Source organism: Sander vitreus, chromosome 6 (genome assembly GCF_031162955.1).
Source record: "Sander vitreus isolate 19-12246 chromosome 6, sanVit1, whole genome shotgun sequence".
In the NCBI taxonomy this organism is placed as follows: Eukaryota; Metazoa; Chordata; class Actinopteri; order Perciformes; family Percidae; genus Sander; species Sander vitreus.
Window position 1 is genome coordinate 21,708,139 of NC_135860.1, and position 253,256 is coordinate 21,961,394.

At 40.3% G+C, this 253,256-nt stretch overlaps 5 protein-coding genes across 9 annotated transcripts; 1 reads left to right on the forward strand and 4 right to left on the reverse strand.

The window, feature by feature from the left end:
* Window positions 1-247: 247 nt before the first annotated feature.
* On the reverse strand, window positions 248-137,873 carry LOC144519913 (RNA-binding motif, single-stranded-interacting protein 3-like). 4 transcript variants are annotated; one of them, XM_078253437.1, is made up of 15 exons: window positions 136,563-137,872; window positions 102,872-103,056; window positions 92,992-93,050; window positions 80,010-80,101; window positions 38,337-38,494; window positions 37,075-37,154; window positions 24,727-24,833; window positions 18,117-18,160; window positions 14,017-14,113; window positions 11,564-11,614; window positions 5,328-5,444; window positions 5,101-5,184; window positions 4,873-4,959; window positions 4,194-4,318; window positions 248-3,038 (listed from the first exon to the last, which is right to left on the reverse strand). In XM_078253437.1, the coding sequence occupies exons 1-15, from the start codon at window positions 136,635-136,637 to the stop codon at window positions 3,035-3,037; spliced, it is 1,365 nt and encodes a 454-aa protein (XP_078109563.1). In that variant the 5' UTR covers window positions 136,638-137,872; the 3' UTR covers window positions 248-3,034. The 4 variants fall into 4 exon arrangements, with proteins under 4 accessions (XP_078109563.1, XP_078109565.1, XP_078109564.1 ...); XM_078253439.1 differs by lacking the exon at window positions 5,101-5,184 and having other exon boundaries at window positions 136,563-137,871; XM_078253438.1 differs by lacking the exon at window positions 248-3,038 and having other exon boundaries at window positions 4,190-4,318; window positions 136,563-137,873.
* A 55,590-nt stretch (window positions 137,874-193,463) lies between these two features.
* Window positions 193,464-198,605, reverse strand: LOC144519914 (uncharacterized). The gene is made up of 5 exons (XM_078253441.1): window positions 198,440-198,605; window positions 198,070-198,223; window positions 196,940-197,041; window positions 196,235-196,329; window positions 193,464-194,835 (listed from the first exon to the last, which is right to left on the reverse strand). Exons 1-5 carry the CDS (start codon window positions 198,515-198,517, stop codon window positions 194,692-194,694), a joined length of 573 nt encoding a protein of 190 aa, XP_078109567.1. The 5' UTR covers window positions 198,518-198,605; the 3' UTR covers window positions 193,464-194,691.
* Window positions 198,606-198,982: 377 nt separating this feature from the next.
* On the reverse strand, window positions 198,983-207,809 carry LOC144519032 (uncharacterized). Its single transcript, XM_078251913.1, has 11 exons — window positions 207,779-207,809; window positions 206,937-207,144; window positions 206,552-206,822; window positions 206,286-206,463; window positions 205,990-206,066; window positions 205,643-205,813; window positions 205,273-205,519; window positions 204,990-205,159; window positions 204,622-204,762; window positions 203,046-203,601; window positions 198,983-202,971 (listed from the first exon to the last, which is right to left on the reverse strand). Exons 1-7 carry the CDS (start codon window positions 207,807-207,809, stop codon window positions 205,466-205,468), a joined length of 990 nt encoding a protein of 329 aa, XP_078108039.1. The 3' UTR covers window positions 198,983-202,971; window positions 203,046-203,601; window positions 204,622-204,762; window positions 204,990-205,159; window positions 205,273-205,465.
* Window positions 207,810-222,182: 14,373 nt separating this feature from the next.
* azi2 (5-azacytidine induced 2) lies at window positions 222,183-236,740 on the forward strand. 2 transcript variants are annotated; one of them, XM_078253442.1, is made up of 8 exons: window positions 222,183-222,352; window positions 225,110-225,363; window positions 225,994-226,110; window positions 226,357-226,462; window positions 228,205-228,338; window positions 228,734-228,798; window positions 230,737-230,861; window positions 234,387-236,740. In XM_078253442.1, the coding sequence occupies exons 2-8, from the start codon at window positions 225,145-225,147 to the stop codon at window positions 234,827-234,829; spliced, it is 1,209 nt and encodes a 402-aa protein (XP_078109568.1). In that variant the 5' UTR covers window positions 222,183-222,352; window positions 225,110-225,144; the 3' UTR covers window positions 234,830-236,740. The 2 variants fall into 2 exon arrangements, with proteins under 2 accessions (XP_078109568.1, XP_078109569.1); XM_078253443.1 differs by having other exon boundaries at window positions 222,184-222,352; window positions 226,357-226,456.
* Window positions 235,628-246,537, reverse strand: cmc1 (C-x(9)-C motif containing 1). The gene is made up of 4 exons (XM_078253444.1): window positions 246,444-246,537; window positions 245,771-245,863; window positions 239,189-239,279; window positions 235,628-238,993 (listed from the first exon to the last, which is right to left on the reverse strand). Exons 1-4 carry the CDS (start codon window positions 246,460-246,462, stop codon window positions 238,873-238,875), a joined length of 324 nt encoding a protein of 107 aa, XP_078109570.1. The 5' UTR covers window positions 246,463-246,537; the 3' UTR covers window positions 235,628-238,872.
* Between the last annotated feature and the right edge of the window lie 6,719 nt (window positions 246,538-253,256).

The window sequence follows — 253,256 nt, forward strand, 5'->3', positions numbered from 1 at the left end:
ATGAATCTAAATGCCGCTTGTTTATCTGTGTCAACTGAGCAACTGTAGATGTCCTGGTGACCTGTTAAAATCACACACACACACACACACACACACACACACACACACACACACACTTTCACTCTTCCTCCAATAACCTCTCATCCCCTCCCCTCACATCTCATACTGTATACTCTCATACTGTGTACTACAGTGCACTCTAGTGGTACCGCCTTGTTCCTGCAGAATATACAGTACAAGGGGAGTATTGACTGTTTGAAACATTTTTTTATTGAAAGATTTGTCTAAAAAGAAAACAAAGAAAAGAGACATTTGAAACTACAGCAATATCCACTGGTTCTACAGACACTCTCAGAATCACAAGTTGAAAGACATGGAAGGCATGTGACCAAGCAAATAAAAAAATAGCATCATCAGTTATTTCTGTTGCATCTTCTTTAACACACCTGTACAAAAAAAGATCTCATAAATATTACTTTTGTTCTCGCTTTCTCTACTTTCTCTCTTCTTTCAATAATTTATTTTCCCATAGAGGTTTGTATCTGCTTGATTTTGGTTGAACTTTTTCTACGTGTCCATCTGTTCCTACATTGGCTTCTTATCATTGGTGGAGTGTCAGGTAGCTGGGTCTTCAAGGATTGACCTCAGAGCTTGTGTCAGCCAGTTAAAGTTCACTGATGCTCTCTTACTTAGTACAAATAATGCAGATTCGTATTACCAGCTTTTAGCAATCAAAGAAAATAGTATTCTGATTTGTTTTGTGTTTTTATGAGGGCTGCAACCAGGAACTCTTTCACTTGAGAAGAGGCACAAAACTTGTAGGATGCGTTTTACGCAGTCAAGTCATGGATAACAATTAACTGTCTTTATCTTGGCTTCAAGTGGTCAATTTTGAAAGTGTATCTCTTTCACACCCACCCACAAGACTGTCTCAATCCCCAATAATACAACGTGTTTAGCAGCTCACACATCATAATCAATTCTTTAAAAAAGACAAAAAAAGGCAACACAAAACGGAAAACAAAATCCTCATCCTTTTAGAATATACTGTACATAAGCTGAAATGATTTCATTCAACAGAAATGCTCTTTCCTCTATCAGAGATCATCGCCCCACTCACATTTTCAATGGCTTGTGTTTGGCAAGACGGCGGCGTAAAACAGTTTGTCTTATGGACTGAGACTGTGAATTTATATAATAATTAAATCTAGAGCAGTGGATTCCAAGGTTTCTTGAGAGGGTTCCAGGGGGTCCCCAGCAAAAAGGGGAATCATTTATTTTCACTATAATTCCATCCATAAGTACACAATGACAGAATGCATGACTATTTTGGTCATGAGTTTCACACACTTTCTGTAATAAAAAATCTTAAAGCAAAAATCTGGTCAGATGTTGGTCCGTGGTCTAGTGTGTGTCAGTTTAGGGGTCCTTGACGTAAAAGAGTTTGGGAACCACTGATCAAGAGCATTTCGGCTGGCCGTTATAAAAAGGACTTAAGGTTGGTCAATACAGCCTGAAGAGGATGTTGTTGGGCGTATACACAGGTTTAAAAAGTACATGCCAATATTCCACAGGATATAATGAGTTTTTGGCCTCTTTACCACTAAAGTATTATACCAATTTCCCAATTACATACCTACTTCGACAGATGTTACAGCGCCACTTTAGAGCATCACCACTTTTGATCACATGACAAACAAAACATCTCAGAGCATGCTCTTCTTGTTGAGGCAGTTGTGTTAAAGACCTACTGCATGTTCCAGTCCCCGATTAAACCATCTCACACACCAACACTAACAAGCAAGAAAAATCTCAGTTTCAGAGGTGAAAGAAAATAAAGAAAAAGCAACATACAGTAAGGAAGATCTCTTCACTACCTAGTTTCTTCATCTTTGGTATAAAATATGCCACCTGTCGGCTGCTTTTGTTCAACGGTTAAGAAAGACTCAAGAAACTGTCAACAGTTTTACTAAAACTATTGCTTTTTGCACATTTAAAAACCCTAGCATTTATTTCTGCTTTTTGTCAAAGTCAGAGATGTTCCTTTTTTAACTTTTCTGTTTGCGGTGAGACAAGCAAAGCAGGCAAAGCAAAAACAGTTTTTGAAAGGTAAAAAGACTGCATTTAAAAACAAAACAAAACATAATAAAAATGTGATGGAGAAATGGAACTTTTATCCCATGATTAAACCTAACTGCATTTCCCAGGAAGCAGTGTATTGACCCTTCCTACAAGTCGCATAAAAGAAGATTTTTTTCCCCCTCCCAACCAACATCAGCTGCACTGCAACACATAATTTAAAATCATCTTCATACAATTACAACCTTTTTTTATCCTGTACAAATAGCTTTGTAGATTTCATCTCAGTGGCTTGCGGAACTCTCCAAGAAGCTCTCAAATCATTCAACCACTCTTTTTTTTTAATAATTCAACACTATGGAAACATTTTTTTCCCCAAAGTTTGAGAAAATTAAGGCAATAAAGATTTACGAAAACATTGATATTCTAGAAAACTACTCAAATAATAAAAAGAATGAAAATAATGTAGCTTAATATCAAAGGAAGACAACCTGTTTTTTTTTTTTCTAGACTTTGCTTCCTTCCTTTTTTTTAATAAAAAATGTCTGAAAATCTACCTGCACATTCAAATGTTCTTTTTTTTCTGTACAGCTTGTTGGTTGAGTTTAGATTTCAGTCTGTCTTCTCTTTTTCCATTGGAGGCAAAGTCAAGTCTCACAGTGAGAAATGATAAACTCAAAGCTGCAGACTGCGTTTGATTTCATTGTCCTCAAGTTCAGTAAACCATCATTTCTTTTTCTTCGTTCAACCAGGTAAGAAATATAATTGATTTTTATTTTTTTCTTCATTTTGTCTTTTATTTGGTGCCCTTGCACAGTGGAAGCATTCTCCCCTCAGTGTTGCCCGTCACCTCTTTTTTTTTTTTGTCCCTGTTTCATTTCGATTCTCTTTGTGTCTCCAGCGCCTCGGTGCAGTCCTTCTAAAGGCAATGCAGCAATGATTCCTACCAATCTTGTTATCTAAAGGAGACAGAAAAACAAGTCAGTGAAAAAAGGGGTAACTGAGGAAACTGTGGACAATGCTACAGTCTCTACAGCAGGCACACATTCTTTGTCCGACCGCTGTGTGTAAAAGAAACCACCAGCAGGTTATCAGGGAGGCAGAAAAACAAGATGAATAAACACCAGGAGAAAGATAAAAATGTGTTTTACAAGCAAAGGTTGACATGATTCTGTGACCAAAACTACACAACATTTTGTCTGTGCAACTACACACTGTAGTCTTCCGTACCTACATACACACTATTCAACATGATTTATTTAACTTGTGAATCGCAACCTTAGCAAACACTGTTGTAGAACATTTTAAAATTGTAAGGAGAAGACAGTTTAATGCGTTCTCTGTCTGGCCTTTTCTACACACGTACGCTAAATAAAAAGTCGGTAAGACTTTCTATGTCAATAATGCATTATAAGCACATTCATAAGACTTTGTGATGCATTTATAAGGCTTTATAAAACTCTTAATACATTCTTATAATCATTCATGACAACTTATAACAAACTATATAATGTATTATAAGTGGTGGACATAATGTATTATAAGTTCAGCATTTATAATGCGTTATACCTCCATGCCAAAGTGACAACAGTGTTTGAAAGAAAAAAGGAGAATCTGAGTTCTGGGTTACACAGCACATTATGTCTAACTACAATAACTTCAGCCAGTTATTAAGACACAGAGAACTGCTCTAACATACTGTATAACTAATTTATACATTATATCTTTCTGAAATGGAATAATGTCTCAATAATACACTATAGCATGACTTTGTGAGCTTTACGTAAAGTGAGAGCACTGAATATATGTGCATGTAAATCTCTCTCTATGAATACATCTTTTAAAACTTATTTTCCATTATTAAGAAGGTAGCTTGAAGCTGTGTTTTGCATGAAATTGCTGTGTATGTGTACTGACAAATCTATGTGTAAAAAAGATGTATGGCGTATCTAGGTTATCACAGAAAATGCTGCATGCCACTAACTAAAGTGGAGAATGGAGAAAAAAAACTTGACAGTGCAACGCAGGAGTAATATCGCAATAACGTATCACCTCTGTACCAGCTGCACAGAAAGTTTGCATTACAGAGACACACGTCTAGTTACAACACTCACTTCGACTGCTGGTAAGAGTATGCTGTGGCATGATCTCCTGTATTCTCCACTGTTAAAGGCTGCTGCCCGCTGGCGTCCTGGGAGGAGGGGGCGGCTGTCTGTGAAGATGGGTCTGTCACCATGCCCTGACCCCAGAAACAAGTCAGATATGAAGCTTTCTCACACTGTTAGAATGTTTAATTTAGGACTCTTTGTTCCACACAGCACTGAAAAAAGGTTACTGAGAAAATACAGTTCAGCAAAGACAGGTATTGATTAAAAGTGATCTTCCAGCAGACCCAATCTCATTTCTGGTGCTCATTTTAGGAATTAAATAACAGTTCCTTGGACTTTTGGGAATTTAATATAATTAGTGGCTCACTCTGAATCACACAGACAGAACCACGACCTGATTCTGATATTATCAAGGCTTAAGTTCCCTCACTGGCAATAAATAAGTGACTGACACTGATGTCTCAGTATCAGTCTCTCATAGGTACCATTTTCTTTTTTTTCATGAAAGTGTGACCATTATAAACTACAGCTTAATTTACTAGCATCGAATCTATCCGAGAGGCACAATACGAGAGAATTATATGTGAATTATAGTGAATATTATTCTCTATATTCAAGTCATGTCAGCCCTGTAAAGCCCTATATAGGCTGCTGTTTAAAGTAAGTATAAGGCGTAACAACTTACTTCCACTGTGATGGCAGAGGCAGGCACTGCAGTGTACTGGGGAATGTAGGTTCCTTGCATAGGACCAGCCGCTGCAGCAGGCATGTACTGCAGAGAGGGGGGGGGGGAGATACAGACAGTATTATAATGTAGGCGCAGACAATTTGTCCTTTAGAATATCTGGATTAAAAGTACTGTCTGAGATTCTTGCGGAGGCATGTGGTTTTGTGACACTTTACAATACATTACATAATAGTTTGGCTTGGTCCCACGGTCATCGCACATTTCAGCAAACAGAAAAAGGCAATTTCCATGTGTGTGGCTTTGTGGTTTCTGCCGTGAGATAATTTCAATTACAGCTGATCATGGAAATCTCTACGGACTAATTGTATTGATTATATTACAACTCAAAAGATAAACACACACACATGCATGCCGAGCAAGATAGTTTAGAGGAGGCACAAGCTGAGACTCACGGTGCCTGTGGTGCCCAGAGACAGGTGGTTCATCTGCTGGGTGAGAGGAGCCATTACACTGGAGGGGTGAAGAGACAAACTGGGCTCTAGAGCCGTTGCTGGGGTGATCACAGCACCCTGAAGCAGGAAGGAAGGACACATAACAGTATAGACATTGTTGTACAAGGTGAACAAACTCTTATATGGAAAGCAACCAATGGGATCGATGAAACAAACAACAGGCTGTTTATGAAGTTTGGTTAAACAAAAATATTTAAACCAATCAAAGAAAGTCATATATGAAGGGATGGCGGGGGAGAACAAGAAAGCAAAAATGCATATTTCCAAAATGTAGAACTATTCCTTTAAATCAGTATAATCAGCAAAATATGTCACTTGATGTGTGTACTGCAATGGGAAATGAGGATGTATTTTATGCTATACAGCTGCTTTGTAAGACATTCAGCTAGTAGAAATACGTTAGTAAAAGAAAAAAACGTCCAACCCAGTTAAGTTTGATGACTGCAAAGGGTTTGCCGGTAATGCAGCCAGGCAGCCGGCTTGCCAGGCAGGTTTGACAGAACATGTGTCTGAATGAAGCAGAAAGGCATTTACTGTAAATCTCTTCGATGTGAAGGACTTTGAAGCCTGCTAACACCTTGATGTGCTGAGCTCTACTTTTCCAGTACAGCTCGACTACAGACTCAACAGCTCTTGTTTTAATAGGAGGCTTCTCGCCATAGATATCCTCGCACCGTGTGCTTAGATGCCTGGCAACATCCCTGCAGAGGTAAACACTGTTCATTTGTGATTGCTGTTTAACTGCACTTCCCATGAGCACAGACAGCATCAGTGGACGTGTGTCAGCATCACTCCAGAGAGCAGTCAGCACTTCTGTAGCTGCATGTTGAGACAAGATGTTAGAAGAACACAGGTATTAAATTTAGGTATTTTAGGCACCGGCCTAGCTGTATGGCAGTCGTCCTAACAGCTCTGTATCTGTAGGGTCTCATAGGGAGGCTTGCAACAACACAAGCACACATAGGTACACACACACACACACACACACGCCCACACACACAGTATTGAAAGTTCTAGCTGTGTGGAGCGTTCCTCTCAAAGGCGCACACAGTGTCAGAGTTGCTCACAGTTGCAAACCTGTAAGTGAAGATCCTTATGTCTGCAAGCTTCACACACACACACACACACACACACACACACACACACACACACACACACACACACACACACACACACACACACACACACACACACAGAGTACAGACAAGGATTGTCACAGCTGCTAACAGTGGTGAGTGCTCTTCCTCCTGACTGCTGTCATCATAGGGAGAACTGTTTGTGGAACACACCTATCAGAAATGCTCCCTCAACCCTGTCCTCAACATCACAAGTGAATGAGTGGCACTTTTTCCAAACAAACGCACACGCACACGCACGCACACACACACACACACACACACACACACACACACACACACACACACACACACACACACACACACACACACACACACACACACACACACACACACACACACAGATGCATCCACAGATCTTTCCACAAAGCTTTGGCTCCTGCAAGTAGATTTAGCAGCCAGAATCTAGCTACTGTAATTAATACCCAAGCTTTTCATCCATCTATATAATACGTTCTCTTGTTGAATTATTTCTCATCCTCCTTCGCTATTTCTCTCACTTCATCCAATCTCGCAGCAGGCTCCCATGCTGAGAGAAAGCTGCAGAAAGGAAACCCACAATAACTAATTGTCTGCTCTGATTTACAACTGTACAAGAATTAAACTTGCTATCTCTGCGTGTCGGCATGCAGACACTATGCGTTAGTTGGTGTGTGGTGAGTATGTAATTATATGTGGTAGATTGTGTCAGACATATTTTTTTTCTGTGGAAAGCAATAAATGAGTATGCAAGACAGACAGTTATCTTTTCCCCGAGGACAGAAGAGAGAAAAACACAAGATCTTCTTCAACTTTAAACTCTCTCTTTCTATTGCTCACTCCCTCCTGTCTTCATCTCCTCCTTTTCTTTTGCTGTCATTTTTCCAGAAGTCAAGTGAAGCTGACTAGCAGAATGCTGCAGGCACCATGCAGCATCAAATACACAGTATTGGTGATAATGACACCCATTTATCGAGAAAACCACTAACGGCTGCTGGTGTGACGGGAGCTCTGTGTGAGCATGCAAAGAGTTCCAGAGAACCGGCATTATTTGTTCTCTCTCAGGTGGTGTGATCTGAAAAGCAGATGTTTGGATTATTCCACAAAAGGATTTTCAATACTGAGACTACACCCTGGTCTTTGTTCTTTTTTTACATTGTGAAGCACAAAAGACTTTATGACATGAAGCAAAATTCAGGTAGTGCTGTGTCGTAAACTCTAAACATGTCCCCAAATGCATGCATGGGTTATGCACGCTGAGAGAGGCACACGTGCACACAAAGGATCCCAGCATAAAGAAATACCGGAAACAAACCGCGTATTGTGCACTATTCAAGGCTCAGAGATGTACTGATCTGTGCTTTCTTTCAACACCCCCCCTCCCCCCACCTTAGTCTGCTTAAATGGGTTTAACATAGCAATTTAACTCAGGAAGATCTGAAATCTCAATTCTTTGGATGTCTCATTACAGCGCTCCCCAATAAGCCCTGTTCCCTCTTTTTTGTTTTGCTATGCATAGTTAGGGTAATACATTAATTTCCTGTAGGGGGATTTGTGAATAATTATGCACAAAGACATCCTCTCACTAATTAAGATGTAAAGACAGCGAGTTCAAGTAATCTGGGCATTCCACCAAGGCTCGGAAACACAGTCCTTAAGGCACCACTGTGTGAATAGGTGTGTGTATCTGAATAAACCTATGTTGTGTGTGTCAATTGTGTGAGTGCATGTATGTGCACCTTCTTTATTCCTGGGGAACTTGCACTGTTTTTATTTTTATTTCTCTCATTCTAACCTTTTCATTAGAGTTATTCATTTCTTTAGTAACCGTGTAACTACAGTGTGTATCTGTGAAACCATGTGCAATTGTCAGTGATACACATAGCAACCCTCCCAAAAACTATAACTGTATGATGGACTGTTGACTGAGTGATGAGAAGAGGCGTGCTTGCATGCATCAACCTACATGTGTCAATGAGCGCACACTATTGTTGAAAGTTACCGGTCATTAAGCGAGGCACAGCAGTGAGGAAGCCTCTGCTGCCATAGGAACAGAATTAAGCCGCTGTGTCTCTCTCAGTCTCCCTCCCTGATGCAGCTTTAATTTGCTGAGCTTCTTCTGTATCCAGGAAATACAATGACTAGCCTTCGCCTTTGTTGTCTAACAGGGATTTGACTATGCAGAGACAAGGCTGGGGAAGAGGCGCACACAGCCCAGACATGCTTTTGCAGCCGTTGTTTTCTTTTCATTGTTCTCGATTTATTCTTTGTAATCCCTTCTTTCCTTTCCTTCCCCTGCGCCTGCCTCTCCCTTCTTCTCTTCTATCTCTCTCTGTCTTCTCCCAAGTCTTACGCAGTCATATCAAGGGGCCTGCCAAATAATTAGACAAGACATTTGTTTGAAAACACATTTTCAGAAGGGTATTATGCTCTCTCACAGACATAATTTTAATCAGACATGACAACATAATGCTTTCAGGAGTTGGCAGACAGACACAGAGGAAGACCGATAGGATAACAGAACTATAGAGAGGGGGACAACAGAATTTGGAACTAATTTAAATACAGTATTGTATTGTGACAGTATTAGCTGGAATTCCTCAGTGCACGGCCGATATACCATATATGTGCTACTGCCTCTATCTTCCACCCCCCTACAGCTGACAATTTCAACAGAGCATAACTGCATTTTGCAGGAATAAAACGTGATATTGCAAGAAAACAACTTACTAACACTTGTGGTCAAATAAAATTCTGGATGATAAAATCTGTTTTGACTATTGTCTCTTTGTAAGAGAAGCCAACTTTATTTTCTAGAAAATATCGGAAAGGAGCCTGCTGTACTGTAAATCCTACTTCTCCTTTACACAAACCTGGAGCAGACAGTGTCATCACGGGCCATGATGGCCATGATGACTGAAATCCTCATTGGATTGTGCAATTGTCTCCCTCACTTTCTGACTGATAGAGATGTTCCCTATAAAAAAAATGTGTAAACTACAGTGAATTGTATTCCTTTCCCCTTCATATGAACCCTTTCCAGGACAGGTGTGTAATCAAAACACCTGAGTATAAAAATGAAATGCATGTTTTACAGGCTAGTTTAACATTTCTTCTCAGAGTTAATATAAAATTACCAAAGTACACTGTAGCCGAGCAGAACCACTGGAACTGTGAACTTCTGATGATTACATGTTTAAGAGGTGATTAAGGTTTATTGTTCATCTGAAGCACTTTCAAGGTTATTGTGTGTTCCCGAAATGAATCTATAATTTTCTTATTCCTTAAAACCTGTTGATAATAATCAACCAGTAAGTGAGTTTGAACTGCTGAGATCTTTCACCTGCCAGGCATGCAGCAACAACATACCTCACTTCTTCTGACAATTAAAGGGAGGACTCTGTCCTGCATCTGGACAGAAGTGTAGAGATGTTATACAGTATGTTAGGGTAGTTAATGTATGCCAGACAGACAGGACGTCAGCTGAGGCTTTACATTGAGCTCAGAGCGAAGCCTGCGGAGGCTCTAAGTTACTATAGCTGTATACAGTCCATGGCTAAAGGAGAGTCTGAAAGTGAGTGTAAATTTGCGGTGATACTGTATTGACTGTACACCCATATACTCACAGGGAATATACATGACTTGACGTGTAAATATATGTGTGGGTGTGTATTACAGTACAAATATGATCAGTAGTTACAGATTAAAATTGAGTTTATATTAGTATAATGTTTACAACTACAGTTAGTAGCAGTGGGAAAATGTAACTAAGTAAATTTACTCAAGTACTGTACTTAAGTACAAATTTGAGGTACTTACTTAACTTGAGTCTTTTCTTTTCATGCCACTTTCATGCCATGCATGCTACTCCATTACATTTCAAAGGGAAATATTGTAATTTTTACTCCACTACATTAATCTGACAGCTTTAGTTACTAGCTACTTTACAAATTAAGATATTTGATATAAATGTAGTTTATGTTTAATTATAAATTAAACTACCCACCAATATAACGGCCTACAAGTCCAGCTGAAATGATTAGCTGATTAAACACTTAGTTGATTGACAGAACTGTTTTGATCGTTTCCAGTTTCTAAAATTTGAGGACTTTTCAGCATTGAGTACTTTTACTTTTAATACTTTAAGTACATTTTCCTGAGGATACTTACATACTTTTACTTAAGTAACATTTTCAATGCAGGACTTTTACTTATAACAGAGCATTTTTTACAGTGTGGTATTAGTACTTTTACTTAAGTAAAGGATGTGAATACTTCTTCCACCACTGCTTAGTAGTAATGCTTTGTACCTGTAGTTTCATTTCAAACCAGCAGGGGACAACCTTTTTTAATGTATTCCAGCCTCTGTTCCGCTGAGCTCTGTGAGCTGCTGTGAGGAGGTTATTCAGTGGCTGATTCAGCACGGTAAGACTCTGATGCAGGGTGTGCATTTTTTTTGGCCTGGGTTTGGCTCTCACATGCTGTATTTGTTTCAAACTGTATGTCATTTTTCTTTTATTATTTGGCTTATTGCAATTATTCAGTGACTTGTGCCATTATCTGCACTGACATACGAGTTTAAAATGAAAAAATAAAAATAATTTTTTTTTTTGTAATTAAGTAATGTATTTGAAACACAAGAACATCATGGAGTCAGCAAATGTTGACATCTTGCAGCTAGATATAATATCCAGAAGTCTCTTTATCAATGTAATTAGTGACATTAAAACTGTTACAAAGCAATTATACTGTAGTGAGCATTATAGCACAAACAAGAATGTGGTTTCTTAGATTTGTTTCATAGATCCTGTGGCAGCCAATATGACAGACATTCACATTACTTATCAAGCTTTTTTAAATGTGCATTGCTCAGAATCTTGAATGTTTTCAGATTGGCAGACTAAGAAGCCCATAAGGCCTAAGTGCTAGACCCGCTGACACACTGATGACAAGCAGCAATGGAAAAAAGAGGCATGAAAAGTGCTGAAAAATGTAGAAAATGACTGAATTAGAAACATATAACTCAAAAATTAAAGGAGAGGATGGTTAAAAAAAACTTACTGTAGGTTGCATAACATACTGTTGATGTGGCATCCAAGACGTACTCTGAACCTGTGGAGTAGGAAGTAGCAGGGGAGGGGTGAAGAGGGGAGATGAGAAGATGCAGCAAAGGTAGAGGTGATGACATTAAGAGCAGACATGACGAAGGAAATGGAAAGAAGAAAGATGGAGAGTAGAAAGGAAGTAAAAATAAAGTAATTAAAGAAGGAGGGGATGGGCATGAGTAGGGGGATGCAAAAGGGAGGTCAGGAAGAGATGAGACGAAAGGGAAGATCAAAAAGAAGATTGTTACAAGTGGACAAAAAATTGAGGAAGAGAGAACATATAGAAGGACAATTGGAAGACAGAATGACAGGAAGGGGGAGAAAATTAGAAAACCAACGAGGAGAAGAGAGAAAATTAATCATTAGCTCAAGTCTTTACAAGCCCATTTCAGAGCCTCAGTCCCTGCGGCAGGGCGTCCTAAAAAATATTACAGCAGTAACTGAGGGTCCACTATACAGTATGTCATGTTGTAATTACAAGAGGATATGAAGACCACATAGAGCAATACAGTCTAATAATTACTGCTTCACATTGGAGGTTTCATCATCAAAGCCTGTCTTGGCCACGAATCACCACTTTCATCTCCTACTGCCCAATCCTAACATCAGGAGGAACAAGTCCCAGAAGGCCGCTTTGTCATATGTAAAACAGGGCATGCATGTGTATAGTAATTATATGAGTGCATGTGTATGTTCGCTTACCTGTGTCTGTCTATGGGGAGTTAACGTAATGCAAGGTAGGTCAATTCCTTCTTGTGATTTCCTCAAAAAGCATTATGTGACTGTCTCTGTGTGTAATTCTGCACTGCACAGGTGTGTTTGTCTTTGCATTTGTCTTTCTCGTTTACAGCAGTGTTTCGTGCTAGAGAAAGTAAGTAAGTCAAATGTATTTATACAGCGCTTTTCACAGACAGTGTCACAAAGTGCTTGACAATGTGCATAGACGATAAAACATATTAGAAAATTGTCTAAGAATAGAATAAAGTACAAATACAACAGATAAAATGATCAATAAATAAAAGACATAGGTTACCCAAAAGCTAGCCTGAACAAGTGAGTCTTCACTTGTCCTTAAAACAGTCCACATTCTCAGCAAACCTAATGCTGGTTGGCAGAGCATTCCAGAGTCTGGGTGCCATAGTGGCAAAGGCTCTATCCCCACATGTCTTCAGACGAGTGCGTGTCGTGGATAGCAGATTTTGGTTGATAGAAAGCCTTTGGGGAAGGACTGGTATTTGTTTTAAAGTCTACGTGTTTGACAAACCGAGGATCAAGTACTGAGTCAATCTCTCAAAGAACCGCAGCTACATCGGCACCCAGCTTTGACATGAATTGGTATGGTTTGTGCGTGTGGAAGAGAGGATGTGACACATGGGAACAGAGCGAGAGAGACAAAAGGAGGATTTGTGCGAAGAATGAAAGATTGATGGGAGGAGTGCTGCAATATAAGCCTGTGTTTTATCATTGCTAGACTAAGAATTGTCAAGTTATGTGTTAAAGTCTCTCCTGAGAAAAGACAAGCTCTACTTGCTTGACCTGTCCAGGGACTACACACAGGACAACAGTGAAAAGAGTTAGTAATTCAACACATTTTAAATTAATTTAAATTTGAATTTAAATTTGTGCCAGCAAATCCCATGAAAAGACCAAAACCAACAATGTGTTAGTCTGTCTCTCCATACTTTCAGACTTCTCTGTGTGTTTCATTCAGCATGAAGCCCCATTCATTCCTACAGAAGACAGACATCTTTAAATACAGGTCGCAAATATCTATTTCATTTTCTATAAAGGCTGAGTAATTTTCTTAAACAGCTGGGAACTGTAGTTTTTAGCAACACTTAACAGTTAAACAAGAGAAAATATTATATGCATTTCGTGGGGACTGTTCTGAGCTGCGGATTAATACACATTTGGTGTGCTAGTGGTTTTGATCTTTTCATGGGATTTGTTGACAATTGGAAAAATATAGAATATCACTTATCCTTTACAACCACATATTTACATACTATTCAACCAAAGCTCCGCTCCCATGTATCTCTACAAAACTTCACTTTGCTATTGCTATCAGGTTGCATTATATGTCAGTGGGATGCAGTATATTGGAGCTATGTCTGACTTTGATTAGATGCTTTCTTAACTCTGTTGGCTGGCCAGAGAGCTATAGCAAAGTCAAAATGACATGCCTGAAGCTTGTACTTGGGTGCTTTGCAGTAGTGGCTAGGACAAGACAAAACAGTCTACTAAAGTACCCTGAATTTGGAAAGAAAGCAACATAATGAAACCATCATTTTAGCAATAACGTTATTAATCTAAAAACACAACTCTAACATGCCCTTGTCAATTTCTAGAGCCTTTACAGGATTTCAAAGCTTGGTGTAACCCAGCAAACATCAGAGATGGTCTACACACCTGATATGTGGAGACGGGAGAGGCAGCGATGAAGGGTGTGATTGACGTCTGTGCAATCATCCGATTGGTGGAGATGCTGTATGGAGAAGAGTAGAACCTATAGAAACAAACAAGAAAAGGTTTAATTTTGACGTCATTAATATCGCCAAACCTAGAAGCGGGGTAAACCTAAAGCAAGAACATGTTAAAAGACCGTACAACGTTAACAAAAATCAGTCAAGAGGCTTCTCTGCACAAACAGTTTTAGCTCTCCAGGTGTAGCCACATGCAAAGGTGAAAATGTGCCTTTTGTACTCTGTTTTCAACCACCCAGTGCACTTCAAGACACCACTGACAAAATGGATCAGACATCATCAAGGCTGTCATAGAAACAATAAATATTGCAGCTCCACTCCACTCCGTGCTACACCATCAAAGATGTCTTCGAATGAGACTTGACATTGCACCGGAATGCACATCATGTTACAAAGCAGTCTGCTCCACTGCTATACATAATAATGAATTATCACCTTAACGTGTAAGTGGATGAAATATTTCAATATTGCCCTTTATGTTCTGACCTATGCATATTCTAATTGGGAGATAAATACATCTGCATTTAGTAATCGGTTTACTTCTATCCCTATACCTTTGTTTGCCCTTCTGATTTTGCTCCATGTCTTTTTTTTTCATTTCACCTCCTCAACCCTGCAGCAGCAGAATGCCGTCCCTCGCAGTGCTTTATTTATCATTGTGTACCTAGAGAGGACATGTTTCATCCGCCAGGCCGTGTTGCTGTGCCCGATCGATCCCAACGTGTCTGTTGACTGAATAACGGAGCAAGGGAGGGGAGAAAGAGAGAAGCAGAGACAGAGAAAAGCCCTCCCCTATATACTGTGTCTCTAACATAGCCACAATTGTATAAAAAGGTACAAAAGGTTTATTAGATTATGAGGGTGAATGGCCTTTTGTAAAACTGAGGAGACATGTGCGGTTGTTGACTTTGTAGAGGGAGGGACAGGAAAAGGGAGGGAGAGACAGACAGACAGACATACAGACAGACAGACAGACAGACCCCTTCAAACCCAGAAGTTCTCAGCATGAGTGGAAAATACAGGAATTTTTTGTGGTGGACACAAAAATAAAACATCCAACAGACCACACATGACACACATACAGAAAGTTAAAAGAATAAAGCATGTCTTTTCTTCTCAAAAAAAAAAAAAAAAAAAGTACAAAAGTGTTTTGCTTAAGTGGGGGAGAAAAGTACTGAAACATCAAACACACTGTTGGTTTACTTTTAAGGGTTACTTCAAACTACTTCTGCCAAATTTCACAATACTCATTTGCCGTATTTCATTCATAAAGAGCTGTATCACACATAATAGAATATACAATATCCACTCTATTCTTACAACTTAGCTGACAGCCAGGCTCAGCAACCAGCCAAAGACAGGAAAACACAGATGGATACTTCACTGTGACACCAGCACACACCTTATTTCAAGGGTGAAATGGGTTGCCGAGGTGGTCACCCGCTTCTGTTTTAACATTACATTTGTTCAGTGAGTGATGGCACAAGCGGTGTTGAACTCAGCTGCTAGATGCAAACCCTCAGGTATTTTTAAACAATTGCAGTCCTGGCCTCAAGGATGCAGCTGGTTTCCAACTGCCTGCGATAAGCTCCAGAGCGTGATTGTGCTTCACACGGACATCTAGCCTCCCTGTTGGATTTATACGCTCTACTTGGTGTGTTGAAGCCTAAGTAGTAGTACATGAAGAGTATAGCTACAATGGTTACTCTCTACTTTTCCTAAATGCACCATGGTTCACTTCCTTGGCACCAGAAAGAGAAATCACATGAATTATTCGCACTATATATTTTCTCTGTTCAGCTCTGGTTCATACGCAGGTTGATTGCGTGTTCTATCTTCGGTGTGTTGACATTGGCTCAGCTTACACTGACATAGATTTTCTTGAAATTTACTTTTGCACCTTTCAACTCTGGATCTTATTGATATTTTTCAACCTTATACACCACCTAAAATTGAGAAGTTTAACAGATAAATAGAGGATGGTTGGAAAAATAACTGGAACATGTTTGTCAAAATGGTGATCAGCGACAAGAAGAACAAAACTCTTCTACTGATCATGCAGCAGTGCCAATCCATCTTTGTGACTGTACAGTGAATGTATGACTTGCATTAGAGATACTGTATTACTGTCACTGATGAATACAAATGAGAGAACGCAGCCGGGTTATTCAATATGGTTCTCTGATTGTGTTTATTGTATTTTTCATTAGAGTGATGTGTATTGAGAGAGATATATAGTAGGTAGAGGACAGATGCAAGGTTATTGATGGAGGCTATTAGCCCTGAGCAGCACGCTGTCCATAGGGACTCCAGCACGGCTGTTTAAACAATACACTAAAACATGTAATTGCGAATAGAACATCACTACAGGATTGAATTTAAAACCTCTCCGTGAGTCCCTGGTGTGACCTAGCCGCACTGTCAGGAGTTTGCCCTGAAAAATTAGCCAATGATTTAGAGCCAGCCTCAGTGACTTTTCAGTGGAGAAATGTGGGGGAGCATGCTAAAATATACATGTGTATGTGCAATGTGTGTGGGCAGGAGACACAGAGGAAAGGGAAGACAGACAGAGAGGCAGAATAAGAGAGGTAAGAACAGAGGCAGAGAGAACTAGACAGAAGGACGGAGAAACAAAAGGACAGCAAATAGTCCAGATGGAGGAGAGAGATTGAGAAAAAGAGAGCCAGAGAAAGTGAATTTTATGTCTCCTTGATAAAAGAGAGGACAGGCTATATGCCAAAGCAGTCTGGTTGGTTGCAACACATGTTTCCAATAACATCAGATTGGCATCAGACCCTAGAAACCAGCCGTCCTCAAGCTTGGAAAGACTCACAAACCTGTAATTGATTCGTACCCTTCCCCTCTCCTTGGGCTGACTTTACTTTTGCCTTTGCCCTCCTCTTGACCCCGCCCCGGCCATCCCTTTTTACGCAACCCCCTTCCCTCCCTGCTTTTTCGCCTCTCTAATTAGCTACATTAGCATTTCACAGTTCTAGTGCTTCGCCGGAAGGAGCTCCGATGACTGCGGGAGAGAGGTCGGGGAGGGTTTAAGCACCACAAGCGCACAGGTGCTCACGTGTGAGCATGCATTTATACATGCACGAACACGCACACATACACAAAGACACTAGAGAAGAGCGAAAGTAAATCATCTGCTTGGAAATGGAGAGTAGGAATTATAAGAAGAAAGAGACTACAGACAACGTGTAGGAGAAAGGGGAAGAGATGCAAGAGTCGAAAACAGTTTAAAGAAAATGTAGGAGGTGGTCAGAGAAGCACAAGAGGGCTGGTATAAAGGTGTTGTGAAGAAAGTAAAGGGAATTACAATGTGTTGAGCACAACAGGACAACAGTAAAAAAGAGGAGAAAAGAGGGAAAGTAGGGATACAAAGTGGGACTGAGCCGACAAGGAGGAGAAGAGAAACAAAGAGCTGGAGGGATGTGTCTCCTGGGATCGCATCACCAGCAGCATTCCTAGCAGACAGCAACGATCTCCAATTTCCCCCTGAAACAGGCAGACACTCGGCTCTCTGCATTAAGCCTGAGAGCACTGCAGATAGCCTGAGCTGACGAAAGTCTTACAGTGGCACTGCAACACCGCTCAGCTTCCCTGTCTGCAATCAAAACCTACATGTCTGACAGCTTGTATGCATAGGTGCATTAATAAATACTCCATCTGCATCAGTCAGATGTGAGAATGAGGGCAAGAGCATGCAACGAGTGTGTGTGTGTGTGTGTGTGTGTGTGTGTGTGTGTGTGTGTGTGTGTGTGTGTGTGTGTGTGTGTTAATGACCCGTGTGTCCTGTATCTGTTTGAATATGTGTTCATGTTTGAGGTCTTGTGCATATTAGTGCTGATGGTTGGCTGATGTGTGTGTTCATCTTTGCAGCTTTGCTACTGTGGGAGGGTGTAAGGTTTGCAAAGGCTCATAAACAGGTGCTATACAAATATTTGGCACAGAATGTGAAAGTTTGCAGACATCTAAAGTTGTAGAAGTCGAAAATCGGAGAAAAAAAACTCTACGTACCCATTCTGCATCGCTGTGGGATCATACGTCAACGCCATACCACTCTGGGGAAAGAGATAAAGAGAGAAACATAAATATTTCATATGCCTTTTGTGTTTACTCTCTCATTAAGATATTGATGTGTAAACATGTTATTTGATGGTGTAAAGACAACATATAGAGGGAAAGTAGAATTATTTGTGATGTAAAATAAACAATGAACACAAAAGCTTTGATTTAAAATTTAATAATTTAAACAAGTGAGTGAGATACAAGACCTGCTAAATAAAGAACAATTGATAATGTCCGCAAAAATCTCAAATGAGCCAGTTAAAAGCACTCATGTTCAGTAAAATAATGCTGCATGAATTGGTGTGAGCTTGTGGACCAATTAAACTGTATTTATTGTTTTCAAAAATAGTAAAATAAACACAAAGGGGACATTGAGAGATGTTTGTTATATCCCTGACAGTGCTACTGCATAATAGGGATGTAACAATACACTCCTGATTCAATGCACTCATAGTATTTTAAACTAAGTTTGACTAAAAGTAACACATGAGAGCAGAAGATTTCTCATTTATTGCTATGTAGCCATTACATGCTATTTTTTAAAATAGATTTTCGTAAAATAAATGCAAAAAACAGAATCTCTTTCATCAAAATATAAATTAGCTTGTTTCACAAAACGCTCCCTACTGTATATAAAAATAGATAGAATAATAACAAATGTCTTGGTTGGACCAACTTTCTCCAAACACCGCAAACACCTCTTTTTAAACCAAATGTGGTAAATGCTTGAACGGCTGTTTGAGGATTACATCTGCCTCTCACTACCCAGCAGAGTAGACCCATTACCGTCTACCGACCCAACCGATCAACGGAAGACACCATCGCACACATTCATCATACCCTCCTATCTCACCTGGAAAAGAAGGGAAGCTATGAGAGATTGCTGTTCATTGACTACAGTTAGCGTTTCACACCATAGTTCCCTCCAGGCTTGTCACAAAGCTCAAGGACCTGGGATTAAACACCTCACTATGCATGTGGATCCCTGACTTCCTGACACACCTCTTTTACCCTCATCCTTAACACCGGAGCACCCCAGGGCTGTGTTTTGAGCCCCCTGCTGTACTGCCTGTACACACACGACTGTGTAGCCACATTTGATTCCGATACCATCATCAAGTTTGATGACGACACAGGTGGTGGGCCTGATCATAGAGCAGCAGCAGAGAAGGAACTCTCAAGAGGGTCCTGATGAGGAACATCGCTGCCTGGTACGGAAACAGCACCGAATGAGATCGCAAGGCCCTGCAAAGAATGGTTGGTTTGGCTGAACATACAATAGGCAGTGCCCTACCCTGCCTAAAGGATATTTACACCTGCCGCTGCAAGAATAAAGCTAGGAGAATCATAAGGGATCCCAACCACCCAGATAACAGCCTTTTCTCCCTGTTGAGGTTGGGAAGAAGGTCCAAACAGTCAGTGACAGTGGCCATGATCAGTAAAGCCCAAACTTCATTTCAATGACTGCAACTTGCTAAAAAAACAACAGCAACTGCTATGCAACTGAATGTCTCCATTTTATAACTACAAAAATCAATACACAATACATTGTTACACCCCAACTGCAGGAAGTGCTGGAACAACAAGCGGACACCATACTGTAATTATCATATAGCAATCTCAGCCAGTTCTAGGGCTTACTTATCACTACACTACTCAGTATACCCAAAAAGGAAAAGGTTTCTCTGCATTATATCAGTATCAGAAAAAAACCCAAAGCTACAAGAGTGTGTCCTTCCTCCTCTCCATTAAAGGAACACGCCAACTTATTGGGACTTTAGCTCATTCACAGTATCCCCCAGAGTAAAATAAGTCCATACATACCCTTCTCATCTCCGTGCGTGTCGTAACTCTGTCTGACGCACCCACCGCTAGCCTAGCTTAGCACAGATCCTGGAGGTAACCGGCTCCATCTACGGCAACATTTACCTATTTACACGTTTTGATTTGTATAGTCACAACGTGTACAAATAACAAGGTCACATGAGACACAGCCATCTTCTAACCGTATACATACTGGGAACTATTCTCAGAAGGCGAAGCACTGCTACTTGGGCGGAGTGATTAGGGTTAACTCTGAGCAAACTCCAGGCGAACCCACTGCTCCTCACCATGGGGCTTCTCAGGTGCTGCGAGCAAATCACTCTGCCCAAGTAGCAGAAGTAGCAGTGCTTTGCCTTCTGAGAATAGTTCCCAGTTTATATACGGTTAGAAGATGGCTGTGTCTCATGTGACCTTGTTATTTGTACATGCTGTGACTATACAAATCACAACATGTAAATAGGAACATGGTGTTATTTTGTCACTTATTGGGAGCAGTAGGCTAGATGAAGCTGGTTACCTCCAGGATCTGTGCTAAGCTAGGCTAGCGGTGGGTGCGTCAGACAGAGTTACGACACGCTTGGAGATGAGAAGGGTATGTATGGACTTATCTAACTCTGGGGGATACGGTGAATAAGCTAAAGTCCCAATAAGTCGGCGTGTTCCTTTAAATGTTGTCCCTATTAAGTCAAGTGTTTATCATTAAGTGACACGTCTGTGACTCTGAATATAAATAATATAAATCTGTCTCACTTCCTCTATCATGTGCTAATGAAGGAGACTGTACTTCTTGCTGCTGAGCTTTGAAAATGATCCTCATCAACTTGACTGCCTCTTGGCAATGTTGGAATAGACTTAAAACAACAATGGTGTTTTTAGTCTAAACTTTCGCTCCCCTGCTATCTGCAGCCTTACACAAGTCATTTGGACTGGAGTATGCCCTACTTCTGAACTTTGCTGCGATGCTTGTTCTTTCCCCCCAAACACTGTTTCTAGCCAGGACTGGGGGAATATAGACTGTACAAGCAACATAAAGGACTGCCAAACATTGATGACATCAAATAGCAGAACATATGTATTCCAAAGCCCAGGATTCATTTTCATAGCAGCTTTTTTACATCTGATTTAAAGCTGAAAGCTGAATTTGTATTTGCTGCTGGTTCTTTTGAATTGTCTTTTTGAAAAGTCTCAGAAGTTTCCTTCATCTGACAGCAAAGACAACATTCTCATTCAAACTCACTGCTGCATAATCTCATCATCATCTATCTCCCTGTGTGTGCATTCACAATGAATCCTCATTGATGGATTACTTAAAGTGCTCATATTATGCTCATTTTCAGGTTCATAATTGTATTTAGAGGTTGTACCAGAATAGGTTTATGTGGTTTAATTTTCAAAAAACACTATATTTTTGTTGTACTGCACATTGCTGCAGCACCTCTTTTCACCCTGTGTGTTGAGCTCTCGGTTTTAGCTACTGAGTGAGGCATCGCACTCAATCTTAGTTGGGAGTCACACATGTGCAGTAGGCCTACCTAGGTAAGGACTACTAGCTAGTCAGTTGCAGAGTATGAGGGCGTGCCATGCTAGCAGCTAGGCAAGCATTATAACGTGTGTTACAAAGTGACACACGTTTGTCACGGAAGTAAAGGCTGGACTACAATAGAGCTGTTTGGAGCAGTTTGTGAACAGTGTTTTCTCTGGAAGATGGTAAGTCCCTTTCGGGTGGACTTTGGGCTTTTTCACTTTGTAAACCTATAATGTGCCCAAAAATATATATAACACAATAAAGGAAAGGGAAAAAGCCAAAAAGCATAATATGAGCACTTTAATGGACCTACCTGGAACAGGCCCAGGGGCCCAAAGGGTCAGGGGGCCCCTGGAACCAAAGCATCTGTTTAAAGTTACTGTTAACATCTCTTCAAACATCTCTTCTACAAAGAGATGCAAAACAACTACAAAGAGACATAAAATCACTACAGAGAGACACAAAATGACTATGAAGAGATACAAAATGACGATAGAGAGACACAAAGCAACTACAAAAAGACACAAAATGACTACAGAGAGACACAAAACAACTACAAAGAGACATAAAATGACTACAGAGAGACACACAATGACTACGAAGAGCCACAAAATGACTACAGAGAGACACACAATGACTACGAAGAGACCCAAAATTACTACAGAGAGAGACATAAAATCACTACAGAGAGACACAAAATGACTATGAAGAGATACAAAATGACGACAGAGAGACACAAAGCAACTACAAAAAGACACAAAATGACTACAGAGAGACACAAAACAACTACAAAGAGACATAAAATGACTACAGAGAGACACACAATGACTACGAAGAGCCACAAAATGACTACAGAGAGACACACAATGACTACGAAGAGACCCAAAATTACTACAGAGAGAGACATAAAATCACTACAGAGAGACACACAATGACTACGAAGAGCCACAAAATGACTACAGAGAGACACACAATGACTACGAAGAGACACAAAATTACTACAGAGAGACACAAAACAACCAACAACACAAGAGACAGGACGTGTCATTTGTACTCAGGTTTCTGGGTGTCTTTTTTATATGTGTGAGTGATTGTATGTGTAATATCTGCTCATGTCACAGTCCCAAGGCCAGACTCATTTAGGAGTGAGAGGTATTGGAAGATTAAGGTCGGCTGACTGAGTGTGAGGCCGCAGTGAGGCCCCTTTCAAAGCACCTCCACGGCCAGATGCCTCTATTAGTCTGCCTAGACCCGGAGACTTGGCTCAGACAAATGCATAAACCTCAGAAGAGATGCCTTCCTTTAGCAAGGCCAAGTGGGGCTTGTCAGAGGTTGGGCCACTGACAAATGTGTGAGGAATCCCACTGAAGGCACTGATCATTTATTTCAAGTACAGCTGACACTTCACAAATGTTCACACCATGATAGAAAAAAACAATGACTAACACCGGGGCCTCTAATGTTACCTAAACCCTAATGTGATTTGTGTTTGCTTTTACAAAAACAAAAACTGCAATGGGTGCCTGCTACACACATGAGGGTAATGCACATAATGTGGCATCCTGTTTTTGTTGTGGCGGCTCTTGTTTAAGCCCACAGTTGTTTCAGCCTGGTTCTATTTCATTTCACTTCACCACCCTGCTCTTTCCCAACCTCCATGTTATGCGAATGTTGGGAAACTGTTAAAAACTGCACTTGGTGTGTAGGTGGCAACGTTATTATTCACTTTCCCTTGTTCTGTAAATTAAAGCTTTGGTATCGACACTAACAACTTCTGAACTCCCTACATTGTGCAACAGTCAATCTGCTTTCAATCCACTGCACACGGTTTCATTTCTTCTGTAGATGACAGACTGGAGGTGGGAGTTTCAACAAAGGGAAAAACAACTTGGCATTGGGATCTTGCAGAAACCTTGTATTTTAAATTTAACAACCTTTATACATGCAAGCTTTCATACTGTCAGCAGCATCTCTAAATCTGCATACAGACTGTTATTGGAAATGAAAGCTGATAATGACACAGTAGGGGGGCCTGTCAAGTAATTAAAACTTGGTTATAAACTGTGAAAAAGAAACTGATGTCAAAGGGAACATCAGCCATATATTTAAAGTTTATTTAAATGGCGACCTTTTAAGCATGATTTATGCTTCTGCGTTAAATCTAGGCCGTAGCTACGTACGTAGGTACGTGGAGACAGGGACCCTTCGCCGTAGCCTGACGTGCACCTCTCGGAAAATGTAACTACACGTCGCGGCAACACACGTCACTCGGCCGTGGCTTTGTAGCGTTGCATTTCCACCCTACTCATTTCCTGGTTCTCCTTCTCCATTAACAACATGACATCAAGGAGAGGGTTAACTTTTCCTGCTACAGATTTCCCACCGTGGTCAGAAAGCACAGGGGAGACACTTTGTTTCTCTCACTATGCCACTAGAGTCGTTACTCGCTCCAAAGCTAATCCCCGTCACTCTCTCACTCTCTCTACCACATACTCCTTGCACACACACACACATGCCGGCCCTGCTATTCACTTAAAGAGATTGAAGCACACACCAACGCAGAAGTATAAACTTCAGGCCACTTACGTAGGCTATGGCGAAAGCTCTGTGTGGAGCCTCCGCAGAACCATAAATCACACTTTAGAGTTAAGGTTGTATGCTTTCTGTGAAGCAGCTGTTGACATTGAGCTGTGAAATGCTGCAGTAAAATATATTGTACTGTGTCCAACAGTATTTCACTCTCACCTCTCTGACTATTATGATAGGATTACTGTTGTGCTTTTGCTAGAAAGCTGAGTAGGCAAAGGTTTAAAAGAGGTTTGTGGATATACTGTACTCATACGTGTGACTAAGTTAGAATAACAGCACTTTGGGTTTCGTTAACTTTACTATTTCCTCTTATAAACCCCCTCAGCAGACACGGTGTACTCATTCTGACTATGAGAAGTGAGCGGCGATCGTAGATTTTGAAAATGTCTGCTGCGGCATAATTCTGCCTGAGGAAGAATTCTGTGTTGCTTTCTTTTACTGTGGCAGAGGGTAAAATGGGTAATGTTGTAACAAACTGATTGAAAGACATGGTTCTTGTGTTACAATTTGCCATTGCCATGTGTGTTATAAGAAAAAGCTGCTGTTGCTGCTGAAGGGAATCTTTTATGATGGGTACTGCTGAGCTTTTTTTGATGATTAAAATAGACTTTTAAGCCTCACCTCTCCATCCCGTGTCCACGGTCGGCCATTCTGGGGATACTTGACCTGGGTCTGCCTCTTCTTCTGTCCTCCGTCAGCAAACTTGCACAGCAACGGCTCTGCAGGGGCTACAGAGTGAGTCAGACAGAGAGGGAGGGAGACGAGGACAAACACAGAGATGAACTAATCATCTTAAAAGCAGGAACAAGTGAAATTGTATCCATTAGGTTATGAGTTTCAATGGTAAGATTTCAATAGAGTGTGTTATGCTGTGGCTTAAACAAAAACATAACATAACATAAATCAATTGGACCTGAAAACAGCACTTCAGCTCTTACTTGTATCTCCACCACCACTAATCCAAACATCTAAACAACAGCCGTTATCGTACCATCTCTGAAAACCCCTACAACCACACTTAGACAAAAGCAGACGTGGAAACAAAGCCACGGGCTAATCATCAAAGCATGGTGAGCGTGGTTCAAACAACAAACCAAACAGGCATATTTAATACGCTAAATAACTCCACACAGCTTGACCCCGGGCGATTGTGATTTCTCCAAAGACAACATGGTCCTTTTCTAGACCAGAGAAAGAAGAAAGCCTTGATTACAAATAGGATTAGTTGAGTGTGACCTCCTATACAAAAGTTCACCAAAACTATAACTTCAACCTGATAGGCTGCAGCCTCCAAATACCCTACAGCCTTCTGAAATAGCAGGAAGTGGCTGGATTGGGGCCGGATTATCTGAAAGAAAAAAAGGCTTTGTTCTGTATTAATGTATTGAGAACTTTAGAATGTGTTAGAAAGCAAGAAAGCGTGAATAATGGCTTCTATTTCTGGGAAATGCTTTAGCAACAGGATGAATCAACAAACACGATAAAAGGTATTATCCTGACATGAACCAGGACACTCGGAGAAGACATTATGACTTATGTAGTCAGATAGTCTCATACATATTGAATCACCATGGATTAAAGTAAATACTGCCCTCTTGGTAAAGCAGAGATTCCAGAGATGTACAATTAGAACATGTACGTATTATATGTTACCCAGTTAGAAAAGGAATGTAATAGTGTATTAATGTAATACATAGAATTAGAAAAGGAACTGAAAACTTCCACTTCACTTGAATGTATCTGGACTTTAGGCATTAAAATGTATACAGAGCGCTTATCTTATGTTTTACGTAAATTCAGTTTTCCACCAAGGAAAGAACTACACTGTAAAACATTACAGACCCATTTAGTTATGATCACTTATTTCTTATTTTTAACTGAACGAGCTTATACAAGTTGTGGATTTTGAACTCAACTTTATGAGTTTTTGAGTTGTTAAACTTGCATTTATTCATTGGGTCGACTATTTTAATTTTTTGTCAGATACTGTATGTATGTGTTGATTGAACTTGGGTATGTAAGTTAAGTTATCAGTTGAAAAAAAAAGCGTGTGTGTGTGTTGCAACAAAAAAGAGTTGCCTTTCGAGTTTAAAATAACCTGTCTTCTTTCACGGCAAAGTTAAAGCATGGACACAATAAATTAAGTATACACCGCAGATAAGTGATGTAGCCTTTTCAAATTTCAACTAAAATATAACACGTGTTGTGGCAAACAAGAAAGCACTAGTGCCACCGGCGGAGGGAGTACCTGTCAACGGCTTGTGACATTTCACTCTTCTCAAATTTAAATGGAAAGTACTTTTCAAAAGTCAAACGTTTAGTTCCGCCCACATTTAGCCCAACCCCGATCTGCGTACTGCAGTCAGGTGCAATTGGTTCATTGGCTGGTCAATTCCCATGATGCAAATAAATTACTTGTTTTAACTTAAAGCATGAAGTTAAACCAAGTAATAAAAAGTTAAATCAACTAAAAGAACAACAACAACAAAACTAGAACACTGTAGTTACATCAACCTCATTAACTTTAATTTCTAAGTTGAAACAAAGGCAGTCTTCAAGTTGAGTGAACTTCGATTTTCAAGGCAGCAGGTGAATTTGCATTTCCAAGTTAAACTACCATGAAATGTCTTACAGTGTACAAATCAATTAGATAATACTCATAAGACAAATATTTCTAGCTGGTAACCACAGAAGATGCATAGCAGCCAATGAAGCACAGCAAATTATCATAACAGTATGTTCCAATAAAAAGGCATTTAAATGGCATTAAGACACTGAAATTATAAAGCCCTAAACTGTAATTGTCTCAGTGATACGCTGTCACACCAGTGTTCTGTTCATGTCTTGATTCACTTTTATAAAGACACCCCTTGACCCTGAAATTGAATAAGCGACCTACTTTTATGCACTGCCTCCACCTGTTACTTTAATACGTCCACCAAGGCCTGTTTGAATCATTGACTGCATGTAAAAAAAGAGGCTATTAGCTGGCACTCTCGTCTTATTTAACTGGCAATGATTTCAATCTGCAAAGAAAGTAAAATCCTTATTACTGTGTGCAGCTTAGAAATAAAGAAGTTCTTATAATTCTATGAACATCATGCCTGTACTGATTCGCACTTTGTGAATGGTAAAATAAACTACGCAATTACCTCGCCTACTTCAAGAAAAATGCTTCTTCGTCTCAGTAAACTGAAAAATGAGAAGAGGTGTTCTAAGCGGAGAAAAAACATTCAGAGCTCAAGGTTGAGAAGAGAGCTATTTGGAATGCCTGGGGCCCAGATGGGTACTCCAAAGGTAAGTAGACAGAGAAACACAGAGCTGTGAGATTATACTGCATTTAGGAATACTTTGTCATTATACTGTTTTAAGTTGATTTCTATCTGAATAACAGGCCTCACGGCTGAGCCTCTGTTATCATCCCTCGCCTTTGCTATTCACCTCTCTCAATCACTCCCCTTCTCTCTCTTTTACCCACTTTGCTCCATGCATTCATTTACATTTGGTAAACAGTCATGTGTGTAGGTGTATGTGTGATGTGTGTGTGAATTTGTTCTAGTACTGTAGTTTCCTCGTGAAAAACAAGAGCTTGGCCCAGAAACAAACACAAGAATGGCCAAGATTGATTTAAGAGGTGCTGGTTGTTTTTAAATCAACCAAGAAGATACAGTGTGGGGAAACAAACATAGGTCATTTTAGCAGAGGGAACTTAATAAAGGAGATAGCACCAAAGCTATAAAAACAAATGTTGATACTGTCTATTTCTCTGCATTATCAACTTACTTACTGTGGGCCTTCATTCTTCAAAAGCCCCGTTTCAGCTTTAGATGTGCTTTAAAATAACAGCCCTTTTCAGACATATAGTTGCAGGAACTGAGCAGCTACAGGAACACCATTTATTTACTAATAGTCCCTTACACGCATTCCTGCTTGTGTTTCTACTGCGTCAAAAGAATCATGAAGATTTGGCAAATTTGTCCAATAACGCATTAAAAACCATAGCGCTGTTTGAGACAAAAAATTTTACAGACAAACTAATATTGTTGTTCTTTGTTGCACAACACTAATGTTTACACAGATGTAATAAAAGGATGCAAAAGAGAAATGCAGAATCGAAAAAAGGAGGGTGAAAACTCCAAAGTTTCCAATGTAGCGACAATAATAACCCCAAGTGCGCTGAAACTATTTTTTCAGTTGTTTTTGTGCAGTTTTTTGCAGTCAATACTTCCTCGGCCATCTGAAAGTTTTATCTCCAGAGCTTAGACGTTTTGGCACCAGGAACTAAGGTCAGAGAAACTAAATTTAGACTCTTTTCCTCTGGTCGAAGCTCAGGTAAGGTTTCAGTTTCTGAAATAGTTCCTGGGAGTTCCTGTGGTGGATATTAGTGTTCATTTGTGAAACTTTGGCAAAACCTATATGATACGTAGTCTGTGTCATGCAAATGTAAAAGCATTCATGATTTGGGCTTAGGTTTATCAATATATGGTAATAATAGCCGATAAAAGAGATGAAAAGAGGACTATTATATAAAATAGTTGTGAATTCTAATTTTCAATTTAGACTATAGGTTCAGAATCTGCTGAAAGATACATTTGTCATTTACAATGACGTGAGCAGGATTTAAGTGTCAGTTTTATAGGAAAAGGAAAGAATATATGTATGCCCTCAAGTTAGAAGTTCATAGATGTGTGTGTATTTGCCTGATAAATGATTGCTACTTTATACGTATGGCAAAACATGAGACATGAGGACAGACACACACACACACACACACACTTTTGTTTTTTTAAGATAATTGTTTTGGGCATTTTAGGCCTTTATTGCATAGGAAGCTGATGACATGAAGGGGGAGAGAGGGGGAACTTTGCAGTAAAGGGCCACAGGTCAGAGTCAAACTCGCGAACGCTGCGTCGAGGAGTGAACCTCTATATAAGGGCGAGCACTCTACCAGATGAGCTACCCAGGCGCCCACACACACACACACACACCCTTGATACAGATTTAAAGGTAGCATCTGTGTTGTGTTGCTGTTTTGTTTTACTGGTGTGAGGAAAATAAAAGTAATGCAGAAATGTCTCTTCCCATGATGTGACAGATGCCTGCTAAAGGATGACGGGCTAAATTTAAAAGTGTACTTTTCCTTCACCTACTTCCTTGGTTTCCCTCATATTACCATCTAGTGAGTAATGCATGCAACATGATAACAGAAGGACATTTCCGTGGAATAACTTGAACTGTTTGTTAAAAGCAGGAGTTGGAATGAGGCCACTGTCTGGCCTACTATCCCCTTATTTATCCATTTACATGTCATGTAAACATTGTTCCCAGGGCTTCGTCACTCTCTCCATCCCCTCAGTCTGTATGGAATTTGGTAAAAAGGCCTTCTCCTACTCTGCCCCCTCAACCTGAAACACGCTTCAACAGGAACTGAAGCTGTCCAGCATGATTCCTCTAGAGGATTTTAAACTACATTTAAGAAATCTGGAGAGATGGTTATGGGGATTTGCTCTCGTATATAGTTTTCAAACTACCACTTTTGTCTTTGTATGAACGTCCTGTCTATATCTTTGTGTCATATTGCTGTTGTGTCCTGACCAGGTCTCTCTTTAGACACCCTGTGTCTCAATGAGATTGACGGTCTAAAAAGGTTAAATTAAAAAAATAGTAGCATCCATCCACATACATAGACATACAAATTCACATACACAACAATGCAATGTTGCTGCAAGCTGTTTTTGTATTAGAGCTGATGAAATGGCTCCACAGTGGGCCAGTGTTTACACACACGCACACACACACACACACACACACACACACACACACTATAATATTTTCAGTGCCTTAGTGCATCTGGAGCTTGGATTTAGTGTTTTTCAGAGACTGCTGCAGGCCAGTTGGGCAGGATATTTGGACAGGCCCATATATAGAGAAAGTTGTGTTTCTTGTTTCTATAGATAATTTCAATGAATGCACAATGCTGCCACGTCCTCGGATACCTGGACTTCCTGGACTAATCCTATTATTACTTAAATCTGACATGTCAGATTATACTGTCATGGCATCTCACAATACTGCCAAAATAACAAATGCAAAGAAGATTAAGTGTTCGAGCTGTAGCTTAAGACAGCAAATTAATTGAAATAAAAGAATAACTTGAAATGTAGGATTAACGGGATCCTGCATGTGCAGTGTATACTGTATGCATGTACAGTATGTGTCAGTTTATGACTGTGTGTGCATGTGCTCCTGTTTGAATGAAGGGTTAATAGAGTCAATATGACTAAATGTCTTGTTGGAATAGTACTTTTTTTAGCTATTGTTGATGACCATCTTCAGAGGAAGATCTGTCATGCCTGCGTTTGTCCTTAATACTGAATTAGTTTTACAAGCCAGAATTTTAATTTGGCACAAACCGTGAAAGGATTTCCACTGGCTATTAATGAATCAGTATTGGCTAATGTGCAAAAGGATACACTGCACAAATCAGACAACCAATGAAGGCATTTAGTCTATTAAGTGATTTTATTAAACCAAGAGCTGTTCAACAGAGCCATTATTTTTGGTAAATGTCTAAAAAAATCATCTGTATTGTGAGGGATGTAAAATGATGCAAAACGACTTTCACTGACAGTCTCTACCAATACTCTAGTGTGTAGTACGACAGTAGCAATATCATACAGAGCTAAAAAAATATCTAAAATCCTTTTATTCGCCTCATGTTGCAGCTGTAAGGTAAAAACAGACAAGTGTATAACGTCAGTGCTGTATTAGCTTTAGGTGATGCCTGTGACGGCAGAATTGTGATAGCATGCATTTCTCTGAGGGAGGAAATCATTCACTTATATTCATTCACAGGCACAGTGACAAGCCATAAATACTGAGGATGATAATGACAATAACAAATGTTATTTATTCCTAAGAGGGAAACTTAGTTGCCACACAATCAGGAAGCGACAACAACCGCAAAGCATCCAGACAAGATTACCTGTCTACTCAAACTGGTGCACCAAATTAATTATTCAGCGTGCTTTCACAGTTACATTACTACAATCTGTTGCATTTCACAAGAGGGCTTTAAAAGGAAGGACATTTTTAATTGTCAGTTTGACCCCTGCTGCTCTCACTCTTGCTGCTCTGCAACACAAAATGATGAATTTGGGTACAGCTGTGTATACCCCTTAAAATGGGTCACTTATGGGCATTCCAAGTTAATTAACATAGTTTTAACCAAATATATGGCTATCAAAAAGAGTTCAGATATGTGCATTCTTAGTAAACAAGACATGGAGTTGAAGAAATTCAATTCAATTTAAATCCAATGAGCAAAAATGATTGGTACAGTCACACATAAATCGTTCTTTGTAGCCCCAGTGTTTCCTCTATGTTGATATTACCGCGGTGGCCCGCCACGGTAAAATTTCTGCCACCACGGTATCATAAATAGGGCAGATGCACAACAGGGTTTCCGCTATGTACACCGCGCACCGCCGCTCCTTCAGCTGTTTATGAAAAGTCATAAAGTCGTAATTACACGACTTTGCAGAGCCGTCTGCACTGCTGAACTCAAGCAAACTGTCATCCGCTCTCTCTCCCCTTAGGGTGAGCAACTGGAACAGTGACAGGACGTCATCACTCGCGAAGTCATGGCAACCAAATAAACAACAGGGCGAGTACTACTTGTCACTCAATCTTAGGCAAAGTGACAAACAGCGATGAAATCAGCTACATAAAATCTACACTCACGCGGGTCCCGTGAAATATGACAGCTACAGCTGGAAAATAGCATTGAGGACACTGAATTTGATTAATTTACTGTTTATCAGATCCCAGAAGCTAACGTTAGCAAATGCTGCGGTCCCTCTGCCTTTGACTCCCCGCTGCAGGAGACGCTGTATTCCTCCGACACGCTGTATTAACGTTACGTTATTAAACCGTTTTCCAGGTTAGTGGGGGTGCATACCGCTCCAAAACAACATGAAAAACTTAGCTAGTAATGTTCACTCAGCGTTTTGTTTGGTTGTTAAACTGTATGCAAAATGAGCGGTGATGTTAAATCACCCTACGGTACCGTTTGCTGAATGGTTTCAAGGTAACGGTCGGTAGCTAACATTAGCAGATAAGCCCGTACTTTTTGACGTCCCCCCCCTCCCCGCGCGCTGAAAGAAATTCTAGAGGAAACACTGAGCCCCAAGCACAATATTCCCCTTCTTACTCAGGACTGTGTTTTTCTTGTCAGTGTCCCGACAGGTAAGGGGTTGTGTGGGAAATCTCAACATCATTTGTTTTCCAAACTACTGCAACGTGCAGACAATTGCACGCCTCATAGAAAATGATTGGAGGCAGAACGAGCTGCTTAATGGAACTTCACCATAACAGAAAGAGTCAGAGTGGATACACACAGTGAGCAGGCACACTGAGGTGAGAAACACTGTCTTTATTTTTGTTCTATTAAGTTTATACTGTAGTCACATTGGATTACAAACCTGATATATTATTCATAAAGATGTTATTCTATTTTTGTATCTTTATTTACAGGAGCTTTATACAGAACAAGTTGTGAGCCAACGTATCGCATACACCATATTTTGTTGTCTCACATATTCAGAAATGAAAAGATAACAGGCGTTACGTTTTTCTGTGATGACTACCTCCATATATGATCTTGTCATCATCTAGTTATGGATGTAAGTAGTTAATGATATTTGGAAATAAATAAAATGCAGATTTTAGTTTACACAGCCTGTTTGTGTTCCAATAATTTGTCATTGGCTTCCATGACTTGGGAGGAGGTTGTCCTTGGTATTTGGTCCATGTGTTTACGTGTAAACATGATAATATATTGTATAAACTGTAAAAAAGTCTGTAGCACTATTAATCTTTCAAAATATCACACATTAACATAAAATAGTCTAATTTGAATTTTATTTCAAAGTGAATCTGAATTTCTTGGTTTTGCTGTAAAATGTGACTATGAGGTTCATCCCTATGATGAATGTGTGAAATAAAATACTCAAGACAAAAAAAACAACAACCCACACATCAAGCTACTATGTGGTGTGTGTACTGTAGTTGTGTGTCACTCTGCGTGTGTGTAGTCAATACTACCAAACAACATAAGTTGTTGCCAAAAGCTGTAAACTTGAAAAGGTCAAGTAACTGAAGTGAACAGATAAAAAATACTACATGTAAGTATTTGTTCAAAATTGGGAACTGTTTACAAGATTTAGTGGTATGCATTAAGCAAAGCTTGCAGCAGTTCATTTACCAATTTAATTTATCCATCAAAGTTCCACAGCTTTATGGATCAGAAAGTGAAGAGTTTCACTCCAGTTTTTGTGTTTTCTTTGCTTTATTTGGGGAAAGAAAAATAGGGTGACATCCTGCAGCTGCATAGACAAGCGACGCAAATAGAAAATAAAAGACGTGAAGACTGCAAGAGATATCAATAAATGACAGAGGTTGGTTGTTTGCCTGTCTGAATGTGTGTGTGTGTGTGTGTGTGTGTGTGTGTGTGTGTGTGTGTGTACATGTTAATGCTACAGGGTAAGAACAGAAGTAGTGCTTTACTGATTTGAAATGGAGCTTTCGATCTGTGGCGGCTTGTGTATGCGTACATAGGTAGCAGTGTGGGTGGATTGTACTGTGAGGAGTGGATCACATACTGTTACCACTCATTGGAGCTGTGGGATATTGCAAGGCAACATAGAAACTGCTAAAACTCCAGCAGAGCAAACAAACATATCCATCTGTGTTTTGGTGAGAGGGACACAGGAAAAGAAATAGGGGGGAAAGAAAAATGTGGGGGAGGATTAAACATACAGGCACCTTTAGATGCACCTGATTAAGTGAAGGTACTAAAGACCTTAGGTTTGGTGCTTCTACGCAAGGCATCAATCTGTAGGTCAGTAAAAGGCCTTAGCTCAGTTTTCACTTAGGAAGAGGGAGAATATCATATGAGTGGGACAATCCCTCAAATGGGAAAATTCTCATTTAAAATCCAATCCATTTGCAAGCAACATGGGAAATCATTTGGAAAATGGGATCCAATCCCCAAATGTGATAAAAAAAGCCCGGGGACAAAACAATATGGACTCTAGAGGGTTACTAGTTCAAAACATGAGGGGACGCCAACTATTTGCCATCCAAATCAAGAAATATGTATTAGAAAAATGTTTATGCATACTGCTATTAGCCTTTTTATAGCATTAATAATGTCTACTGCAATAAACAAAACAGTAAGGACCGTAAGATGAGACAGAGTTCAGAGATTTAGAAGGTTTTTGCACTTTAAGTTTAAAGGTTAACTAAGTTGATCTCCACCCTGTGTGGCTGCCCCTGTGAAGTACGAGCTGACATTAACAACCACTCAAAAAAACATTCCCTGACACCATCACCGGGGGAGAGGAAGCTCACTACATTTACTCCATTTTTCTTGTCATAAAGCAACCCAAAAAGAATTGGCTGTGAGACAAGTAGAAATAAAAGGTACTGATGCACTAACATATTTATCTAAGAATGTTGTTCACAGAATGATGTTAAAAAAAAAAAGCACGTCCTTTCAACTTTTAGAACTTGACAGCATTGACGTGAATTGGTCAGTGCTTCAAAAGTATCACATTTTAACACCCATAGCAATGTTTTCAGTATAGAATAAGTCGCTGCAAATATCACATGTAAGCTGACTCGGTTTTGACAGTGCAGTGCTGCCAAATAATTACAAAATCTTTTTCTCAGTACAGCACCGTTCAATTATTTTCCAGCATTATCAGGAACATCAAATAACATTAATTTTCTATTTATGAAAGTACTGAACCACTTCTGCAACAAATGGGGGCTTAATGCCTCATGATCATACCAGACACATTTAATGATGCACACATTTTTTAAAGCCTTCTGATTATTATTGAAAAGACTGAATGATAATTTTTCATTCTTGTCCTCCATCTGTCTCACTATGAGGGGAGGATAGTAAAAAGAGAACTATCAAAACTACACTAGTAGTTATACTGTAAACACTATACTGTATAAGATAGTGGGAGAGAAAGAGAGACAGAATGATTAGAAAACGGTAAAGAAAGAGGAAAAAGAGATCAGATATGGGTCAGAGGTGATAGAGTGTGAGAGAGGATAACTTGGAGGAGAGGAGAAAAAGAAATAACAAACAGAGAAAAAGACATAATGGGGAAATGCAATTGGGTTAGAGTAATATAGAGAGGCAGATTTCCCTTTTTTCATTTCCTGAATCCAGCATCTAATTACTAAGTATTCACTTATATATGTCATATGAAGTTGCTGTTTTTATGATTTACTCATTCAAGAATGTAAGGTGAAACTAAATGTATTATTGGGCTGCATGAGTATCAATTAAAATATTACCAAAATTCAAATAAGCATGAATAAACAAGATCTTTTGAGAATCTCTTAACCTTTAATGAAGGCTCTAGAGTGTGTGTGTGTGTGTGTGTGTGTGTGTGTGTGTGTGTGTGTGTGTGTGTGTGTGTGTGTGTGTGTGTGTGTGTGTGTGTGTGTCTGGGTGAGAAACGGAGCCGCCCACCATGCTGTACCTCACAAATCATACTGCCAGGGCACGGGGCACAACTCTCTCTGTCTGTCGTTGATTTCCATTTTCTTCAGTGTGGCTCAGCTTCCCTCTTTCTATCTATATTTGATCATTCTATATCTCCACCTCTTCTCTCCCATTTTGTGTCACTTTCAGTTTGCTTCTCCCCACCTCAGCTTTCTATTTTCTCCCACCTTGTCCTTGCTCTGTTATCTCACTCATGTTTAGTCACCCCACTTGGCTCTCTCTCTCTCTCTCTCTCTCTCTCTCTCTCTCTCTCTCTCTCTCTCTCTCTCTCTGTTCATGTCATTCTCTCTCTCACTCCCACACACCCTTCCTCATTTTTTTTCCCAAGCACAATGACATCCCCAATCTCATTCTCATTACATCTCCTCCTCCTCTTCTCCCATTCTTTCCTCGTCTCTTTCTCTCTCTGCCTACACCCCATCCTCCCCCCCCCCCTTCCCCTTGTGCATCTCAATCTGTGTGCCTCACAGTCAATATTCAATTAATCACTTAGATCTTCAACTCAAGGTGGTCGAAGGAGTGGGACAGAGGGAGAAAGAGAGCAGCAGAGATGATGCTGATATATTATCAGTCACACTGACACTGCTTGTATACAGACTGTACATGACTGTAACTGATTAGAACTGTTGGATATACTCTTGATGGAGGTCCAAAGGGGCAGCAACGTTAGTTTCTTCAATAAATGGTGATGCTGTAGCAAGAGCAGAGTGCGGGATTTTCCTTTTTTCAAGTCTGTGATATTTTCCAAAAGATGTGCGAATCGTTTCTTTGAAAAGATGACTATAAGTGATAAAACATGTGATTAATTCATTGAGTATGGTGATACTGTAGCTGCAACGGTTATGGGTGTATTTAATCAAATGAAAGAAAAATGTTTATATTCCTCAAACTAAGTTACTGAAGATAGGTATAATTTTTTATAATTTTTATTAATATAGTAAGTCGGTACTAAAACTCAGGTGCTGTATTTGTACTGGCATTAAAGATTTACATAAATAATAAACAATAACCAGCCCCATTTATGAGAGTTGTCCACCTTATCATGATGTGCCCATAACAACAACATGACGTGCACAGGTGAAACATGACAAGACTGCTGTGTACTCATCAATAAGACACTAAAAGATGACTTCCTTTACATTTGTATCAACAAACATACAAACCTCTGAACTTATGGGAGGTGCTTTTAAAGGTTGGTGGAAAACTGAGTTAAAAGAACACGTTGAAGGAGGAAAAGAACACGAAGATTGAGTGTAAGATGCCACATAGTGCTGCATCTATATGAGCACCCGGACCTACGTATAGAGAAATGCCATGCTCTCGCTATAGAAAAACACAAGCTTTGTCAATACAACACAATTGTCTTGGTGATCGACACCTACCTGTCATGCCTGGAGGGGTTTTCAAGAATTTCCCGTTGAAATTCTGAATCACCACATCGCACTTCTCTGTCGACTCCATCCTGACAGAGAGAAGAAAAGACAGAGGTTCTACTTGACGACAGTAAGCTCCTTATGTTACTATTCAATAGGCACAAAAGGTAATGTGGTTTTTAAAAGTGTGAATGTACTGGGCGCTTGGATAGCTCAGTTAGTAGAGCAGGCACCCATATATAAAGGATTACTACTCGACGCAGTGGGCCCGGGTTCAACTTTGCTGCATGTCATTCCCCCCTCTCTTTCCCCTTTCAATTCTTCAGCTGTCCTGTCAATAAAGGTCTAAAAATGCCCCCCAAAAAAGTGTGAATGTACTGTATGTGGATATGTGTGCATGCAAATGTATCCTGTAATACAGTAAGTAAATGAAATGCCTGCATATTGTGCTTGTTTGCCAATGTTAGCCTGAGCAAAATGCCTGAGGTAGGCCTGTGTGTGCCTGTGTGCGTCTGTGTCTCTGTGTGTTTTCTATGTGGTTTCCTCTCCTTTGTCCGGGTTTAAAAGCTCCATTCAGTCTGATCTGTTGTGTGTCATGTCCTCTTTGTCTGCCACCATTCAGCTCTGCTCACCCAATCACAGCTCAATGACTAATTGCCTGCTTGGCAAGCAAAAGCCAGTGTGTATGTATGTGTGTGTGGGAGAGAAAAATTGTGACGAGAGAGAGAGGGAGACAGTGTGTGTGTGGTATGTGAGCATGCATGTCTCTGTGTGTGTCTTGGGTTTTCTACACATAGCCAGTGACCCTGAATGGAGCCCTGACTGCATTCTAATCACTGGCACACTCCACGGTGTAACTGAGAAGACCACACACACACACACACACACACACACACACACACACAAATAGAGGAGGGTGAAGGGACCAAGGGTACAGGAATGTGCAGTTGTATCATTACAGCTAAAAGTCCTTTGGTTGTAAAAGGCAGAAAGTCAACTCAGGGTTATGTTGCCTCATGAATCTGAAAAAAAATGTGTGATAACTATGAATCTGTATTTTGTTGTGCCTGATAAGTAATCATAGTTTGTCCAGCAAAAGCCTACATTTAAATACTGTTGGTTGTGTTTGACAATTGGCATGTTAAAAAAAAAAACAGTGGGAAATGTAGTTAAGTTCCTGAAGCAATACCAACATTTTGGTAAATACAAGATTTTTGGAGAGCCATAAGCCTAAGTGACAGTTTGTGTGCTTTCTCTCTCTCCGTGCATACCTAGCAAAGCCGACTCCTCTGCTCAGGCCATTGGCGTCCCTCAGTATCCGCGTGGAAATGACATGACCAAAAGGCTTCAGCATGTTCTCCAGCTCCTGCTCATCCATGGACAGTGGCAGGTTTGAGATGTAAAGGTTGGTGGGGTCCTGCTCTTGTTGCTGTTGGGAAACACAGTCGCATAAGATGAAAAGAGTCATAATCACTTCATTTGTCTTGCATAGGCAAAGGTTTCAAAGTCAGACAGAAAAGAGAATTTGCTTATTTCAGTCTAATCTTAAAGACTCTCTGAAACCTTGAAAATAATCACTATTATGTTTCACAATATGCGCTTGTATGCTATTTATTCTTGATAATCAAACTTCACAAAACTATTCTCTAAAAGATCAGCAGTTCATGCATATAAATGGACTGTGAACAGTACAGATGTTGGATTCATCCTTACCTGTCCTTATGCTAAGCAAACAATTATTTTCCTTTTGCATTGTAGTGTGTAAAATGCTCAAACTGAGTAAAAGAAATAAAAGAGTTCGCTATAACCCTCCACTAAAGGCTGGTTTTGCAGCAGTAAATGCATTAGAGGTTCAAGTTCTTTATTTCCATATGTATGACTGAATATCCTACAGCAAAATATCTGTGAATTTAACTCAAGTGGCAAACTCTTCTCAAAAGAGGAATAAACATTTCATTGAAAAGGCAGCGCACCAGCTTCACTCAGAACCCCTGAAGCAATAAGGAAACCCCCTCAGGATTCATAGATGTTAACTGAGTTGCATTAAAAAAATTCAAGGAAATGAGAGAACTTCCTTGTAATGTGCCTCTCTGCCGCTCCGTTTAGCAGCACCCTATTGAATTGATCCTCTGCAGGAGACCAAAGCCTGTGTGTACATGTGTGCATGTGTGCGTGTAACTAGAGTGCTGGCAAATTAAAGAGGGATGGATGCACGAGAGGGTTTGATAGAGGGTGCTCCATTTTGCTATTGAGACTAGACATGGGCTGGTTACTGGTTTCAAGGTATACCACGGTTTGAAAAAGTTACGGTTTCAAAACCACTAACATTTTCTGTCATACCGTTCCTAAGGTATGAGCTGTTTTTTCTGAGTCTTCAAGGACAGAAAGTGCAGTTTAGAAATCCCTCTCCCTGCCAGTGTGCAATGTGTTTCAAAATAAAATACATTGTGTTCAGTGGAAAAAAGTTGTTGTTTTTTACCCAGACATTTCAAAAATAATATTTATACCTGTAATTGAAATACCGTAATACTGTGAAGCCCTGATATTTTTGCTGAAGGTTATCATACCGTCAGAATCTCATACCGGCCCATGCCTAATTGAGACAGCCAGGAAGGAAGAGTGATAGAGAGAGAAAAGGGGGTGTGATACACACATGTTCTATGAATCCTAACTACATGATTTCATAAAAATATAATGCCTCTGTGATGTTTCTTTGATTCATGGGAGTTTATGGCTGCGTCGGCTTTATCTCCCCTCCATGCCATAATTATGCTATGTATTAATTATGGCCTTGGTAATAACTTTGCAAACACTCAAATTTGTAATTCACAACACATTTTTATTAAGATCAGTGCCCAGAAGTGCCTAGAAAGTCTCTGATACATTATATCAGATAGTAGCTCTTATTATTAAAACGGTAGGGTCTCACATACTTTATCTCATGTCACCTGTGCACAAACCCAGGAAGCAGAAACACAAGTAACACACTGACATTGAATCCTGTGCAGTGCTGGAATGGGACACTCGTACATTTGATTCCACTGTTGTCATGGAAAATAAAACAAATACTAAAAGTAGTAGTGTGTATAGTGTGTGCTATGCTGTATACATCAAATTAAATGGTAAGAGTCTTATTTTAGTGCTATGGCAAACAATGTATGTTGGACATATGTCTGCGTGTGTGTTGTTGGGTGAATACCTTGTGACAAAAAAGAAAATTGCCCAATGTGGCTCATTTTGAGTATAATTATTTGCTTCTATGTAATCGGTGACTCAGAATAAGCAGAACAGTGAAGAAGTCTGAAATATTTTACCTTTCTTTCTGAGTCTGAATCTCTCTCTCTTTGTCAGCAGGAGTTTTCCCTTGGAAGAGTGTCCAATACACAGAGTGGCACAGTTGTCTTCCCACGCGGGGGCAACTGGCTTTCAATGTAATCTTTTACATTTGTGAGCATGCCTGTGTGTGCGTGCATTTATGCAAGCAGTGGCATCAAAGGCATACAGTCGTGTAGAGCCAATGATCTTCATTAAAGAGTTAGGTCACTGAGATCATCAAGGCCTTCTACTTGCCACATACCTGGGTAAACTCTTACATAGAGCCCGACCGATATATCGGCGAGCCGATATTAGGCATTTTCCAAACTATTGGTATCGGCATTTATAATGGCCGATAAATGAATATTTAAAAAATAAAATAAAAACGGACGAAACACCCTTCAACCATGTTATGAGTGTTGGCGTTGCATAGTTTGTCCACCAGAGGGCGCTCTACAACGTCCCTGTTGGCAACACTTGTGTTTAACCCTTTAAGTTTCATATCTTAAGTTTGGATTTTTATACATTTTATTTATCAGAACTTTAATATATTTTAATGTTCCTCTGTTCTGTTGTGACAATAAAACAAATAAGTTTATTTTTAAACTGCATTATCATATAATTTTAGTGAGAACTCATAAATAACTACAAATAACTAATGTTAGGGAAATCTGTTTATGTTTTGTTACGCATTTCTGGATTTTTTTTTTTTTAAATACATATCGGCCGATATATCAGAATATCGGATTTTTAAATCACCAAATATTTGTATTGATATCAGCCTTAAAAATCCTTTATCGGTCGGACTCTCCTATTACATCACTGCTTTAACATAGAACATATTTAAATGTTGTTTTTATCAAAGGGCAGTTTCATAATTGTTCAAGTCTGTCTTAAAACAACAAATAGGTGCACATAAGAACATTAGTCGGGTTTCCATTCAATTGTCAAGTGAATTTTAAGCAAACCTTTAAAATTTTGCAAAAAAAGAAATGCAATTTAGGTACATTTCCATTAAAGGTACTCTAAGCGATGTCACGCGTTTTTTAGGCTACAACATGTTTTGTCACATACAGCAAACATCTCCTCACTATCCGCGAGCTGCCTGTCCCCTAAAAAAACGCGGTCTCTGTAGAAAGCCTAGGGCAGTGGTTCCCAACCTGGGGTCCGGGGACCATTCAGGGGCAGCAAGTCTTTATCTGGTTTGAGCTTGAGGTAAAAAAAAATATATTTGCACATGTTAAACAAATTATGATAATACACTTGAATATATAATGTATACAAAAGTCTGTATAAAAACTATGTATTTTTGTTCTCACTTAAAATTGTAGGCAGGTTACTTAGTAGGCCAAACCTCCGGGACCTCTTAACCTGTGGCCCTTGCTGTCATCAGGTCAGCTGTTAGCTGACCTAGCTGCTAGCTGCCGCCACAGCATCACTATTTTATGAATAAAACATGGCGGAGAAATGTAAAAGTGCTGATAACTCCTCTGTATCAAAAAAGAAAGTAAGGCTGTATCTCGAGAGTTACCTCAACTTCGGTTTCGGAGGGGGGGCTCAGCTTTTCTTAGATATAAGTATGGGGGGGGGCGCCAAGGAAAAAAGGTTGGGAACCACTGGCCTAGGGTCCACACACGCCAACAAAAACAAAGTGGTCCAACCTGAGGACTGTACTACGAAGCAAGATTTGGCGTTAACGAGCTAACTTCAGGTTTAACCCAGGGTTTTCTGTACCACAAAGGTGGATTAGTTGTGATCGGGTTCAATCACCGTGGTAACTCATGCTGAACACCTAACCTGGTCAGGAGCAGGTTAAGTTGGAGATTAGAGATCAACCGGTGTTAAAGCACCGCCTACTGACCAATCAATAATCGATTGATAACGGCGTCACCGTTCTTAGAAGATCAGGTGGAGCTCGGCGCAGAGAGAGAGAGAGAGCGAGAGAGCGAGAGAGAGAGAGAGAGAGAGAGAGCGAGAGAGAGCGAGAGAGGGGGGGGGGGGCAGATATTGGCCAGAATCTGCCTTTGGGGGAGAAAGTGGGCATATCTTAGTGGGGAGGCCTGGGTGTCCTCCCCCAGGAAAGTTTTAAGCATTAACGACTTCATTTCCTGCATTCCGATACACTTTAATGCACCAATTTACGGTAAAAATACCTTTATTCAGCCTATAGATGTTAAGAAAATAGCACGGATGACAATACAAAATTTATCAAAAATATAATGGAAAGTAGCCTATATTGTTACGTGTCATTGGGCATTTTTAAGTGGGTAGCCTATATAGAAATACTGGAGCTTACTATCACGTAGACTACACCATTGGAAGTGATATTGATAGGATAAGCGTGATTTACGTAAAACAGCGTCAGCTTTTTTTGCCAGCTTTCCTTCCTGCATTTTGCCTGTAAAATGTGTTTGTGTTCTTCATATTTATGTAGAATTATAGTTTGCTCTTCTTGTTTAAAATATGCGGCTCTGGTAGATGTTTGCGATTGGTCGTGGTGCGCAAACACCGCCTCTTTTATGTGAACGCGCGCGCCGCTGGATTGGGAAACCCTGAGTTGACTGAACTAGTTGTTAACCACCGTTGTGACACAGCTTATCCGGGTAGCTGAAAGAAATCCAGGGCATGTTGATCTTGATTCGTAGTACAGGCCTCAGGACCATGCAAACATATACAAACCGTGTTCCAGTGTTCAGCCAATAACGGACAAGAAGGATTGGGGGGGGGGTTAGTGCGCTGAAGAACAGAAGGGAGTGAACGGGATGAGGAGGAGGGAGGAGCGAGCTAGTCTTTGTTTTGTTTGAAAATACTTTGAACGTCAACAAGAAGTAACGTCACCCAACATCGCTTAGAGCACCTTTAACTGGTTTAGAATGAATAAATAAGGCTTCAGTGTGGTTTTGTAAGAAATTGGCAGTATAGGCTATGTATGGCTGTAATTGGCCAGTAAACAGAGAAGAAGAAGTAAAACCGGAAACAAAAGAAGTCTTGGCCATATAACCTCTACATGAGAAAAATAAAGAGCGGTCTTTAGGAATTTGTTTCAGTACCTGTGTTTGCTACTACCAGCCATATTTTAGCCGCCAGCACAGCGACACCGACAGCAGAGACAGGTGTCTCCATATGCTATTTATTGCATTAACTCTTTATCGACAATGGCAAAAAAAACACCTTAAGCGAACGCAAAACATTTTTGAGCAATTGAGGAAGTTTTATCGTATTTTTGTGAATGGAAACACGGCTAATGAAACACGTGTTGCTAGGTGTAATCTTTCCTCCTGTTCAAACTGGCAGTTCAAAGATTCCTTCCTACTGCCTCACATTAGCTTCAGGTAAACCTTTGGATTCATTTTTGTGCAGAACGACAACTGAATTTTGTCCACCATAACTTATCTTGGAAGCCCATTAGGAAGGGTTCTCTTCATGTCAAGTATGAACAGAAGGAATGATTACAGCAAGCAAGGCAACACTGTTTCAATGTTCATATGGGCACCTAAGTAAACAGACTTAAACAATTGTGAACCTATCCGTTACTTACTTCTCACAAGGCCTAAGCAAAATCAAAAGGGGCAATTATTCAAGTCTTTAAACGCTCATACATAATATCACCAATGTCTACATACTGTACTGATGAAAAATTGCAAACTATTGTTTCAGACAGGGATAGAGTTAGTGTTTTACTTTGCAAACTTATAAAATGGTTAAAAGCATTGTGTGCGTGACCTTCTCTTTATCATCAGAACATACAGACATATCTGTCTACACGGTGAGCTTTTTGTTTATGAAATCAAGATATATTCTGGTTGGTGTAAAGGATCGAACAATTGCCTCATGGGACCGTGTTTATACCCAGTGACAAACTGCAGCACAGTGGTTAGATTCAGTGGAATTGTGCTCTGCAATAAGAAATAATGGCTTAATAAGACCCGGGTTGACAAACAGGAAATTTTTTTAGTCAGTTGCCGTGGGAAACCTCTATAATAAAAATCAGAACTTGAACGCTCTAAAAAATGTGAATACCCAAGAGAAGATTCAGCAGTGCCTAAGGCTAATAAGGCTAAAGCTCATAAAGGTAACATAGCACATCCAAGTTGCAGGAATGTAGTGGATAAATCACTGGAGAAACTAAAACACATTCATTGCCATGTCACACTGATTAACGTTACAGGGCCCCATTTCAGGAAGGAGGTTTAACAAACTCTGGGTCTAACTCTGATCTCTGAGTTGATTTAACCTGAGATGGAAACTGAGTTTTCGGTTCCAGAACAGCTGATTTGAGTTGGTTCAATCAACTCAGAGTAGGTTCACTTTTGCCTCTGAGGTTAAGTTACCTCTCTTTCTGAAACAGAAAACCCAGAGTTTCCCTCATCTCAGGGTTAACAAACTCAGAGTTTTCACTAAACCTGCTTTCTGAAATGGGGCCCAGGTCTCTGAGTTTTTGTCATTCAAACGAATTACCTCCAGAGCATTCCTGAGGCTATGGTTCCACTGTGCTTCAAAATCTTACTATGGCTGTGGACTTTGTCATAATTAACAATAACTTGCTCATCTAGACACAAAGGATTTTCACTTTCAGTCTAGAGCAGAATTCCCCCTCGCCGTCTGTGGAGGCAACACTGATAAAATCCTGTTCTCTCTGTTTGCAAGCCACAAAAAAAGATTAAATGGTAAAACAGAATGTTTCCTATCCCTGTGGTCAGTGTGGTTGCAAGCTAATTTCATCCAAAGACAATATGTCTTAAACAAAATCTCACAGTGGTTTTCCCAATTCTTAGCAAAAAGTGGGTCAGCTGTTTTGTTTCTGAACACATTTTCCGTACAGTTTGAAGTTACTGTAACAAGGGGAATGAATGCAGATTCCAAGCGAACAGGAGGGATGCCTTAACCTCTCCTCTACTCGTCCTACAGTTGCTGATTTTATGCATGTCTGTGCCCGCCTGGAAATCCTTAGTTTTTCTTTGTATCATTTATATTGTCTCAATCCAGGAAAATCAAGAGTGAGATGGGTACAAAATCAACAGGGGTGGATTATTGAAATTCCATTACACTTCACTACACCATGTTTAGACACAGTTGGCTGTGAAACCATTTATTTGCACAAGTACAGTGGGGCAAAAAAGTATTTAGTCAGCCACCAATTGTGCAAGTTCTCCCACTTAAATAGATGAGAGAGGCCTGTAATTTTCATCATAGGTACACTTCAACTATGAGAGACAAAATGAGAAAAGAAATCCAGAAAATCACATTGCAGGATTTTTAATGAATTTATTTGCAAATTCCTCGGGAAAATAAGTATTTTGTCACCTACAAACAAGCAAGATTTCTGGCTCTCACAGACCTGTAACTTCTTCTTTAAGAGGCTCATCTGTCCTCCACTCGTTACCTGTATTAATGGCACCTGTTTGAACTTATCAGTATAAAAGACACCTGTCCACAACCTCAAAACAGTCACACTCCAAACTCCACTATGGCCAAGACCAAAGAGCTGTCAAAGGACACCAGAAACAAAATTGTAGACCTGCACCAGGCTGAGAAGACTGAATCTGCAATAGGTAAGCAGCTTGGTGTGAAGAAATCCACTGTGGGAGAAATTATAAGAAAATGGAAGACATACAAGACTGCTAATAATCTCCCTCGATCCGGGGTTCCACGCAAGATCTCACCCCGTGGGGTCAAAATGATCACAAGAACGGTGGGCAAAAATCCCAGAACCACACGGGGGACCTAGTGAATGACCTGCAGAGAGCTGGGACCAAAGTAACAAAGGCTACCATCAGTAACACACTACGCCACCAGGGACTCGAGTGCCTCGAGTGCCAGACGTGCCCCCCCTGCTTAAGCCAGTACATGTCCAGGCCCGTCTGGAGTTTGCTAGAGAGCATTTGGATGATCCAGAAGAGGATTGAGAGAATGTCATATGGTCAGATGAAACCAAAATAGAACTTTTTGGTAAAAACTCAACTCGTTGTGTTTGGAGGGGAAAGAATGCTGAGTTGCATCCAAAGAACACCATACCTACTGTGAGGCATGGGGGTGGAAACATCATGCTTTGGGGCTGTTTATCTGCAAAGGGACCAGGACGACTGATCCGTGTAAAGGAAAGAATGAATGGGGCCATGTATCGTGAGATTTTGAGTGAAAACCTCCTTCCATCAGCAAGGGCATTGAAGATGAAACATGGCTGGGTCTTTCAGCATGACAACACACCGCCTGGGGAACGAAGGAGTGGCTTCGTAAGAAGCATTTCAAGGTCCTGGAGTGGCCTAGCCAGTCTCCAGATCTCAACCCCATAGAAAATCTTTGGAGGAAGTTGAAAGTCTGTGTTGCCCAACGACAGCCCCAAAACACCAATGCTCTAGAGGAGATCTGCATAGAGGAATGGGCCAAAATACCAGCAACAGTGTGTGAAAACCTTGTGAAGACTTACAGAAAACGTTTGACCTCTGTCATTGCCAACAAAGGGTATATAACAAAGTATTGAGATGAACTTTTGTTATTGACCAAATACTTATTTTCCACCATAATTTGCAAATAAATTCGTTAAAAATCCTACAATGTGATTTTCTGGATTTTTTTTTTCTCATTTTGTCTCTCATAGTTGAAGTGTACCTATGATGAAAATTACAGGCCTCTCTCATCTTTTTAAGTGGGAGAACTTGCACAATTGGTGGCTGACTAAATACTTTTTTTGCCCCACTGTACTTCTGGGATTAGCCTGGCTCCGCCCTCCTACGTACTTCCGCTCAATTTTCATTTCCCTTCAGTATTCCGTTTGTGGTATATTCTTGGGTTTTCTCCAGCCAAATATTTTGCGGTCCAATCAGCGAACAGAGGGAGTGGCTGAGAGCGATGACGTTGAGGTTGTGACGTGCGCTAGTTTGAGTTATAGTTCCCTAATGGCGGCGGAGAAAGATGCGGCCCGTTGTGGCTGCTGAATATCCAGAAGTTAAAGCCCGAGCAAGAACAATCTTTGCTGAGTTTTGTTGGTGGCCATGATTTTGTGGCCCTCCTCCCCACGGGGTTTGGGAACAGTTTGATTTTCCAGCTCGCTCCGTTAGTGGTGAAGGAGTTGGCAAAGGCTAGCGCTAGCGATGCTAAGCCGATAGTTGTTGTCGTCTCCCCTCTTGTTAGCCTGGTCCTACCAGACAGTACGTAGGAGGCCGGAGCCAGGCTACCAGAGTGGCTCTGGGCAGATCCAATAGTTTTAAACTTCAACAGAGTACCCGTCTTCAAGGAAGTTAACACTTGTCAATGGACAGTGGCCAGACTCTCTGTACAAATGAAATGTACGAGAGTCTGGTAGGACCAGGCTATTTTTGGGATATGAAATAAAGTGCTTTGGAGCATTCACATGTGAATGAACTCTGCTTGACCTTGCTCAAAGTTGCCATTTGCACAAAGTTACTTCTCAGTGATCCCTAAATCTGCATGTTGCAAATGACTCACCTTTCTCTGTCCCCTCTCCCTCTGTCTCTTTGTCTCTCTGTCTTGTCCTCTCTCTCTCTCTCGCTCTCGCTCTCTGTAACATCTGTCATGAGCTGGAAACAGCTTCACACCAACTGTGCCTCTCCCTGACTATATAGTCTGCCTGCCAGCCAGTCAGCCTGTGTTTTCAGCTCTATTAAACCTCATTGCAGCATCATTATAGCAGGTCTGCACCTCTTATCATGCTACTTCCTGGTTACCCTGCAATGCAACAACACCTGCTGAAGAGCTAGAGGGTAATGAGAGGGCAAAGCAATGGTTAAATACCTGTGAAAAACACCTGCTGGGTCTGTATGCTAGATGGATGGATATGAGGTGAGACGGTACTTGAATGTCACATTTCTTTAAAATCCCACTTGCATCTCAAATAGCAACACTTCACATCAGACCTGCCACATTACAGCCTCCCACAGCCCGGAACAGGAATTGAGATATTGAAAATGAATGGAAGGAAAGATGAGGAAAAAAATTAAGTAAAGACATAGGCTGAGAAATGCTTTGGAAACAACTAGCAGAGCACTTCCTAAAAAAAGCAGTATATGATTAGGGAAATGAGACTTTCTATTCATTACGTGTTGACTCCTTCCTCTACCTTTCAAGCTTGTTTTACGCATAATCCTGCTTATTTCCTCTTTTAATCCATCTACTCTTCCTTCTCATTTGCCCTCCTTCAGCCCACCTCCTCTGTATCCTTAACTTCCTCTTTTCTCATGCTCCCCCTCCTCCTCGTTTCCTTTCCTCTTTTCCCAATTTGCTATTTGCCCCTTCTCTTCCTCAGATTAATACTAATCTCCTATAATAGCCTTGCTGTTTAAAATGCTATCGGAATGCTTCATGAATATTTAAAGAGCAGAATTTTCCTTCTTCCTTTCCTTTCCCTTTGGCCTCCTTGCTCTTTTCCCTCTGCCATATCTTACATTTCCCTCTTCACATCATCTTTGGTTTCCTTCATTTCCATTCATCCCTCACCGCAACCTCTTTCTCTCTCTGCATTTCTACCTTCCTCCATCTTCCTCTTCCTCTAGCCAAGATCTAATCTTTCATAATGATTGTCTGGGTGTCTAAACGCTCTCTAACGGCTTAATCAATACTTAATGAACATACCATAAATACTTTATGAACCCTAAACCCTGACATCCCCAGGGTTTCATTAGCCATGGAGATATACACTTTTCACCATCTTCATGATGACTGGAGGCTCAGTGAAATCAACACTGGATACTGATTACCTCATCATTTAGTCTCTGGTCAGTTCATACTGTATTACTGTTGGCATGATGTTCAGCTGCTGCTGCTGCTGCTTCTAATGCCTGCATGTGTTTGCTCTGGTGTAGTAGGAAACAGACATGTCTATGTAAGATGTTAGTTTAGTCAGCTGTACATATGATGTATGTCCTTTCAATTGTACAGGTCTTAACACAACACCCACATGTCAAATAACTATTTTGTTGATGTTAACTTGTATTTTCAGTAAATTGCCTGTCTGCTGCATGCCTAATACTTTTCATATTGGATTTATCTACCTACATGTATTTTAAAATACGGAAATATGTAAACATAAAAATTCCTGAAGCACTGCTGCATGTTTCAGCCACCTAAAGGCACTGCAATGTAAGTGTTTTTGCAAGTTAAGAGATCCCAGAGCTTATGGATGTACTGTATGCCCTATTCATCACAAGAAGAGTCACAGCTGGTTATTTCTTCTGTGTTTGTGTATTGAATAGCTCCAGAGATTTGGCTTTAATATGTACAATAATCAGGGTTTCTGCAGGTTTTACCAAGTAAAATTCAAGACTTTTGAAGACCTTTTTAAGACCATTATTAATTAAATTTAAGACCTATATCACGACATCAAAAACAAAACGGGCGAGTCGGGAAACATCTGAAACAATTCTCTGATTTCCTCATTCGCATTAGGACTGGTGTCTAGTCACCCTGTGGAGGACCCAGAGTAGGGTTTCATCGTAGGGTTTTTTTCTGATACCGGTCCTAAAACAATTAAACTTATAAAATGGTGTTGGTGCCTTAACGATACCTGAATTAAGTTTTACCATTAAGTTATGTGTTGTTTCTCGGACAACTCTGTGTCATGTGAGTTTCTGTAATGTTCTGTTTCCTGTTTCATTTTGAAATCTGTTGTTTCCCTTGTCTTGTCTAGTTTACTTCCTGTCTTTAGTTTTCCCGCCCTTGTGATTGTCTTATGTGTTTCACCTGTTTGCCCAGCCTAGTGTCACCTGTCCCTTGTTAGTCCTCGTTACCTGGTGTATTTAGTCTCTGTTCTGTCTTTGTCTCTTGTCAGTTCATTGTATTCTGTTGCTGTGTTTTCTGTTGGATGCTGTCTCTGTGCTGTCGTGGATTCTGTTTTTTGTACCGTGCTGTTCTTTCCTGTTGTGGATGACTTCAGACTCTGTTGCTCCCCTCAAAAAGAAGATGATGAAGCAAAGGAAACTAGCACCTTGGTATAACTCCCAAACTTGCAAATTAAAACAAATCTCACGAAAACTTGAAAGTAAATGGCGTTCCTCCAAATTGGAAGAATCTCGTTTAGTTTGGCAAGACAGTATGAAAACTTATAGTAAGGCCCTCAGAAATGCCAGATCAGACTATTACTCATCATTGATAGAAGAAAATAAGAACAACCCAAGGTTTCTTTTCAGCACTGTTGCCAGGCTGACTGACAGCCACAGCTCTACTGAGCCATCTATTCCCCTAGCTCTGAGTAGTGACGACTTCATGAGTTTCTTTAATGATAAAATTATAACAATTAGGGATGGAATTCATCACCTTTTGCCCTTAACTTCTAACGGTTCACCTTTGAATGCAGGAGTGCTTGAAAGAACGACAGGACCTGACATATACTTAGACTGCTTTTTTCCTATAGACCTTCAACAATTAATGCTAAAGGTATCTTCAGCAAAGCCATCTACCTGTCTATTAGACCCCATCCCAACGAGGCTACTTAAAGAAGCGTTATCTGTGGTTAACACTTCATTACTAGATATGATCAATATGTCTTTATTAACAGGTTATGTACCGCAGTCATTTAAAGTAGCTGTGATAAAACCTCTTCTGAAAAAACCCACCCTCGATCCTGAGGTCTTAGCCAACTATAGACCTATATCTAACCTTCCCTTTATCTCCAAGATCCTTGAGAAAGTAGTCGCTAATCAGTTATGTGACTTTTTACATAGGAATAGTCTATTTGAGGACTTTCAGTCAGGATTTAGAAAGCATCATAGCCCAGAGACGGCACTGGTGAAAATTACTAACGACCTTCTAATTGCTGCTGACAAAGGACTTGTCTCCATACTTGTCTTATTAGATCTTAGTGCTGCATTCGACACAATTGACCATACCATCCTTTACAGAGACTGGAACATTTAGTTGGCATTAAAGGAATCGCACTAAGCTGGTTTAAGTCCTATTTGATTGATCTCAATTTGTCAATATCAACGATAAATCCTCCAAGTACGCTAAAGTTAGCCATGGCGTTCCTCAAGGCTCAGTGCTTGGACCAATTTTTTTTCTCCCTTGTATATGCTTCCTCTAGACAATATTACTAGAAACACTAATCTAACTTTCACTGTTGCGTGATGACACCCAATTGTTCTATCAATCAAGCCAGACAAACCAGTCAGTTAGCTAAACTTCGCAAGTGCATTAGAGATATCAACATGGATGACCCATAATTTCTGATGTTAAACTTCAAACAAACTGAAGTTACAAAGGTCTTAAACACATCCAACATCATTATCCCAAGATATAATTACTTAGATAGATTGCCATGGCCTCCAGGACTACTGTCAGAAATCTAGAGTTATTTTTGATCAGATATAGTCCTTAACGCCCACTTAAAAACAAACCTCTAGGAACAGCCTTTTTTCACCTTCAAGAATATTACAAAATTAGGAACATCCTGTCTCAAAACGATGCTGAAAAATTAATCCATGCATTTGTTACTTCCAGGCTGACTATTGTAATTCCTTTATTATCAGATGCTCAAATAAAACTCTTAGACTCTCCAGCTGATCCATAATGTGTTGCAGTATGGTTCTGGCAAGAACTAAGAAAGAGATCATATTTCTCCTATATTAGCTTCTCTGCATTGGCTTCTGTAAAATCCAGGATTGAATTTAAAACTTTCTCCTGACCTACAAAGCTCTCAAATGGTCACACCATCATATATCTTAGCGAGCTCATAGTACCTTATTGTCCCACTAGAGCACTGCACTCCAGAATGGTGAGTTACTTGTGGTTCAGAGTTCTAAAGCAGAAGGAGCCAGAGCATTTAGCTATCAGGCCTTCCTGTGGAACCAGCTCCCAGCGTCTGGGTTCGGGAGGCAGACACCGTCAACACCTTAAGAGTAAACTAAAATCCCTCCTCTCGCAAAGCTTATAGTTAGGGAGTGAGGAGTTATGCAGCGCGCCTAGACCGGCGGGGGAAGGTGTAGCCACAGTCATGACGCACCGCCTCCCTATCTCTCGGCTTCTCTTCATGGAAGCGATTATATTTAGGCATGAGGAGTTGCAGCGTCATTTAGATTACGGGGGGTGGGTGCAGAATACAGTCATGGCACACCCCCACCCTATCTCTGCTTCTCCCCATAGAAAGCTTACATATACTTAGGAGAATGAGTCGCAGCGCACCTAGACCGGCGGGGGAAGGTGTGTAGCCACAATCACAGAACACAGCTCTCCCTATCTCCCCTTCTCTGCAGCTCTAAGAAGTATATAGTTCAGACTACCGGTACCTCCTTGACACACTGGCTCTCTCTCCCTCTCTCTTCCATCTGTGTATTCGTGTCACAGAAATGCTTGTTACTAACATAGCTCTGGTTTTCTATTCTCCTGAGTCCTTATGTTCTTTTTCTGCCCAGCATCATCATCTTGACCATGATGCACCTACATCATGGTGGCAGCTGTCACCGTGGTCCTGCTCCTTACGCCCCTGCTGCCTGGCTTCTCGACTTGCTATGTCCAAGCCAACGCCCCGCCACGCCCCTGTTACACCCTTTGCCAGCCTTACCACACCAAGAACTATTATAACCATTACAACATTCTATTGTACTACGCGCATTGTTCATCACACCCCCAACCAGCACCGTCAGACACCGCCTGGGTCTGTCTGAGGTTTTTCCTTGCCACTGTCGCACTTACGCATTCATGCATGCTCTTGGGGGAATCACTGAACTGAGCTGTCCTTGTAAATTATGCAGAGCTTGGCCCCAACTACCATCTGTAAAGTGTCCTGAGATAATTCCTGTTATGATTTGACACTATAAATAAAATTGAATTGAATTGATTCTGTTTTTCATTTGTTCCTGCCTGGCTACCTTCCTGAGGACACTTTGTGTAAGACTCTTTTCGTTTAATAAATTACCTCTAACTGTATTTGGGTCCAAGTCTTTCCTGACACACCGTGACATTCTGAGTCTTGAACTGCATGTTCCAGTGTTCCAGTGTTGGAATCCCTCCAGTGTGAAATACTGCCACACTTTAATGTGACACCATTTAGTTTCAGCATTTAACCGTATGGCAGCTACTAATGTTACCTGCTGTGAAGTGTAATGTTAACTAGCGTTACATGCAGCGATGCTTCTGTTGCTTCTGATGTCCGTTTCAGAGCACCAGAGAGCAGCGCAGGTATTTCAGTGGCACCAGAATGAGGAACCGAAATCTGCGTTGCTATTTGGCCCGGTAGATACATATCAGCACTGCTCGCACTCAACCCAGAGCTCCGCCTGTTGGCTCTGAGTGCAACAGAAATCGCTACGGAGTTGCGGTTGTGGGTCTCACCTAGGCAGTGTAGAGGTACTGCCGGGACTAGAGCCGAAAACTGAGGAGGACACGCTGTTGGATGCTGTCCTCCTCTCCTACTCTTTCTTCAATGCCTAACAAATCTCTCTTTCTCTCCCAGTGACCCTGTCTTTCTTCTTGAGCAGCACTGGTTGAAGCCTGAAAATACTGTAAACAAATTAACATAACTAATTACACTGGTCGGACTGTTCAGCTCTGTTTCAGACTGATACCTCCGGTTCAGGCTGGTCCTCATCCTCAACACGTGCCTTTTTCCGTTGCGGAAAATATGTGCGTGCGTGTTTTCAATAGCGTTAAAAAAAAAATAACGAAACACAAAATGTGGCGGCCGGTGTTGATTGTGTGGCACACCGCCATCAATTAGTCTGTGTGGGAAATACTGGTTCAAGCAGAAAAAGAAAACACTATTGATCAAAGAACCTTGTAAATTCATCACCTGGTTTTTGCTGTGGCTAATTGGCTACAAAGGTCATTTACCTTAGCTAACCTTTAAAGGATTGAGCCAAAGCTCAAGCATAATCAAAACTGGGGTTAGATGCTTTTCAAGTGGTGGCATACTTATAAAAATATTCAGAAGCAGAAAAGCTGTTTCCACTCTGGCTCTCTGGTGGCTGTAAAGTGGCAAAAAAAACCCTGACTATTCAAAGAAATGGCATCACACTTGACTAAGTGAGAGACAGACTATGTTTCAATGTTTAATTCAATTTCATGACGGGCAGAATGTTTTTCTCTCCCTCTGGCTACGAACGCTGCCTGTGTCTTTACACTCTGCATGACTCATTTAAAGCAATATGAGAGGCTTTTCTAGATAATGGGGACTACACACACACAGTTATTACTCAATTCACCCACTTATTTGTACTTTTGCTTCTCCTTCTCTCCAGCCCTCAATGTTTTTGCATTGTGCTCTACTGTCCTTTCTTACTTGTTGCAATTTTAACATGGCTTATTCCCTTCACATACAATCTTCACTCATACTGTCTCTGTGTGTATTAAAAGGCCAGTAATTCATCACACATTTAGAGCAGAGTGCAGGCTGCTTGTCTGCCAGCCATCCAGAGCTAGAATAGAATTAATCACCCAAACCTGAGACACTGAAACCATCAGGGAGGGTCAGACGGAGAGAGAAGAGAGAGGGAGACACACAGAGAAAACTAGAGGGAGGGAGAAAGAGCTGGAGGTGCATATATAGAGAGATATCCAGGGCGGATTAAATACACATTTCCTGGGCTGAATGCAGATCAAAATGCCTCATGAATTTTTTTTAAGGCAGGGATACGAGATGGATAGATGCTTAGACTAAACAACATCCTAGCACGATTATAATTTTACATCTGTAATGCGTTCTTTTGTTGTTGATGTAGTTGTTTATTCTTCAAATCGACCACACAAACACAACTTCTGGTGTGGGGCTTGATTCCTAACAGTTGAGTAGAAGTGGTGTAATTTTCTGGGGTTATGTGGTTGTTGTTGTTGGTACTTCTTTATGGCTAGGTCCTTGACTTGTTTCAGCCAAAAACCCAAATGTGGCATTTAGACTCATTGAAAAAATATGTTTCTTATCTTGTGGAGATCCACCAGAAACAGGCCTGTAACCCATTTTGGGTTTAACCTTACAATTTTGGCCGACTGGTAAAGTGTCTCAGCGCCCACTGTGGGAAGCCTATTGAGAAAAATAAATTTTTCAAGAGTTATGCTATGAAATTTAAAACACATGCTTATGGACATAGTCGAAAACAGAATTCCTTAGATTAGACTGTTAAGACCCAAGGCACTTCTATAACACATAGAACTCATGTACAAGGATTACACACACGCCTACACATACCAGGCCTAATGCCTTAAAAACATACTCAATGTATACAGTACACACACACACACACACACACACACACACACACACACACACACACACACACACATTCCTCTCTTTCTAGCTCTCTTCCTTTTCTCTCTCTCTCTCTCCTCTTCTGTAGTACTGAATGCTGTAATCAAGGCTAATGGGACTCAGCTGTTGGCCAGTCCAATTACCTGGAATGTAGACGGATGATCTGGGAGACAGGCACACACACACACACACACACACACACACACACACACACACACACACACACACACACACACACAGTCAAGCGTCTTACATAGTCAAGTTTCTTTTTTTTCATGCACCTGCCACTCAAAGAAGTGTGAGTGTATGTAGCGTGAGTCAGCATGCGCTTTTTTTGCATGTGGTGTGTGTCTGTGTGTACACAGAATAAACAAAGTATGTGTTTACATGAATGCATGCATTTTTTAAAGATCAATGAAAGCAACATTTCCATTCTATCTGTCAGGAATTCTATAGGCGAAAAACCTGGTAGAGAAAAGCATGTTGCTAAATTTACACAAAACCTCTCCGGTCTTTATTTCTCAGTTCTTTTAATTAACTGAATTATTCTAATAATTTTCACTCACACTGTTTACTTCTAACTAAATTCTCACTTATTTGACAAAGACTAACTTCCTCAAGAAGGTGAGGTGGATGGATTTTAAAACACTAAGTGCCAAAGCAAAAGTGAAGTAACCTTGAACGGAAATTTTAAATCATTTATATTAAGAGATACATTTTAAGCATTTTTAGTGGCAACCAAAGCTATGATTGAGCATTAAGTTAAGTGCTCTAAAACTCTCACAAAGTTCAATATAAAGGGATCAATAACTTTCAAATGGGACTGATTTAAATGCTGTCCAGAATATAAAACATTCAACAACAACACAGACGTCCTGTCTCTCCAGTTAATAATTGTGCATCCCATCCCACAGATCAAATTTCTGTGTGTGTACTCATTAAGGATGGCAGCTACACATCCACACACAAATACAAAACGAAAAACACAGCTATAAACAGATGTGTCACACTGGGCAGTTGAGATAATCAAGGCAGGAGGAAGAGGAGCATGGGTGAATAGAAATGTAATAGATAAGAAGATCAAGTGAGGAAGAGAAGGGAATATTAAACATAAACGAAGGATAGATTTTTTTCAAATTTAACTGCAGCATACATTATTAACAAATTAACATGCTAAAATATAAATTACATGGACTACTTTTGCAAGAAATATTGTTCAAAAGGTTTTGGCTATTGTTAAATGAAAACAAGATTGGATCCCTCTAGCCAAGTGTTTTTTCACTGGGTTAAAGTAAAATATTACACTTTCTAGAGGATAAGCAACCATATTGTGTGTTACATTGCAATATAAAGTGGTGTATCAGTAGCATAGAAATACAAAATGAATTATTTCATGAGGCCCAGTGACAGCATAGATATAGAAAATAAAATGATCCTAAATTGATCCCTGGGGAACACCACGTGTAAGTGGTTAGAGCTAGTAGCTAGTATCTATAATGGCAACAGAAAACCTATCCAAGCAAGGTAGCATTACAATTATTCATGAATCCTTAATGCCAACAATTCTTTCAGGCAATCAATTGGAATGGTCAATGGAATCAAACATTTTTACTTGAGTCAGACATGTCAACATACAATTTTTCTGATGCAGGTACAATCATTAATTTCAATAATTAGTAAAACTGTTTTTTTCATCAACAGACATCATTTTTATGTCTATAGCTTCTTGCTAAAGACACCATGTGGCACAGCAGTGGTATTTCTGCTTTATTAGTAGGGTCGCACGATATTGACAAAATGTGATATTGATTATGAATATTGCGATATCGATATTAATTTTGATATTTTTTAAACTATTTTTAAAAAATTACAAAAGTTACGGGAAAACGCATCAAAATAGATTCATAACAAATACAATTTTTTTCTTACAACACAAAGTTTATTTCAACTGACTGTCATATTGGACTGGTACAACATGAATAAATAAATAAATAACGACCATGTCTACAGAACAGGACATGTTTTACTGGTTGTACAGTATAAAATAAATAAATAAAGAGAACAGGACACAACTTTTCTTTCGCTTCTCTGATTCGTTCCGTTTTGTTGTCTCTATCTATTTCTTCACTTACACTGTCACTCTGTTGAAATATGCACACACGTCACGTGGTACGCTCCATAGGGTTTGTCACGTAGTGGACCCGTGCGCTAACGTGCACTAACATGTGCAAGTGGCACGGTAACTGGCCAATGAAACAGGATCATTGTAGCGGTTCAAGCGGGCTCTAAATCAAACCCAACTAAGCCACACAGCCAACGGACGGAACGCAGGGCTCCACAAAATAAACTAAATATTGTATACTTATTGCGACACTCTCGATATATTGCGATAACGATATTGAGTCGATATATCTTGCACCCCTAGATATAATATTGCGCAATGTGATATTGCGATAACGATACTGAGTCGATATATCTTGCACCCCTATTTATTAGAGAGTGTCTTGTAAAGTGTGACAGGAAACGGGGGGGGAGAGAGAGGATGAGAGGTAGTCAGCTGGTCAAGATGAGACTCAAACCCTGTAGACTTGCTTTGCCAGACCTTTCCCACAGCACTAAACCCTGCAATCCTAGCTGCACGGTCTGCAGCCTACACTGTGGCACTGCACTACCTACTCGAACAGATTAAAAGAAAGTTTAGCTGTGCTCCTAAAATGACTCACATACTACCTTATCTATTTCCTCTCTCTCTCTCTCTCGTCTCCTTTCACCGAATTGCTCCTTGATTGCCTGTCTGTATCAGAGCATTTTATTAGAAAAATGCAATAAACCAGAAGACCTGCTGGATTGCTGGATTACCATTGAGGAAGCACTTTCTCGGATAAGGAAAGAGAAAATTAATAAAGAAAGTTTTTAGACAAACTTATTGAATCCAGGGTTTCTTTGTTTCCAACTTTTTTTTCCCCTGCTATTGGCATGTGGCTTTGTCCTCAGACAAATGATTGGGAAATGAAGTTAAGAGCCAGAGAGAAAACAAAATTAAAGTGAAACTGCAAAATTAAAAAAGTTCCCGAAAAGTGCAGGGAGTAGGATTGTGCTCTCGGCACTGCAGTGATTACAATTAAAGCACTGGCTCAGACACAAGAATCCCATTGGCTCAGAGGGAAGTAAGAGGCACATTTGATTCTGACCAAAGTTGGTGCTTCTGTTGTGTCATGTTACATTCTTGCATGGGGAGATGAGTATGGGGAAATGCCGTTTGAAAATTAGGAAAATTACACACAAAAAATAATCAAATTCCATCCTGGTCTTGGTGATGACTGCAGAAATCTGTTGTATTCTGCATTTGCACATTTGTGGGAAACAATTCCTCTTGAGAGCAAGCAAACAAAAGTCAATGCTAGAGTGTAAATGAGGGGCTTTAAGGCAAAGGCTACAACCTTATTTTTGACTTAATTGCACTGCAGTAAAAGTGAGGCTGTCATATCATCCAAGGGCATATAACACTTGCAGCACTTATAAAAGTTACACAAGCTGGGTGACTTGCCATATTATGGGGAGTTAAGCTGTCCGTGTCCACCCACACCTTCTGCTGGCCTCTGCTATAAAGTCCTGGAGGAGAGGAATACTGGTTTACACTTCAATAAAAGACCTTTTTCATCAACTCTGCTGTTCTCACTACATCTGTCATGCTGCAATCCCGCCATCAAGGTCAAGTATGTGTATGTTGGCGAGTATGTGTGAATGAATTTATGTCTTGTAAGATGGCAAGTATGACCTGATGCGATAAAAAAAAAAAAAAAAGGCAATACGTTATTTTCCCTACACATAGTGACTCTGGGGGTTCAAATCAGGAAACATCAAGGCTGAAATATGCATCTCTAGTTTGTTATTCAATCATCTCAAAATGGCTATTAACGTTTAGTTTACCTTTAATACCATTGTTCATGTTCTTCCTGTTTCTGTCTTCATCATTCTGAACACATCCTGTCCCAGGGATTCGTTAGACTTAATGTATTGATTGAACAACAGCAGCTACATGTATACTTGGTTGATTTTCACACAGTGTATTATAAGTGACTGAGCAGCGAAGTCAGGGTTGGTTGATTCTCTGCCTCCACACAAAAATGTGTTTGTTTAGCGCTTACACATGACACTATTTCATCCTGATCAATGCTTTTGTCCCACCGACCCAAAGCTCGAAAGCCGTGGCCTGTTGCTATGGTTATCTCTATTTGAAACCGGAGGGATTAACCTCCAGGGGGATGGCTTGGGAGACAGTGAGAGGGAGATGGAAAGAGAGAGGGAGATGGAAAGAGAGAGAGAGAGAGAGAGAGAGAGAGAGAGAGAGAGAGAGAGAGCAAAATAAGAGGGAAGAAGTGAGAGAACAACAACTTCTGGTGAGAAGAATATAATAATAATATAAGGAACGAGATATAGATAGGTATAGAGATAGAGAGATAATATACTGTTGGGGCTAAGGATTTGAGAGGTTCGCAGGTTGCTATGTTCTAGTAGTGTCTTGGGCATCACACAACAACACAATTGCTCAAAAATATACAACCATAGTACTTCAACAATATAAAGAGTAGCCAAACACAAAAACAGTTATGTGACTGACTTTATTTACCTCAACTACGTTGCCAACTTTATTCCCTTCTTACATTTTGCTTTGGATCGGCTTGGTTTGCTTTGGCTGTACAGAAACCACGGGCCTGGATTTCAAAACAAAATATTGTGATTCTATCAATGAGATGTTGTTTTTCTAATTGGCTGTCATTATGCTTTGTTAGGGAAAACAACACAATGTAGCCACTGCATCACACTTTCAGTTTAGCAAATGATCTTGTTCCTAAAACGTAAGTGTTAGAGCCTGACCGATGAAGGATTTTTAAGGCCGATACCGATACAAATATTTGATGATTTAAAAATCCGATATTCCGATATATCGGCCGATATATATTTAAAAAAAAAATATATCCAGAAATGCCGAAAAAACAGATTTCCTTAGTTCTTAGTTATTTGTAGTTATTTATGAGTCCTCACTAAAATAATATGATAATACAGTTTAAAAATAAGTTTGTTTTATTGTCTCAACAGAACAGAGGAACATCAAAATATATTAAAGTTCTGATAAATAAAATGTATAAAAATTCAAACTTAAGATATGAAACTTAAAGTCCTTTGAACAAAAAGACAATAACAACAAAAAGAAATCAAAGAGTGTTGCCAACAGGGACGTTGTAGAGCGCCCTCTGGGGGACAAACTATGCAACGCCAACACATAACATTGTTGAAGGGTGTTTCGTCCGTTTTTATTTAGATTTTTTAATATTCAATTATCAGAATCATTTGTCATTATAAATGATTCTGATGAATGAATATTTTAAAAAAATATATATATTACTTTTTTTTATCGGCCATTATAAATGCCGATACCGATAGTTTGGGAAATGCCTAATATCGGCCGATAATATCGGTCGGGCTCTAGTAAGTGTGTGAGTTTGAACCAGAGCCCTCTGGTTGAAGAACAGTCTTTGTGCTACAGACGACACATTCAAGGCAACGTGGGGGAATTAATTTAATATGCTGGCAGAAAATAAAAGCACATAAACTGTACCAGTTTTTCATCAGAAGGTGGCGTTTTGAAGATACAAGTTCTTTGCAGTACGCAGGCTAGGCTCTCTGAAGATGTGCTTGTGGTGCGTGTTGCTATGGTATTTAGATGTGAGAGCAGAGATTTTCCCGCCGTCTTTAGATGTTGGGACGAGGGCACAGTGGGGCCAGCTGACAGCTTGGCGGACCAAGGTTATTTACTTTTAGAAAGGGAAAACCAGCCTGAGTCAGCGAAAACTAAAGGGCAGCCATACATACATGCAAAGACACAGGCACATGCACAGACATCTAACTATTTCATCTCTGGTAAGTGCTCTCACACACACACACACACACACACACACACACACACACACACCGCCAAGAGGTTAAGTAGGCTCATCGCTGGAACACCATTGAGAAAACAGCAGCCTAATTACCATAATATCCTCCACCAAGGACACCTCATGACAGCACGCTCACATTCATCTATTCATTTTACCTGTAAAAACTACATCCTCCCCTCTTACAAAGCCATTAGGCTCTAACAAGGGTTCTTAAACCCTTCCAGCCCAAATTGAGCAGCTTTAGTGTCCTCCTGAGACAGAACCTCATTAAAGCGCCATCATATGAGCACCCACCACAAACCAGCCAGTGTTCTAATTCAGCTCCCAGCAGTGCCATAACCCCACATTTTACTAACATAAGATCTGATAACCAAGAACCAACCACTAACCAGTCAACCATTTACTAATATTGGCCTTATCACTAACACACACACTTGTACATTCTCATTCTCACACACACACACACACACACACACACACACACACACACACACACACACACACAGAATAGAAGCAGCAATTGCATATGATTTACTATAACAGCATGCATAAGAGCATAGACCAAAGCACCTCTATCTTTAACATTCATAGGAGCAGCCAGGAATTTTTATCAACCTGCTGGACCATGGCTGCTAATGTCCAATTTGCCCTCCCTCGCCAGAATGTGAATGTTCCTGAAAAAGGACAGCCAGTGGCAGTCAATAGGATCTTCTAAGTTCTTGCCACATGTCATTTTTATTTTAAGCTGCAACATGAAGGTAAAAGCAGAAGTACATATTGTACAAAACTATTACTATATTTGTTCTTAAAATCAGTGTTCTTTCATCATTATCAAGGAATGAAGATTTCATGACCTTGACCTTTAGAGTGACTGTTGCTACATTAACTTAACCTGACGCTTTACTGATATTATGTTTTCTATTATATCCACAGTCAAATACATTGACATCAAATATATCAGTTTGAGTAACCATCATGCTTCTTGCTTTTTCCTTGAAGCTACAGATCTGTGCAAGTTAACCAATAGATGACAGTTTCATCTTTCAATGTTAGATTTCTTTGTGAAGGACTAAAAAAGAGAATTGACTTGTCTTATTATGAATCATAACTTAGTTTAACGTGCTCAAATTCTTTGGAATGCAATGAAACATTTCAGCTACTAAAAATTATAATATAATCCTGAGCCTGGAAAGTAACTACTAAAGAATTAGAGACTGACATTGTACATTTTACTGTGAGGGGCTCAGTGCAATCACTTTTGTTCTGATCAAGTAAGATATTCTGCAATGCAATGATTGAATTCATTTGATTTATTAGTATGGGTAGATCACATTTCTACAATTCTTTGTGGAAAAAGGAAAGTTTAACGCATCAAAAAATGATCAATCAGAATTTAGTCGTTTTAATAGTGATTTATAGCCTTCATAATTTATGGTTTGGCTGGTGCAATCGGAACTCTAATCTATCCTATAGACTTAAAGGATCAGTTCACCAAACTTACAACAGATCTTTTTGCACTTATAGCCCTAGTGATATCAAGCCATGCAGATAGTCTTAGTTTTAAGGTATAATCTGATATTTTGTTATGAAACACCCCCCGCATACATGTGCAAGTTATGGCATTTCCTTTGCTGCTACAAGCAATTAAAACAAGTTAACATTAGAATTGTCTTTTATTTATTTTTTTTAGAAAATAGCGCATGTGGGTAGAATTTTGGTGGAGTTACTGTAACCTATTTTAACCTGCTTAACTCTGGTTGTGTGTAAGAAGTAAGAAGTTGCAGAACAGTGTAACAAAAGACAGCTAAAGGTACATTTGATCCAAGCTTTTTTTGCATGTTGGTGCCGAGGTTTTCCCTGCAGATTCTTTACTGCTGAATTATAAAGTGCTGGCTTTATCTTGAATTTTAAGCAACAAAACAGTTCACATTTGCTTTGCAAATCGTTCATCTGAGTAAATGTTAAAAGGACCAGCGGGCATTGCAGGTGTCTCACTCAAGCATCATCATGATTCTTAGTGCATCTCTGTTTAGATAGACAAAGACAAATGACCCTGAGGAACTCAGTAAATAAACTTTTCAAGAACAAGAAGGGGAATGGGGATGATTGAAAGAAAATGAAAGACAGAAGAAAATAAAGAAGAAAAGAGAATACAAGTGAAGAGGAAGAGTAGACAGGCTGATAGGCACAGCAAGTGAAAAAGCCTCATTGGGTTTCAGTGGGCATGTGCAAGCTCAGACGTACTAAAAGGTTACAGCATTTGATTTGTGATATTCCACTCTGAAAGCTCTTTCTCTCTCTCTCTCTCTCTCTCTGTCTGGAGGAGCAGTTTGGCTACTGCTGTCCACAAAGTTTGATCGATGGCTGAATTATGCCATCGGATTGTGAATCTAGCCGACGCTGCTGTCTGCCCAATGATAAACAACAAACATGCCTGGCCACCAATAACAATGAGAGATGTGAGGACCGGACAGCCAATCAGTAAATAGACTTAATAGTGTCCCCATGAAATAAGGACATTTCAGTCAGCCGCTCCTACTACCATTAATATTTGTACTTCATTCATATGTATTCCACAGTGTGTGTGTAATACACCCTTTTCTTCCTCCAACCCTCCTTTTCTTCTAGCCTTTTATTTCCTTCTTGTACCTCCTCCTTCTCTCTGATTACTCTCCATTCCTCCCTCTCAGAGTTCAAGCTGCCCACTCCATATTCACTCCATCTCTCTCCATCCGCCCTCGCTACAGTTCGGGCTTCCCACACCCTCCCTCCATCAATCTCTGTATGCACCCTCCCTCGCTCCAACAGCCCACTCAAAGGCTAATTCCACAGAGGGAAAGAATGTGAGGAGAGGCATTTTATAGTGTTTTCCAGTTATCTCCGTCCTTATAGAGCTGTTCTCAGCCCAGCTCCATCAAACACCAAGCACCACCCCCACTCTCCAGCTGCCTACTCTATTCCTCCTCTGTTCGTGGCAATATTTCCCTCATTCCTCTTTGTTTTCCATCCTCTCTAGGGTAATGCTGGGGTGATGCTGAATCTGAAGGGGTTCAATCCTAAATGAGGCATTCGCCAGTTGAAAAACACTTTACTTCAACAAAATGATGCCCCATATAAGCTCATTATCTAATTTTCTTCTAAAATAATCTTTTAAATCAATGTTACTGTTGTTGCCTGTTGCCTTCCATTATTATAATATGAAGTAATGAAGATGTTATAATTTTAGTTTAAATTCATTTCACACACTGTGTTGTGTTGCTATTAGCGAATTCATTCAGCCTGGGGAGGGAGATTTTCACATGGCCACCTCTTAGACCTGTATTTGATTTAATTCATTTATAACGTTGAGAAAACATGACTGTGTCACTGTATAAACAACAATATTTTTGCGTTTAATGAACTGTGTCGACTGTGCATGTGTATGTACTAATGTTTTATTTGTGCATGATCTCATGCCATGACATCATGGCCCAGATGCTGGTCTTCTTCTTCAGTATTTATTCTATGAGCTGGGACCACATTTACATACTATTTTTAAGCAAAAATCCCTAAAAGTCTAAAATCATAAAGTTTTTAAAGCTTTTCATGAATACAAAATCCAAATTTGGAGTTTTTGGGACATTTTTTTTCAGAGTGCTGCCATCACCACTTTAACGCCACCCAGTTTTCTTTTTGCTCTGTTTCTGCTGCCAGGCATGATGCAGGGAACTGCAGAATGCATAGAGTTGGAAATGCTGCTGTCCACAGAGACATCCCCCACATAAAACATAAAAAAAATCTGTGACTTAAATTAAGAACCAGAGACTTTTTCATATACGTACAAAATGTCATATACGTACATTTTCCTAAACAACAGGTTGTAGGTAGGGCCTTTCTAAGAAACATGCTTTGGAACACAGGACAATATACATTTGAACATTCCCAGCCTCTGTAAACATTTGATTGAATTAAACAGATGAGGAACTCAAGGAAAACTTCAACTTAATCACCACAAATAAGGTGTCTCAGTGGGACACTGATTGCAGACTGATCTCTAGGATTTAAAAAAAAAAAAAGTTTAACCTTTATTTATTCAGGGAAGGTTCACTGAGAGGCAACCTCTCTTTTGCAGGAACGCCCTGATCACATTCACACAGTTACACATGCATACCTGGAAGCTGCCTGGTACAACCACAGTCCGATCTGCTGGCCACTGAGCAGCTCCATTGGAGCGGTTGGGGTTAAGGGCCTTGCTCAAGGGCACCTCAGTGGTGGTGATGAGGGAGGGAGAAGTGCTGCTCTTTTCACTTTTCCCCACCCAGATTTTATCCTGTCGGTCTGGGGATTGAACCGACGACCTCCCGGTCACAAGCTTGCTTCTTGATGCATGTGTGTGCGCATAGACTACAAAATCTGATTATCATCTGACAAACTGTAAATAAAATATAACAAAGTGGTCTGCTCTGAACACGCTAGTCAAAGTCATTCTAGATACTGTCGGCAGTGTGCAAAACTACAGCTGATGACAATAAATTGTTCTGTTAGTGCACTCTCCTGTGTATCTGTATCTAAATATGTATGCAAATACAGGACTGATGTTACCACTAAAGGAGAGAGTAACACTACAAAGTAATATGAATGGAACAGTATTTTTAATGGTTACATTAAACTGGAATTAATTTACATCTTACAATATTAACCCCCAACCCTATTTTTCTCCCTACCTTGCCATCCACTTATCACTCTCTGCCATCTTTGCTGTCTGTCTGACTGATTGACAAGTGCACTGAGGTCACTTCTCCCTTTTTTCCATTTTATAGTGGGTGGCAAAAAGCATTAAGGTGCATTACCACCACCTAGACTGAGGTTGCTGATCTGCTAGGTAAGAAAATGCATTGACAGAAAAGAGTTCTGATGTTCGAAAATGTTCTTACATCACCTCATTTAGGACTATGTTTTCTACAGCTACGAAGAAAACATGTTTTAGTATTGTTTGAATTATTAAGACCGAGAAAAGTGTGAAAATATAAACATTGTTGAACATGTGCTAAGTTAAGCGTCCCCCGGTGACACAGAAGAGTGTAGGCCCTCGGGCAGCCTTGGCCAATTAAATCCCTAAGTGTGACTGCCCCTAGTTTGTCTGTCAACCTCTTTTTTTCTGACTGGTCTGGCAAACTACATCTCAGAAAAGGCACTGCTTCAAGTAATACAATTATAATTTTTAATGAACATACTGCAGTATTTATGAGTCAGGGACCTTTGGATGGATGGCTTTTGGCTGAATATCAGTCAAGCTACAGTATGCCACTGCAGGCTGGATAAACACAACAAGTTCTTTAAAACAACAAACTGATATCCAAGAGAACAGTAGACTGTAGACTTACTATAGTGTAATGAAAATAGATAGAAGTTTCACATTGCATATCTGAATTTGTGTAGGGTGGCATGCAAGTAAATATACTTTGAAAATACAGTACTACAGTTGTGTTGAAGAGTCTAAGCAGGCTATTACGATGTATGCAAAATGACATATAGTGGTTTATAATGGGTACTATAATAAGCAGTAACACAAGTACTAACTGAAAGCAGTCTAAAAATAGTTGTTCTGTGACATGCCAGCGTTTCCTGTTGTCTTTACTAAAACTATGTTGTGTCTCATGCTGCAGTGCACAGTGATTATTTTCAGAAGCAGAAATTGAATCAGACTGATTGTTTCTATCTCATTTTGTTATGAAATGTGGATGTTATTAAAAAGGCAACTGTTAGCCAACAACTGTTAATTATACTCAAAGAATAAATGTTTGTAGTTTGTACTCTTTGTGTTTGCACTGTTTTGTCACACCCTATTAAGTATGTTAGGCTAATTACTAAGATTTAAATTGTGGCTGCAGTGTTGCATCCCTGATTTTTTTATCCATATGCAATCCCTTTTTGACGTTAGTTAATGCAGCAAAATAAAGAAACTGTTAAGTGTCACAAGAAATTATCGTGATTACTGTTATTATGAGAAATGTTTATTTTTTCATTAGCAATGCCACAGAGGCACATTAATCACCCAAACACCCTTATTCATCTTCATTTTCCTCTCCATCTCCCTGCCTTTCACACTCTCTCTTCTTCCCATCCCGTCCATGTCTTCCTTTTCTTTTCTCTCTCATCCACTTAACTCCTCCATCTCTCTCTCTCCTCCACACACACTAACATAAAAAAGCCACATGCACACACAGGCATACACACAACCCAGGGCTGGTAATGCAGGGTTAATGAGATTGGAGAGCAGCTGATGGTTGTGCACATTCAGGCCAGATTTCATTTAATTCGATTGGGTTTCTCTCACTAGGCTCCCTCCCACTCCTCCCGTCTCTCTCCCTTTCATTCCTCCTTCTCCTCATTGTCCTCCTCCTGCTTTTGTTGGACCAGAGGTGGTCCGGCCTCACAAAAAGAACCAGTTTCACACAGCATGTGCACACACATACATAGAGTTCTACTTTGGAGTTGCTGTGAATACACATGCACACAAACATGTCCTTGGCCACTCCGCTGTCCTCCACTCCAAACCGAATGTGATTCATTATCTGTATTTTACAATGTCAACTCTGCCTTGAACCAGACATGACTTGAACCAGGATGAAGCACATGGGGAAGAAAAAGAAGATTTTAATTAATGAAATGTCTAATCTAGAATTTTTTAAAAGATATTTAAATACATGTGTGCATGCTTGACTATTGTAAAACAATGTTGCAAACAAACATTGCTATTGGCTCCTGCTGTCACTGCAGCGGAACTATGGCAGGGCAGTTGGATAACACACACATTTGATCCTATTGTATAGAATTAACTAGAAATTGAATATATCTTATTGTGGCAGTTTTAAAGAAAGAAAGCCTGTCATCGCCAATTCTTACAATATACTTTTGAGTGCCACTACAATGGATACAGTGGTCTTACTACAGTATATATTATTACTTTTGTGCTTACTTTTTTGCTAAGAAATCAGTATGTATCTGCAGTGTTTGTTTTGATTAGTCCCATGTGTGGACAAATCTTGAGGTAATGTACAGAGTGCTGAGGTTTGCCATTACCACATCTGGACCCATGAAAGAGAAAAAGCTAACGCTAGCTAGACATTTCCTTAGTATACTGTGGGATGAAAACAACACTAAGTGTGCAGGAGCCTAAAAATGGCACAAATTACGTAAACAAACAAAAACTGTGTTGGAACTAGTGCTTTCGTTAGCAGGCTAGGCTAACTACCACTTCCTTTTTGAGCAGAAGCTAGTTAGTCTAGCTTGCCAGCTTCCACCTTCTAAGTGAACCAACATAAGCACTATGGGTCCTCCCGAATGTTGAGGGTTTTAAAGGGGCCGACTGATTAAATTGCAGTCACAGTTGATAGACAATGATGTGTGGTCACAAAAAGAGAAAATTCTTATTCTAGTTAGCCTTTAATATAGTTTAACTGCCCACAGACAAGCTTGCCGTGTCAACAACAGGCAGTGGTAAATATGAGCAATACATCTTCTCTGTCACTGTTGTCTTTTTAGTAATGTACATGTTTTAGTAGTTTACGAGGGATCGGAGACTGATTATTTAAAATTTTACAACAGACCATAAAGCCGAAAAAACATCACACCAGCACTATTGCTGTAGGTCTTGCCATTTTCAAATGATGCTTCTCTGCCACAGAGTTTTCTTTAGAAAGGAGAGTGCCACCACTTTTCACTTTAAATATATATGCTGGCTTGTGAAAGGATAGTGTCTTATAACTGGCTGAGAAAAAGAAAGAGAAGGAGCAAGATGAAACAAGCAAAGGAGAAACAGAAAAAAAGAGAATACATAAAAAAGGAAACAAACACATTTGAACAAACAGGGTATGAGATATGAGGGGAAGGAACAATGGAGGTGAAATAAGACGGCACATAGTTTTCAGGCAAGAAAGAAACAACAGAGTGATAGACAAGCAGAAAGCGGGGTTAGAGAGAGAGAGAGATGCACACGTCTTCCTGTCTATGTGTTTTTGTCTCCTCTCATCTTTTTATATGTCAGTCGGCTCTGTTGTCCTCTTCCCATCACTAACCTCAGCTGTCAGACACACACACACACACACACACACACACACACAGAGATACAAGAAAGCATACACACACACACACACACACACACACACACACACATACACACACACACACACACACGATACATCAGTAAACCATTTCAAGAGAACAGCAGACATCTGGCTTTTATCAGACACACACGCAAGAAAGAGAAAGAAAGCACACAACTGGACTGACCAAAGGGTTTAATCAGGGCTGATAAATGACAGTCATGCAACAAAGTTCACTTTATGTGTATGTATGTGTGTGTGTGTCCTCTCTTTCTCTTTTTCATTACACTCTCTCAACCCACACAGACCCCCCCCCCCCAACCCCCCTTCTCTCTCTATCCCTCACTATCTGTCCTCACTCAACCCTGTAACTAATGACTCTGGCGGAGGCATTGCAGCACCTGCTGCAGACAAACACAGGAGGAGAGAGTGGGACAAAAAAAAGGAAGGAGAGATGATGAGGACGTAGGGGGAGGGGTCAGATAAAGAGAAAAAACTAGGCTGAAAAAAGAGGGAAGACGGGGAGGTAAAAAAGAAAAGAAAGACAGTGAAGGGGAAAGAAAGGCAGGAAGTACTAAGGACAAAGTGGAGGGAAGAAGAAAGGGAGAGAAGAACGGAGGGAGGTGTGAAGTGTCAATGCCAGTGGTACCATCTCTCTAATTAGCATAGTGACCTTGGTCCTCTGTAACTGTTATTGCACACACACACACACACACACACACACACACACACACACACACACACACACACAAAGTGCTAATAGATAAATCACAGTGTGTGACTTTTTTTGTGTTTGAATGGTAAAAATAGCGCGTGTGAATTTAAATAGACAATAACCTTTCTACATGTTGTCAAATAGCTGCCCAGCATCTAATTGGTTTATGTTGAGGCAAGATTCATGGACACAAGGAGAAGCATAGAAAATAGAATAGAAGAAGAAACACACACACACCCACACACACACACACACACACACACACACACACACACATCACATACCTGTGTAAAGTACAGTACATTCTACAGCGTTCTATGTAAAAGAATGAGTTTAAGTGTAAGGGTGACATTTAATACTTTCAGTTAAATGAGGATTCAACATACAGATATACTTAACAAAGAGAGAAAGTTAGTATAAGGCAGAGAGACAGAAAAACTAACTGTGAGTGAGCAGGCAAGACAGAGGGGGGAGTACAGCTGTAGCAGTAATCATCTTTTAGGTCAACAGTAATTACCAAGAAGACTGAGGAAGTGAGTGTAGGACACACACACACACACACACACACACACACACACACACACACACACACACACACACACACACACACACACACACCGTTTATTCCCTCTTCACATCTCGGCCTGCTGTATTTTCTTCTTGTCTCGTTTATTTCACAACCAAAACATGCACCTATCACAAAGAAGATGTCAGTGCGGGCTGCAGGGTTTAATGGATAAAGGTTTCTCACAGTGAGTATACACCAACAGTCTAATCTTGCTTCCACTGTGCTATAATTAATTCATTGGTAATGTCAGGAAGTTACTTTAATCATGGTTAACTTTGAGGTTGGCAGTTGGATTGTCAGACCTCTGTAAGATATACTGCCGCTTCATAATCTCCTATTGGTATTTTAAGTTATTTTTAAAGTTTAGCCTCTCTTAGGCTGCATATACTGTACCCCCCACATCCCTCACATGATGTGCAACGCAGCAGGACAGTGCCTGTGTTTGGCTTTGACGCTGCCTGTTAATTCCTTTCTGTGCTGTGTACATTTATATGGTTGCTGAATCTGCTCACGCACAATGTACAGCACCTGCAGTCGGGTTGTATCATTATCAAATGAATGGGTATCTGTGCCTCTACTTGTTCATGTTTCTGGCGAGACACACTGAGGCCTTGGTGGCAATCCTTTCCCCCATGTGCCATGGTCCGTACACAAGCACAAGGAAGTGAGGAAAAATAGGTAGTCTGCAGGTACAACTGAAGCCTAATGCAGACCAGGTTCAAGGCAGCTCTGGAGACTTGGAGATGGTCTGAAATGGCATTTCATTCGGCCCACTTTACATTACTACTGCGGTATTTAGTAGCCCTGGTGTTTTAAACATGGCTGGTGTTGATGTTCCATCCTGCAGAGTTTAAAAGTCTTGTGGAAGGAATCCTCAGATTCTGCAAATGCTGCCCAAGGCTTGACGTCGGTATGTCAATAGACTGATGTCTCAATGTTCACTTTAAATAACTTCCTTATGCTAAATGACCTCCTCTAGTCAAACAATTTAGGCTTGTATGATTTTAAATTAAATTTGGCAGTGAACAAAGTAGTATGCTCCAATCATTGAACAGTGCCAGGTCCCAGTTTAATCTGCACTCAGAGATTAAGGATGTCTGCCTGGAGCAGTGACCCTGCGACTACATTTGGGTTGCAGTTTCACTATTGCTCAATGATTATTGACTCCTTTGAAGCCTAAATGATAACACCCTAATTTTATTCTTATTGCTTCTGTTCCTCTTGACACCATTCACCATGTTTTGGTTAAATGTTGTTGATATCTGTATAGAAGATAGTTTAATTCATCAATTTATGTAACTGAAGTTTTTAAGAATTTGAACTTAATTAATGATTGTGTAAACATGCTTTCCGCTCTCACACCTTTAACACTGACTCGATAGAAACACCTATTTTTTACTCTAATCTAACACATCTCTTAAGTCCCCTTACTCACACTAAGATCTTTTGATAAGATGTGTAATAAGGAGATTATATAGCCCCCTTTGTGAGAGAGTAAGGAAAACCAAAGGTGTTAAATCTGCTATGTGGATAAATGATGATATTCACTTTTTTAAGTGAGACTGTAGAAAAGTGGAGTGATTGTGGAAATCTACTGAGCTCCATATCCACCATTTCCACCTGATAGAGCTCTGGTTCAGTTACAGTGTTTAGAATAAAGATGTCAGAACTGATTATCTTTCTCGAATTATTTCCAAGAGTAAAGACAACCCCAGAGATTAACTTGAAAACACTGATAAAACTTTTCTGCAGTTGTTCTTGACTGCACAAATGTATTTCTTATGTTATCAATACGATTAAGGATACAGACTCTCCAGAGTCCATTAGATGTGTTTTTTGTATTCTTCTATTTTGTACTAAAGAACAAAAACTACAACTTTCACTAGTGTCTAATAATAATACATTTAATCAAATCCACAAACTAAAATATGTAACCATTCACACTACAGCACATTTAGTTTGCTATGAAACAAACAGTTTCACAATAAAGCAAGGCAATGAAGCTGTAGCACATACATGTGTTAACCTTTGTATTTTTATATATATGCTGCAAATATACCAAAGCTATGTAAGTTTCAGCACTTTGATATAGGTAGAATTAAGACAGAAAGATTCTCCTTTCGCCAGCATCATGAAATGTAATAGATAGATAGATAGATAGATAGATAGATAGATAGATAGATTAATAGATACATAGATAGATGAACTTTATTAATCCCACATTGGAAAATTGCTGTTAGAGCAGCAAGTTACAAGGACACACACATACAGAAAATACAAGAAATATACTAGAAATAATAAATAAGATAAAAAAATAAGATAAAATAAAGATAAAAGTATCAGAATACCTACTCAAAACAAATACTCAGAGGGATGAAAATCCCAAGCCAGCTAATATTATTAATAATATTATTATCATTATTTTGACATTTAAAGTTAAGCACATGCCATGAATGTATCTTTATAGATAAGATCCAATGAGGACTTTCCAAACCAGCGTTTCAGTTCACCACCGGCTCAGTAGTGATGTTCAATGTTAGATCAGTACAGCTCTACCTCCAAACCTCCCCTACCTAAAAACCATCAGTATTCACCTTTCTTAAATGTCTCATCTCTCTTTCACAAAAGCTAATCTCTTTTTTTCTCCCTCCCTTCTACCACCTCACTGCTGTCTTTGGTGGAAAAGCTTTTAACTCTCATGCAGATTAGAACTAAGAACAAAAGTTTCTGTCCCAGCTAACCTACAAAACCTCAGCATAGTCTGAGAAGGATGTGGGAAATAGCATGCCATGAGTTTTCACTTCAGTCAGTCTAATTGGAACTGAATGCATTAAAACCAAGACTTTGTCAAACCCCAATTAAGGTGCTCATCTTACAAAATGTTAGAGGCCCAAGCTGGAAATCAACATCAGTGCTTTTGAGACTTTCTCATTGCAACCCGATTCAGGAAAGTTAGCCGGGATATCAGCAGCTCTGTGCATAATAAGTTCATGAAACAGTAAGAAGTCTGTGTAATTTCATTTGGAATTGACTCCATGCCCTCTATTCCATCCCTTTGGAAAACTCAATCTCCAGTCGACCAAGGAGTCGAGGGTTCTTCTCTCTTTAATAACAGCTAAACACATCAACACTGCTCTTCCAAATGCCCCCTCAAGCCATTAGGAACAAAATAAGAGATGGACGTCTAATGAAAAGAGGTTTAATAGAAGAGCAAGGCAAAGGTGGCTCAGAGGCTTGCTGCTGTTTAATTCAATGGGATGGTCCTTGTGCCTGAAGACTGGCCCATTTTAATTGCACTTCTCTCTCATTTATAAGAGGAAGTATGCAGCAATACAGCTTTAATGAATCAGAAAGCAAGGCAGGCTATTCAGTGTCTTTCTCTCACACGCATTGAAGGATAATGTGATTGTGCTGGTTAGGCCCAAATGTTTTGGCACAGCCTTGTTGCATACAACTGCCAGCTTTAGACACACACACACACACACAGACACACACAGACACACACACACACACACACACACACACAAAATTACAAACACAAATGATTATTAGCATTAAAGAAGAAAATAGAGAGAAAATACATCCTAAAACTAAAACTAGCTCAGCCATCTAAAATAATCTGCTGCATCCTTTCGCCCATCTTTTCGCAGCAATACACCTGACCTCATATAGATATATAATATAGATATAGTTATAGTTGTAACTATAGCTAACGGTAAGTTATTAGTTATAACTGGCCTGGCAACCCAAAGGACAGGGTTTTGTTTCCAGATCTGTGTGGCGACTTATGATGCGGGGGGGTCTGGGTGTCCTCCCCCAGAAAATTGTGAGCGTTAAACACTTAATTCCTAAAATTCCTGCATTCGGGTGAATTTTTATGGGACCTATTTCTAACTTTTTCTGAATCAATTTATGCTGAAAATATATTTATGTAAAGGGAAACATTGGGGACAATTACAAAAATAAAAACATAATGGAATAGTTTGCAGTAAGGCTCTCAGGTATTCTGTATTGCTTTCAACTATTTATTCTCGTGTAGATCGACTTTTCTAATTCTATCTGAGTCAGCACACATGTAGCCTAGGCATCATTTACTCTTCCCTCCTCTTTTGCATCTTTTGTTGGGGAAGTAACCTCCTTAAATGTGCATATGACAATTATTCACCTCAATGATACATTAATTCATTTTAATGAATTAATAAACCTCTGGACTGTAATATTTCAGGTGTTTGAGCAAGATTTCTGCTCATGTCCAAAACTTTGTGCACATTCAAAATATATCTGTGTTCTCTGAGAGTCGTGATATTTTGAGAAAAATAAAGTGATAATAGGCTATTACAAGAATAAAGTCACTATATTCTTATATATATTCTTCTCCGGGAACCATCACCTTATCGTGGTGGAGAGGTTTGTGTGTCCCTATGAACCTGAGGGCTGTGTTGTCTGGAGCTTTGTGCTCCTGGTAGGGTCTCCCAAGGCAAAGTGGTCTCAGGTGAGGGGCCAGACAAAGAATGGTTCAAAAATCCTATGAAAAATCGAGGAAGGGATGAAGTGACCCTGCCCGGAGGAAGCCCGGGGCCCCCGTCTGGAGCCAGGCCCAGATGGAGGGCTCGTCAGCGAGCGTCTGGTGGCCGGGTTTGCCACGGAGCCCGGTCGGGCACAGCCCGAAAAAGCTACGTGGCGGACATCCCTCCATCCCATGGGCCCACCACCTGTGGGAGGAACCGCTGGGGTCGGGTGCGCTGCCACATGGGTGGCAGTGAAGGTCAGGGGGCCTCGACGGACCAGACCCGGGCAGCAGAGGCTGGCTCTGGGGACGTGGAATGTCACCTCTCTGTGGGGGAAGGAGCCGGAACTTGTGCGGGAGGTGGAGCGCTACCGGTTAGATCTGGTGGGGCTTACCTCTACGCACAGTCTTGGTTCTGGAACCATACTCCTGGATAGGGGTTGGACTCTTTTCTTCTCCGGAGTTGCCCAGGGTGTGAGGCGCCGGGCGGGTGTGGGGATACTCACAAGCCCCCGGCTGGCGCCGCTACGTTGGAGTTTAACCCGGTGGGACGAGAGGGTCGCCTCCCTACGCCTGCGGGTTGTGGGGGAAAACTCTGACTGTTGTTTGTGCATATGCACCAAACAAGAGTTCAGAGTATTCGGCCTTCTTGGAGACCTTGAGTGGAGTCTGCATGGGGCTCAGTCGGGGACCCATAGTTCTGCTGGGGGACTTCAACGCGCACGTGGGTAATGATGGAGACACATGGAGAGGCGTGATTGGGAGGAACGGCCTCCCTGATCTAAACCAGAGTGGTTGTTTGTTGTTGGACTTCTGTGCTAGTCATGGATTGTCTATACACGAACACCATGTTCGAACATAGGGATGCTCATAAGTGTACTTGGTACCAGAGCACCCTAGGCCAAGGTCAATGATTGATTTTATAATCGTTTCATCTGATCTGAGGCCATATGTTTTGGGACACTCGGGTGAAGAGAGGGGCAGAGCTGTCAACCGATCACCATCTGGTGGTGAGTTGGGTCAGGGGTGGGGGAAGACTCTGGACAGACCTGGTAAGCCCAAAGCGGGTAGTGCGGGTAAATTGGGAACGTCTGGAGGAGGCCCCTGTCCGACAGACTTTCAACTCACACCTCCGGCGGAGCTTTTCGTGCATCCCTGTGGAGGCTGGGGGCATTGAACCCTGAGTGGACAATGTTCAAAGTTTCCATTGCTGAAGCTGCGGTGAGGAGCTGTGGTCTTAGGGTCTTAGGTGCCTCAAGGGGCGGTAACCCACGAACACCGTGGTGGACACCGGTGGTCAGGAAGCCGTCCGACTGAAGAAGGAGTCTTTCCGGGATATGTTATCCCAGACGACTCCGGGAGGCAGTTGCAAGGTACCGAAGGGCCCGAAGGGCTGCAGCCTCTGCCGTGAAAGAGGCAAAGCAGCGTGTGTGGGAGAAGTTCGGAGAAGACATGGAGAAGGACTTTCGGTCGGCACCAAGGTACTTCTGGAAAACCGTTCGCCACCTCAGGAGGGGGAGCGGAGAACCATCCAAGCTGTGTACAGTAAGGATGGGACGCTGTTGACCTCAACTGAGGAGGTAATAGGGGCGGTGGAAGGAGCACTTTGAGGAACTCCTAAATCCGACTAATACGCCCTCTATGGTAGAGGCAGAGCTGGAGGATGAGGGGGATTGGCATCAATTTCCCTGGTGGAGGTTGCTGAGGTAGTTAAACAACTCCACAGTGGCAAAGCCCCAGGAATTGATGAGATCCGTCCAGAAATGCTTAAAGCTCTGGGTGTGGAGGGGTTGTCTTGGTTGACACGCCTCTTCAACATTGCGTGGAAGTCTGGGGACGGTGCCTAAGGAGTGGCAGACCGGGGTGGTGGTTCCCCTTTTTTAAAAGGGGGACCAGAGGGTGTGTGCCAATTACAGGGGTATCACACTTCTCAGCCTCCCGGTAAAGTCTACTCCAAGGTGCTGGAAAGGAGGGTTCGGTCGATAGTCGAATCTCAGGTTGAAGAGGAACAATGCGGATTCCGTCCTGGTCGTGGAACAACGGACCAGATCTTTACTCGCAAGGATCCTGGAGGGAGCCTGGGAGTATGCCCAACCAGTCTACATGTGTTTTGTGGATCTGGAGAAGGCGTATGACCGGGTGCCCCGGGAGATACTGTGGGAGGTGCTGCGGGAGTACAGGGGTGAGGGTCCCTTCTCAGGGCCATCCAATCTCTGTACGACCAAAGCGAGAGCTGTGTCCGGGTTCTCGGCAGTAAGTCGGACTCGTTTCAGGTGAGAGTTGGCCTCCGCCAGGGCTGCGCTTTGTCACCAATCCTGTTTGTAGTATTTATGGACAGGATATCGAGCGTAGTCGGGGGTGGAGAGGGGTTGCAGTTCGGTGGGCTGGGGATCTCATCGCTGCTTTTTGCAGATGATGTGGTCCTGATGGCATCATCGGCCTGTGACCTTCAGCACTCACTGGATCGGTTCGCAGCCGAGTGTGAAGCGGCTGGGATGAGGATCAGCACCTCTAAATCGGAGGCCATGGTTCTCAGCAGGAAACCGATGGAGTGCCTTCTCCAGGTAGGGAATGAGTCCTTACCCCAAGTGAAGGAGTTCAAGTACCTTGGGGTCTTGTTCGCAGTGAGGGGACAATGGAGCGGGAGATTGGTCGGAGAATCGGCACAGCAGGTGCGGTATTACATTCAATTTATCGCACCGTTGTGACGAAAAAGAGCTGAGCCAGAAGGCAAAGCTCTCAATCTACCGGTCAGTTTTTGTTCCTACCCTCACCTATGGTCATGAAGGCTGGGTCATGACCGAAAGAACAAGATCCAGGGTACAAGCGGCGAAATGGGTTTCCTCAGGAGGGTAGCTGGCGTCTCCCTTAGAGATAGGGTGAGAAGCTCAGTTATCCGTGAGGAGCTCGGAGTAGAGCCGCTGCTCGTCTGCGTCGAAAGGAGCCAGTTGAGGTGGTTCGGGCATCTGGTAAGGATGCCCCCTGGGCGCCTCCCTAGGGAGGTGTTCCAGGCACGTCCAGCTGGGAGGAGGCCTTGGGGGAGACCCAGGACTAGGTGGAGGGATTATATCTCTAACCTGGCCTGGGAACGCCTCGGGATCCCCCAGTCGGAGCTGGTTAATGTGGCCCGGGAAAGGGAAGTTTGGGGTCCCCTGCTGGAGCTGCTACCCCCGCGACCCGACCCCGGATAAGCGGATGAAGATGGATGGATGGATGGATGGATGGATGAGTAACCTCCTTAAATGTGCATATGACAATTATTCACCTCAATGATACATTAATTCATTTTAATGAATTAATAAACCTCTGGACTGTAATATTTCAGGTGTTTGAGCAAGATTTCTGCTCATGTCCAAAACTTTGTGCACATTCAAAATATATCTGTGTTCTCTGAGAGTCGTGATATTTTGAGAAAAATAAAGTGATAATAGGCTATTACAAGAATAAAGTCACTATATTTCGGAAAATAATCTACCTGAACCATTCTGCTGTGCATTACATAATTGCCATGCTGATATGGTAGATCTCAGACCTTCTGACAGACACAGAGCCCCGTTTGAGACTCTGGTCTCTAAATGACACAAAGTTTAGCTAGGGAAGTGGCTGTACGCTACTCTACATCGGAGGTGGAAAACCAAAACTACGGCAGAAATACACGGAGCACAAACGCGTCACATCTGCCGCAGCATGTCCACATCAAGCTGCACAGACCACGGAAGGCACGCTGCTCATCTCTATTTTTACAGAGAGAGTGGACACTAAAGCGACGCACAGGTCTGCTTCAGAGCTCTGTGTGTTTGAGTCTGAACCATAGACTGGAAACATCACAGCACAGGAACTTCAAACAAAATCATTAGTACTGCACTCCTAAACTTTGTGTTAATTGCATCAATGTATTAGACTGATTTGGCTATGATTCCTCCGAATATTTCACCTTTCACAACGTTCCTCACTTAGAGACAGTTACTATGTGATAGCAATAAATACGTCATGCTAGTCAGACCCCACACATAGCTGCCGGTTTTATTCGCCTTGGAAAAATAAACTGGACAAAATTACAGTTCTAAAAATTTAAGAACTGCGAGTGCCTTGGAAAATACTTGTTTCCTGTATTAGTATTCTATTATACTTGTTTTTGTAAAAAAAATAAAAATAAAAAGAAGAGAGAGAGGGCAAGAGATCCGGGGCTATTCATAAAACATTCGGGGCTGTAGCCTTGGACGACCAGGCCTAACGATGCCTCTGCAGACACTCTAACTTCCGTTTTAGTTATTAGTTTAGTTACTATAGCCGTTAATTAATAACTCTATATGGACTCAATCAAAAATCTCATCATTAACGTAGTCAAAGCTGCACCTATCAGTCTCACATTACTCAATGCAACAGTATAACTGATATACAGTCAATCCAGTGGTTGTTATTATAATTATAAACACTGCACTACTTTTGTTACTATTGTTATTATGACCATAAATAACCTCCCCGCCAGCACCACCATTGGTTTTCTCCAAGGTTTACAGACAGTGATCGAGTCCACCTGGAGTATAGCAGCACAACAAAGCCAAACACCTCAATAACAACAAGTAAAGCAGAGCAGAGAGTGAACGGAGGGGTGAAGCTTACCTTCGCCATCTGTGCCTGGACTCCGCTGGCTTTGAGTGAGGCCACAGCCTTCTGGGCTGCAGCAGGGCTGTCAAAGTCCACAAAGCCATAGCCTGTACACACACAGACAACACAAAAGAAGATGATGATGAGAAGGAGGAGCATGGTGAGGGGGAAAAAAGGATAAAACGTTGTAGAATATCAGTTAATGTTGTTTTGAATATCGCTGAGCAAAACCAGCCAGTGTCTGTGCTGCATAAATCCTACAAATGTGTGAAAATCAAGTCAGGTCACGTATTTAATGAAAGCTGCTAGTTCCCCCATTAAATGTGTTTTAGCACAGAACATCAACAGAATTGGTGTCATAACAGTAACTCTTGTTATCTGGTTTATGAACCAAAAGATCTTCTAAGGTCAAGGTTTTGTGTACTACAGCTCTTTTTTTTTATGAAACCATGTCCATGTGTTGTAAAGACTCTAATGTCTTTCATTGACAAATGGCTGCTCTCCATTCATTCCCTGTAGATGTACTGTACACATACTCTTCGTCATGACTCAATGCTGAGCGAAGTCTTTACTTTTACATGTAAAATCTACTGGGTTCCTATTGTCTAACATTTAATATCCCACTGCATTGCATGTGAGCTTTTTTCGTCCCTGCACTACACTAAATCTGTCAGTACATATGGGGTTCCTATAGTAGTGGCCAATACAAGTGACATGAAGAAAAATTCTCCACATTTAATGCAGCCATTAAAGTGATTCAGAGTCTTGTTTGAAGAAATAAAGACGCAAAGAGAATGAGCATCAAGTCGATTTTATTGCAATATGGTCTGCATCATTTTGCGAGTGTGTATGTGTGCACAGCGTATCTGCCAAATTGCTGACGCTCTGGGAATCTAGGTCGGGCACTACAGGAAGCACTGAAGGACAAAAGGTCTGAACACGCACATATAAATCTCTTCTTTCAAAAATACGCCCTGTTTTGCTGGGTCACATGGGTGAGGCTGGAAAGAGATGTCAAATAGACAGAAAGAAGCTAAAGAGACGCAGTCTGTCTGCAGTGTGAATGGCAGTTTGCGTGCAAGTGTGTGTGGTGAGCAAAACTGAGAGACTGTTAGTAGATATAGGTTTTTGACTGTGTGTTTATATGAGAAACTAATAAAAGAGACATATTGACACACACATGCATTAAGCCAGAAACAGAAACGTTCGGAAAGCACAGCAGATCTGAAAATCCTGCTGTAGTTTTGAGTGGGCTGCGTGTGAACACAGTTAAATGATCAAAAGCCTGACTCATTACAATCCTAAATGTAAACATGTTGAGGGAATACACTTTCACTTTCTCTCTCAATCTCACAAACACACACACACACACACACACACACACACAGCATTCCTAACATCTGTTCTTGTCTGTCTGTTCCAGGATTTGGAGCGACGCTCTGTTTTGCTGATAAGCAGATGATTTCTTTTATTGTTCAAAGGCAGCAAGATATGTATTGCACGCACAAATATGTATACTGTTACTAATGAGAACCCCCTAATAGGATAGCACAAACACACATATTATGTGCACACATTAACGACTGTGACAAACACATCTAGACAAGCATGGATACACACATACAGTATGCAGAGAAAACAGATTTATAAACATATGCAAGCATGTATACACAGGCATCACAATTTTGTATCTATATTTACAGTGGTGTGAAAAAGTGTTTGCCCCCTTCCTCATTTCCTGTTCCTTTGCATGTTTGTCACACTTAAGTGTTTCGGAACATCAAACCAATTTAAACAATAGTCAAGGACAACACAAGTAAACACAAAATGCAATTTGTAAATGAAGGTGTTAATTATTAAAGGTGAAAAAAAATCCAAACCATCATGGCCCTGTGTGAAAAAGTGATTGCCCCCTAAACCTAATAACTGGTTGGGCCACCCTTAGCAGCAACAACTGCAACCAAGCGTTTGCGATAACGTGCAATGAGGCTTTTTACAGCGTCCCTGGAGGAATTTTTGGCCCACTCATCTTTGCAGAATTGTCCTAATTCAGTTACATTAGAGGGTTTTCGAGCATGAACGGCCTTTTTAAGGTCATACCACAACATCTCAATAGGATTCAGGTCAGGACTTTGGCTAGGCCACTCCAAAGTCTTCATTTAGTTTTTCTTCAGCCATTCGGTGGTGGACTTGCTGGTGTGTTTAGGATCATTGTCCTGCTGCAGAACCCAAGTTCGTTTCAGCTTGAGTACACGAACAGATGGTCGGACATTCTCCTTCAGGATCTCTTGGTAGACAGCAGAATTCATAGTTCCTTTTATCACGGCAAGTCTTCCAGGTCCTGAAGCAGCAAAACAGCCCCAGACCATCACACTACCACCACCATATTTTACAGTTGGTATAATGTTCTTTTATGAAATGCAGTGTTCCTTCTACGCCAGATATACTTGGACACACACCTTCCAAAGAGTTCCACTTTTGTCTCATCGGTCCACAGAATGTTGTCCCAAAAGTCTTGGGGATCATCAAGATGTGTTCTGGAGAAATTGAGACAAGCTTTGATGTTCTTTTTGCTCAGCAGTGGTTTTCTCCTTGGAACTCTGCCATGCAGGCCATTTTTGCCCAGTCTTTTCCTGATGGTGGAGGCATGAACGCTGACCTTAACTGAGGCAAGTGAGGCCTGCAGTTCTTTGGACGTTGTTGTGGGGTCTTTTGTGACCTCTTGATGAGTCGTCGCTGCGCTCTTGGGGGTAATTTTGGGCGGCCGGCCACTCCTGGGAAGGTTCACCACTGTTCCATGTCTTCGCCATTTGTGGATAATGGCTCACTGTGGTTCGCTGGATTCCCAAAGCTTTGGAAATGGCTTTATAACCCTTTCCAGACTGATAGATCTCAATTACTTTCTTTCTCAATTGTTCCTGAATTTCTTTGGGTCTCGGCATGATGTGTAGCTTTTAAGGATCTTCTGGTGGACCTTACTGTGTCAAGCAGCTCCTATTTAAGTGATGCCTTGATTGTGAACAGGTGTGGCAATAATCAGGCCTGGGTGTGGCTAGAGAAATTGAACTCAGGTGTGGACAACCACAGTTATAGTATGTTTTAACAAGGGGGGCAATCACTTTTTCACACAGGGCCATGATGGTTTGGATTTTTTTTCTCCTTTAATAATAAACACCTTCATTTACAAATTGCATTTTGTGTTTACTTGTGTTGTCCTTGACTTTTGTTTAAATTGGTTTGATGTTCCGAAACACTTAAGTGTGACAAACATGCAAAGGAACAGGAAATGAGGAAGGGGGCAAACACTTTTTCACACCACTGTATCTAATTAGGGCCACACCACAACAGTTGAACTAATTGAGAATGCACAAACATACATCAGTAAAGCATCTTGCCAGGCGGATTTTATTTCAGAAAGATTTAAAAAGTTCCATTTCTCATATCTCACACTTGAACTAATGGCTGTTTGTTTAACCACAGAATGTCCATGTAATTAGTGGGAAAATAAAACCCCAAAACAGGTCACAATGGATCAATCACCACTAGTCCTTGTGTTTGATGGCAGTAGTTCAACATTATCAGCAGTGCACATGGTTGTTGAAATAAATCAACTGTATTGACAAAACTTGTGTTTTAAAGGGGAATCCACCGATTTTACACATCAAAGTCTATAAGTGTATAGGTCTTGAGTACTACTGCATGTATGTGAAAAATTTGTGTGAAGCCTTTTGTGGCTCCAGAGGGAGCTCATCCAAATCTGATGATTGAGTGATCTCAAATCACTTCAGCATTGGTTGGGTCTGAAGACTACAAGTTTGAAAATGAAAAAGAAATCTTGGGGTGTGGAGTTTACCAGACCTCTTTAGCCCAATCCTCATCTCTGCTTTAGGCTAGTGGCTCAATGCCACGGTACCCACTCCTAACATAACACACCCAAATCTCTGCTCGAGTTGAACTGTGGGTAATGTAGATGGCAGATTTTGACAAGGAAGAAGAATGCGTGAAATAAAACAAGGCGATATCTCTGGTTCTGCTGCATTGATTTTGATGCTTTATTTTTCTATTTTTGACTATCCATCATGAGTCTGACAATGCAATAGGAGTGCAATGCCAGATCGGTGGAGTACTCTTATAAAGCTACTTTTATATGTAGTAGCCATATAATGTAACACACCTTTATTATAATAACCATCTTATTTCACATCAGTAAAGTTTCAGTTCATTATTGAGAGCCATCAGCCACTACACAAAACAAATCATATTTACGAGAGTATAAAGCTCCTGAACAGCACTGACACGGTCTAATTGTCTCACTTAGAGTAGTTAATTTGTTAAGTAGTTTATTTAACCACTTCCATTTCCTCCTTTGTAATAATTAAGCATGACATTCATTATGGATTATTATATTGCTGTGTTATGAGGGCAGCAGGGGGTTCCATGATAAAGCAGGTCTGCACAAAAAAAATGTCATTTTATTCACCATCAATCCCCTGAGGCCTTAATAGCCAATTTTCAATTATTTGGAGCCATCCAGGATTTAAAAAAGTTAGGTTTTTATAGAGACTAAATAAAGAGGCTACAAAAAAAATATATATATATATATATATATATATATATATTTTTTTTATATATATATTATACAGTGCAGCAGCAGAATGGTCTTTTTCCCACAGTATATTACTACTATAGGGATTGGTTGCTTTGTATATTAGCATATTTGCACAACTTTAATGCAGTTTATTTTGTTGAATGGTGGTGACATATAGTGTTAGTAAGCGATTCTGTAGAGTGAAAACAGAGCATGTAGGTGTGATCAGCATCTGCAACGTAACCAAGAGCCACTTCATGGAGCTGCTCTGTTTACAGTGATTTACCGATCAACTGTGTAGCTCTTATCAAATGTTTAGTTAGTATTAAAGTATCAGAAAAATTAGTCCATGTCTGACGAGCCTTGTACATGATCTCTTATAAATATAAAAATATTGAGTTGTTGTAGATGCTGGCATGTAATCTGGCTTTGCCCTGCACACAGAAAAACACCTATAGCCAGACACCATTCATGTCTCGAGACATGAATGATGGAGGTACTTTTATCTCAAAGTGCTCATCTAATTGACAACTTTGGTATGATAGACCATCAGCCTTGAAATGCGCCATTTGCTTTGATTGTATTCATCACTCAAGGAGTGATCTGTGTTTTGTGAAAAATGTATTTGCCCCTCCCTCTAGGGAGGTCAGAGGTCAAGTATCAGTGACAGAACACACCCCAGGAGCTGGTAGGGATTCATTGTCTTGCTCAAGGACCTTTCAGCTGAGTGGGAGCTGCTTGAATCTGTAAGCAAATGCCTGCCTTCCAAGCTGATGGACAGTTTTCCAAATGATTACGCCACGCTACTGCCCGACATGTAATTTGTAAATGTTCATATAACCTAACCTACCCTCTTTAGTTTGGTGAAAACTCTCATCTAAGCTCTTCTAGGCACGATAATAGGGATATTTCCAGAGAACGGAAGAAATAAAATAATATCCCTGAATTATATAACCCTTATTTGTGCCCTGTCCCTCCCATCTGTGGCTTTATGATGACACAGAGATTAAAATTCCTCTTGCTCAGTCAGGCCTGACAAATATTCCAATCATGAATGAAAAAAAAAAGATGAAAAAATAAGTTTTATTACGAAGCGCAGCACCACATGAATACACACTTATATGCGCTCATAGACAAACAAACACACACACACACACACACACACACACACACACACCTCCCATCTAATCTCCTGAGCTCCCGGAGTTCCTGGCCATGGGCCATTAGAATGGGCTAACCGAGTAGAGAGGGAAAAGGAGAGAGAGACAGAGCAAAGGAGGAATGGGAGGGAGAGAGTGGCAGGCAGAGAGAGAGAGAGAGAGAGAGAGAGAGAGAGAGATATGAGATGAAAAACAGGAGGGAGGTGGAGAAAAGGCAGGAGACATGGAGACAGTGAGAGAGAGAGCGCTTGTCTTTGGGAAATGGAAATCCTTTACAATCTAAAGTGGTTTCCTCTCCCTTCCTTCCTCCATCCTGTGCTCCATGCCCTCTCCCTCCCCCAGAGCTCCCACGCTCCTAACTAGAAAACTGTCAGTGTATTTAACATTGAGCCCACTACAAAGCTGAGTATTTTACAAAGAAAATCTTTATATTTTTTTCAGAGAACAGAGCACAGTGGCATAATGTAACTAAGTGCATTTACTCAAGTACTGTATTTGAGTACAATTTTGAGGTAATTGTACTATTTGTATTATTCATTTTATGCTTTCTACTTCTCCTCCACTACATCTCAGAGGGAAATATTGTACTTTTTACTCCACTATATTTGTTACATTAGTTACTTTGTATATTTTGATGCTAATACTTTTCTACTTTTACTTTAATGTTAACACTTTTCTACTTTTACTTAAGTAAAAGATCTATATATACTTCTTCCTCTGCTGACAAAGCAAAAATGTTGCTTTCTTTGTTCATTGAAATGGCAATGCATTAAACAGTAATTATCAGGAAAGTGTTGTTTAGGGCTAACATTTTAATGTATCTATCCACCATATATTCATATATTGTTCCAGTGCGAAACATTAACTTTTTAGGGTAAAAGAAGCAAAGAAGCCTCGAGGGGCTTGTGGGGTTTTCAAAAGTTGAGGAATTGTGAAATTTCAGAACTCAACAACAATTTAGAAATTATTTAGATGAAGCAAGACCACCACAGAAAGTGTGATCAATATCCCTGCAGACAGCAAAGGAACAAGACTTTATTTATTTACCTGTCTTTTTGTCTCTCACGCTCTATATACGCTTTCCTCTCTGCCAAATCTTACTGAAAAGAGGATGTCAGCTAAATCATCACTTTCAAGGGGTCCCCTTCCTTTTCTGTCAGCCCCAGGTTATTTTTACCCCCACCCTCCCCCCTCCCCTTGCCTCCTCCCATCCATCCCTTCCTTTCCAAGAGAACTCTCTGTGCCAATTTGTACTCCCTTAGTCACGCTAAGCACTTATCTTGTCCCCACTGAATGCCTCTGCAATCAAACCAACACTTATCCGGTTGTAAGGCATTCTAATGGCCACCTGATAATGAAACTCCTTCATTGTGAGTTAACATGATGATGTCTACATCACAAGCAGCGAAATTGCTGATGTGGGCCACAGCCTGTAGAAATCGCCTATGCTGCTGCAGCATTAAATAATAAGCATACAGCTACAGCTGAAGACATCAGTTTGCATTTTGAAACACTCTCTCTAATGTTAAGTATTCATAAAGACCTTGTCTGGAGTATATCCAGATTATAGTGCCTGATCCAGTGCCAAGAATACCCCTACTATTTACATGCAAACACACAGACTCTTTGCTTTTTACAAAAAAGGTTGTTTTTTTGGGATTTTATGTACTAATGAAAGTTGTGTCTCTTCTACAAGATGACAAAAAAGACAGCCAAACGTATGTGTGTGTGTGTGTGTGTGTGTTGCAAAATATTTTAAGTAAATAATTGTTCCTTTTTTTGCTTTATTGATTTTTTTAAATCTGATTTTCAACATTTGTAAAAACAAAACAAAGAAAAAAAATATTTGTTAGTCCCATACACATAGTACCTTTGAAGCCACTCTTCTCTTTAGAAAGGGCACATCGCCCAGGGGCACAGACACCGTTCAGAACTCTTTTACCTTTTGTCCTTGTATATCTTTAGCTAATCTATATTTGACCAATTTTCTTTTTTGAACATATGATTTAAGTGCATACATAAAACAGCCCATGCTTGCAGCTGCACGCTATCACAGGTGATTCTTCAAGCTACAAATACAAACTTTTGCTCTGTATTGTTTGTTAGTTCACCCACGTTGGCGCATAAAATGTGACTGAATGGGATTAAATTAGGCTGTCAACTTGCTGCTTGAGTCTGAAGCCATTAATGCAAAGCATCTAATGACTATTAAATCACAGTCCTTAAGTCATATTTTTACTTGCATAATTAGTATGGGCATCACATCTCATTCACTGAACTTTTTTAAAATCTGATTTTGGACAAGATCTAGGAAACATGAACATGGACAGCGGATGCACCGGCAGTTCTGTTTATACTACATTGGGTTTCTGCTTAAACATACATGTACACACCTTTCCAGTCTTTCCATATATTACATATATGAAAAGGCTAAATACTTTGCTCAAAATGTTACACAAACAAGAGTAAGTAGTGTATTTGTATTGTGACTATTTTCAGCTGCGGATTAATACACATTTGGTGTTCTAGTGAGTGTTTATGGAAGAAGTATGTGGGATTGACTCAACATAAACTTCTAACAATAATCTTTCCATGGGATTTGTTAACAATAAGAAAAATTAAGATTTTTGTTTTGTTTTCTTACAGTGATGCTTTAGCTGCTTGCTCTCGCCTCTGCTTGCTTTTTTCTGCGATATTCTTGCTTTACTTCTGTGAGAAACTACGACAAGCAGCTCCAGAATACTTGAAAATTGTATATATATTTCAACATTTATATGACCTCCTCAGTACTGCGTAAGCATGGCCTACCAATAGCACAAGCCTGTACTGCAGTGACTGGAAACGTGGCCCTTAGCTAAAGCTAATTAGCAGCAAGATGTCTCCCTTCTTCACGGACGACAAACTTCAGAAGGTTGCAAACCAAAACCAAAATAAACAGGCTTGAAGTGAATGTGGAAGTGAATGGAATAACACCACTTTACCATGACAAAACAGTGGACAACTGTATGCTAACACACATTTAATTAGCACCAACAATACTACAAAGAAACAGGAGGGCTGTGTACCAGTTAATAAATCTACAAGTGATAGTCCTCCCTTGCACTCTCTTGGTGCAAAGTCTAAGAGTAAATCATTTTCCTGGGAAATGGGAGGACTGAGATTTGTGATATGACCGGTTGGCCTGCATTATCGTCCAGGCAGAGCGACTCTTCAACCCCTGTACTTAGTAGGGAACATCCGTGGACAGCTGCAAAAGGAAGAACTAGCAACAAAACAACTCCCCACAACTAGTGTGCAACAGATACAGTATGCTCTACTGCTGCAGGACCCTGGATCTCCGTCTGATGAACTGGATTATGACTTATCGTCACACAGCAGGGGTAAGGACTGAGAGTAACTCAAAAAGCAAAAGGCAACAGGAAAATATTTAGTAAAAAAAAGGAATGTTCTCTGACTTGGCAAAAGTGTTTCCTCCTCCTTCAGCAGCTGGGGGAAAGGAGTAACGTTGATTAGTGTTGAAAATTAGTGGGGGTGCACTAGTCTAGTAGCTACACTGCTGGCCAGCAACAGCAATGAAAAATATTGTAGGTGTTATGGGTCCAGAGAGTGGTCCCATACGAAAAGATTATGTTGGAACAGTTGGAAAAAGTTGTCAACAGTAGCATCACCTAAGGAATTGTGTATGAAGTGTGTCTGTGTTTGCAATGGTTACTCAAAAGCATCATGTGTGTTACAATTATATTCCAGGATATTGTGTCCTTTCTCTTACACAGATAGTTCTATTTCAGTTTTTGGACCATAATAAAATCTGGTCAGAGTCCATTCAGTTTACAGATATCACACACAATGAACAATTACAAATACACAACATATTTTACAATGTGCATCTCAGATCACATTTTCACTTACTACGACCACTAATTTGTCATTAAAACTGTATACAAGCATTCCTTTTGGCTTTATACTTAAATATGAGCAGGCTAGTCCATATTGTGAACAAATTAAACACAGTATGAAACTTAAAAGCAAACAACTAAATGGTGATATCAAGTAAAGTCAGCGTTTGCTTTTTTTTGGCCAAAGTAAGGTTAGGATAACATTAAAACCTTAGCTTCACAAGCCTAAACTGAAGCAACTTGAACTGTATGTAAATGTGAGTTTCAAACAGTAAGTGAATACAAAGTGTCACGTGAATATGTCTCTTCAGCAGGCCGCCACTCCAAAATGCATAGCGGAAACACTGCAAAAAGAATCCTGCATATCGTGGCAGCACACCCAACTGTGAAAAAGATCATACTGCACATAGGGTCGAAAGATGTTGTAAAGCAACAGTCTGAAGTGCTGAAACGGGACTTTATTGATCTGCTGAACGCAGTCACCTCTCTGAATGCTGATTGAGCAGATTGTTGCCACTCAACTGCATGTACTATCCATTCAGTGCATTTTATTAACAATTTCAACTTTTTCTGGGACTGCAAACATCTTTTTAAGGCAGATAGACTTTTCCTTAGCAAGTCAGGAGTAAAGCTGTTCACCTCAAACCTATTTTACTTCCTACGTCACCCTGTTGCCAAGGACACAAGACATGAGGACTCTAAACAAGAGGAAGACATAACACAGCGTGGCAGAGATCAACCTCAGCCCCCAGCTGAGGAGAGCTTTGACCATGGGACACTCAGAGCTAGGACAAGGAATCTCAACCCCCCTCTACCCTCCTAACCAACACTAACGCCTTTAAGGATCCATCTCCTTTACCACTCCATACCATCATTCTCTCAACTCAACCTTTCGCCCCTTTCCCCCTCCTCCCCCTGTTGGAGTTCACTAACCAGATAAAGGAGCTGGTTAATGCTGGAACCAAATTTACCCACCGCCCTACTCCCAGTGTTTCCCACACATAGACTAATTGATGCGGTGCGCCGCACTATCAACACCGGCCGCCACACATTGCGTTTCGTTATTATTATTATTTTTTAAACGCTATTTAAAGCACGTTCAGCTGCATTTCCTTTCCCTGCTCTCCTCCGTCTCTTTGTCACTTGTGTCTCGCTCACACACACACACACACACACACACACACACACACGCACACAGCTCCTCCCACCGTACGGTGTTTGGCGTTTTTAGCCCCCAATGTCGCCTTCCAGTCAGCGCGGTAATGGTTATGTTTAGGGTTATGGTGAGGGTTAGCTGCCTGTAAGGCGACGTTGGAGGTTTAAAACACCATCAAGCCCACCGTGCACACAGCGTCTGTCTCCATAAAGGAGAGAAGACGGCTGGCAAAATTCACAAGTTCACGAAAGGTTGGTATCTATCTTGTGAACACCTTTACACAATCACACATTCCCAATCACCGACCCGACTCTTAGCAAACAAGCGATTGCGCCTGCTTTAGAAAGTTAACTAGTCACAAGTTTGCGGTAAAATGCAGTTGGGTTGTTAAAGTCAAAACACTATATGTAGCAGCTGTGAATCAAATAAACTTATTATAAATAATGTCATTTTTTACTCTTACACTGAATGTTTGCTGCTTCAATCCAGATGAGTATTGAACAGTATTTTCCGCGACTGAAAAAGGCACGTGTTGAGGATGAGGACCAGCCTGAACCGGAGGTATCAGTCTGAAACAGAGCTGAACAGTCCGACCAGTGTAATTAGTTATGTTATGAATTTGTTTACAATATTTTCAAGCTTCAACCAGTGGAAGACAGGGTCAGGGAGAGAGAGAGATAGATTCGTTAGGCATTGAAGTAGGAGAGGAGGACAGCATCCAACAGCGTGATCCTCCTCAGATTTTGATACTTGATTGATACGAAAATAAGTATTTAAGTATTTAGAGCAAATTACGGTTGGTTTTGGTTTAGTTTGTAAGCATTGTGATATGATCTATAATAAAACATGTTATTTTCCATGTGTAAATCATACTAAAAAAAGAAGCATGATCGTATAGCATAGCATAATTGGCAAACATAATAATCATGAGCTGGAGCACTGAGGCTGTACTGAATCCGTTTTTTTTAAAACTCCATTTCAAGTAACAGCAATAATTTTTTTTTATGAATTTAGAAAATGGAAGAGTAACAGATAATTATCACTAGGTTTATAGAATATTCTGACTTCCCTCCGGCTGTGCGGTAATGATGTCAGGACAGGCATTTCAATATGCTTTTAGAGCTCAGCAAAGCAATATTTGATTATGTGATGCCAAAGCAGGTACTAGATTTGACTAGATTTATATAACTAGCCAGTTAGAAAGATCCAAGAAATAACGAAAGCAAAACAGTTTTCAGGGGACATTCAATAACATTTGGTTTCATTATTATGTTAAAACAGGTAGGACTGCAATCATTTACTCAAAATATCTTATCTGAAGTAATCACAGCAGATGAAGTCTTAGAATTTACATGAACGTTTCTGTCATCGCTATCAATCATACTGACTTTTCCTTCACTCATGCTATTGAAGCTGATGTGCTGATTACAGGCCATTTGTGTCGTTGTCCTAAACCATGTCAGTGTACCTTTGAGTACAGCCCTGGCACTTGAGCAGCAATCATACCGAACACATGCTCGTGTGAGCCTCTTCAAAAGCAGACGACTACAATCATGTTGATTAATGCTTTGTTCAGACCACTCCAACAATCAAGCAGACCCTCATCAGAAGACACTTGAGTGAGCCTCATTCACCACAGAGACTATTTGAAACACATTGTGGCTGTTGTGTGGCGTTCTCTATTTTGACTTGGCCAATGCCAACAATGCCAACAATAACAACATCTTGATTTCAAAAGCTGCTTAACTTTGACTATCATTACGGTGCAATCCTGAAATCATCATCATGGAGAGGTGAAACTAAATAAAGGTACTCTAGCAGTGCATCATTTAAATAGATTAAAGGATGACATGGTCATTATGGGAGTCAATACTGTTGTTATGTATACAGTGTAACATCACACACCCTTACAGTACCACATACGTAAACTCACAATTCTGAGGCAAACAGAAGAACCTTGTGCAACAGCACGCACAGCACGATTGAAGTACTTTGTTTTAATTTGACGTCACACTGTCTGTTGACAGACATTTTAGCCCACTGTTAAAACATTTAGGCATTGATTAATTGGGGATGCAAAAAAGTACTACAGGAAGAGAAATATACAAAAAAACATATCAGAGTTTGTGAAGTCAATTATGACTTTGCAAGTCACACACATAACCACACTGGATAAAGTCAATGGATTCTCACTCACCTTTGCATTGGTTGGTGTTCTTGTCCAGGATGGCCTTTGTTGACACAATCTTCCCATATCTGTAAAAACAACAATTAAATATTCAGATTAGTTGTTATATCAGTTTTGCTATTTTTAACATCTGGAGAAATATTGGTTGTTGTTTGAGTGTTATGGATGTGGCATTGCTCTAGGGTAGTGGTGGCAATGTCTGTAGTGGTCATTCTGTCAGTCCAACACTTTGGTCCTAGAAATATTTCAACAACTTAAAATGTTGTACGGAGATTCGTATTCCCCACAGGTTCAGTTGTAATTATGTTAACTTTTTTATCTATCAGGTAAACATTGTTATTTGTCCACTGTTGGTTTGTGACCAAATACCTGCAAAACTAATGACATTTCCCATCAGCCTTAGCTTTTGCGTTAAGTGCTAATTAGCAAATCTAAACATGCTAACATGCTAAACTGAGATGGTGAACTTGATACACATTATTCTTGCTACTAATCGGCATGTTAGCATTATCATAGTGAGCACGTTGCCTTGCTAGCATTTAGCTCAAAGCACCACTTAAGTAGAACAAAGTAGTGTCGAAATTCAAAAAATGTTACCTCCTCTGTGACAATATTTTCCACAAAGGATTAAATTAAATTGAACAAAGTCTGTTCATAAAACAGTTTCTCGGGGTGTCTGCAAGAGACTCCACATCATCAGTTACATTTTCTATCTATGCTCCTATCCATCCATTCTGTCCGTAGGCCTCAGAACACAGACAGTACTGTCTCATAAATGATGGTAATAACTAGACATCGGTATGGCACCCAATCCTGCTTGGAGGGCCTATAAGAGAGACAAACTCCATACCTCTTTCTATCTGTTCACTGTGCCAACTTTTAATGTCTCTCCGTTTCAATACTTTACTGTCTGTCTTACGTTTGAACCTGTCCCTCTCTCTTTGTCTTCTTCCTTTATTTACCCCTTTATCACTCTTCTATTCTCCAGCTCTCTGTTCTCAGAGAGAAGTTAATAATGTTTCTTATCAGCCCAGTCTTTCAGTCCTCCTGGAAAGAGAGAAAACTGAGAAAGAGGCTGAGAAGGTTTGAGAGGAAAGAAAAGACAGAGAGGAGGGGGGGTGAGGAAAAAGACTCAGACCAGAAAGCTTGGATCCTTGAGATCAGCCTGGATTACTGCCTAGCTCTGTGGATGAGACTTATTAATTAATGTTTTAACACTGCTGCACAATGACAGACTGGCTGAGTGACTATCAAACAGATTGACAGACTGGCTAGCTGACTGGCTGGTGGCCACAGGTGAGGGATGGAAGCATATTCCCTCTTCCCTTTCACAGAAAAAGAGGGAGACAACTAGGAGGGAGACAGAAAGGATAGAGAAATCAAGAGAAGATACAGTATGGGAGGTTACAAGCCGAGAGGGTGAATAAAGCGACGGGAGGAGGAGAGAGACACTCGGAGGAATGAGAAAGAGATGAGGAGAGGGAGAGCAGTCAGTCACAAGATAAAGAGAGACACTGAAGGCGAGGAGGAAGCGAGGTATTCAGGGAGCGATAGGGAGATAGTAAGAGGTGTTTAATAAAGAAGAGATCATTTAGTTGTCACCATCAGGAGAGTCTCTGTCAGCCAACTGCTTCTGTCAGTAAGAAAAAGAGAACAGAGACGAGCTCGCCTGACAGCTTCACATCAAACTCTATTGGGACAGGAGACTTTAGAAATAACGACAGACAAAAGGCTTGAAAAGGCTGCTATCACACATAACACGATAGCTGAGCAGCTTATGATCTTGAAATTGGGAGAGAGAAAATCACTGCTTTTTTCAGACAATGCATAATTTCACAGATTCTTTCTGCAATTTGAGACATTTATAGGGTATTTACAAACCCACCAATTGTGTCAGGCTAAAACCAAATCTGATGTTTGTCTGAGTGTTTTTTTACAAAGTCATGGCTGGTGGTAAACAAGGTCTTTGGCCTGCAATTTGGGGAGCAATCCAACTGTTGCAGATGCAAAAAAACACTGAAAAAACAAGGCAGATCTAATCGCCCACACACATACGCAAAGACAAACACACACATGCAGACGCACATGCGAGGCAACATCGCAGAACAACAACACCAAAGCAGTAATCACACACATTACACACACCATCTGGCAATACCCAGATCTTTGTTGACTTCGGCCTCAGTGTGATTCAAACTTGGTGTGTGTGTGTGTGTGTGTGTGTTTGTGCGTGCATGCATGCATGTGTGTGTGTGCGTGTAAACACCTAGAGTGCATGTGTGAGATCTCATGCACCACTGGTGTTTTGGCAGGTTGTTTTTCCCAGGTTGTTTGTTCGTTTGCGTGTGTGTGTCGGTAAAAAAGAAAGAGTGAGAAAGAAAAAGAGAGATGGACTTGGCTTGACACATTATGAATCTTGAACAAATATGTTTGGAGTGGAAAACAAACAGCGTATATTTAATGTGTGGCTGTGTGTGTGTGTGTGTGTGTGTGTGTGTGTGCGTGCGTGCGTACGTGGCTGTTATCCTCAGATCAATGTGTGTGACGTACAAGTATAAATCCGCCTGTTCATTCTCTAATATAATGTGATAAAAACACAATTAAGCTGGACTGAAAAACAAAGGAAGAGTAGGAGGAGAAAGAGATGACAAAATGGCCTTGGGGAAAATTCAAATTACAACAACACTGCGCCATTCCAAAAAGGTGTCCCCTTCGGGACTTGATTCAGTGGTGAAATTCCATTTTATCCAGACAGCTACAGCAATCTGCTACTGGGGTGAAGAAATGGAAGAAAGTATTGATAATAAATCAGACGATAAAGTAAGGATGTAGAAGAGAGCTTGGAATAAGAGGAGAGGAAAAGTGCAGAATGTCCTGTTCTGTCTTAAAGTCCCAACTGGAGCCCTTTCATTGATCCAGCAGAAGCCGGAGCTAGTTGAAAGAACATCGACCCACACTTGACCCAACGGCTGTGACACATGAGATACACATAAAAAAACTATTCAAATACTTACGACATATTAACAAAAAACTCCAAGGCGCCAGATGGTTAGGGTTAGCACTTCCTTATTCCATTATTCTCCATTGTGCCAAAGAAACAGTAAGTGAATCCGTTGTAAAAGGGATCTGGGTATGTCATTTGTTTCCATTGGATGTAAATCATGACTAAAGAGTCCATTATGGGAGTTAAGTGTGAAGCAACAGTGGAGCAATTTTCCAACATGCTTGACAAAGTGATCTAAACCACAGCAGGATCTGTAGTTCTGTAACCAAACTTGTATCTTCCTTTGATGTATATTGAAAGTTTATTTCCAGTCTGCTCAGTTCATTCCAATAATGTCTGTTATTGTCAGTCCCATCCAGATGACACCACTTGTGTTCCCAATCCTGATTCCCTGGCGTGTTTGTTTTCAGGAGTGAAACCCTTCGAATTTTAAGTTTTTCTTTTTCTTACCCTGCTGAAGTATCTACATTTTGTCCAACATCATAAAGTACATGCCAGGCTTTTCTTTGGCTTTGTAGAAAAGCTACAAAGCCCCACAAAACAGTACTAAGCCATAGAAGACCTTTTAGGACAAGCTACTTGTCTTCTTCAACACATGGAAACTCCTTAGTATTTTTACCAAAACAGAACTTTTTTTTTTTTTTTCCCACCGAGATATGCGATACACAAAGACAGTAAAAAAAAGTGACAGTATTTTCCACACTGTCAAGGTTTAAGGAGGAATGTCAATGTGAAACTCAGTGCACCCAATCTTGGCAGGCTTGACTTGAATTGTGTGCACCTTGGCTGTGTGTGTGTGTGTGTGTGTGTGTGTGTGTGTGTGTGTTAATGACAGTCCTCAGAGGGCCCCCACAGCGTCAGATCTGTGTTTTCATTTGCTTGTGGAGCACTGTCAGTCAATGGATGCTCATCGTTTGATGTCTACTGAAGCACAGTTGCCACACACCAACACACACATCATTTCTACATCTCTCCAGGATGCCTGTGAGTGTATACATACATTATGGATATGTGCATGTTCTCTGAGTTTGTAAGTTGTGCGTGTTGTGTCTCAGGCTGTGTATGTGTTTGAGCGTGTGTGTGTGTGTGTGTGTGTGTGTGTGTGTGTGTGTGTGTGTGTGTGTGTGTGTGCGTGCGCGTGTGTGCGCATGTGTATGCATGTAGGTTGGTCTCTGTGTGTGGTATCCCCTAATTGGGGATCCAATGCAGTTGTCTTGTCTCTTGCACTTCCCTCATTTGTCCCTCTCTCTGCCAGTTAGACTCACACAGTGGGAGGGACTGAAAGAGTTCAGTGCTTCAGAAGTCTTTGAATTCATTCCCCACATGTAGTTTAACATGTTCAGGGGCTATACAGAAATGAAGTCTTGGAGTTTTTCCATGATGAAAAGGCAATGTGCTGTGAATTCAGAAGATTGTGATGTCACTGAAACAACTTCATCTGCCAAAAGGGTTTTTTATTATGTTTTAATCAGTGTCTGCAAGGCCAGTTAGGTGGTGCATTCAGGAATTGGTATTGCATGCTGTAAACTAGTACTGTAAGACCACAAATGTGTGGTCATCATAAGGTAAACAATCACAAGTATAAACAAAACAAAAAAATCTTTAGTTGATTTTTTTAACGGTGGGGTAGAGTGTGAACTTTTGCCATGAAGATTTATGTCAGACCAAAAAGCTGGGTAATACTCTATTTCAAATACATGGAGGGTCAATTGAGTTTAAATGACTTTAATCTCCACTACGTCACTGGCCATAACTCTTCAGAGAGGTGAATACATTCTCCATTTAGGATCCTTAACATAGGATCTTTTTGTCAATGTAGTTAAAGTGAAATTACGTGTGACAACACCAGTGTTGGCAAAAGATCATGACTGTTGACCCTAAGGGTCAGGTTATGCTAGAAAAGAGCTAGTTGGTACTATGTGTTATCCGACCACGTCAGAAGGCAAACGTATTTATAGCTGTTCCAAATGGCCACACTTGAGGCGGGGTGAAAAGCTGACCATTACAGAGAGGAGTGTGATTCCATAATAGCTCAAATGGGGAAAGCAGAGCATGCTTTCAGACTCTTCTGCAGGGCACTTGGCAGGTAACACTGTTAGTGCCTGGCACTCAGTTATAAACACAAAAAGTGACAGAAATAGAAGTGTAACAAACATAGACTGTAAAAAATAATGGACGTGATGTCACCCAGTTAATTGCCAATTAATCTTGGTATTTTGGAGCCAGAATTGACCATATTTGGACAACAGGGTGGAGCTGGAAAGGATGACGCGGCCAAGCCAGTGTTGGTTGTGGTTATAGTCGCGCTGCGCTAAGCTAAATGCTAAAGAGAGAAAAATCGCTGATTTATTGGCAGGTAAATGCGGACCTCCAGGCACTGGCACCATACATCTGCATGTACGGCAGTACAGAAAATCGGCAAACTTTCTTTCAAAATACCAGCTAGCTAGCAATCTAGCGCTAGCTTTGGTTGGCAAGGTGCTACTGAACACTGAACAAGACATTTTTAGGCGACCAAGATGTTCCAATTAACTTTGATGAAGTGAAAACCCACAGCAAGAGGGTCACAGTTAAAGACAAAAAGATGGACAGCACTCACAAACAAGTTCACAGCTATTTTAATGTACACATGGCCATGGTTAGCACTGCTAAGCCTCTGTTATCATTGACAGGTCAGCGTGTAGCCATGCCCCCAAACCATCCCCTGCTTTATCTTCTATAATAATTTACTAAATGAAAATCATGCTGTATTGAAGAAGAATTGAAACTAGCGATTGAGACCATAAACTTGTTAGAAAACTGTTTACCGAGGTAATAAATCAAGTGAGAAGTAGGGTCAACTTCCTATAGACTTCTATAGAAACTGACTTCTTTTTGGAGCCACTGGAGTTGCCCTTTGCTGGAAATGAGATAGAATGCAGGTTTAAGGCACTTTCGCATCAGTTTCACTTTTCATCTCCTGAATTCGCTGCTAGGGAACAGATCAAATATGGGTTAAAAAAAGTTACTAAAATTGTCAAACACAGGTGTCGGGGTAGGCACCTACCAACAACTATTCAAGAAAAAGGTTTAAGCCGTATTACTTAAATTAATTCTTGTCCACAGAGTTTTGCTCATAAGACATAAGATAATTAAAGATGGAATCCGTCTCTGAAATACTAGACAATACATTTTAGGTCAGACAGATATTTCTAGGTTTCAGGTTTCACATCAATCAACTGCTACCAAACATCAAGCACATTCGTTGGGACGCTTTTCAAATTTACATGATTTGGCATTTTCTAACTCAGCTGCTGAGGATTAACGAGAGACTACGAAGTCATTTAGTCTTTTATATAGGTCTTCAGTGATTTCTCCTTTGAGTGGATTTGAGCCGTTAAGTTGTCTGTCCTCATACAACCCCTCCATCAGGAGAAGTAGAGACTAGCAGATAGATAGATAGATAGATAGATAGTGTGTTGAGTCAGTGGAAGCGTGAGAGAGACAGAGACAGTGTCAGTTAAAATGAGAGAGAGAGAAATTGCCCTTGTGCTCTGCTTTAGATTCCGCTCACGTTCTGCTCTGTCCCCAGACGTTAAAAGTGTGTCCATAGTTTGGGCGACCGGGGGAGTGATTGGAAATGTCAGCTGACAACAGCACTTTTCACTGACACTCTGAGAACTGGCACAGAGACAGAGAGAGAGGGGTAGACTGAGGGACAGGGACAAAGAGAGAGAGAAGGATGGAGGGAGGAAATGAGGAGGATGACAGAATGTGAAAGGAGAGGATGGTGCTGGTAGGCAGGTTAGCACACACAAAAAAAGCCACGCTTGGTAACAATAAGGATGAGGACGACATTGAGCTAAAAGTGTGTGTGTGTGTGTGTGTGTGTGTGTGTGTCAAGGGACTGTCCTTCTGTTATTCATGGTAACTATGTGCATGAATAAAATGCCTCTGTGTGTGTTTGTTTGCGCGCATGTCACATCAGTGAGTGACAGGAAACTGCTATTCAGTGTATTTCTGAAAGCCGCAGAGAGTTAGAAAGCCAAGGCAAAGATTGCTGCCCAACAGCACACACAGGCCCCCCTCCCCCACTGACCTTTCCTAAATGTTACTGGCCACTTGGCAAACTGACTGGGCCTCTAATGAAACTTTTATTGGCCCCCATTTTTCACCCTGTTTCTCCAGAACGCCTCCAGGGCTAAGCTGAAATACAACAGGCTTGAACTGCAGCTGACATGCAGAAGGGCAAGGTATGGTGTGTGTGTGTGTGTGTGTGTGTGTGTGTGTGTGTGTGTGTGTTCTTGTTTAACTATATTCGTGGGGTCCAAAAACCGGGAATACAGTATACTTGTGGGGTCCGGACAGCTTTGTGGGGCCAAAATGCTGGACCCCACAACTTCAAAGGGCTGTTTGAGGGTTAAGACTTGGTTTTAGGATTAGGGTTAGAATTAGGTTATGGTTAGGGTGAGAGTGAGGGTAAGGGTTAAGTTTAGGCATTTAGTTGTGATGGTTAAGGTTAGGGTAAGGGGCTAGGGAATGCATTATGTCAATGACGGGTCCCCACAAAGATAGTGAAACGCGCTATGCGTGTGTGTGTGTGTGTGTGTGTGTGTGTGTGTGTGTGTGTGTGCATGCGTGTGTGTGTGTGTGTGTGTGTGTGTGTGTGTGTGTGTGTGTGTGTGTGCTATAGTCTTCACATTTCATTTTAATCCACCTTTTTATGCATTCCAAAATCAGATCAACTAGAAATGCTGATGAGACATTGAAAGCCTTTACCTGCTGAATATTTAGCTCAATATATCATTGTCCAGTTACATTTGATAATATCAGATAATAGCTGGAGGCAAACAGGACTCTCTCTGGAAGAGCTGGTTTATCATTTGCATCATTCACCCATATATTAACAGAAAGATCAGATACGCTCAGCTACTGTATATTGCTGTGAACGTAAGAATACATGCTCACACCCTTTGGTGAAATAACAAGGTTTCAATCAAGTATTTAAGTATTCCTAAGTTATTTAAAAGTCATTTAATGCAAATTACTGAAAATAACAATCCAGTTGGCTAAGATGCGTTAATACTGTATTAAGAAAAATATAATCTGCAGAGTTTAGTTAAAGGTTTCATTCAAAGTTCCATTTTTTTATAATCATACCACAGAAAAAGCTCACATTTATCTAAATCCTCTTTGTATCCAAAATGACGGTAAACAACAAAATCCATCAGAGAAACGACTATACTTTGCTATTTTTAGCATTTTTATCTTTCTAATTCTATTTAAAATCTTTTAAACTCCATCTGTTGAGGGAGATCAAGGGGAATGACTGAAAGCAGCAGAGTGGACCTTGTGGTGAGACCATTTCTGTCTCCCAAGGTGAACTTTCAAACTCAATGTTTTTAGCATTTAAACAGAGAGCAGTCGGGCATTTACAATACAAACTGTGTATAACAATTGCTGCTGCCAAAGCACCTTACCTATCAGAACTTTTTCAGACGTAACCTAGCTGCTGGTGGATAGTGATGAGCCTTCATCAGCCCTACTACAAATCTTGGAGATCGGTTGTAATAAAGCTTCATATTTAAAATTGTGCTGTATCACTTGGTAGCATTGACTATTAACTACTTCTTTTATGGGTTTTTGAGTGGATATGTCCTATATGTAATATAGTATTTAAACAGTACATTTCCAAAACCGGTGGCATATATGTTAAAGACCAGTGTTGGGCAAGTTACTTCCAAAATATAATACATTATAGATTACTAGTTACTGTCATTTGAGAGTAATTCGTTATATTACAATATTACTGTCTCTGAATTGTAATGCTTTACACTACTTTTGCATTACTTTTGAGTTACTTTCATAAAAATAACAGCGGAAGTTTGACTTGGCAGGTAGCTTGTGAATTTCACCACTGGATCAATAAAGTCTCATCTTTATCAACTTTAATACATCATTGATTATTTATAATATTTTGTATAATTAATACGAATATGCAAATTAACTAAAGCTATAAAAATAGAGAAGTAAAACATACAATAGGCAAGTAGGAGAAAATGAAAATACTCTAATTTAATAATTAAAGGTACCTTACAGTTGTATTGAAGTACGGCATAGTTACTTTCCACGGCTGATAAAATGCAATGATATTTACGTGTAGCAAGCCTAAACATTAATTCCCGACATGTTTATATCTGTCAGCAGCCCGGACACACTGCTGTCCGCGCTGACGTAACGTCACCTGTTGGGACACAGAGGTTGTCTGTACCGTCTCTGGTTCTGGCTCTGACCACGGGAACAGTGATGGGACAGCTTGCAGCGTAATAACTCCTGAAAATAATGTCCATCTCGCAAATGTATCTGTCTCTGCAGTCATCTCAACCATCGAATACAGCAACAAGAAATAATACTCACTTTCCTGTGAAGAAATGTTTTGCAGTGTTGGTGAATTCTTAAAAAAACTAAACTAACTAAAACAAAAGTAATGCGTTAAATTAAAGCAAAAAGGAATACATTACTGTAATTGCGTTACCGTTGTAACGCGTTACTCCCAACACTGTTAAAGACTGACGGGATTACATCTTCTGCTGATGGATAAAAGGATGCATGTGTCTGTCCTTGTGCAGCGTGTGTGTGTGCCGATGACCCAGTGCAGAAGGGAGCGGATGGGTTGTGTTTTTTCCTCTGAGGAAGCACAGGGGGGTTTGGGCAGAAAGGTCAAGAGCAAACTGTTGATACTCATTATAAGCTGCTTTTGGACTCACGCAAAACGAATTACCACAAGTAAACTGAACAGAGCAGGAATGAACTGAGCTCAGCTGCACTGAAGGATGCATAATTATGCAGAGCGAGGACATGGTCAGATTAAGCTGAACAGAACAGAACAGAATAGAAGAGACTCACGGCTGGCAGAGTTTGATGAGGTCCTGGTCGGTGGTGGCAGGCGGCAGGCCTCTGATGTACAGGTTGGTCTTACTAAGCTGCTCCACTAGCCCTCCTCCATGACCTCCTCCTCCACCACCACCTCCTCCTCCTGTGGTGCCAGGGCTGGGCGGAGCCATGGGTGGAGGGGGAGGAGCATAGGACTGCTGCAGAGATGGAAAGAGAAAAAGAGGGAGAGGTCACAACATAATATATATATATATATATATATATATATATATATATACACATATATATCTATATCATTTATATAAAAATGTATTTAGTTTTGAAATATATTTTTCTAGCCTTGTATTGTTTTAGCCATTTTTTGTGCCACAATAATTACAGATTTAAAAATGCTAAATTTCTGCCCCTCAGTCCTAACCTGACGCGCCACGTGGTTTGTTACACAGAACCATCTGAGAAGCCTTTATTGGAAACTGTTTGAAAAAGGGCAGGCACTTTCCAGAAATACCTGGCAGATGATTGGATGAACCATCTGTCTATCACGTCCGCAATTGTTGTTTTGTTGCTGCCGTCACACACACCTACAGTAAACTACGCCCGTAGCTGCCAGTAGCTCCTCACCAGACGCTGATTGGTTTGGCAAGCTGGTAGTTGTCAAAAAAGTCACTGTTGTGGTAGTCACAAGCGCATTACTTGAAGCCTGCCAAGATGGATTTTCATGTGATATGTGATATTGCGAGATTCCAGCTGCCGTGCACGGTAACCTCAGTCCTACCCATCAAACACAACATCATCTTTCTACTGAACTCACATCCTTGTGAATAATCTCTTCATGCATCAAGTCCCACACCAATACATTGATTCAACAGGAAGCACATCAAATTAAGGAAGCAGGATGTGTGTAATTAGTAGTGCTCATTATGATCATGGTACCAAGTTTTACTATGGGTGCCTGTGTCAATAACGATAACAAGCTGTGCTGCATCTTAGTAATTTCTCCAGCTTTGATGACAATGCAATAAACATCCCTATTCAGGCAGTGTCAACATCATGATTGGAGTGACCTGTTGTAAGTTACAGGGTTTTTGTGTTATGGAACAGGAAATTTCTCAAGCCACTGGCAGCTTTGTTAAAGATAAAGAGGTTAAAGTGTCGGTGGACAGAAGGCTCTGAGCGTATCTCCTGTCGCTGTTGAGTGTATTTAATTTAAAAGTTGCATCAGCTGTCTTGACAGGTCTTTCAGTCTAAAACTTTATCTTAAAAATGTGATCATTTAACTTGTTCTTTAGTATCCAAGCAGAGTTGGATCAAAACGATAAAAGGAAATCATCAAATCGTCAAATGACATTTTCTTGATACCAGTAATCTTTCTACTTCAATGTAGTGTCAACAATTTCTTGAAACCACAGAATACTACATTGGGCACATTCACTGTGCTCTAAGAAGTTTCTGTCAAGCATCCTGTTATGGGTGCACAAACCAGGCCATCCAGTGTTTAATCCAGGCCATGGCCCTTTATCAATCCTAACTTACTCAAACGTTTCCTATCGGCCTCCACGGTCTAATTACACAGCTCAGTGCTGACTAAATGACTTAATAAGATGACCATTTCTGGCAGGGAAGAAGGGCAGTGTAAGGATTAATGAGTGTTTGGATGATGGGATCAGAGTGCACACTCACCCTTGCCTGCCCGCTGCCTTAGGCAAACTATTAGGTTAAGTTTGGAGGAAGTAAACAAGCCTAATGGCTCATATGACAACAGCGTTCAAAACACTCTTACTGCCTCCTTAATGTTGGGAGCAAAACACTGTCTCAATAAAGAAATCTAGTCTCAGCATTGGTCCCACTGTAGGGAACTGGATGGAATGAGTTTGAGATCCTGCTGCAGTTTGAGATGATCACAGGCCAGTTCCACTGTGTGCCACAATGACAAGTGAGCGAGACAGGGAGAGAGAGTTGAGGCAAGGGAGAGGGACAGGTGAGAGAAGAAGTGTGTGCATTTGGATGTATACTGTATTTGGCGGATGTATGTGCATGTGCGTTGCAATTGCCAGTGAGCGTGTCTGAGCTTTTGTGTGTGTGAGACAGTGTTTGTGATAATGACAGGTTGCCACCACACAGCAATGTAGAGCCTGAGCCAGCTCTGATATTAATCCATTACCTGTACTTCCCTCGATACGCACGCACGCACGCACACACACACACACGCAAGCACGCTGGCAGCTCAGACAGACTGAGCTAACAGGATTCACCACGTGTACAGTAGACATGCAGCAGTAAAAGGAGATGATGCCTGTGGAGTAGTGTCATTTACAGGTCAGTGCCTTACACTAACAGCCCAGAATGAGCCTATACACTTCAACAAAAACATGACAAAGTGCAGAGATGAAAAAAGGCTACACTGGATAATACTTCATTTTAATGGCTGTGACAAATACAACTCTGTATTGCAAGTGAGTCCTAAAACCCTTACATTTGCAGTCTGGTGTTTTTTTCAAGAATATGTCCCAATACTGTGTTTACTGAGAACATTTTGTTTTGTAGGTATTTGGTCATAAACCAAGGTATTGGACACATTCAAAGTTTGACCTTATGATAATACTAAATGAAAAGTTAATGGAACCACAAAGGTATTAAATTTAGTCCTGAGGGGGAACATGAAAGTCTGTGCCAAATTTAATGGCAATCCATTAAAAAGTTGTTGAAATATTTAATTAAAAACCAAAACATGTCCACCTGCTGGTGGTCCTAGAGGAAAAGTCAGAGGATCACCAAAGTCATTAAAATGCATAAGCAATCCATTCAATAGGTATCATGATATTTCACTACAACACAAAAAAATAATCCACCTCCCTATGGCGCTGGAGGAAAAAGTCAAGTATCACCAGAGTCTGTGGGGTTCATCCTCTGGGGACCACTAATGGCCAATAATGTGCACATTCATGGGCCTCAGAGGACCATGCCTAGTGCCATGCTGCTTGCGTTTCTAAAACATCAACGTCAATGTGTTAATATCATTACTGTAAAGAGTGAGAAGAAAAGGTTAACTCTGATATCCTGAAGCTGTATTATTATTAAAGACAGCTTTTTAGTTGCTAGAAAACAGAAGCACTGAGCAAAGCATCATACTCCAAATTCCTCCAGAGGAGCTGCTCAGGGCCCAGCAGTGTGTGGTTTGTACTGAGAGGTGCATGTACGTGTTTGCATGTGGTGATCCTGATAATGAAAACCTTGCTGCTTCAAAGCCTGAACTATTTCGATATAAGCCTTTTAACAATAGGTTTGTTTACCGACCACCTCTGAAAGATAACATGGATAAATGTTTGATGGGAAGTATCAGATACAAATAAAAGACCCCAGGCTGAAATCTGAAATAGAAATATCACCGGAATAAAAGCTTTAACGTCTTTAAGATAAGACACGTTGCACACATGTCAGCACATGCAATATGCGCAAGCAAACATAACCAAACTGGCAGCATTTATTCACACACTCAGTGTCAGCCTTATCTATGCACATTATTTTCATTCCACCATGATTTGGAGCAGAAAAGAGCCTTTCTTCACTCACACATACACACACACTCAGATGTCCAGGTATGCACAAATGTACAACTCCCCTTCCTCTCATTTGCTGACACAACACACACACACACACACACGTGCACACACACACACACACACCTGATCAAAGACCTTGCCCAGGAAACCTCTTTCAGCCAATTTGTGCAGCTGTCAGGGTCGGCCGATAGTGAGCTGTGTATGTAATGTGTCAGAGACTGTGATAGGGAAATCCTTTGAAACATTGAAATCTCTCTCTCTCTCTCTGTCTCTGTCTCTCTCTCTCTCTCTCTCTCTCTCTCTCGCTCACTGTCAAATTCAGCTCCACCTCGCTCAATCTCTTGCTCTTTTCACCTCTATCCTTCCACTTCCCATATACTCGCTCTGTACATCTCCCTCCCTTCTCTCTTTCTCCCAGTTTCTCTCTTTTAAGGATTACTCTGCAGTTGGAGTGTGTGGACTGAAGGCTGCCTCTCAGCTGGTATTGTTGACACACTAAGTACAGTGGAGCAGCTCTCGCAGTGGGAAAAAGGCTCAGAGGCAGCAACACAAACTGTCACACAAAGCAAACACAGTCACTTGCTTTTCGTAGATTTCACGCATGGCTGAGCCTGCGAGCAACACACCACAAAACATTGCTGCGCGGTGTCATACATGCACATGCTGCTGACTACCTAATGAGTTTGTCTGGATAGTAAAATGCAATGCAAACTATTTCAGTTACTTCTTCTCAAGATACTAAAAACATATAAAGCACATGATAAGGATTGAATAAGGTACAATGCAGATATTCCGGAAGGTCGTGGTGGCTCAACACCTTCCTAAGACACTTAACCCTTTGTGTTGTCTTCCATTCGACCATGTACTTGTCGTCCTGAACTTGTCTCTTTTTTTTGACGTTTAATGCTTCTTTTCACTACCATGTATAAACACCACTAACACCAACTTATTACCAGTTTTAATTCCATTCAATTCAATTTTATTTATAGTATCAAATCATAACAAGAGTTATCTCGAGACACTTTACAGATAGAGTGACAGTGGCAAGGAAAAACTCCATTTTAGGAAGAAACCTCGGCAGACCCAGACTCTTGGTAGGCGGTGAACATCTTCCCTCATGTCAGCAATTTCTTTGTTTGTATTATTAAACAACGAGGAAATCCTGTGGGGGAGTGGGGACTCGCCAGGTGTAGAGGCAGCCATGAAGCTAGCGTAAGTTTAGCCCATAGGCCTAGTCTTGATAAATTAGCGTGAGGCTAATGCTTACTTACACGTAAAATGTATCTTTGTTTTTTTTAAAAACACTTTATTAGTATAATAAAAACTAGGCTATAGAGCCGACTGTTGGGTAGGAGATTGAAGGCAGCTGCCGGCTGCCTCTTCCCCGCCGACTGCTGTCGCTTGTGGATGACGTCGACGTTGTGACGTTCATTTTACATTTACTACATTTTTGGAATTCATGGTCAATACACATGAAATTATACCTAATTCTTGAGTTAAAAAAACAGGAATTATTTAGACTCATATTAAATGACGGATAATTACAGAAGGGTATATGTCAACGTTCAGTCTGGTTTTAAATTCTTTTTTTTTCAAATGCAATTTTTTTAAATTTATAAAAACACCCAAAAGTCAAAGAAAGTAGAAATCCTATCTTTTGTTGTACTTGCGAAGCGCGATGTATGGAATCATCCATGTTATTTTTGGGTAATTAAAATATTTCTGATATAGACATTTTGAAAAACGGGGCGAATTTGACCCAAAGAAAACACAAGGGTTAATGTTGTTTTTGTCTTTAATAGATACTGTTATTGACTCCAACAACTTCTCAATTTATATTTCTTTGAAACAACTGCTTTCTTTAGTCTCATTTTGCGTCTTTGGGAAATATGTGGTTCAAAAGGGATTGTGTTGTAGTGTCTACTTGAATGGCTAGTTGGTAAACTACTTTAGCTGGCTAGCTAACCGATACCATGCTAGCCAGCCAGGGTCATGCTAGAGCTCACCAATCACAATAGCTCTCTGAGCTGCTTTCTGTTGTCTCTGTACTGGCCCGTTTACTCACCTGCCATTTTTCTTTCAGGATTGTACATCATTTCATTTAACAAATAGTTAGTAAAGAGGGAAAAAGCTCTCCTAACTAGCAAAGTTGCTACCCATCAGTTGCTTGTTAGCTGGGTCACTTACAAAGTCACACAGTTTAATAAGAAAACATATTTGTATGATCATTTTCTGTCAAATAAACATTCCTTTTTTTGTGGCGCAGTTCATACTCCAAAAGAGGAGGGTTAAATAAAAGTTAATGGTGGTCTATGTTGTACTTTTCTGTTCTCCGTTTACTCAACACTGTCAAAATGGCTTGCTATTGGTTAAAATTATCAAAATTGAACCTGACGCAAACAGTTTGTGCAGATGTTCATTGCACAAAATTGGCCGTTTTAAATGCTGATGCGACCGGGCCTGTACTATCTACCACCCATTTGTCATTCAGCCCATTCTGTGAATGCTGCCCTTCCTCTCTACCGATCCACTTTATTCAGGGCTAGGTTGGAACACATAAAACACACTAGTGACACACACACACACACACTCAGATACTGTATCTGCAACTAAACGCACATCTATGCACACACACTTGTCTATAGATAGCCCTCTTGTCCCTAAAGAGTTCTCTACTTTCCAAACAATGAGCTTCTCAAAATGGGTTTCAACTAACCCCCAACACACACTCACATACAACCACAGCTCAGTTCTTTCCATAGTTCCCGTAAAAGTACATTGACCTTGCTAAGGTCAGGTTTCCCCTGCTATTTTTAGCAGAAACGATTTTTGTTACTGCTTACTGAGGCTCTGAGTGTGCCAGTGTGTTGCTGTTGTATCTGTGCACATTTATCTTTGTTTGAGCAAGACAGAGATGCAGATATATATTGGGAGATTACAGTAACAGCCAACAATGAATCTGAAGCTGCTATAACTCCCACTATACATTTAACAAGGCTCATCTCTGACAATATGCTCCTCCATGTGCATTTAATATGATGCAACACCTTTTTTCTTATTCCCGTGGGCGTGTGTGCGGAGACATTAACAAGGATCAATCTTAGCTGTATTAAGGGTTAGTCCATTATAGATGAAGGGATTGAAAGACTCACTAAGTGATGGTAGAAAGGAAGGAGAGTAGAGGAAAAGAAGCCCCAGAGAGGGGTGAACTTTGGGTGAAAGGAAGCAAGGAAGGGCTAAAGAAATGGGAGAGAGGCGGTGAAAGAGAAGGCGGCAGGGAATAGAGTAGGGAGAGGGTAAAGGAGGGATGGCTGATGATGAGAACTGAGTGAGAAAGGATAAGAGGAAAGAGGATGGGACAATGGAGAAAGGAAAGACATGTGAGAGCGGGTTGTTCCAGCCTTTTCGGATGCTTCCTGAAACACAGAGGAAAGAATGCGAATGCGGGCTATTTTTGGGTCCAGCACTGAGATTCTCTCTTACTCTCTGTGCCTCTAAATGCAGCAGCGGAAGGGTTTAAGGAAGAGCTTATGAATACATCGGAATGGAAACATGGCTCCCAATATACCATCCCAGTTTAGAGATTACACAAGCAGCAAAATTAAACCTTGGCTACCGCTTCTGTCGGAAACCTTAAAAAGGCAACAAATCATCTTTTCAGGAATTGAATGCCAAACTTGTCGTGTCCAGGCCTTGTCTGACTGGACGACGTGGCCGCAGGGTGTTGCAATCACCAAATGTAAAATTAATACTTTATATGATTAAAATAAAGGAAGGAAACATGGCATATTTATGTTAGTAGAAGCAGAGGATGCCACAGCAAGTTCAGTTAATGCTGTGTGCAAGTATAATTAGCCTTCTTGGAGACAAGCCTAATGATATTCAATACAGGATACGTACAGGTTTCCAAGTATCAAGATGAGGAATGTGTAGGCTACAGGTATAGCCTGTGATTAGTCTGGAGAGTAAATTATATGTGTGGGGAAATCACATCTGAGGGTTATTTAATAAAACCATTTCAAAGTCCAGTTCCAGGAGTTGCTTAGAATTTCAGAAAAAAGGATTTGCAGTTCTTTAAGTTTGTCCTTACATAAAGTGCACTGATAATCAAGTCTCTGCAGGTTTCATTAATGTTTTTAAGGACTTATCTTCATGCCAGCTACAGTAACATACCTCAACAAATATGCAGTTGAAATACATGACAAATATGAGTCGTTGTAATTGGGGTTATTTGTCAACGGACAAAAAATATATCACACCAACCACTTTATTTTACAAGTGTGATACTAGCTTTAACAATAGTTAGAGCCATAATTGTTGTAATTTCAGGCTGTTTAAGTTTTTCACGACCTGCAGACACACTACAGTTTTTATGAGGCAGAAAAAAGATGGATATCATGTTTTATCAGGGTGTCTGCAAGTTTCATCAGCCTCAATTTTAAATCATGGTAAGGTCAATCAGAATAGAAAAAATATCACTTTAATTAGAAATGAAGAAAGTTGACCAATCAGAATATAGTCCACATGACCTATTTCATTGCTCATCAGAAAAATTGTGCAACAGGAATCTGCAACATTTGTGAAATGTCAATGTAAATCAGTATCTGTAACTGCATACACACTGGAACACAGGTATAAAAATGATATGGCTGGGGAAATCTTTTACATTAAAATGTTTCCTTTCGGTCACATACTGTAACAACGTCAGTCTGTCAGTGCTGAGTTATTCTGAAAAGAAAGTCTTTGACGCTGTATTTTAGAACTAGCAGTGTGATGAAGCCACTTCCACTAACCCTGATCACTCATTCTGCTGTGGTATGCTTTCTGCTGTTAATCTATCCGCCATTACATTTTATGTGCTTCAACTTTCTGTCTCTCTAGTCTTCTTGTTTATCTCTCACCTCTCCCCTGATTTCCTCTCCCAGTCCCCTTCCCAAAACGACTCCCCCCGTTGTTTCTCTCTGTCTCCTCAGAAGATCAGGTCGTCTAGGTTGCTTCCCAGTGGAACGCCGTGTTACAACCCTCTACGTCTCTATCTCTCTTAACATCAGCAACAAAAGCATCAACAACACATGGGCTGTCATAAACAAGTTGCACAAACATCCCAGGGGGACATCCAGTTTGGGCTTGTTGCTAAGTGACCTGGAGGGAGATAAGGAGATGATGGAGAGGCTGCGGTGACGTTGCTGAACTCTCAGTGAATTCCTGTGGCTGTGTTTATGAGAAGGTCAGAGAGAGGGGAGGTGACGGCTATGTGTGAGCTTACAGGCAAGCTGTTTAACTTACAGTAAGATTGATTTGAATCTGACTTAGGGCTCTTATTCTTGGGGTCAAGGCTGTGCATGTGTGTGTGTGTGTGTGTGTGTGTGTGTGGGATGTCGTCGAGCAACTGTGTCTATATTTGGGTATATTCTTTTGGTTTATTTGTTCACATAATGTGGTGAAGTTGGTACAATTCATCTTCATGTTTTTGTATCTTGGGTCAAAGCGCAGTCCATTCAAAAAGCACACAGCAAGAAGAGGCTGGTTGAAGACGGCGAGGATGCAGGAGACTGGAGTTTGCCTGCAGTCACAGACGTGCAAGCGATGCTCGCATTTTATTAGCTGGGACCAAGATTTTTCTCCAAACTTAACAAAGTGTTTAACAATAGTTGCTAACCCTAACCGTATTTTATCCGCCATAACTACGATCTTTTCCCGACCTTAACCATATCAAATTTGCCATAGATGGTTGCCACAGATATTGTAAAAATTGAGAATTTAAAAGACTTTAGCAATGGACAGAAAAAAAACTGAACATAATCCAGGGATTTGCAAAATGGTCCAATACTGATATTCTTATCTGGCGATGTGTTGAGATGTGGATGTTAAGGACATTTCCGTGCTCTGCTATTAGATCTGGAGCTGACAGAAAATAGACGTTCACTGCTGCTACTAGCTAAAATGGAATAAATGTAGTGGTTTAATTTTGGGAGTGTGCAAAATATACCTGGCCAAGACAGTGCTTCCAGAAAAGAGCAACACAAAAAGCCTTAGTCCATGCATAACAGCACATCTCCTAAAAATACAACCATCTAGTAATATCCAGTTTTTTTCAGTTTAAATGTCTTTACTGGCATGACGGCCAAGTACAGATTCTACTTATTTTTCCTAACACTTAAAGACAAGTAAGTCTACCAATGCACATATCTCAACATATGTACTACATGCTGGCTCAGGTTCAAGTGTCTGGTAAGCTACGTGCATACGTGCTGCCTTTGCTGTCTGAAACACTCACAGTAACTAACAAATCTACCTACGCTAAAGCAGCTGACCTTGCACTCTTTCTAAAAAAAAAAATACCCTTTCTTTCCAATAAAAAACATTGCACTGCATTATACTTCAAAACCCATTGCAATGATTTTTTTCTTCACCTCTCTGAGTATATTCCAAAAAAACAAAACAAATCAAATGCTACATTCTTCTTTTTTAATTGCATGACCTCTATTACAAAAAAAAATGGGGGGATGCATATTGAAGAGGAGCTTTCCACAAAGCTCTTTTATTATGTATATTTATGCAAATCACACGTTAGTTTATTCAAGGAGGACTCTCTCGCTCCTCCTGTCATTGGCCCCTGGTCAGTGTTTCAACCCTGCAGTATGCATGATGAGCGGCAGCAGACAGGCTTTCTGATTGGTTCTATACAGACCTATGTGCAAGGGGAAAGTATGGAGGTTTTGTTCTTCTACGATGACTCCCCTCAAAGTTTAAACCGAAGGAATGTTAAATATTAAGTTTCAACAGCAGTAGCTCCACTTCTTTGTCACTGCTAATGAACTCTGGATGTCTCCTTATTAGGTGAACTGTATATTCCTACCTGCCGCTCATCATCCAGCAGTGCTTCTATCCCTCTTTATCTTATCATCTCCTCCCTGCATATTAATAATATCTCCCTGCCCTCTCATGTCCCTCACCTCTTCACTGTTCCAGTCAAACATTTTGCTTTTCTCCACCTCCTACATAACTTCGTCTTTTGTCTTCAACTTTCTCCTCCTCTCCATTCCTCAGCCACCGGCAGCCTCTGCCCTGTCTTCTTTTTGTTTTTCCATCATCTTTTTTCCTCTCGTCTCATCTTCCTCGTACTCACACTCCTCCTATCTGCTGCCCCCTCTCTTCCAACACCGTGCAGGAGATTAAAATATGAGGAAACAATCAAGCTCTGGCTCATTAGCATATGAACAGGGGGCCGACGGGCAACTGCAGAGACGACAACAGAGCCCTGGAAATCCACCGCAGAGCTTTTTTTTAATCCCAGGAATGACTTTTTAGCGTATTTTGTCAATGAGACAGAACAATCCTCTGCCAGTCCTTTCAGCCAGTCAAATTAACATCAGAATAAGAGGGCATTGGAATAAGACAGAATGCTTATATAGCGTCAGGTCAAAGAATGGAGACTATAGAATAAGAGTGCAGACAGAATAATGTTTCTCCACGGCAACAATGAGCAGCTGAAAAGATAGAGCTGCCATGTGTGTCTGTGTGTGGGTGTGCGCACTTGTGTGTTGGGTTCATCTTCTCACAGCAAAAATGAGAAGCTGAAAAGATAGTAATTGGCAGGTGTGTGTGTGTGTGTGTGTGTGTGAGCTTGCATGTTAATAGGGGTATATTCTCATTAGTGAATCAATTAAAATGTCTCTAGCATAGCAACATCATAGGTCGTGACATACAGTATATTATGTGGGCATACAAGGCAACAGAAATGGGGATGACAACGTATCACATTACTGGAAGAGGCAGCTAAGAAATAATGTTGGTGAATAGATTCTGAGTTATGAAATAATAATAATAAATTGAATTTATATAGTGAGGGTTGGTACGGAGAGAGGAGGTCAGTGAGGTATGAGGGGGCCAGATGGTGGAGGGCTTTGTAGGTGAGGACCAGGATTTTGTAGGTGATCTGGTGGGAGATAGGAAGTCAGTGGAGTTGTTTTAGGACTGGAGTGATGTTGTCCCAGGATTTGGAGCGGGTGATGAGTCGGCCGGCTGAGTTCTGGACCAGTTGGAGTCGGTTGATGTTGGTAGAGCTGATGCCGAGGAGAAGTGAGTTGCAGTAGTCCAGTCGGGAGGAGATGAAGACGTGAATGAGTCTTTCAGCAGCGTGGGGTGTGAGAGAGGGTCTGATTTTGGCGATGTTGCGGAGGTGAAAGAAGGAGGTTTTAATGACATGACGGATGTGGGGCTCAAGGGAGAGGGTAGAATCAAAGATAACGCCAAGGTTGCGGGCCTGGGGAGATGGGGACACAATGGTGCCGTCGATGGTGTGAGTGGGTTTATTGGTTTTTCTGAGTGTGGATTTGGAGCCTATAAGGAGGAATTCTGTTTTGTCGCTGTTGAGTTTGAGGAAGTTGTGTTGCATCCAGGTTTTAATAGCTGACCGACAGGAGTTGATGTGGGAGAGGGGAGGATTGTGGGGGGATTTGGTGCTGAGGTAGATCTGGGTGTCATCGGCATAGCAGTGGAAGTCCAGATTAAAGTGGCGGCGTATCTGACCAAGTGGGAGGATGTAGATGATGAAGAGGAGGGGACTGAGTACGGAGCCTTGGGGAATGCCTTGAGTGACTGTGGCAGAGGTGTGGTTATTGAGAGAGATGAAGTGGGATCTGTTGGATAGGTAGGAGTGGAGCCAGCTGAGTGCAGTACCTTCGATAACAAGGTCTTTGAGTCTGGTGAGCAGGATGTTATGGCTCACGGTATCGAAGGCTGCACTCAGGTCGAGGAGGATGAGGTGATGAGGTCGTAATGAAAGTGTGTTGCAGAGGTGGACATTCTAGAAAAGCACAGTAGGGTCACGGCCAATCTATATTACCTAACATCGGTTAACATTGGTGTTCAAATATATTGTGAACCAGGATAAACCACTTGAAATGAACCATCACATTTTCAAGGTGGTACTTTAACACCCACACACAAACAAATACAAGAAAAGAAAAAGAAAAAATGCCCTTCAACATTACTTAGCAGACCACTAAAAAAACATTACTTTAGATACACCGGTCAGTTATAACAAGCCGAAGAGTCTACAGCCATGCTAGCAGCTCTTTGAGACTGTACTTGGCACAGTGGTGCTTTGAGCTAAGCGCTAACGTTAGCATGCTAACATGCTCCCAATGGCAGTATTAACCTCAAGACAAGTAGCAGAGATAACCATGTTCAGCATCTTAGTTTGGCGTGTTAGCATGCTACATTTTGATAATCAACACTACACATAAAAAAGAGCAACAGCTGACACATAAATAAAACAAATGTCTGTAAAAAGTAATGTTATGAAATGTAATGAATGAAAACAGTTGAGCGGCTAGAAAATAGCTAGCAAACTCAAGAAAAACTACTGTACTTAATTAGCTATCTGGCTACTAGCTACCACGGCTAAAGTAGCCTATTAGCTTTTATTATGAGGAAAATATAAAATATGACTATAAAGTATAAACCTACATCCCTCTGAACTCTTGGGAATTATTCAATTCTTGTACATTTTAAGCTGAGAATTAGGAAATGTATAAATACACATCCATCTCCCTACAATTATAGGATGTGTGCTGGCACTTAACAACAGGACACAGCTGTACTGTAAAACAAATCCAAGGTTGATGTATTCGATCAAAATAATGTTGATGGAAATCACATGAAAACACTGTAAACAAGAACTCCTGTTTAAGGTCATCTAACTGAGCTATGGTAGCAAACAGAGATATGTGATGGTGCAGTAGGTGTCTGGGTACTTCGGGGGTAATTTCACTCGTAAGCAAAGCAGTGTCGCAGAGTCAATGCACCACTACAACTATATACAGTCTCGTCTAATGTAGTAACAAGGTTCAATATGCCTCTCTCCTCCAGATCGACCAGGTCTGATTTAAACACACTTATCTTTGCCTTGTCTGCTCTCAGGGTCATTCATTATTACTCTGCTTCCTTCCCTCACTGTGTCCCTCTTTCCTTCCTGTTTCTCTCTCTTCTCTAATTAAATTCCTTCATCAAATCTGAGAGAAGGAAATATTCAGGGGAAGAGAGGAGAAGAGGGAGGGGTAGACGGATGGAGGGAGGAAGAGAGGAAGAGATCAGAGTGTAAGAACATATTGAGTGGGATCATCCAAGGCCTGCTGACTGAGATCAGACGATGACCTGAGGATATGTACAGGGAAAATCCATAAAAGGGCATCGCAACAAAAGGTAGAGCAAAGTCAAATCATTGTGTTTTTTATTTCTCAGGTGGAAGATTAAACAGAAAGATCTAAGAAAAATGTTGCAATGCATTACACAGCTAGCCAGTACAGAGAGGCAAAGTGAAGTATCAGACACACATGATACGAGTCAGGCATACACACTCGGTACCTTCATTCAGAAATGCACCTCCACTGTATGCACTTTGCTGTTGAAATGAAACTCACAATTTATATTCTGTGCACTGTGTTCCAACAGCATGTTAATAGAGTCAACTGCCAAAACAAATTACATCTGGATTATGACGAGCCACTGGACCAATATAAAATAGTGAGGGGATGCCACACCATTTTCCACAGGAAATTCCATTTGCTGGAATACTGAATGACAACATGAAGTAACCCCGGTGTTAAATACATTTAGGCCTTGAAACCATTTTAACTCTCACTCCTCTTTTGTCCTTGTAAAAGATGGTACACAGCAGCCCACATTTATAATTCAGAATCCAGTATTGAACCATTCATCAAATAAAAAAAGAGACATGGTTCGCCCATAAAAAACAAAAACAATAGCTGAACAGTGAGAGCAGCAGTCGACGTATTCACCAATCATTACCGAGAGAGTGTGTGTGCTTGGATTGATTTAAAGCCCGCCTGATCAAATTACCTGGAAAAGGTTAAAAGTATCCATTACTGGCTAACATGCATTTGCTATTGAACACAGGGGGGAAAAGGAGGAATGCAGCTGCATAGAGCTACAATCAAGCCCAACTATATCCTGGAGGCATAAAAATCCCAAAGTATTCAGTGAGGGAAAACACATCTTGAAAGAGAAATATCACCGTTAACAGACGCAAGTTAGAGAGAGGCAGAGGCAGAAATCGTTCTCGAATATGCTTTGCTGAGAGAACACATTCCTATCTTTGCCGTTCGTTTTCGTTTAGCCAGGTGAGAGATGAAGGTTTAGATTTGGAATTGCAAGTTTAGGGACACTCAAAATATACAACCAGACTTTCTTTTTTTTTCCATTTAAATTCTAAAATACAAGAGTGAAATATCAAAACATTTCAAATCCATAATCTTTCAGAAATTGTACAAGGGTCACTAGAATAAAAACAGAAGCAAGCACAGGCAAAGAAAGAGAAGTCGTGAGGGAAGGGAGGCCAGTTTGAGGAAAGTGGAGGAAGGTTAAAGAGGAGATGAGAAGAGCACAGCAGAGGAAGGAGAAAAGGCCACCAGAGAGGTCACTTCTGCTGTTAATAATTTATCCTTTAAAAAACAGTCTGAGGCATTAATTGGTGCTGTGGCTTAATCCTGAAGCACACACACAAACACCTCAGGGATCCTCTTAGCAGCTGTGCTCCAGCTAAATTGGCTACAGTGTAGCGACGGCAGCATTGACTTCCCTCCAGGTATAACACAGTCAGCCAAAACAGCAATAGCAGGCCTGGCAACCCCGTCTCATGAATCTGGGCGTGACACTTCTCAGCTTCTATCTGTCTCACGCTCGCTGTCACGCTCTGAAAGCAAATCTTACGGCAAATCAAAGCGACAAGACGTTAGTCCCCTCGTACGGTTGTTAGCTAGATAAACACTCGGCTCACTTCAGTTGTAATCTGCATTTATTTGAGGAAGACGTTATGTGCAGCATCAGGGGCTTTCGCATGATTTGCATTAAAGTCATTCATTTGATGATTTAAGGCTTGACTTAAAAGGTTGTGAATTAAATTTGCCTTTTCAGGACTCAAGGCTTTACTACAGTTTGAATAATCAAGCAATAATATGAAGGGCAAGTCATTATTGCCATGTAATGGTGTCATAATCACAAATGTTTTTTTTAATTTATTACAGTAAAAACCTGTTTATGTATAGAAGCTTTATCTGTGCCACTATAAATTAAGCCCTTTTGTAGTTTAAAATCTTCACAGGTATTAATAGGGAAAATAAGAATGTTCTTCTCATTCTTTGAAAAAAAAGACAACTTGCATCTTGTGTACTAGTGTGTATGGAATAATATTAGTGTAAGCACAATGCATTTTTTAGCTACAGAAAAACATCCAGTGCATGCCTCTGTGTGCAGATGTCTAAACTGCTTTAATTGTGTCTAAGAAACTGGACGTCAGCTAATTGTATTGGTCTGCATGTGAATCCTGTAAGATGCCTCTTAGGGTAAGGTGCTAGCACCTTGGGGTGATCAACCAAGGGATGTAAAGCTAAAAAGAAAAGAATTGAGGCCAGCATCTTCTTCTTGGTTTGTATGTTTCTGATGCTGTCATTCATTGCCGGTAAACATCCTTGATTTGTCGGACAAACTAAAAACGGAATCCACAATAAATGTCACGCAAAGTATTTAACATTTATCCCTTCCAACATTGCCTTCACTAAGTGTCGTCCAGCTCAAGGCACTCTGGCGGCATCATATCTGTGCCTAAAGGTTGATGAGCACATAAACTGCTCCCATATCCTATCCTCACATATCAGCTCTGTTGGTGAGATAAGCACCTTAGCCCTCAGCTGATCCAAAAGGGAAACCCTGCTGACTGTATCATATCGTGACTCATGCGCCGATACTCTACCTTTATATAAAATACCGACAATGTTATCTTCACCTGTTCAATTGACTTTACCAGATAGTACTCAACTTTCCTGCTTTTATTACAGCTATGTGAACTAACCACAGCCACTTGCCTTGTTTATGGACTCACAGTGGTGCAAATGGATATTTGGCTTTATTTTAAACGAACGGAGAACATGGATGTATGAAACTGCCAATTAAATTCATTTACATAATAATCGAAGGTGCTGGAATGCCGTTCCGGATGGTTCCGGCCCACTTTAACCCCTGCACATACACCACTCAGTTAAAATAATGATTTTATTGGCTGTCACCTGCGTCCGCACTCAGAAATACATTAATCTATAACATGGCAGTTGATCATATCTAATAATGGTCCATTTTCTTTATTCCAAATATTGTGTGGCCGTATGCGGCTATTGTGGTTTGCCAATAACCTCCGAAGTGTCACCTCAGAGTCTATATTATTATTATTGTAATTATTGTGAATTTCCACCTTGAGAATTAGATTTCCAAAGTGAGATAAAAACTAGACCAGGAGTTTTTGCAGTCCAAAATCACCCAGACAGGGAGGTTATCAGCCAGACCCGGGCACCGTGAGAATACATAGTGTCTCCGAAATCCTATTGTACCATGAAATGTCACAGCACATTAGCTACAAGAGGGATTACCCTTCTTTGAAAGTAAAAGAGGTAGGGAAGGAGCCATTGAATGAAGATAGAGAAACAGAGACAGGAGAAGGTTATACACACTATGGGAAATGGATATGTATGCGAACACATGCTGGTGCATACTGGTAAATGTGGGGTGAATATAAAATACTGATGCTCTGTAATCTGTAATTGCATGTGTATCATCCTTGCTAACTACTCCCCCCCCCTCCCCGACTTTTCCTTCTCTCCTCTGTTCCCATTCTTTCTCCCTTATTCCCTTCCTCTCTCCTTTTTTGTGCCACTGGTCATCATGATAATCTCTAGATCTTGATTTGGCTACGCTTATGAATTATATTCACACAGACACACACACAGACACACAGCTTATCTATGGCTGGGAAGTTGAGCTCGGTTGGCAGACTGAAACCAACAGCTTGTGGATGTACTTTGGAAGAAAGCAAGAGTCTGCCTCCTTTGCTTTGTCTCTGTTTTGCCTCTCCACTTCAGTCAGTCCATTTCCCCTTCGGTCTGGGTTTGCCACTCAATCTGTAATTCAGCTGTACTTCCTGTTTCTGATTGACTGTTGTGAAGTCCAGATTGCATGTTTTGAAATCTGTGCGACTGTCTTTCAGCTTTCAGTATGACAAGTCTTGTCTGACTACATTTTCTCTCACGATATGTAGTGTATAATTTCATCGTTGTATTTTGACATTCTGCAATCTAAAAAAGCTTCCTTGTGCACGAAAACCATAACCACGCAATAATGAAAATGTAAAGGACTAACAACCCTAGCGCCCTAGCAATATAGCTCTGATGATATATATTTCAGAGAGAAGGCAAAGGAGTAATTGCGGAGAGCAATTAGAGTGAATACAGCAGAGAATATGAGCCAGGGTGGGAAAGTGACATATGGATTTGAAAAATGTTATTTTTTTCAGAGTATTGGAGAGGATTCCTATACCAGGGAGTCAAACATTTCTCCTCTTATAAGCTTATTTCAGAAGTGCTTCATATTTTTCTCTGGCCCCTTTCTTTTCTGCCTAATCTGTGCCTTAGTCCCTCCCCCCTTACTCTGATCCTCTCCTCTATTTCCTCTGCGTCTCCTCTGCTGTTGTGCTTTAACATTTTTGACCTAGCATCCTCTGTGGATGTACAAACCACCACACACCACACTGTAACCAACACCACCTGGGCTCTCACACACAGAACACACAGAACGTCGAATGTGTGTTGTTTTTGATTCTCGGCATGTGGCTGTTGCCAGAAGACACATTTTGTTTCAAAAGAAGCTGGAGGCAGCAAAAAAAAACCAGCTGGCTAAACTATTTAAAAATGGCGGGTTTGTTCCGTCTGTCGCTAGCAATGACGACGCAGTGATTAGTGACGATTCTCTCCGACCAATCAGTAGTCTGCAGGTTTTAACGTCACCTTTTGGTATCACCTCAGCTCACTTGGAACCTCAACAGAGGTGATACTAAAAAAAGTACCTGTTAGCAGGTACCAGGGACTTTTTTTCATAATGGAAAATCAAAAAAGGCGAGTAGAGTCAAGCTGAGTCGAGCAGGTACCATGTAATGGAAAAACGCCATTTGTGAATGAGTTGGGGGAGATCACAGTGTCATTATGTCATGTCCGTAAGTTAGGCTATGATATGTACTCTCCCTCTTGTCTATATAGTGCATACTAATCATCTAATACAGCTACATGTATGTGAATGTTTTTATGGTATTATCTGTTGTATGTTCTACTTCCTTATTTTTCAAGTACCTGCCATTTAACTTAACCTCCCCTCAGAGGCAGATTTGTTTCTGGAAAGTACTCAGTACGAGTCACAGTATCCCATAACAAGAGATATCCATTGGTGGAATACATTGACTTTTTGAAAATAATCCTTTGGATTAATTTACTGCAGTGCAATAAGAAGTTTGATTGCAGTTTCACCTCTGTCTTCTTAGTGTTTTAATCCGCTGTGGTGCTTCTGAGATAATGCAAAACTTAATAGTCATCAGTATGATCATTTTAGCATGCACTAATCAAACACTGGTGGCAATGTTAGCTGTTTCAGCATGTGAAATATGTCAGACTGAAAAAAAACAGCATCAGATTACATCTGTACTCTTTATATTGTCTATAGAACAAAGACAAATCCGTTATTGTATGCCTTGTATGCAGGTGGGTCTCCCACTGTACTGGCTGAGTGTCCCCCACATCATTGATTTCTTCTTGAGAGAGACAGGGAGGACTGAAAGAGACCTCTGCTGAGAGGATAATTCTAGGGTTGGTATTGGTAAGAGTGCTACAGTTAGTATTTTCTGTCACAGTGGTGCACTGAAGGCTCCTCCTGTTGTATTCCACTACATCTATTCTAGCAGTTGACAGTTGCTCTGTGTGTGTGTGTGTGTGTGTGTGTGATTTTATTACATACAAATACTTGTTGAACATGTTGTCATTCACGCCTGCATGTGTGCATGCATCTACATATACCTGTAAAATGGTATTTGAGTGTCTTATTTCGATTTTATGAGGATTCATTCAAAGTGTAAAACAATGGGATATTAGTTAAAGGAAGAAAGACAGACTTAGCGATAATGGCAGAGAGGACTCAATCAGCAATGTTGTCCATAAAGTACAAATAATGGGATTATAATAAATAATAAAGCAAAATAACAATGTCCATATATCAGGTACTATCTAACTATCCAACTGCATGAATCTGCTGCTGCTGATCCAGGAGGAACATTTTAAACTATATATATTAAATTGTGTTACAGTATCCATGTGAAAATGAGGCCACGATTAGTGCCTGGCATCTATTAAAACAAATAGAATTCAGGCATTAGAGACATTTTAATTTGAATGCCATGTCAATTTCTCTGAAATAAAGGATGCATTTGTTATATATATTTTGGCAGAGGCCAACCCATGTCATAACGCCTCAAAGCGCTGGAAATACACATTTGTAGGAGAAACTACAAAAACAACAGTAAGAGAGATAAAGATTTATGATAGATTAAGATTAACAGGAAAAGACTATAAGATTGCAGAATACAGTGATGAAATCTGGTGCAGCTCTGGTGCAGTCATAGGTCAACCTAAAAAGGCACATGACAGCAGGAACCCTCAGAAACACGCACAGACACAAATATGCAGAGTCTAAGAACAATGTCAAGCTTTGATAAGAAAGTCTTCTTAATGTACCCTAGTGCTTCTGCATCGATGCCCTGTAGTGCATAAGGAGCATCTTCTTAATGAACAGAAGTACATTCTAAGTAAGCCTATAAGTGCACACATCAGCTATGCACTATATATACGACTAGACAAGTGAGCATGTGCATACAAGGATGCAAACATACATGCACAAGGAGACTGCCTCCCAGTGTCTTAATTATTCATACAGGAAGTTAAATCAATGAAATATGCAGTTTGCTGCTGTACCACATGTAGCAGACTAATGTCTCTGTCTCATCCAATGGTTCAGCACAACTGTCAGCATGATGGTGGAGTTCGAGCAGCACGGAACGGAGGCAAAAAAGCAACAACAACACAATTATGATGAACCATTATTTAGCGGTGGCTTCAGTTAACTCTCACCTTGCTGTTGCCAAAATGTGACAGCCCACGGACTCCTACTCATTCAACTGTGTTTTAAGCACTGTTGTGGTAATAATTAAGGCCAGATGATTGTTTAACCTTACTACTCAACCACTGTTCCAATAATAAGTTAGCTTCTGTCACTCTCTGGCTAAAGAACAGTGGTATACATGTTCAATATTTGAAAAAGCGAGAGGGCGGATGACTTGTCAAATTTTACAAGCAGTGTGTTACCACTTTTGAAGTGGTTGCGTTGTCTGTTCAAGTTAAACCAAGGACACCTCAGGCATTTAAAAAAAACTTTAAATGTTATTTTTACCCTCAAATGTCAGTCTCCTACCCAGAGAGACTAACATGGAAAGACAGTTCTGCAAAGTGGCTTAGCCAATGAACTATTATTGTTGGAGGCTACCTTGACTTTAAACAGTGGGGTGTCTGGGTGGGGGAGCTTGAATATGCAGTAATTCAGCCTCCTACTGGCAGAAACTGCAAGGTTATAAGTATATTAAAGTATGGAGGAATAAAAACAGCCGCAAAGCCTGTAATCTATTTCTTATAATCCATCTTCTAATCTATTATATTTCTCCTTCACAGAGAAGAAGAATCTGCGGCATTCGGTGGGGACTTGCAGAACTGTGACACTGTAAAACCTCCATACCACCCCTCCACAATAACACTTCACCGTGGTAACATACACTGTGTACAGCACAGGATAACGCTGAGATGTCAGAACAGTGATTAGTGTTTTCAATGCTGTTATAGTGGCTGCGGTGGCTCTGCTAATCTGCTGCTTTTCTTTCTCTCTCTCTCTCTCACACACACACACACACACACACACACACACACACACACACACACACTCAGTGCAGAGTGCGCTGAAAGGCCAGGCAGTACAGCACGCCTCAGTAGTGTGTGCCAGCCTAATCTAGTCAGGCCTTTTATCCCATCTCCTCCCTCCACTTCCACCTAAATCCACACTTCACTGAGAGCTACAAAGCTAGTTTGCACCATCGGCACACACGTACACATGCACGCGAGCACATGCTTCACTTCTCCTCCTTCGTTGTTTGTCTCTGTTTATCTCTCACGTTGGCACTCTCGCCTCATCTCTCTGCGTCTTAGGCACATACCCACACCACGCACGCTCTCGTACACACCAAAACATACTTGCACACAACACACTCTCACACAACTTTGAAAAAGACTTGTAGTCTCTGAGGAGAGCCTGTAGTGTGAATGAATAGAAGCTGAATGTAGCTTTACAATCTGTGCCCAGTCAACTGAGTTGGCCATTGCCCAGGCGGAGAGTTGGTACCCCAGAAAAGAATTATCCACAGAACAAAAGTATGACTGTACGTTGGCAGCCATTACAGAGGACTCTCTGAAATCCAAGTATACGGAGTCAGTCAGTCCTTATACTGAACGGACAAAAAAGGTCATTGTTCCAAAAAACTACACATATGAGCATTTCCCTGATCTGTCATACTGGATTAAGGTTAAGAGAAGATTGGTTTCAGGGCTAAAAAAAAAGTGCAATATTTTTTAGCATTTGAGCAACCAATGCTGTTGTTGTTCTAGTGAGGTAGTCGAAGTAGTCAAAGTAGTCGTGCGGAACGTCCCATATATTTCTTCACAGAGGGGGGTAAAGTCCCAGGAGCAGCAGCCTAAAGGAAGTGCAACGTGATGTTGAAGTATCTGTGTGTCTAGTGTCTTTATTCATAAATGTCAAGTTGAAATGTCACAAACTCCAGCCTTCCAACGGGCAACACAACATGGTGATTTGGTGTTATACTATCTTTAGAAAATAACTGGCATATGAGTAGACACACACACGCAATCTCTTTCTCAATCACACACACACACACACAACACACACACACACACACACACACAGTGAGGGCAATATAAACAGCTTACTTTCAAGTGTCATTAGTGATCATTGGCTTTGGATGTGCTCCTTGCAACCAGCAACAGCCTACGTTTAGACTGCCATAACATGCATGTCCACACACACACACACGCACATACACACAGTTATGTAGACAGCTCTGATAAAAGCATGAGAGCTCTGAAAAGTAATTTGACTGGGGCCCAACAAAAGGAGTGTTTTCCTAGGATAATCCCTGGCTGGAACTGCAGGGGATCTGCGTGTGTGTGTGTGTGTGTGTGTGTGTGTGTGTGTGTGTGTGTGTGTGTGTGTGTGTGTACTAGAACCCTGGAGAGTGGGTGTCTGTGTTTGTGTGTCCGTAGTTTTGCAATTGTGTATGTGTGGGATCAAGCCGAGTAGGGAGGGTTTTATTCAGGATTTCATTAGCAGGGAATAGGAGATGTTTGGCCTGGCCAGCCACCTCTGGCTCAGGGACAAGAGAGTGTCTGTAACCCAGCTAAAGTGTCTGTAAGGGCAAACACTGTGGCAGTTTTATAGAGTTTAAATGTGTTTCTTTATATATTCCTCTCAGACCCAAAAAGAATAAGGGTGTTGAACGTCAAAAAGTAACGTTACCTGAAAACAGCGTGTAGTTTCTTTTTAACATCTCACGTCACACTTTCAGTCACTATGACCACTACTACAGTCAGAAACATTGTGCCAAAATATTAACAATAACGTCGCTGTCAAGGGGCTTATCTGCTAATGTTAGCTACCGACCGTTACCTTGAAACCATCCAGCAAATAGACGGTACCGTAGGGTGTCGTTACCTGAAACCGGTGATTTAATGCCACCGCTCATTTTACACAGTTTAACAACAAAACAAAACATTGAGTGAACATTACTAGCTACGTTTTTCATGTTGGTTTTGGGCGTTATGCACCCCCACTAACCTGGAAAACGTTTTTTAAAAAAGTAACGCTAATACAGCGTGTCGTCTGCCCTATTTCTGATACCTGAGATACTGATAACAGGTGTGGTCTATCAACTGCCAGAGGATGGACAGACTCATGTCATCGACGACTCCACGAGTGGTTCAGACTTTCTTCTAGCAAAGAGTAACCAGTGGAGGCTTTCTCACATTTTCTCCACTGACAAGTGGGACTCTCTTTACTACAGCTATCACTACCCTTATTACTCTCTCCGCTCTCCACAAATGGATAGATTCACTTCTTTGCAGGATTTTAAAAGGCAATCCGTGAACTGTAAATATACTGAAGGAGCTGCAGAGAGAAGGGTAAATGACAAAAAGACTGGAATGTGTTTAAGATCACAGATCGATTCACACTAACTGTGTAAAGGTAGTCAGGGTGGAATTTTCCTTTAACATGTCTGACCTGAGCTGAACTGAGGTGACTGAGAGTGAGAAAGGAAAAGAGAGAGAAGAGAGAGATAGAAGGAAGCAACAGCTAAGTAGGATAAGGAACAACATATGGGGGGAAATCCCTCAGGCCATTCTTTCAATTATCTCCCTGGTCCCTGGTGTAGGGATCACTCGCCCACCAACGCACAAACCCCCACACATCCCACCAGCTCACACAAAATGAGAATAAGAAATGGGCCGACCAAATCCCCACGTTGATAGTAATAATGACATCATGCATTTCATGCACAGAATGTGTGCAAATAATGCTACGGTGTTAGAGATGAATATTTTCAATTCAAAAATCTAGATTTTTGCCAGTTCTTTTTTCTCCAACATATTTCTACCCCAGACAACCCTGAACAGGATGAGATGAGCTAATTAAATGCAAAATGCATTTCAGATGACAAATACAGTAGATGTTGTTAGGTCTGAACAAGATGTGTACTATGATATAGCCAACTTTCAGGAAAAATATTATCTAATTCATCGAGAAACAAAACAAGCATCCTAATTATACCGGATCAATGTATGTGTAATTTAAGATATGAGATAATGACATTTATGATAGCAGTATTGTATCTGTTACAGCGTGTAGGTATAACGAATGCAGACAACATCTGCCCATGTGTGCTGCGCTGCCTGACTCATGTCCCGTGCCCACACTCTGTGTAAACTGCTTGACACAGGGAAATCACAGGTCAACAAGTTTTGTGTAAAAAGACTCCCACGCTGTCAGCTAATGATCCTTAAGTTATTCCCAATACATAACATATTTTTTTCACCAAAACACACACATTTTTATACTTATTTATACTTAATATTGTAGTTAAACAACTGAGTAAAAACAGAGGACAATACAAGCACTCTAAAATCACATCACATTGCTCGCAGACCCCCACGAAATCCAGTAAGAACACAAAATCTTGCAATACAAAAATAGTTAGCTCTACTAATATGTGCTCAAATAGAGGAAAATTGTTACATTTGGGTGAAAAGGTGAACAAATGTAGACCAAAAGAACGGCATACTCTGCAGAAAGCTGGAGGTGAGTGCACTTTGTAAACTTTAAGTGAGCAGTAGCTTCGCGCTGAAAACTGGATTTTATAAAACACATTATTTCTCTCATTTACACGTTGAGGGTCCAGGTTCAGTCATAACAGTAACAACAAAAATAAAACATATTTAAAGTAATATTAATGAGAATGACGGGCAACTTCTTGATCAGAAGACGAACCTTCAATCCTTAAACATCACACACTTTATAACTTCAAACAATGTGTGGTGTTGATACAGGCTATCAACAACCACACTGAATCAGACTGAAACACACTGAGTTCAACTTGATGCGAGAATTTGTGACACCTAAATTATACTTACATAATAAATTGTAATTTAGAGAGGTATTAGACTGCTGGGCCACAGGCACACAACTGTGATACCCAACCATATCCTTAAATGTCAACATACACTGTATCTTCCATCCTGTTCTGTTAATAAGTGGACGTGAGGAGTCCAGGGCTGGACTGGCAATCTGGCATACCGGGCATTTTCCCGGTAGGCCGACGCACTTTTGGGCCGAATCGCCGATATAATAGGCCTTTTTTATTTCTTTTTTTGGGCCGCGCCGGCCCATAAAGAACTGACAGCAGCCCACTGGTTAATTTTCTTTATTGGCACTGGCCTGACCCAATCAAACCCCCTTCTCCACTCCCGGCCCTGAGACACGAGCTGTAATAGTTATGCTTATGCTGGAAGTTTAGCATCCACGTTAAAATGGACAAACGACCACCAAAGCGCAAGGGAGGTGCCGAGAAATTAAGGGAGAATAAGATTAAGAATTTACAGGCGGATGCCTCAAAATGGGCCAATATTTCTGACATGTTTGGGGCTGTAGTAGCTGCTTCAACACCAGCATTACCTGAAGTAGAGGAAGGAGGAGAGGTGGCTGGCTATACAGGGAAGCAGAAACAACATCATGACAGGGAAGAAGCCGAGGAGGAGGAGTGACCATGACAGGGCCATGGGAGCGAGTGAGGAAAAGATGGAAGAGAGAGTAGATGACGACGTGGTAAGGAGTAGGCAAATTAACGGGGACTCTCAGGAAGGGAGGGAGGCTGTGTGTGTGTGTGTGTGTGTGTGTGTGTGTGTGTGTGTACACGCGTTATGTGCGCCTCACATCATAACGACAACAAGCAGTTTGGCTGTAACATTAATGTGGCTGTCAGGTAACCTAACTGCTTAAGCTTACATTGAAAATGCTAGCGGTTGGCCAGCTGAAAAGTCTGTGTGATCTATAAAATCAGTGTTGATGCAAGCATCAGTGTTCCTTGAATTGCTTAATTAGCTAATGTTATTCAGTAGCATTGCAAAGCCAAAGTGCTTTTCCAGGGCATATACTACTCTCAGCTTTATTGTAGCTTTTGGGAAGGGTTATGGTTATTGTATTTAGCAGACACTTTTGTCCAAAGCGACAAAATATGAATCTTACAATAGTTAAAATTAACAGTAAACAGTTTTTAAAAGTTGCTAAGCCAATATTAAGCAAAATAGTAATAATAACAATAATGGCAATACAATATCAAATATCAATAATTAAAAACAATTAACAAATACCATAAATACACAAATAACTCTAAGAATGAATTAATTATTTTAGTGTAAGATCAACAGATAAGTCTTGAGAACCCTCTTGAAGGATCCAAAACGATCACATGAACGCAGAACACTAGGCAACTCATATCATAGAATGCAAGCATATATTAAGAGGACTGTCTGCAGGGAATGTGTCTGACCAATCACGGTGGGTGTGGGCCATCTGGGCCAAAAATGCCAGGGCCGATTTTTTGTCCCAGTCCAGCCCTGGAGGAGTATGAACATTTACTGGACAGTTGAAGGCCACCGTCCATATAATGCAGAAATACAGGCATTTGTAAAACCTAGACAGAATCTCCTATCACCAGAAACTAGATCAGCTTCAGGGCCAGGGGCCATATACACTGCACTGCCAATTACACACATACACACACACACACACACACACACACACACACACACACACACTTAAAATAGCTAACAGCTAGAGGTTATGCTCTTCGTCGCTCCCTTTTCTTCCCACCAATAAAGTCTTTGTCAGACACTTACTGTAGCACTGTGTTCTAAAAGCCAACACACCGATGGCCAGAGCTGTACATCTCAACGAGTTGCAATATCAGTCGAGTCTTGGATTTCTTTTAAGCCCAAAGTATTTCAGTTGCTGGTTCCTGTAAGTACAGTCTATTTAGCTCTAAACATGATTTTCCAAAACATCTGAGTACTAAATGGAATTATGTTTGCTGCCAGGCAATATTAGATCATTGAACATTTTATCAGGAAGTGTTGGGGACTGTTGGAGCCCTCAGCAATTTCCGTGGTGTAACTGTTTGAGGTAAAGGGCTCTGACATGAGCTTTTAAGAGGCAGAGAATCCATTAGACAAGGGTCGCTACAAAGTGGCCAACTATTAAAAATGCAGCAGCACCATTATTCCCTGACCCATCCTACAACTTCTATCTCCTTCACTGCATCACTCTTTATTTCCCTTTGGATCTCCATCTCTTTTTTTTCTTCTTTTGGCTACAGCCAGCCTTTCCCTCTCCGATATATCTCACTCTGCTCTCTGTCGCATCCATTTTTTCCCTCCATTCTCCCTTTTCTCTCCCTCCCCCACATATTTTCTATTACAAAACTGGCAGGGGTGCGCCTCTCTCAACCCTCCGTACATGCACTGACCCACTGAAGCCTTTTCACTCCTATGCAACATAGCGAGGCGCTGGTCAGCGGCCACTACTGTACTGGGACAAAAATAGAACAGCCCACGGAGAATAATAAATGGACATATATGGGTGGTTAGGAGAGTCCCTTTTAAGCAGTAAAAACTACCCAGGCCTGGCAAACTGAACAGATGGTAGAAAGGAGAGAGAGAAAGAGAGAGAGAGAGAAAGCAGGGAAAGGAGGGAGCAAGAGTGTTGGGTAGATCATTAGAAGAAGGCAACATAAGGATATTCTCCATTCTCTACATTGGCAAACGATGCTATCAAAAGCAGAGCTGAGATCCAAACAGAATAGCTAGGTCTTAAACAACAAGCACATGATAACATTATTGTGTTGTAAAACTACAACCTAATGCAGGCAGGCAGATGTGTGAGGAGAAACAGGGCATGAGCAGAATGCATGCCGTGCTGTAAATCGTATACCCTCTGTTAACTTTGCACACACACACAGACACACACATACACACACACCCACGCACACTATTCAGTTTCTGTATGTGTGTGTTGCATCATTTATGGTCACTGTTTCTGCTAAGGCAAAGTACTTTATGTTTGACAAGAGGAGGAACAGAAGCTTAGAAGGAAGCAAGGAAGGAAGGAAGTGATAGTGAAGGGAGGAGAGAAAGAACAACAGCTCAGTGTATGAGTTAATCAGTTTCACATATCTCCATGCTGTGGGTTCTTCTTTCCCTCCTACCTTTATGATGTTTACTCATCACAGCTAAGCCAAACACTGACCACATTTATCTATCATGTATCTAATAGAGAGTAATTCAACGTGAAAAGCTAATTTTTGAATAATGGAATATTGTATTTACATCTGGGGGTGTCCGCATGTGCCATTACTTTGATATCAGCAGAATGCTGTTTCTCATTAGCCTAATTAAAGCTCCTCGTGTGCCACTGAGCATATTAGCACTCATCTGCAGCAAACTAATGATCGGCTGGTTGATAATGCGACTTTATTCTCTCTTTTTTTTCATTCAGATTCTCTCTTATCTTGCTCTCAACGATTATCATCAAAGATTCACATCCTCAGTCAATCATCATCAGAGGCTGGAACGATTAAAAACTTGAATATCTCTACTACATTCAGAGGCACAGCCATGCACGCATGTACTGATGAAGGTTAATATATCGGCATATACGTATATACAGAGACATGAAATCAAAAGTCAAAGAAGAGCAAATCATGTTTGAGATAAGAGAAATGAAGGCAAAAGGGGAGAGGAGATGAAATAGAATGTATCACAGGTATAGGCTAACTAAAGATAAGGAGCGCCTGAATTATCCAAGAAACGGTCCAGTTGATCAAATTTATAATAATAAATAGAAATGTATGACAAGGGTGTAAGAACTTGAAGAGGTATTTGCCTTGTCAAAACCAAGCAGTCACCTACGTCATGACTGCTACTTTTCCACTTCTAAAAAAAGCAAAATGCCAGATTTTGTTGTTATTGATGCTGTGAAATGTGCAGTTATGACACATTCCACCCCAACCCTAGGAAGAACATGTTCAAAACATCACAGCAACAATCACAAGCGGTAATTTGTTTTTTCACTTTCATTTGGTCCAATTAGGGATTTCACAGACAGGATTTCCTGAAAAATGTTTCCAGTAGATTACTAAATCATGGCCTCTAAGCAACAGAAAGGGCATTAACAATACGCCGACTGAAACTAGCTCAAAGACACAATTGAGAAAATCCTAAACATTGATTGTACTTAAGAATAATAGAGCTAGCCCCTCCAGCTATACCTTCTGGTTATATTTTAACAAATCACACCGAGAACGCAACAATGCAGCTGCGCTTTGGCAATAACCATCCCCCTGATCTCCTCAAACCCTCTCACAGCTGTGATTAAGGGCCACTAGGCTCACATAAGAGAGCATGCTGTCCCTACCCGCCCCCTGCTAATGTACACTAACTGTACCTATAGCACCATTATGGAGGCAGAGCAAGAGCATTTCTCCATTTAATAGCCACACATTTACACACACTCTAAGGATTGTTAGTTTAAGTTAGTCATTTCATAACTGCCTTTGTGTGAAGGTGGTCTGTGTGTGTATGTCAGTGTGTTTGTGCTTTTGAGCAAGTGTGTCTTATGTTTAAAGATTGCTATTGTAAGGCAGTGAAGGCTACACACACACACACACACACACACACACACACACACACACACACACACACACACACACACAATTGATTTCCACAGGAGGAGAGCCTCCACTCTCTGGAATCAAGATTAATAAGAGGCCATTTACATCTCCAATCAGATCAGTGAGCAAGGGAGAGAAAGAGAAAGAGAAAGAGAGAGAGGTGGAAGAGTGAGAAAGAGCTAAAAAAAATAATGGAACACAATAAATACAACCGGTAAGTCTTTGTATGCTCTTGTCCATTGTAAACAAAGAAAAGAGCCTGAAAACCAGCTGCACACCTACATTCACACCCGCAAACATACACACAAAGACACACCTTATATTTAACGTCTGAGAGCAGCACAGGCAGATCAAACACTGGGCTGTTGTCAAGGTCCATATAGATGTATAACTGAGCTATTCTATGGGGCCTCTGACTGACACACACACACACACACACACACACACACAGAATGGTTCCTTGGGGACCTGGTAGAGCTTTAATGACAGCAAGCTGCAGCGAGAAGGGGTCAGGCAGGGGAGTCACTGTTCAGAGGCCCCACACACGCAGGCAGACACACACACACACTCACATTAACACAGGATACACACGTGTACTTACAGACATGCACACACAAAAGTGAGAAAATAAATTCAGTCCAAGATCACGTACACATTGACGGACAAAGTTACAGGCTCATGTACAGTCACGGATACAAAGCTGACATACACATGCAGGTTTTATTCATATATGGATAGATGCGAGCACACACAAGCACACACACACACACACACACACACACACACACACACACACACACACAGTCAGGCACAGTGGAGAGGGAACACTGGGGAGGGTAGGATCCAATTTGATTTGACCTTGACAGCAGAGCGAGTGAGGGCTGGTGGGAGGGAGGGACGGAGGGATGGATGGATGGAGTGTAAGGAATGAAGTGATGGTCTGGGCCAGATGCCTGTTGCAGATACTTCAGAGAAATTAGATGACCTCGAACTGATAGAGATAAATCATAGAACAAGAAAACAGCAGTGTGACACGGTGACATCTGCGCACATAAAATGGTGTGACAGACGCGCATCAAATGTTGAAGTCAATCCAACGTACATGTGCACACAGCAAAATATCTCGCGTAATAAACCTACAAATCACACAGGGAATTCTGTTGGATGCTCTTTGATTCACTGACTAGAAATGCTGCATCTTTGTTGTTGCTAGAAAATTAAATAAGATGCCCTTTTTTAAGTTCATTATAAAGCCGATGCAATCACAACCATTGATATTTACACGTGTAAATATGCCAAATTAACGCAACCACAAAATGAATGCTAAAAATGCAGCCATAACACTAGCTGTCAAAGTTTTCGGGCGTGTTTTGTTCAAGAAAAACACAATTTATCAACAAGACGAAATGTGTATTTGTCATTTTAATTCTGTTCAGGAAAAAAATATATTAAAGGAAAGAACACTTTTGCCTAGAGACAATTACCATATAGATGTATGGAGTTTCTTTCATTAAAAGAAGATTTGGAAACAACACAGTTTATAGTATCCAGCAGCAGACATGCATTTGCTCTTCCAGATAAGCTAAAAAAAGAAAAAGGGTGCTCGTCATTGGTGATGTTGTTTATTACAACCAAATCACAGATGTGCATTAACAAACAGTTCCCAGCTTCTGTTTGCTCATCTTGAGCACATTCTTAAAAACATCAGACAGCGCCCAGATGTGAGTGTATGCAATTCCGAGATCAGCAGATACGTCGCTAATGTCGACATGCTGCAAATACAATCTGCACGTCCTCTCCAAATATATCCTGCAGTTAATGGGAATATCCTATTTTGTGAACTAAAGCTGAAGAGCTGCTACAGTAGATTTGTTTAAGCTAATGAATAAAGTACAACATTTAGTCAGCGTGTACTTGACTGAGCTGAATCAGTGATAAGATATTTTATCTATCTATTTAAAAACATGTGGACAACAGTTTCATTGTGTAAAAACTACAATCTATCACCATTTAGAGATGTCCAAAGCTGATCTGACGGATTGATATTCTAGCCAATGTTTTGGTTGATCAGTATCAGCAACATTGAAGCCCCAACATTTTAATGCCTTTTTTAATTGGAACTCAAAATGCTTCGTCCCTACCAGCTTTCATCTGTACAGTAATCGTCGTCATCGTTAGTAATCGTCGTCAACATTATCCACGAATTGTGGCATGTGTTGTAAAAAGTTAGCAAGCAATCTTCAATGTGGAACTATTTTAAATTAGAAAATGAAAAAAGCCAAAAACCCACATCCACAAATCTTTTGTGTTTTGCATGATGGCAGTAACAGGTTCTTTTAACATGGTAAAAATGTATGTATTTAAATTATCAAGGGTGGTCAGTCTTTTTGGGCAGTAGTTAAGAAATAACAAGGGATATTTATAATTTTTTTTAGAGATGCTGAGCTATTTGGGTGCTCTCAGGTCTTGAAGAAAAATATAAATATCAGATTGGATGCTTAGTATTTAATCATTTGGATTGGAATCTAGGACAAGAAACTTGATTAAGACAATCCTACCAATGTGTTGTTGGTTCAAATAACAGTATATAGGACTTCTCATTCATTCTAGATGTGTTGATAGGCCTGCACATGCATCATGCAGTCTGCGTTTGGTTCAAGGTTCAACCTATTCTTAACAGTGGAGCAATAATTTTCTTACCTGTTCTTCCCACACTGTGTCCATCTGATAGCATGATCTCTCTATTCTCATAGCATCCCACTCCTACACTTTTATCTTTGCATCTCTCTCCATCTCTCCTGCCTACTGACATGTACATATTTACTAAATATTGCAGCAAACCTGCCAACTCCTCACACTTACTATCACACGAAACGAAAAACAAATGAATCACGGCAGACAAAGGAATGGTGGACCGGACGATATGATGCAGGAGCCATCGATCAGGCCTTAGCAATCCATAATTCCTCTTCTTGGTGGTAGAAGACTCAGAGAGGGAAATATATATTGTGTGTGTGTGTGTGTGTGTGTGTGTGTGTGTGTGTGTGTGTGTGTGTGTGTGTGCATGCTATGTGTGAGAATAAAAGTGAAAGAACAAAGAAAAAACTGAGCTCGGTTTTATGTACTTCGGGTAATCGGAGAAGTGTATAAGGTTCCATTAGTCCACGTCTACAACATGGTATCACGGGGCGAGTATGGCCTGGGGATGGCCAGTGAAAGAAGGGGTAAAGGGTGGGGGGGGGGGGAGAGGAATAAAGTAGGAGAGAAAACAAGGGCTGAGGAAAGGGTGGGCCTCATGCCCTAAACTTGAACTTGGAGCTGATGTGGTCTGAGAGAGAGGGGGAGCATGGGGTCAAGTGCTCGTGTGGATGGAAAAGGAAAAACCCAGCTGAGTGACACCAATATCACCCTCCTCAGAGACAGATGGGGGAGAGGGGACGTTTAGCAAGCTGTCTTTACAAGGCAATTTCAGCATCTATCTCTGTGCTTTTTCAAACAGTTTCACCATAGGACCGAAAGTGAGTCAATTTTGGTCTTCCCTGGCTTGGTGAAAAACAATCTTAGTCTTTAGATATGCTACGGTCAGAGCCCTTTTTGAGTCCTCGTGCATAGATTAAGAAACACAACATAATTTAGGTAAGAATTACTTGCGACTGTCGGAAAATGCAATTTTGTCTTGATCTGGTACTGATTGAGCAGGAGATTTAAAGATGCAGCAGATACAGAATATATAGAGTTTATTAAAATGAGGGTTGCAAGATGGTTTTGAGACATTTACAAGAGGAAAAGCTGATGTGTATTTGCAATGCACAAACACGTTTATTCCCTAGTTTAGAGGGGTAAAGTAGGTCAACCATCCTACCTTGGTCTGGAGATAGTGGGGGTAGTAGTAGGTGTAGTGGGGGTACATTGGCTGCTGCTCCAAACGTTTTCCCATGTAGCTGGAATCCAATTGAAGGTCCTGGAGGCTGGAGATAGAAGCTCGCAGGTGGGGTCCAATCACTCTCAGGGGCTGGCCTGGATCCTTCAGATGACTGTGTCCAAGAGTGGAGGATGCAGAGAGAGAACCTTCTCCTCTTACTGAGCTGTGTGTGATAAATGCACAGAGCAATGGAAGGATAGGAGGAACAGATAGTACTTGGGATTTCAGTCCGTCTACTTGTCTGGGAGCTCACGGGGAACCTCACAAAGAGAGACAGGTCTGGCAAGAGAGGCAGAGAGAATCCGGAGTGGCAGCAAAAAAGGGGTTGGAGAAGAAGGAGGTGAGGAAAGGAAGATAGGAGGGTAGGATAGTAGGAGGCAACACAGGAAACAATAGGGGGAATTGAAGAGCAGGACAGAGAGAGGGTAAAGGGAGAGGGAAGAAGAAGAAGAAGAAGAAGAAGAAGAAGAGGATGAGGAGGGAGGGATGGATGGAATCCGGTTGCCGGTTCCTTGCACTCGGCTCTAAAAATCAGACACTCTCTGCTGCCCTGAACATGCCCCTCAATTTGCGTTCCAGCGTCTCTTACTCTTGTCTCTCTCTTTCTCTCTTCTTGTGTATCCGTTTCCCTGTCTCGTTCTTGCTCCCTCTCTCTCTCTCACACCAGATGAGACCCTGATCCCACTGGGAGCTCGGCTGTATCCTGGGGAACACACGCTGTCCTCTGCTTCTATCCTCAATAGACAGTGAAATCAGCGATTAACTCACACATGGATGTGGAGCTAGAAAGAGAGGAGAGGACGAGGACGATGAGGAGGAGAGAGGGTGGTCTGGAGCTGAAGCTGTGAGTGCCTTTCTTCTCACTCTCTCTCACTCCCTCCCTCTTTTGTTAAGCTCCGGGGATAGATAGGTAGATATCGCTGAAGCCCGGCGTGGAGGATGAGCAAAAAGAAAAAGCCTCAGTAAAAACTCCTCTCGCTCAGGAAGAAGCAGATAGTCCTATCTAGACGCGCACTCAGACAGAGGAAAATCCCTTCTGATCCACAAGGTTCCTCCTCCAACTCTTTTCTTCTCTTCCCCTCTGTGATCCCCCTCTTTCTTCTCAAGCTCTCCCTGACGGCTTGCTTCCCACTGTGCCTGGCAGCCGTCACTATGTGTGTGTTTGTGTGGTGGTGGCGGCAGCGGTGGTGGTGGTGTGTGGAGTGTGTTTGTGTGGCTGTTGCCGTCTGCTCCACTCTGCGTGCTAAGGCATAGAGGGGCTCGGCTTCAGCGCAGCTACGCTCCTCCCTCCCTCTCTCACTTCCTCTCTTTCGTCTGTGTCTCTCTCCCTCTGTTTTTTTCATGGAACTATAGAACAGTGGGAGTGGTTGGTCCTGCCCTCGTTCAAGCCCTGGGGTGTGTGTGTGTGTGTGTGTGTGTGTGTGTGTGTGTGTGTGTGTGTGTGTGTGTGTGTGTGTGTGTGTGTGTGTGTGTGTGTGTGTGTGTGTACTGAATAGAAACTGAGAACGAAGACGAAGATGAGCTGGTCTGCTGCCAGAAAGGCGAAGCTGGGGCGGGGTATAGGAACGGGAGCTAGGGTAAAGGTTGAGAAGAGGATACACGAGGAGTATAATTTGGAAACAGAGAGGCCCCCCTACTGGCACTCTACAGGCACAGTAATGACACATTTTTCATAATAAAAGCTGTTTTGGATACTTTAAACTGATTAACATAATATATTATCATCATATTTTCCATTTTACTTTGCTAATATTGAATCACGTTTTTTTATTATACAGCATCTCACAATCAGCTGGCATAACCAACATACAACATGTGTGCACAACCCGAATACCTCAGCGCACACAGAGACGCTCCATTCACACATGCCCAGTGAAGGGCCCAACATACTGTAGTATGCAGTGGTTGTGTGGCACAGTGACCCACTGGCACAGTGCTGCCTGTTATGTGATGCAACCAGGTTTAAGTAGTGCTCTTATATAAGCACAGTGAGCCATGCATGAAGACTACTCTGCCCTCTGACTGCAGCTGTGTGTGTGTGTGTGTGTGTGTGTGTGTGTGTGTGTGCGCTTGTGCGTGTGTGTGTGTGTGTGTGTGTGTGTGTGTGTGTGTGTGTGTGTGTGTGTGTGTGTCAAGGAGACAAGGGTTGGCAGACAATGCAAATTCCCTGCAGTGGAAAAAGGGGCACAAGAACAGAATGCAAACACAAACCCTTCTCTAAGATAAGGGCTTTATTTCTTGTGTGCAATTAAACTACTTTACAGACTGCGCTGCAAAATCACATCACTGTCCTTGTGCTAGTGTGCGAGAGTTTTTGTCACAATGTCCACATGCCTGTCCTTTTTATAGCATTCTTCTGCCAGCTTACACTGTACAATACACAATAATCATATGTTTGGCTCTGAGGTGTACTAACAACAAAACATCTTCCAATGCAGCATATAGAAATGCAGCATATAGAAGGCTGTTGTGTGAAATTCAAAAATGCGAGCAGCACAGCGTTAGGCGCCTACAACACAGAGTTTGAATTTCTCAAAAATTATTTTGACGAGTGACAATTGTTTTTGTTTGACCACTCATCAACAAAATTATTAAACATGTTTGATCCAGATTAGGACGTTGTCAGAAAGAAGAAGGAGCAAGGACAACAATTACTCTGGCACCAACCCCGCCCCCACAACATACTAATCAGCGTTCACATGCAGTTTAAAAAAAAAAAAGCGATTATATTCGGGTTAAGGCAATACCCCAATTTCTCAAACACCATGTAAACACCTTACCCCGGTTAAAATCAGAGTTCTCATAACCCGGTTTGTATACAACTTAACTAGGGTATGGTCGGGTTAACCATATGCGCATGCTCCAACTGCCCCTCCCCACTCCGCTGAAGTGGTTTTTGAACCGGAAATAATCCATCAGCTCTGTGAATCATAGTTGTTGCTATGACACCATACCACCAACAAAACAGCGTTGCCCGAATCAGCAGGCATTCGGCAGCAAAGAGCCTGCGGTCCATCTGTTAATTCCACCCGACACTGGTTACAGATATTATGAGCCGAACAAGTTGTCAGTCATCTGGCGAGAGCACTGTGTGTGTGTGACTGAAACATTAGGTTGTTATATTTTACTAATTTAGTGGCCGGTCAGTGTAATTTTGACAAAGCTCAACCGGATGAACAAGCAAGTTGTGCGTTGGCGGAGCGCCACCTACTGTACCGGAGGTAGTGTTACTCCTGTCATTATTTATGATGTTATTCACTTAACCGGGGTAAGTACATATCCCGGTTACTGCTGTGCATGTAAACGCACTGACTGGAAAGTATGCATAAGCTCCCTGGGGGGTGAGTATAAATGCTACTCCAGGTTTGAGAAGTGGGTAATGGGTAACATCATTTTTACTTGACTCTAGTCTTGTCTTACCTCACCAACAGTGTGGGAAACAGCTCTCTGAGTCTTAACCTTAAACATCATGCTTAGCCTAGACTCCGTGAATAACTTTCATTTTCATTTTCATTTATATTGCATTGTTAACCATGTGACAAATTTATTTATTTATTACACAAACTGAAATAAGTCTGTCTTCAGGACTGCACACATTACATGCTGTAATTTGTATAGAGTTATAATTTTTTAAGCCATGCATTGCTCCAATTAGATCATTTTCTTTAAAGAGCCCCTATTATACTCCTTTTCAGTAGGGTTGGGTACCGAAACCTGGTTCCACTATGGAACCGGTTCCTAAGCAAACGGTAGTATTTGGACCGGATTAGAACTCAAATTTCGGTTCCGACTGAAATATTTCCCTCTTTCGCTCCGGACAGTGGCAGACTCTTTTTTCTTTCTCCCTTTTACACCGAGTGGCGCACGTGCCCTCTCGCGGTGTGACGCGTGTGTCCGCGCTATTCCCCCGACATGCACTCTACAATCACAGCTGATAGACGGCTTTTTGTACACGCTCCGAAACGGACGTAAAAATATCACACTTTCTCTGTAGTATAGTTAGCTAGCTATCGTAAATGTAGGCTACTTTTGAAATGCCATATTTTCCCTCTGGGCTCACCAAAACGGACGTAAAAGCATATTAACCATTCACTGCACGTGATCGCTAGTAAACATATTACACTTGTTCTGCTAGTCTATTCTGTTAGTTCAGGACAAGATCCTGTAGCCTGGTGGGGAGGGAGGCGGGACAGAATCCCCAAATTGTCTGCCCTTTCAAACTCATACCTGTGTGTACAGGCCTCTTGGACACCATCTGAGAGAGTTTTCTCCTGTGCAGGACATGCCATAAGTCAGGAGAGGTGTGTTTCTTGCCAGAGAAGGCAAATATGGTCATTTTTCTGCAAAAGAACTGCTAAAGTTTGAAGCTGGTTGGCATACCAACTTAACAACATTTATTTTTGTTGTTACTTGTTAATAGTGTAAAACTGTTATTTGTTAAATTATTGTAGTTATGTGTTAGGTATTGTAATTTCCCCTTGCAGGATTAATAAAGTATAAATTATTATTATTAGGTGACTTAGGTTTACTTATTATATATTTAAGTACTTTAAAACGTTAATATATTGTTAAATTTAAATCATTTTTAATTTTTTTTAAAATGCCATAAAAGAGCCTTTCTTTGACGTCATTTTTCAGTTTTTTCAAGAATCGTTTAGGAATCGGTTAGGATTCGGAATCTTTTTAAAAGTACCGGTTTGGCATCGGAATCGTAAAAATCCAAACGGTACCCAACCCTACTTTTCAGCATCAAATTTGTACTCTTGGGGTCTACTAGAATAGGTTTACATGCTTTAATGTTCAAAAAACATATTAAGTTTCTCATAATGCCCATTGCTGCAGTGCTTCCACCTGAAACACTGTCTGAGCTTTTGGCCTGCCTTTCTGAAAAGCCCAGTCTGCTCTGATTGGTCAGCTGGCCCACTCTGATTGGTCAACCAAATCCAAACAAGAAACTGGGCGGGCTGTGCTTGCTCAGGCAGCACCAATGGGCAGCACTGGGCTGGCATTCTCCATTAATGACATCATTAATTGAGGAATTTCAAACAGGAATGTGAGTGAGCCGTTTTCAGGCAGTTGAGAAAAAGTGCTGTCTGTGGGAGAGAAAACTCCATTTGGAGGAAAATGTGTTCTTTATACATCTATTACATACACAAAAAACTTTTTGGGTTTGTTGTTCGGACAGACCTGCCCCCACTGCTAAAAATATCCTAAAGGAAACACTGAAGTCATCAGGTAAATTGCTGCTCAGCCTACATCGGATATAGTGGAGTTATCTTGTAAACAGAGATGTTCACAAGTCATTTTTTGGAAGTCCAAGTCGAGTCTCAAGTCTTTGAGGGGCAAGTCCAAGTCAAGTCTCAAGTCTCTGGCCATCTGATCTGTCCCTAACACTGTATTGTTAAATCTTATGAATTCAAAGCATGTCCTGTAGCTACCATCCATACAGTACAGTATCAAAATCAGTTGTAGGATAACTTTATGGGGTCTACTCAACACATCCCTCTAGCCCTCGGACCTGGTGAAATATTAAGTCTGTCACATCATATGGATACAACTATAAATATACAATTTGCCTGTTCCCAGCATTAGCAAAACACTTTGCGATGGTTAGCTTGTTACCTGTGACGATATATGCTAAATGTAACATCTCTTTTTTTCTCTATTTTCTAAGTGTTAGTACGCTCAGTTAAACTGAGTCCAGCGCGAGGGAGATCCGACTCAGCGGAGGAGAGGTTAGTGAGGCCAGCGTCTCCACGGCAGGTGACAGTGCGCACGGATCCGCTGTGCCACACATGGGTGAAATAATGAAATAGTAAATAGGACTACAGTAACAGAAACATGTGCAGAATTAAGACGGTCAAGACGGCCCAGTGTTTGGTGGACTGGGTACACCTTGTTCACTTAATAGCCTATAAATCATCCACGGGATCAATTACGCATCACATGAGTTTGCCCCCCCGACACAGCGTTTGTTCCTGGGGAGATGGATCCGTGCGTCCCGCCTCCTGTGCGCCATGGATGTCTGAGCTTCAGCAACTACTAACTATAAAGATACAATTTGCCTGTTCTTAGTATTAGCGCAACACGTTGCGATATATGCTTAATGTAACGTCTCTTTCACATTGCAAGTGACTGACCTATCTGGATGCGTTTTGAAATGCCTGATGAAGTTCGATGTTGTCATCATTTATCTTGGTGCCACACACCTTGCATTTAGCTGTTTGCTTACTGCCACTGTTTACCAAGTTATTGAAAGCAAAACTAATGACAAAAGGCACAACTCCGGGAGGACTTGGTGTGTAAATTTAGATTTAAAAAGCAATAATTGCATGAAAACAGTTTGTTGACAAGTCTCGAAGCTCGAGTCTGAGTCAAGTCTGAAGTCTTTTGGGTCGAGTCCAAGTCAAGTCTGAAGTCAGCTATTTATCACACAAGTCATTCATCACTGAACAAAGTTCCCTGGAAATCCAACAATAGTTGTTAGGATATTTTAGTCTGGAAAGTGGTGGACAGATTGAGCGACCAGTAGGCCAATTGACAGATCAACATTTGTGTTTTTGTGTGTACCAACACAACTATTGTGTTTTTGTTCTTTTTGCTTTTATTGTATTATATACACTTGTGTTCAAAATAATAGTAATAACATCACTAACCTCATAAATCAAATGTTTTGGTAGAAGTGATATTTCTACATGGCAAATAATTTACTAGTAAGTGTTGTAGAGTCATAGAAAACCAACAGACCCAACAGCCATGACATGCATGCTGCTCATTCTGTGTAATTGAATCTGTAATTGAAAAGGGGCATGTTCAAAATAATAGCAGTGTTGTGTTCAATTAGTGAGGTGATTGATTCTGTGAAGAAACAGGTGTCAGTTATTACCCATATTTAAGGAAGGAAGGAAGCAAATGTTGTGCATGCTGGTTATAGTGCATTTCACACTGAAATACTCAGCAAAATGGGTCGTTCCAGACATGGCTCTGAGGAACAGCGGACTTTGATTAAAAAGTTGATTGGAGAGGGGAAAACATATAAAGAAGTGCAGAAAATTATAGGCTGCTCAGCCAAAATGATTTCAAATGCCTTGAAATGGCATCCAAAGCCTGAAAGACGTGGGAAAAAACAGTAAACTACCATTCAAATGGATCAAAGAATAGCCAAAATGGCAAAGGCTCAACCAATGATCAGCTCCAGGAAAATCTAAGAAGACTTAAAGTTACCTGTGAGTACTGTTACGATCAGAAGAAGGCTATGTGAAGCAAAGCTATCAGCTAGAAGCCCCCGCAAAGTCCCATTGCTGAAAAAAGACATGTACTGAATAGGTTGAAATTTGCCAAAGGACACATTGACTGGCCAAAGGAGAAATGGGGCAACATTCTGTGGACTGATGAGAGCGAAATTGTTCTTTTTGGGTCTAGGGGCCGCAGACAGTTTGTCCGACGACCCCCATGCATTCAAACCACAGTACACTGTGAAGACAGTAAAGCATGGTGGTACAAAAATCATGTTATGGGGATGTTTCTCATACTGTGGTGTTGGGCCTATTTATCGCATACCAGAGATCATGGATCAGTTTCAATACATCAAAATACTTGAAGAGGTCATGTTGCCTTATACTGAAGAGGAAATGCCTTTGAAATGGGTCTTTCAACAAGACAATGACCCAAAACACACCAGTAAGCGAGCAAAGGTGGTTCCTTTCAGATGAACACGATTGATGTTATGGAGTGGCCAGTCCAATCCCCAGACCTCAATCCCAAAGAAAATTTGTGGGGTGACATCAAAATGCTGTTTCTGAGGCAAAACCCAGTAATGCAGAGGAATTGTGGAATGTAGTTCAATCGTCCTGGGCTGGAATACCTGTTCACAGGTGCCAGAAGTTGGTCGACTCCATGCAACACAGATGTGAAGCACGTCTCAGAAATAATGGTTATGCAACTAAATATTAGTGCAGTGATTCAAAGTAAAGCAAACCCTTGAGACATTTTTCAGTTTATACAGTAAATGTTTGAGATTGTAAATAAAAATGCAAATACTGCTAACAGCCTAATATTCCTTTTTCTTCACTTTCTGTAAAAGTATAACACAAACTTGATCAATTTTGGTCATATTTTGATTTGGAATTGAATGTGCAGTGTTCCCAATGCATTGATATTATGGAATTAAAAGCTATTCTAAGGATTTTGAGCATTACTCATTTTTTTAAACACACTGCTATTATTCTGAACACAACTGTATATATTATTACATGTTTAAAGCATTTATTCATTCAACATTGTTATCCCTAGTGCCACGGTCCAAGTGAAGCTAAACATTTGAAAGATAATAGATTAAGACAAAAATCTTACTACATTATAAATGCTACCTGCCCAAGCTTAACGTGTTCATCCAGTGGAAAACCCAGTGGTTTATTTAAATTGGGATACATTTTCAACTTGCAAAACCATTTTATGAGACTATGTTAAATGACATGACATGATGCCGTGACAGTTATGTGCCTACTTAGAAAAGATTGCTGCTGGCAAGTAGGGGTGGGGGAAAAATCAATACGTATTATCATCTTTCATCAATGGCACTGAGTCTTTTGATTAAGCTCATATCAATTAGTTTTCAAGGCTATCCAATTTTCCACTCATAAGAACAGTTCCTATAATAAAATGTAATTTTGTAAATTCTCTTTACGCTACCAATCAGTGAATTAACCAAACCCATTTCCTAACCTGTTACATGCAAGTCATGATCTATACTCTTCTAGATGGAAGAGTTACTGCGTGACCTCATCTTGCAGTAATTCCAGCCTCGTCTTCACAGTGAAATATATGAGCATGTTGTTGGGCCGCTGCTAGCAAAAGCAGGCTGTATTGATTGTGTTGCACTTGTAGTTGAGGAGTATGCATTCCTGAATTGTACGCACACAGAGCTAAGCAGTTTAATGGAGGAAGGTTATACATTCATTCAATGGCACTATGTGTGGAATGCCAAATGACAGAGGGATACCGGGAGATTAGGTGTGTGTGTGTGTGTGTGTGTGTGTGTGTGTGTGTGTGTGTGCGTGTGCGTGTGCGCGTGTGCCTGCCTGCCTGCGTGCACACGTGTGTATCTACTATACATGAGGAGCACACCAGCCAAAGTTTTCATGAAAATTAAGATTCTGATGACACGGCAGTTTGGAAAAACAAAGAAAGAGAATTGATTCTTCCAACTGCACAGTACAGTCCCATTATGAGGCACAATCTTTACATCTCACTCCATACTCTGTTGCCATAATAAAGCTTCCTAATTACCACGTCTCGTGGCAAGACAGCCATAATGGCGGTGGTAAATACTGGTTAATTGCATTCATTCTAATATCAAACAGACTTCTATTACGTCTTAAAGGAGAATTCCGGCCAATTTTTACATTAATCGCTATAGCTACGCGAGTACTTTCAATAGAAAAAAACCCAACCCGAATCAGTTCAGGTAACACGGAGAAGCTGCAGCTACGTACTACAAGAGTCCCCTGAGCTAAAACGGCAGTGGTCAGGGCAAGTTTTAGAGTACCTTTGTGCCTCTTACCAGACACAAAATACAATTAATATATTTGTGCCACATGAACAGGGCCCTTACGTGTCAACAAGATGCGTTTTCAACTCTGACAGTGTTTAAATTCATCTACCCTGGTCCCTGTCTCGATCCTGCCGGTAGCTAGCTTGCCCTGCTAGCTGATAGCCGTTAGCCGTTAGCTGCTAGCTGCCGTCCGGTGAGTGTATTCAGACAGGCTTCTGTGATAATCATCCCAAAAACAATCCACGGAGCGGCGGTGGTCTGGTGGATGTCCTGCATAGGACATCCAAAACTTGCCCCGACAACTGCCGTTTTAGCTCAGGGGACGCTTGTACATGTAGCTGCAGCTTCTCCGTGTTACCTGCAATGATTCGGGTCAGGGTTTTTTCTATCGAAAGTACTCGCGTAGCTATAGCGATCAAGATTAAAGTAAAAATTGGCCGGAATTCTCCTTTAAGCACAATCTAATTGCCTACTTGTTACATACTAGTGTATCTGCTGCATCTGCATTTCTTTGCAAAAAAGGACCTTTTTCTAAGGGGAGACGCTATTTTCCAAGTCCAACGCTTGAAAAATACCAGATAAAAAAACTGACAGCTGGAGCAAAGTATCAAAGTGTTTTCATTGACACTGTGTATTCTTAAAGCCCCCGGTCTTCAAAGCAGTTTTCAAATGGAGCAGGAAAGGCCATGCTGTGACTGAGGGAGGTGATCCTCTCATCGCTGACCACCAGATGTATAACAAACACCAAGCCAGAAAAGAGCAGTAAAAGCCTCACATCTTAGCTCAGATACAGCTGGGAAAACAGAAGAGGTCATGATGACGATAGTCCTATTTTACAGAAGCTGCTCTGGTTGTTTTTCAAAGAAAACACTGGCCAGGATATCATCATCATCATCATCATCATCATCATCACACACACACACACACACACACACACACACACACACACACACGCACACAGCCGCCTACACACACACACACACACACACACACTGTGGTATTTGAACACAGCAGATTTACAGTGGTAAATGGACTATTACATCCAATTGCCATACACAGCATGAGGGAATTTGTCTGTTTGCAAGTCCCCTGAGATACAAACACAGAGACTGCAGAGAATGTAGAATAAACTGGTTTGGGTTTCTTTGATCCCGGAAATCGAATAAGAAGAAGTTATGTTTTAAAATATTGACAAAATAAAATGCAGTATCTTTGGCAATTTAGCGTTAACATCTACATCACATCCATGCTACATTTTTCAACCTTATTCACACATGGTAATTATCCTGTATGTGAGACACTCTGTAAGACAAAAGGGGTAACAAACTAAACTATTGTAATGCAGTGAATCTCTAAATCTTACACACATTTTCACAGATTGAAAAGGTAAGTAAAAGACAGATGATACCGGACCAATGCCCCCTTGTGACAACAATGGACTCTCGAAAGATATTATCTGCAAAGCGAAGCTCAGGTAAACAACGAAGACAGTCAAAGCCCGTCAGTAGTGAGCTTTGCCAGCTTGTCTATGTAATCAGAGGAGAAGGGCATAACACAACTGTCCTTAGAAAAAAAAACTCTTTACAGCAAGCTGAAAACCGCGATAAAGCCCGTTACTCAACCTGCTGCGTTTGTTAATTCTTTCACCTCCATTTAGCTTTGACAAAGCAGTAAATTATCAATGTGATCAATTCAATTAACATCACTTATGATAAATCCAATTTTGAATACTAATTTCAAGGGCCCCTTCGATATAATTCTCTACATCTGTATTGCCGTTCCATTATCAGTGAATTTCCCCTGATGGAAGACTTTCAACAACTCAACTGTCTGGCACAGCTCAATGTAACTAGCAAAAAGACAACAAATGTAATTTTGAATAATCAATTCCAACTGAAATCCATCCATCCATCCATCCAAATCCCAGCTGACATTGGGTGAGAGGCTGGGACAAAGGCCAGTTTAAACCTCGAACCCGAAAATGTGTGGCTCTCTCAGTGAAGGAGCTCAATCTGCAGTCGTGGAGGCAAAGCTGTGTGAACAAAAGCCGAGAAAGATGTGGACGTAGCAGTTGTCTTGTTAGGGAGAAGGTACTGGCTTTAACATTTAACCAAGAAGCACTACGCACATGCACCACCTAGTAAAATCTCTTACAATTAAGACGCCTAGTGATGCCATTTCATGACACACATTTGGCACACATTTATAAAGCACTCACAGCGTGTGGCTGACAATGACAGTCGATGTAGCAATATCAAGGGATTTGAAATGGGTTGCAGAGTTCATAATGAACACCAACAATAAGTAGATTAAGGGATGAGGGAAATGTGTAGATGTCTCAGTCAATGAGACAGGCAGACAAGAAGGAGATATTAAGTTACACAATATGAGGAACTCATTCTAAACTATCTCCATAGCCATAAAGCCATATGAAAAATCATTTCAAACCAATAACACCTTGTACAACACTGAACGCTTAATTACATGACTGAATCAAAATGGTGACAAATCACCTTAGGCTCTTTGCAAATCCCGCTCCTCCCATCCTCCTTTCTGCTCCCTCCTCCCCTCCTTCCCCTCTCAACAGCAAGCCACAGCTCACTTTAACACAAATCATCACTTTATTAAAAAAGAAAGAAAAAAAACAGCACGTTAGTGGATTCATTTGAACAATTATGCAAATCAGACAGGAGATGAAGCTTTTATTAATGTTAGAGAAGTGTTGCATCAGATAGTGCTGAAGTTCATTAAGTTACTCCAGTTGAAGATGAATACATTCTGATTAGTTTGATGTCACTATGGTGTGTATCATATTATCGTCTTGGGGTGCGTCAGTGCAAAACTCCCCACAGATCTTTTGCTCAAGCAAAATATGGGAAAGGAGTAATATTTCACAGCTAAAAATGTGCAATTTGGATTAATAACCCAAATGTCTGCAGTGTTTTTTTTGGGGGTTTTCCTCAGACTTTTTTCTTATGATTTACACTTCTATTGTTTTTGGAGGTTTGGAGTCTGTTTGGTGCCATCACTTTTTACTGTTTAACTGTATGCATCAACTAAAGATATCTCCTCAATTTGTATTCATTCCTTTCTTTCAAATCAGGTTCATTGTTGCAAACATTTTGTCTTTTTGTGTAGCTCTCTTCTTCTCTCTTTCTCTCTCTCTGCAGGTACAGGGCCTGGGAGGTGGTGGACCGTGACTGACTGACTAGGGCCCGTGCTTGCTGTGGCTCCGAGGGGTAATTAATTTTAGCAAACGACCGCCACGTCTGTCGGCTTTTATAAACGAGCGTTTACGCGCTACGGACAATTTAACCACTCCACTGAGCTCGCCTTGACAGAGATGAGTAGAGAGATGTGTGAGGGGGAGAGAGAGAGGTAGAGAGAGAGACAGAGAGGATGGGGACCATGCTGCTAGGTGACTGATGGGAGATTTAATCAATAGAGTAAGCACATTTACTCTCATGATGCTCACCCAACATCCATATTCATGGTGTTAATTTTCTCTACGCCTACGTTGTTGCACACCACAACATATTATAATGCATGAAGGATTTCACTACATCTCATCAGGCCTCATCAAAGGCCAGTATCATCACTGTTAATTTACGTGGAGCATTATGGACTAAACATCAACGTGGTAGTCAAATCACTTTATTCTAGATGCAAGCATAATTCGATATCCAAAATAACTACTCTCCATTACAATCTTATACACCTTAACAACCCAATGTTCTCTTTGTTAATGCCATTGGCCGCATTTGGGAGCATGCACCACATCCAGGAAAACAAAGGCTACAGCTATATCTTCACAACTAATCCCAACCTAAGTGACATCCTAAAATATGAACTGTTTGTGTCATTGAGAACATTTGAGTGGCTGTGTCTTGACAGTAACACTGGTCATTGTTCGCTGTACTTGCTTGAATCCAGACATTAGATGCAATCTCTTGAGGTTCAAGAAAAACAGTTCAGTCAACCACCACCCCTCTTAAAATATACTCAAACAAGAAAACCAGACTCCATAGACGCAAACTTGGAAGGCTGTGATCATATGTAGGAGTGGTTGCGTTGGATTGTACACAGCTGACTCTACAACCATACAGGAAATGTGTTGAAATAGCAGAATACTGCTCAGGGTAAAAGTCTTCTGAAAGAAACGAGCCAGAGACGCAGCCAAAGTCTTGGGTTTTGCAATGTCAGGTAAAAAACAAACTGTGCGTTGCTATGGTGTTGAGATGGATCAAATTCAGAACTGATATTTTATTGTACATTACAGTAAAATGTCAGGCAATCAATTCTACCTTAAAACAACTTGATGCAATTCATCACTGTGCCCTGCATTTCATTACAGGAGATAAATACCATACTCATTGCTGTATACTATTAGGAAGAAGCAGAAACAAGAAGAGAACTACAAACCACACGATACTGCTGCACAATCACTAAACACCTAAAATCACTTTGAATTAAATCCCTGAGCAAAAAAACTGAGGTCAATAAAACTAAATCAGCTGGAGTTTGCTTGGTGTAAGATTGTTTTTATAACTCAACAGCATGTAACTTTCCCACTTTCTCCCCTCAGAATTTCCAGAGCCCGAGAACTGCGGAGCCACACCGCAGTCACTCGGCACGCGGTCAGCCGAGTCCTGTGAAAACCGTTCTGTTTGCCTCTAAAACTATCCGGCTGCCAGACTATAAGCGTTGCAGCCACCGCTCTGCTTTGTTCCCCCTGCCAAAGCAAGTTACATGGCTCACCTCGAAGTCAGTGTTTTCACAGCTAGACATACATTACTGTGTGACATCAAGCCCCGGGGCTTATAGATCTGATGGATTGTATGACAGGAGCCTTTATGGCTTTTGCAGCAATGTATGACAGCAGTCTGCCTGCCTCAATACTTGGCAGGGATAACTATAGTAAACCACAGTGTAGAACAGACTATTGCGGCCAAATGTGGGGCCTGTGGCAGCAAGTGTTTCCATAGCTACAGTAGGCCGATGGGATTTTTACTGTCCGAGAATGAGAGATTAATAAAATGAGTGAGTCTCTACGTATATGCTGAGCAATCATTTCTGCACCCATGTTGTGTGTGTGTGTGTGTGTGTGTGTGTGTGTGTGTGTGTGTGTCCTAGATGGAGCAGTTCTTAACAGGATCGTGAGGGTGCCCATGAGTCACTGCCCTGACATTAAATAGAATTACCTCATTCCCCCATCCACTTCTTCCATACACACAAATACATATGAACTTGCTGTCACACACATGTAACCCCCCCACACACTCACTCACTCACCAGGAGAGGAGAAGCACACCACATCAGACAAAAAGCTGAACATTAACAACCACAACACCTGCCCCATATCACCATCACACAGACATAAACCATTGGTGACTAAAGACAACATCTAGATGACATTACCAGAGCCAGATGTCGATCTGCTCTAAATTAGCCGGTGGGGAATTCAGTTTAGGTCTTCATATCAACAGGTAATGATGGGTGTTAACGGTTGACCTCTTCTAGGACTCACTGATACTACATGATATTGCTGTAAATGACGTGCTGTATCCTGTTGCAATAGCACACAAACTTGATATACAGTGGAACAAAGCCAAAACAATGAAAATACAGTGTGTGTGAGTGGTAAAAGATAGCACTGTCTTGCAGGATATAACCTTCCTCTACCCTCCCTTTGGTACCTGACAGGCCTGTAGCTAAGCTCACCCTCAGCCATTACTTCTACTGTAGCCTTCCTGCTCCATTTAACTCAACAAGCTTAACTCAATGGGCTTCATTCCTCACAGCGACGGCTTCCGCTTCATACTCTGGTGGCTTTTAACAGGATCAATTTGAGTGTGTGTGTGTGTGTGTGTGTGTGTGTGTGTGTGTGTGTGTGGAGGGGGGCGGGGGGAGGAGGCAGCATCTCCCTTGTTAACACAAAATATGTCATGCATTGCCCTTGTTAACTTAAAAAGAAAAATCTGTGAAAACAATGTTTTACCTTCTCCACTGTCCTTGTTGCTGAATAGAAAGATATTGCTCACTGGGGGCCAAGGCAAGGACCTAACAACTGCAGTAAAAATGAGCCATTAAGTTATACTGTCCATGTCCTGCTGTGGCATTTAATCTCCCCGCTTTAATATGCAACAAGTCCGGTATTGTGCAGGACTCCATACTGAGTCAGCGATTACTGATCATGGGAGGAAGCATTTTGGTAAATAATATGTTTTCTTAGAGTTCCCCTGAGTCTGTTAAAAGGCCCAATCCAAACGGAATATTTGACAAACAGGAAGCTGTCTGCAGCAGGAGAAACGCCGCCCTTAAATCAAATGGCGGTAGCCTTGATTCAAAATGTGGCAACCATTTTGATCATTGAGAACAAGCAAGAAGTAAAGTAAAACGTTTTTGAAAAAAAACTCCATTTTGAGTACCACATTCAAAAACAGATGCACTGAAAGAGCAATGCTGAGAGGGCAGGCAGGTATGACAGCGAGAGTCTTTAGCTGTGCCTCTCTCAAGTAATAATGTGAGGTGAAATTTGGAGAGTGTGTATCTGGGAAACATAATAAATATTTCATGTCATATTATGAATAGGTTCTTTGTTTAATTAGACTCGAAGAGTTGTCCCCTTCAGTCATGTTAGCATGAAAAAATACGATCCTTTCCACTTTAATTATAAAAGGTCTTCAGGCCAATATGCTACGTTATAACTTACCATCAGTTTTTATATAAGTATAACTATAAAATATGTCAGTGGGAGGCACATAATTACTTGATTTACATTTTTATTCATTTTCTGTTTGTTTTGTTAACTTTTCCTAAACATAGTCGAAAGGGCATTTACTACATTTTCAAATAGTAATTGTAGTAAAAGATTATAAAGCTAATGAAATTTCTTTGCAAACTGCACAGTTGATCTGCATGCAGGGATTTGACAGCAAAGTAATCCCAGAGTAGCTAAAAAACAATTAGATCACATTCAGATTTCTATTGAAGCATTATCAGCAAAACTAACTTAACACATTAGCGTTTAACATCCCATGTGTGTATTTGAAGTGTTCTGAAAAACACTGTTAGGGCAACAGTTACCTCAATTAAATGAAATGTAATTAGTGCATCAATCTTTTATTTTAAAGTTAATTAAATCTGGCTTGAGTCTGGCAAACGCATTACATTTACAACTCATTTGCTGGTCTAGTTGTGCGCGCACACACACACACACACACACACACACACATTTATACTGTGCATATATATATATATATATTTTTTTTTTTATATATTATTATATATTTCATTGCTGCTGTCTTTCTCCTTCATGCCTGCAGCCTGCAGTAGGAGGATGTGTTACAAGGAAGTGACAGCTTGATGATAAGTAACGGTGCTGCAAAGGGTCAAAATAGTAGCCTGTTAGGCACGACGCAAAGCCGAGTGAAGTGTAAAATAAATTAATAAATGCCGGCACGCGATTAAAAAAAAATGAGCGCGTTGCGTCGGCCCTTAATCGCATCGCGAGGGTTGTCAGCGTTAACGCCAAGCTTAACGTCAAGCTTGAGCTACCACCTACGGAGCTAAGCATATAGTTCAGTTAACGTGATGCTACCGCTAGCATGCTACTTGCCGACCTGTGGATGAAACCAAATCCCAAAAAATGACTACAGCTCTTGCGAAACGGGTGGCAACTAACTGCAGACCTGTCAGCATCGTAGAGGACTCGGGTCTTAAAGACGTACTACGGTTGACCTGTCTCGTTGCCGTCGAGGGGGACAGTAGTTTTCACGGACACACAGCCTGTATGACATATGTATGGAACTGCTGCAAGGTGCTGCAAACGCTGTCTCATTAACTGGACGTCAGTGAGTAATCAACATTATTTAGGAGTTACTAAACACTATATTGACTCTAGTAAGGATAGGGATTTTTAGTTTTTTAGTTAGGTACTTGGAGGAATTGTGCAATAATGACAGATTCACACATTTTTCTTTTGATTACAGTATAAATAATTACAAATCTTAAAATCAAGTTCATAAAGTAACTTTCTTTGCATTCATTTGATTCCCAATCAAGATACACTGGTAATAATTGCTTTTGATTGTCAATATGTACTTAAAAACAGTTCTGAAATGCAAAATAATAGAATTGTAATCATGTGATAAAATATGTGATTAATCACTATAGAACTTCAGTGATTAATCGCGATTAAAAAAAATGAATAGTTTGACAGCCTTAATTATTCATTTTATATATATATATATATATATATATATATATATATATATATATATATATATATATCCTGTTTGGTTTGAGCTTAAGCATATGTTTTGTTTGTGAGACCCTGCATTTATTTTCAGCCTTAAACTACAGTAACAGTTTAGTATCACTTCCTATTCTTTCTGTTGGTGTAGCACTGTAAGTTGGGCTAAACCAGGTGAAAATGCTGTACTGCGTCAGCCATAATTAACTGCAAATAACCTGCCACTGCAATGCTCTGCATTAGAACCTTTTATTTTAGGAAGGCTTTCACTCTGATGCTGTAGTGAAAAGGAGCTTATGTTTCTTTCCGTCTTTGTTGTGGATCTCATTGTGAAAGCCTGTAGAGCTGCAGTGTAACACGCCAGGGAGGAAACACTGGACACAGCTCTCATGCCTTTCATCTTCGCAGACTGGGAACAGCTTCCTGTTTTTAAATCGACACACTAATTAGCATGAATACAATCACGCATGTCGCTCAGAGAAAGATGCGAACAGATGCATACTATGCACACACATGCACAAATACATGTATGCACACGTGTATGAATGCACACACATACACAATTACAACACATGGAAATACAGTGAAAAGACAGCCCTAACTCATTTTCCACACGCCAGGTATTTTGTGCACTTTACAACGCACCAGCAGAGGGGGGAGAAAGAGGGGGAGGGTGCCCACACTTCCATCAAAGTTTTTACATAATATTTTCTTTTCTTTGAAGTGGCGCAGCTAAATGAGTTTTCAAATCTCTGTAGGTTTCAATACCACAGAGAAATACGACCACAGTTGATAGGCACCACTTACATTCAATTATCTTTGTTCCACACACAGAGGATTAACACACACAGACACACACACACACACACACACACACACACACACACAGACACACACACACACACACACACACACACACACACACCATTAGCAGCCCATTCTGAACACTGAGGCACTGCTTCAGAGCCCTCTATCTAAAATTGTGTAGATACAGTGCTCTGCTGCACTTCACATAGGCTACATCAAGTAAAAAGATACATAGAAATCCTGTGGGGGTGTAGAAACAACGATGGTAATGAAATGCGTCATTAAGCAACAGCTATGGCTTTTGTTTTGTCAGTCATCTTCAGGAGTTACTTTATGTCGTCTCTAAAGTCATTTCAACTTTCTATTGCACAAACTGGAACTTTTATACATATGGTCTGGGAGTGTGAACAGGTGCATGAGTTCTGGAATAAAACAACATCAATAATATCTGATGTGATAGGATGTCGAATTCCTACTGACCCGATTGTTTTGTTACTTAACGGCAACTCTAAATTACACCTGCTTGGGAGACAGAGGAACATTTGGCTAGCCGACTCAACTGCAACTAAGAAAATGATAGCTCAACGCTGGCTCACCCCCCTCACTCGCTTTGTATAAAACAGTGGTTGGCATACTTTCTGGACATAGTTATGCTTGAGCTCTCTACAGCAAGGATTAACAAAGCTAAATCATCAACTATCAACCTATGGGAAAGTGCAGCAGCACAAATATCAGTCCTAATGACCTCAGCATCACAAGAACTAGAGGAGAGTGACTAGGCCAGGTGTGATTTCTGTTTGTTTATTGGTTGTTGTTGTTGTTTTTTTCCCCTTGAGACCGCAGAGGGTGGGAGGTGGGTGAGGGTTTTTGTTCTTGTTCAGTTTGTATTTCTCTGTTTCTGTTCTGTATGTTTGCATTAAAAAAATTACAATAAAAAGTTGATTTAAAATTATTTTTTTTTAAAAGAAGTTACTTTATGTGTACACCCTTGCATTGACTTAGTGCGGGAAGCTTTGTGTACAATTTTGTACATTTCTCATTTTACTATCGGTAGAAGTGCAATCACTGTAATGACTGCTCAGAGTAAAACAAATGGATAATTGTTTTGTGATTTTATTTGGTCCACGTTGGTGATTATTATAGTGCTCAAACATGTTTCTAAACTGTGCATCTGAGAGCCACCAAGGTCAGCCAGTCAGCATACTACCCACTTAGTTACAGATATAATCAGGATCTTTTATAAGTGTATTATGACATTAAAACATTATGAAGGTGCTTTTAATGCCAATCAGTGTTGCACCCCTTTAATTCTTATCAAATGGACTGAGGCCTCACATATAAACATATACATCATGGCCTTCAGAAAGTGCTGGGCAATAACGATGAAATTAATAACAAGAAGACTCTTTTTATATGTGGTACAGAATGCATGCATGCAAAATCACACAGAAAATAATAACATTGACATTCAGTGCAATGAAATTTGTTATGCCTTTTGTCAGACAAACCACTGTTTAAAACACAAACAATAATCAATTTTGTAAAAATCCAACCATTAATAATTATTTCCTGAAATGCATGAGCTTTTTAGAGTAACTCATTTTGTGCTATATTACAAACCTCCCTGGTGTTTTGACTAAGTTGAGTCACACATGCCATGAAACTGACGGCGCAGTTTACAAAATGAAGAAAGAGAGCGTAAATAGTGAGGAGACAGGCTGGAGAAAACAACAAAGTGTCCAAACTTTGGAATCAGTTCAAACGTAATTAAAACGAAAACTCTGTACAGTGTGTCTACTGAAAAACAGAACTAGCTTACCACAATAATAGCACGACGTCAATGCTTCAGCTCATCTCAACAGAAAACATCGATCTAACTTAATCATCCATTCCATGAAGCGGACCAGACAAAAGTAAATCACAGAGTCGTATGGACGATGAAACTACACCAAACACAATAACTACCAAAAACAAAGACAAGAACAGACGTAGTGATGACCACAATCTGATCTAAAGAGCCGACTTGTTGACTCTCCCTTCGGAAAAACAGCTGATTGTTGTGCACCATTTTCTCTCACTCTCTCTCTTCACGGAGAAACAGCTGATCAACGATCTACTAGCATAAGTGTAACAGAGCTGTGTGACATTGTAATCAAATATAGAAATGAAAATAGGTTGAGTATAACTAATATTTACATATAGGCCTATTAGATCAGTCTCAGGTTGAAACTTGTAGTTCTGAAAGTTAAGTTGCACAACTTAAGGTCATGTTTATGTATGTTTAATGTATGCCTTAGTTTGAAATTATTGCATTTCAAAATGTTTTCTTTAAAAACAATGTAATATGGCACTTAAATGCACTTAATATGTTTAGTTTTTTGAGAGATGATATTGTAAGCAATGTAGGCAATAAAAAATGTTGCTTTTCTGAAAAATTTAACCAAACTATTGTATATTATTGCCCTTCAATAAAACAGAAATATTTCTTACCCGATTACTCGATTAATCGACGGAATAATCGGAGGACACTCAATTACTATAATAATCGATAGCTGCAGCCCTAAAGATGATCATCAAAAACTGAACATCTCCCACCACAGATGTGAAATTGAATTCAGTCACAGCATCTCTAGAAGTTTCAGCCGCTTTCACCAACATCATCTCTTCACCCCACCCACATTCACGCGGCTCTTGGCACAGATTGGGAACTCGACTGTAGTTCGTGGATTCTGGATGGTGCTTCATCACATCTGTGCTGCTCCACCTCCCGTGGCGGCTCAGTGGGGGAACACGTCTATAAATCTAACCATCACAAAGCAGGGAAATTAAGTTGGCAGAAAGATGGACGAGAGAGGGGTAAAGACGTTGAGAACAAACACAAGGACTAGTAATGGTCTAAATGATCACATTTGATGGAGGAGGCATCACCACTCTGTATTCTAAATCCATCTCCCTCACACATTTACTACCATTCCTTCCTCACAAACACATTGCATCTCCGTCTCCCAATCTTTGTGACAACAGGATGCCTGTTCACTTGTACTGCATTAACTTCCATGGAAATAACTCAAACCCAAATTTGGTAATTGAGTCACTAAGTGCAATCATCATCTTGGATGGGAGGAGTGACTCATCTTGAGTGTTTGCGATGCATTTGCGCACTTTGCAGGATTGCCGGGTAATATCAGCCCACTGACTCATTCTCCACTCAGAGAAAAAAAGAGACAAGTTAACTGCTGTATCCATTTCCCCGGTATAATGAAAACTCTCATAGGACAGCTTGCACATGGTGATCCACTCAAACTCACCAGAAAAGTTCTTAGAGTTCAAGATCCTGTATCTCACTGGCTTAGATGTAGGGGTTGGACTGTGTGTGTGTGTGTGTGCATCACACAGAGAAAGCGAGAGTGAAACAAAATGTGCATGTGCGCTGATGAACAGTGACCGAGCTGATCAATAGTTTGCAATTTCAGATTCGTTAACGACAGCCATTCACGGCGAGCCTTGTTTCACACGTTTGTTACAGCACTTCACAGGGCTGATATAATCAAGAGTCTTCCAGCTTGTGCTGAGATTACAGACTAGTGTGTGTTCTCCACAGTGGCCAATTTTTACTGATTAAGCCTTTTTTTCCCCCCCTTCTCAACTTACTAAGGAGGTTTAAGAGTAGACAAATATAAGACACATAAACTGGAGAGAGAAAATTACAAAGAAAAGAGTGAGTGGGAGAGCATGACAGATCCACAGCAAGGAAGAGAGGAAGGTTATTAAAGAGAAGAAAGATAATGCATGAGAGAGGAGGCAGGAAGTGAATGATAGAGAAAGAAAGTGGTGTGTTTGGTGTGATGGATGGAGTTGAAAAAGGAGGAGGAGAGGAGGGGGGTATGGCCGTTCTCCACCAACTACCTCTCTGTCAGACACTCGGCTGTGCTGCAGGAGTAGGCGGCTCTGTGTGTGTGTGTGTGTGTGTGTGTGTGTGTGTGTGTGTGTGTGTGTGTGTGTGTGTGTGTGTGCGCGCGCGTGTGTGTGTGTGTGTTTGTGCTCTATGTAGCATATGTGTGTGTATGCCGCATGTACCATGAGTCTGGGGACCAGTGGGGGGTTGACAGATTATCTGTCAAGAAGCAGGTTGGAGGAGTCTCTCTCTCTCTCATTTTCCACAGTCACTCACTGGCTCGCTCCACTCTGCGCCGCACAAGGTCACTGCAACACTGCGAAAGTTTGGAAGGTACATGGTACCAGGAGCTCAAGGGTGAGTCAGCACTTTTCTACTCCTCTGCTAGTCTCTAACAGCCAGACTGACAAAAGAGCGAGTGTGAATCCTGTTGCATCGTCCAACGTATCTTGCTTGTATGTCATCGCAGTGGCATACTGGCTTATTTCATGATCATGGCATTCTATTGTGATTCATATCTATTTTTGACATGACCGGAAGTGTTTCTTTTTTAAGGATTTCTGCTATCAATGCAATTAAAACTGTACCACTCTATCAAAAGTTACAGTTTTACAGTTACAGTAAGTGCTTACTCATAACTTGAGTATGTCTCTGTTTTCCTCACTAGCTTGTGAAGCTGTGATATTGAGAAAATGGCCCAGGAGAGAACAAAAATATCCGACTTTAGAAACCAAAAGAATTTGTAGTGTGCTTGTTTCGAGTTATGGTATGGATAAATGGAGGAATGGACACATTTTCATTCTAAATGTGTGGGTAGGCATGCAGCCAGCATGCATAAAAAATGGGACTCTACTTCCTCTCGCCTAGTCTGCCTAGTAGCAGAGGAGGTGCAGCACATTGGACTTCAGCCTCAAGCTGATCCTGGGCCTGTTTCTGGACCCCTTCATGTCAGCTTGGCAGGACAACAGACAAAATACCCCAGCAGAGACAATGGCATTGTCAGCCCCAATAACAACACAGAGCCAAAGAGAAGAAACAGAAGTACGACATGTTGGATAGTCAATTCCTAATATATCCTTCTCAAATGAGTTGCAGTATTGTTGTACAATGACCATAAGACCTTGTTAGAAAAGGCCAGTAATATCTGAATCATCTGATCATACCAGTGGTGTGTTGCTGGTGTTCCATAACACTAAGACCAAATTTTCCACAAACATTCTGTGTTTTGTTACAAAGTAATGCTAACTCCTTTCACAAGTAGTCATTTGCTATTTTACTATCAGCCACTGCAACAAACTGACAGGTGCACGTAGAACAGACATCTCAAATCTCAAACCTCAGGCAGCGATGCTTCTCAGCTGTGCATTTGTAATATTTAGCTGCAGACAATTATCAGTTAGTCATGATAGGTAATATATTCAGTGATGCTGATGTTTCTTTTGGCATTCGGTCTTTACCTCAAAAGAACTGTGGAAAGGTGTTTTTTGTTCCAACTGCAGTTTAATTTTTTGTTTCTTGAACAACATACACAGTTTTGCTGAAACGAAGACATTAAAACTGCCCCAGTCAACATGACACATATCTCACAGAACTTCAATAGACCTTAGGCATGACTTGTTTATTATTAATTGTATTAATGTATTTGTGTTCATCAGTGACTAATAAGGGAGATTTATTTTAATGAATTACTAATGGCAACAAAAAAATAAGGTCAAGATCATTAATTCCCAGAAACAACAATTACTACTTCCAATAACATGTTCCCGTGACTCCCTTTCTCCTTTACTTCTCCTTGGTTTTCATATTTCTCTCTCTCACTCACACAAACATTCCCTCTGCCTCCCTCTGTCTCACTGTCTCTGTCTCTATGTAGTCCAGCCAGCCACTGTGGGTTTTCTGAGATTCCTGTGGCTGATTCATCTTGTGCTCAATATCGTCCATAACATCGTTTCCCCAAAAGTGTAACTGGCTTAGCATGAAAGGAGTTTGTGCGCATCAAAGTGTCTGTGTGTGTGTGTGTGTGTGTGTGTGTGTGTGTTTGAAAGAGAGGAGAGGCCTCCATCACGTCTAGCCCTTACTGAATCCGGGAACAGGCACAATAGCATCAAATGACCCTCTTCCCAACCCTCCCTTAACCCGCTAGAGCCACTTCCCAGCTGGAGAGCCAACTCCACTCTCACGTGTTCCAGCTCAGTCCAAATTCTTTTGTATTCCAATTTATCTGTAATATATCTATCTATTCAGTACAGCTTTAGCTAAAGCAGGCATCAGCCTCCCACTGTGATCCTAAAAAGAGAAAAAAAACCTTGACATAATTTTACTTCCACAAACCTCAATTTGTAGACCCTAAAACAGCTCCAGAGTCATGCTTCACCACAGTCTCCACATCACAGAAACACAAGTATTTTTCCTTAGCCATGTTACCCACCTAATTCATTCTCTCCCTTACACCAAATCCCAACTGTTGATTTAGCAGTTGGGATTTATTGTATTGGGTATTTTAAGTGATTCAAGAAAAGTCCATTCAGTGTTGCTACCTGGCCCAGAAATATCCAACACAGCTACCTTGATTCTTTTTGTTGAAGCAGAGTGGTAGTTTTGCTCTAGTTTCTACAGCGGCCTTTGTCCCAGTCTTAACCCCAGTTTCCCAAAACTCACCGCGCCCTTCCCATATCCATCCCTCCTCACCACCAATTCCCTGAGTCCTGCACTCAACCGATCCCGAATTTTCAACTCCAGTCCTGTAGTGTCCCTCGTGTTCCCAGCCCACATCCTTACCCCCACCCCTTGTTCCCAACTCACAACCCCCTGGCCCCAGCCAACTTCTCCATCACCTCACCCCAGAGCTCACATCCAGGATTCTTAATCCCCAGTCTATCCATAGTCATTAATTCCCAGCCAAGACCACAGATGTTTCAGCAGGCCGCTCTCACTCTCTCACAGTTTGAGTTAAGAAGGCCAGACTTTTGACAGGGTAGTTCCTTTAAAATGCAGACAGAGGCTGCCAGAAAGAAAGTAAGAAAGTATAAGATTAGCTCAGAAATGTCTTGATATAATAAACTGTATGAATAAATACATCAGACTGATGTATAAGGTGCTGAAATGATCTGAAATATGAGTATTGTATAGTTGAGTACTTTATATGATCCAGCAACACATTCAGCAGAGAGCCAGCAAAAAAAGGCCAATCAGCTAGCATTTACTCATCAGCATGGAGCCCAGGAAGTGAGAATACTAGCCAGGAAAAAAACTATATCATGCTATGGCCGACCTGTCTGTGATCCAGCCTGCCACCCACACTGCAAGTAAGCAAAATAGCCAGCCGAAAGCAGTCGAAAATAGAGCACAAACAACAGGTTCCCCTCTTCATTTTTCCATGGAACCTGTCGCTGCATTCCTTTCTCTGTGAGGTGGCTCTTGACTCATGAAGAGGTCGGGTTATAGAAAGTTAGTCATAATAACACCAGCAGACAGAAGCTTTCAGTTTGACTCTGAACCATAGCTCAGTCTCCACACAGCTGCCGGCCTCTTACTTTACTGAAGCTGCACTTCTTAATCCTCCACATAAGAGATTTAACTGTTTGAGTGTACTTATTTCTTGAAAGACTGTGACCTATGTTTTTCAGTGAGAGAGAGACCTATCACTCTCATATGCAATCTATTACTGGATTAACGTCTGGAAATGGCAGATTCAGTGTGTTTGACCTTTAAGATCTAAAAAAGCAAAACAAGCCAAAACTAATTTTGCCTTGAAGAGCGGCTGACTTTGTTTTTATATATACCTACTGTATTCACAAATGGATTTTTAAGTTTGGTTTCACTGTTGCTAAAGTACACTTGGACATGTGAACAGAAGGAGCCGGGGATCAACCTTTTTTTGATTAAACAGCCTTGCCACTCTCCCTTAGCGAAAGCCACCCAAGTGTTGATGTCATCATGGTGAAATTCATAATGTTTTGAGGGTCGGCACCTTAAAGGACTAAACCCATTATTTGCAGGTTAGTTCATGTGTCAAATAAAGTATGTGTAGAGTGGATTGGTGCCAATATTCACTCTCATTAGATCTGAAGCGGTTCTGTCAGGCGTACTGTACATGCAAACACGTCAGAATTTAGAGTATTAAGTGCATTATACCACAAGTAAGACGATGAAAACATCTGCAAGGCTGGAGCTAATGTTAAAGGCATGCATCTAAACCTGCCTTAGTTTTAAATAGGGCTGTCAAGCAATTACAAAAATGAATCTAATCAATTACATGCTTTGTGAATAATGAATCTAAATGAATCACATACATCAGTATTTGCCGTGATAAGCATTTAAAGATATTCAAATGGTTTGAAAGATCACTGAATACATTTTAAAAGGTCAACATCCCTTAATAATAATAATAATGGTCATAACAATCAAAGATATGACAATAGGCTAACGGTCCCTTTGACCTCAATACTATTTCTCCAATATCTTATATGTCAAAATAAACTTTGGCAACACAGACAAACAGTTTAACATATAGTGCAATTTCAAATCCAGGGCATCAGCAACAGTCACAGGTAGACTTCTTCAGTCTGCGTCTGAACGCCTATTTGAGTGTGGCTTGACAAGACTGCTCACTCAGCATCAGCGGTTGTGCTAGGTCTGACCTACAGGCTAAGTGCTTTGAGCTGATATTTCAAGTACTTCAATTCCTAACTGCAGAAATTGCACAAACGGTTTTGCATAGGCGTGTTTTTAGATGTACATTTGTCATTCACTGTGCCAAGTAACGTTTTGTCATCTGCTTCCACTATGTATACAAAGCTACTGTGGACGGCGCTATGTTTAATGATGTATTGGGTCAAGGGGCATCATTAATCTGCACAATTTTCTTGACATGTTATTTTTTCTCTAATAATTTCTGTAGCAATCGAAATGAACATGTTATTTTTACAACCATAGTTTTAGACAAAAGTATGTATTTCAATGGCAAAAGACCTCCTTGAGAGTCTATGCGTGACATTTTGTTCAATCTAGAAGCATTCAACAATGATATTAATAAAAAGATGTGTTAGTTTTAGCATGATGCTTTGGATAACCTAACAAACAATATGCCTACCTAAAGTCTCAGAGACATGGGTATGGTGTGAGTGCCAGGTGAACAATGGACTGAACTCCCAAAATGCATATAGGTGCCAATTAATACACAGCAAAGTATGCTGAGTGCAAGTCTGACAAGAGCTGACAATGGTCCACATAACACCCTCTTTGTGAAGACTTTGTCTACAGAGATGACAATTCAAGTGTATAAAGCAAAAAGATCCTGTTCTAACTTTCATCAACACAACAAAAATACTACACGTAAGCTGAAATAGTATTCTAAAGTACTAATCTGTTGCTTTTGTGACAGTATACTGTGCAAACTCCTTTCTTAAGACAAGCCAGTAGTCCTCTTTCTAGAACTTGCTTTACAGTACAGAGAGAAAAATTTATTTATTGTGTTCACTAAATAATACTTCGCTCAGAGCTTGAGCTCTGTATCTAACTGATTGGTAAATAAACCATGGATGTTGTCTAAGTCCACTCAGTGAAACAGCAGCACATGATTCAGGACTTTGCTTCAATCAGAACAAAGCGAGCCTCTAATTACAATGCTGGCAAAAACCTAGAGTACCTAATCCTTAAATACTAAAGTGGGATTAGAAGCAAAACTATTTTTGTATTAGGTTTGAAATAAAGCTGAAGAGTTTTATAAACAACTTGCTTCTTTTAAATAAGAGCTGACAGCGAAGAAGAAGGAAAGACTATGAGGCGCAGAGAAAGATGGAGAAACCTGCTGAGAAGAAAGAGATATGGAGCGAATGTGAGAGGGAGGAGAAGTGAGGAGAAATGAAATCAATAATGAACGGCTCCATAACAGGAACTTAATCAGAACAGCAGGTCCCTATATTGCTCCTGACTAGCGCACGCATCACCGCCGTCGATTCAATTTACTCACCAAACCCTGAAAAAATAAATAAAACATGGAAAATAAATTGAGACGCTCATTCAAATTCATTAGAACTCGTCCCTGTGTGCCTACAGTACATAATATTCCCTTGAAGGAAAAGAAGAAGAAGAAGTAAAATGGGAAAAAAATGAAAATATGCCAACAACTCAGTATTGGTTTCTGGGAGAGAATGAAGGTGTGGGCACTAAGTCATAACAGCCTCCTTAAACACCATTGTCGTCTCACTCTTACACACCCACGCACAGACATTATTGTATATTAATACACATATTGTATTCACTATACACTATAAGGAATATGTATGCACCCACACTTTAATATGTGTGAATAAGTACACAGACGCAGACAAATATCTATGCTTACCTTTACACCTACATGTACGTATATGCAAGGGCCTTTCCACACTCGCACTCTGCAGCCCTCCATTTCTATGACTAAGCCACTCAGAACAAATTCATCAGACTCATAAGAAACAGCGACAACAATAGAGGGAAAAAAATCAAATCAGTGAAAGGCAATGTTGCGTAAAAGCACAAGCTGGGCTGGTGATGACGTGGGGAGCTAGACCGTGGGTGGTCGGCCAGGCATGGGAGTTCTGTTCTGACGGCAGCACAGGAGTGATGTTTTAATAGTTGGAGCTGCTCCCTCAGCCAATAACTGTCTTCCCAAATACATACAGCACTCTCTTTATTCCTTTCTCACCTCTTTTCTCACTCCGTCTTTCACAAACATCTTTCTATCTCCGTCTCTCACACTAATCCCATAACTCACTCTCACCCTTTTTTTCTCCATCTCTCCATCACTCCCATGCACCCCATCTTCCAGACAGCTTCATAATGGCTGGCACCTCCACACTGGCTCTAATTGAAAGATGAACGAGTTTATTTGGGCATAATCCATCACCCTGTCACCTGGGGAGAGGAAGAAAGTCCTCGGAGGAGAGGAGTGGAGCGGAGAGGAGTGAGGAGAGGAGTAAAGAGAGGAGTGAGGAAAAGTGAGGAGAGGAGAGGAGAGGAAAGGCTCTACTGAGAAACGGGATGTTTGCTGCATCATGATCAACATTATCAAATAACGGGCACATATACATGCTACACACACCAACAAACTTAACACCTTGGAAAGACAAACTCATTAACTGGTAATTATGCAGATTTTAATAGTGTGAACATCATAAACAAAATGGAAAAAGGAACAGGTCAACTGCAAACACAATCTGCCTCTACCAAATCAGTAAGTAGACAGCACTGGGCAAGTGTAACAAGCAAAACTGCGTTCTTGTGTTTAATATGAGTGGCACCGATGGGAATAGAACTCTGAACCTTGACAGTAGCAGCGGAATTTCTCCACTTCTTAGTTACCAAGGAAAATAAATTACTCTTTCATGCAGAGGCAACCACAGAATCTGCCTACTGTGCATACTTTGCTGCATCACTACTATAAAAGCCCGGGCAAGTATTCTTTTAGAAATGCTGTAAGTCAGTTCTGAGTGGGCATATTGCAGCACCGAGCTTGTGTCTCAGGTGTCTGCAAGATATCCCTTGCATTTGAAGGGAAAAACATTTTTAATTATTTAACAGATCATTTCCAAGAAGAATGAGTTTCACAAGTAGTCTGCTTACAGGCAGCAGGGGAGGCTGACAACCACTGATGTGATGTCAAGACCATCCAATTCTGTCATTCCAAAATGGTTTCAAAGTACTGTATATTCTGCTGCCAGCTGTCATAACAGATGAAGATTTCATCCCAGCAGGCAGCAGTGTACTATTGAAGCAACGTGTTCAATTATTGTTAAAGCATTGTAGGCCCTTACAAGCAGTAAGGACGTGTGTGTACCACTATCCCTAAGGGTGCCTCTCTGGTGGTTTTACTCTCTGGCCTCTTGAGAAATGGTCATCACAAAGGGCACAGTCAAGCTTGGATGATTTTGTAACCGCCAGTCTGAACTGATGTTTTTCATTCTCCATTTTCGCCAAAGAGACAGGTATTACATTGCCTCTTTGCAAGTTTAAGGAGACTGACAAGGCGTGCCTTTTGTTTTTTTCTCCGGGCATACCTCATAAACAAAATCCTTCATTTGTTATGCGACCATAAATAGTCCCTGAGACCAATATGAAGACTATCTCTTCGTGAAAATTGTCTCAGTGCCCGTCTCGGTTACACAGATGCTGCTGGGGTTCCTACGCCCGGAGCAAATTCTCCGGTGCTACTTGACCAAGTGAAAGGAGTTTTTTCCCCGAATATCCAGGATGTACTGAGTTAAATTTTTAGTGCCTGGATAGCCCTCAGAGCACACAACCGACACAATCCTCATCGCAGCTCTCATACAGTAGCTTATATTTGCAAAACAGTCATGCAGGAGGCCAAATACACAACACACAGCCAGCTACACACACACAGAAACACCTACACACATTCTCACACAATATCCATACTTTCACACATGGTCAAAATAAGGGAGTCATACCTGTAGTGACTTTAAACAAAACTAATATCTTAATAAGCCACTGAGGAGCAAACGGGTGAACTTGTTTTTGACGTGATTTCTGGGCAAAATAAACCAATGTCCGGTGCGCTGTACTTCGGTTTCGGTGATCCATTTATTTATAGTTGAGCATTAACTGTTTTTTTTTTTAAACCACTCAAAACCGTGCCGAAAAAAAACAACACGTGTCATGAGTCTTGCAGCGCTCTCACTCAACAGCCCTGGTAACAACAACAACTTTTTTTTTTGGTATATTGCATGGCTACAATCATTATGAGAAGGCGATGGAAATGGATTGAACATGTAATACGTAGAGAGCAAGAAAACATCATGCGAACTGCCCTTCACTGGACACCAGATGGCAAACGTAAAAGAGGCTAACCCAAGAATACCTGGCGCAGGACGGTAGAGGGAGAGCTGAAGACCCTACATCACACCTGGGGCTCTATAAAGACACTGGCCCAAAACAGACAAGAGTGGAAATCCTTTGTTGCTGCCCTATATGCCAACAGGCATAATGGGCAGTAAGTAAGTAAGTATGCTTCGGCCAAAGTCCTTGTCAGATGGTCAAACAACATCTGAAACACTCAGCCCCCTACCCCTAACACACACACCTTTCGAAAATTATAAACAATTTCTGTAACTTTCCAAAACCGATAATGTGGTGATCATACCACTCTATGCAGCGATTGGTCAGGTGTGCGGAGGTGAGAAAGTTAGCAAGATTTTAACCTTTCTCTTCAGCTCTCATTTTTTTTTATTCGTCATACAACTATTCACCTTTCCTTTGTACGACTGTAAAACTCTGAATGCCTTCGAGAAAAGATTTCCCGATTTAACGCGTCATTATCCCCATACTTGAACAATTATCTGTGACGGACGGCATTAATCCCGCATTCGAGAGTGGCAATTCGGAACAACTATAAACACTTTTATGTAGTACAAACTAGTTCCTTTCAACCATACCCCCACCTTGATGCCACAAATAAGTAAGACAGCATCGTGGCACCAACTGACCAGCATTAATCACATAAACAAAGCATATCACAAGACTATTCAAGAAGACCCAGGTCTGTACCAGAAGCAACAACTCTGCTCTGCTGTTATTCTACCTCCAGCAATCCTAAATTAGACAACCAGCTAATCACAGGAGAGAGAATGATATGAGGTCAAGATACTGTAATGGGGAAGTCTGGTCAGGCATGAAAGTGAAGCATGAGCAGGGAAGATAGCAGCAGGAACAGGGTGCAGGCTTTCAGTCAGTGTTAAGTATGTCCAAGTGTACTCCCAGTCCACCTGCTGGGTAAATGAACATATGGATCTCCTCTTGTGCTATGGCTGCAACAAGGGTGGAGGGCTGGTGGCACTGGTACTGTTCAACTGACTTTCTAGAGGCAGACACAGAGCTACTCCAGCACAAAGGCTGGGAATCTGCAGCTACAATCACCATCTGCCAGGGAAGCCAGCATCCTTCGAGTGGGTCCCCTAAAAACCAGCAGCCGTCCAGGACTGGCTGCTTCTTAACCACGAGGATGCCAGGAAACTGTGCAGTGAGCTATGCTTCTCTGGTGAAACAGAAACCAGTCAAAGCACCATTCTCTCATCTGATATCTAAAGGCTACAACAAACACTTCAAGGACTTCCAAAAGTATCTGATGATCATTCTCCAGAGTCATCCTCTTCACTGTGGAGAGATGTAGAGGTTGGTGGAGATGACTTATTTGGGAGATGCATGGCTGTGTACTCCTCAAGAGCACAGCTTCAGCCAGAACTTGTGCCATTACATATTAGTCGATGCCGCTCTCCAAGACTTCAGCTGAGGGCTTTATCATTCTAGTAAGCCTAAGTGTTCTTCCACAGTGTAGATTTTTTTGCTTTAGGTTTCTTGACTTACTTTGGATCATTTGTCACGTTTTGTTGTTTTATAATCATTATTTGTCTAACACAGTAGACATCCACAAAAAGAGCACATGCAAATGCATAGCCCTAAAGAGGGCCATTTTGTCAAAAGCTTCAGTTTTTATAATTGAACTTCTGCCTGAGCTTTGTTGATGTCAAGTTGTTCAAATTCTTCGGGGCATGCGTACTCCTACCTTGGGCATGAACATCGCTGCCGGTTTGTTTAGGCCGAAAGTCGTTTTTTTAATCATAAATTCATTTTTGGGAAGAAAAAAAAACAAAACACAAATCCATATTCATGTAGCATTGAGCAAGCAGTCAGATTTTGTGAACTTTGCTGAACTCCCTACTATTTTGTATTCAGCAGCTCAACGGAAAAGCATGTTGTAAATCTCCTGTGTCTCAGTTAAATGCTTTATCTCATTCCTCGCCTAGCAACCAGTTATAAAAACACACACCCAAACAGCCATGCAAGCATAAACACACAAACTGAATCAGGCATGCACCTGCAGTCACTCTCTCACACACAGACACCATCCATGCACTCATACTGTCGACAAGCACGAATACACTCATACTAACCTAGATGTGTACACATGGGCATTTCCACACCCCCTTGTATTTAATTTAGCTCCCAGGCTTGGACTTTTATCTGATCAAATGTTGCTGAGTTAATTGAATTAGCCAAGCCAGACAGATGTAGGTGTGTCTGCTCCATTGGTAGAGTGTATAAACAGTTTGAAAAGGATGAATGAACCCTGCTAATGTAAGTAAGCTCAGCAGTACACTCCAAGCAAATTCAAATTTGATGTGTTCGCGCAGGTGAAACTGTGTCGTTGTGCTCTAAATGATTGGCTGTATTTGCCTTGTTGAAATTTCTCCAAAGCCTTCTTCACTACCCCTAATGCATTATCCATGAGTCATTTAGGCCACATGTTCCTCTTTAAGACTGAAGACACAATGGGCACGGTGAGGTAGGGTAGGCTGCCGCATCTCATTTTCATTTACTATGAGGATCGGCAAGTCTCTTGTGACCCTCTTGTCTTGTCCCTGAGATCCGCCAGACTTTCCTCCCATGCCAAGTAAGAGTAGTTCATAAAGCTGCACATTGTTACGGTGGCCCTGAAGTGCAAATCACAACAGCAAATAGAAAAACGCAACAGCAAATCATAAAACACAACGGCAAATAGGAAAACACAACGGCAAATAGGAAAACATGACAGCAAATATGAAAACACGACAGCAAATACGAAAACAAAACGGCATTAACGGAGCCTCCTGAAAGGACAGACGACTGTCTCTCTGTTAAAAGTAGGCGCTTTTCTGTGTTTTCACCTCTCCTTCCTGTTAAAAGACAGTCCGTCTGTCCAATCAGGAGGGTCCATCCTCTACTAGATAGGCCCTACCTTTTCCGGTAGAAGTTAATGCCGTTGTGTTTTCATATTTTTTGAAGTGTTTTCATATTTGCTGTCGTGTTTTCATATTTGCTGTCGTGTTTTCCTATTCGCCGTTGTGTTTTCATATTTGCCGTTGTGTTTTATGATTTGCTGTCGTGTTTTCATATTTGCTGTCGTGTTTTCCTATTTGCTGTCATGTTTTCATATTTGCCATTGTGTTTTCCTATTTGCCGTTGTGTTTTATGATTTGCTGTTGCGTTTTTCTATTTGCTGTTGTGATTTGCACTTCAGGGCCACCATACATTGTTAATTAAAGATAGCTCCTAGCCGAATAAACAACATACCCCTTCACAATTATTAATTACAATAGGCAATCTAAAATAAATATGCTTTTAATGAGCAAAAGTGATGATTTCCACCAATTCAGTTTACGGTTTGTTTTTCTAATATCTACTCACTGTGCTTGTTGTTACGGACATGTTCAATTAACATTCATGAGATTATTCCCACATTAAGCTATAACTTATGGAGAACAATTATTTCAGCAAGACACATCCCCTGGCTTAAATCAAGTACTTAATGTAAAAAAAAAATCATAAACACATAGCATTAAAAAAACAACTTTTATTTCCGCCTATGATTGTACTGCTGAAATAGAAGGCCATATCCAGATGTAGCAAACCTTTGACAACCAAAACAAGAGAATTCCAACAACAACAATGGAAGACAGCAGGAAACTTTGCATTTAAATTGTTAAAACAATCTATTAGCGGATGATTCTAAGGAGGAATATGGCGCCTTGCTACTTCGACTTAGTGAGTATACTGGCATGTGCTTGCAGCAATGTACTCAATAGCAGTTTGACATGTATAACCATGTCCAATTCAGTTTTATTTGGTGTACAGTACTTGGGATGCACAATGAATCGTTAAAAAATATCGCAATCTCGATTCAGACATGTACGCAATCATATTTGTAAAGGACAATTCTGCCATATTTGCTTTGGAAAGTGTACGTAGTTACATAGGAGGCGGACATAAGTCTAGCCTGTAGCTTTTCTAACGTGCACCAAGCACTAATGTCACTGTAAATGTATGTTAAATCTACCACAGATATTATACGTAGACTGACTTTGGCTCTAATCATCTCACACAGCAGCTGTTTGTGGGGACAACCTCAGTAAACTAAATAGCCTTGGCTACGCTCAGTTTCTTACGGAAACAAAGTGAGATGGAGCCAGAGTTGGCGGCTAAACTTGACTGTCACCAACATTTTAGCAGACATATTATTCTGGGTGGGTATGCGGACGGTAACGGCATGCAAGGCATGTATGTCGATGTGTGTTGGCCTAAATGTAGACTGTAAAAACACTATATCAGATTGCTTATTGTGTAGTCAATGAATAAACAATTTTATTAGCAAAAGTAGCATACGTGAATGCATACAGTATGTACTGTGTCGTTACAATTGGTGTCAATTGCATCTTCAGCACAAATTATTTAAAACTCTGACTTGCGTATAGAACGAAACAATGCATCTTCTCAAATCTACAGCTGTGTGGAAACTAAAACAAGTTCTATCATGTCTAATTTGTATTTAGGTGCACATGCATTTTTAATATCCATACAGGTATACTGTATTTTCATTTTTGTATGCATATACTTGCTTTGTTATTGTAAAAACCGAATAAAAAACAAGTAACGTTCCGCTGCCTTTTTTAAAAATAACATTTCCACATACTTTTGTGTTTAAACTCCTTTGTTTTGTCGACTGTGTGTCTGGTCCACTGTCCAATTTTGCCAAGTTCCAGCCGAAAAGAGAAATGTGTTCCAGCAAATGGGATAATGTACAGCATAACGATCAATGTGGTCCAAATACTGTTTGTCTAAGCCCCTCATAAAAAAAGAAAAGAAAAAACTGTTACCATAAATCCAACGGTCCACAGTCTGTGGCCATGTGCGAGAGTGTGTGTGTGTGTGTGTGTGTGTGTGTGTGTGTGTGTGTGTGTGTGTGTGTGTGTGTGTGTATAAAGGCACCAGGGGGACCTATATGATGCTCACAGCAGCCACCATGACGGAAACCCCACAGTTGGCTCGGTTGCATCAGCCCTAATTCTAGAATAAGGATCATAAAAATGACACTGCTGTACATAATTTCATGTTATGCACCAGACGACTAGCAATGCAGGCAGCACGTGGAACATATGAGCTAGGATCGTCTGGAAAGTGTGGGTCAGCGATGGGCTTGTTCTGGCCCATTAGTGCTTAGTCAACTAAGAACGTGTATATGTCACCAAAGGGAGCCAACACCAAATATGTATAACATTCTCTAGGCTAGTGGAGTATACACACACACTAGTTAGGAAAGTGATATACCTTTTGTCTCCTGTGCAATATATCTTTTATTTTAGTGTCTTTAGAAAAGGAAATATTAGCATTGCACAGTTTGAATGGAAGACCAGTCGCATGTCACATTTTGTGTTGTAATAGAATACTGTTGCCCTGCAATATCAATCACTTATTACTAAAGTGAGTCTGAGACAGTACAGGCAATTTAATAAAATGGGAATTTACAATAACTACATTATTTACAGACTAATGTGAGCTATCCATTGCCTGTTCTATTCGAATGCACAGTGGATTACTCTGTGTGCATCGCTGGTGGCCTGTGCAAGACGTAAATATACAGTGTTTATTTCTCCTGCAATGATACACAGCTATGGAGGTGTATGACGCATGACAACAGCTTTCAAAAACAGCACATTTAAAAGTTTTTAATACCCTGATAAATCTCTCTGACAAGCTTTAAATGGAGTTTCGCCCACATGTCAGCTGACATTTACACAGCTATGTAACTGAGGCAAAATCATTTAATAAATGGAGGAGCATCCCAGCAGACTTGAATGCCTCCTCTGGGTTCTAGAGACTGAGTAGTGCTTCAGGATGAGCTTAGGTTGCGATTTATCTAGTCAGGACTTTAACTAATACAGCCTCCAACTGTGTCAGTCCCTTTCACTCACTTAAAACCCTGCCTTCCATTAATGGCCATTTTTTGCAGTGGTATTGTCTGTTGATCTAAAAGCATTTGGTATAGTTTGGAAAAGCAATAGGTGCAATGGTGGAAGGTAAAGCAACTTATAAACTACTCTTAAATTTTGATGATTGAGTCACAAAGATATGGCAAACCGCTTTAAAGGGGACATATAAAAAACTCACCTTTTCAGTGCTTGTGCACATATATTTAGGTATATGGAATGCCTACCAACCCACAAAATGAAATAAGACAACCTGTCTGTCTACATCAGAAAACATGGGATTCAACAAGTCATTCAGATTTGGCTCCCCTTCCTATGTCACATGCAGGCTCATTAGAATATACTGCCCCCCATCTGAGTATCTCCATCCACAGCTTGAGAACTACTTTTGCAAAGGTGCGCCATATTTTTCTCGCAAGCGAATCAGAGCAGACTGGGCTTTTTGAGAAGGGAGGCTTAAAAGAGACAGGCGCTAAAATGGAGCGTTTCAGACAGAGGGTGAATACAGGTATATTCAGACTGACATAAATAATGTGTTTTTTAACCTTAAAGCATTTAAACATGTTCTAGTAGAGAATCAAAATACAAGTATGAACCTGAAAATAGGTATCACAAGTATCACATGCCATAGATCGTACTTAACGATCCAATAGAGTCACACTATTTTGCATCGAATTGGAAACATAGTTGGTTCTTGGGACTATTACTTTAGCTATTACTTGTCATTTTATATACTGTAATGTTTATTTTGTGCCAAATTTATGATAATGAATAGATTCTAATGATCCAATGAGCGATCATCAGTGAATCAGTATCAGTGTTCCATCTTAAGTCATCTGGCTTAAAGGGTAACTACCGTTTTTTTCAACCTGGGCCCCATTTCCCCATGCATTTATGTCTGAATTTGTGCGAACCGAGCTACAATGTTACCTAATCGGGCAATTGTGGAGCCTTGCTTTTTGTCCAATAAAAGTGATTTGTTTTTGCTACTGACAGGCTCAGATTGTTACTAAAAGTATCTGACAACATTATCAGTGTCAGGATGTGACTTTTTTTCCCAAAGACAGCAGTGTGGAGAGTGAAACGCGAGATGAGAAAAAGGCGTTCAGGTAGTCTGGTGTTTCGGAGTAGGCTACAGAAATTATAGGCTCCTGTTATCTAAAATTGATTTCGACAGTGTGGATGAGGTCGTTATAATTGGATGGCCGCCCGTATACATTTGAGCCAGAGTAGGCTATAGTCTATATGAGAGAGAGAGAGAGAGAGAAAGAGAGAGAGAGAGAGAGAGCTCAGTGTTTTGTGCGGTCAATAGGCTATAATACATCCATGGTTTTGTGTTATCTTAAAGATTTTCAAAAAACAATGGTTGGTATTTGCTCATGTCTCACAACCCTGTTGATTAGAGGAGGGAAATCCTGACGTGGTAACACAGCATTGTGTCCGAGGTACAGTTGTGTTCGAAATAATAGCAGTCCAACATCACTAACCTCATAAATCCAATTTTTTGGTAGAAACAGGTGTCAGTTATTACCCATATTTAAGGAAGGAAGGAAGCAAATGTTGTGCATGCTGGTTATAGTGCATTTCTCACTGAAATACTCAGCAAAATGGGTCGTTCCAGACATGGCTCTGAGGAACAGCGGACTTTGATTAAAAAGTTGATTGGAGAGGGGAAAACATATAAAGAAGTGCAGAAAATTATAGGCTGCTCAGCCAAAATGATTTCAAATGCCTTGAAATGGCATCCAAAGCCTGAACGATGTGGGAAAAAAAAGGTCAACTACCATTTGAATGGATCGAAGAATAGCCAAAATGGCAAAAGCTCAACCAATGATCAGCTCCAGGAAAATCAAAGAAGACTTAAAGTTACCTGTGAGTACTGTTACGATCAGAAGAAGGCTATGTGAAGCAAAGCTATCAGCTAGAAGCCCCCGCAAAGTCCCGTTAATGAAAAAAGACATGTACTGAATAGGTTGAAATTTGCCAAAGGACACAATGACTGGCCAAAGGAGAAATGGTGCAACATTCTGTGGACTGATGAGAGCAAAATTGTTCTTTTTGGGTCTAGGGGTCGCAGACAGTTTGTCCGACGACCCCCATGCACTGAATTCAAGCCACAGTACACTGTGAAGACAGTAAAGCATGGTGGTGCAAATATCATGGTATGGGGATGTTTCTCATACTGTGGTGTTGGGCCTATTTATCGCATACCAGGGATCATGGATCAGTTTCAATACATCAAAATACTTGAAGAGGTCATGTTGCCTTATGCTGAAGAGGAAATGCCTTTGAAATGGGTCTTTCAACAAGACAATGACCCAAAACACACCAGTAAGCGAGCAAAGTCTTGGTTCCAGATTAACAAGATTGATGTTATGGAGTGGCCAGTCCAATCCCCAGACCTCAATCCCAAAGAAAACTTGTGGGGTGACATCAAAAATGCTGTTTCTGAGGCAAAACCCAGTAATGCAGAGGAATTGTGGAATGTAGTTCAATCGTCCTGGGCTGGAATACCTGTTCACAGGTGCCAGAAGTTGGTCGACTCCATGCAACACAGATGTGAAGCAGTTCTCAGAAATAATGGTTATGCAACTAAATATTAGTGCAGTGATTCAAAGTAAAGCAAACCCTTGAGACATTTTTCAGTTTATACAGTAAATGTTTGAGATTGAGATTGATAAAGATATGCAAATACTGCTATTTTTTTGAACAGCCTAATATTCCTTTTTCTTCACTTTCTGTAAAGGTATAACACAAACTTGATCAATTTTGGTCATGTTTTGATTTGGAATTGAATGTGCAGTGTTCCCAATGCATTGATATTATGGAATTAAAAGCTATTCTAAGGATTTTGAGCATTATTCACTTTTTTTAAACACACTGCTATTATTCTGAACACAACTGTATATCACTGGACACATCCAGACCACAGATATCGAGCAGCAACAGGTCCCACTCCTGACAACGTATTCTTTGGGCATATAGGGGCACAGCACCCACGGGAGCACTACCAATATCCCGAGCCTTGCAGCCCTTCAGCCACTGCTTCACCCTTCTCTGCCCCGCTGCCTCTCGCTCTCTCTCTTTCTCTTCCTCCGTAACGTTGTAGCCTACTCTGGCTCAAATGAATAGCCTACATGTGGTCATCGAACGATAACGACCTCATCCACATTGTTGAAATAATTTAAATATTGAGCCATTACATTGAAAATCATAATTTCTGTAGCCTACTCCGTAACAACAGACTACCTGAACGCCTTTTTCTCGTCTCGCGTTTCACTCTCCACACCGCTGTCTTCAGACAAAAAGTCACATCCTGAGATCGATAATGTTTTCAGACACTTTTGGTAACAATCTGAGCCTGTCAGTACCAAAAAAATCACTTTTTTGGTCACATCAGTCTATTAGACATAAATGCATGGGGAAATTGGGCCCAGGTTGACGGTAACGGTAGTTACCCTTAAAGTATATTCAAATGTATAAATATATTAGCATAAAATACTAGCAGTCAACAGTTTAGGTTAAACAATTTTACAATTGTGTTAAACAAAACACTCACAACACCCATATCAAATCCTAGCGACAATCACCCCTCTGCCTTATGTTCTGCCTTTGTCTCTATAGAAGATGTCTGCTGAGTCTTAAACTATACATCCCATCATTGTCACAATCAGCAACATCAAAGTAAAGAAAATACACTAGTTTTAAAGCAGTGCTTAAGCTGAAGGGGACAACAGTTTTCTGGTGTATGCTGCTGCTCTTTGTAATTAGGCTTGTCTAGATCTTGATGGCTCTTCAGTTGATGTTTAAATGAAGGGAAGTCTGTAATTTCACTTAATTAGAGACAAAGCAAGCATTAAGAGGATCATTTTCCTAAAATGACACACCACAGTCAACAACAAAGATTAAGCACCCGCTCATCTTTAATATTTTTCCTTTTGTCTTTAATTCTTTCTTAAATTGTGTCTGCTGGCATCAGTGAGCACAGAGAACACTTTGGTGCTCATTACACATGACATGGCTTCACACTGTCTCTGACGGTTCATTCTCTTCTTAACTTTTCTTTCCTCGCCAGTTTTTTAGGCAGGGGCCTGATCACGTCTCTGATCTGGTGTCTGTGTTTTCATTAGCTGACCGGTGCTTACAGAATGTAATAATGGCTACAACAAACAAGGCCAAATTATTGCTGTAATTAAGTTCTTGAGCAGCAAAGGGAGGGAGTCGGAGAAGAGGGTGGTGGATGATTTGGCCGCACATTTTGTCTGCTCTGCTGGAGGTGAACTGCTGTGTTTGTATGTATCCAAGTAAGAATAAACAGTGCAATCCAGTTTCTTCTTCTTCCTCCTCATTATTCTTCTGCTTTCATTTTTACATTTCTACCCCATCGTCTATCTTTCACCGCCTCCTTTAATACTCTCTCTATTATTTTACTGTTCTCTTTTTTGGCTCCCCTTCTCTTTCCTTTGTCCTCAAGCTCACCTTTTTCTCCCTCTTTCATACTTGCTGTATTACTGTTGCTCCATGCACTCTTTTACCTCCCTCCCATGTGTGTCATTCCCTCTCCTCTGTTACCATCCAACAACTCTGTCCAGATTTCAGTGAGGCACTGGGTTCCAAAATATAGTATTTACCAGGATAAATACAAAATCAATACCCACCCAATACAAACACAGCACACAGGCAGTTCGGCAGATCTGCCAATGACGCTGGCTCACGCCCTGCAACTGAGTTGAGTGCTTACAGAGCTGAGACGACAAAAGAATGCCATCTTTGGTGATTTAGTGTCTGCAGAAACCAAAGACGTTTGCAGAAAAAGTAACGGAGTAAAGTGCGTACAATTCTTGTGCAAACTGTGATCCAGGAAAGGTTCCATCGGAAGTAAGATTTGCAAATGTAAAAAGGGTAGTTTTGGGATGAACGCTTAATTCCTGTCTTGTCTTGCTGTAAAATGGATTAGGAAATTGATATATTCAGATGCCTGTACCATAGACTGTATATAAAGATGGATGGATTCTTACCACTGTACAAAAGTGAAGCCAAAATACCTCGGATACAGGCGCAGCCATCTTGTAATTTTGGAGCCAGAGTCAGCGAAGTAGTGATCGACAGTGGAGACCGATCGCGAGTCAATCACAGCTGTCAATCATGATGTTTCACCCCGTTTTTATAGCATCAAATAAATAATAAAAACCAAAGTTCAACAATCAGAAACATGAACAATTGAACAAAGACCAGCGTGATAATAACTACCTAAAATGACAGAAACCATCTTTTGGAAAAAATTATTTGACGTGTACTTAGATTTCTTAGTTTTGCCCATATCTCATCCGCTAGTCTCGCATTGCCAGACATTTCTCCACAGCGCTGCGGAGGAGGGTCTGGCTAGTACACACAGCATTCCGGGATGGGAGAAAAACGTGCTCTGGTTTATTGGCATTTCTTTAAACCAATCACAATCGTCATGGGCGGTGCTATGCACCGGACGGAGCCATGGTGCCACTGCAAAATAGCCTCGGGAAGGAACTTGTTTTGGTAGAACGTGTACGTTCAAAAGTTGTTTTAGTCGTGCAACAGAAAACTCAGATTGGACAGATAGTCTAGCTAGCTGTCTGGATTTACCCTGCAGAGATCTGAGGAGCAGTTAACCATAGTCCTCAGAAATCCACCGCAGTTTAAAATTCCAACACAAAGAAAGCGGAAGGTAACAGGGATCCGGCCGAAAAGAAGGACATCCGGCGGAATTTCCGGCGGTACCGGAGCAATCCCGGAAGTGGAACGTCATGGATATAGACTACTCATCTGCTAACATGGAGGGGGTGGGGTTAATGACCTATACTGCAGCCAGCCACCAGGGGGCGATCAAGATGTTTTGGCTTTGGTCTTTGCATCAACCTCTGATCTGTACAATAAATACGCAGCCGCTCATCCCTACTTTAGCACTTAGCAAGACCAGTTGCCAGGCAAAACACTGTGGCATTTACTAGGGCTGTCAATCGATTAAAAAATTTAATCTAATTAATTACATACTCTGTGATTAATTAATCAAAATGAATCGCATACATAATTAAAGGTGCCTGAACCGATACTTTTTAAGAAAGTAAAAAAAGAAAAGAAAAAAAAAAGGGTAGTAAACAACAGTTGGTGACATTAAAGAACGGCTTGTTTATTGCTAAGGCCATATGGTCAAAATTAAATGATTTAATAATAATGTATAACAATAACTTATTTCACTAGTAAATTGCTGTTGAATGACAAAAACAACAACCAGATAGGAAAAGGACATTTACAATAACTTCAAATGCACCACGAGGCTGTAGTTTACCAGTTTCATTGAACGCACCGTCTGTGTTGTTTCTCCGACAGCAGCTGCAGATTGTTACATCCCGGTGTTGAATCCTCTACAGTCAAACTTTACACCGTTTAGCGTTAGCTGTCAGCATTTTAACCGTGTTTAATCCAGCTACTAGCTAGCGGTAGGCTAACGTTAGCTGCTGTTGAGTATAGTGTCACATGCGTCACATGCAGCGGTGTTTGTGTTTCCTGTAACGTCTGTTTCAGAGCAGCAGAGAGAAGCGCAGACATATCAGTGACACCAGATTTTCGTCTGTATGCAAACGTCAATATGGAATGGATTAATCTGCGTTAATTTTTTTATTTTGACAGCCCTAGTATTTACACCTTAGGTTTTGTACAGATTAAAAAAAACTAGTTACTAATTAGTTATATAGCGAGGTCAGTGACTCGAGTCTGTTCGGTGTGTTCCGTGCCGTCGTCTGTCCGAGGGGTCGTCTGCCTTCATTTTGGATCTGACGAAAATCTTTTAAACTGACCTTTGTTGATCTGAAATGAAGACAGATTCAGCAACTGCATGGCCTATTTCTCGCTTAAAATGTTTTCAGAAACACATTTCGGTGAACTATTTTAGTACAATATGAGATCGTATTCTGAACAAGCCGCCATGACAGTCTGAATTTCCGGAGAAACCAGACCCATGTGACGCGTTCGTCCAATCAGCTGCCGGTTTTCATTTTTGGGCGACAATACAGATTAGCGCCGCCTGCTGTTATGGAGACGTATTACGTCTCGTCGCTTTGGTGTGTTCATAGGCACTTTTTTGACCAACTCGGGGAGTCAAACTGCCTTTTCTGCCGAGGGTCGGCCTGGTCAGTGTGTCTGCAGCTTTAGAGGTGCTGATTTTGTTACCTTTGGACACCAGGCTAGCAGTTTTCCCCCTGTTTACAGTCTTAATGCTAAGCTAAGCTAACCGCTTCTGGTTCCAACTTCAAATGAACCGTACAGATAGGTGGGTATTATTTATATTCTGATCTAACTCTCAGCAATAAAGTGAACAAGCGTATTTATAACATTAAACTTGAACACTACGAGCCTCAATTTGAATGCTCACCCTAGCCAGTCTGGAAGTCTCTCACACGATGACCACTTTAATGGGTCTTCTGTTTTTTCACTTGAACCTACAGGGTATTATTCTTATTCTTATTCTTTAGGACAGCACACATTAATCAACATTTCTGTAAACATTTCTGTAAATGTGCCAGTGTTAGCCAGCCGGCTAATTTTCAACTGTAGTCCTTTGGCCAGATGATTTTAGACCAGAGCAGCAGGAAGCAGTAAGACATTAGTAAAGGTTAAACTATACAGACAGAAGTCAACAAGACACTAGAGCAACAAATAAGCTTTCTCAGTAAGCCATGCAGAGCTACAGGAAGCAGCAAGACATTAGCACAGTTACACATCTACAGTATCCACATTCAGTATAAGAAACCATGCAAGCATCAAAACACAGCCAAGCAACACAGACCTGAGCCATCTTCTTGCACCGTTAAACCCACAAACTTTAAAAACAACATGCTTAGACAATTCAAACCAACAGCATGTTTTCTCTCCTTAAAAGTCACTCTCTTTCCCTTTTTCTGCACAAAATGTGATTTAAGCTCCTTCGGTACCATTTCTGTTTCTCTAGATGCAACAGTCAATACTGCATTGATACTGCAGCTCGAGCATTGTGTAGCCACAACATCCGCAGGGACCCGGAGCGGATAAAATGTGCCTGTTTAGGGTTTCTCCAGCTGGGCTGATCTGAAGCGACAGATATTCAACCATCAGCCAGAGTGTCTCTCAGGAGACAAGAGGTTTCAGATGTCAGCAGCAGCACCATCGCTGCAGCTGTTAAAATTATCTGGATGAAAATGGCGCTAATCTACTACCCTTCATGGGGACTTCACACCGGCTTGGGGACATAAAAGAAAATGACATGCGTTCCTCTTCTGACAGAGGGAGGAATGATGGAAGAGGGCGACACAGACAGGGAGGTGAAAAGAGTAAAAATTAAGCGTAATAGCATGATCTCGCCTGCCGTTCCCAAAAAGCCAATCTGATTTCCCCAATCACTGTATTGTTAGTGTTCCACCTGACGTGTGCACACACATGCTGGCAAATATAGCTATGCAGACGCACGCAAATCTCTCAGCAGTGAGTACAAGATGCAGAAGTTTTCAAACACTCTCTCCTGGAAAACCTTGTCAACTAAATCATTTTTTTCCCCATCATCACTGAACAAAACTGATTTTGCAGTCTTGTGTGCAGGCTGATGTAGCAGAATCTCCACTGTAACTAGGACATGAAGCTGAAGCCTGAACTCAATTCTGCTCTGTAACCTCAACAATCACACACACACACACACACACACACACACACACACACACAGTAGATCATTTTTCATAATTAGGCAGAAGATGCTTTATAAATCTTGTCATATTTTTCACTGTGACTCTATATATTACATTATTGTGCTCAACAATGTGGTTGTACAGCTGATTATTACAGCTCACTGTCATGGTTCATCACTTTGTCAAGTTGCGGCATATTTCCTCACAAATAAAACTCCAACTGAAACCGAAAAATGATTTGACAGCAAATATAGCCACAAACATCAATAAATGCCAGGCATCACATATTTATGAATAATGTTTTATCTCACTAAACTCTAGAGCTACAGTATATGATGTATTATTGCAAAATGTCATCTTGCTTTTCAATAGCTCATCAGACTGAATGGGGGGGGGGGGGTGTCATCATGTATGCTTTCAATGGCTTTCTTTCTCCCAGCAGACTGCAGATCTTCCTCTCTCTTTCTGCCATCTCTCTCTATCTCTCTGTGTCTCTCTCTTTCTCAGACTGGCTGACATTTAGACTCAAGCGAAGGCAGAGGGAAGAGAGGAAGTCAAAGAAAGGATTCTCCCCTGAAAAGGGACAGAAAGACTCTCCTCTATCCTCCAAAGGCGTGACCCAGTCAACCCCCATCTCAAATCAAAATGGTTGAAGATGCTTTGTCATCTATATAGGGAAAGCAATACAGGTTTTGTTATGTAGGCAAGAAACACTGAAAATAGCCTCTGTGGACTCAATTTCTTGGTGTTTGGCTGTGATTTATGCAAATGGTAAAAGCAATCATCAAACTATTATTAAAATACTGATGACACTATTTAAAAACAATCTTTTTTTTCAATAATCGCAGGGAGAGGCAGGAAGCTTTTCAAGGCAACATTTAATATGCCATGATTAACTTTACTCGTTTTTCTTGATTGTTTTCACAGACATGACGCAACCAACAAAACTAAGACGGTTCTGACAGTAACATTTTAGACCCTACTCATAAAAGTTTATGCACCCAGGTTACAGCTAAATATTTTTAAAATGCACTTGAAATATACCATAAATGCATTTAGAAGACCCTATGGTCGTGATTTTCCAGTGAATTCAACACTGCTTTCTTTAAGGATTTCAAAACTTGCTGTACTTGGATTAAGATCATAACCGCTGCTTATCATAACTTAAAGAAGAAAAAAAAATAAACACCTGTGTGCTGACACGCAATCCATATTTACGCACTCAATTATAGGATTTCTCTTCAGCAAAAGGTGACACTAAAAAACACAACCTGGAGATAATACCTTGATTAATATCCCTACAATATGCAGGGACATGTTGTGCAAATGGTTCGAAAACTGACAGACACTAAATAAATCCGGAGAATTGCTTTTTTAATCTTGCAATTGTTTTGTTTTTTAGAAAACAGACACAAACAGGGAAAAAGCAGGAAAGAGGAAGCAAGAAAAGACAGACAGGGAGAAAGCTTGGAGGTCTGAACATTTACAAAATGAAATCGCTATATTTAGATATTTATTATATTGCGGATATTTATCAGATGGAGAAAGAAAGAGAGGGACAGAATAAAAAAAAAAAAGGGATGCAGACAGGCCTTGTGGGAGAGACGACATAAACGACCAACTTGTACAAATAGAGGATAATTCATGTTCACTCCCGAGGACAGTAAAGCTGTAATGGTGGCCAGCAGGCTTGAGCCCCAAACGTTACATAAAAATGCAAATGCTACTGTTATGTTCCGGTTACAGAACACCAACCATCTCCCCTGATGAAAATGTAAAAAGTTTAGGCTACAGTAAGATAATCTTCTTTCATCACACTTTCATCCAAAGAAATACAGTCTCCTACTATTGGCAAGGCACATCACACTGCACGTGAAGCCCATGTGGCATACATGTTGCAAGGCAGTAATGGCGGCAGAGTAGCGTACTGCAGTAACAGACTTTTGGCTTGCAGGGGCTTCCATGGGTGTTGGGTTTCTCTTCACATAGCCACTCGTGCTTTCTTTCCTTCCATCCATCTTTGTGCCTCACTGCATGCTGTCTCCCTCCTTTCCTCTCTTATGCTTCACTCCCATATTCTATCTCTCTGTGTCCTCCCTCCATCCCTCTCTCCCCAGCCAAGAGGCATCCAGCTTCTCATAACTCTTCATTAGAGCCTTCCCAGGGACCCGCGGCTGCATCGTGTAACAGAGCAAAGTCCGAGTGCAACCAGAGAGAGGGAGAACTGAGCCCCAGAGACAATTAGCTCAGCCTGGAAAATCACATCATACTCCAGTCCACAGTCTCTCTGTGTGTGGGTGCCGGCAGGACAGCTGAAGCTGGCTTTGATTAGGGTCCCATATAGAAAATGCGTGCTCGAACATTGAAGCGCCTGAGGCATTTAATGGCACAGAATCAGCATAAGAATATATGCTTATATGTACTTCTGTGTGTAAACAGTAGGACTTTTATGAACACAGAGCTATCATCCCACTACACATGTACACTAATCCACACAAAGCCAATGTGACCCTCAGGGGTAATAACATAGTGAGTATATCTGGTTGTCTTGTTGGAATTGACATATTTATACAACTACATTGATTTTACAACTAAAATGAATGTAAAGTAAATTAATAGTGTTGATTTTTTAAATATGGGTCTGTCTTGGCGTCCATGTAAAACTTTGGTAATACAAGATGTCTTTTTGGGCGGATAAATGTGGCATTTAGAAATCTATTTAGGTAAACAACTGCATGTACAAATTATGTTTTTTGTAAAACGCAAAGAGACAGGAAACCTTTTAATTAAGACAGTTTAAAGCATCTAGACGAACAGCAGGTTGTCCTTATATATTGCTTCATATTAGTGTGATATGTCATAAGACAATGACATATGGAGGCACGTCTGTGACCCAACAACAAGGCTCTGACCAAAGAGACACAAGCAGACAAATCATTCTCTGTCACCTGGATGAGACTGTGTGTGTGTGTGTGTGTGTGTGTGTGTGTGTGTGTGTGTGTGTGTGTGTGTGTGTGTGTGTGTGTGTGTGTGTGTGTGTGTTAGACATGCTATGAAGCATCAAGTGTCCTGAAGGGTAATTCCACTGATAGAAACATAAGGATCAGGGAAATTCCACTGCGCTTGAAAATTCCTTCACACACAACCACACACACATAAAATCTGATTAGTCATCATTTTCAGAATGCAGATACCACTGTCACAGGGTTTCCCCTACCTGCAGTAATAAGGGCCTCTTTTGTCATCAAAGGTTATATGTGACCATATCAGTCATTAATACTATACCAAGGTCATGGTTTCACTCTCATCCTTATCTGTGTCCACACATCCTCTCATGCTGAGTTTCATATGCCCTGACATGTAGCGTATAGGCATCACTGGTCTACCAAACCTGTCCAAGTGACATCTGAATTAGGAGGGCTATTATGAAGGGGTACAAAGTACGCGCTGTGGAAATACATCCAGCATTTTGCACTGAAAATCAGTCATTTATTTGCAAATATATTCATTTAATAGCATTTCAGTTACTCCAGCTTCTGACTGGGCACTTTTTTTATTTCCTCATGAAAGTGACTGCTGGGTTAAATGCCTGCTTTATTTACCAATATTAATTAAAAAAAGTCTGATCCAAACTGTGGCGCTTTGTTATACTTTCTTGCTGTCAAGAGTAGAATCCAGTGCACAAAATACATTTAAATAAAGTTATTATTGAAACCCATCTCCACTGAAGCCAGTAGTGGAATAGCTGAGCATAACATAAGCAAAGCACTGCAGTATAAAGTGCAGTTTGCATAATAAAAATAATGACCTTGAAAAACAAATTAAGCAAAAGGAGAGGATATGAACACTGCTAGATTAACAACAGAACTCTAAAAGCTGCTCTGCTACTACGAAGTTTCTCCTGTCACTTCCTTCTTCAACAAAACAGCAAAGACTGTAGCTGCTTTGTACTGCTGTCTTAATGGCACTCAGCCCGCTTTTGTGACTCCAAAAGCTATTGTCTACTTGCTATGAAAGTCATAGACCACTGCTTATTTGTAGCATACCTGTATATGGGAGCCAACTGAATTGAGAGTACATTTGCTGAGAGGTTATCTTTGGTGTTGCTGATCATGACATCTAAAAGGAGATTTAACTGAGGACACAGATACGCTTTTCAAAAAGTCTAATGTCCTAAAGATGTAAGTCACTGAATACACATGGGGTACACAGACATATATGTGAAATAGAACAGAAAAAACAACAAACTTTTACACTTTGATACTTGTAATCTGGCCACATCATCCCATGACAGCTGACAGCTCCATAAAACTGGAAAAGCTTTTGAAAGAAGTGAGACTTTTACGTCTGCATCAACAGAAAAGATTCTAATGTAGTCTTATGTAGTGTATGTTTAGGATATAGTCTAGTTATATTAGAGCCTCTCGCCTCAGAAATCTACAATACAATCCACAGCAATGGTAAACTCTGTAAATCTTTCCTTAGTTCTGTCCATTCTCCCATACGTTCAAGTGCAAATCAGTAATTTATATCTGCACAAGCAAAAAGAAGGGTAAAAGCACTTAAGGAAGTAATTGCACAGTGAGCAGCTAGTATTATTTAGGAATAACAAGCTGTGTTAAAATACTCTTAAGTAAGGCATTTAGCTCAAATTGCTGTACGGTGTTCCTGCAAGCTAGTAATATTGCTTTTATTATAATGAATTTGTGTTTCTGTTTTTTTTTTTCCTTATCTAAAGCTGTATGTATGTTGTCCATTAGACAATCTAGAAAAATCTCACTTGCAGTCAGTGCAGTCTCTTATGAGAGATTTTGCCTCATAAGCTTGAATGGCTGCAAGAACCAAACTGTTACAGAGACATTGTTCATAAAGGTGCTCCAAACAGGACAAACCTCTGTCTTACCAGAATTATCATTATAATGCTTATATATGCTTTGAATAATGTGATTTATTGTAAAAACAAATAAACAAATCTGCAGTGACAGTGCAAAGATGCACACAAAAGTAACACGAGTATGCACCGAAACATATTCAATTTTCAACACATAAGAAAGCCTAAAGTATGCACACACACGCAACAAATTCGGACAAGCATGAACACACGCCCACACACAGAGCAATCAGTGGTGCCAAGACAGACGTCTCACTCCTGCTGACATCCCCCCACAAGACTGAAGACGTCGCTTCCTCGCTGTCACACTGTCAAACCGTCAAGAAGAGACAGAGGAAGACTGACAGGCAAGATGAAAGAAAATCAAGTGTGTTACACAGAGTGGGAGAGAAATGCAACGACTTCTTCCTGAGATAAAAATGACAGGCACAACAACAGTCTGTGATTTTCTCTGGGCAGTTAAGTCATGCTTGCCGTTTGATGTTTTGATGCTTAACAGGGACGTACTGAAACAACAGCTGGTCTCGCAGTCCCAACACAAGCTGCAGCACGTTTGAACAGTCCTTCTGATACTAAGTCCCTAACTTCGAAAGCAGATGGCAAGGATAATGCATGACCACACTGATGGAGGACAGTAAGTTATTGCCCTGGCACTGTATGTGCAAATCTGCATATAACCAATTAGAAATTATACATCTAGTATAATAAGCTTACCCAAAAAATCCCATTGTTAGCAGAAAGTAGCGTACATGTCATTACACTTATTTTAGTACCATTGTGGGACTAGTTTAAGAGGACTAATGAACAAAATTCACACTCAGAATTCAGACACTTACATAAAATAGCAAAAGGTAACTGTAGTGCACTCTATAGTGAAGAAAACAATAGCTCCGTTTTTTTTTTTAGCTTTTTTTCCTTTCCTGCTTCAAACTAAGTGTGCAGACTCATTGAAGCCAATCAGATCTTACCACAACCTAATGAGCCAATCATCTTGTTGCGGTTAAAATCTGCTCCCTTCTATGCTGCTTTTTAGCTGTCATTGCAACCCACCTCCACCTCCTATTTTCATCAGAACCAGCTGTCCATTGGATCCATCCAATGAGCTCATCACAAATCCCGCTCCAGATCACATCCATCTAGATCTTCAGCTAGGCTTAATGTTTTTCGATTCTTCACTCCATTGCGGCAGATATTCCTGCACGGCTCATGGTGTGATTATCTGTAAAACGATGATGTCACGATGGAGTATAGTCGCCAGACTTCCTCACATATCACTTCAACTTTTCCTATTGAGCAGTTTCTTGTGTTTGAAATGCTATGCCCCAGAATTCCCACTATCATATGAAACTAGAAAAAAGTCTTTAACGGGAGAGTTTAAAATTGTTGCCAGTGAGGCCATGATGTCAGCAAATGGATGCTCAACAATTAAACATTAGATCTGTGCTATGTTTCAGCTCCCCACCTGTTTTCCCTGGTACATATTCACAAGAGACACAAAACTCTGCACATCCACGTTTTCAGAGCTAACTTGAGGTTACCAACATAAAAAGCAAAATAGCTAGCGGCCAAAAGAAATTCCAGTTAATTTATTGTATTGGCAATTAGTGTTTTCTGTTCACTAGTTCAGATGGTAAAGACTTTAGGATATAGCAGTCAGCCCTGTTTTACTTCCCTGTCTTTAAACAGGAGGCCTAGAATTACAAATTCTAACAAAATGAACACAGCCAAGATCAGAAAGTCAAAGATAATATGTGCTTCGTGTAACTACAGTCTGATGCACTGCACAGAGAGCAGATCAACAAATCCCCCGCTTAGGTAATTATTTTGCACTGCCACAGTTAGCTCGGGGAACAAGACTGATATGTTAATCAGAGCACTATTTGTAGTTGACGCAGGAAACCATCCATTAATACATCATGTCTAAAATGTAAATTTCTTATCTTTATGTAACAAGAACAAGAAATGTTATGTTTTAAACTAGAGAAGTGTGTGATGCGTTCCTCACAAAGGGAACTTGGATCTCGGGGCATTAACATTACAGACCAAAACATATCGTTCATGCCATATTGTTTAGTAACCATTGTTGATAATGTATGTCTGGCATAAATGAAGATTTTTGACTCCTTGTAGATGTATCAACATACTGAAGAAACAGACTTTTGTCAAACAAAATGTCACCAAGCACGATGAGAAGATGAGCTCATGTGTGTAACAGTAAGTTTAATATGTGTAAATAAATATGCACATCCAAATAGCCGTACACTAACATCTCTTAGTAAAAAAATAAAAGAGAAGAAACAGGATTTTTTCCCAAACCATTACATTCAGTGAGGGCAGTCAAGCAATGGGCCTGATCTCACTGATAAGCTGTTATTACGTATGCTTAGTTACAAAAATATGTCACACAGTGCGGGAGAACAGCACACTATGGGAGACTCTCCGCAGAGAATTGATATTTGTATCATTGCAGAGCTTTAAAACACTAATTACATATTTGTGCAATAAGCTTTTACATTATTATTATTATTATTATTATTATTATTATGTATAATTGAATTAAAACATTGCATTGCATTTTAATCATCCTTTCCTCTGATGCAAAACTGGGCCTCCTGTGAGGCAAAATAACCTTTGGTTCATGGTGTTAGAACAGCTATATTTTTGCAGCATTCACACCTAAATTACAGTGGACTGCAGTCAGTCGTCCATGGTGTTTCTGAGGTGAGGTTGAGGCCCCCAGCAGTGCTTCTGCAGCCAGCAAGGGCAGTCCTAATGAATAGCGAGATACATGATAAATGTGACCATATGGTGGAGCCGGCTGGCCAAGCCAGGGGTGCTAGCTAGCTTTGCTAAACACGCGCACACACACACACGCACACGCACACACACACACACACACACACACACACACACACACACACACACACATCCTCATACCTCTCTCTTTTCACTCCTTAGCTCGAAAAGAAGAATCATCACACTGCACAGCTCGAGACAGCAGCAGGTAGGGGTTAATGGACTCCAGGTCCTTTGGATAGATGGAGTGTTTATGGCCTACTGTGAAATCATCACCATACTTCCTGTCAAAAAGTTTCACAGAAGTTGGAGCGAGGACACAAACTAACTGTGCATGAGCCAGACTGTCACTCAACAGCGGTGACTTTTTAATTACAAGCATTGTATGTGCCTCGGCGCATAAATGCAGGAAGTCTTCCTAATTTATATTTGCCTCTCTGGTGATTTCCTGTGTGTGTTTGTGTGTGTATGGGGCTTAACTGAACCACAGCAGATGAAGCCATATGCTGTCTGTCATACTTTGTAGGCATTCGTTTTCTTGTGTCCTCTCTTCTGCTGTACACAATACTCTCTCTCTCTTACTATTCAACACACACACTCCACACGCTAATATACTGTAGCTACAGAAACACACAAGCATAATTAGTAACTAGCCTACAGACACACACACATATACATCTATTTATGGACTCAAACACGCAATGAACAAGCCATTGTTCTCCTTTTATAGGAGATGCTATCTCTTTCTAATTGGCTCAGCAAAAACAAGGGAAGGGCCTTGGATGCTCTGCTGCAGCTATGCCCATTCAGTCAACCCAGTACAGGGATGCCCTCTGTTGTACCAACACATATCCACGGGGCCTTGTATATGGCTGACCTCTGTGTTGTCTAAAGAAGGCCAGTTCTTGATTACAAGGCACAGTTTCAGGGTATGTAATGAATCAGTAAGCAGGCGAGTGCACTTTACTTCAGAACAGCTTTGAAGCACAATATGAAAACACCCTGTGGGTTGCCAAGAACGCTCTGGCCAATGGAGGTCTCGTTAACTCTACATGCAAATAGTGCTCTGAGGCCAACCATCTCACACAGGGCTTACAGTGTGATACAGTATTTGCTCTAGCAAAGTGTCAGGCAAAAAAAACCTCCCTACCGTAACAAAAGTTTATGACACCATTCCTCCCAGTGCAGCTTGATGCACAATTGATAGGCGATAAGACTTCACCACATCATGGCAATCCACGGCTGTCAAACATCCCCAGTGTTTTGAAATGCAGAGAGAGAAATACTGGAGGTATGTCTGTAGGTGTAATTTGTGTTGGTGCAGTTTAGTTCAGCAGTGTGAAACAACTCTGAGACAGCCGTGTGATATATGACCGTACTGCTGGCATCACTGATCCTAACTTTAACTGCAGCAGTGCAGTTGCAGTTGATGGGGTGTTAAATTGCAGAGAAAAGGATTGTAGAGGGTATACTGTGACCCCCACCATACATACATGTCTCACTAGTGATTAATAATAGGGGAATATGTTCTACTTTGCCAAGAGACAAAAGGTGAGTTATTCTGCATGTCTGTACTCCCTACTAATTTTATAATGTTCTAACTCAAGTTTTTACAAGGTAGTGAAAGACAACTCTGTAGGAGTCCAACCTTCAGCCACTCTACTTCTCTACAATGAGTTTCATATGCCTTTGAATGTCTCATTGTCATCCATTATAATCACTTAAGTGCCTAATTTCCCGGAGCAAGGACTGAGTAAAATAACAAAGAAATAGCATCCTCTTCTGGTTGAAAATGATCATAGCGTGCATCTGCTGTTGCATCAAGTCTCTCGGATCCATCAACGTAGATTTATGTACAGCAGATGTTTATATCAAAAACAGGCATGAGTTCAATGAACCAAAGGATACCACCCAAAACAGTGTCATTCTGTTATAAGCTGTGGTGAATAAGTGGCCGTCTCAGTTTGAAGAGGTTCAAAGTCCTAAAATTGTCACAAATGATAAAGACCCAAGCGAGTGATTAATCATTTCCAAAAAACAGCAAGTACTCTTGTTTTCCTAGTCCAGTCTTTTCCCATCAGCATCTAATTGCATGGGCTGTAACATAAATAATTCATGCTGCACTTTAGGACAAAAACATTACAATCAACACCGTCAATCTGCAACTTCTGTCATTACTGATTCGGCATATGCTGAATGCTTTTCTACCACTTGGCCTGATTACAGCATGAGTGTGTGTCTCCATAATATATTTCCAAACAATTCGTTATTAAGCCCTATTTCTATAAATATTATGAGATGTCTTGCTATAGCGTTGAATGATTACTACTATTTAATTTAAGCTGTCTTTGTGATCTAGAAACAACTACAGCTTACAGCCAAATGTAAAACGTATTAGATTTTTCAAGTGACCATTATTTCTGTAATATGTTGTCATAGAGCTCATGCTTGCAAACACATTCCAAGTGCTCCAAACAAGCACTTAATTTGGGCACTGAACTAGCACATGCATAATAATGACCTTATTTGCATATATTATGTTAGTCTTCTTAGAATGTTAATGCTTGGTAAACTTCAGTGTTTAATCGCTGAGCAGACAGTCTAATTGGGAGTTTGTTAATTGGTTACATTGATGCCCCGACACTTGTTAATCTACTGGCGGGTCTCGTTCATTTCAGAACCAAACAGCCTACTTTCTCACTTCACACAGGGCGTTGCATGGCGAGGCAAGACTCATTTTTTATATCTTGGTTTCACCATCTACGGGATTTGTTTTACAATTTGTTCACGAGATTTTCATATTTAATTATATGTCAACAAACTAATGGTGCTAAAACTGATGCTACGTATGTGTGAGGTTGACAAAATGGGACTTTACTATAAAACAGGCTATAGCAGCACATAATTCCCCCTTATCATACAGTAGAGGGATTTACAAGGTAATAAAGAGCTGATGAGTACATACAGTAGTTGTCACTGATACTGCATTTGGCTTCCCTTGACATAATCAGGTCAACGTTTATGAGATGGTCATTTCCTATAATTTAATTTCTGCTGCAGACTGCACTAGAATTGAAATTTGAAAGATTAGTTGGATATAATTATGGTTAGAACATAGAAAAGATGCTGTGAGTAATCAATAAGAAAACAAAATTGACCAGTAATCTTTTATTCCCCTTTAGATCCGATACAACAGTATCACAATATTTAGAATATAACATGTACCATCAACTACTGTGAATCGATGCTATGATGCTTAATACAAGTGGTATCACGAGTTTATAAATTCATTTTAAATTCAAGTAAAATGTTTTTTATACCAGTCTCACCACCAAAATCAGCAGAGAAGTAATGGCCCAGTAAATAATGTATCTGACCTATCAGGACATAGTGGACTGAGGAAGAGCAACCTATTTAAGACTGAGAGACTGTACTGTCAAATTCATCCTCCGATGCAGTGAACTTTATTTATGAGCTCTAAAAGGTCTTCACTTCAAGTTATTCAATCATAAGATTTCTTATGGACCTTCAGATGCTCAAGTATAGCACTGTCATATGTATTTATTATACTGTTTTTCTCCAGGCCAACTGCACTAAAAAGCAAGGTGGGCTGTGAAACGTTGCTGTAATTAGAGCATTGGAGGTGCTTTTAGGGAGCAAGATGATCTACAATAGGGTACAAACAGGAAGGACACTGAATAGTTCAACAGCTCTGTGTAATCAAAGAGAAAGCCTACGTCCCCATCTAACCTACACAGTGTGTTGTTGTATATTGGATGTTCAGGGTGTGCGAGACCCACAATATAGTTAAAGGCAACAACGCTAAATGAAACAAAGGCATAACTGTATTGAACATCAGTGAGCTACTGCTTCAGTCGGGTCACACTGCTAAACTGCTAAATGTACTATGCTGTTGTAGACAAGACTAACAGAAGTGAAATAAATAATGCAAAGACTTCACCATTGGCCTAAACAGTGACATTTTAACATTAACTTGTAATATTTCCCTCTCTACTACATCGCAAATACAAAATAAATACAATATTCTGAAATGGCAAACTTAGACGTTGTGCCAAATATGGAAATTTAAAACTGTCAAACTATGTTCTTGAAGATCTGAAAACAAGCAACAATGAACAAGTAACTTATGTCTTACATTAGCATTTAGGAAAAATTGGAATGTTTATCAACAGTAAAAATTGTCTTTATCCTCTATAGAACATGGTGTCATCCTGCTTTGTCTCTGTCTAGAGAGCTACACGTCAGTTGTTGGCCTTCCTCCCATCATTTTTAATCACGTCATGTGTTGGTTCTCTGTCTGCCATTGTTACCTCTGCCAGTCGTTTGGCCTTGTTGACTTTGTGTGATGAAACCACTAAGGTAGCCATCACTCAAGTGTCGCCCTGGCATCCTCCTCTTCCACCAGCCTGTGATCTCAGCCAGTCCTCCCTGCTGACCGCACTCTCAAACCTGAAGCCCTCTATGATCAAGGTCTCTCCGTCCTCCTCTATGCTGGCCTGACACTCCTGCTGAATCTGTCACAACAACAACAACATGCACACTAGATCACGCTGTGCACGCTATGCCTGAAAATAATAACAAGGTCATTTGCACATCCATCCAGTTTACTATTGGTGTTTGTGTGTGTGTGTGTGTGTGTGTGTGTGTGTGTGTGTGTGTGTGTGTGTGTGTGTTTGAAAGAAAGACAATTTATAAACAGTCCTCACTACCATACTAACTTAGTGTTCTGCTAGCCTGGTTCCAGACCTCTGAATAAGCACCTACATCTGTTTGTTGAGAGATTTAAAGGCTTTTCATTAATTGGCCGTTTTTCCAGTTGGAGAAATAGCTGAGCCAATCAGTGCATTTGTAGGTCGGACTGAGGTTGTGAACATCATCTAACTGGGCCACAGCTAAAATCTAAAGAAAATACAGCAACAAGCGTGGATGAAATCGATGCAGCATGGGAGGCTGTTTTAAATCAACTGGCTTTGGAGCAAAGGTATTTCTCCTTTCTGAACAAAGGTTTTGGAAAAAGTTGTATTTGCTGGCCTCTCGGGTACTTCACGAAATAGGTCAGGAGGATTTAATGCTTAAAGCTGTTTGTCCCTTGATCACTTTGATGGAAAACCATGTAAAAGAAGCTGAGAGGCTCAGTTTAGAGTGCACGGCAACAATTAAATGGTAAAATAGTTAAGGAGCTTTGTACCGTATGTCAGCTGAAAACTACATTGACTGCAATTCAGTTTACATCTCAGACTGCAGCTGAGAGGGCAAATTAACTGTGTTGCTATGCAACTGTAGGGAACTCATGTAGCCTGACCACTTCTGACCTAAGTATTGTAGGAATGTGATAGTCCTATCTGCTTCATTATGTTCTTTAAAAGACAGGATAAAATAAATTAAATTAAACAAATGGTCAGGTTACGATTAGACAAATAAAACTGTTTGGTTAAAGCTATAGTGTGTAGTTTCTGTCGCCCCCATGAGGAATTCTAAGTAATGACAACAAAGCTGTTGGCGCGTCCACATGATACAAGCCTTTCATGACCAGTACATATTTTTCATGGTACAAAGTCCTGCGGTTTATTCCGTTGCAGTAGCTCCAGCTTTAACTAGTCAAACACGGTGCGGCGGCTCCGGAGATTCCAGGAAGCGGGAGCAGACTGGGCTTTTTCGGGAGGAGGGATTAAAGAGACAGGCGCTCCTACAGAGCATCTCATACAGAGAGTGAATACAGGTGCAGCAGCCAAGGGCATTATGAGAAAAATAAAGTGTATTTTTAACATTAAAGCATGTAAACATGTTCTAGTATAAACACAAAATGCAAGTATAATCCTGAAAATGCTATATAATAGTTGCCCTTTAAGGGATATATTGTTGTCATGATCATATCCACATGGTTCCAATTTACACCGCTGCCTCTATGCGTACCGTTCTGCAGCGTTTCTGGTTGCAGGGGCCTGCTGATGTACAACAGTCCAGAAGTTCCTCTATATCAGACATCAGGAGCTGAGCCTTTAACAACACTGCAATGACATTGACACAAAAAACAGTAGTAGTCCCCACCTCTGCTATCCACATTACAATTTGGTAAACACTTCTGCTGGCATGTACATTTCTCAGTTCCAAGGCACAGACACAATTCTTTTAAAACTATTGCAATATAAACGCAAAAAATATAAACATAAAACAGTTCAAACTGTAAATGTAATAAAAGGATTGGAGAAGAAAAACTATTTTACAAGATGGGACAAGCACGGTGGACTCAAAAACTATTGGTTGGAATTTGTATTTATGTACAGCCTGACCACCACAATAAACTGAACTCTGATCTCTGACAAAGTCACCTCATGTCATTGACTCTAACCACATTAGCCTGAATTTAAGACTTATGTCATGCCTAAAAAACATGACATACTTCCTTTGACTTTTGCAGAATAAGGTGCATATAAATAAAATATATATATATATATAACTATTAGTCATATTCGAAAGGAATAAAATAAAAGCGTTATACTGTAACTGAAAAGCATGTTTACTCTCTAAACTAAGACTGAGAACAAAACTAAACTAGTGTGTACCACAGTCACAGGGAAGTGAGTTTATTGAGGTGACATATGCAAGTGTTGGGCTTACACTCGCGAGTCTTTAAGATGCAGATCTCGGGTGCCTCTTCACATGTCGTCATGTCACTGATCTTTGCAGCTCCCTCAACAGCCAAAGCATAGGATTTGACTCCTTTAAAGTGAAAGTGAAAATAGCACATTTAGGAATTATTTGGCAATACAAGGAATACAGAAAAACCTACAGATTAATAGCAGTGAATACGATAAGTGGCAAACTCCCAAAAAACACAGTAGAGTACGACCAACATTAGAAATCATGAAAGCAAGTTGCCTCTTGAGATCCCATGAACTTTAGTATTGTTTGCTGCTTTCTCCAAGTAGAATTTTCTGAATGATACCATTTAAACCCTTATATTAGGTAGACACGTTGAGTGAGACTTTTCCTTACACTACTGTGCACACTTAATGTTCTGCCTGGCACAACCACTGCTGGTAAATGACATACTCATGTTTCTCTCTCTCACCTCCCCAAAACAGATTTCCTAAAATGTACATAAATTGAAATATTAATATTGAAATATTTGATATTAGAGCTACATAATGTCTCGACAACTATTATAGGTATATTTGGACTTTTGATATCTAGATATCATTCTCTTTTAGTAAGCACATTTACTAAACTTACTTATTTAAAGTAATTTCTTTTATTTTATTGTTCATTAAATTAATGTTTCATTAAATGAATGATGAATAATAATTGATGAATAATCCGACTAGTTGAGCATTCCATATTGTGTCAAATCATTAACCAGTTCTACTGGACTCTCTCACAACTATTTAGATTAAATTAAGATAAAGTCCAATAAAGAAAATGAATAACCCATTTTATTTCTTCCTATGTTTAGCTAATTAGGCTAAATATGGATTCAATAAACTGCAGCAACAATGCCACCTTCTACCGCTACGTAGAATTACGTACAGGTGTATGTAAGTGAGCATTGTGTTTGAATTAGGTGACATTTTAAAGGATATAAAGTGATAAAGGGTGGCGATCAAGGTGATTTCTGCAAGGAGTGAGGACTGCTAATGATATCCTTTCGCCCAGTTTAGTGCGTGTTCCTTCCTGGAGGGGTGAGACAAGATTAGTAGGCTATGTGTTGTATAATAATGATCACAATATTGAAACGAAATAAAACAAACCAAATGAAGGACCGGAATTAACACTGCCTTGAATGTTGTCGCTGGGTGGAGCATTGGACGCTGCTGCTGCTGCTTCGTGTTTTGTACGGAGGTGCCTCAACATTGTAGAGGTATTGACGTATGACAGTTCTTGTTGGCACAGTAAACACCGAACCTTAAAATAATGCAATGAGCGTGACTGTTTTGAAATAAAAACCTGGACTGGCCTGTTAGAAAAGCCAACTTTATCTGAATTACTAGCTAGCTAGGTAGTTAATGCATCTAGGCTACTTTGTTAAGCAGATAATGTTGTCTGAATGACAATGACGTTAATAATAATAATAATAATAAATAGGCCTAATAATACAGTCCATAAAACGTAGCCGTTTACCTTATTCGGGGATAATAGTTCAAAATGTTCCCACACCCTTGAACACTGACGCTTCCTTACGTTTGTACTGTTGTCCATGTTTTATTTCGAATAAACGAGCTCTGAGTCAGGCAAGTCTACTGAGACACATAACAAACTTCTCCGGGTGTGCGCGAGCTCAACGGTCCCGCCCACAGCCGGTTCCGGAAGTAAAAATACAATGCAATTTCTCCATTGACAATTGGAGTATAAGCCATACAATCGTAACCGTCGATGGTAGACTTAAAACCAGCTACGATATGACTAAGCGATTGCATATGCTAATATAGACATCAAAAGTTCATGGGGCACCAACCTTGTTTTGAGATGGATGTCTTTTATTCGCGCTGTCTTGGATAAGTACTTCATTACCCACAATCCCACAGTGATGCCTCTGATTGGTGGAACTCACGTCATGTCACATGTGACTGTTTGGTTAAACCCTAAACCCCGCGAAAGTCCGTGAGTCTTTGCTGCTGTAACTGTGTAGGCAAAGAATGGGCTTTGGTGTAGGCTACTGTAACTTTTATTTTTATTTTTTATTAGTAAAGAACATTGGTACATCGCCAGTACGTACATATACAAAAAGAAATACCAGAGGTGCATATACAGGAAATGCAAAAAATAAATAAAAAAGTAAAAAAAGAAAAGTGTAGTACAAGTCAAATGTATCACCGATAGATGAGAAATTTATCAAACAAAATTCCAGTCTTAATTGCCTTCTTATTCTTAATGTCTCTTAGGGACCGTTCGGTATTTATGGAATGGACTACCGTTTGGTGCATATTTATCCATGTAGCTCTCAGTCTCGGCCCCCTAGCAGATGGGTCTGACCGCATACGCAGAGTTTGCTGGGGGGGGCAGGAGGAGCACTGCCCCCCTGGTGGTCAAACGGGTAATTGCATTGTTTAAAAAATGAGTGGAATAATTACGTCTGGCATGACCAGATATTTTATAAATATCTTAAATAACACAAAACAACTAAATGGTGGTAGGTAATACATCAGATTTCATATACTACTTTAGTAAAAAAAAATATTACCTGGCTGACGATGGGAGCAGCAGGACTTAAAAAACAAAGTTACTGTTGCACTATGTCTGGACATCTTGCGTGCCAACCTTGCAATAAAGGTTTCCTAAATGCCATGTATATAAATGTGATGTCAGCTTACTATTTGATTGCGGGTTTTGTGTAGATTTGGACTTTTATACGTTTATTCCACTTTGTTTAAACGGCGAAGTGGAGAGGCCTCGTTCACCTGTTTGGAGCTGGCTGGTGAATGTGGCGCTCGTATAGGCCTTGCTGGATACACCGTATCATTTACCTTTTTGTGGATCTACTGATCGCTGTGGATTACTTTTTTTCCGTGTCATTGGATTACGGCAAAATACAGATCTTTTTTCTCAACGTGTCTTAACGTTTTATGGTGAGTTTGAAGAGGCATCTCAACAGACTGTAGGTCCAACACTGATTGTTCACCGTTACATTTTAATTGAATTTAAGCGTCTATTGCGTTCCAAAACAGCCGCGCCGCGATTGGATTTCATAAGGGCGAATTGTTAAATTGTTACAATGTAATTTAAAATCTGCTTTAAAAATAAACATGTGTTTTGGAATAGAATGTTCAGCTTCGGCAGCTAAAATATTCAATGACGAAGCCTAGTGACAAGTCCATAGCAACCAGTATTGAATTGTTATATCCTAGTGTCCTTTGCTGAATGGTCTCAATGTTTTATTGTTTTACTTCATGTGAATACTAGTTTACTAGTTTATTAGTATTTGAAGTAATGCAGTAATGCAGGAAGTGTGCATTTAGTTTCCATGCTTATTGTGTTTCCACAACGTTAGAGAGTAAATCTACTGAAATAACAGATAACAGAGGAGTGGGATGTATAAGATGAGAATGCAGAGGTTAACTCCTGTACATCAGGGCTGTAAAAATCAAATGGTATCTGTACTTCTAAGGTGCTAAGTGCAAACTTGCTCGCAAGGGGAGAGTCATGCCTCTTCTTCAAATCATTTTGGAGGGTCATAGGAAAATTATTACTGACTAGGCCTGGCAAACTCGATTCCTTTTAAGGATTCGGGTTATTCTGAGTCACTCAGTAAAAAAGTCCGGGTTGTGCGAGTCACTTGAGTCAGTATTGTATGCTACATCCAAGGTGAGCTTTTGATTTGGATAAAATGCCATGTTTTCATTTAGAATCTTTTAATTTTATTTGGAAAACGTTATATCCATAAATGTAAATGGCCTGAAAGAAAACCGAATATTCATTTAAAAATGACATGAAATTATATTTTGAAACTTTAATAGGACTGACAAATAAGAAAGCCATTCGGACTCTGAACATTCACAATGACTTACAACCTCTTTAATGTAAATATGTATGTATGCATTTAATGCTTTCAATGTGTATGTGTATCTGTACAGACAAAAAAAACATGAGTTGTTGGCGAGGTGAGCTTACGGACTGTCTGCTCGCCCTAATTGCATTTAACATACTACATTTATACACCAAACCTACACTCGGCCTAGCTAGGCTACGTGCAGAACATTTTATGTTATTTCAGAAGTGAAAGAATGGCTTTTGTTGTGGATTTGCTTTACCCTGAGCTCAAGGAGAGACTTCACTCGCTCGTCTGAATCAGATCCACTCATATAGCCGGCTGAGTCGCGCGAGAACTCATGAATCACTGACAACTGACTTGTGAGTTCTCGAGTGAATCCTACAGTCTGTGAGCTTCCGGCTCTGAGTCTGCGGGTCGGAACTGTCTCTCTGCTCACTCAGGCGCTTGAGGTGACTTGTGGAGTTGCTGTTGCCTACGAAATTGTAAGTTATATAAAGCTTTTTGCAGCTAAGATGGCTAGGAATAGTAGAAGCTAATGTTGCAAGAGGTTTGTGTGTGACGCTGTTATCATTTTAGACAGTAGGACTCAACTGAACCGGGTTAATGATACTAGAGACTCGCGATTCGTGAGTCAATTTAAAGACTCGGGTTAAAGATCCGAGTGAATCACGACTCAAACAGGTTTATTACTGACGAGGGGAGGGTCAAATCTTTTTAGGTTAGAGGCCACAAAACTCCTCCGGTGGCCCCTTAATTAAATATCGAACAGTCCCTTAGTGTTGCCGTATTGGTGCAGTTCTTGAAAAAAAGTGTTCAAAGCTTGGTTTGGAGTCCGCCCATTTTTTCTTGTGAATGTGGAATTTTCCCAATAACAAGATCAATTGAACAAAATAGACAACATCTTTGTCCATCTCATTGCCTTCAAAACAGATACAAATATATTTATCCTTAAATTGAATTGATTGCCCAGTGTTCCGTCTTATAAGATGTTGAACATCTACCCAAAATGTTTTAGTACACATACAGTGAAAGAACAAATGACAGATTGTTTCTTCTTCTAGTTCACAAAAAGTGCTGGATATAGTTTATGCAAGATTTTAAAAGAAACTGAAACAGAATTTGTCTCCAATTGTCAGTCCTCGCACTGTCAAAATACATTCTCCAGTCAGTACTAAATATTTGAAAACAACCAGATCAAGTATTAAAGTTAATTGTTGTTTCCAAATATATTCAATGTTTTCATTGAATTGAAAAAAATTGGCGTACTTCTCCTGTTTCATGCTTCAGTTGATGTTTAATGTTACTACAGGTACACGTGTGGACCGCGTGAGCGGATGCCGTCCGAGGTTGAAAATGTGTGCTGCAGGGAGATACCTCAGGTAACGTTACAATTATTGTCTGGTTTATCTCACTGCGTCTACGTTAACATTAAAAAGGATGAAATAAACCAAGTGTTTTGTCAAAGAGCACAAAGACACAGCATCACCGGGTTACCTTGTTTCCTGCTTTTTGTTAATATCACTGTCATATGTAATTTAACGGTCTATGTAATATTTTATAAAGGTCAGAAGAAGATGTGACGAGCTACCTGACCCACCACAGTGTATGGTGGACCACCCAGGCCTGGAACCTGTCTGTCTGAACCCTTATTCACTGCAGAATGCACTGAATATTTACAGGGCTGATTATGGGCCTCTCAGACTCATCAAATCATTTATAATGTATTTTTATATACAGCTGTTTTAATTATATTATGCTACATTAATTAAACCAGAGAACTCCTGTTTTACAACAGCATGTAATAATGACATGAACTAATAATAATAATAATGGGTGTCAGCAGGACCACCAAAATCCTAATGAAGATGCTAAGTTGGTAACAGGCATTCATGGAACAGAGATGAACAGCAACCACAATAGCAAGTTACCAAAATATTTATATTTAAAGCAGTGGGTATAATAGAATGATATGAACTGTAGTAGAAATAGTCTAATAACAGTTGCAGCAAGCGCAACGATGAGCAAAGAAAACCTGTGAAAGCAGAGAGAGAAAAAACTGATACTGTAGGACATCACAACAAACCATCTGCGGCTGGATGAGGGTGTGAACGGCTCTCTCCAAAAACTTCCTGCAGAAAGTGGTACAGCTGGGCAATGTGATCATCTGGGGGAAACAGATGACTGTTAAATCATAACAGTATTTTTAATTGCTACATTTTTATGATTAATTAACTGTACCTCTGCCGTTGCTCCTCCTTGCACTAACGTCGTTGGGGTCGTCGGTCCGGCTGAGCTCAGACTGGCTCACCTCACTAAAAACAAAATGTTTACACAAAACGTTTTACCTGGACTGATGCCCATTGCTATTATTTTTATCCTGTTATTGGGTCAATGTAAAAATGTTTAAACAAAATGTCAGTTAGAAGCATATGCATAACTCAAAACATGTAACCTGTTTAAGTATGTCATTTATATTTCTTCTGTTTTAGTCGTTACAGGTATTTGGCCTACAGAAGTTTTGTCAGCTGGTGCTGGGGGTTTCTTGGTCGAAGGTTCAGGGTTGTTCTCCCTTCATGCGTCGTCCTTCGAGTATGCAGACAGCACCTACACTGGTTTTCGACCTGTGCTGGATTGAAGCGTGACACAAATCCTGCAATGGCCTCTTCCATGGATGACACCGAGAACTCAGCACAGAGATCCTCTGGAATGGTGATCTTCTGCAGCTCTTCATTAAAAAAGGTGCTGGGTCAGGGACAACACTCAAATGTGAGGGCGATGAGTTCATTTACATAGCCTGTGGAATGAATGCATTTTTTTTTATTTATTCATTAACATGTAATGTTTAATAGCAATGTACTAAATGTATGTGTGGCACAATGTGTTCTACACGACACGCAAATATTAGCCCCCCCTTTTAATTTTTGAACTGATCAGAAGCTAAGGACTCAAAACATAAACTACTTTATTACTTATCTGTATCAGTGTCTGGTCACAGGGTAATTTGAGTACGTGTGTTTGAATGGGTGAGGTTGTTCCTGCTGAGCTCAGCATAGTCAGCAGAGGGCGCTCTAGGCTTTACGATACACTGGGCATCAGCAGCTAATGCTGACAGTAGAAGTAATCGTCAGTACGTGATGAATGAGTTCAAGTGTGTACGCTACAGAGAGTGATCTGACGTGAACTCTGTTTTTACAGAAATTGTTTAACGTGAAATCATTTTAAGCGTAACATAGTAATTAATTATATTGCAGCGAGAGAGACTTTCACCAACAAGAAACGCAAGAGATAATAAAAGAAATATGACTAATAAAAATAACAGCAATGGGCATCAGTCCAAGTAAATCTTTTTGTGTAGACATTTAGTTTTTAGTGAGGTGAGCCAGTCTGAGCTCAGCCGGACCGACGACCCAGACGACGTTAGTGCAAGGAGGAGCAACAGCAGAGGTACAGTTAATTTAGCATAAAAATGTATCAATTAAAAATACTGTTATGATTTAACAGTCATCTGTTTCCCCCAGATGATCACATTGCCCAGCTGCACCACTTTCTGCAGGAAGTTTTTGGAGAGAGCCGTTCACACCCTCATCCAGCCGCAGAGTGATTCTGAAGCAGGCTATAATAGCTACAGTTCTTAACATTTTATTAGACTGCTATATACCCACTGCTATAAATATTATTTCTGTTATTGCATTAGTTGTTAATGTTAACTTGTTTCTTTTCACGTCTGTTCCATGAATGCGTGTTAGTAACTTAGCATCTTGCTTTCTCGCAGGTTTCTTTGGATTGTGGGGGTCCTGCTGACGCCCCCTATTACCATTTTTATTGTAGTTAATTTCATTATTGTAGTTTCTATGCCTTCTATGGAAGGCCAGTTTAAAAGGCAGGATCTCCCAGAGCACTTGTTGACTGTGGCCGGTTGGCATTCTCATTGAAGTGGAATGCTGAGAGATAGAGTCTGCAACAACAACAATGCAAATTATGTAATGGGTGTGTATTTTATTACTTCAATATGTTGTACAAAGAAATAGAAGTCTACACACTGTGCTAAGCAACCTGAGGAAATGGCCCAGATCAAAAGTTTTTTTGTATTTTAATAATCTGGTCAGACAGTAGGCCAGCAAAACTACTCTAACAGGGGTAGTTCTGTCATAATGACGGCTGGCTGTGCATAATGTGCATTACCTGCAAAGCATCCTAATGAATGGGTACACCACACTCTTTGGTGCAAAGTGAATGACAATGCTGTGGAAGGCCTCAAGAGAGGATGTTTGGTGGTGAGGGCTTAGTTTCTCCACACCCTTGATGAACCTCGTTTGTAAGGACCTTCTCCAGTCTGTAGGAAGCCTTTGATCCTACGAAATTATTTTAAAACTGTTTAGAAAATGCCTTTGGATGCCAAATGTAATGGTTTTATATTACCATCATTCATATTTTTCAAAGGAATACAATAAGAATAAATGTATACCTGGCTTCAACCACCTCCTCTTATCTATGACATCACTGTGCTCACACTTTGGAAAAAGGGGGTCTTCGTGTGTGTGTGAATGTTGTGGATGTGATTGATGACAGATGTCCACTTTGCCACCTTCTCTGGGCCTGTCTTGGATGATGATGCAGTCCAGTAGAGATGGTTCCTAATACTCTGTTGCCACTTTTTTTTACCACCTCACAATCCTTTTCCTTGGCAAGTTTGTCAATGTTCTTAGACATCCCTTGGATTAAACAATATAGTAAAAACTACTGAGTAATATTGAAATTCCATGTCAGAGCTAACTGTAAATTACAAATTCAGACAGAACAGTGTGTCAAAAGCATAATAGATTAATATGTCATACCCTTATCAATATGCCAGACGTCATAGTACTGTTTTCTCTCAGGTATTTTTGAATCTGGAGGTGGCGGTCTGTGACTATGCAGTCCAGTGTGACACCACTTGCCTCCAGAAGAGCAAGGCTTCGCTTCAGACCTTCATTCTCCATGTAGTAACTCCCTCCGACCTCATTGCTCTGTTGATAGAAAACAGGGTAGATTGAGGGAAGAGGACACAATATGAAATAGCTGGAGCAAAAGTCCAATGTGCTGTCATAAAAGCTCATGTCAGATTACTACGTTGGGGATGCTTTGCAATTGCATTTGCACTACTAACTAGTGGTGGTTTAAATATCTTTGGTAATATACACACCTGCACAAGTTGGATATCGATGACTGTGCTGGTTTCAAGATTCATCACAGTATAGCTTCCAAATTTGGCACAATGGCCTGCAAGACAACGGTGCACACAAATCGCAGTAAAACAATGTAGCACAGTACATGTAATAAAGTAAAACGTTATTAAGGCAGTTTAAAAAGAAAACGGTGCAACTATTTCCGCTGTAGCACTACATAGAGGCGCTCCGGTCCCACCCTACAGGGTGATACAGTGAAAGTGCTACCAGAAATTAGTTTTCAACTCAAAAGGATGGTGTTTCTGCTACTGACCTGGAGAATCTGCCCGTATATCTCCTCCAATGATGACCTTGCTCTGCTGGCTTAAACTTTGAAGCTCAACCTGCTGGGCCCTTTTCCATTTCCAAACAATGGCAGGTTCTAGATAGGTTTTGGCATGTTTCCGGAAAGCTTGGTATCGCATGCTCCTCACACCAAATGCGTTGAAAACCTTTTTAAAAAATAATGAAAAAATGTAAATTGCAAGTCGATATGCGTATAACAAAAAAATCATTTTGTACAAATGAGCACCTAAATACCTTTTTCATTCGGGTGAAAGATGCCCCTGTAAAATATACAGCCGCAGAGAGATGAATGTTCCCTGCAGGTGTACTTCCAATGAACGGTTGACTCTTCCACTCTCTGTTGAACTCACAGCGGTGGCACGTCTGATCAACAGCAAGGAAAGTCCCACGTATAGTTTTCCGGACATCACACATGGAGCTGCACACTGGACATAACTCAAACAACTCGAGGAGGCAGTTTTCATATACAATATACTTAGGTACATCATATGGTAGTGAGGCTTGTCTGTGCAAGGGGAAAAAAAAGGAGCACAACAGAAAAACATAAGAAATATTATTCACATCAGAATTGAGACACATCAAAGACAAATAGCTATTGGAGCTTTCCTTGAGAACTTACGATACAGTCGATGACTCTGTTGTCATTGACACACTTTGAATGAAAGTGGAGTCATTAGGGTCAGTAGCCTCAATGGAGGCCTCCCATTCATCGTCATCCTCCTCTAGTTCCAGTCGCGGCCTCTTTTTGGGTGGAAGGGGCTTCAAGGGTGTTGAGGTGAGAAGTGGGGGAGACCACACATTCTCACAGACCACACTTGTCTGAGAAGCTATTTGGAAATTATGCCTTTGTCAAACAATGTAGACTGTGGCTCATTTGAAATAGCAGTAATAACAAACCTATCATGTAGTGCATAGGACAAGATATATGTATACAGTCTCTAAGATCAATGTTAAATGTCTGCCCACATTATCTACTATATCTTGTATTACTATATCTACTATATATATATATATATATATATACGATATATATATATATATATATATATATATATATATATATATATATATATATATATATATATATATATACATACACACACACACACACATATATACACATATATCCTCATCTGTCTGTAAAGGAAGACAGCAGGGCGAGAGAAAGGAAAATCAAAAGGGTTGGCAAGCAGGGGATGCATTTTTTATCATTTGACAGAATCGGTAATTTATATCAATAACGTAATCCTTTATTTATATCGTTTATAAAAGATTATCAGCGTACTTTCTTGCCAGATTCGCTCGCCAAGAAAATACTGTATATCAGACGCTGCAAATGGCGAGCCGCGATGCGTCCTGTCTCACAGCTGGATGGAGAAAAAAAAGCTGCTAGAGCCTCCAGGGGACTTCGGGGCGCTTTTGCCCCTAAAAAACGGACTTGAACCCGACGAGAGCACCAACACAGGTTCGCTGAGTATACGCGCTCCGCCATTTTGCTAAAAGACGATGTGATACACTCACACAATCAGTCACAGACTATCTATAGTTTCCTCTTGGCCAGAGATTAACAATATTACAAACAAACTAAAATAGTAGGCGACATCTTTGCTTTGTAGCTAACGTCAGTTAGCTAGTTCAGTAGCTAGCTTCTTATATACGGTCTATGGTAGCTCGACAACTAGCTAACGTTATAATGTACACACACACACACACACACACACACACACACACACACACACACACACAAACCGTACGTTAGCTAGCGGTGACACAGCCAGCTAACCAACCATTAGGGAAAAACGAAACATTATCAACTCAGTTAGCTAGCTAGCTACGTTGTGAAATAGTTTTTACTCACCGTTTCAATGCTTGGGAGAGGGTGCCGAATAGTTGGAATGGATCCTTTCATCAACAGTAATTTTGATACGACTCCAGCATCATAAAGCCCCTGATTTAGTACGAACTGCGGTGAGAAATGTGCAGTACATAGCCGAAAAGCCTGACTTGGCACAGGTTGAGGCAAGTCTCCAAAAATAAAATCCATCCACTTGTCAGCGACATCTTTGTCTTTTGGAAGGCAGTGCAGTGATGTATTTGATACTCTGCACCCTGAAATGGCACATTTCACACGGCCGGTTTTCAGGTACAACTTAACTCCAGACATGACTCTCGCTTCTTCTCGGATTCTTCTCAGCGGCACTAAGCGAACGTTGGGAAAGGGGACGGGGCTAGGTCGATTTTGGAACACGACACCCATTGGTTACCCGGTTTCTACATAGAAAATACATCAAATTCTAACTGGCCCGTTTAGCTGAGAGGCGGTCTAGTTTTGTGGGGGGTGGAGAAATAGAGCTCAACAGTTCCGGAAGTAAAAATTTCTCCATTGACATTTGCAATATAAGCCATAAAATCGTAACCGTTGATGGTAGACTTATAACCAGCTATAACCAGCGTACATGACTAAGCGATTGTATATGCTCATATAGACGCCAAAAATCATGGGGCACTAACCTTGTTTAGAGATAAATGTCTTTTATTCGCGATGTCTTGGATAAGTACTTCATTACCCACAATCCTGAACAATCCCACAATCCCACAGTGAATACTCTGATTGGTGGAACTCATGCTGGTGAGGAGGGGGGGGTGTCAGTACCCGATCTCTGCTGCCTGCACGATCTGTCACGAGGATTTACGACACTGCACGAATCACGATCTGTTCCCACGCTTCTGACGTTAGCCTCTGCCGGGAAACTAACGTTAGTTTAGCTAACAGCTAATTCGGCTAACCGTTAGCTGACAGCTTGATTCAGTGTAAAATAACATTAACTCAAACTTAACACTGGGTAAAGCCGTCTACAGCTGACGTAACAGCCGTTATATATGTTAACGGTTATTTTCAGGTTTTATTTTGAGGGTCTTTTAAAGTTATTACATGCTGTCTCAGCTAGCGGTTAGCCGAATTAGCTGTTAGCTAAACTAACGTTAGCTTCCTTTGTTCAGTGGTGCGTGGTGGTTTATGGGATGAGTAGTTCCTTCGCTCTCAGATGACGATGTGTACACAGTCTTGTACCTTTGACTTTTTGGGGATTTTCTGTTCGTTTTTTTACTCGAAATGATACGTTGTATGCTTATGAGTCACGTCCCACCTGGTTAGCCTAAGGCATGGTCTAAAAGTCTTTATATACGGATTTTCCCAGACGTCAATGAGAGAAATGAATGGGAAATTTACTTCCGGAACCCAAGGTCTCTCAGAGGAGGGGCGGCACTGTTGAGCTCTATGGCGGCAGTGAGCGATTTCACATTTTCACAGCTTTTAATTTAAACCGCCGAGCCTATATGACACACAGAATCCCATAAAAACCCATTTTCACCATATGGGACCTTTAATTGAACTGTTGCAACCCTTATATAGCGTTTCATGTTTCTTGTAAAAGTCTACAAATAAAATAAAGCTATTGTGTAATATACATTCATCATAGTCAATAATATCCAATACTAATCATATGTTATTACAAATATTTCTTCCTGGCATGAATCCCGATTGTTCTTCATCAATAATATCATCCAATCCTAATTTCAACCTTTTAACAAAGACCAATGCAAATATCTTAGCATCATTATTTAACAGACTAATTGGTCTCCAATTCTCAATACTCAGTTCATCTTTTTTTGGTTTAGGAATCAATTTAATAAAACCTTGTTGAAGAGTTGGAGGTAATTCTCCTTTTCCTATTGCTTCTCCAGACATAGCTACTAAAAAAGGTGCTAATGACTCATTAAATACCATTTACCAAATACCATCATTCCCAGGAGATTTATTTCTTTGAGACAGTCAATGCATTTTTGTACCTCTGTTAAACTAATCTTCTGGTCGCAAACTGATTTAAAACTGTCTTTAACTTAACATATCCATATCGCTTTCATTTTCACAGTCAGCAGCGTATAACTTCTGACAGAAATCAGCCACATATTGTGAAATAAACATTACATCTTCACATATTAGACTATTAATTTTAAGTTTACACAGGGAAGACAACTCAAAGTTTCTCTTTTCCAAATTGAAAAAGTATTTAGTGCATTTTTCACTTTGTTCAAGCCACTTCCTCCTAGATCTGATAACGGCACCCCTGGCCTTCTCCTCGTATATTTTGTCCAATTCAAGTTGTAGAGATGATAGCTCAATCATTTCTTCTCCGGATGAACTTAATTTCTCTGATAATGTTATCGTTTATGGAATTATTTGGGACTCGCTTTCTTTCTTTGCTTTAGCAATCTGTTTCCCAAAAGATAGGGCCAAATTCCTGATTTAATATTTCATTAATTCCCAACAGTTTCCAAAATTATTGAGTAATTTTGCTTGACTCCAGTATCTGTCAATTAATGTTTGGGTTTCTTTTTTAAATTCTTTATTTTGTAAAAGTAATTTATTTAATTTCCAGTAATCTTTGTTAGAGTTGTGTCTACCTATGCCAATATTTACATTAATTGTTACAGCCTTATGATCTGTAAAAACTGCAGGTTCTATCATCACTGAGTCCACCTTATTCTCCATGTCTGATGAGACCAACCAGAAGTCTATGTGGGATTTTTTAGATCTATCCTTATTATTCCAAGTATATATGTTTTGGTTTGGGTGTTTATGTCTCCAGATGTCAATTAGGTTCAATCGACTACATATATTTCCTAATTCATTTGTTGCTCTGTCTTTGGGAGGCCATCTATCCATACTTTCATCCATTACTGTATTAAAATCCCCCCCCATAAAACTTTAGCTGAAGGGAATACCATAAAGAGGTGATTCATTTTACATTCTACTGCTGAAAAAATGACTGTATTATTTTGTCTATTATTGGATGCATAGATATTAACCAAAACAAACTGAGATTGGTCAATGTCTACAAGAAGAATTATCCATCTACCATCATCTATTAGGTGCTTGATGACATGACCCTTAAACTTTCCCTGCAATATAGCGACCCCTGCTGACCTATTACTACCAAATGAAAACCACACATCTCTTCCCCAGTGACTCCTCCAAAATGACACATCTGTTTCGGAAGCATGAGTTTCTTGAATAAAATAAAAATCGGCACCTTTAATCTGGCAATATAAGAATAAACATTTTCTCTTCAACTGGTTTCCAATACCTCTGGCATTGACAGATAATACAGAAATGGACATTTGAGAACACGAACAGATAAAAGAATAACTACTCTCTCTAGACTTTTAAGCTTTTTTGGTCATTGCAGGAATCACTGCACAAGTGTTGTATATTGGTTGCCTTAACAGAACAATATAGGCTACTCCATTATGACCGAATCTTACCCACAATATTCAAGTTTACCTAGGAGTATATTATTATCACATACCTCCGTTTGCTTATTTAAATTCTTTGTCAGTCTATTTTAATCTCTTTCCCGTTAATAAACGCCTTATTTCCCACGAAGTAGGCCTTGTCTCCTCTCTTCCTCGCCGCCTCCAAGGCAGGCCATATACAACTGCGGGTGTCTCTGTCAGCTGTGGTCAGATCCTCTTTGAAATGGAGCCGGTTGTTCTTCAGGTAGTCGTTCCTCTTGGATCCTCTCCATAACACATACCTGGCTGTTCTGGACATGGACCTGAAAATAATTGGTCGTAAATCGTACTGGTTGATTGGATCTTCCGTCTTTGGGTCTGCTGATTCTGTGGACAACATCTATTGCAGAAACAACCGTCTCAGCCTCAGTGACAGGTAGCACTGCTCGACAGATATCCCGGACTCGTGTTTGAATGTCATCCACTTTTTCAGGAACGCTGTGAAGACGGAGGTTATGGCGTAGGCTGTAGCAGTCGACCTCGTTGACTTTCAGTTCCATGACAGTAACTTTTTTCTGAAGCTGCTCACAGGTTTCTTTAAGAGCCACGTTCTGTCTTTTCAAGTCCATAACTTCTTTATGGCAGAAGTCCAGAGACTTTTTAAGACCGTCAATTTGAACTGTGTTGTAGTGGACAGCCTTATCGATTTGGTCTGCTCTTTCATTTATCTTCTCAATGACAACTGTGGTGATTGTGTTCTGCAGCTCAGAGAGTGATGGTTCATTGCCGGTTTGGCCGGGATGTGTTTTCTCTTTTTGAGTGACGTTACTGTTACCTTTTGACTTCTTAGGTTGACGTTTCACAGGCGTGGTAGGAGAGGAATTGCAATCTTCACCATGTCCCGCTTGACAAGCATAAGAGTGAATCTCACTTATGTTCCGTTTTTCTTTAATAATTACAACCTCCATATCTTCCAGTCGCGGGAGTTCATCTTCACCAAAGTTGTCCATCGTTGGCATGTGGTAACGTTAGCTTAGCTTACAGCTAGAAACTGATAGCTCCACCTCTCTCAGATGCAGGCGTAAAAATATACAGTATATATTAATGGGAAATGTCCATTTGCTTCTCCAAAAAAATTTATTAACTTCTTTTGGCAACAAAATGTAGTTGGGTCAAAGACATGGCATGTCAATTCTGCTGTCCAAAGCATAGTCATAATGTTAAAAATAAATATACATTTTAAAACTTATATTGCTTTACTCTCCCCTCTTTACTCACTTGTATGAGTATTTATTGCATGAAATGAAAATTTTAAGAGAAAGTACCAAACTGTCCATTCTGGGTAACGTCCCGACTTAAAATCTAAGTATAGAAATATGACAAAAATGTCAAAAGAATTCATAAAAAAAATAAATAATAATAATTGTACTTGGGCATAATTGTGTGGATGTTTGCAATTATTCCTACAAATATAATACCAATACTGAGCTTATTTACTATTTTACACAAGAAATACTTTTGTCCAAACTTTTGGATATCCCCAAGTCATTCCTTCAACAATGACAGTCAAGTAATTTAACTCAGATTTTCATGGTATATTAAACAATCATGGCTTCCTGAGTTGAGTATACAACACAAACCTGATTACCTTTACTGTAAAGCATTTTAAGACATCTTTAATAATTTTTCAGTTTTTGGCATGGAATATTACATGACCAAAATCAAACGATGAGCCCATTTAATTATAAATACCCAAATATATCATATTAATTGTGTTAAAAATGTAGGTTTTTTTTTGTTTGGTTAGCTGTAACTATAGATATGCCTAAACATTTATATGCTAAAAATGTAGACATTGAAATAATTTTTAAATCCATTCCTGTTACCCAGGAAGGAAATTTTTCATGGAATAAATCATATGATTCATCAAAAAAATTTTAATTGCATTTCTAAATTAAATTCCTGTTGTTCAGATGTATATATAACACTCTAATAAAAATAGAAAGTGCTTTTATTTATTTTCAAATTTTAAATTCTTATTCGTCTTTCACCCAGTAGTTTGTGCAGTAATTCCCCCACTTTTTTGCTAACGTCTCAAAGTACGACTACTCATGCCGCCATCTTGAGTCGACCTTGTGTAGGCTACTGTAACATTACTGTCTACTGTACAATCTTTAATAAAAAGAAGAAGAAAAAAAACCTGTGTTGCGTTTCTGCACAGTAGACTTATCAGTACAATCATGATCTCCTTGGCTGCCATGATGGCTTTTTTCAAGGACGAGAACAAGTGTCCAAAACAAAGTGTGAAAAACACTTTAAATGGGGTCACGTTATTGAATGTAGTGTATCCGAGGTTCAGCTTGTGGGTTTTGTAAGGGCCAGCATGAGGGACAAGACATACAAAGTTGTGGTGAGTTTTGCAGGGAGGTTGGTAACGTTTGTTAACATTATCCGTTCACTTTAGCTAGGCTACTGTAGCCTTCATACTGTATGAGTCATATCAATCATTTTATTATTTGCATGATTACTACTGAAAGAACTGCTATTAACTGTACATGCACTATATAAAAATCACTATGTTTTGGAGGAAAAAGTGCGCAAGGCGGTCGTTGGACTGGAAGTTGTTCAAGAGGTTCTTTCGCAGTCTTCGACTATATTATTCAGTGGTGCGCGGTGATTTATGGGATGAGTTGTTCCTTCACTCTGAAATGAAAATATGTACACAGTCTTGTACCTTTGACTTTTTTTGGATTTTCTGTTAATTTTTTCACTCGAAATGATATGTTGTATGCTTATGACTCACGTCGTAGCTGGTTAGCCTAAGGCATGGTCTAAAACTCTTTATATACGGATTTTTCCAGATGTCAATGGGAGAAATGAATGGGAAATTTACCATAGTAACCTAAGGTCTCTCGGAAGAGGGGCGGGACTGTTGAGATCAGGGTGGGAAATTAGCACCCACCACCAGCCAATGGCGGGTACTTTTTTAAAGTGGCGGATGATTTTGCCTTGTATACCAGCCACAGTGGCGGGTGGATTGTAAAACATTCCTTTTAACGGATTGGATAGCTTTTGTCAAAGAACGCTATTGCTAAGACACAATGCACAATGCTTATAGGAGTCGCGTTACGTTACTGCTAATGAATGCCCAACATTTCTGGATTTTGCTGCTTCATAATAAAAACATTAAAATACCAAAATAACGGAGGACTTTTATTGTGAAGAAGTGATAGGAAACGAAACCGTTCACAGCCGGGGCTTTGACCGTGCATATTTCCGTCAACTCCAGACTTTTTGTCAAGTAGTTTTCAGGCTAGTCCGTGACACCATGTAGCTGCGCTGAGGTACAGACGAAACGAAAATTATCGGTTAAAAACATGTGGCGACATATCCCTGGTGTTAAGAGGCCTGCCGCGGAGTCAGCATTAGCTATGAATGTAACTGTTGAGGGCAAAGTAAAGAAAAAGAGAAGGTAGCCTACTTTTCGAACAAGTGGCACATTGACAAAACGTACAGCGAAAGACCATGCAAAACATTTCAGACTGTCCTGTCAATCTGTATTAAACATCAATGTATGCTCGAACGATTTTTCAGTCGCTGAAAGCTGCTGCTGTTTTAATCCTGTCGGCTCTCTGCTGCTCAGTTCCACACACCCACCCACACACACACCCACACAAAACCCCACCCACACACACACACACACACACACACACACACACACACACACACACACACACACACACACACACACACACACACACACACACACACACACACACAGTGGATGCAGGAAAAACCGAGGATGAGACGTACACAATGACCTAAATTGAGATTAGAAATAGAGTTATTGTAAGTGCAATGATAAGTTAAAGTCCAATAAGTACTTTATCAAACCGTATGAATGTGTGTCCCAGGCCAGGTTAGGAAATTAACAATGTAAAAATCAACAAGCCACTGACAGAAATGTTCAAATTTGATTCATTCAATAAATTATTATTTTTTGTCTTAAATCCACCAGCCAATTTTCATATTATACCAACATTTGCAGCATCCTGAGCCTTTTTGGAAAGGTTACTAGGAAAACTCAGCCCAGAGTAGTTTTATTCTCCCCAAAATAAGTTTCCTTTTTATTTTTAAAGAACTATACAAAAAAGTAACTCACTGTCTCTTGCAACTTCATTGCAACAAAAATACAAAAGACATTGCAACTTTTATCGAAATTTTTTACAAAAGCTCCCGCAAAATCAGGCATTTTGGGCCGCAACAATCTCAAAAAAAGGCCGCAAAATCCTGGAGGGACTGTTTGATGCTACGTTACTGAGAGATGTGTTTGTTTTTTTTTGTTCATTAAACATGTAGGCCTACAATTACTGTAGAATATGACCAAACTGACCAAACTAAATTGATGCCACTTATAGGCAGGCTATCTATCTAATAAAGCGAGACATATCTGTTGTGTGTCCGTGTTTGGGGGGAAGGTAACCTGCACATCACACGCAGACGCCACATGCAGAACGCTTTACAACAGGGGAGGGTGGGGGCTACAGCCTTTGACTCTTTTAAATTGTTGTGAGCTGGCAGAACATAACGTAATCTTGGAGATTATTCCTTCACAGCGCTGTGCAATGCGAGAAAATCTCAGAGTTGAACCGGGCAGACACAGCAGTTTTGAGACTCACCCTGGGTTGGGTTAATTAAGTCTACTGTTAACTTACAACACTAATAACATTACCTTCGCCAAAATACCCCCGTGAATCAAATCCCCTACTTCACCATTAACCGTCAAGCCACTAAACCTCTCTCTCTCTCTCTCTCTCTCTCTCTCTCTCTCTCTCTCTCTCTCTCTCTCTCCCCGCACACACGTACAAACGGCCCGGTTCTGGTGGTCGATGAATGCAGATATGTGCTAATTAGCTCTCATAACAGGCCGGGTGGGTAGCGCATTGCCATGAGTCCGTCGCCAGGTCGCTAATGTCTGATTACTCTGATTATTTTGTCTGTCTCTGTCAGGTAAATACAGAAGTAGGTTGGCCTACAATGTCTTCCTCTGATGTAGACGTAGCCTACACTGTAAGTCAGTAGTAGGCTTTACAGTGGAGTAAGTGGTTTGGGGTCCTTCTGTAAGTAATTTTGGGGTACAATTTGGTTTTGAAGAATTCTACAAGCAATCGCCCGTTCCAAACAGGCACATTTTCAACGGGCTCTAGTCATTATGAATTCATGATTAAAAAAACAAAAAACAAGTCACAGGGTTGTAGTTTTACAATTTCCAAACTCATTCATCGCCTGATAATGGTCTCACACTTTAAGTCCAGCAGCCGTAACGTTAGCAGTACAGAAGGGCTGGACAACTTGCTTATCTTCAACTGTGTTGGCAAAAGAGGACATAACATGAAGAGCTGGTTATATTTTGTATCAACTAACAAAAATAAATAAATAAATACATAAGTGATAAATAATTAACGTTAATTATTATATGTAGTTAATAAATAATATGTGACTAACATTAACTAATAATGCTTACATTTGTCTGGGTTCAGCATAACGTCATTGCATCACTTTACTTTAATCCAGTGTGAAAGCCATTTGGACAAAAATTCCACAAGCAAGGCAAAGTAATTGACGTTAATATATAACCAAAAACAAAGATGCCATTTAATCCAGCTAACATTAGCTTTTTGTTTTGGTGATTTAGCTAGCTAGCTAACGTTAGCTAGTTAGCAGTTAGTTAGCTACCTAGCTAAATGCTCCCCAACTCAATAACTGCAACAGAAAATATGACAAAATGCAGTTTGTGTTAAAGGTACAATATGTAACTTTTCTGCATTAAACTGTCTAAAAACGACCATACCTATATTATATATTTTTTTGAGTTGTGTAGTTACACTATCCCAAATGTTTCCATAAAATGGCAAACCCAGAGAAATCTGTTATTTTATTTTCAGACACGTCACGTTTCATTTAGACAGTGAGGTGGCGTCATATAACCTTTCACCATCTAGTTACTCTTTTCTTCCGTCAAAACACGGGCACCCAGATTCTACGTTCGAGAGTCATTGTAAATCATACAATGTCACAGAAAAAAATACTGGTAACACTGCTTTTTCTGCCAAAATGCATCATTCTGTGATTAGTTACATTCCACTTTGCAACACAGTAATCAGCAGAAACCTTATTTATTGATACATATCAATATTAATCCAGCTTAATGTTACTACAATGTATGTGCTGGTTGACAAGTACCTAACATTAATGCTAGCTAATGCTTGGTGGATAACATCATAGGGAATTGTTACTAATACCTAGAAAATTCCGGAAGAAATTTTGACAGTGTGCCTACTACTTGGTGTACATCCGAATAACACTAGCTAAGGGTTAATAGCAGTAGCTGTATTGACGTACATAGGTCACACACACAGGGAATGTATGGATGGGCTTACAAGACACCACAAATGCATACAGGTCAAGACCACAGTACAGCGTAGTACCACTTATAGAAAGGTTAAAGTACTGATTATTTACATGGAGTCTGGTGGATTTAGGATGCTTAAAGTACTGATTATTTAGATGGAGTCTGGTGGGTTTAGGATGCTTAAAGTACTGATTATTTACATGGAGTCTGGTGGGTTTAGGATGCTTAAAGTACTGATTATTTACATGGAGTCTGGTAGGTTTAGTTACGCAAGCCTTAGCAATACAATATATATATATATATATATATATATATATATATATATATATATATATATATATAATACCCAAGTTTTGCTTACATTTTAAATACATACAGTGTTGTTTTAATGGTGAAGTGTTAAGTGTCTTAACCCTTCAGAGATATACCTTTTTAAAAATGTAAGACCTTTCTGTTTACCAGAAACCGCTATGAAGTAGCTGGTGCTAAACCCACTAGACTCCCTTTAAAAAAAACAATAGTTTTAGCATGTATAGAGCCGACATATTTTCACATGTAAATCAGTAAAGGTGTGTTTATTTCAACCAACACTAGAGTTGTGATGGTTGGAAAAAGTGTAGAGAAGATGAAAAACGGCTTTTTATAGTTTTGTTCGGTTTCTGTCAACTTTGAATGGTGTGTGTTTTACGATGCTAAAAATAAAAAAAATTTAGAGACTATTTATTGGGGCTTTTCCCTTTTATTATGAAGTGACAGTGGATAGACATGAAAAGGGGGGAGAGAGATGGGGAATGACACGTAGCGAAGAGTAGCAGGTCAGATTCGAACCCACGCCACTGCAAAGGACTCAGCCAACATGGGGCGAACGCTCTCACTGGCTGAGCTAGATGCCGCTAGATGCCCCCCCGACCCCATTAGTAACAGCTGATCTGAGTTACCTTTACACTGCTGTTTTACATGTCCTGTAAAGAGAGGTCAACACGGCCTACAGTAAAGAGTCTTTATGATAGGAGCCTAGGAGGTGTGTGTGTAAGAAGTTGTTGCTATGGTGATTTCCACAGTGAGGGAGGGGGAGACAGTATCTTACATGGGTCAAACATGTCCATTTAATGGTAATTACACCTCTTAAGTTTGTTCTGTAAATCAAAACGGTGGGTGCAAACGGCAAAAATATTATCATCACAAGAAAGATAAAGGTCTGGTGAACGCATTGATGTGTTTTTTATGTTTATGGTTTCAAATATATGCGACACAGAGCAGGTAATAAACAGGGAACCGTCTGCTTACTTCCAGATATTTAATTTCATTGTTTCTATCGGCAGTTGGTATGAACAGAGCCAAAAGTTTAGGTCCGGTGGATTCCATAGTTACATCTCTGCGACCGGCACAAGATTTCCCACATTTTGACTAACCATGATGTATGAAGAGTGAAAACTGTAGGGGAGAGAGCAATTTGCATCTGTGTGTCAATCACTGCTCATGCACACGCATTCATTCTCCCTTGTGGGGGGAGGGGCTTAGGAGACAGTTTTGGCTCTAGCAGAAAGGGGGGAGGGACTGAGAAGTTGTCGATATTAGGAAGATAGGAAGAGGAGAAGATAAGGAGAGGAGGAGAAGAGATGAGGAGGAGAGGAGTAGAGAAAGAAGAGAGGAAGAGGGGAGGTAAAAGGAGAAGAGGTGTTATTTGTAAGCGAACATGATGTGATGATGGACTAACTCTGACCTCAGGCCTCAACACTAGCAGCTGTTCTCACAGAGACTTGGCACAGTCACTTCACAGCAACAGCTCAACACAGGGATCAGATCACATGACCAACTGCAGTTAAAGGATGCCATGACGACTCCTGTCTCAGAGAGGCAGTTAATAGTATGAATGTCTTAGAAAAGTTGAATAATACCTAGATTGTTTGAAAGGTGTGGCATGTTTTAATTGTTTTTAGTTGAAAAAGTGGGAATGGGTTTATTAAGTATAAATATCATTGAAAAGTATAATATGAATAATGTCTTTAATATGTGGAATATCTTGTTTTTGAAAAATGCTGAATGTCTTTTGAAAAGTTGAATAACACCCAGAATGTTTGAAAGATGTGGAATATAATGATTAAATATTTAATAATAAAGAACAATTTAAACCATGTTATAACCATGTTAACTTATTTTACAAATGCAGACACATTCTAAAAATATTCAGTGTCAACTGCACCAACATAATTTCTATTATTCATACGATTGTTACCGTACTTTAGATAACAGAGCCTTCAGTGCATTTCAGTACACACACCAGTGTTAATTTCGTTGACAAAGACTATGACGAAAAATATGACGAACCTTTTTCACGGACGAAAACTAAATAAAAACTAAATAAAAAGTCAGATATGATGACGAAGACTGTGACGAAATATAACAGACACTTTAGTCAACAAAAAAAAATGAGACGAAAATGTTAGGGAGGGACGAATGGAGAAGAGATCCAATCAGAACCACTCTTTTTTGTGGGACGAGTTGGGAAGAAATCCAATCAGAGCGAATCTTTGAGGGTAGGTTGATTTATGCGGAAGCAGCAGAGCCATTTTAAAAAGCCACGGCAAATGCATGCTCTTATGATATTTAGTCGACTAAAACTAGACTAAGAGTAAAAGATTTCAGATGACTAAAATAAGACTAAAACCAAATGGTGTGTTATTGAAAAGACTAAGACTAAATCAGAATTTGCTGTCAAAATTAACACTGATACACACACACACACACACACACACCCAGTCACTCACTCAGTCACTCACTCAGTCACTCACACACACACACACACACACACACACACACACACACACACACACACACACACACACACACAAACAGTCACTTCACAGCAACAGGTCAACATGTCAGGGACCAGATCACATGACCAACTGCAGTTACAGGTTGCCATGACATGACAGCATTGGTCAACATGTTAGTGAATGCCTTCAGCATTCACACCAATAAGTATGGGCAATAATAGTCATTGTGCCGATTGCACATTGGCACACTGAAAAATAATAATGTATACTTTATTAATCCAGCAAGGGGAAATTACAATGTTTTTCAATCTGTTGTTATTACACACAGGCCTGAATTACACACACATGCTCAGTACCTATACATGCACTAAATGGAGAGATGTCAGAGTGAGGGAGCTGCCCATAAAAAGGTGACCCGCCTTGCTCAAGAACACCTTGGCAGTGCCCAGGAGGTGAACTAGCACCTCTCCAGCTACCAGTCCACCACCATACTTTGGTCTGTATGGGGACTTAAACCAACAACCCTCCGTTTCCCAACCCAACTCCCCACTGACTGAGCTACTGCCACTCATTAATATTAATATACAGTCAGTCTATGCTGCCACCCCCATTTCAATTAATTTGTTACATTAATTGAATTAAAATTATTTGCATTTGTTTTGTCTGCCATGAGCCAGTAAGTTCTTTTTTCTCTGATTTTGATCGGTGCTTACTCGTCGCATCTTCTTTTGCTCCAGCTAAAGTTAGCTGTGGAAGAAAAGTGTAGCTAGTGTTGTGATGAGACTGTTCACCAGTCTAACACTGGCCCTGGGTCAGAAACGGTTTCAAACCTCACTAACTAGCTAGGGAAATGTTGGACAACCTAACCTACGATGACCCCTTGAGTTAGGTAGTCTGGCACCACCATCAGGTAGCTAGCTAAACTATCAAAACGTACACGGACCAACACCACACACTTTACACACACTAGCTAGCTACTTACTGAAATGTAACGTTAGCTAGCTGAGTAACGTTATCATCACCACAGCTGCTCATGCACCACAGAGAATGGCACTGTCCAAGACTCGTCATCTGTTTAGACCTCACCACGAGCTTTTCTGTAATGTCACTCTTCCTCGGATCAATTTGTCAGCTCTGTAACGTTAGCTACTGACTGAAAGCCTGACTGAATGTTAAAAAATTTGTAGCTAGTGAAGTCAGCGTATTACTTTTACTGAAATGTTTCTAATCCAGGAGAGTTTCCTCCTCTTTTACACACTGTCCAACTAGCTAGCTAGCTAGCTAAATCGCGTTAATTATCGTCTTCTTCCACAACTACAAACTAATAATAAACCACGACTAATATTTTGCATCGTGCGTTTATTTTGAAAGGACTTTACTAGTCAAATGACTCCCGGAAGTTTTTGTTTCCTCACCTGTCAGTTCTGGCACAGTGCGAGAGTCCAGCCTCGTCTCTTTGTTTTTCTCCGAGAAAGAAGTCTTCTTTTTTCAAAAATAAATGCTAATCTCGTGTGGTCAACAGACACCTAATTGAGGACAGCATCTAACACGGTTAGTGAGAGTCGAGAGTGAAACATAATCGACTGCTTTTGCTTCACCTCGCCAGAAGACGTTAGCTAAGAGCTAGCTAACTGTTATCATCAACAGATCGATCATTTTAATCTCGGAATCTGTTGATACATATGTTGTGTGTCTCATAGTTAGTGTTTGGTAATTGTGTTATGTAACGTTATTCTGAAACATATTTCAGGACTGCCTGTCAATGTGTTTTGTCGGATGTCAATAGAGGGCTCACGGAAGCTAACACCATATCGTTAGCATCGTATACAACCGAGATATTGTTTACATCCCACTTATGGTTGCTTTTGAATGCCTCTTTGAACTAAATACGGTCTCTTCGTTGCTGATATTACCCTGTTAACCTTTAGCTCTCATATTTTATCGATGGAAGTCTAACGAAATGACGTGCCTTGTTTTGGATTCACGTTGACTTTCGTTTTGACTTGCTGGGGTCGGTTTCGGTTCCATACCATTTTCTAAAGTCGTCCTTTAAAGTAAGCGGCTCTGCGTTTGTGTTTTACTTGGTTTGTATCAATGGCATGGCATGTCCAGTTATTCTCCTGAAACTTATTTTTCTAAAAGCGTCGTCCGTCAGTGTTAAAAACGTGGCTTCTAGTGTTTGCTGCATCATTGCCTGCTGACATCATCAACTAGCGTTAGCTGCACTGTCTCTGCTGCTCTCTGAGCTACTATAAACAGAAAGGGGATTCGGTTAGTTTTAGGCTACCACTGTGTCTGTCCAGGTAGCTTGGCTGGACTGCTTACATTCTTGCTGAGAGTCACTTGGTATGTATCACAGGTGTAAGGAAATATGTGTCCACCTGGGTGTCATCAACAGATCCTGACCTCTGGCTAATGAGCCCTTTTTCTTGAGAACAATAACTGAAAGAAACAACCCTGACCAGAGGGAAAGGACCAAGGCAACGTATAAAGAGAGAGACCAGCGTCCCATCAGTGTGCATATTACAAACTAACCTTTGTCTTGTGTACCGTGCTCTGAGCATTAAAAGTGTGAGAATACTGTAAGTTTTTTGTCTCGTCAGAATGGGATTACAAAATTGCCACCACACAGGTCTGTAACAACAGGTCACTGTTGAACTATTTTCTCCTCTGTACAGGTGTACAATCAAATTGTACCTTTGTATTTAACACTTTAGAACATATTTTCCCACAAATACTGTGGTTTTGTATGCACAGTATGCTATTATATGGGAAGCGGTCATGGATCCTACAGTGGATACAAATGTCCAAGATATCACAAATTGCAAAACTGCCAATTTCTCTTCACAGCAGCTATATATCTCATATAGATCTGACGTTGCCACTGACACCCACTGCACATGCTGATGTTTTCACACCTTTAAGCCCATCTTCAATATTCATATTTAAAATAAATAAATAAAAAATGTCAAATAGACTTAAGATAGCCTAAGCCACAGGATTAAAGTTTGGTGGAGGTTGAGTCAACTTTGCAAAAGAAAGATATGTAAGGTTGGCCTGATGCAGTTTGAGGCCTATCTCAAACAGTGCAGACACACATAGAATCAACTCTAGACCTTTTACTAAACTCTTGCATGAAGTAATGATGAACCAAAACCTGAGCAGCCATTAATACAATTACATTAATAACTAGGTTACTTGCCACTAAAAATCAGCAAAGTTTTCCTTGATTGAATTAGACTTCAGCCTCATTGTTGGTATTGTTTTCACTTTGCGAGTCTGTCTCTGTGTGTCAACCATAGACCGTATGAAATGGTGTCAATGCCATCACAGCTCATATATATATATATATATATATATATATATATATATATATATCTTTATATATATATATATATATATATATATATAGTCACATCCACTGTCACTGCTGTTGCTAGCTCTAGCTAGCTATATGAATCTGTCTGTGTATGGATATTAGCTCTGTGCTGCTAACAGTTGCAGATTGATTGACAGGCAGATGTCACTGTATTATTGGTTGAAATTGGTTGGTAATAGTTTACTTAAGCACACATACTTTTTTGTTTTACAGGAAGAAAATTGATAGAAATACAAAGACAGATTTTTGTAGTGCTTGGCATATATTGGTAAATAGGTACGCAATATGACTGGGGATGTGATCTAAAAGGGTTAAAAATGTATTTTTCATTTCATCTCCACTTTAAGATTAGGCCAATTTAAAAAAAAAGTGTAAACCCCATCAAATTTAAGCTGAAACTCTGCCTATATCCAGACCAACAATGTGAACCTGTAAGCATTGTGCTCAACTTCTTCTGAGATATGATCAATGTTGAATCTGATCCGATTTAACTTGAATCCCCTTCATTTTGTTGCATTTGTTGTTCTAAGTTAAACACTTCACCTCTGGCAGCTCTTTCCTTTTGTAAATGTCTCTTGCACACAGGAAGTGATGCATTGTACATTTCCTGCAGCAAGTGTCATCAACCAAACAAAGTTACAGCACTGGGACACTGTATGGTTGCAGTCTGATCTGTGGGATATGTAGTACAAACCATAGCGATGGCCAACTATCCCCTAACATGTTACAATAATGGGCAGAAACTAGCTACAAAGCTACATAACAAGCCAATGTATTGTAAACACAAGGCAATACAAATGCTTTATGATAGTGCTAACTTAAGTTGTAAAACCGACAGTTTTTTCATTTAGTTCAGTCATTTTGTTGTCTTTTGCAACAACAACAGAGATGTATCACCTTGACAATGAAACTCTTCATGTGGTCCCCAGGTCTTCTATCTGCTACAGAGTAGGCCTGTGCAGGCATGGAGCCCCTGGCAGTGGATGATGACATTTGCATCCTTAAACATGAGACGGCCTACACCGGTGCTGGCGAGAGTCCTGTATCGGTGTGTGCCGGCGATGAATCAGTTGCTTCCCACTTCGCCCTGGTCACGGCCTATGAGGACATCAAGAAGAGGCTGAGAGACACAGAGCGAGAGAATACCTTGCTGAGGAAGAGGGTTAAGCAGCTGGAGGATAAGGTATAGATGTAAATGAATTGGTGATGATGTTGGGAGAGAGGCAAGGAGAAGATAGAGCTAACAGCATGAGGAGAAGGACGTAAACAAACATACTGCTTATCCAGATGGTTGGGCTATTGACAGAAATGAATGAAAACTGTTTTTTTTCCCTGGTCATCAGAATTATGGACAAACACAAAATAGTCTTTGAGAGAGTCTGCATGCCAGCATCATTAATATTGTTGGTGTATAGTCAAAGCTATGAAACAATGAGAAATAAATCTGCTCCGAGAAGGGGTCTGGAAAAGTACGGTATTGCCAAACAATGTTTTGGAGCACTACACTTGGCTCCTGAAATTGGATTTAAAAAAAAAAAAAAGAATGGAGTACAATCCAGAGAGAGCTATTTAAAAAGGAAGGGTCCTAATACAGATGGTTGGCGAAAGTGAAAATGCTGCACAACATGTGGGCAGAGTTGCCTCTCTAGAAGCATCTGATTTCTTCTTATCAGCTGTAGTTTTATCTGCTGCAGCATTTGGCCCATCAAGATAGGATGTGGTGGGAGGAAAGTAACCGAACACAGATATGTGAATTAAATGAAATTGATCTCCCCCCTCTTCTCTCTGTGTGTTTTATCTATCTCCACTGTAGCTCTTCAGGCCAGAGGCTCCTCCATCAGAGGGTCCCCAGTATGTGAACAAGGCCTTCAGTGCTTACCGAGGTATCTATATAGAGAAGGAGGACCTGCAGATGGAGCTTAACAAACTGGTGCGTTTACTGATTGAATTTTCCTCAAACTAACTAGAGCCTGGCACAAAAGATCAAGTATGTTGCAAACCTGAAAACACTGCATATGTTTAAGTGTAGGGAGAATAACATTTTTGTAACTAATTCTTCTGCTATAATTTTGCTTTAAAAACGTAAGTAGAAACACCAAGCTTATGATATCATTACACATAAATACAGCACCGATCTTACCCCTCTAACTCACCGCCTCCTCTCGTTCTCTGTCAGAAAAAGGAGAAGAGTGATAGTGAGAGGTTGCTGACGGAGCAGCTCCAGGCCAAAGAGTTGGAGCTGCTTCAGCTGAAGACGGAGATGGAGACCAGCCAAGGTACAGGTAGAGCACATAGGGTTGCTACTACTCATCTAACAGCTGAACAGTACTTTTAAAGACTGCGTGAACAATGGAATTCATTTAATGCTCGGACAAAACACATACAGCTGTATAAATTTGCTTCACACAACAAAAGGAGAAAGAAATCCTCTTAAGTTAAAGTGCTCATATTATGCTCATTTTCAGGTTCATAATTGTATTTAGAGGTTATATCAGAATAGGTTTACATGGTTTAATTTTCAGAAAACACCATATTTTTGTTGTACTGCACATCGCTGCAGCTCCTCTTGTCACCCTGTGTGTTGGGCTCTCTGTTTTAGCTACAGAGTGAGGCATCTCACTTCTGTTCCATCTTTGTTGTGAGTCCCACATGCATACTACCTAGGTCAGCACTACTTGCCAGTCAGAAGCAGAGCATGAGGGCATGCCACGCTAGCAGCTAGGCGAGCATTATAACGTGTGTTACAAAGTGACGGACGTTCGTCATGGAAGTAAAGGCTGGACTACAATACAGCTGTTTGGAGCAGTTTGTGAACAGAGTTTTCTGTTGTCCCTTTGGGGTGGACTTTGGCTTTTTCACTTTGTAAACCTATAATGTGCACAAAAAAGATATATAACACAATAAAGGAAAGGGAAAAAGCCAAAAAGCATAATATGATCACTTTAAGTGAGATGATTATTATACATTTATATTTTAAAAACTGCTACTGTGTAAAATCTGAAGTGTGACATGTAAAACTAGGGGTGAAAAGTAGTTAACTACATTCAAGTACACACATATCAAAAAGAAAAGAAAAACAGAATTTCCCCAAGATGGATCAATAAAGTACACCAACTACACATTTGATGCCAGGATTTGGTACTTGTTGCTACGGATACAATTTAGTCGGTACCAAAATAGGTATGGAGGTTGAACACTCATTACTACAACCAACACACATTACCAAACTACAGCACCAGTGTTAGTGTTGAAATAAGGCTGCTGAAAATATCAGAGAAAAACAACAAGTACTGTACTTGAGTACAGTCTTCTTGAGATACTTGTCCTTGAGTATTTACTTTTTACACTGCTGGATACTTCTACAGTATTACACTACATTTCAGAGGGTATTACTGTACTTTATTTATGTGACAGCTGTACTGTAGTTACTAGGGACTTTTCAAATCAATACTTTACATACAATACCTGTGATAAACTGATAGAATATGATGCTTTTTGTAGCTTTAACTACCCAAACACATAGAAATTAGTTGAAATTAGCTCTACCTCGACTAGCTACAACATTGAAATACTGTTAACACATGAATGCAATGCATCAATTAAAATACTCCAGTAATGTGTGTGTGTGTGTGTGTATATATATAATACAGTATAGTACTCTTAAAGGGGTAATTGCATATAAAGCGCTTTTATTTCTGTACATTTTGCTGATTATACTTCTATATTTGTACTCAAGTAAAATTTGAATGCAGGACTTTTACTTGTAATAGAATATATTTTACACTGCTGTATTTCTACTTTGAATTACAGAGGATCTGAACCCAACATTGTGTAAAACCATGTATTAGCTTTACATATTAAAGTGTATTGCTCTGTATTTAACTGCATTACCATATCTTCCCTAGTAACTGATTCATTGTAAATACAATTATTATACAGCAAAAGTCACTATCATTAATGTCTCTTTTCTACCAAATGGAAAACATTAACACTTAACACATGTTTTTGTATTGTGTGTGTCCAGTGATGAAGAGCCTGAACAGCCCTCAGGACTACTGGCAGGTGGACAGGGTCAGCACTGAGCTAAAGATCCACAAACTGCAGGAGGAGCTGGAGAGGGTGACACTGGAAAACAGTAGGCTGCTGGAGAGAAGTGGGGTAAGTGAAGGTGGGAAGAAGGAGTTGGGGAAAAAAAAAAGTAGGACAGAGAAGAAAAAAAAAAGGGGTAAGATAAGAGGGGAGAGATGTGGCATAATTAGAGGAGAGGAAAAGAGCAGAGGAGAGCTGTTAGGGCAGAGCGAGACAGTGGGACAGTGGGAAACAGAGTAGTGGAGAGAAGTGGGACTGAGAACAACAGCCAGGGGTGGATTTGCTTGAACTTAATCAGTGGAAAAATGAATTACTGAAGGACGAAAGAGAGAAACAAATAGAAAAGGGAGTATGGGTTGAAGGGGAGCGTAGGAGTTATGCTATAATGAAACCCACAAAAATACTAAGTACAACTTCAGACACCACCTCCACTCTCTATTTTGCATGACTTAACTCTGTTTTAGGAGGAACCCCTTGGCCTTAATGGACCAGACTTGGACCAGACCTGTGACGCAAAGTATAATACAAGGTATAGTGTTTTATGAATATCATTTAAGAGTGGCTGCCAATTCAGATTTTATTTATTTACACATGATATGGAGTACAAACATCAAACAAAACAGCGGTACAAAGGTAAATAACCAGAATAGATCTTTAGCACAAACTGTGCCCAACCCTCATTTCAGTGACCAAAAATGACAAAACAAATAAGCACTGTTGCGGTGGTAAATAAAATGATGATCCTTCACTTGGTGATAGTCATCATAAGCAACCATCAGTATAAACATTAGAGAAATAAAGTGTTCATTGTTTTTCTTACTTAAAATGCATTTGCTTCTAATGCAGCTTCTCAGTTGGACTTTATTTACCCTAATAAAAACTCCAGATACCTCAAAGTTAACTGCAGTAACTATACTAACTAAAGTAGCAATCTTTTTAAGACAGGAGGCTGCAAAATTCATGTTGTCCTAGCAAAATGTCCATGTTTGATTCTTTTTTTGTTTTCTGACAGCTTGTGAATGCAATGCGTTCCATCGGCACTTAAATGCAACACATGGAAGACATTTCCAATCTATGTTTTCAACTGCAAATGCAACAAATGTAATGACTTCAAATGATGGGTTTTACATCATACATACATGTTGAATTAATTCAGTTGTTTCCTAGAAAATAAGTATAAGCATAGTTTATGGTGTTCATGTATTCTAGCTAAAACAGCACCTGTAAACATCTGTAGAAAGTCACAAGACGTGGCACAAGGAGCAAGTTTGGGACAAATGGCATGAGAGAGACTTCACAGGTTAGATAGGTGTATTGTTACACACGGGATGTGATGTCACTGTTCTACACGGCATGGTCTCTGCTGGTGTTGTAATTCTCCCTTTTGGACACTAGAGGAGGGTGCAGCTTTATACATTTTAACTTATAACAGCCTATGATATGCATATAAACTCAGAAGTACCTGAACTGTATACATGATCACCACCAACTAAACCCTTAACACTTGCCATTGCAAATAGTTCAAATTAGCACTTCAGTGTTTTGATGTATACAGGGTCTATAGCATATGGAATCGCCCTCCACCTACCTACTGTTTCAGTGAAGATAATCTCCTTTTAAATTAACATCTCCTCACAATTCATGGAGAAAATTCTATCTGTGGTGCATGCATCGTGCATTATAATTCTTTCATGTGTCAACGATTTTCAGATGTTGGTTTTTAGCAGCACAAAAAGCTTGAGTTTTTCCTCACAGTTTTTCTTTGTATTTTTTTTTTTCTTCTTATATTTCAGACAGGTGTTTGAAGTTAACGCTAAGTGTGAATACGTTTGGCATCTATCCATAAGTTGTGGATAGGACAGTTTGTTGGTTTTGCCTTTTAAAAACACTTTTTTTGTTTGTACTGCAGCTGACGCTTCTGGGTGGTTTAGCATTTAATCCATCAATATAGATTGTTCTTTTTGTGTCAAGAATGGCATCATTGTTAGTGTAGGGAAGTGTTTTTCCTTTGCAAGTCTCTGAAATATAGCCTAATATGTGCCTTATGTTGCTGTGAAACTCCTCTGTGGTTTTAAATCAGCACAATTGGTTTTGTTAAATGCATCAGCAAAGAAGAATTCAAGTTATCACAAAAAAACAAGCCTCTTTAGGAATTTCTGTAATATGCTAAATAGATTAGGTTTCTATGATAATGTATCCTACAAACGACCAAATTAAAGTCTTGCCAGTTTTACATCCTGGGATGTCAACAAACATGAATAATTGCGCAAAATACCTTCTTTTTAGAGTAAGTACAACAATAGCAAGGCTATTTGAATGATACTCGAGTGAAACTGTGAGCTGCAGTATGCCACACAGCTTGTGATCTGCACAACGCAAGATCTTTTCTGACAGTTGGATGTTTCTACCAACACAGGCTGCCTAGAAACGCAGAAATCCCTTAAACACAATATTTGTTCTCCTGCAGGGAGAGGAGCATTCAGCAGACGTACGAGTCTTTGCGTTGCGAGGTCACTCGTCTCCATTCAGAGCTGAAGCACCAAACGGGCCTGATTAGGAAACTCAGGCCACTCATCAGTGAGACAAGACAAGGTGAGACACACACACACACACACACACACACACACACACACACACACACACACTCTAACATGTGGGCATACTCAGGGTTGTGCCATTTGTTGTTGTATATTTTAATACAAATCATTCCAATCTCAATTTCTGTGCTTGTGTCAGTATATGTGATAATCCAACAGCACTGCTCCCCTTCTGCCTTTTCACACCTCCTCAGCTCCAGTGTACACAGCACGGAGAGCATCCTGTATGTCCTATACGTCCTCATAGCAATTTGAAATCTTTTTTCAGGTTATATATGTCTTCCAGACTAGTAATACAAATTCTGCTTTTACTTTAAGGGCCCAGGTAATTATTCAGTTTAGTTTTAGACAATATCCTTTATGAAAAAGGATGGGGTTTTTTTCTGCTGTAAAATATATGAATCTTTGCAAACTTTGCACATACTAGTGCCATATTTATAAATGTCATTCAACCTGTACTTTTGCCTCTCTGTATGTGGCCTGCTGTACCTCTGATTTCAACCTGATTGTATTCGAGACTTTGAGAAGCTCCCATCTCTAGAGAAGCTGTCTGTACCCCGCTTTAAAAAATGTAAACTAAACTTTGCATAGTCCCTAACACTTTTAGAAGGTTTTCAATGTGAAAGGTTTTAGTGACATAAAGATTAGGGCTGCACAATATATCTTTTTTATTTTTTTTTAATCATCAACTGGCGCAACTACACATCGCGAAAGGCTGCGACATATTGTGAAAGACAGATTTTTTGTGTTAGTTGAAAGAAAATATCAGTAGAAAACTGCACTTTATAATGTAACTTTTAGTGGTGCCTTTTATATTCAATTCAATGTTCAATTTGTTCAGTAAAAGAATGTTAGAAATGATTTCCTTTCATTTGTTTAAAATTCAACACGCAGTGCGTTGTATCTTAGCAGAATACTGAAAGCAGCAGAAACGCAGAACTGAGTACACGTTAATGTCTGTTTATTTATCGCAAGTAGTATCGTTATCGCGATATTCAACAACGTTATTGCATATTTTCCTCATATCGTGCAGCCCTAATAACGATTATGCTGGACTAGACTGGAAACTGAACGATAAGCACAATAAAATGTGAAGTTGAAAACTATAGTTAGAGATTGTATAACCACACTTAATTTTTCATAGCCAAACTGCAGAAGTGAATTAATATACTGACAAGTGTTAACATATTTAACCAGTCTGACATTTGAAAATGGGTCTTTGACCCGAGTGTCAGTTTGATGTGCACTTCACGTATAGTTGCTGGAATTCAAGCCTTGCTTCTCTACACAGGAACTAATGTGGCTAACATCAAACGAAAGAAGGGGGTTACTACTGCCTCTCTTCTGTTAAGGCAATGGCTCTTCTAAGAAAAAGTACCACTTACTGAGAGGTTTTTTTTTCCTGCTACTCCTTGTTGCAATTTGTATAAGGGTGTGATAAGACTGTGGATATTATCAAAGTACTCAAACACTTTGATAAAGGACATCATAAAATAGTCTGTTCTGCCTCTCCCTCTGTGATGATGAATTCTACCCTAGGAGAGATTACCTCTGTTGTCAATTCCCTTGGAGTGTCAGAAGAGGAGACTAGGAGGTGAAAATTAGAATGAAATATGGCAAGAAAATAAATCTTGGCCTATTTATTCCACTGAATAACAGGGTAATCCTGTAACTTAGATGAGACAGATGGAGGAAAAAATGAAAGCAGGAGTGGTAGAGATGGGGGGGGTGGGGGGCTATGTATTTATTCAGTTATATTTTGCATCTGTATTCTTCTAATGTTCATCCTTTGGAATCACTTTTATTCAAATCTTAGACTCAGGAGACCCTCTCATGGAAGAGTAGCGAGGGAGGGAGGGAGGGATGATGTGTGGATGGAGAGAGGTAGATACAAAAGAGGGAGGAGAAACTCATTTAAACTTTATTATTTTCTCAAAATGTTTTTTTGAAGGCAACACAATGTGTGTACGTGTGTGTGAGATTAGGACATCTGATTTGTATACGTATTATGCTTTGTATGGAATAAAAGCCTGGCTTAGTTTTTGCATAGAGGTCTGTTTGATTTGTTCTGGTGAACAAACACCTAATTATTATTTGGGATATTTACATGGTGCAGAGGTTTTATTGTACGATATGTATGCCTGCTGCACGGCGTGAGATTTTACCTCACTTCTCTGTTTCTACACGACGAGGCCTATTAACTAGTCGGGGATCAAAAGGCTTGTTGAACGCACCTTGGAATTCTTAAATCTCTTTAGAAACCTAAGTTTAATCCATGTGTAAATAAGTACAGAGGTGCGACAGTGGTGCCAAATACAAAAGGAAAGCTCTTCCAGCTGTTGGAAAAAAAGAGAAGATGGCTTCATTTATGTTGGCAGCTTGATATCACAAACACTACGTAGAAAAAAATCCTACACACTAGAGCTGCAAAGATTATTAAATTAATCGACTATCAAATTAATCAGCAACTATTTTGATAATAGATCAATCGGTTTTAGTCTTTTTATGAAAAAAAAAAGTAAAAGAAATTCTCTGATTTTAGCTTAAATGTGAATGTGTTGTAGTTTCTTCACTCCTATATGACTGTAAACTGAATCTTTTTGAGTTGTTGACAAAACAAGACATTTGCGGACATCATCTTGGGCTTTGGAAAACACTGATCGACATTTTTTTCACAATTGTCTGACATTTTATAGACCAGACAACCAATCGATTAATTGACAAAATACTCGTAATCGACAGAATAATGGACAATGAAAATAATCGTTGGTTGCAGCCCTAATACACACCTCACCACCTTTTACATAGAAAAATGGAATAAAATGAATCTCATCTGAAGTCTTACCAAATCTAAGTTGCCTTCGATTGTGTCACTTATTGTCTACTTATAACGGATGTAGAAATGAACTGTAAGTTGGTGATATCTATTTCTGACCTTTTAGTAATGCACGTCTACAAAATTCAGTAGTTAATGCCAGTTATCAACTCTTCAGACATAGAATACATTACTTTGAATTATCCTTAAGTATATCACACCCATAATCTTTTGTGCTCTATCAATGTGTTTACAGTTGCAGTTGAAGTGCACTCAAATTGAACTGTATGCCAAATATTAAGGTAGTGAAAAGCTTTTTTTTTCATTTTTCATTGTATCTTTTCAGCCATACAATAACTATGTCTAAATAAAATATTGTATAAAATAAAAATAAAAAAATGAATTAGGAATATATGATCAAAGAATAAGTAAAAAAGAACCAAGAACCTGACGGAGCATCCAGTGTCACCTTTTGGCAATGGACAGGTTGTGTGGTTTCTCCTTGCCTTCTGTTAGACCATGTCCCCATATCATCACAGTGAAATTAGTATTATCATTACCAATTGGAAGGATAGTCAAAATATTGTTTTGTATTTCTTGGAAATACAATGCAAACATTAGCAGATCTCATAAGCAACTGTGCCTTTTGCTCTCGTCTTTCCTCCCTCTCTCTTGCTACCGTCCCACCCCTCTGTCTGTCTCTAGCTGCCTCCACAGTTCCAGTCCAGTGTCTGGACGACGTGGAAAAGAACAACCACCACGCAGTTCCTCGGGCGTCAGTGCCTCGCCCCCCTAGTGCCCCCCCACTCCCCTCGTGCTCCGGCCGCCCCTGCCCCCCTGCCGGCGGCCCGTCAGGCGCCGTGCTGCCGGACAGCCTGAGGGCGGACTGCTGGTACAACGGGCCCTGGCCCTCCCAGAGCTGTTCAGGAGAGGCTCTGGTTGGCAGCGACACCTGCTCGGTCGTCCTGCCCCCGCCTCCCCTGAACCAAGCCTCCCTGGATGACAGCTCGCGCTCCTTCCCCAGCCCCCCCAAACCCAGTGATGCCATGTTCTGGGAGGGACACTCCGCTGCATCCAACTCCTCGTCCTCAATCGGAAACTGCAGTCCCAGGAGCCCCCCCAATGCCGAGTGGGCCAAGCCCTTTTGAGGGGAAACTTCAAAGGGAGAATAGATGATTAAATAGTGTGTAATTGGATGGAAAATAAACAAATGGATGAATGAATGGGCTCTCCAACCCTGCCACATAGCTACCACCTAACCTGCCTTAAGTTGATAAGACCACTCCTCTGGGCTGGACTGCACTGGACCTGCTCGTTGCGGGAGCTAATTGAGGCCAGAGGAGGCCTTTTTTGGAGGTAAAGACTCAGTTAACTCATTACTCTGTTATCTCTGCACACCGCATCGGTGAACATATCGGACTTTGCAGAGGAACATTTGATGAGCAGAATAAATAGTTTGTCGGTGTGTGTGTGTCCTTGTATGCACATGCATAAGTGTGTGCAAGCATGCATACAAGCAGTTGTATTTCTGTGTGCATATACACACATCAAACAGAGTGTGCCTGTGTGTGCAGATCAGTGTGTGGGCATCTTTCGCCAGCCTGTATCTGTATATCGTCATAATAAACCTAATAGGGCTCAAAGGGCCTCTTTCTCCATTCCCTGTGGCCAGTGATCACTGGGGCCACAGCATTGTACTAGAATTTGTAAAACTGTACTCTCTCCAATGCAAGTCTTTTTACATTTCATCGCTGTAAAGTATACAAGGTATGTTAGTCCAATGTATGTCTCATGATCACGTGAAGGAGATGAGTAGGTATGAGGACTTGATGTGATTGTTTTTGTACTGTGACGAAGGACATAGAGTAACTATAGGATAATCAGATTCTTTGTTCCAAATTATAACAGCTACCAAATGCCATCCTTTTTTTTTTTTTTTTTTCCCCCCTCAAAATTGTTATTTTTGTTAAGTCCTTATGGATCAATATCAAAGTAGGCTGTCAATCTACCAATGCTTACCAAATCATTTTTAGAATGCACTTACAGTATTTGGATTTTTAAGGATATTGCGTAGTGAGTAGCAAATTCTTTTAATTTAAAAATAGTATTGCTTTCTGAAATAAACCACTGCACCCTCACTGGCACCAGAAAAAGGTTCAACTGTTGACGATTTCCGTAGAGACTTCACAACTCAAGCCTCAACCTTAAATCTGCCTGTTATCACGTGTTTAATTCTCTCAGAACTACCGTCAGACAGCATCTCTTGTGTCGTTTTCTTTTCTCAGTTGTAAAGGGGCATGTAAGATGTAAGGCTGTGCATTGTTGGATGTTTTTAAATGTGAAGGACTCATGGAAAAGGCTTCACACACTCCCGTGTATTTGAAACCCTGATTAAGTTGGAAACCTGTGGAGATTTTGAATTATAGAAAATGTATCTGAACTCTGTACTGTGCTGATGTTAACTATGATACATTTGTTTTGCAGTATGAGGCAGGTTGTTGTGTGAGGGGGTAGTTTCTCTTTGAATTCTCTTTTTAAGTCACATGATTATAAACAACTGAATTATGTACAAAATAAAACACAATTATGCGTAGAATACAAAGATTCCCAGAGGGAAGAATGTGCATATCTGTATAAATGTATATGGTGGGCTTCAGTACTCTGCCAAACGCGGTTTTGCACTCCAAACCATAGGCTTTGTCGTTTTTCTCCCCCACCCCTTCTGATGTGTATAAGAGCTTTCTGCGATGGCGGCAAGACTACAAGTCTATTAACTTGAAGAAATGTGAGCTGTGACTTGACAATTAGGTGCACAAAGCACAAAGGCCCTTGGTTGTTGAAAATACTTTTTTGTTTTTTCCATTTTCTTCAGTCTGTTTCAAAACTGTGGTCTTATTGTTAATTTTTAAGAAATGTTATTTTACAGCAGTAGTTTCATACTTCTGTAAACTATTTGCAAACCAAAATGCAATGTACAGTAGATATGGATTATATTTTAGATTTACTGCACTTCAGACTGTTTGTAAATATGATCAATTAAACGAAGGATAAGGATCTGACTGTGTTGCTGTGTTTCTACTCAGTTTAGCAATAAGGTTCGGTGGTTCAATTTAATCAAACTGGACACTTTGGCACATCAAGCAACTTTACAGTTGAAACTAGCAAAACTTATTTTTTACACTTAATGTCTCTGCAACAGAACAATTCCATCACAAGGTATCCATACTACTGCTGAAACTATGCATCAACTAGCCGAGTCTCCGATTTTAGCAACTAAAAGTCACGTATCCATTAAAAATGTTAAACTTTTCTTGGTTCCGGCTTCTCATTGAATACCTTAGGTTTTTCAAATGTTGCAGACAAACAATTTGGAGAAAAAAAAAGTAGGCTCTAGGAAAAAAAAAAAAACTTTTGCTAAAAAGAAAAAAAATTGAATTGTAATGTAATTGCACACTGTACATATTACGTAAGAATACCTTATTGCCTTGTTGACAACTAACAAGTGCTGGATACTGATGTTTTCAATAATCTTGTAATAAATGGCTTGATGGTGTTTTTTGTCTCCAACGGCGCCTTCCAGGCAGCTAACCCTAACCTTGACCCTAAACATAACCATTGCCGCGGAGGAGACGTTGGGGGCAAAAAACACCAAAGACCTAATAAATGTAAGGCAACCAAACGGTCACCTGCCTTGTCACATCCATGGATTACAACAGTGATTTAGTCAATTCAGCCGTCACCAAAAAGAGAACAGAAAAAATATTGAACAATCCAGGAGATAAATACACTTAGTTATGAACTAAAAGGATACCCCATTACAAAACACAGAACATATGAGACGGAAGGACTGAACCGTCGGTCTCATATGAAAGCACAACGAAGACACGAAAAAGGTGAAGTGGTTATAATGGAACAGAAACTGAACCAAAATTGATTTTTCTACTTTTTTTTTAAATTGTACATTAAAAATAAACAACCGATTATAACCGATAACGTAATCTGTTTAAGACGTTAATTTAGCTCCAGACTGTTCCGTTAGTGTGGTCTGACTGTCAGGCTCATGCTCGGCTCACTGTCAATGTCAAAACTACTTTGGTTACGCTTTACTTGAAGGTATCTACATAAGAGTGTCATGACACTGTCATGAACGTGTCATAAACATAAACAAGTCATACACGTTCATGACATAACGCTTCTGTCATTAGGTTTTTGTCATGACAAGTTAGGGTCAGAGTTAGGGTTAGGGTTCACGTGTTCATGACAGTGGCATGTCACTCTTATGTAGATACCTTCAAGTAAAGTGTTACCACTACTTTTAACCAGAGCTGTACCAATTAATGCCAACGAGAGAGCAATCAAAATTCTTAAATTACCAGCTACCTTTGAAAATGCACTGAATTGAAATTGAATTTTTCAACTGTGTAAAGAATGTCCAAACCTCTGATATACATATATCATTCATGTTTGATCGAATAAAACAGAAGATGTTAAAGGTTTATCTGGAACAAAATGCATTCATGAACATTTCATGTTTGGTCTCATTTACCACTGACACACTGTACTGCTACTCAATATTTTTATTTACAATGTCACAATTCATTGCATATGTCACATTACCACACATGGTTCATTGCTTAGTCAGAGGTCTCGTACATATAGTGTATGAATGTCTTTTAAATTTCTAAGGCCTTCTACTTTCTTCTGCACCAAGCTGTTGGTCCAAGCAAAGGCAACAAACAGGACTCGTCCTTACAACAGACACAACAAAGTGTTCAGCAGATATTGAACATCCCTCAATTTGACTGTACACATCTGAAGCTAAAGCTCTGCACTCTAAAGAAGATCTTCTAGGTTTAGGAACAGGAGGTGACTGTATGATCAGAGCTACACATTCTATCAATCAATAAGCTCATTGGTAAATGTAATGCAAATGCTATTAAGAAGATCATGTTGGCCATCTGATGGAGACATATGAAAATAGCAATTGTTTTTATTATATTCCACTCTTGCACACCAAATCAGTTTTAGTCACTCCACATATTTAAATTAAATACACAGGCTTGTGCCTTTAAAAGTTACAAGCCAGATGACCATTTATTCTGGGTTTGTAGGGCTTGATGCTGGTTCTGGCTCACACTCTGCACCTTCGCCTTCAAAAAGAGGGAAGTTGTTTGGGTTGTCGTGTCACTCATTACATGCTAGTTGGGACTTTTTGTTTCCTGTTCTTTGTTGGGACCCCTGTCCTCTCAAACTCCAGCTTCTCTTGGATGTACTCCTGCTTACACAGCTCGAAGAACGCAGGGTCTTTGTAGCTGGTGGAAGACAAAAGGTACAGTATTTATTTTACAGAATTAATGTAGCCCTGTATGACTCACTTGTATGGTGATGATATGGTTTTGAGGTGACTGAGACTTGACAGACAACAGTTGAGAGTGCGAGGATGGCTGACAGAGTGGGTAAGCCCATGCAGAAGATGTTGGTGCGATACCACATTGCAAAAGACTCACTGTATTGTCAGACATTCCTTCAGTGCTGCATTCTCCTCTCGACACTTAAACACCATTAAGAAACCAGTGTCTTTACAGCAGTGGTTGAAGGCTGGAGGGAGGTAGAGAAGGACGGTGTTAGAGAGAGGGTGAAATTAGCAGGAAAAGAGGAACAGGTTCAACATGTACAGAAGCCAAACATAAATGTACGAATAGAACTTGCTTTAAATACATTAACATCCTACGTTTTACCTTATACTATTTGATTCTCGAGTAAAAGCCCAGAAAAGAAGACAAGTAGCCACAAGCAGACCAAGATGGGCCTCATCTTCGCACTCCACCACAAGAAGGAACCTGGTCTCTTTGGCCTCTTATCAAACTGAAACCAATGTTTGAACATAGCTGTGGTCACCTAGTTTCCACATTGGCTCTTTAGTCAGCCCAGCACCTGCTAGGGCTGTCAACGAATATTCTTAATTTGAAAATATATTCAAATTGTTAAAAAAAAATGTATCATAAATTATCATAAATACAGACAATCAAATATGAAAATGTATATTGTGAAAAAACAAAACAAAGGCAGCACTACAGGTCTTTTCAAACGCCGTTCCACGAGGCTGCATCAGTGACATAGTGCCCTGGCTATTGGTGTATTACAGATTAAACGTGCAAGGTCCTCGTAAATAATGTGTTGAAGACCGAGTCTTCACCTTGTTAGCAAGCTCTTTCTCAAGGCTTTAATTAGAAAAAGACTGCCCTCCCAATGTCCCCTTTCAAACAACTGACATCATACAGTAATTACCTTTATCAGTGGCATCAGTATGGTTATCACACAGACACTTTCATCAGGATGCAGATGTGAAAAAACCAACTGCAAAACCAATTTGGAGAAGCAGAACAGTGCGACTAATCTAATCAGCAAACGCCTCATCCCTGTCCCATGGTACTAATAGAAGCTGCAGAGGGTTGCCTTTCTGATCGCAGCTGCACCAAAGGCAAATCTTTGAGACAGGCTTTATGTCAGAAAAGGCCCTTCTAAAGAAAAGTGTGATGCCGCCTTTACTTTAGGCTGTCTTGTTTGCCATTTTTAAAGATGCAGAAGTGTAGTTTGACAGTTAGTAGAAAGCAGAAGCTAGGGGCATGAATATAGTCAATGTCAGAAGTGGTTGCTCATTAAGTATGTGGGTTGTTTAAATGGTTGATTCTAAAAGCAAAAGTACTGACATGAAGCATCAATGCAATAGGAAAAATCCCATCAGGTCAAATAAAACTACAAAGATGTTGGGTACAGGTCAGTAGTACTTGTCAGGTTCAACAACAAAGCCTACAATATACAACTGTGGGGTGTTAGAGGCGTGTGGAGACAGATGACACAAGAAAACATGCTACTAGATTCGTTTGTTTTTTGACTTTCCTTTGTAAAACACAATCATAGACGCATGCGGGAGCCCAGTGCAGACACAAACATAAAGAATGACATGATAGAGGGCGGACATGGAGGTGTGAAAATGAATAGGACGAGAAGCTAGTAATGTGAGGGGGGTTTCCACTACCCACACAGTCACGGTCTGCCCCATCACCTTAGGCTGCATGTGCACCGTCTCCCTGCGTGAGCAGTACACACTGGTTCATACAGGCTGTCATCAGATTTCACAAAACCACATCACCTAGTCATTATCCGGCTGATGTGCTGCTGCTGCTGCTGCTGCTGCAGCAGACATGACATGGGTGAGCAAAGCTGCAGCCAGCATTTCCATGCAGATGAAGTGGCAACTGGTGTTATGCCAAATTGGCCTGCTCCTCAATGGGTGGGCGTTCATGGTGGTGGGAAACAGTTTAGCCAAATAGAGTCAAAAGATTAAAAAGGGACAGGAACAACTAATTTAGAAATTCCATAGAAGGAACATATTAAATAACCTCCAAACCAACACGTGTAGTGTTGCAGATTATGATCTACAGGTATCAAAATAATTCCAATACTATGAAGTTACCATTTGAAAAAGAATTATAACGTTAAATGCCTTAATGAATAATCCATCTTTAGTGTGAGAGTGAGGCTTTTGTGGCTGTAATTAAAATAACACAACATACATCATGGCCTGGCGTCATATTTTCTGTTAGATTGCCTATGTATTAAATATAGTTGTGGAGTCACACATACTCAGACAAAATGTGTGGTGAACAGGTTTTTATAAACAGACTTTAAGCCAAATTTTGAGGAAGAAGTTAAACCATAAATAAGGAACATTAATGAACTGTATGTTCATATTATCAAAAAAAATAAAAAATAAAGTGGGGTTCTCCAACACTGTCTAAATTTCTAGGCATTTCTTTGTTTTACAGCCTTCAGCAAACCCACTGCTCACTCATGCTGAGTATAATAAGGCTTTAGTACTACATATTTCTAATTTTAAATGAGCAAGTAGTATAGTATGAAGGTTTATTTTTGACCTTTTCTTAAATACAAAGACTTTCAGTTTGCAGGGGTGTATTACACTTTTTTACGATCGCTATGACACTTTTTTCAATACTTTTAACAACTTTCCTAAACTCTTAACCATCCAACACACAATTGGCAAAACAGTTAATTTCATACTCAGAATCACACATTGTAAACTAAACTCCAACACTAATTTTCAAAATACAATAATACACTAATACAATACACTATGTCTACCAAAACAATGCAAACAATGTCTCAAAATCAAATAATTCTTCCAAAACACTATCACATGTTCACATCAATATAGCAAATACACAGAGGGATTTGATAAACTTGGATTATAAATTGTATAACTGATTTCCAAACCATTATGCATGCATCTATTTAGGGAGTCAATTGAGTTAAAGGTCCAATGTGTAGGAATTTCTCCCATCTGGCGTTGAGATCATATATCGCAATCAACTCTCTCGCGCCACGCAGTTCAAAGTACATATTACAGCTACGGTAGCCGTTCGGCGTCTCTTTCGATCCCCTTTTCCTTCATCAGGTCTTTCCATCTTTGGAAGGCAGCTCCAATGTTCACTCTTTTTTTTTCATGATGATGCCGGTCTCTTGCTCTTTTCAATATCCTTTTTCTGGGTGAAGAAGAAGACTCCTGTTCCTGAAATTTGGATTTTGAATACGTGTGGTCCTCCATGTTTCCTTCTTCAAACTTGCCAGGGCCGGGAAGCGACAATACCTATTAGCAGCACCTGTGAGTTTATCATGTGACAGCGAAAACGCGAAAGGCGGAGCGGTATGTCCTGTATGTCCCTTACCGGCTAATGTATTTCAAGATAGCGCATGAATATGGAGCATCTACCCCAGCTCATGCAAATGCAAATGTAAAATGTCAAGCCAAAAGGAATACTTGGAATTGATGGTGGTGGTAAATATTCATGAAAAAGTTTGTGAACGGGCAACACAGATTTTGATAATGAACTAAAAACGTTACACACTGGACCTTTAAAGAACGGTTAGAAAGACAAGGTAAAAGATAGTGCTTTGTGACCTTTACTACTGCAGATAATGTGCCAGTATGCTGTATTTTGTTCTGTGTACAATCCTTTTTCTATTGCATTCAGAATACAGGATCCACTTAGGCTGCGTCCAAAATAGCATACTATGCACTACATACCCAATTTGTGTTTTATCGTTACATGTCCATACAGGCGTATATATCTTTTCAGACACATTGAGCTGTAATTACGTCACTTCATGAGAGCCTCCTTGCTGGTTGAAAACACCTAACCAATAACCATGGTAACTGATGCCAACCTCAGCTCTACAGACATCTGCAAACCTACCGCAGGGCATTACTTAACGCTAGCTGGTCAAATAGCGAGCCATAATGCTTTCCATCACAAGCACTATCATCAAAATAGGGCTGAAACGATTCCTCGAATAACTCGAATAATTCGATAACAAAAAATCCTCGATGCAAAATGATTTGCCATCGAAGCTTCGTTAAATCAAACTTACCAACGTTGTATTGCTAACGGACGGTGTTTCCACACGGATCATTATTATTGTCACACACCAGACGCTGCTCAGTCTGCTGGCGACACATGCCAGAGCGTAAATAGTGAGGGGCTAAGAGAAGAGACAGACTGGAGAAAACGACAGAAAGTGTCCAAAGTTTGGAATCAGTTCAAACGTAATTAAAACGAGAACTCTGTACAGTGTGTCTACTGAAAAACAGAACTAGCTTACCACAATAATAGCACGACGTCAATGCTTCAGCTCATCTCAACAGAAAACATTTCTCATCCATTCCACGAAGCGGACCCGACTAAAGTAAATCACGATGTCGTACGGACGATGAAACTACACCAAACACAACAAGTACCAAAAACAAAGACAAGAACAGACGTAGTGATGACCACAATCTGATCTAAAGAGCCGACTTGTTGACTATCCCGTCGGAGAAACAGCCGATTGTTGCGCACCATTTTCTCTCACTCTCTCTCTTCATGGAGAAATAGCTGATCAACTTCTACTAGCATAAGTGTAACAGAGCTGTGTAGCATTGTAATCAAATATATAAATTAAAATAGATTGAGTATAATTAATATTTACATATACATATATTTACATATAGGCCTATATACAGATCAGTCTCAGGTTGAAACTTGTAGTTCTGAAAGTTAAGTTGCACAACTTAAGGTCATGTTTATGTATGTTTATGTATGTTTATGTATGCCTTAGTTTGAGGTTTCAGAAAATGTTTTCTTTAAAAATAATAAAAACGTAATATGACACTTAAATGCACTTCATATGTTTAGTTTTTGGAGAGATTATATTGTAAGGCAACAAAAAAAATTAGCTTTTTCAGAAAATTTAACCAAACTATTGTTTATTATTGCTCTTCAATAAAACAAAAGTATTTCTTATCCGATTACTCGATTAATCGATGGAATAATCGGTAGAATACTCGATTACTAAAATAATCGATAGCTGCAGCCCTACAACAAAAGCACCCGTGTAATCCAGCGCAGGCTGCTACCCTCTTCTCCTATCGTCAAAATGGCGATTCAGGTAAGACTTGCAAACGTTAGCTGCGTGGGCTACATGGCTTATGGAAAGAGGTGAGGGTGTTGTTGTATTGCACTGGGAATTAGCTAAACTATATGACTACATGCTTCTTCCTTGGTGGCTGACTGTCCACCATTGTCTGTAATGAATGTCGTCATCACTACTTGTAATAGCCATCACGAACTGGTGCAAAAGGCAGAGACAGAGGCTCAACAAGCGCCCGCGTGCACGTAACGGTATATGGACGAGCAAGGTAGAGAGTGACTGAAGAGAGAGAGCGCCGATCGACATTAACCCAAAGCAGTGAATCAGAGAAATAAAACATTTTCGCCGATTTATCACTTGAAATGCAACTGTAGCAAGCATCTATCACTAACGTTATCCAAATTCATATTTAAAAACAACAAATAATATATCCAGCAACAAAAAGGCAGGTGTGAAAGTTAGATGACAACGGTGCGTTGCAAGTAGCTGCAGGCTTAATCTCGTCGCGAATCTTCGGTCTGAACTTGCTACCGCACACACAGTGAGTGATACAGAGTGAAATTCTAAGTTGTTGTTAATGACTTTTACTTGCTTAACTTTAGCTACATTTACTTGAGGTAAAGATAAAGGGATATTGTAGTTGGCTATGGAATGACTAGAATGAATGCATGACTATTCTGGTCATGGCTTTCATAGACTTTCTGTTTCCATTTGTTGGCAGGTCTAGGCACTAAGGCATAGCCTAAACTACATTATTTCATATTTATTATATATGCTATATTCTGACCAACTTAACTTTCTGCATTCATTTGTTGTAATAAATTAAACAAGTATGTAGACTATACATGAGCATACATACATGCATGCATACATACATACATACATATAGTAAACGTCTAAACTTTTATTCCTCCGCCATCAGGTTATTAAATTCAGCTTCAAATTCTAGCTTACATGATAAAGTATGCAACAATGGTTATTTATTATTTTATATTTTCTCTATAGTACTGCTATTTGTCATGGTACACTGACCTCTGTCTGTTTTACTGATTTGTGCTGGACATGACATTTTGGATGTTGACATGACACTGATTCAACCACTCTACTGTGCAGTAACAGTAGTAAGTGTAGCTAATTAAATAGTCTTATTTTGACCTGCAACTTATACAATAGAGAGAGGAATTAGGTATGGTATTACTTCATCACACATTTATACGAGCAGATGGATAGCATTTAAGTCATAGCCTACAGAAGAACTCAGCAGGAGCACAGTCTGGCCTAAGTAAGTTCCCCCCATGCAGCTTTGATGTTTCTAAAAGCTAACATTCGAGTAACGTTGTTTAGTAAGATTTTGCAAGGGAAGGTTTTGCATAGCCTGGGGGCTAAGCCCCCCTTGTCTTTCAATCCTAGTGACGTCCCTGAATAAAGACAAAACAATTTTAGTCCAATTGCAAAATGTGTAAAGTAAATTAATTTGTATGTGTAGTGTAAATGTTACCACCAAAACCAAACACAACACAAGAATGGCTGTGGTCCTAAGTTTTACTTATTAAGTTGGACTTTTGGGTAGGGTTCTAACAGTCGCACAGCGATACACACACCTTCAACTTTCTGAGCACAGCGCTCCTTGGCTTTCTCCCTCATCATTTTGGGGATAAGGACATCTTTCTCCACATGCCTCAGGTGGATCTCCTCTGAGAGAGCAGGGCGAAAAGGAAAAGACAGATACACAGGTAAACCATCAGAACCATCGAGGTCAGCGTCGTCGTCGTCATCATCATCATCATCATCATCATCATCATCATCATCATCGTCATCGTCATCATCGTCATCATCATCATCCCCCGTGCGTGCCTCTTATGTTATGTCTTATGTTATTTATTAGAGACTTTTGTTTCAATCAGTGTACTCACACATGAGAGACACATTCTGGCATATTGTATCTATGCATTCTGGGGCAACATCATCACTGTTTATTACCTTCGTGCAGACGACCGAAACAGCGTTCAATGCTATAAAGTCAATTTTAGACAGTGTACATATAACTAAGTGCCTAGTGGAGAAACACGAAGAATAATTATCATTTGCCATTTTAGTTACTTATGTTAGCTAACGTTAGCCACACGAGTCCACATAACATTGAGTAACGTTAGTCTTTCCTGAATGCTCGGGGCTAAATAAAGCTGTATAAAGAGCGACGTAACTTGGATACTTAGGTAACGTTATGTCATAACAGGTACGCCATGCATTTAAGAGAGCAGAAATGTTTAATACCTGTGTTAGCTGCCTCCATTGTGGTAATGTTTCTCAAAACAAATGTGACCTACAGTAGCTCACTTACACACTCAAAATACTTCCGCTGACGCAGTTCGGCAGCGTAAGAAACTACAAATCCCAGAGTCACACACTGTCTTATGGGATTTACCCATTGACTGTTAATATTAACAGTCTATGGATTTACCGGTAGATTTCAGCTAATACATCCGTGGTTTACAGTCCGGCAGCCCTGCTGTCTTTGCAAACTTATTCAACGTATATTTAATATCAGAGAGGTGTTGATTTAGATCTATGGTCATTTCTGTTGAAGTTCCTGATGCTTTTGCCGTTTCCATTTACATTCATAAGAGACCCATAAAATGAATGCTTATCCATTATTGTGGTTAAGCATAACAATAGTAATATTTTTAATAACAGTAATACTAACTATTATTATTATTATTATTTGTATTATTATAATACATTCAAGGTTTTCATTGTAATTGCACTAAAATTAGGTGTGAGGTAAGTACGTATTAAAAAAATCTGACAGCTAAACCCAATCACAACTCTACATAAAATGAAATAATTTGCTCCAGAAAAACAAACCTGCTATTTCCTTTTGTACATTTTACGGTACAGGGGGTGGGCATGCTAGTAACACATTAACACAAAGTTTTCTAATTTGTGAGTAATGTCGTTGCTAAGCATCATAGTGAGGTCTTTTTTTAAATGTGAAAAAAGTGAAATAGTGTAGCCTATTTGTTAAATATGATGGTGACATGTTAGGGCCTATGTGTATATAGTAGTGAAGACATGTTTCCTTTACCATTATTCCAGAACTTTAACTTACATTTTAATTGATTGTTATGAAATAATTGTATAAATCCCTTGCAAATGTCACATGTGATCAACCGGCAGAAGCTGTGAAACTGTCAGCTATGATATCTGTAGCATCACTGACAAATTAAACAGTATTCCAAAGTATGGCAGAATTATTATGGCTTTAGTTTTGCCTTATTTAATGACTGGATGCTATGATAAAATAGTATTTGTTCTTTGTTCTGTTGACTACATAATAAAAAGAAAGTTATTTGGACAAACTGGCATGAGTGAAATAAAGCAATACGAATGATGAATAATACTCCTGACAGTACATCGACATCCAACCACAATGTTTCTGAGCCTGCCCCAGACTGCATTTTGAGCACAGTAAGTCTGACCACAGTCAGTTGTGTGGTGGCCTGGCTGTCTAGATCCCATGCAAGGAGCCCCCACCTGTTCAGTCAAAGCGACAGGTACACACTCACAGACACAGACACACAAACACCTTGAAGCAATAAACAAGCTTCACACATACTGTTATAGGCTATAGACTACAGTAAGAAGCAGGCGTAAGCTACCCACCTCCACATCCAAACCACACATACACACCCAGCGCGCCTTCACAACTCACACTCACCCACACACGGCAACAGCAGAGGGGATATAGTGAATCTCTTGCCTGTCTGCCTGAAGTTCTCACGTCTCTCTGACCTTACAACGCTAAAGCTGTTACTTCCACCTCTGTGGAGGAGCACATTCTTTTCATCTTCAAATCAAAGGCCACAAAGAAAAAAAAACAATGATTTCTACAAGAAGAAAAAAGACTGCTTCAACAAACAGATACCACAGGCCATCACCTGTATACACTGCACATGTTTTTGTTTTGTTTACCCCAGATTTAGACACATACAGCATATGGACCCACACATCTCCAAGCCCAACCAAACACCTCCCAGACAGCACACTCTTCTGTTTCCAATCCCTTCTGACACCAGGTGGGCATCTGCAGATTTTAATATCAGTAAATCTTTCCAAACTGCAGCACTAGCCAATGATTGCACAATCACCGAACCAAATATGAAAAAATATATATTTTATTATCTCTTGAATACTTGACAAAACATGAGCTTTATTTGATGTTTCATCCTGCAGGTAACATATCCCTTTTAAAAAAAATCCACTTGCCACCATACAAATAGGCATAGTTGAAATCACAAGAATTTACTCTACTAGCCACAATATGGACAAATCTCTCAGACAAAGTATATAGTAACTCAGCAAAGAATATTTATATTAGCAATGTTTTCTTGATAAAAATGAGTAAAATAACAAATTAAGAGCAGAGGCCTAACATTATTGTCTAATGATCAGGATGATATATGTTACAATGAAAATAATAGTGCATCATCCACTTTTTGGGGTAACAAAGAAAATCTGATTCTATGATGATGATGATGATGATGATGATACATATTTAGTTTTTTCCAATTCTTTACAAATGCAAATGGTCTTAGAAAATGCAAACACATAATTATAAAAGCAGTTATTTGGACCAAGTGGCATGAACAAACTAAATGTTTACATTAGCTGAAGGGTTATAATGATTCACCACTTCTCATACACAGTGTGTGCTTACATCACAAGTTCAAACCGTTCGTATTCTTTATTAGCAAATATAACTAAATGGTTGCAGGTTTCTGAATTGGGAAACACAATTTATGTTTACCTTTTTATGGCATAATAATATTCAACGTTACAGCCTGCGTGCTTATCATAGTGAGTCCTCACGATTATTTTTATTTTAAAGATTTTTAGGCCTTTATTTTCACAGGACAGCTGAAGACATGAAAGGGGAATGACATGCAGCAAAGGACTACAGGTTGGAGTCGAGGCTGCGTCAAGGAGTGAACCTCTACATATGTGCGCCTGCTCTACCAACTGAGCTAACCCGGTCACGAGTCCTCATGATTTTCTCTGACAGTGTTGCCTGCCTTTACTCAAAGAAAATAAACCTTTATCTTGGTGAAAAAAAAATATAAAGACACACCAGGTGCTTATTAATTGTAAGTAATAATTAGTTTATTAAACAAAACATAAAGAACAAGAGAGCCAAAATGCTATAGTCAAACAGCTACCAGGTGGTTGTACTAATTAACTTACTGACTTGCAAGACAATCAATTACTGAAGCAATTGCATATTGTTATTTTATACTGAAACACACAGTAGATCCTGCAAGTTCAGCCTTTAAAGATAGTAATCTTAAAGTGCTCATATTATGCTCATTTTCAGGTTCATAATTGTATTTAGAGGTTATATCAGAATAGGTTTACATGGTTTAATTTTCAGAAAACACCATATTTTTACTGTACTGCACATCGCTGCAGCTCATCTTTTCACCCTGTGTGTTGAGCTCTCTGTTTTAGCTACAGAGTGAGGCATCTCACTTCTGTTCCATTTTTGTTGGGAGTCGCACATGCACAGTAACTAGGTAAGGACTACCAGCCAGTCAGAAGCAGAGTATGAGGGTGTGCCACGCTAGCAGCTAGGCTAGCATTATAACGTGTGTTACAAAGTGACGCACATTAAAGTAAAGGCTGGACTACAATAGAGCTGTTTGGAACAGTTTGTGAACAGTGTTTTCTGTTGGAGATTGTCCCTTTGGGGGTGGACTTTGGGCTTTTTCACTTTGAAAACCTATTACATGCACAAAAAAGATATATAACAATAAAGGAAAGGGAAAAAGGCAAAAAGCATATGAGCACTTTAACCATATTTGTTGATTTCCAGTTCAGCAAACCTATTAGACTCCCACACACACATCTTCCATCTTACGTAATGAGCCTTTAAAACAATATCATAGTCAGTCAAATACTGAACAAGATGGAAAAGGAATAAATTCTATGTCTTAGGAAGAGAACAAGTAAGCAAGAATCAAGTCCTGTTGGCCCTATAATGGAAACTGCTCACTATCCCAGGTAGCATGCTGGTTTATATGGCAGGGGCACAGGCTCCCAACACTGATCCAATATTACCCAAGCAGCAGGGCCCTATGAACCTGGCAGAAGGAGGTTAGCAAAGTTAAACCCTCTTACTACATGCCTCACTGCTCAGGGCCAACCACCAGCTCCTCCAACTGTCCACTGATGGCCACAAAACAAGGCCCCTGTCAGAGAATGTTAAAGGGTCATTGCCACTGACACTTCTTCCACTTATGAGTCTCCAGGAAACCAGTTATTGATGTATGATTTTTGTATATTCTTAATCTTAGTACAGTAATGAAGAGTTCACCAAAAGCACTGTCAAAAGTGGAGGGAAATGTGTTGCAGCAAGGATGATAAAGCCTTTATTGCAAGAAGTACGAGGACAGATTTTAACTTGGACCACAGAGGAAAGTATAAACATGTAATAAGTGAAACCGTATAGTAATTTTGATGAGCATGATGCCTAAAACAGACTTTTACTAAAGATTTCACTGCTCCACACAGCCACAGAGAGAAAGAGGATGTGTGTTGATTTTCATGTCAGCTGTGTTGCCTCAGTCCCCACTCCTCCGTATCTGTGACTTCCAAGACGTCGTACGGCCGGCAGATGGGGTGTAGAGATGAGATTTTAGAGAGTGTTTAAGTCTGAGCCACGGGGAGCCTCTTCAGGGTCGATGGAGAGCAGATAATCCAACAACTCGGGTGAGGGGATTACAAACCTGCAGGCAGACCTCTGCTGTTGGGTCCTGCTGTGGGGCACCTTCCACAGGTCACCCTTGTGAAATTTGGCAGTCGTAATTATTGTCAAAGTGTATCTTGATGTTAGGATGAGTCACAGCTTGGACGCCTCACCTTCTCTTCTTGCTGGCTTTTAGTACAATTTCATTTGACATAAGATTGTAAATATTCAGATGAAAAAGTAATGGTGATCTGTGATGAGTTTGCTAGAATGATAGTAAAGGCAAGCATTAGGTTTTTAACATTTTTACCTTATCATCAATTCCTCTGCCTTCCTCTTTTCTCACAAAGCTCAGCTCTTTAACCAGACATGATATGTGTCTCAGAAGAAAAAGGATATATTGTTTTTATTTAAAATTTAAAATTATGATGACAACAACTAACTCCAGTTCAACTGATAGAAGTTTGAAGCCTTAATGGCACTGGTGTGTAATGCAAATGAAATCCCCAGACACCTATAGCTAAAAAGTGTACAACCCAAAACACTAATTACAGAATAGATTATACCATGATATTCAAATGAGCCAAAACGCCTTTTCTTTTTTTGCTCTTTTGCTTTTTTTTGGTCATTTTGGCACCATCCAAGCAATGTCAGGATGCATTTCCTCTCAAGCAAGTGAAGGGGTCTGCCACTGTGCTACAATCTGCACCCGCTTCTCAGGCAGGCTAAACCCTTTGACACCACAGTTTTTAATTAAAATTACATTAGGAGTAATCAGCCAGAAGAGTTGGGGATGGAGGTCAGAGGCATCGAGGGAGGGTTGGGTGAGATATGCTTTGCATAGATGATAAAGGGGGAGGGTTTGACCCTAAATCAGTGATCTCTGCTGCCAGGTCAGTATAGATGTTGCTATTGTGAGGCCTGGTTAGCTTGTGGTTGTTTTTGTACTTTTCTGGGGCGCTATACATAAAAAAAGGAGCAACAATACCGTAAGAAAATAGCAATGGCACATTTCTCTTTTCTATCTCACATACAAGTATGATTAAACAATTCAACTACAATTAGTATACAGTAAACAGTAAATATGAGATTAAAGTTTGATAATTGCCTCCAGTTACTGCATTATTCTCCTGTCCTGTTCTGACATGCTCAGTGGTGATTCAGTAAAATGAAGTTGTTCAAAAGTTTTTTTTTTTATAAGAGATACATGGCTTTCTCACTGCATCTGTAAAAGGGAAAGACCAAATGTTAATATGACTTCCTTCTTCCCAGAAACAGGAGAGGGCTGAAGAGAGAAGACTACAAAGACCCCATTCGTTCTCACTTGAGAGGCTCTCGCCAAGATAATTATAAGCTTTATGAAAGTACACAGCAAAAAGTGGAAGAAACCCACCAAGAGAATGGATAGACAGGAGAAGAAAATTACTTTTCCCCTCTGCCTTCGCTTTATGCCCCCTTTAACAAGAGATGAGAAGGCAATGGATGGAGCAGGCCTTCTTCAGGAGGCATCCCGGGGCTTTTTGCGGCGAGGCAAACAGAAGCAGGGAAGAGCATTCAGCCCTTCTTGTGTTTCTTCCATTCATTAAGCCAGCAAACCTTTGACCATTCTACAATGACCAGAGTTTTCCCTCATTACATGGTCCATCAAGATGAAAAGATGAAGAGGACAGAGACGAGGACAACAAGGAGAGCAGAAATGAAGACCACACCATTTGAATAGGGGTTTGGTATAGAATCCACTAGCACTAAACAACACTAAAGAGAACATCTTGTCTTTTGATCAAGTTTTTTTCTCCATCTCTCTCCCCTTTCTCTGAGTATGATCCTCTCTGGGCTTCTGTACCCACATTGCCTATACACTGCGCTATGCGCTGAGTGTCTGAATGCGGATAATTATCTAAAAGGAAAAGTTTGTACCTGTTGAAAAGCTATCCTTGGTTGCTTGGCTTGTTAATGCCAACAAAAAGCAGCCATAGTGGATGGTCAGAGGACACCACATGCTGCGGGAGCCTTTCAGACATGTCCCTAATAAGAATGCAGTGGTGAGAGCGCCTCTGAATGAACACAGGGGAGAAGGAAGATAGGTAGAAAGGAGAAAAGAAAGGGGGAAAAAATATCTATAATTACTCCAAATGAAGAATAGGCTGAAGAAATGGCTGGGAAGACTTTCCATTAAGACAGAAAAAACATCAAGTAGAGAAGGCAAAGCACAAGATCGATAGCTTTTTAATGGATAAAAAAAAAAGACGTTTTTATAACATCTCAAAAGTAACGACGTTTTATGCATCAGCGTGTGTGTGTCTGTGTGTGTGTTTGACAGTGTGCTTATGTTTTTTCTCAAGTAA

Excerpts from the sequence above, each read along its gene's own strand:
- azi2 (XM_078253442.1), top strand. The coding sequence starts at position 225,145 with ATGGAGCCCCTGGCAGTGGATGATGACATTTGCATCCTTAAACATGAG. Across the intron at positions 226,463-228,204 it reads GGAGACCAGCCAAGGTACAG|TGATGAAGAGCCTGAACAGC; the intron begins GTAGAGCACATA and ends GTGTGTGTCCAG. Across the intron at positions 228,339-228,733 it reads GGCTGCTGGAGAGAAGTGGG|GAGGAACCCCTTGGCCTTAA; the intron begins GTAAGTGAAGGT and ends ACTCTGTTTTAG.
- LOC144519032 (XM_078251913.1), bottom strand. The coding sequence starts at position 207,809 with ATGGCGGAGCGCGTATACTCAGCGAACCTGT. Across the intron at positions 206,067-206,285 it reads TATACGGGCAGATTCTCCAG|GCCATTGTGCCAAATTTGGA; the intron begins GTCAGTAGCAGA and ends GTTGTCTTGCAG. Across the intron at positions 205,520-205,642 it reads CGTCTGGCATATTGATAAGG|GGATGTCTAAGAACATTGAC; the intron begins GTATGACATATT and ends GTTTAATCCAAG.
- LOC144519914 (XM_078253441.1), bottom strand. The coding sequence starts at position 198,517 with ATGGACAACAGTACAAACGTAAGGAAGCGTCAGTGTTCAAGGGTGTGG. Across the intron at positions 197,042-198,069 it reads TAATTCCGGTCCTTCATTTG|GAGTCAAATCCTATGCTTTG; the intron begins GTTTGTTTTATT and ends TTCACTTTAAAG. Across the intron at positions 194,836-196,234 it reads ACCAGAAACGCTGCAGAACG|ATTCAGCAGGAGTGTCAGGC; the intron begins GTACGCATAGAG and ends TTGTTGTGACAG.
- cmc1 (XM_078253444.1), bottom strand. Across the intron at positions 239,280-245,770 it reads CTGTGCTCAGAAAGTTGAAG|CCTTCAACCACTGCTGTAAA; the intron begins GTGTGTGTATCG and ends ACCTCCCTCCAG. Across the intron at positions 238,994-239,188 it reads AAGGAATGTCTGACAATACA|CTACAAAGACCCTGCGTTCT; the intron begins GTGAGTCTTTTG and ends GTCTTCCACCAG.
- LOC144519913 (XM_078253437.1), bottom strand. The coding sequence starts at position 136,637 with ATGGGAAAACGTTTGGAGCAGCAGCCAATGTACCCCCACTACACCTAC. Across the intron at positions 38,495-80,009 it reads TCCAGGCACAGATGGCGAAG|CAACAAGAGCAGGACCCCAC; the intron begins GTAAGCTTCACC and ends GTTTCCCAACAG. Across the intron at positions 18,161-24,726 it reads CGTGGACACGGGATGGAGAG|AGTGGTATGGCGTTGACGTA; the intron begins GTGAGGCTTAAA and ends CTCTTTCCCCAG.